The sequence below is a fragment of the Bactrocera oleae genome, chromosome 6 (genome assembly GCF_042242935.1).
Source record: "Bactrocera oleae isolate idBacOlea1 chromosome 6, idBacOlea1, whole genome shotgun sequence".
In the NCBI taxonomy this organism is placed as follows: Eukaryota; Metazoa; Arthropoda; class Insecta; order Diptera; family Tephritidae; genus Bactrocera; species Bactrocera oleae.
Window position 1 is genome coordinate 41,534,750 of NC_091540.1, and position 238,821 is coordinate 41,773,570.

Consider the following 238,821-nt stretch of genomic DNA (forward strand, 5'->3'; position numbering starts at 1 on the left):
AGTCCCATTTTCCTGCTTAGAAAATGATTTTGAAAAATTTCCTTTATTTAACGCCTCTAGATTATTTTTTCTGGCGGTATGGTTTACGCCAATGAATCAGCCATGCTTTAGGAGCTCGAAGGTAATATTCACTGCACTATAGCCAAACTCCTGCACCGGGTCATTGAAAATTGACGATTTTTATTCAAATCATTAATGGCATAAAATTATCTTAGTACTTTATTATTTTCTTGCAACATGTGGCTGCAGAGTATACAAGTAATAGTTTGTTCACCTATTGATTGTTTGTATCACCTAAAAATAATCGAGTTAGATAGAGGGTTATGTATATATAAATGGTCAGCAGGATAATCCAAATTTGCGCAGGATACATTTTTTCAATTCTTCTTACCATAGTGTGAAAATAGGTAAAATTTAATGATAACTTCGACTACTCCCCATATAACGGTTTTATTAATAATTACTAGAAGTCAGAGACATTATATTTTACATCCAGAATGACACAAGAGGGCTTTATAGGTGCAGGTGTCGAAATTAAACTGCGGGCGTGGCACCGCTCACTTTTAGGTGAAATCACATATCTCGAAACCTGTTCGATCGATTCTAACTAAATTCATTACATATCACGCTTATAATATTCCATGTTAAAGTGCGAAAATGAAGGTAATCGGACTAAAACCACGCTTACTTCTCATATAACACAATTTTAAATACAAATAAAGCACCAATAAATATAATATAACGGGATAGAACTTTGCTCGAATTATCCTTTTGAAGTGTGCCATGTTAAGACTAGCGCGAGCGTGTTTTTATAATAAATGGATAAAATTGAGCCCCTATATAACTAGTATCAGAATTTTCGAACGAATTTTCGGGATCGTATGTGAGGTACCTTAATGAAACCCAGGGAGCATTTTATTTGTACGTGGCATGTTAATAATATGTGGCATTGCTGAAAATAGATAAAATCGGATCAATACTACCCCCAACTCCTATTTATATATGTTATACATTGATTTTCGTTATTCTAACAAACTTTATGCCGAACATGTCGTTGAATGTGGGAGTTATATATTAAAAAAATTGCTTGAAAATATGTTCTAAGTGTACCTCAGCAATGTCCCGTCTCTTTCTCTGACCCTAATATACCCCATATATTGGTTTCCGCCTTTCCACTTGACTTTAAACCGTTCGTCTTTCTGTGCAAGCTGTAACTTGAGCAAAAATTGAGATATCGTAATGGAACTTTGTACATGTATTCCTTGGCAAAAAAGTGAGAACAAGTTCGCCTAATCGGACCACTGCCTTGCCCACAAAACCCCATTAATCGAAAATGCAATAGCTAAGCACTTAATTAAGATATCGAACTGTAATTTGGCACAAGAGATCGCAGTAGCATGAGGCACCTGTGGGCTAAAAAGTTTGAAAAAAATGGGCGTGGCCCCTAATCTATCTCCTAAGCTAATACAGCTATAAAACCAAAATTCGCTCATTAAAAATCACTTAAGCACGACTACTGACTCTGTAACACTGGATGAAGTCGGATGATAACCCGGCCCACTCCTCATATAATGGTACTGTTAAAAACTACTAAAAGCCCGATAAATCTATAAATATATTCGCCAGAAATAAGAAATTTTAATCCGAGATGGTACAATAAATGTTTCGACATAAAATTTTGCCCGAATACTGACTTTAAAGTGTGCCAGCTTACGACCAGAAATTATTCTAATTTTTTTTTATTGAAAATATCTGTTAATCTGTAGAAACTCTGAGAGAATCTTTATATGATGTCTATATGCCAAAAATGGGTTGAATCAGATCAATAATTCCCTTAGTCCCATATACTCGAATTATCTTAATGAAATTGAAAAAACGTGTTTTTCCTATCACAATGTATCTTTGTGCATAAAATGGATAAAATCGGTTTAAAATTTGCCTGCACGCTTTTAACGAATATCAGGATTAATTGGTTGACTTTATCCCGCATGTATTTGTGATGGTATGTGAAATACCTTAATGAAACTCAGATATCATATTTTTCTGTGGTAAGGTCAAACATTTATAAAAGCGGTTCAATTCTATCCCTATCTCTTATATACCAAATATAAGATTTTATAACTTATGATTGACTTTGTACCGTATACATGGGTCAATATATAAGATATCTTAACAAAAGTAACGGAACGGATAATATTGAACATACTATAGTTTAATGCCGAAAATATGTGATATTCGTCTACGAATTACCCAAACCCTCATATACCACATATAATGATTTTCGGTACTCTAACAAACCCAATGCTTAATATGTCGGTCAGTGTTAGTTATATATTTATAAAATTAATTAATTTAAGGAATTTCACCGGATTTGATCCTTGCAAGTTGCTCGAGTATGAAATGTGTGGTTATATCCCAACTTAGGCCTTCTTTACATGTTTTCTGTTAATAATATGTCGTAAAGCCAAAACTAGATAAAATCAGGTCAACACCTATTTCCCATATACGAAATACTTAACGCAAGTTACAAGAGTATGAACCCGAACATAGCCATTGCTAATTGTGCTCAAAGCTCCATAAACTCAAATCGCAGGCTCTTCGAAGACCTGTTAACTACAGTTATAGCACTTAAATAAACCCCATTGATCCATTGTCAGAGCCTTGTGTAATTAAATGTTGCATAATGTGGTAAGCAGCTTATAATATAAAAGCATAGAAAAGCATATAAATCAATAAAAATCAGAAAGTATTTTCAACTTGCAACAGATGCCGGGGCACACTGGCGGAATTTCAGCCGAGCGCTGATTGCAAACGATGCGATTTGCATGCGCTGATAACGGATTTTTACGCTTTCCTGTTTCCTGTTTCTGTGGCCGCAACTGCGATTGACTGTGAAAAATATTTACTGTTGCAAGCATGTGATTGGCGCGCGGTGTGTTCAACGCGCACGGTATTGCTGTGAAATCTGAGTAAGCTGCTGGCAAAAGGCAGCAGGCAGTGGGCAATGGGCAACAGGAATGCGTCAGCGTTGTTAGCGCGAAATTAATTGCATGACAATGTGGCACGAATGCAATGCTCCAACGAGTGACTGCCGACACCACACACACACTTATATGTGTATACATGTGTTTTTGGTAACCGTTAATGTTGCGCTGCGCAAATGTTTGCCTTACAACTTACAGCTCACCGCTTCAAAGGTGCTTGCAAAAGGCGCCATTAGCTCTGTTTTGTTGTTGTTGTTATTATTGTACCACATAATTTACAAAACAAATTAATGTAAATACAATTTTGGTGCGGAAAGTGCACAACAACAGCAATGTCAGCAAAAAATAGCGACAAAAACAATAAGTACTACAACAACCACCGTAATAATCATGGTGGATGTGCAGCAAAACCCAATAAAATTGCCAACCTACGCCATCTAATTGGTTGTTGGTGCCACCAACACAGCTCACACCGCAACAACAACAACAACGGCAATTGCAGCCACTTCAACTTACAGTGCTGCATGGTAGCGGCAATAAAGTTTAATATTCAATTGAGAAAATTATTTATGCAACTTTGTAATATGCATACATACAAACATTAATATGTATAAGAGTGTGTGTAGATGATTGGGCAACCATGCAAAGAGATAGCTAAACGAACGCACTGACATCATTGCTAGTCACTAGATAGATAATACACGATATGCGACGTAGTTTAGCATCGCACACAAACATACACATATAGTAGAAGTTTGTGTACCTCCTAAGTGTTTGCCACTAGTTGAGTATGAATGTCAAGGCATTGACATCGACAATGGCAGCGCGCCCAACAAAAACAATAACAACAGCAAAAGCGTTCAAGGCGTCCTCGATGAAAGCTCAATGCGAATGGCGAATGCATGCGCGGTACAAACGTGTACGCAGGGCCATGCCACTGCGGCACGCTCTTATGTTGTGGGCGTAAGTGTGATTGGGATTTCCACGCGTAAGCGTATGCCACCGTCGCTGCTTATAAGTAGTTATATGCATGTGCGCGTGTGTGTATGTTGAAGTGCTGCCAGGTGAGAAACTCTATTGATGATAGTTTTTTTCGTTGCGCCGCGTTCAAAGACAATTTCTTGTATCAACTGCAATTGCAGCTACAACAAAAACAACAACAATAACTAGCGTTGGCTCTGGCTGTTGACACGTGCGTTGGCTGTGTTTCATGGCTTCCACGCTCATTGGTGTGTGTGTGTGTGTTGTAGCTCTGTTCGCTTTGTTGCTGCTGTTGTTGTGATTGATTGCATTTCAAGATTGCATTTTTATTAACATTTTATTACAATTTCAAGGTGACTAAGTGCTAATATGGAAATTCTTTTACTTCCAACAAGTCTGTTGGGCGGATGTACTCGTGCGCGGCACTTATTCTATGCAATAGTGCGCATGTGTGACATGACGTAATATCAAGTAGAATTTGTGGCCTTCATTAGCTGTTCAACAATATGTTGTAGCTTATGTTATTTGTTACTAAATTTTGTCAAGTAAGTTTCCATGAAGTGGTAATTAATCGAGATTGTTTCAAGAAATAAATTCTAAATATGTCTGTGCTTAGCTTTGTTCAAAAGTTTCAAGGCACTCAGACAATTGGTTATTGAGATCTAACGTTTTGAGTAACGCAAGTTTTGACACTTTTTATAGTCTAAACGGTAGTTTGCCACGTGTTTGTAATACCCAGAAGGAAACGTCGGAGACCCTATAAAATATATATCTCAATGAATCGATTTAGCCATGTCCGTCTGTCTGTATATACGCGAATTAGTTAGTCAGTTTTTGAGATATCCATATGAAATTTTCATATGTTCTTTTCTTCCCAAACAGTTGCTTATTTGTTGGAACCGCCGATATCGGACCACTATAGCATAGAGCTACCCTACAAACTGAATGTTCGGAATAAAGTGCTAGCATGGAAAACTTTTTCAATTGACAAGATATCTGCACGAAATTCGGTAAGGGGTATTATCTAAGGCAACAACGCAATGTTTGCATACATTTTTCAGATCGGATAACTATAGCATATATAGCCGTCATACAAACTAAACAATCAGAATCAAATTCTTGTCTCAGTGCATCCGAAGTTAACGTTTTTTATTGTTTTATATAAGAAAGATGGCTTGATGAACATTATCCGTGCTTTGCGCAAGGTCATTTCTTAAGTGGTTTGCTGAATTACGTAAAGGTCATTAAAGTACGAAAGACGACGAACCAAGGGGAGAATTCTGATCATAAATATTTGCACACCACGAGTTCAAAATCTACCTAAAAAAAAGAAATCGAGGATTTTTTAATGGTGTCATAACTCCATCGTTTTTATCCAAGAACAATCGACTTTGATCGGAGTAGACTGACCGTGATAAGCCGATTTCAACCGTAGATGGAAGCAAGATTCGGCTGGCAAAGTTTTGACGTATACATTTCAGGATGCACATGGAACAACAATTTTGAAAAGGGAAAAACCCTTATGAAAATCTTCCATGCGGCTCAAAAATCATTCCGTTGTTTTTGTATTTGAAATTGAGAGAAACAAAAGTAGGCATTGTCAGCATTAAAAAAATTCATTATTCAAGTGGAAATTTTTTTTTAACACAGATTCTAACATCAATGCTTTTAGCGATTAATAACTGCGACTATCATTGTATACAAAATAGAGATGCCACATTGTTCAGAACATCCGAATAGCTTGATGTTTCTCTAATAGAGGTCTCCGTAAGAAATGGAGAGCTTCCGAAACATTCGGAATCGACTTTTCAACCCTCCATTTGTGGGTTCAAGTCGACTCAAACGCCGCAAAGAAAGAAGTTAAAATTCGAGAGTAAGTGCGCTTACTAAAGGTTTTAAAATTATTTTCATTTGAGTAAGGTAATTTGCGCACTACAACTCTGTTAAAGCCGCTAGAGAAAGGGAAAGAGGACAGGCTGTTATAGGTACATTAAAAATATATTATGGGAATACACAGCTCGATTAAAACGATCAATTAAGGACACAGTTCAACTAGGTGTATATGACGCTGATCAGGGTCTCTTGCAACATAACACCTATGTACATACGAGCACTATCATCATCAACATCATTAGCTCCACAACCCGGTGCGGGTCTTCGCTTGCTGCAATTTAGTTCTCCAATTATTTTTGTCCCCTGCTTGAATTCGCCAGCATCGTAATTCCAGCGCTTCAAGGTTTTGGTCCATACCATCAATTCATCTAAGTTTTCGTCTGCCTCTGCTCCTGTTATTTCTGTATAGTTTTCGTCGTGGTTGTTGCAATATTTGGGTGCTTATACAAATTCTGTAGCTTGTGATTATATCGCTTTCTCCATAAGCCATCATCGCAAATAGCTTCACAAATGCTGCGCAAAATCTTTCGTCCTAAAACTTCTAGCTTGTTTTCATCAGCTTTTCGTAACGCCCAGGTTTGCTAGCGTATGTAAGCACAGGAGTAATCAGTGTGCGGTATCACTATCACCTATATATAATAGTATGTAGGTAAAGTTAGAAATAACTTAACTCACAGGCAATCTCGTTCGCTAATTATTTGTTGGCTTTTGTCGGCGAACATTTCTTTAAAACAGTTAAATAGGAGCTAAGCGAAAAAAAAGAATTTCCATTGTTTTTAAATTACAACTTGTAATTTAGCCTCTTCCTCATTGTTTTACCTCATTTACTGCCTTACCGAAAACGTAATTTCTTCCTTACCTTCACACGCCCACATGCCGCTTTTGCGGTTAGACCAAGTCACCTAATCGCATTCAAAGGAGAAAAACATTTAAAATGCAACAACACTTTCACCTCTCCGACGCAGCAGCCCAGGCGCAGCAGTGAAAACAGTTTGAATGCCGAAAAATCAAAATCTACCCGAGGAAAAACGAGCAACAAAAGTAAAAACATGCGACATGTAAATGTTTTCAGTTTTCGGTTTTCGCGTCTCGTTGCGGTCAATTGTGTACTTGTGGGTGTTTAATCTATAATTTGGCCGTCGCCTCCAACATGCAATGCAAGCACGCGTCGTTCAAGGCAACACGGCGCTCGCGAGGTGGCGCGCAGCCTGGGCGGCGGTGGGAAGCTGGCGCTAACAAACGATAGCCAAAAAACGCTAACATCAGTTAGCCCTGACAGCATTGCAATTGTGGATGTTGTTGCATTTACTGTCTGCTTGCTCCTTGCAACATTATATGGCATTGCGTCTTGGGCAATGAGATTTTAATCGTTTGACCACACAATTGGCCAAGTGAACACAACAAATGGAAATACATAGAGTTATTCATGATCGGCGCAATCACTTTTTTTTTGTTGTATACAAATTAGTATAAAATGAGCGACATGTCATGCTGTCCGGCGTCGACATGCTAATCTATATGTGGCTGTTGCTGAGTAAGTGTGTGCAACTGCTTATGACAATTTCTAATTGTTTAAGTGAATGGGTAGAGTGTGCTTGTGGAAATATTTTAAATGGAAATTACCGTTAAATCTCACTCAGATATGTATAATTAAGCTGGAAATTTCACCATTTTGCTTCAAAATTAGTATAATTATCTAAAGCATAGATCATTCTTCTATATCGAAATCCAAAACTTTTTTTGGGAACCGTTGACTATTTGATTGCTGGCTGCGAAAAAATTACAATCTAAATATCTTCTGATGAACCTAAAAAGCTTACGAAAATGTTTAGTAATTCCCGCGGAGCTCGTTGTTTTGTAAATATCAACTAGACCACGAAAAGCTTTTAAAAATGTTTGATTTTGTGATTAAAAATTTAACTTATCAATAGGTCACCGTGAATGTAGATATTACTTATGGTGAAAGCTTCGAACTTTCTCAGAATACAAATAAATAGTTTTTAGAAAAATGGATTATGTTGATACTTTGTTGATTGTTCATAAGAAATGTATTTTATACGCTGTTATCTTATCTTGGGATTTACACTTTCACTACGAGGTCAAAGGAACGATTTTTCAATAATAGCCATTGCTTCCCAGCAACCAAAGGTAAAATTGTGAAATCCAAAAGCTATTGATTAAAGTTTTAAAGATCGTTTATCAAAAAGCAGGTTAAAGACTCCTTCCACAAACGAAGATAACTTCTTCAAAACGTCTTTTAGATATATCAACGGTATTCTTAAAAATGTCCTCTCTATATACTTACTCCGAGTTTTGTACGGTTATTCCATTCACAATTTCGGTAAAATTAAGGCATAATTCTAAGATTCAGCCAATAATAGTGAAAATGTAAGGATTTTTTAGGTCTCCATTTGGTCTACAGGTTCAAGCCTGAGCAACTTAGTTGCCATATAAGTTAAAAATTATTTCTTAGGTGGTCCATAGACTTTTTTATGGAGAACTATTTTCTTCTTGATATTTATACCCTGAACAGGATATATTGAGTTTGAGAATTTACAAAGTTTGTAACAACTAGAAGGTAAGGTCGGTATATAACGATCTTAAATTTTGCACACGTCGATTTCTCTCCAAGCCTGATCAAGATAAAGACTTTCATAAAAGAATAACGTAATAATAAAGTTTATATCAAACAACTTGGCTAGAAAAAACTAAAAAAAACTTTTTTGGTGGATTTGGGATGCAAACCATTGGCCGGTTTCCTTTCCAGATTTAGTTATATTTCTGGTTGCTATAAAATATTCATCACTACTCACAGAGTACAGTAAGTTTGCCATGATGTTTGCAACACCCACAAGAAGATGATCAGAGTGACGAACTGAGTCGAGTTTTGAGATATCAAAATGAAATTTTGCACATGTCCTTTTCTCACCAGGCAGCATATTTGTCGGAACCGTTGATATCGAACCACTTTAGCATATAGCTGTCAATTGACTTATCAAACTCAAGTCTTTATATGGAAAACTCTATTATTTGTCAAGGTATCTGCACAAAATTTGGCATTGATTATTTTTAAAGACAGCGCTACAATATAGCAAATCCGTTGGATGCAAACCGTTGGCCGTATAACCAAATCACCTGTGAAGGGTATTTTAGCTTCGAAGCAGTCGAAGGAATTGTTTTTTCTTGATTTTGTTTTCCAAAAGTAATACTGCAAGCGATCTTTTGAAAATAATTATAAATGTTGTGGGAAATCCTCTTTGTAGAGTATTAAGTGGCCTGAAATCTTCGTTTCTGCAAACTAATTCATACCTACTAACTCTAAGCTTTAAAGCTTTTTATAATGTGAAAAATAAATAACTGCAGCTTATATGCACCACACTAATTCAACGCGAAATCAAAGTACCGAATATCTTCCAGCAAAGCTTTTCAAATGCTTCCCATCACGCCAAAGTGTTTGGATCGTCTGTTCTTCCTGGTTTTCACTAGAAACTATTTATATTTCCTTAACAGTGTCTACTTCCTTTGTCTAGTCTAGTTCTAAGAAAATATTCTTAATCATATGTGTGTATGTATATGTTGGTTGGTTCTCAAGTACTTCGTGCCACGTTTTGTCATATTTACCTTATTTATTTGAATAAAAAGTTTTTTTCACTGCGTTTTGCTTTTGTCCACTTGAAATCCGCTCAAGCCTTGTTATATTTAGTTACAATACATATACATATATCTACATACTTATGGATCATCCTTACATCAGTGGGTTTGTGGCGTCGCGCCAGTGCTAATAGCTATCGTGTGGCCGCCTAGTGGAGCGTGTCGACTTTGTGGCGGCAGCGGCAAACAACACAGAAGAAGTTAACATTTTAGGCGATTAATTTTGCTTTTTTCTCCAGTTTTCGTTGTTGTTGTTGAAATTTGTTTGTCATTATTGATTTTGTATACTAATCCTTTCCTGTTTCATTGCTCGAACGTTTGTTTACAAATCGTGGAAGAAAGATCTTCAACCCCACGCCAAAACACTAAGCGGCAAGCTGCATACCTAGCTGGCTGCAAAACTGAAGTTGCAGGCAAAGTCCGATGGCAACGCAGGTCAAAAATCCGTGACTATTTTGTTGTTAATTTCGTTTTCGTTTTGTGTTACCGTTGGTTTTTTTTGTATTTTTTTAATTTGCTATTTTTTTGCTTTGCCACAAAAATCGAAATGAGCTGTATATTGTAAAGTAGTTCTTGTTGTTGCTTTTGTCTAGTTATAATAACAAAAAGATGTTGCTTTTGTATTTCCACCCGTGAATAAAATCACATACTTCTTTTTGCTAAGCTTTTAATTTTGTTTTCCGTTTTAGTTCTTTTTCTTGTTGTTGTTGTTGTTGTTGCGGCTCTTATTGTTAATACAACAAACGACAACATGCAAAAATTGTCAAAGTGCATTATTTATGTTGCCAAAGCGAAAAGACAGTGCTTCAGTTGAAATGAAAAGACACCAGGCAACGAATCGCATACGAAGAAGGCAAAAACAAAAACAAATATACGAAAACAATGCTGTCAAAAATAGGTAAATAAAATAGCTGAAACAAAATAAATTTAAAAAATGCAAAAGGTTAGCAAAAATTTAACAAACTTGCGTCCCAATCGCCACAAAGAAAACTGAGTCACACAACACAGCGGCGCCCCCCGCACTACACCCAGTGCAACGTGCGACCTAAGCATAGCGACTGCATGTGTTTTCCTACCATGATCAATTTTCATTTCAAAGCGGCTACACCAAGTGGATCTGCGATTCACAATCCAAAACAATTCGAGAACCCGCCCACCACCACCGCCTCGCCTCGCGCGCTTTCAAAGTGTCTCCGATGTTTTAAGTGTTCGCGCACTCATTCGCTTGTACTTTGACTGCTTGTCGGTGCAGCGGTTGTTCGCGTAAAACCCTATTTATGTCGCAACGCGATCGCCTCGGCCACGACCATTGCCAGACACCGCTGGCGGCTTCAATTCCAGCTGCTCGCTTGGATGCCGCTAATCGAACTAGCGTGCAGCAGCTTCCTCTGCGCAACTGCCCGCTCGCTTCATGAGCCTTGTGGCGCGGCCCTCCAACTGTGAGTCAGTTGTCGACTGCTGCCGCTCCCGCTGCTTTGCCTACCCCCACAACAACGAAACAACAACACCGCCAGTTATGTGATCGGTTGTGCCATGTACTTGTATGTGTATATGTGTGTGTGTTCGATATCCTAATTTTTTGCTCGTTGCTGGTTGTTTGTGTTGTATCATAGTCGCGATAAAAATCTCAAGACACGATCTCATATCCTAAAACAAGCGCCAGTAACCCACATTTCTTGAATTGAGGAGCAGTGTTGAGCGTTTTCTTCTTTATGGACTTGTATGAAACGCATGGAAAGGGGAAAAACGACGCAAGTAAGTCGATCGAAGTGTAACCGTGGAAAACTGAGACTCTGAAAGGCCAGCAGTTAGAAAAAAATGGTCCATACATTTTATTTGTTGCAACAATCGATCTATGACTTTGCTATGCACTGCAAAAAGTAGTTATTTCGTCTTTCCAAAAGGTAGAGGTTTAGGTGATGGTAACAGTACGAGTTCCATATACATTCCTAAATAATTTTAAGGAATGCTGGCGAGCTGGCACCCTTGAACGGACCTAACGCCTTGGCTACAGGTCCAGGCTGTGTGTGATTGCGATTTTATTGAGATCCACTCCCTGGAAAATAGCTCTGTACAATATGTTGCTCGAAAGATAGTAGCAATCACCAGTAGAATGGGAACAAGTCGGAACACCGCTGTCTTGTGGTTTCTTACATAACTCTGTATCTACAATTACAAATCCATCTTTATTGCTTAACGTTGCTTTCATGGCTTATGCTCTCGAGTTCCCTTAACCAGTCATTGTTATTCTTTATTACCCCGGTTGTGCAGTTTTGAGACACCCAATACCTTGTCCTAGCCATCTTTTGCGTAAACTCTATAAAATTTCTCAAAGTGCAGCGATCCAAACGCTCAGTTTTCTCGTATTCAAGTAATTATTTATTTTAACTTAGTTAATTCTTCTTTTTTGCACAAAGTTAGCGCGATTGTGTTTTTGGGAGTTTTTCTGAGCACTTTGCTTGTTTTGAATTTCATTTAACGTGCGATGAACTCTGTCTCGTGTGCTCATATGCAAAATAAAGTTTACTTGCACACATTCACACGCAGACACATAAAACGGCATATGGGGATTAGCATTTGAGGCAGCAAATATAAAGCAATCACACACACCCACACACATATAGTGATGTGACATTTGCTATTTGTAAGATCCAAACTGCACGTGGTGCATGCCCATGTGTTTGTGTTTGTGTGTGAGTGTATGTGGCATATTATTGACAACATTCGCAGGCATTTGATGACAATTCCACGCTGCCGCTGCCGCTGCCGCCACTACATTTGGACATTGCGCAGTTTTCACTTATTGAAATGAGTTTTACCATTTCGGTAAGAATTGAAAGAAGTGCAACAAATAATAAAAAACTCAAACATATTGAAATAAAACAAAAGAAGCTTAATAAGGTACAATAACAAAAGAGGTTAAATCCTCACAACCAAAAGTTGCGAATTGCGGAGACAAAGATTTCTTGTGTGTAAGGCTGACAGGCGACAGACGATGTGTGTACGATTTGCCCCATGTTTGTATATGTGTGTGTGATGGGAGCAGCAAGAAAAGTGAAAACATCAAAGTTTAAATGGCGGGCAGAAAATATGAATTGAACGGCGGTGAAAAGTGAAAGAAATCACCTGACATGCGCGGCATAGCGGCATATTTCTGGCTCTAGAAGTGGCGGAACAAGAAGAAGCAGCGGCAACAGCAACAGCAGCGGTGGCGGTTGCATGCAACGAAAGTGAAAATGAAATCGAAAGTCATCTGCTTTCGCAGCGGTAAGCCGTAATGATTACAGCAATGCACCGAGCGCTGTTAAAAATGAGCAAAGAAAGGTCAAAATGGTAACTTTTAAACGGTAACTTTTATAAATATTTCATGTTGACAATCGCCGATGGTCAGAATTCCAGCGCACTGTGCGGCGCACGTACAAAAGCAACAGCAGCGGCGCCAGCAGAAAAAGCCTAAAACGATGCGTTTTTATCGCACAATCAATGCGTGCCGGCTGACCAGCGTGGCCGATGACTGTCTTCTCGGCTTGTGCGGCTCTTTCGCGGGTTTTTGCATTTATTATTGTTGTTTCCTTTTTATTATTTCTTGTCATTGTTTCGGTGGCTGGGAAACGCGCGTTGCCGGCATATTCATTGAGGTGTTGTTGCTACCACAACCTGTTGCTCTTACTGCATACCTCTTCTTTGGTTTTTAGGATCTTTTTGTTTTTGATTTTTCTGATTTCGGATTTTTTTCGAATTTTTTTGAAGTAATTTTTGCAGAGTTAACGATGCCCATTGATCAAGCAATCACCACTGGGCATGACTGTATTTATCTTTTGACTGATCGGTGGTTATGCAGTGCGCATGTGTGAAATATGCCCACAGCCAATCATCCGGCCAGTCGTTGGGCAAGTGCGTTGAGAAACAAGAAAAATCTTAATTCGTACTTTTTGGCACATTAACATATTTGATTTGCTGCTTACATTGAAGCACATCTTTTTCTTATGCAACACCGTTAAATTTCACTTCTTTAAGGCGCCGATTGACGATGTAATGCACGAAATGAGCGAGCGAATATTTATCTCATGGAAATGAAAATGTTGAAAAAAGTATGTGAATAAACGAGAGAGTTTATTCTTTTTGATACTTATAGCGCAAAATTACTACAGTTGTGTGAAAAATTTCAACAGTGGTTTGAGAAATGTAAAACAAACTGAATTTGCTCCAGTGGAAATAAAGACTAACGATGGTGCTTAGTCGAGACACTTTCCTCTGCGGTTTTTCCTTCATGCCTGGGTGTTTGCACCTCTCCATACAACTTTAACAGTTAGCGTCAATCAAAATTTTCAACCTTGCCGTATTGGAGAATGACCACTAAGAACTCCTACGATTGCAGTAAAGTGATCCTCTTAACTAGGATAGAGAGGGATCTCGGTTTTAAATATTGAGCACAGTTTAGATTGCTACTGGAAGCTTTTTTAAGAATCAACCCGGAGTAGAAAAAGTATTTTCTTCATGGTGTAGAATTGAAACTAGTATCTGATTTGTAGTAGTGAACAGTACTTATATAGTAGGTTTTTCTCTCTGTCCCTAGGTGCTTGCCCAAGTTTCTTCTTGCATTTTATGTAATAAAGTAATTTTACGTAAGAAATACAAGGATCTCTAATCTTTAATCCAATTGCTTTACCCCGAACGGATGTTATGAGAAGCTCTTCAAGGTAAAAATACGCTCTTAGGGTATTATAGTATAGGCTGACTGAAGATCAAATCAAAAATCTGCTTTTTAAACTAAGGAAATTGGACGAGATAACTCAAATCATAACACCAGGGTTTCATATTGAATTGAATTGAAAAATAATTTTTGGCATAAAAAATCTATTTCGAAAAATATCTGTGAAAATCTTTCAAAGTGGCTTAAAACGATTTAAGTTAAGCAAATAATTTAAGCTTTCGCAATCGCAATATGCGAAGCTTTTTACAATTAAAAATTTACCTTAGTTTTTCTTATCTGAAGCTACTTTAACATATTTCAATTACAATAACCACCATACTTACTTACTTATAATTTTATTCATTTATCACAAAAGTGCTGTAATTATTAAACATCTTATGACATTTATCTAACAGTAATATTTGAATTATTTGAAAATGTTTGTCATAAGGTACAAAATATACGCCTTTTTAAATTTTATATGAAAGTAATATAAAATTTGTTAGAGTGTAATAAGAGGAAATATAGAAAAATCATCTGTTTGTCATAAACGATTTCCGTGTGTCATCTTCGAAATGGAATCGCCAGCGATCTGCTGAGATTACGGAACGCAATCACAAATCATAAAAGACAACGTTTTCGTTTTTACCGTGTCAAAAATTAAGTGAAAACATTCAACTGCCGCCTGTTGACCCGCCCCACTGCCACTTGCCACCTGTCGCTGCAACTTAATTATACATAATGTCGGTGTAGATACGCAACACAACAGGCGTGCAACAAGTGCACATGCGTCTGCGCACGTTCATGCACTTCATTTGGCAATTACCGGGCTGGTTGCTGGTGGCGACCCGTTTTTCGAAAGGTACCACTTACCGGGCCCACCCAGAACGTCCGTGCGCGCAACGCACACAGTCACAGCCACAACCGTTGTAAAATAACAACCATGTGTTCAGCATTTTGCGCAGCAACTTGGTTTGTGACGTCTCCAATTAAAATTTGCGGCATATTAATCGAAATGCAGTTGGTGTTGTTGTTGTTGTTTCTTGAATTTGTGAAAGTTTAACATACTAACTTTAATTGAGAGTATGCGTGTGTGTCCCTGGCCCAGCGTTCGTTGTGGGCGAGACGAGGTGAACTCAGGGTCCGCATTTAAACTGTTTCGGCACTTAATTGATATAATGAACCATAATTTGTGATTTAATAGCATGATTTATGTCATTGCTCGCTTTTGTTGAGCAGCTCGGTTCCTTTATGTGTTTTTGAGTTCGAATTTTTTGTCGAAAATTGCTATATTATCAGCGAAAAAATGCATATGTTAGTAAGAAGATAGACTTATAAGTGGCATTCCACGACAGCGGTGCAGACAATAAATAGTTGGCGAGAACAGTGCACAAGTCGATACAACACACCAAATCAATGTTGAGACCTCGGCTGGCTGATAGAGAGTTTTCAGGGATTGGAATATATATATGATCTGATCAAATTTGACTCGGAATGGTACACAAAAACTGCGTCCTCAAACCTAATCGATACAAATTTTTTCCTGGATTTTCCTGGTGATTTCTGAATCACGGCTACGGAATCATTTTAAATGTTGAAGAAGAATTTTGAGTTTATCACAAATTCCAGGATTTGAGTGACATGCGAGACCTTCATTAAAGACGATAATAATGAATGGCATGCTTGCATTGGCTCAGGGCTTATTTTGAAAGCGGTTTTAAAAATTTGTTTTAAAGTACGTGAAAATGTTTTTTTGTCAGTTCGGGTCAAATTTGATCAGACCCTGGAGCCTAAAGGAGAGTGAGCCTATCCTTAGAGCAGGTAGTACAATATTTATAATTAAAGTTCAGTTAGGACTTAGAGCGAGAGAGAGAAATTCATTCTGAGCTTCTTTCAAGCATTTGGGGTGTGAGTGTCTGAAGAAATGTATGAAAACTTCCTCGAGGTAAAACTGGAATTGAGACTTTGTCATTGCCTGAAATGGATCGAAATTTTCGATATCGATGTTGGATGAAACAGGAATCGAATCGGGCTCCTTGGGTTTAGTTCTACTTTTAAGTACAAGGTGGACTTTATGGATCATATGAATAAGCTATGAAACTATTAATGCTACTCGTTATACCCTAAACTGGGCATTTTAAGGCTTTGCGCATAAAACTCGAGATTCATGAACGGAAGTATTCAGAATTGAGGGACTGTGCCCAAAACTGATAACTAATAGTACCTACGCACATAGCACATACATATGTATATGTATTTATGGCAATAATCATACAAGCTCCAAGAAATAATTACAACTAAATATGTTTGTGAACATAACTTATCCAAAATAAAACAATTTGTGGCAAATAAAAATTAAGGAAATTAATTTTACTACTCATTTCCTCAAAACACTCAGCTACAAATACATGTACTCACATATAGTTAATTGGTCAGCACACGCGGTCGTAATTTTGCGTGGTTTGCGGTGTGCCGATTGCGACCGTTGCGGTCGGGCGTGCGGTCGGGCGTGCAGGAAATTTTCACTCGCGACCTCTGGTCCCTCATGCCAGCAATAAATGAATTTAAATGTGCACTAAACACGAATATTTGCACTGCGTTGCATATTGCATGCAAACGCAATAAAGACGAGTGGAAAATGAAATAAAAAATTTACAAAAATACGAAATAAAATTATTAAAAACAAAGAGAAGCACAAACAAGCATTAAAATGCAAATATTTAAGGCAATAATGCAATATCCGAAGAAATTGTTCAGATCAGAACACTATATCATATAGTTGCCATAAGGAACCTGTTGTATTTGTGAAGGGTATTATAGCTTCGGTGCAACCGAAGTCAACATTTTTTATTGTTTTTATTTTATTTTTTATTTCTATATTTTGTCTTATATTATTTTTGTGTTTGCAACTTGCTTGTTGCCATTCTTTGCTACGTCAAGTATTTGTCTGTTGTTGCACATCATTTTTGACTTTTGACTGTTGGCTGTGGCACGTGGTTTGACCTTGAAGTGCGGAAGCGTTTTTTCTGTTTACAATTGCGGTTTTTTGTATACATGTAATTACGTGTGTATTTAGTTTTTGTTGTTGAGACATTTTCGGCATTTAACTACTGCAGTACAAAAGACTAAAGCAACGAACTTGGTCATAAACTATACTGCAATGTAATGCAACATGCAGAGGATGTAAGCTATTATTTTGTAAAACTATTAGTTATTTGATATTTTGGTTAAATTCAGGTTGATTTAAGGTTGTCAAAAGTCTATGAAGTTTTGGAGAATAGTTATTTAATTTATGATTTGAATTTATTATATTTTTCAGATAAAAATTTAGGTGAAAATATCCAGTGTGGTAAATAAATAATAATCGAGAGTTGCAGATAATATTTTTCGTTATAATATTTTATATTTAAACTGATTTTGATAATGACTTAAAATAAATTATATTTCTTTTGCACCCTCATTAATAAAAATAATATATCTTCGCACATATAATGTCATGCCTCGAACAATGTAGCGCTTTAAGTGAAAAATACGCTGTCCCTGGTAGTCACAATTAAGTTGCCGTTTTTATACTCTCGCAACCTGTTGCTACAGAGTATAATAGTTTTGTTCACATAACGGTTGTTTGTATCACCTAAAATTAATCGAGTTAGATATAGGGTTATATATATATAAATGATCAGGATGAAGAGACGAGTTGAAATCCGGGTGACTGTCTGTCCGTCCGTCCGTCTGTCCGTCCGTCTGTCCGTCTGTCCGTCCGTCCGTGCAAGCTCTAACTTGAGTAAAAATTGAGATATCTTTATGAAACTTGGTAGACATGTTTCATGGTACCGTGAGACGGTTGGTATTGCAGATAGGCGTAATCGGACCACTGCCACGCCCACAAAACGCCATTAATCAAAAACAAATAACTTGCCATAACTAAGCTCCGCAATAAGATACAAGACTGTTATTTGGTACACAGGATCACATTAGGGAGGGGCATCTGCAGTTAAAATTTTTTTTTAAAAAGTGGGCGTGGTCCCGCCTCTAATAGGTTTAATGTGCATATATCCTAAACCGCTAATGCCATAATAACAAAATTCACTGGAAGCTAATGTTTTTAGCACTTCTATTGACGGTGTGAAAATAGTTGAAATCGGGTGGCAACTCCGCCCATTCCCCATATAACGGTACTGTTAAAAACTACTAAAAGCGCGATAAATCCAGCACTAAACACGCCAGAGACATTAAATTTTATCTCTGAGATGGTATAAGATGACTTTATAGGAACCGCGTTCAAAATTAGACAGTGGGCGTGGCACAGCCCACTTTTAGGTGAAAACCCATATCTTGAGATCTGCTTAACCGATTTCAACCAAATTCGGTGCATAACGTTCTTTTCATGTTTCTATGTCATAGTGCGAAAATGGGCGAAATTGGACTACAACCACGCCTACTTCCCATATAACACCATTTTAAATTCCATCTGATTCTTTCACTTTCCACTATGCATATCAAGCAACAATGATTATATCGGGGTAAAACTTTGCGTGAATAATGCGATTAAAGTATGCCACCTTGTGGCCAAAAATTGTCTAAATCTAACCAAAACTGTTCAAACCCATAAGTACTAAATATGTGGACCCCAGTGCCTATAGTTGACCTTCTACCGAAAATATCAGTCAATCCACAAAGAAATCTCAAACGAGTATACCATTTGACTTTGCGAGAGTATAAAATGTTCGGTTACATCCGAACTTAGCCCTTCCTTACTTGTTATTAGATAATAATATCCTTAAAAATAGCGATTAAAAATAAAATTATTGTCTTTCCGGAGCAATCAATCCAAGAGCTAGCCGCCAATCGTTTGTGTGGCATATGCGTCACGCGCATAAACTTAATACTTAATACCACTTAGTGTAACAAATGCGCTGATTGAGCTATTGCGAGCCAGCTCAGGTCGGTCTTCGAAACCGAAAATCCAAAAAATTGATAAATATTTGCGCATGAACCACAATTAAATGGCTGAATGGGTCTATTTAGAGCTTTTAAGTGAAGCAAGCAATTTCTCATTTTCATCACCGCATACAATAATGTAAGTGTGTGTGTTTGTAGATATGTGTCAGTGTGACCGTCGCGCCTTGATATCACCTCAGTGCACCACTCAATTCCATAATCAATTATGAAGTGTGAAACTTTCGATTTTACGCCAATCTCATTGACGACAACGGCGCACATGCGCGTACAATGAAAGGTGGATAGCACAACAACACCACAGCGCAACTGGTTGACTGCGCGGTAGTGTGAAGCGGTGGCAAGTGGTGTCAGAAACAACAAAGTTGTAAACTGAGTTTGAGCTTAAATTGGTGAAGATATCATCGATTGATTTGAAAGCAAATGGAGACAGATACTTCTTATTCGCAACTGTTGAAATTATGAGTATATATGAATTAGGGTGGGGCGATTAGTGAGCTGTAATTTTCAGGAAAATATATACTAGTGAGAATAATTTTTCATATACTGTGGTATCTATGTCTTATATACAAAATTTTTCAGAGAAGATTTTGGGTATATGTTAATATTATTTAAAAACGTTGTAGGATGTTTCTAGTAGAATATTTATTTTTGGATTTTTATTTGAATATTTTAGCTCGATTGTAGTGTTTTTGAGTGCGAGAATAATGTAGTATTACTTTAATTTATATTTTTATTAAGTCGATTAGTATTTACCAGTTTTTTACCTCATCCTTGTATTTCTGAAAACCCCATAATAATTGTCGGACCAATGTACATAAAAAATTCTCTACTCGTCTCAAATGCCTTATATAAAGTCACATAATATCTGAAACGGAATTGATGCGAGCTTGAATTTTACCTGAAAATTTAAATCAGATGTGTTCATTTCTTAAATTTCCAAAAGATCTATGTTTAAAGGGGGTAAAAGTAGAACAGAAACCAAAGAAAATTAATCGAATCTTTAAAATAATATATTATATCTTTTAAAGTGTTCAAAGGGGTTTACCTTGAACAACGCATTTATTTCTACACTAAACAACTTCTGTGACTTTGTCTAAGTACGATCGCACGGCAAGGCAACTATGGCAATTTTTCCCTTATTTGATTCACTGTTTGTGTTAGTTGAACTCTGCTACCCGATTGAATTAGAGACCCTGACCACGGTGGTAATCGAGTCTAATATATACCATATATAATTATGTAATATATTATATTATATATTATGTACTGTCGTTGGTGGGAAAGAGCAAAGTAGCGAAGTTTTATGAAGAATGATGGACAAATAAAATTTCTGAATTTTTTCAAATATATTTTCCACAATTCCACGCCGACCTAACTACCTCAGGGCTCATTTGTCAATGTTGACTACAATCAACCCCTTTCTTGCTTGGATTAAGGTTGTTCAGCAATTCCGTGAGAAAATAGTAAAAAGAAGCCAGTGACCATAGATGCAGAAACTTTTACAAAATACCGGAGTTTCTTGTGATGACTGCTTTAATTGAACGCATGAAGCTTTAGTCTAATTAAAGGACCGGCAACAATTGAACTACGTTGCTAGGAAACACCAAGAAATCCATCAGATGACGAAGATTTCTTCAGTTTTTATTTTGACTGTCATTTGGTCTGGAGTGCCAAAACTTCGCCCCACCCTAAATTGCATGTTTGTATAGTATGTGTATTTGTAAGTATGTATGTATTTACTGTCATTACAAACTCAATTGCCTAGTTAGTTTAATTGGGTAGACCTGCAAGCGGAAAAGTCAACAGCAGTTTTGCAATTTCTAAAAGCTTAAACGGTAGCTCCGCCGTTTTAGTAACTGGAATCGTCATTGAAAACTCGGCAGCTCACTAATAGAGCAAGTACTCTTACTTGTTGTCCGTTTGCGGTTTTCAAGTTTACGATTTCTTATTTCTAAATGTCACAATTTTGAAAATTTTTTGTACCCCTCGATTTACCCGCTCTGCAGGGTCTGCACATGCGTGCCAGCCACACTGACTAACTGACTTTGCCTGATTTGGCGGCGGCGAAATGACGCGGTAATATACTCACTTCAATACGAGTATCAATAAATATATATATGGATGTGTGTGAGTTCATATGTGTATGGGGGTGTGTGTTTGTCATGTCCACACATGAAAAATGTTAAAATATGACACACGAATCGATCGGTCTTCTGGGTGACGTTATGACTCCAACAGAGTGGTCAGGCAGACAGAGTGGCGGACGGACAGCGGCAGTGAGTCGAGTAGGCCAGTTCCGCGGCTCGCAATCTGGCGGCCAGTTTACCCAGTGTCACCAAACAACAACACCACCAACGATATTACAACGGATGGGTGTGACGTTGCGCTAGACTTGAGTGAAATCTTATCAAAATGTGGGCACGCAGCCATCCAGCAGTCGGGCACACATACATACATATGCAGACTGGGTGTCGTGCCAACACTCATGCGCTCGAGCAGCGTGCTCAAGTACATGTTGATGTCGCTTGGAAATTGATGTTTCTATTAATGCGTTGACATTGCGAATTCGTTAACGGTTTTATTTTGATTATCTTGATTTTTATTTATTTCTGTTTCACATTTTTTTACCATTTTTCTCTGCTTTCGATTACTTTGTGCGATTCTTGATTGTTATTATTATAATCTCGCAACATGTTGCTACAATAGTATAATAGTTTTGTTCATGTAACGGTTCTTTATATCACCTAAAACAAGTTAGATATATGGTTATACTTGTATATATGCCATATAAATGAACAGGATGATGAAACGAGTTGAAATCCGAGTGACTGTCTGTCTGTCAAATTTGGATACCAAACCGTAATTTGGTACAACGAATCGCCATAATGAAGTGCATCTGTAGTAAACTTTTAAAAAGTGGGACTTGTCCCGCCTCCTAATATGTTTAATGTACATATATATCTCCCAAACTATTTAAATTATATCATCCAAATTTACACAGGAAATATTACCTCTTGCGGCAGCATGAATTAAGGTATAACACAACTTTAAATTCCGTCTGATTTTTTGGTTTTTGAGTATAGTGATCAAGTACTAATTAATATATCGGGATACAAATTTCCAAATATAAATATTTCCTTTAAGGTATGCCATCTCAGGTCTAAAAATTGTCAAAATAGGCACCATAACTGTGCAAGCACCCAGATATTAGACAGGTGGAGCCTAGACCCTCTGGCTGACTTTTTGCCGAAAATATCGGTCAATCTGTAAGATATTTAGTTCAAATTTGGGGCACATTTTTTTGTCAAGTGTCAAAAAAGGGTTGAATTGGATTAATACTTCCATTAGTCCCCATATCTCTAAAATAAAGATTTTCGAACTACTAGTGGCTTTTTACCACATATATTGGCCAATAAGGGAGGTATTTTAATGAAATTGAGAAAGCGTGTTTTTCTAATAACAGTGTATCTCTGTGCCTGAAATGGATAACATCGTAAGAAAACTTGCGTTGGCCCCCTTATAACTGATATTCACGTTTTTGAAACGTCCGGCTGACTTTACTCCATATATATGTTTATATTTATATATTTATAAAATTTCTTGAAAATAAGTTCTCAATTATACGTGAGCAATGGTAAAAGATAATGCAATCAGCCATTCCATTTCTATGCTCCCAAGGTTTTATGTATAATTTTCGCAGAGGGAAAGTAAAATATAATTATAAAACTAAGTGAGCCTATGACCTTCAAAATAAGTTAATATGATACCAAATTTGATTGCAATTCATTCACCATTTCGTCGAAAAATGAAGCTGAATCTTTTTGCTTCATTTCTTAATATAAAGTTTTGCAAACACCTGAAGGTATTTCTTCGGCTTTGATTCTAGCAAGTTGTAAGAGTATGAAATGTACGGTTACACCCGAATTTAGCACTTACTCACTTTCTGTAATTTCTGTTTGCGTTGTTGTTGTATAATTTCTCAACTTTATTTGTTTTAGTGAAAATGAAAGTTGGCGCAACTTTAATAAATGACCAGACGTATAAATACTTGAAGTGGCACTTGCGCATGCGCATACCAGTGTTTGTGTTTGTATTTGCTTGGTGACACTGAAGGTGTTGTCTATTAGCTGCTCATTGCATTAATCACACGAAAATTAATATTTTTGTGCGCTTTGAATTTATTTCTATTTTTATCATTAGACAAAATTATTTATAGTCGCGTCAGGCATGTCGATATATATGTACAAGTGCATGTATCCCTATATAAACAGTTGCCAAATTATTGTCAAAACTGCGATTGAAATGATTTGCTTGCGCTTGGTAAGATCTATAATTGCACCGCACCCAACTAAATGGGGCCGGGCACGCCATATATGGACACATTAGCAGTACTTATGTGTAATGAAGTGCACACATATACATACATACGCATTATTTAAAAATTTTTGGTACAGCAATAAATTTCCAACAAAACTATAATATAAAATTATGTTTTTTCATTGAGTTATTAAAAAGTCAAAATCTAATTTGCTTTAAAACAGTCTAATTGCAACCGTTAATATCTTTTGAACGCTTAGGTTTACGGAAAAACAGTAAGAGACCATTTTGTAGGGCATTTATTTTCCTACAAAATCCAAAAAACGAAATATATTTTCAAGTAGTAGGAAGTGAGATATGAATCTTTCTCTCCGATCATAAAAAGCAAATAGATAACGGTAAAGCGAAGGAGCTTCCCGTTACAATTAAGAGCTGATACTTGGACAGCGTTTTTGAGAGGTGGCTACCAAGTAATTTTTTTAGAGTACCAAAAAAAACATTCATTTGTTTTGAACCACCCTAATATATATATACACAGTGTTCAATACTATTATATTTTGTAAGTAGGCTTTCTGTGTCGGTAGTTCTAGTTCCGTCAGTATTCTCAATATATAAGTACCTGTGTTAATCTGTTGTTATGATAAATGTTTTTGGATTTTAGGTAATTTTAAAAAGAAAAATGTTCCCCATCGCCAAACACCTTTTTTTCAAGGTCCTTCTGGTGATCGGTATAAGTGCATTTCAAAACATTTACTTGAATTTTTCAAGTACTGATATACTGTCTCATCATCCCAGCTGCACTACGATAGACTGCAGCAACAAAAATAGACTACTGTAGCAGTGCCTACCAATTGTGTGAGTCTCCCACCACAACGTTGACTTCCAACTAACATTTATTTACATACATAGGTACACACATATACCTATATGTATACATATGTGCGAACTATTTGCTACGGAAATTGCGGTCTGTACCAAAAGCGAACTTCATAAATTGTCATAACTCATTTTGAAAATGTTTTTTTCTAGGCCCCAACTTAACCTTAAGGGTAGCGAGCACAAGTTATTAACCCCGAATAAATGAAGGAGGCCGAGCGCCAAGAAACGAAAACTAAGTAAAATGTGACAAAATAAATCTAAAACGCCAGTAAACGCTCAACAGTGCCAAGACTTACAATCAGATTTTTCAAAATAAATGAAACCGAAATTGCAAATCGGCCGAATGCGCGCCTTTGATCGCCGCAGAGCCCGTTTCGCGAGCAATGGTCGTACATACTTACATACACATGTGCAGTGTGGAGTGTTGTTGCTGTTGAACTTAAGCTGTGGCAATGTCGCCATCGACCATCGCCATCTCGCTTTGGTTGTCGTCATTGTGGCATTAAGTACTTGTAGCAGCTTATTGTTGGTGTTGTTCTTGTTGTTGTGTGCTACCTAAAATGGGAGCTTTGGTTACTGCTCACCGGACCGACCACCCGCTACCGACGGCGCGCGGTTAGGTGCCCCAGTAACAGCCAAACAATATTTTGCGCCTTTCCGCCGATTGCGCTATGAGTGTGTGTGTGTGTTTGCGCTGTTGTGAGAACTTTGTCGCGCGCAACATTTACCTAGAACAATTGTGACTGGTGAGAAAACGAAATATTTATTGTTTCTATTTTCGGTCATAAATCTTAACCGTTATTACTATTGTTATTGTTGATTATACTGTTGTTGTAGTAGCTTGTTTGCTGCCGCTTTTAATTTGCAATCGTGACAGTTTATTTCCATTTGCCACACTTTGTTACAATTTCAGCGATTTTTTTCTTTCACAGCAATTCTTTATTTGTCATAATTCTTTTTATTAAACTGTAAACCAATTAAATTGGCGTCGTTTCTTTGTTGTTGTTGTGTTGCGCATTATGGCACTCCTAGCTTGGCGTTGGTACCGACGTTCTATAGATTAAAATATTTTTCATGAATTATCTCTCATTTTCCTGTTGAAACATGTTTGCAAAATGCAACACTTAGTAAATGTTTGTAGGTTTTTTTTTTTTTTTTTTTTTTATGGATACGCCAAAGGTGGGTGTAAATCTTCGAAAGATATTGATGGCCCGTACCATCAATTATGCCCGATTCACTGTACAATATAAAGTGTACAGCGCATACGTGCTAAATCACCCCCTTGCTCTCAGACCTGTACTTCCCTGCGGAACTACCGTTAGGCTTTCCTTCGCAGGGCAGGTATTATACACAGTAATGCTTCTTTATTTCTATTTCCTTATGGGGTCGTCTTAGTTTTGTAATGCATCTCGGGACTGCACCCTCGGTCTTTCAGCTACTTCGTCTTCGCGGGCCTTTTGCATGATATACGATATTATACCGCTTACTGTATCCCAGCCATTTTGGGAGGATAGCATATGACGCACCACATCAGTGGAACATATTGGTAGAGATTTCCCTAATTTATCGGATAGTATTCGTCTTTCATTTTGGAAACGGACACATTTTACCACGAGGTGATCTGCCGTTTCAGTGTAGTTTTCGCAGTATGTACAGTATGGTGTTTCAACGTGCTTGAATTTATATAGATATGCTCTGAAGCAGCCGTGGCCGGATAAAAACTGTGTGAGGTAATAGTTCACCTCGCCGTGTTCGCGCATAGTCCACTCTTGGATATTGGGTATCAAGGAGTGGGTCCACCTTCCCTTACTTGACGTATTCCACCTTTTCTGCCATTGAGTGAGGCACTTCTTTTCGATTTTTCCAAGTTCTTGAGCATACTGGTTGGATGTTTTAACGTGTCGAATATCACGCACTAATGAGCAACGCAAAGCTGCAATGTCTATGGGTAGTCTACCTGATATAACACTTATTGCATCATCTGATACCGTTCTAAACGCACAGCACGTTCTTAGTGATGCTAGTCTGTGTGTTGAGACCAATCCTCTCATATAGGAACTATATTTGGTTGCTGGTAGCCAAATTGGTGCCGCATACAGAATTATTGAGTTACTGACACATGTCAGTAGCTTTCTCACCTGCTGCCTGGGGCCCCGCGTATTGGGCATTATCCTAGCGATTGCCGATACAGACCGCGCCGCTTTGTTATGGGTGGCGATTAGGTGCTGTTTGAATGAGAGTCTGTGGTCCAGGATCACTCCCAAATATTTGAGGTAAGGGCTCGATTTTATGGTATGCCCATCAATGCTGATCTCAATGGTTTCAACTTTCTTTCGACTACTCATTAGCACCACCTCAGTTTTGTGTGTTGCTAGTTCTAAACCGGCGTTCTCCAGCCAGTTTTTAATATGGCTTATGGCTTCACTACAGTTATTCTTCGCCTCATTTAGAGTTTTCGCTACGACTACGACCGCAATATCGTCCGCGTATCCTACTATTTTTACTGTGTTCGGCACCGCTACTCTTAGAACTCCGTCATACATTATGTTCCACAAGACAGGACCAAGAACTGACCCCTGTGGGACACCGCCAGTAACTTTGTATGCTTCGGGACCGTGTTCGGTATCGTAAACCAGAACTCTATTTTCGAAATAGCTCGTAACAATTCGACAAAGGTAATCCGGTACCTTTAGCTCTTTCAGGGCCCTTATAATTAGCGTCCATTTGGCCGAGTTGAAGGCGTTCTTTATGTCGAGGGTAATGACAACGCAGTATTGCTTATCACCCCACCGCCATCTACTCCCTTCCAGTGCTTTTTTTGCTAGTTTTGTCACAGTGTCTATGGCATCCACGGTGCTTCGTCCTTTCCGGAAGCCAAACTGCATTGGGTTCAATCCACAGTCTCCTTCGGTGTATTTTTCAAGCCGTTTACGTATTATGGTTTCCAGAACCTTTCCTGCCGTATTGAGCATGCAGAGAGGGCGATATGATGAGGGTTCTCCCGGAGGTTTGTCACCCTTTGGAAGAAGAACTAGCCGTTGCCGCTTCCAGTCTTGGGGAAAAATCCCTTCCCTCAAACAACTTGTATACGCTTGACGAAACAGTTCGGGTTTTCTTTTTGAGACGTACTTGATAACGAAATTGGGTATTCCGTCCAGGCCAGGTGCTTTTCCTACCTTTATTCTTGTCACAGCATGTTTCAATTCCTCATGGGACACTTCCGGGATTTCATCCGTGTTTATACGAAAAACTGGCACTCGCATGGGTTCACATCTTGGAAACAGGGCACTAACTATCTCGCGCAGGATGATGGGCGATATAGGGGGTCTTCTTGATCTTCCCAGTTTCCTCATCACTATCTGGTAAGCTTTTCCCCAGGGGTCATTTTCTACTTGTGACAGGAGCAGATTGAAAGCGTTTTTCTTATTCTTCACTATTGCTTTATGTAGTTCTTTCCGCTTTTTTCGGAAGTTGATAAGGAGTTCTCCAAAGTCATGTCTTCCTCTCGCCCGTTGTTGCCTACGTCTAAACCTGAAGCATTCAGTTCTCAGATTAGCGATTTCTTCGGACCACCAGTACGAGGGTGCTTTGTTTACCCTGTTTTTCTTTCGTGGCATTGCGGCATTGCAGACCATTGTAAGGGATTTCGTTATGTTCTGCGTTTGGCTCTGCGCATCACCTCGTGTGTCTTCATTGATTTGGCCAGTGGCATATTCAAGCATTTCCAGATCGCAAGCTTTTATCTTCCAACGTTTTGTCATATTTTTGGGCATCGTACTACTGGGGCTTTGCCTATGTCGCGGATTTATATCGAACGTTATGGCTTGGTGGTCACTATGAGTATATACTTCGGAGACTTGCCATGATATCTGTGAAACTATGGATGAACTTACAAAGGTAAGGTCAATGTAAGACGACGCCCTGCCTTTAATAAAAGTTGGTTTGCGTCCATTGTTAAGAAGTACTAAGTCGAGATTTGCGAATGATGATAGTAGGGCTGTACCCCTCGCATTTGTAAAGCTACTTCCCCATTCGACCGCCCACGCATTAAAATCGCCGGCTACCACTAGCGGTACCTTACCCCTCGCGTGCGTTGTGAGCTTGAAGAGCATGTCCTGAAATTGCGTAAGTGATAGGCTGGGAGCAGCGTAGCAGCTATAAAAATGTATGCCTTTTATCCTTGCATATACAAAGCCATTATCTTGACTTTTGGGTGCTTCTTCAAACGGTATATTGCTAAAAACCCATATCGCGGATTTTGAGCTTTTATCTTCGGTCCAATTACTGTCACTACCTGGGGTTTTGTACTGTTCGCTGAGTAGTAGTACGTCTGTGTTGAGATCTGATGCAGTTTTTGTCAGTAGTGCTTGAGCTGCTGAGCAGTGATTCAGGTTTAGTTGGAGGCACCTAATCATTTGCCTGAGGTTTTCCAACAGCCTTTTTGTATGCTGGGCAGGTGTAACAACCAGTCGGGTGCTTATTTCCACCTTGTGGGCATAGCACACACAAAGGGTCTTTAATACAACCTTTTGCGGTGTGACCTTTCTCTCCGCATCGGAAACACGAGCCTGTAAGATCTCTAGTGCTTTTACAATTGCGTAGTGTATGTCCAAACTCGAGACATTTGAAGCAGCGGACTGGTCTGGCGACTTCTCGGATTCTACAATTGACCCAGCCTATCCTTATTTTGTTTGCGCTAAGGAGTTTATTCGAGACTGTTACAGGAAGACTAATAAGTGCTACTTGTGTTTCGTCTTTGAGGCGACGCATGGATTTAATGGCACTGCTTTCTATTTTGTCAACATCGGGCAATTTCTCATTTATTGCTTTGCAGACTTCCTCGACTGATGTTGCCTCGTCCAAGTCTCTGATCTCTAGTGTAACCGCGTGCCCTAGGACTCTGACTACTGCTATATCTTTTAGGACCTCTAAAGTGCGCTCTCTAAGTTTACTGGATGACTCCTTCGGATTAGCTTTAAGTTTAAGCAACAGTTCACCCTTCGCTGTTCTTCTTGTTTTGCTCAAGCTGTCGCCGAGGTCTTGTAATCTGGGGTCCGACTTCATTTTTTTTAACATATCTGCATAAGATGAGTCGCTTGTCTTTGCAATCACTAAAGCTTCAGAGCGCTTGGCCTTCCGTTTTGGGGCCTTTGGTTCGGTATTCTTAGGTTCAGCCTTACTTTTTTTGGTCTTACTTTTGTTACTGACCAGTACCCACTCAGGCTCTTGAACTTGTGGCGGGGCGATATCTTTACTTTCGCAGGTTGTTCGATTGTTAGGCGTTTGTGCTACTGGCTTTTTGACAACATTGGGTCGTCTCTTGCTGTTCGAGGTTTCCTTATCATTCTCGAGTTTTCTCTTGGCCTGCATCGCAATCATGAACCATGGCGAGGTTTGTGACATGTTTTCCCTCAGTTCACATTCTTTAGGTTTGGCTCGTTCGGAGGCAGCTACTTCATATAATGCGGTTATCCGTCCGATGGTGTCTCTCATGGCTTGGTGGATGGATCGTCGTTTCCCATCCTCAAGCATGGCTACGAGGTTTCCAATTTGTTCGCCAAGTTGGTAGAAAGCTGATATATTTCCTCCAATATCCTCTCTTCTTACTAAAGGTGTCGTATTTACCAATGTATCCTGCTCGACGCTTACAGGTATACTGTTTTCGCCGCTAGTATGTGGTGGAGGCGTCCTCATTATAGTTGAGCTTCTCCTAAAAGCCGTGTGTTCGTTTCCGTTTTCAGGTCCGTTTTGTAGTTCCGTTGTGGTATTGATGCGTTTTGGTTCTATTAAGTTGTTCATATTTGTGGGTCCCCTCTCAGGGCCGCTATCTCCGCTCGCTATGTGCAATCGCTGTGTTGATCCCGTGATTATCTTTGCATTGCAGGGAGGTCACGCAAGGGTTGACGTAGGTCCTTATGGGTGCCTATGTTCAGTGCCAGATCAGCGTTAATTGGGAGCATGCTCAACCGAAAATTGCAGCACCAACTCAATGGCGGCAAGCATTGAACGTACCCTGAGGCCTTGCCAGGGTTTTAGTGGGGACGGAAGGCATCCGTAGCATTAACCGACAAGCCATTTCAGCAAGATGTCACTCCGCTTACTGAGGTTGCCGAATACCACGTCTGTCAGCGCCAAATCATCCATTTCCAAATAAATATTTCCAGTAGGGTCTCACCAGGGTCTTACTGGGCTCAGACTCTGGGGTCCGTTTAAACAGGCATTTGCCATTTGTGTCGCGGTTTAGGACTTGATCCTAGCGCGTCGCGTTGCGTGATGTTAACAGCCGCACCTAGCATGGTGAACAGACGCTGACCAGGAAGCCGCTCATTGTGAGTCCGTCGCGCCTGGATTTTTGTATTTCTCACCATGCCTATGCATGGTGAGGGGGACACCTATTTTATAGAGGCGGTATCGGCTCGCCTCTGTCGCAGGAGTTTCATCGGCTTAGCTGGCTTTTATACCGCATCCTCCACTCCTGCCGCTCTTCGTCGGGGATTGCTTATTCGTTGTTACTTATTTCGCAATTAACCTGCTACTACAGGCCGTCCGGCTATCCGCGACCTGCCGACCCCCCGGTAGCTTAGAGCTCAGCTGGAAAAGCCTGATCCCTCATAGAATCTAGACCAACGGGATGTGTATAAGACCAAATGTTTGTAGGTGTAGATATGTGTGTGTGTGTGTGTGTTGGCAAGCTGCTTGTCAGCCGCTTTATGCGTGACAAATGCGCTTAAAAAATCATCGCTCCATTACCGTCACCAGCGGTTGACTTGAGTTCCCTTCCCGAGCCATTTGCCTAAAAAATATTATTAAAATTGCATTTCAGTCAAATATTGCTGATGGTTTAAACAAAGGCTGAAAACTTGTAGTTTTGAAGAGACATTTATTTTAATAAATAAATAAAAAATATGTGACTTAACACAATTTAATTTATTTTAATATTCGATGATTATTTTTCAAAACCGAATAAAAGGTGTCTGGCGATGAGGACAATTTTTCAGCTTAAGATTACTTGTATATCAAATCTAAAAGCCAAGTTAATTAGTTATTATTACCATAGAATGATAAATTATAATATTAATAAAGATAATGATTGAAGGACTGGTTAAAGTTTTAATTTTTGACAAAATCGATATTATTATCAAAAATCTTATTTTTTCATTCATTATCTGACAAGTAAATCTTAGAAGGTTGTGTCAAATTTCGACTGCATCGATGTAACCGTTTCGGAAAATTTCTGAAATCAGCCGATTACACTAAATTTAAAAAATTTTGCAAATACGCTCATATCTTCGAAACTATTTGCCAATCAACTTGAAAATTTCGGAAAGTATTTTCAAATATAAATACATTCGTTACGTCTATATGTAAAAACAAAAATCTAAATTTTGAAATTCACAAGTGGATATAACCCTTTAAGTGACTATGTATGATAATTGTGTACATATGAGAAAGCTCCCACGGATTTTTCATGAGTTTGAGTTTATTTTGTACTGTTTTCAAAATTGATTTTTTTTTTTAAAGGAATATCAGAGATAAATTTTCAGAAAAATTATTTTATCAAATTTCCGAGGATTTGCCATATGGTTACCCTAATGGGTGAATATACAAATAATTAATATTAAACTATTTTTGCAATTTTCCTTTCAAGTGTGAATAGGGTAACCATCTGACATTTAAAAAAAATTTACAAAATTAAAAAAAAAGTAAAAACTTGTTGAATTGTATAATATATACATCCGTTAAAAACATATAAGGTGTTTGGCGATAGGCCATAAATTGTGAAAAGATGGCAACCGTTGCTTGGTTATCACCTAATCACCAAATATTTAAAGTTTTTCTTTGAAATAAACAATACATTATATATCGTTACAAACTGTAAGGTGGCAACCTATTGCTCAAATAATTAACCAACAAACTTATACTGGACAAAAAAAGGAAGGGCTAAGTTCGGATGTAACCGAATATTTTATACTCTCGCAAAGTCAAATGGTATACTCGTTTGATATTTCTTTGTGGATTGGCTAATATTTTCGGTAGAAGGTCAACTATAGGCACTGGGGTCCAAATATTTAGTACTTAGGGGCTTGAACAGTTGTGGTTCGATTTAGACAATTTTTGGTCACAAGGTGGCATACTTTAAACATATTATTCGCGCAAAATTTTACCCTTATATAATCATGGGTGCTTGATTTCCATAGTGGAAAGTGAAAGAATCAGATGGAATTGAAAATGGTGTTATATGGGAAATAGGCGTGGTTGTAGTCCAATTTCACCCATTTTCGCACTATAACATAGAAATATGAAAAGAACCGAATTATGCTCCGAATTTGGTTGAAATCGGTTAAGTAGATCTCGAGATATGGGTTTTCACCTAAAAGTGGACGGTGCCACGCCCACTGACTAATTTTGAACGCGGTTCCTATAAAGTCATCTCATACCATCCTTGAGATAAAATTTAATGTCTCTGGCGTCTTTAGTGCTTGGTTAATCGAATTTGCTTCCAGTGAATTTTGTTGTTATAGCATTAGCGGTTTAGGAGATATGCACATCAAACCCTAATAGGGCCCACTTTAAAAAAAAAATTAACTGCAGATGCCCCTCCCTAATGTGATCCTGTGTAACAAATAACAGTCTTGTATCTTATTGCGGAGCTTAGTTATGGCAATTTATTTGTTTTTGACTAATGGCGTTTTGTGGGCGTGGCAGTTGTCCGATTACGCGCATCTGCAATACCAACCGTCTAACGGTACCAAGAAACATGTCTACCAAGTATCATAAAGATATCCCAATTTTTACTCAAGTTAGAGCTTGCACGGACGGACAGACGGACGGACGGACAGACAGTCACCCGGATTTCAACTCGACTTTTCATCCTGATCATTTATATATATATAACCCTATATCTAACTCGATTAGTTTTAGGTGATACAAACAACCGTTAGGTGAACAAAACTATTATATTCTGTAGCAACAGGTTGCGAGAGTATAAAAAGTAAATATAATACGTACTAATAAAATGTTACAAATTTAAGGAGTTATAATACAAAATTATATTTTCAATAGGTTTAGCTCCTTACATAAAATCTATTATTCAATATAATAATAAAGATATTCATATAACTAGTGTATTTAAACATGTGGCAGCCCTAGAAATGGGGGATAAGGGTAACAACATAAAAGTTAGCTTTTGCTGCCGATCGTCACCCTTATAAACATATAAAATTATTTGGCTAGTTTGGGCTGATGAATTTTTCAAACGTTATATTTTAAAAACATCAATTATTTCCGATATTTAAAATAAGAAATTTGTTTGAGCAGAGTTCCTAACTGCTAAAGATTAACATTAGTTTATGCAGTACATACATTATTAAGCAAATGAATTTGTTTAGTACTTTAGTGTTAAAATATAAAGATTTAAGTTAAAGAAATCTGCTGTATATGTAGCTTGTCGATCAACTATTTTTTTGATACCAAAATAAAATTATTCATTAAGTGAATATTTCAATAAATTTTTACATTGCGCACACACTTTGTAGTTTATACTAAATCAAAAGCAAAAACTTTTATAATTTGTTCGCTTCAATAAACGGTTAACCGCTTTGTTTTTGCTGCTTTTGTGTTTAACCGCCTTGCGTTGGCTTTGATAATTATAGGGTTATGGCTAATTTGCGTAGCATATTTCAATTCAGCGGCACACATTGGGGCAAGGGAGCGAGTTCGTGTTCGCTCATGTCGCTTCGCCGACGGGCACATTTAATTTACTGCTTTAATTTAACTTACAATAAATTTCCGCTGCACAACGTATTATTAAAAATCAATTTTTCCTTAATTCAGGACAAAATTATAAAAATTTATTTTCATAAAACATGGATTTCAAGAAAATTGTATTAAATTTTTTTGAATAGGAATCACAAATTTGCGTGGAGTTAGAATATAAAAGCATGTAGTGAATTCCTGGAAGGTCTTGCATGATGTTTTTGTAGTGAGAATTTATCTTCAAATAATATTTTATACTAGCCTTGGATTTTGCTAAGAAACCCATTTGCTTTTAGAAGCATTTGTAAAACTTTGTTCTTGTGGCATGAGTCATTAATTGTAGTAATTGCCTAAGATTGGCGCTAGGGAAGCAGGTCATTACTTAAGTCTTCTGATTCTGCTTTACTTGCAAAGCGTTATATGGCGCATGCGCTACTTCACAAATTCATCACAGCTGTTTTCTTGTTTGGAGTTCGCAATTACATCTTTCAGCGTGGATTCACTTCATGGTTTTTTTTGTTTATAACGGATGTGTACTAATCGTTTTATCTGATAGCTTGAGAAGAAAATCGCAAAATTTGTGTTCTACATTTAAACGCGTAAAAATCAGGTAAACTTCTAAAAGTAGAGTATTCATATATTTTTTTTAGGTTTTGAAAAGAAAATCACAAAATGTCCCAAAATACTAGTTGTACACATAATTATGTTTTCAATTGTTGTTTCCATTTCTCAGCGAAAACAAAACATACACTTATAAGAGTAATTTCAATTCAAACTACAATTATGAACTTTTTGTGGTTATAATTTTTAAAGTAATTTAATTTAAGTTTTAGTAGTCATGATAACGGTAAGCACAATTTAAAACTGTAAATGGATTGCGGTCAGGTTAAATATATATGCATACACGCGAAAATAAAAATGTAATCATAAACCTTAATTCCGAAAGATTTCATTCATTTCTCCACACAACTCTGATACAACAACTTGGGTGACATACTACACATGGCTGAGGCTTCCTTCGGTGTGTGCGTTCACATTTATCAAATATAAGAGATGCATGCTGCAGCAACAACAGATAAAACAACAAAAGCATTGCTAACGCTGATGCTATTAGCAGAAAAGCAATCAAAATATTCGTGAGCATTAATTGATTGCAAAGTGCAATGCACTGCTCTAACAGATTCAACACACACACGCCACATAAACATATATATATATATACAATATATATATATATAATATATACATATATGTAAGCATATGCGTTGTTGTTTGTGTATAAGTGTGTGTGAGCATAAACATTAAAGCGCGTTAATTATTTTTATTTGAGAGATTTTTCACTGCATTTCATACCGCTATCTGGACAATTCCAACGGCAATTTCCTTCATTTTATCATTCATCGCTGTCGTCTTAAGCGCACAGTGTGCATATTCTCAAGTGTGGCCGTGCGCCAACTGCCCAGCTGTCAAGGTGGCGGCATGCAACAAAGCGCGTCACAAAGCCAAAACGCAAAAAATAAAAGCAAATAAATAAGCAAACAACATATTTGACCAAATCACCAACAATTAATAACGATGAGAGCACAAATGCACACACACATACACAAGGGGTACAAGCCGAGCTACGTGGCAATATTGTAGTGCCGTGATGTTGCCCAAATTAAGCGCGAACTTAGTCACAACAATAGCAAAAATAACCACGTAGATGTTGTAGTTGTTGTGACAGCATTAAATAGACAATAGGTCTGGATGCGCTGTCGTCGTTGTTGTTGGTAGAAAGTAAGACGACAATTTGTACTTCAACTCGCTTGCAATTAAAGTGCCTATTGTTAGCGTTGTTGTTATTTTTGTGCTGTTGACAGTTGGCTGCGTGAAAAGTGTACAAATAAATATTAAATGTTGTTGTCTTTTCGCTTTCTTGCAACCAAGTCAATTATTTAAGCGGTCAACTGCGCCGCGTTCGCTTGCTTTGCCGCAACTATTTTTTTTTCTAAGCGCAATTTTTATTGCGTCAATGCTTCTGCTTGCTGAGTGTTTCCTCATTTCGCTGATTTTAACAACAGCACAAACCTCAGACACAGGGAAATACATATGCATGTGTGTATGCACACTCGACTGCATAAACCAATCAAAAGTAATAATATTTTCATTCAGACTGACAACTGCATTTTGAAACTCACATACAAATACATATTCACACACGCAAATACTCCAATTAATCCATGTTTGCACTCTCTACTCTCTACTTGCATACATTTGACATTTGGCTGCTTGGCAACTTGCACGCGGCATTTGGCAGCCTGCTTGACTATGACGATAACCGAAAAAGACCTTGCCTGGTGGCAGATATGCTTGCCATGAAGCTTATTTCTAAAGCAACATATATTGTCGATGCATTTTAGAGTTTGATGAAAATATATTATGATGTAGCACAGAAGGATGTATATAATTTCGCCAACGATCTAAACAATATGGAAAAAGTATCATGGATGCATATTTTATAGCATAAAGAGTGGGAAGGTATTCTACGAGAATCTCTCCAAGTATGAGCTCTTAATTGTAACGGGAAGGTCCTTCGCCTTAAAGTTTTCAGATTTTTCTTACTATAAGATAGAAAAATTCATATCACGTTTCTAACTACTTGAAAAAATATCTCGTTACATAAATTTTGTAGGAAATTAAATGCTCTGCAAAATGGTGTAGTAATTTTTCGAATAAGTTAAGCGTTAGCGAGATATCTATCGTCAAAAACAAACGAAACAAAATAATAAAAAACAATAAAAAATGTTAACTTTGGCTGCACCGAAGTATGTTATAGTGACCCGATCTGAAAAATTTCTTCTTTCCATACAAGCACTTTATTCCGATCAGTTTGTATGGCAGATATATGCTATAGTGAGACGATATCAGCCGTTCCGATAATGAGCAGCTTCTAGTTCGCATAGGAGGGACAGACGGATCTGGTTAAATCGACTTAGCTTATCACGTTGATCATTTATATGTATACTTTATAGGGTCTCTGAGCTAAATTAGAAATCTCTTGGACAAATATAGTATATCCTGTTCAGTGTAGTACTATAACTTCCAATTTAAATTTAATATGCTCTCACAAGTTTTTAACATTCAAAGTACGCAACAACACGCTCCCTTGTGCCATATTTCAAATTTTGTAACAGTACTGTTGTTGCTTTTCTGCCTTTATATAACACACACTCCCTCTCGTTGCACTTGATGAAGTTACAATTTGTTAATTATATACAACAACTAAATAAAACAGCAACAACTACACTAGCCTCGAAATATTTCTTTTCGGTTGTAACAATTATCTCTTTAAACGTGTTAAGTGCATACAACCAGGTGGCACTGCCGTTGAAACGCACATCGTATGCAACATGGTAATTATAAAGTGAGGAAGATTTCAAAACGCGAAAATGCAACAAAAATAAAATTGAAAATGGTAAAACGAACGGTTAAAAATAAAGTGGCAACCAAGCAAATAAAAGCGGTAAACTGGTAAATATATACACACTAGCGTACATGCAGTCGGATCTACGTACCGAAATTACAGACGTTATAAAAACAACAAAAACCTTAATGATGTATTGCAATTGAACTGTGTGTTGTTGGTGCAATAACAGCTTCATGCGGCATACTCCATCCTCCATGCCTATTAAGTTTTGCACAACAAGTGAACAATTGAAAGGTGTTGACAATGCAATTACCCGAAAATTTCAATTGTTGTTTGCAACCGGTAATTTGAAAAGTAAATACACGTACGTGCAACAAGTGGCCATTGTCTATAAGTGTGTGGGGATGATTGCGAAATGGCTCAATTGTTATAGTTTTGTGGATTCGATTTTTGGTTTTATTTTTCCGATGCATTTATTGCTGGTTGTTGTGGAGGCGTTTGATATTTTGAAGTTTTAAAGGTCGTTGGAAAGTTCTTCGCGGCTATTAGCTACAACCAATTGACCTGTTTAAGTGAAAATTAAATTGGCGTAATCACTGCTCGGGCGTTAATTTTGGATTTTTCCCAAAACGGGCACCATTAATTTATAACACTTATTCAGTGTTTAGTTATTTGGAAGAAAATTGTAATGATCTTTGACCTTCACTTTACATTTATCTTCATCCATACCTTTATCTTTATCCCTATCTCGATATACATATCTACCTTTATACTATTTAGTTTTCCTTCACAAATCTACTCAACATTTGACGCATCGCAATCGCTTACTACCTTCGCCGCCAACGCAGTAATTTTCCTGAATATTGTCAACAACAACAATTAACCCGCTTGCTATAGTTCACCCATACCCCAAAAATAACATGGTGGCTCGTTACTGCTCCATGTGTAAAAAAATATTATATTAGGATTTCTATGCCGGAGTCAGAGTCTTCAAACGGGCGAATTGCCACTGAGACAGACAAGCCAATGCATCGACAGGCAGCTGGGCAGAAAGCCAATAGCCATCGTGATATGTGGAAAGTCGTAAATTTCTTCCGAAACTTTGACTTTGGAGCAATCGCAGATGCTGATGTTGGTCAGATGAAAATAAGAGTTGCCAAGGTCTAAGATAGCGGTGCATAGAGACACACATCAACAAATTAGACAGACAAATACATATGGTATATGGTACATATACATGTTTTAGTTCGTGTGTATGCTCGTCTGCAGTTTAGTTGCGAAACGTTTCTTCTGACACCAGTCAGTAGCTCGGTTCAATGTGCTTGAATAGCTGCTATTGTTATTGTGGTATCTTGCAACTGAAACACAAAAGGTTGCAAACGGTAGCGATTAGCACATCACTCGCACTTACATATCAACGATTTTTTAAGACCAACAGTAACTGATAGGTTAAATTGATCTTGAAACTTTGGTTGGAACCAGCAACAGCAAGAATATTTGTCTGTTAGCCAACGAACGTGAAAAATATCTAAGAAAATATTTTAGTAGATCAGAGTATATTTTTATGCTTGTAATTTTTACTTTGTATGGAACACTTTTTGTTTTATTTTACGAGACATCTTAATGAAATTTGATATACACTATTGTCCATCTACAATCTCCGAATGTATTGATCAAAAACTGACCAATAAAAAATAAGCTAATAATCTTTTTATACACATTTATGCTATAAGAAATGAATGCACCTGTTGAGGGTATTATAGCTTTCGTGCAGCCGAGTTTAACGTTGTTTTTTCTTTTCAAAAAATATTGCAGTATTTATGCATTATACATTTTTTTCTAGGTGGCAACCTTCTTGAACTGTTTCTAAATTATCCCTGTTTAATAACTAGTTATGATTTTTCAAATTTTGAATTTAAAGTATGTGGCAACCTTTCACTATTTCTATCGAAAAACCAAGAAGAAATATTAAATCAGTCTTTACTAAGATGACGTTATGTACGCTGCCAACATGATGAAATTCTGTTGCGCTACGCAATCATCGACGTATCGAGCGACCCGCATATTTTATCATTTTCTATTCCTCAAAATTTAGTTAATCAAAATTAAAGTATTCGTTTGTAAATTAGTATTTCTTTCACATTACCACTGACATCATTATTCTGTTTATTGTTGCCATTCGCTGCATTCATTTCGAATACACATAAGTGTGGTGTGGTTATATGAGAGAATGTACATGGCCAAGTAAAATGTCATCAGCTAAGCATTACATAATGACCTAAACAGGCAACCTACACGTAAGTACCAATTTACACATGTACATATATAAATGTATTAGTATATAAGAGTGTATATGTGTGTATGCTCATTTGTTCAGCAAAGTCTCTTTCACTTTCCACGGCAGCGAGGCAGCAACTTAACAATGTCCTGCGTGTCCTCTACATTGCTGCAAGTACTCATATGTATCCAAAACAACAACAACAATAGCCAAAAATAAAAAGAATTAAACACTTTTCCTTATTGTGGAAGCAACTTAATTACACGTTGGCCAACTTCAAGCTCCCTGGCCAGCAACAACAATGTCGCTACAGCCGTGTTTGCCGGTATGAACTGCAATACGGTCAACAAGTAACCCCGGAGGCTGTCTCAGCATTGGCCGTGTGCCTTGATAGTGTTTGCTTATCGGCAGCCGATATCTTTAGGAATTCCGTTGTTTGCAATTAGCGGCGACATACACACACACACACTACATTTACATAAACATGGAGGAGCAGAGGAACAGCAGGCAGTGATTTTTAGGTGTTTTTGCGCTTATCGCTTACATTATATAGCAAATGTGGTCTCAAGTATGTTTGTGTGTATGTACTTGTGCTTTGTTGCAGCTTCTTTGGCAGCAGTGTTTAGCTGTCGGTAATTAACTGTTAACATTTAACGTGTTTCTTTGCTGCTTATTAGCCTACTGCGCATTGTGGCAAGTGCCTCAAGTGTGTAAGGGCGGCAAGCAATGCGGAAGAGCTTGGACCACAAATCTGTTTGCAAATACCTAAAGTACTTGTATTCATGTAAGTATATATTCGCTGTAAGAAAAAAACCATAGCAAGTTGCTCTTATATAAAATGCAAAAAACAAATATATATCACTTCATATTTTTTACTAAAATTGCAGAGATGCTACAGTTTTTACTATGGTCTGAGGCAGTTTCGAGTTCAATAAAAGCGAGCTGCTTCGTATAGTGCGAAGAAAGTTCAAATTTCAGTTTTTATGCGAGAAATATAGATCTTAGTTCTTTTTGTCATGTTGTTTGTGAAAAACAGGCTTCAAGTTCAATTAAGGTTACTTAATAAAATATATTTTCTGAAGATTTTTATTAGACCATGGTAGATAATTTTAAAAATCAAAAAAAGGTCATAGTAGGATGAGACCCATTGGAAACAAAAGATAAAGTAACAAAAATGAAAGAAAAAATACTTTATGGGCTATCTGAGGTCGGGAAAAGGCAAAGGGAGGGCGCTGTTGAAGTTTTAAAGTTCAAAAATGGTTTATTTAAATAAATACCCCTATCCTATGTACTTTAAGATTCAATATAAAAATAAAAAAATTTTAATCCAAATACTTAAAACTGTGTTTTCTATTTAATGCCAATCTTGCGGTAATTTTGGATCACGTTAATTGTGAAACGCCTGATAACTCTCTGTATAAGTCCATTAGTTTGAAATTTAATTATTGTTATTATTATTTAATTATTTTTGAAATCAATAGAATGCTTTTATTAAAGAAACACAAATAATTTTAATAATAAATATCATAAAAATCCGCGTCCATTCCGTTTAAGTAGACCAGATTGTTTTGGGACTGAGTTTTATTCAAATAGAGAGCATTCACTTTTGGTTAACATTATCTGCTTGACCATTAAAAGTTTTTAACATTATTATAACAAAGTGTTTATCAAATACTTAAATCAATTAATCCTATGCAAATTGAGTACTAAAACTACTTTATATAGGTAATTAAATTTGAGTATAATAAGCTTTAAAATATCACAGTTAATTCGAAATTTTTAATTATCAAATTTTTTATCTAAAGCTCTATAAAACATCCGTTATTGTTAAACTGCTTATGCAACGCCATTTTTATGAGCAACTTTATCGAAAATTCTCGATTTTTTGTTTCCAAATTTAAGATAGCATTTCTGAGTTGTTTATTGATAAGGAATGTTATCAAAAGTCGGGACAAAAGCTGTGTAAGTGTAAGCGTTGTTTGCAATTCCTTCATCGCTACACATACTTGCATCGAGAATACACTAAATAATCGCTTTGGTCAAGTGGATTCCGTGCGCAACAAGCGCTTTGTGGACTGTGGGTTCAAATCAAGATTCAAAAAAACTGGATGGTTCTTGGTTCTAGAGATGGAAACCAGCTGCATATGATTATTCAAGAGCTGTTTATGGGGGATCTTCAGCGCTTACGAGAGGCCACTTACGGGTGGATGTCAAATTATCGTAGAAGTCTGGCCTAAAAAACAACAAAATTATATGTATTATTAATCACATATGTACATATGCTTACACACACACCTATATGCTTGCCAGTGAGTGCTACGTTATCAGCAAATATTTGAACGTTCCACAGGAATTCCAAGGCTACTGCAAAGCACAGTTTATTTCTGATCTTTCACGCGTGCAAACGGTGGTATTAAACATTTCCTTTCTAAAATTTCTTGCGCTACTATCGAGTCTAATATTAGGTGTAAAACTATGGACACCTACAGCCGAAACGAGATCATACAAGAGGAAGTAGCGTAATAAAGTGTTGTTGTATAAATAGTTTTCAATAAAATTTCTAATCCTTTTTGTTGTTGTTGTATAGCAAACTGGAAAGCCCATTCGAGGTGTGGTGTGATCAGGATACCGACTTCGGCGGTTGGACCGTCATACAGCGGCGTGTAAGTGCTGATGTGGACTTTTATAGGAATTGGACGAACTATAAGGTCGGTTTCGGCAACTTGGCGGATAACTATTGGATCGGGCTCGATAAGCTGCATGCACTCACTATAAGCTGTGAACATGAGTTGTACATAAAAATAGAAACCTCCGATGGTGCGAAATACTATGCGAAATACAGTATATTCGTTGTGGGTAGCGAGGCGGAGGACTTTGTTCTAAAAACTGTGGGCGATTATAAAGGAGATGCCGAAGATATTTTAAAATATCACGAAGGCAGTAAATTCAGCACATACGATCGTGATAATGACCAAAAGGACAATAGAAATTGCGCAAAGATTGATCGCGGGGCCTGGTGGTATTATCGTTGCTATTTGAGGTGAGTTGCAATGGCAAAATACATATTTGGCATAAATACTTGTAATATTTACATACGCGTGCATTAACAGCAACTTGAATGGCGATTATACAGAAAGTAATAGCGGTCAGGGTATAGTGTGGATAGGTATGAACAGAAGTAAGTCATTGAAATTCGTACAAATGATGATACGCCCGACGCCGGCCTGCATGAAGTCGCTGAAACAATAAAATACTTTTACGACATGACGCTCAAGTGCTGACCTATAGACCTATACTATGTATTATTAAAACTATTATGTTTATATATACTTTATAAAAGTTCTTATCTGTAAATAAAAGAAAGCGTGAATAAGATCAAAGGTGACGTATTTTGCGATGTAATTAACGAATGCGCTCTTTTTTATCAAAAGAGGTGTTTATGCTGAGGGGCCTATTGCAGCCTATTTCATACTAACGCTTCATCTCTAGCATTAATGTGAAAATAAATATTTCTTTGTAGTGAAAATGTCTGTGGTTTAAATGTTTATATTTGATGAAGGCACCGAAATTAGGTTTTATAAGAGAAAAAGCAAACATTTAGCAGCAGGTCTTGCCTGCTCTTGTGTGCGACTCACGGAGAACATTCTTTGATAAACTTATATGTTTTTTTGCAGCAAACAAAAAACATCCCTGAAGTAATTTAGAGGAATGCTGCTGCGATGGCAATGCTTGGTCGGATAAAATCCAGGTCCGTTTCGGTTGCGTAGAACCGATTTTCGTACGAACGGGTTATCTTATAAATAAAGTTATCACATAAGTATTGGCATCATCGTTTCACGGGTGATATTTTGAAGATGTTTTCCTTTATATCGCTATATATATATACATTTTTATTCCTTAGAAATTTCTTGTCAATGTTCCTCAGTTTTCTATGAGCGTGTTGGCATTCAGATAGAAAAAGTGAGAGTGAAGTATCCGTTAGTGAGTTTGCTCGGCTTACATGCTCCTTTCCCAAATAAATTTAAAAATATAGCACCTCAACGATCTACATCTATAATTGTATATCTTGTACCCTTTTAAAAAGTTCCTTAACTGTGTACATTTATATTGGGCCACTGCTACAGCAGCATCCACATTAATATTTAATTATTTGCCACTAACTAAAGCGCCTCACTCAAGCCCATCTATGCACCGCCGCTTTGTCCACATTTTGACAGACTATTTGCCAAACAAACAGCAGTTGGAGTTAACGAAAGCGATGGGGCGAGGGAGAGTTCGCAGTGAAAAGTTAAATTTACTGTTTAGGCTCCAGACGTCAAAAGCCACACACACATCACTCAATCAACTTAGCAAGCGGCGGACAAATGATTTGGCAGGGCGACTGCATTCGCAGCAAAGTGTATTTGTATGTGTGTATGTATTATATATATGTATGTATATTTAGCATTTGTGCGCATATGGCCAGCGATGATAACAATGAAAAGTGGGCAAATACCGAAAAAGTTTAGAGGTTAATTAATTTTAAATAATCGACTGCGAATGTCAGTTGTAATTGTTGTGTTTAGGCCGTTGATTAATTGTCAACAGTGTGTGGTGAAATAAAATCAATAATTTTGCAAACATTTTCGTGAAGTTTTTCGCATGTCTTCTTAAGCACAAATCTTTTTTCTTTAATAAGTGAAATTATATTTTTGTTTATATGTATAAAAGTATATTACTAAAACCCGTAATAATTTATATAAAATCTGCGTTTATAAAGAAACGAGTGCAGGCTGCAGTCTGCATATAATTATGTAATGCATGTATGTATGCCCTTAGACTTTACAAAAAATATCAATAAAACAAGTAAGGAACTACTAAATTCGGTTCATACCGACACATACCATCGACTTGAGACTTGATTTTACTTGAGGACTAGATAAGAATTTATCGCTAACAAAGACACGCCTACATAAAAGTTTTGCTTACTAAGTTAGGTTATACTGGCCGGCTGTCACTCCATACATAGATCTACTGCTCTTTTGTATTGACAGATGGAGGTTCTGATTAATTTGAGGTGAAGAATCTAGTTCTTTGAACACCGAAGCTCCTCGATATTTGAAACGAGCTCTAGATAGTGCTGGACAGAGGCAAAGAAGGTGTTCCAGCGCCTCGCTCATGCCAGCTTCTCTACACTTTTTGCATGTATCGTGGTTACTTATAACCATCCAGCTTGCATGTGATGCCAGTAGGTTGTGACCTGTCAAAAAGCCAACAACCGTCCAGCAGTCCTCTTGAAACTGTGTGAGTAAAAATCATGCGAGTTTTCCTTCGAGGCTCTTGCACATAATCTTGGCGGTCCTGCTTGCACTTAAAGCATTCCATTTCGTCCTGATTCGCCTGCCAGCTCTTTCGGAAATGTCATTGTTCATCGTTTTTAGTGACTTCCTTATTTCCTGCCCTCTTTCGGTAGACAGACGGATGGCAGTTTTGGCGATCTCATCAGCTATTTCGTTTCCCGGAATCCCTTTGTGGTCTGGAACTCAGTATACTCGTATATGCAGCCGGTACATCTACTGTCTCCCTGCTTCTAAGGACATACTCTGACGTAATGCCATGTGAGATTATTGCTGCCTGTCTATCGACGTATATATTTATCCTTTTTAAAATCGAATTTCATATCTTAATATTTTTTTGTTTTCAGGATCAGGTTCCGTAAAGTATATGCACTGGAAATGACAGACATACACATAGTTATTTACTATTATCTGTTACCGTACTTAAAAGGTATATTTTTTCGATATTCTCAATCAAAATCTGTTGGGTTTATCGGATTTTATTAGAACCTATCGGGGATTTTACTAGTCTAGACAGAAAGCTTCGATAGTCGTGTCTCTCGGTTTCTTTGATAAGATTTTTTCATTCTTAACTCCAAACAATATCAAATTCCTTCAGAGTGATAATTTAAAGTTATTGAAAAAGATTATTTCTAGTGATGATCATTACTCTGCAGGCATTGTCAAACTCGGACTCGTCCAAGTCCATATCGTGTTTGTAAAGGTCAATTACAATGCATATATCCAGTACACATCTCGGAGTTTAAGAAATATACATGCTCGATTCATGCTTGTGTTCTCAACTGCTCTTAGCCGCGAAATGCAAAGTACAATACCCTCTGCAAGATGTTTGCGCGCGGGTATAATCATGAGAGAGTTCCTATCCAGACGCAAACGTGAGCAACTTTCTTGGCGCCAGGAACAAGCGATCGCGCTTGGTCAGACAGCGGGCGGCCCTCCTGCAAGCACAGCAGGTAGACTGTGTAGGCACAACATGATCGGGAGTAACGAGCCAAAAGGCAATGCAAAGGAAGTTAAAGTACTTTTTAATTATGTTGTGTATTGTATTATTATTTTCACTTAAAGCCGCTTGCGATATGATTATTAAAGAGTATTGAGGAGCAAAGCGAGTTGAGCAAGTATTTGTTGCGATTGGTGATTTGTGATAAACTTCTGACATGATGTTGCAACGTCGATATGGCATGTTGCATATAACTTGATTACGTGTGCACAGATTTCACGGGCACTCGCTGTGCATAATAGCGGCTAGGCGAATTTCTTTTTACTTCGTTTGGAAAGAGCGTGCGAGAGCAAGCGGTTGATGATTCGTGATATTATTATAGTGATTAGTTCCATATTTACATATTTTGCTGTTGCATTTTAATTAACATAGATTAATTTTTAAAGTTAGTGTAGAAAATTGGTGAAAATGTCCTGAATAACAGAAGATTCGTACTATACCCTCGGGGTTTGAAACATACCGATTTGACAAAGTATGGAAATACTCTCTAGTACCCAAGATAGTCCAGTAAGTATTGGGAGACTGCTTATAACAATACACCTACCACTATCAATGCATGTCCTTTGGTTGGACGACTATTTTCAGAAAAGGCTCATATGGGTACTGAATCATAGCAGATTTGATAATAATTGCAACGAAAGTGCGAATTTACATGAAAGGTCGCCCTCTTTTCGCTAACACTAAACTGTGAACGGTAAGGAATTACCTTGCCGATTGCAGCTTAATCTGGGTTAGGTGGATCTAAAGTAACTCAAACGGTCAACAGCTCTCTAGAGTGCGTTGCAAGCAGTTGCTTTAGAAAATTTGTGAAAGGCTCAGGAATGATATTTCAATAGCTGCTGGAGGCTGAAACCATCTTAAATAAACAGGATTAAGTATATTTTCGATCAATATAACGAGTGAGAAAACGACAAATGCAACTCTGTGACTCTCTCAGCAGAAATTACTGACTTAGCGAACCATTTTTATACCCTGAAGTGTGTAGCAACCAAATTGTAACGTCGGAGACTCTATAAATATATAAAATATAGCTATAACTGTCTATCTATCCGATATCTTTCTGAGATAAAGATGTGAAACACGTCATTTTCTCTTCAAGAAGTTACTAATTATCAAAACACTATAGCACATAACTGTCATACAAACTGACCGATCAAAATCAAGTCCTTGTATGAAAAATTCGTTTTATTTAACCAGATATCTTCTCAAAATTTTGCATATATTATTATCCAAGCAACACTGCAATCTCCAAAAGAATAGTTCAAACTGCGCTTATGCTATAGCTGCCATTCAAGCTGACGATAGAAATCTGGGACTGCTTTTTATAGGTTTACTGGTGTACTGAAACAATAGGCTTATAGGAGAAACCTGAAGATACCATTCAGTATTCCAAATACAAAAAACATCACAAATGTAATAAATGACCAAGAACTATACAAAATATATTTTTCATTTTGTTCGTACACCCCGAAGCAGCTCCTTCCATTCAATTACAACTCTAACGCGCCTTCGTTGTCATTTTACTCCCCTACTCCCCTAAGAAAATTGCGAAATAGCAAAATTCTGCCCACTTTCGATTTCTATACGCCGCAGAAAGTACATTGGCCCATAGATTGAGCTGGAGAAGCGTTGTCGCCACGTTTTCAACACCAAATTTGGTCAATATATGCAACGTGGCAACAAAATAGAAAGAAACACGAAAACACCTACACACATGCAAATCCACATACTCATATGCTGAAAACGAATGAATGGCAAATATTTATGTGTGTGTGTCTGCGTCTCATTTTCCATGCGCGCTTGTGTTGCCAAAGTTTCTTAACATTTGTGGCATTTTCGCCAGCCGACGCTTAACGGTGCTGACTGACAGCTAGCGGCTGGCAGCGCATAAACATTTTCCTTAACTCACTAAATCGTTTGTTATGCTAGTTATCTTGATGCGCGTTCAACGGTCGCGCTTAGCGGGGTGTATGCTCTGTGCGCGCTGGTCACCTTGATTTGTTGAAAAAATTGCAAATTTTGGCATTTCAACGAAAACATTTTCACCGCTCATCGCGCGTAGAGCAGCGCAAAGAAGTGGCCCACCACAAGGAGTTACACTGAAAATTACGGACAATGAGGAGCTGCTTTCCTCGCCTCATTGCCGGGCAAGCTGATGTGGGCAAAGCGATAAGCGGCGGTGGGAGCATGTCAGTGCGGCTGAAGAGCAGCGGCGGCGACGCGTGTTGGTCGCGAACGAAAGTGAAATTTCGCCTCTTAAGAATTTGCGGATAATTTGAACAGCTGTTCAGCCAGCCAAGCGCATTGCTCCTGTTGAGCGCTGTTTAGCTACTGTTTGCTGTTTGTTGTTGATGTTGTTGCTGCTGACCGCCACAGCTACCGTTGCGTCGAAAAGGAATGAACTTGCTACTGCAATTATTTTCACAACATTTGCGGGCGCTTGAAGTTGTTGTTGTTGTTGCAGCTCAACGCTGCGTGCGTAAATAAATCGATTACCACGTTGTGATAAGAGCTTCGCACTGCAATACTTATTGCAGACCAGTGTTGGTTGGTGTTTTTTGTTTTTTGTTGTTGCTGTGCGCGCATTTCCATAAACACATATTTGCTTTTTAGTTTTATTGAATAACAGTTTCTGCTAACCTTAACTTTATATTTGTCTTCTTTGTTGTTATTGTTGATGTCGTATTTTGTCCATTTGCTCTTGTCTTGCAAACTAGTTTACGATCGCCGTTGCCATTGTTTTTTAGTGTTAAGTGGGGCCAATATACTCGACAATCCTGCCGCCAACACACATTCGACAGACCGTTAGCTCGATGCTCGGCGTTCGGCACACGGTTCGTGGGTGACTGATTGATTTGCGTATGCAAATGAATTATGCTCTGCATTCGCATTGAAATCGAAATTCGTAAAATAAATAATATTTAACAACAACACGAACAAAGTGCGCAACAACAGCAAATGGTGATAGCTGCTATATTTAGCGATCGGTCACAAAGGCTATGAAGGCAACGCAAAAAGACAATGTTGATCGGTTATGGCTGCGCGCGCGTTCAAAGCGCCTGACTCGCCCTTAAATACATATTTACTTTCATACATACATAATACATATGTGTAGGTGTGTACTTGCATTGAAATCCATTCCGTTGCATGTTTATGCTAATCCATCGGCTCGTTTATGCAAATGCTTTATATGGGCAGTGGGAAAATGGACAACCCGACGAGCGGTCTATCGCGGCGGATAATCACGAGCAATTATAAGATTTCATTCAAAAAAATAATTCAAAGTTATTGCAATATTGTTGCATAAATAAAGTGTAGAAGTTTTGTAATCTAAAAAATAATATATTTTCTTCATAGTTGTACACCTAGGGAGGGTTTAAATGCGGTTGGTACAGTGTCTAAATTATTTGCAGTCGTTTTGAGAAGAAAAAAATATTGTTTGGTTTGTCTTCAAGTTTTGAAATATCTACATTTACTCATCAAGACTGAGATGCTCGGCTTAGCTAACGAGTTTGCCGAGCCCGGAGGAGTCCGATTCGTTCATTAATAAGTTTTTCTGTCCATTTTTAGAAGTGTTTGGTACCACAAAATATGTTTGGGCAACTGGGAAGGTATGATATCTCGTTTCGGTGATTTGCTTTAATACCTATGTTAATTTAACGCACCTTATCTAATCTAATGGGGGTAATATTTATAACAAAGGGCTGGAAAAAATACCTTGTATTCGGGAATGTCCAAGTTATTCTGGTACAAGAAAAATAGTACAGTTCTCTTAAAATATTTTTTGTTGGAGACAATGAAAGATCGTTAAAGGCATTAGGTAAAATTAATTATCTCTATTATAAGGTAGTGCATACATGTAGAAACTTTTACGAATATGAAAAGGTTATCCCCAACCAGAAATTAGAATCTTTGTTTTGAAGGGTTTAAAAGTAAAGGAAATTTATGAAAAATTTTAAGAAGCGTATAAGGAGTCCTCACATTCAAAACGCACCGTTGAATTTTGGGCTGGTAAATTTACATTGGTCGTACTAGACTTGAAGACGATCCACGCGAAGGACGACCAAAAACCGCAACCACACCAGAAATCATTGAGCAAGTTCATAATATTGTTAGTGAAGATCCAAGTTTGACTAAGCGGGAAATTGCTAATGCCATAAGCATCTCAGGCGAACAAGTACTTCATATTTTACATGGAGAATTACATATGAAAAAGCTGTTTGGAAAGTTAGTGCCACGCACGTTAACAATTCCAAAAAAACTGGATCGAAAACAAATTGCTTAGCATAATTTGGAGCGTTTTAAGCATAATAATACCAATTTCTGGCGTTGTTTTATAACTACGGATAAGACTTGGATCTACCACCATGATCCTTAATTAAAACAAGAGCGTTTACAGTGGACTGAAGCTGGCTGTTCAGCTTCGAAGCTCCGAAGTCACAACGATCAGCAAAGAAGGTTATATCATCAGTTTTTTGGAATTTTTTTGATTGATTGATGAAAAACTTCGTGAGAAAAAACTTGGTTTGCAGCACAAAAAAAAACATTTTTCATGAAGACAGTACACCTGCTCACAAAGGTGTTTTAATAATGACAAAATTCAACGAATTGAAGTACGAATTGCTTGAGATTTGGCTCGCAGCGACTACTACTTTTCAGAAACCTGAAATACTATTGCAGCCATATACGGGTATTTTGCAGAGCTTTCGGAAGTCTTTATAGGGATGGCATAAGTGTATTGAAGTTAGGGGAGATTATATTAAATAAAAAGATATATTTCGCCTGTACGCCTTTCAACTATTGGTCTAGATCATTTTGATGATTTGCTCGTACAAATTAAATACAATTTCGGTAGTGTGTTTCGTATTGATGTCCTGCTAGAAAACAAACGTATTCTTTGGGTAAGCTTTCTTTTCCATAAAATCTGATAAATTCTCTCTGTACCATTTCAAATAATCTTCTTTTTCATAATTCCAGAGATTTTGACGAACTGAATGTGACAATGTTCCACCAAATGAAGCACCTCCATGCCATGCCACAGCGTCCACCTTGTTTTACAGTCTTCTGCACATGGTGTCGTTGAAGGTTATCATGTGGGTGACACCAGCAGTATTGTTTGCCAACTGATTGGATTTTTCTTTTTTTAATCTGCCACGGATCAGTTTTTTATTACTTACAAAACCTTAAACGCGGATTAATAATTAGAAAGTAAAGGTTTCTTCTGTTTAACGGTGGCCACAAAACCATTTCTTCGAAGAGCCACATTGCGACCATATTCATTTTGTACTGCTAAAGAATTTGAGCGGTGAAAAAATATTTTGTGCATTAAAAAAGAATTAATTACTAAAAGAAACTTTTACTTTAAAAAGCTATTGAAGATTTTATATTAACTTTTAGTAACGGATTTTTTAAAACTCCCTAAAAGCTTTTTATTACAAAAATGTTAGCGTGAAAATTCATACTGTGGAAAACTGCAATATTTTCTTTATTTGTACCCCCTAAGGTGTCATTCTATGGCAATTACAGTGCTTTGCTCCAGTTCTCTACACCTAGGCAAATAAATATATTGTATATATATTTCTAAGAGTGAGATAGTCTTCCAGCATTGCCATTTGCCATGTGTTGCGCGTAAATAACAAATATTGACAGTTTACACCAGCTCAAAGCCAAAAATGTTTTAATTGATAAAATAAAAAAAAGTATAAAAAAACTCAAGCAATTTGTTGAAGCGCATTTTCCATTTAGATTTTTTATTTTATTATTAAATTCATATGATGTGTGAATGAGTGTGTGCGTACACCGGCAGCAGCAGCCAGCAATTGACAAGTCAAACAAATCGACGTGACTGCCACAGTCACGATTTGGCAGCAAATGCCGGTGCAACATTTTAGTTAAGCGTCGCAGCGCTTTAGATTGTTGTTGTGGTTGTTGCTGTTACACTTTTTTGTTAAATGCTACATTTATATTTATAAAGCGATATTATGAATTCTTTTCTGTTTTTTGTTTTTGCTTAGTTGAGCAGCAAAGTCGCTTGCGCTTTTGTTATTAAGCTCCGCATTTATTTAAAATTATTTACTTTTATGCAAAGTATTATTTAGAAATATATTTTCTACGACTAATTTTAGCTGTATTTCCTTTTTACCGTTCATTCGCCATATTTTTAAGCGTTTCGAGTCGTTTAATTCCCTCGGAGATTTGTTGCTTGAGTCTTCTGTTTCGTTATGTTTGCAGGCAGCGTAGTCAATTACTTGAAAATTGTAAGTGAAGTTCATTTGGTAGTTTGTTTCTATCTTTTTCATACGAACCACATACTAACATTACCTTTTTGTTATTATTTGGTTGTTGCTATTGCCATAGTTAGATTACGCAAGCCGTTTACTCGCTTCGCGGCTCACCTGGACTGACTCACTCGGGCACTGCAGCTCAAATCTGTCATCCGAAATTAATCTTGCGTCTTTTAAGTGTCTGAAATATAAATTTGACACATTTATTTTATCTGCTGTCCAGTGATGCGGCTACTGCTGCACGCGTTCACTGTTCGCTATCAGCGCCACTCTCTCATTGTACATCACAACACTTTCGGTTTTCAGCTGGCAGCCAGCTGCGATTGCACCCTCTTCGACTGGCTGGTGGAATGTTTGACGAAAACTTATGTGAGCAGAGGCGGAGATGAAAAAATTGACAGGAGGGGACAGGAAGAGGATATTTATTTGTGGACATGTTTTTCCCCTACACCCTGTGAAAAAATATCCCTTTCCGGAGGTTTTGCTCAGATTAAAGTATTATACAATTACTCTATAACTTCCTAAGTTATCAATGAAACATTTTCTTCTATAAAAATCTGACAGTCGGCATTGAGGTTGATGTATGTAAATATATTATCTCTCCGTTCAAAGTTTTTCCGATTTATTCAAATTTCATTGAAATTTTGATATTTGGATTTGGCAAAAATGTCTATGGTGTTAAAAAAGCGGAAAAGGAAGAGAAAAATAAAATCACGCTGACAGAAGTCTTTCATATTACATTCCAGACATTCCAGAAATTATCATATATTATCAGAGTATATTCCGAAATTGAGCATTTATGGCACCCAGTGAATTTATTGAGATAAAGTTTTTGACACTTTCAGAAGACTGTGACGACTAAAACTTATAATGCTTAATAAATGGTAAACTGATCTTGAAACTTTACTAAATTATTATATGTAATAATAATAATATGTAATAAAGTTTCCTTAAAGGCTCTTGAGTAACTTGCCTATATCTATTATAATATGGCAATGTGGCCAAGTCTATATTGTATAAAGCATTTCTGGATGACTGCTAACAGCTATGAGCTGCTGCCTTTGAGTTTCTGTTCTTTTTTTGTATAAAAACTTTCATTTGCCTAGGAGAGAGCGAGAGAGAGTGGTAAATCTGTTAATTTACTTCTTAAGGCAAAAAGTTTGCGAATGTTTGGGAACGAACTCATTGGTATTCATCAAGGGTCTTTAAAGGTAAAATTCTACAAACGATTTATGTTAATGTTTGCAAAACGTATCTAATATTAAGTATCTAAAGGAAAATGAAATCAATTTGAAGACGATGACGACAGCTCAAAATGGGGTTAATTTGTTTGGTTACTTTTAGTTTTCAAAAATCCATCATATTCAGGAAGGGCCTCTTCGAGTCACCGAAAACTAAGACAACTTGTTTTGTTAGCCCATAATATTAAACGTATTAATATGGTAAGTATTTTCTTATTTATTCTTTGGTCTGGACTCGTAATTCATCCGAATTTCGAAAATCTTACGCTATTATAAACCAAATGAGTACCAGCAATATACACCTTAATGCTTGGTCGTAATAGGAATAAATGGCAGCTAGGGACTTTACTCTCCCAGTGATTCTACGAAAGATCTTATTGAGGCCTTTCATACATATCATAAATGAAAGATTGTGCTGTTTATTTATTTTACGCAATTTTTATTTAAAAATTTGTTGAAGTTTTTTTTTGGAATAATTTGACAGTGGCGCCACCTAGTGGCACAATATTTTTCCTAAGTTCTGTTCTTTGCATTCAAATGATGTGTTGATAAAATTTTACTACATTCTTCTGACAGCTACTATTACTAGCTCTACACCAATAGCCTCCGCTTTGGAACCCTCTCTAATTTCGCCTTTGTGTGACCATATGGAAGCCATAGAAAACAATATCACATGAAAAAATAATAAAGAAGCACAATTCGGCTGAGCACTCACATGGTCCAGCTCCAGTGTGTGTGTATTTCTAAGAGGTGTGCTGCGCATGCGCGTTGCCACTTTTAATTTGAATGCATTTAAACAATTTTTTCGTGCAGCTAAAATGCAGCGTTTGCATCAGCGATTTATCTGCGACTCCTTAACCTCGTCATGCAGTGCCACACCACTGCTCTTAGGACACATGTATATACATATATACAATATGTGTGTATGAGGTGGTGCTGCTGGTTGTGTTTCGGTCTTATGAATTTGTGTATTTGTCATCTCGTTAAAAACGTGACATATGCATGTGTCCACGTCGACATTTGCTCATCAACGCAGCGATTTTTTCAATTATCAATTTTGACAATTTAATTTGGATTATCTTTGTGGCGTCGGGCATGAATATCGTGAGTGTGTCAGCGACGATGTTTTGTTCGCTGTTCAAAATATTTTCGTAATTTCGGATTTTCTCGTCGCACAGTTTCGCGCACAGTTGGTGCTTATGATTGCCTAAATAAATATTTAACTTAATTTGGCATTTACATATATTTCTTCCCAACTGCTGGAACTCATTTATCTCGCTCATTTATTGCCTGCCGAAATTACATAATGCGCAACATTTTCTCGCATTGCACGTTCACATTCACTCGCATTCGTTCGTGTCTGGCTCGCATCGCTTTGCATGTCGCCTTCTTTATTGTTGCAATGCGTTGCTTGCAATCGTTTATTGACTAAAAAGCAATACAAATTGCCCACTGATTACCGCATAAATCTTGCACAATTTGTTGGCGTCATTTTCTTTATTCTTTTTAAGCCAAAAATTTACTTTGCCGTCACACAGCGGCTCTTTCACTTCCCGCTCGTAGACTCGCGTGCGTTGCGATTACGCATGCGCACAGTTAACAATTAACAATTGTGCAAAATCAATAATCTGTGCGCTCCCTCCTTCCAGCCACTACCAACCGAACCTCACAACAGTTTTTATATTTCTCCTATTTATACCGAAAGCACCTCTGCCCTTGAGTGGCTGCTCATGCGCTGCACTCTTGCGTTGTACTTGCACTTGCGCGCTTGTATTTACATAATAATTTGCGACTTTGTTTATTGTTTGTTGTTTTTACATTAACTTCGTTTAACCGCAATCGTATTTTGGCAATTATTTTTAAAGGTTTTTTTTGCGTGCTTAATCGGTACTCCATTGTGGCAGTATTGTATTTTGGTGCCTATAATTTTTTATGCAACGAAATAAAATAAATATATACAATTTAAACTACCGTTATGTGTGGGTCATGTTAAGTGCAATTGCGAGAGTTCAATACATCATTTACGTTTTGATTTGATGGGAAAAATGAACACAAATTATGGGTTAGAAAACCCACAGTTTTAAGTGAGGTTAGAAAAAGATTTGCATCAATTGGAATTATTTGTGTAATTTCCTTTTTTATTCTAGTAAATTAGCAAGCATCAGCGTTGTCTGTAGATTGATTTAGGACTTTTCGTAAGGTTCTCATTATTAAGGCTAGGAAGACTACAATATATATGTTGGTTCGTTTAGGGTTTGTACTTTACACCAGCATTTGTGCTTATAATCAGCTAATCACACGTATTATATTATTACTTTGGCCTATTAGTTCTCATACAGATTATTTCACAACCGATATCTTATTTATTTGAGACTGCTAGGCTTGATATGCCCGAAAAATATCTCAGAGTTTAGTGACCATATAGCTTTAGGGTGCACCTTTATACCAAAACAGATCGAGCGGCTCCACAAAAACAATTCTACATCGATTATACGAGGTTTGTTCAAAAAGTTTCTCGAGTTTTGAATTTTCTCAGGCTACGTGTATTCGACTGTTTTATTGCGTTATGTTGGTACTCATATCTCTTACTTATGATGATAAGGTCGGCCATTTTGATTTCCTCGAGGGGATCATAACATACCAATGAAGGCTGTCATGTAGCATTTTTAGTTGTCATAACCCTCGGCTGGGATGGCCTTCAGTGTCTTCAGTAAATTTCGGATATTTTTTGGAGCGCCATTCGGTTTTTTGAACAGTATCGAAAGCATATTTTTAAACCCACATCTCGTTGTCAATAATGATGTGTTTGCTGAATATAGGGTCTTCAAGCGACTACTCGAAATATTTTTACAGCGAAAATCGTCATTCAAACCGAGAGGAAAGAGAAGAAGGTTACTTGGTTCTCCACTCTCTGTGCTCTGAGAACACATTTGAAAAATATCGACTTATGAAATCATCAAGTGACATTTCTAAAAAGGAATGAAAGGCTGAGGAAACTATTAAGGTGAAGAATGACTTTGTAATCTAATATCTTAAAGTTGTCAATTTTTGAACTACTGAAGTCATGTTTTTGAAAGGTGTAATGGGAAATTAGAGATTCCCTAGCTATATCTCAAAAACATATCCATAATAAAGAGACTAAAATAGTGACAGAAAAACACAGATTGCCCGCTAAAACACGACATCAAGGTCTTCTTTATCTGGTAATATATAAGTAAACTCTATGTTTCGATAATCCAAACAATGCATCGTACTATTCCAGTAAAGATACAAACGCCCTAAAAAAAAATAATAAACAACAACAATAAGTAAGCGAGAAGCTGTGTACTCGAAAATTCGCAAGTATGAAAATATTGTTCTACAAAATTGACTTGAGATCAACAACAACCAACAACAAAAGCTCGATACAATTCTCATGTCACATAAACAATTGTTTTTATTGTTGTCATAATTAGCTGACTTCATATTTACTTTTATTGTCATATTTGCGCATTTCAATTGAATTTGTTGGAATTTTTCGTCTGTTTACTTTGGGCTGTGTGCACAAAAATATTTTTCAAATGTGAAGGTAATTTTTCTTCAGGAAACTAGCAAACACTGAAATTTGCAGCGTCAAATTTCCATAGTCTCTTCGCTAACCGACACACTGAATGAAAGCGCAAAAATTTTGAGGGCATTACGAGACCGCTCATACATAACAATCGTTCGTTGTTTTTCGTGTGGAGTGAAGTGAATATGCACTGAGAAAAATTTAAAGCACATTTTATTTTGGTTAAATAGTTGAAAAAATACAATTAATTGATAAATATTAAATTATGTTTATTTTTATGAAACTACAACAAATTTACGAAAGTCAGTTTTTATCTATAGTTAAATAACTATAATCGTGCGTGTTTGCCAAGAGATGACGCAACTTAATTTTTATTCCATTGTTCCAATTTTCGAACATGCGTTATAAAGGTACTGTCCTTGTGCGTCTTTTTCAGTTTATGTTATTCAATTGAAGCGTAAACAATATTAACTTTTTTCACTCAATTTTGTCGAATTTTGTGACTGAAGAAGATGTGCGTGGAGTTCTTCTTCATTATTTTACTATGAATAAAATCTTAGCCAAAGGCATCCTATTTTAGTGGATGTTTACGTTGAACATGCTTTAGCTGAGTCAATGTAGTAAATGTTGTTTGCACGATTTAAATTGGTAAGCTTTGTGTGGAACACGAAGAACAGCGTGAAAGCACGTAAAAGTTTGGAGGAGGAGCTGAAGCACCAATCGGAGAAGATTGCTGAACACTTTAGAAAGTGACTGGTGATGAAAAATGGATTCATTACAACAACCTGATATGCTAAAACCAAATGTGAAACCTAGCCAACCAGCCAAATAACTGCAAACCCGTATATCCAAAAGACAAGGTAATGCTCTGTATTTGGTGGTATGAGAAGGTCATGCTTTATTAAGAGCTTCTAAGATCGAGTGAAACTATTACTAGGAAACGCTACCGACAACAACTCATCAAATTGAAGCGAGCGATAGCCGAAAATGTCTGTAAGTAGGGACTAGTCACGAGACATCATTTTCCCATCATGACAACGCTCGGAATCATGTTACAGGACCGGTTCTATTTGAAAAACGGTGGCTGGGAAGTTTTGCCTCACCCACCTTATGGCCCAGACCTTGCTCCTTCTGCAATATATGGTTCACATCAGAACAGAGTATTAAAAATTTGCTTAATTCATTTTTTGCCACCAAGGTGGCGCCGTTATATTGAGATGGAATTAACAAATTGCCAGAGAGACATGAAAATGTTATAGCTTCAGTTGGGCAATACCTTGGATAATATTAAATTGAACATACTTTTCTAAAATAACTTTAAAACTTAAAAAAAAGTTCGACTATAGTTATAACCTGACTTACAGAAATCACTGTATTCCCATATAATATTGGTGCTTGAAACATGGATGGACCGATATCACTCATTATTTGCCATAAATCTTATTATGCTTAAGAACCCCTAGTCAACTACTTTCATTAAAATATCTGAAACACTGGTCGAGATAAGCGATATAAACACAAACAAAGGAAGGAAAGTAGTTTTGTTTTTCGTGTCTTAATTATTGCTTTATTTAGTTTTTGTAAAGGGTAAATTTTAGGCGACGTTTTCGAAGGAATTATGGTGTATTAAAAGTAAGCGTGATTGTGGTCCGATTGCCGCTGCCAGATTTACATAAATAATATATAGATTCTCCGATAATTTACCCGATCAAACAAATAAAATTTAATGTTGTATTTACATTCTGCCAAGTTTAAGAAACTCCCCAATTTCTGCATACTTTTTATGTACAATAATTACTAAAAATATTTCACTTCTTATCTAGTGTTCTAAAATCACGTTTTATAATGTTTGCTTTTTCCCAATGTGTACTCGCACTTATGAATCAAGCTCCAGCGCGCTCGCGCCATCGTCACCACAAATTTCCAGAGTTTATGTTCAGAAGTTCGGCTTTGCTGTGTCAGCCCCGAAATACTCATTCTAAACAATGCCATCGAGTGACAACCGCCACCTAAAAAATACAATAAAAAAATTCAAATACACAATAATGCTAAACAATTGTAGCGGCAGTAACAATCACCAAAGCAATAACAACAACAACAACGCAATAACAATAGTAACAGTAATCACATACGAGCGCATGGAAATAAGATTCGAAACAAGTAACCATGAGCAAATGCATACATGAAATGTAGGGCTTCACAAACATATGACACACACACACACACTTATATATACAGTAACTGCTATTACATGCCATCACTTGCCAATCGCTTGCATTCCAAAAGCTACCCAACTCCCATTTTGCATGCATCGCACGCCGCTACAAACACACAGGTGCACATACACACTTCAGGCGGCCTCCATCGGCGGTGTGCTCTGTGTCCGTCTCCGTCGACTCATATTTCGGCCTCCTTTTGCCAGCGTCCCCACGAATTGTGCTACAGAATTGTTGGTTGTTGTTCATGTTTACCTGATTGTAACTCGTGTTGTTGTGGTTGGTAGTTAAACAATATGTTGGTGTGTGGTTGTTATTATTACTTTGCCTATTGAACGCTGAAAAATTCTACAAGCAAGCCATGAGCACATGTGTGTATGTGTCTCAGCACCTGTGTTAGATAGTGATTCTTGCTTTGGGTTAATCTCATCAGACATTTGAGCGCCGCTACCGCCAAGCAGGTCTCTGCGGCCCCAATTTCACTTGCGGTGCTTACAGTTTTACTGCTTACACATGTACTCGTAGCACCTTCCACGCTCTATTCTACACGCTTTACAACTCACGCTATACAATTGAGAGCATTCGGGGCGTAGAGGCCTCTAATGTGAAGCGAAACTTTATTATATATATACTTACATAGTATTACTACACCCGCTAAGTGAAGGAAAGGTGCACTGGCGTACAGTGGGTTAAGTAGAATGACTACTGCGGTAGAAAATGAGTATGATTTGTATAGAATTTGTTTTGGTTAGTTGCTGGCACTGCATTTTATCACCTCTCAGCATTCGTTTTTTATAATAGGATGAAATATTATGAAAGTGCTAATAGGGATATACAATTGAGACGCTTTGCGATATGACTTACTTAACAACATTTTGCATGGAGTTGATTTTTGTGATAGGTGAGTTAAGTTAGTATCCGAATACATTTCATAGGGTTATAAGGGGTTATATCCACATTTCCACGTATCCCATTTACTAAGTAAATAAAAAGAAGATTTACATTTACAACATTAAATGTGCTTTTCTATTCAAAAATTAACTTAAAAAATGTTGGATTACCTTAATCGCATAACCGATCTCATAGACGACCTCCGGAAAAAAGTGCCAGGTAGTGAGGCAGATGTAAAAACATTTGTTATTGCAATGGATGCATGCAGGTAATGTTTCAAGCAATAGTCAAAATTTAGATGTTTGACATAAGTCTTCCTCAGATAATAAATCAGAATAATTAAATTTCTAGTAAAGATATAGATGATCCAATTGTAGGCACTACATTGTAGATGAAAGTTTAATTCCAAAATACTATTAAATTAATTTTCCTTAATTCAAAGTGGCAACGTTCTTTACAGTTAGTTTTACAAATATCATTAACTAAAAGTATTATCGAAAGCTCTCAATGGAGCTTTATGATTACTTAAGGCATATTTTGAAACATGTTGCCCAGTTTTCTCTTACATATAGCTGGCAATCCTATTTCAATATCGTGCAACATATTCCTTTAGAGCATAATAGGTTTTTTCAATTAATATTTTTTAGAACATTTTCCTAAGCACTTTACTTTGATTAATTTGGGTTAAAGAATTTGGGATTATAGCGAAACATTAAGCTTTTTCCAATTCATATATTTAACGTAATTTTTAAGCATGCGATTCATCGCCAGTCAGCTTTTGGGGTCGGTCCGGTGGCGACCAACATAATATTTGAGCAATAGTGACATTTTTGGCTATATTTAATAGCTTCTCTCTCATTTCACTCTTAATTTCATTTATTCGCCCCACTGTGCCTTCGGTAGTGTAAATCCGTCGTCAAGTTTCATTTCACTTTGTCCGTGTTTCGCGTATTTTGTTGTTTCATGCGCGCACGAACCGAATTATTTATTGTTTATTATTATTATTATCACTGCTACCTATTAGTGCATATTTTGTTATTGTTGTTGTTGCTGTGAGTGTTCTCCTTTCGGGTATTATTTATTTATTTTTCATGACAACAAATGCTCTCCAATGCCTGGCAATCACCAACACGCAACAATAAAGGTATCATCAGCTAAAACAACAAATCAAATAACAACAACAATAACACTAACAAAAACAAGTGATTGCATTAAATACGCTATCAGCTTACTTTTAGTTACGGTTGACAATCGGCAGCCAAACAAAGCGAGCTCGGTTGTTTGACATGGTTGAGAAGGGAGAGGGGGTGGTGGCGGTCAACAAAATTGTTGAGAGAGCAGTGCAAGTGTTTTATTGCATTTTCGTTTGTTACTCGCAGTTCGTGGGGACTTGTCAAATGCGTCGTCAGTTTGTCAGTGACTTTGTCATGCCGTCAGCGCCTCAGTCGACGCGTCAAAAAGCGTTTCTGCAGCGGCGCGTTTTTCAGTGAGCCGCCCAAGAAGACGGCCGCACGGACTGACAGCTAGTCAGCTGGCAAGAAGTAGGTAAGCAAGTGCTGCTAGCCACAAGTTGGCGCGGCCCAGCAGTCGCTCAGTAACTTCAGTCGGTTCAGTTGGGCGACCCAAGCCGCAATCGTAAAGCGCAATCGAAGTAATCGAGTTCAGGCGAATCGAAACGAAATTAGTGCCGCTAAGAATTCTGCGAAAAAATAGTGAAGCATAGCTAAAGAAAGCGCAAATCGGAAAGTTCTAAGTGAAAGTGAAGTGCGTTTAATTTAACGGTAATAATAAAGTTTATCACTGAAACATAAAAATCAAGTGCAAAGCGCCTCTGGAAGATCTATAGCGCGATCAGTAAGTGTTATAGTGTGCAGTTCAGTGTTTGCCGTCAGCTCGAAAGCTCCCTGGCAGTGTTGTCCTTGTGCGTCTTGCCCCTAAATGCTGTTTTGTTTGTGTCGGCGAGTGCATTTCTTATCCTCTCCGCCGTGTGTTTCCATTCACATTCACCGCTCGTCCCATTTTCACATTTAATGGGACTTTCGTGTCCAATGCACATTCGATCCATCATCTCTTCCGTCCACCTGTTAGTCGTGTGTGTCTCTTGTGTGCGCCTCAATGTTTACCTGCTGTCAGGGCCGCTTTAATGGCGGTGTTTTATTTCATCGACTTTTTGTGTTGATTTCAACAGTTTGCAGTGGCTTCGTCATGGCTCTAAGGCGTATGGATTCATTCAAACGATTTATGGATCGGATTCGGAATTGGGTAAGAGAAGAAAAGATTGTAGGAAAAAATGTTTGAGTTAATAATTATATGCAACTGAGTATCAAATTATAATATTTCTACAGTGGATGCTAAAAATGTATACTCCTTTGCAGCACCATCGCTAAGCAGAAGTTTTATGCAAAACTAAAAGGAAAATTAAAAAAAAATTATTATTTTCAGAAATATTTAAGAGTTGTTCATAAAGTCAAAACTACAAATTAAGATTTGTAATAAATAACAAATAATATAGGAAACCATAAAATTGAAAATATTAATATAGCTTGGATATACGAAATTTTACGATATTAAGACTTAAAAATAATGTTCTTTTAATACTGATTTATTATAAAAAATATCTTGAAAATACACAATTTTTTTGTATGATTTCAATACTGTAAGTTTCCTTTCAGTAAAAAAGTTGCCTAGAAATGGAAAGAGAGTGAAGGAATTAGATTATTGGTTGAAATTATGACACTAGAGCTTTTCCTACATTAATTGTTGAACATACTATTTAAAAATGTTTCTGCTGCTACCTGATATTTCAAACGGGTTCCACAAACTGAAAAAGTGTTGCCTGCATTTAGGCTGAATATAGAAATTTTATATATGGTATAGAGCATATTTGAAACTTCTTGACCGGGAATTTTGTATGTGAAGAACATCCAGTAAGTCACGGCTACCGAAACTCCAATTCTTTGAAAGAATTAGAGCCGAAACTAACACATACACACTGTGGAAGTCATAAGGGCTTTGCGTGAGAAAGGGATGAACGATCACACGTACACAAGAGTTTCGGTTAGAATTGTTAATTGACCCTGAGGAAACTATTAGGAATTTTAACAGAAATCTTTGGTAGCGCTGTTGGCTAATTAATCGGTGATTTAAACGATAGGTAGCTTGCAGGGAAGGTTTGTGACATGAAGATATTACTAAAGATATTTTTGTATGTTTAGAAAGATGTACGACCTATTTTAAATTATCTGCAAAAAACGGTGGTGATTATCAATCAATATCAACATTATTTTAAACTCAATTTTCTATAAAATTTGAATTTAGAAGTTTTAACGGAGATGAAGTCAAATTAGGCGAACAGAAAAATTTTTAATTATTTTATACATATAAATTTATATCCAAGCATATTAAAGCACACAATGACTTTATTTCACTTCCGTGAGAAACTTGCATAGAGTAACCTTTCCTGCTCTACATTATATTCAATTATAACTAATCAATCGATATGTGGTTTAACAACAAAACGCTATAAAATTTATAGGTTTTTAGCACAGCGTTGGTTTTTGATTTGCCGCAAATTGGAGGCACTTGTTTTTTATTTTCAATTTGTGTTAATTGCCTAATGGCAGTTTTAACACATTTCTCCTAACACCGAATCGAATTAACGGTTGTACATGTACATAAAGGGTTGTATGTAGGTACATTATTTTTTTTGTTGTTGTAATGCGGCGCCTACTGTATTAATGGTGTGATTGCAATATTAAGCTTTGCTGTTAACTAATCATACAATTTGTTTGTTGTTTTTATAAATTGGAGCATGTTGGTATGTAAACACATACATAAGTAGGTATGTACAAGTTTATATTGTATATAAACTACAAGAAACTCTGGTATTCATTGGAGATATTGTGAATATTGAAATAAAAGTGTATATGCTTGTGCGCTTGCACAACCACAAAGTTGTTGGAATCGTTAATGAGGTAAAAATTGTAGGCCTCTGGTGTGTAAGTTTCAAACTCGTTGCTTTCATTGGTGTAAAAATTTCTACAAATTGCATGCTACTATTATTGAAATATATATCTACAGATTTCGCATTGCAGACGACTTTTCTCTCCGAAGTTCCTCATTACTGCTTTCGAATTAAATTTAAAACTTTTTCATTTCCCTGCGTCTTTCCAGTGATCCTTTATGTACTCACTCAGAATGGCATATCCCTCTTTATACTACGTACAAACAAATATATTATATAGGTATATGTACATACATATAATATATTTTCTTGTTGTTTCGCAAAAATACAACAAAAAGTCCTCGGTAACGAACATAAAAAATTAACATTCAACAATTAACTAAATTGATTTTCTCGTTGCGCATCACGTAGATACTCTCAAGGATACACCAACACACATACTCACAAACATGCCGAAGCCATTCGCGAAATGCACAAAAATTTTGAATGTAAAGGGGTTAAAGCATGGTGACCACTTTTTGCTTAAAATGCAAGCTTGCTGGTTAACTATATTTCTAGCATTTGAATGTAGACTAGACATGAACTAGTCTAATAGGAATATTAACTGCTTCGAAACAAATTTTGTATATAAAATAGTCATGACACTTTCTAAGGTTTCAAGAAAGTTCAGAACGAAGGGCACTCGTGCCCACCTCCCTAGAACCATGTGTTGAATCTCAGAAATTTTATCTTCATTGTATTAGGTCTATAACTATATTAGTACGATTTATTAAGAGATGGTGATGGATTTGCGGACAGCGAAAAAAGTTTGAAGATGAGGATTTGGAAGATTGTAGACAAAAAAGAAGAGATCGCAGGATCTTTAGAAATTAATTGAACAGCAATTTCAAAATATAAAAAAGTAGCCGAATACATACAAAGCAAGGAAATGGGTAAAAAAACACTTTCAAGGGAGATACATCGATCATCCACATTCTGTTCAACCTCTGTGAAAATAGGTAAAATCGGATGATAACCACGCCCCCTTCTCATATAACGGTTGTTTTGAAAACTACTTAAAGTACTATAACTCACTGAAAAAATGAGCCACAAGCATTAAATTTCACAACCAGGTTGGTAAAGCAAGGTTTTTTAGGATCTGGTGTGAAAATCGGACCAACTTTAATGGAAACCTACATCTCAGGATCTACTCGAGCGATTCAACACCCAAATTTGGTGTGTAAGGTTACCCAAACTTTCTTATTAGACACTACAAAAATGGGCTAAATCGGATGACAACCACGCCTAATTCCCGTATAACACATTTTCAAATCCCGCCTGATTATTTTACTTTACAGTATACAAAGCAAACATAAAAAAAACTATCAGACTAAAACTTTGAACAAATAGTGCCCTCAAAGTAATTCATCTTACGTCCAAAAATTGCACTATAATTCGTACCAAAATAGGTAAAAGCAGGTCAACACGTCCTCCATAAGGAATCCGAATGAAATTCTAATATAAATAACAGTGTATCCTCTTTTCTTAAATTAATAAAATCACGGTGTCTGAAGGTGTTCCTCCGCCTTTGTTTTTTGCAAGTTGCAGGAGTATTAAATGTTCGGTTACACCCGAACTTTGTTCTTCTTTACTTGTTTAAAATTAAAACTATAATAACTCAACGAATGCATAACTACTACAAGCGTGCTGCGAAACGAACTAGTCCATATCAGCAAAAACTACTTGCTTTGCCTTCTGGGTAATTATATATTGCAGTGTTTATTCCATACCAAATGGACTAGCGTGACTAAAGGCAATTCTGTTGTGGATCCAGTGCACTCGAGTTCTTTATAACGGTCTATGCTGGTCTGGATCTTTGAAATAGTTACATATGTATATATGTAGGAATATAAACGAGGCAGCCATTAAAACCTATGTCTATGCGAGCAAACAGCTTTTTCCTTACCCCCGTGTGTGTCTAGCAAGGTGTGGCAGATAGGTCCTCTGAGTGGCAAACTCCTTGGGGGAAAACTCCATAATACTGAAAATGTTTAAAAATAGGGATAGTTTTATGTGAATTTTATATGGATTAATGAAATGACAGTTAAAGTTTGGAAAATTGAACATGAACACCGTTATACTGCGCACATAGGAGGCTTTAGGTCTTTGAGAATATCAAAGTTAGTCAAAATTGGAATTTTTCGTTATTATTAATTGCTTTTCACATTTATTTTGTATGTATATTTGATGTGGTTTGCTGTTGTTGCTGTGGTTGTTGTACGTGGTCGGTATGCCAATTGGTGTTAATTCGCTGCGCGCTGACTGATGTGCAACCATCGCGAATTCCTGCCGATTTGATGTGCCACAGAAGACAAAAATGCGAAAAAGTGAAACAAATGAAAACAAAAGCAATTACAACAATAATAGCAGCAGCAATAATGCATGCAAACAACTCACCGGTGAGTGAAAATAATGTGGGTGCCACCGTCGCTTCGGTTTACGTTTAATGCATGCAAATTTTTGAATTTTTAAAATGCCGTTAATAACGCCTAAATACACACATAAACACATAAAAAATGTTGCCACATACATATGCATGTGCCTGCCTCCACAGTGTATGCATAAAAATTCAGATTGGCTTTGATTTAATGGCCTGAGCGTTTGCCGGGTATCCGAAGAAATCAATGGCCATAATTGAAAGTTAAAAAGAATGCCAGACTGACTTACCGTTTGGGCATAGTAAATAGGCAATAAATGTGGCGGCGTGTAATAAGATTTGTACGCCGTTGAGACACACATATTTGCAGCGACAAATATTGAATGTAAAAGTGAGTACTTTCTTCGGTTTGGAAGAATGTTAGAAAGTGTTTTTGGTTTCTCCGACTGGAGTTATCCTTCACAGCAAAGCTGGCATTTTATAGTAGTTTTATATTTTTCATAATACTTAATTTAACGGCTATTAAATCTAGTAGCTCATTAAATAGAAGAAAACTTCCAGTATTATAGTTTACATTAAAAACTTCACAAATTGCTCCCAGAATCAATTCCCACATCACTGATTCATTTCATTAAACAAATTTTTTCTACTTTATACTTGTATTGCGCCTAAATTACGTATTTCAGTACACTTTCCCAGCATGTCGATACGAATCACGTCCAATGGATTCAAAATATAATTTTTTTTGATTGCAAAAATTAATCGATGATTTGCAAAAATTAATCGATACAAATTATTCCAGTTTATGGATATTTGAAGAAAAGCACACTTTTTTAAATGTTTATCAAATGCTGTTTCTCTTCTACATAAACTTCCTTTCAATGACTTATCGCAAATTACTACTTCACTTCATTTATTATACTTTTTGAAGAACGTTTAAATGTTTTACTAGTTTCCGCTCCATTATTTCAAATATCTTCTTCTCTTTAACGATATCTGTTCTAGAATTTTATTTTAAAACAATTTATCGTTAATTTTGCACAGGTCAGTTAACAGTGTAATACATTTCGTCGCTGACTGGATAGTTAATGTCATATTTATTAATATTAAACATTATTCATTTGTTTTTTCTGACATTTCGAAATAAATGTTTAGGCTATTTTATGGATGTATTGAATTTTTTTTTTATCGAACGACCATATATTTTGTTTTGATTTCTTTTCCACATACATTTCAGTATGTTCCCGAAAATACTGGTTTATTAATGATTTCTGATAAAAATATTTTCGAGAGAGATTAAAAATTGGTTGTTAAAAAAATCAAGTAAAAGGTATTTGAAGTATTTCTCGTTTGACAATGCATTAAAATTTAATATATTTTTTCCTATAATCCGATTATTTCTGAAACATGTTCATTATGCACTGCCCTCACATATTTTACCACGCATGTTGTCGCTATCGATTCATCCATCAGCTAAACTGTCAGTTAAAACCGCTACTGGTTGTGGACAAACGAAATTCACACAAATGTCAAAAGGTGGCAAAACACGAATGAAGATAACACGACATAACGACTTCTTGTCATATAGCAAAAGTCAATTGACTCACCCTTGCGACAACTTTTCAGAACATAAAATTATTATTAAGAAAATTAAAAGAGGGTTGCGTGGCAGACAGCAAAGAGAAGAAGAAGAAGTTTGGTAGCATTTACAAACAATTTACTAAAAGCTAAAAATAGGGCTGCCACTAAAAATAGCAATAAATGCTTGTCTCCCACCCACGTAAGAGCACTTTTGCGATAGTGACTATGGGTGTGTGCGCCTGTTGAGTGACAATATTCCGCCAATACACACAAGCAAACATAAAAATTTATTTGAGTTTGAGGAGTGCTCGTTTAATGAGTAGTGGGGTGAGTGGCACTCGGGTCTTGTCAAATCCATTTTTATAGACTGACTTATGCATTTTGATGGACATGTAAATGAGTTTTTGTATAAGGCACTCATGCGCAAAGTAGCCTGTAGTAAAATTGATATTCATGATTTACTTATTCCTACAGGGCACGTATGGTTTTGTGCTCGATATAATACCATACTACCACTAGCAAATTGTAGCTTTTGCCGAAATCTCTTCAATTGGGCATCTGAATGTAAAACCTCTCCCCAGTTATTAAATTTATGGTCGCTGGGAAGAAGTTACTGATATTAAGCTCTATTTTGAAGCAGTTATATAGGGATAAGTTCCGGTGTAACAGAACATTTCAAACCATTGCACCTTGCGTAACGTATTACGTGTATGGGGGATAGGGATAATATTGACCTGATTTTATTTATTTTTGGCTTAACGACATATTATATTATTAACATAAAAAGATGCTCTCTGAGTTTCATTAAGTTACCTCACATACCATCACCAACCGGCTTGCCAAATAAGAGTGATATGATTAAAAAAAGCACACTTATTGTTAAGGAAATTCAAATGTTTTTTATTTAATGTGAAGTACAATTGATACAATTAAGTTCTGAATATAACTTCATTCAAGTAGCCTCACGACTTCTTTTGCAGGAACGAATTTGATGAACCCAATTTGCGAGTACTTTTTCCACTAAATTAAGTCACATGTCATGAATACCTCGTTAACTATTGACTTCTAAAGCTTGAAGAGAGTCTAGTTTATTGCTAAAGAGCAATGACTTCAAATAACCCCACAATAAGTAGTCTAACGGTTTTTGGCCATTCAATGTCACAATTTCTTGAAATTATCGAATCTCCAAACTTTTCTCGCCATTATTTGGTTGTTGCACGTGCTGTGTGGCACGTAGTGCTGTCTTGTTGGAACCAGATGTGGTCAAGATCAACTCGACAGAGAGTATTTGCCAACACATTGTCAGCCTAAAGCAATCCAACTTTGCAAATCTCGAGAAGATCAGAGAAGTAGAACTGCCCTATTTACATAGGGGTAGCAAAGAAGAGTGAAGAAAACGAATGGAATCCACCACTTTCTCACCAGCTGATGTGTGTTATATTACGTTAAGCCTCCTTTGTTTATATTAAATTGTTTGTGTTGTTATCTGCATTCACTTAAATTTGGTGCTACCCAGTGCAGAGCTTACAGCAACAAAAAAAAACCGTGCAAGCAACAACAGCGGCAACGCCTTTTTCAACAATTCATTAAACTTTGGCTTACATGATTGTTTAGTATAGTATTGTTGTTGTTATTATCATTGTAGTGTTTTGCATGTTTGGTGCAATTTTTAAGTGAGTAAGTGTGAATGTGTGTTATAAACAATTTTGCATCTTGTGCGCTTTTCGACTCATTCTCGCCTGCTCGCTAAGGCTCTTCTTTGCGCCTCCTTGCCTGCCTCTTGTGAGGCGGTTACCCTTGCCTGCTCTGAGTAGTTACTATTTGTCCATTAATTCAGGCATAAAACAACTTTTATAGAGTTTTACTCATGCGCCAAATTCATTCATGCATTTATAGATATTCCTGCGGTACATTGTTGCTTTATTGCACACGAACGTATTAGGGTGGTGCACAAATATAGGAACAAATTTGTGCATCAGATTTTTTAAATATCCTCGCATTTGATACTAATATTATTAACATTTCATTTATTTGTTTAATTTTGTAGATTTAAATGTTGCATACAGTTGGCAAACCTTCTTAAAAGTATGTCTGACAAAAATATTTCTTACACTAATTTAGCTTGAAACATATATGATAATACTTATTTATCAATTTTTGTGTATTTTATCATATTTATTGTTCAACTAATTTTTAACTGGTGGCAACGCCCAAAAATGTGTTATACGACTTTTGAATAGCTTAGTATTAAGTTTACACTGTAATTCCTTTTTTATCCTATCAGTTTTATTTTATACTAAATGTATACAGTTTTATTTTAACTAATGGAAAGGGATTCACAGCTCTCGCATACGAGTAAACAGATATTTTTAACTCTTATCTTTCTTTAAGATAATATCTCAGTTTCTTACCCAAATTTCTAACTGTAAGGCTTTTTAATCTGTTATTTCAATTAATTAAAATTTTTTAAGGTGGCAACACTTTTACTATCTTTCACATGTGATATCAAATTGATCTACTTTTCTTATCAATATTTCGATTTAGAATTTTGAAACAAGTGGTAACCTTCTCACATTTATTGTTCTGATTGTTATTACTTAGGTGTTATGATTTAGGTCGTGGTAATAACGGTGAGGTGCAGAAAATAGTTCTTATAATATTCTTTATGGGTCACCCTAATAAAAGTACATAAAAGCTACATGAATATATGTATACAGTCAACCCTCCTATAACGCGGTGAGTGCGTACCGCCTTGTATGGAAACCAATAAGGAAAAGATAAATTATAAAAGATAAATATTAAATTGAAGTGTTTATATAAAGAAATAATACCAAAACTAAGCTAAAAAACTGTTTTCCAACAAAACAAGGAAGACTTTTGCAGAATTTAATCTATCAAATTTAGACCTTTTATCACATCTTGTAAATCGACATTTGGCACCCATTCGTTTTTCCTTATTTTCGGGGTTTCCAACACTCATTAAGCGTTGATGGTTTAATTTCCGCGCAAGCCGATGACTCGGTTCTAACACAATCTAAAATAGAAAATTCCATCCAAACTTGGGTAAGGTTTTCACTACTTTCTAATCTGTCGAAAAAGGTTTGGAAAACTTGGCGTGTGTAATACATTTTTAAAGTTTGAATGACTCCTTGGTCCAAAAGATGTATTAATGACGTGCAGTTAGGAGGAAGAAAGAAAATGTTTACATTTGGATGATCCAGTTGTATGTTGTGGCAACCAGCGTTATTAAGAACCAATAAAACTTTAAAATATAAATTTTTTTCCATCGTATGGGTTTCCACTGCCGGGCTAAAACAATTATAAGTGATAAGGTAAGCCGGAGATAATCTTTATGTAAACATATGCAGTTACTATTAGTAACTATAGTTACTAAAAGTATGTCCCACTGCCTGTACCTACATGAAACTGGCGCCATCTGTTCCCTTATAATTCAAATAGGCCCTAATGACCTAAACAGCTTATGGGATGCTATTGACGGACACCGCGTTATGTGGAAACCGCCTTCTGAGAGTACCGCGTTATAGGAGAGTTGACTGTATATAATATGTCTCACAAGTCAGTTAGTCGTTCGCTTGCCGCACACCTCCAACAACCACCTGCCACCAATTTGCCGCCGCTTACCGGCAATAGTGACACGTGCATATAAATATACTAGTACATGCATATGTATGCATGTGTGCGTGTGTGTGTATGTGTATCTAACTATTTTTCTGAGCCGCCGCCTTACCTCCATTCGCTACCTCATCATTTAATTATTTTCTATTGCTGCTCCCCGCCACTTTCGTATTTGTATATTTCCTTCGCATTTTATCAACCATTTTCATTAGACGCTCGTAGCTAGCCGCTCAGGACAGCGCTGCGCTGAGCTTAGCGAAAAGCCACATTTTTTATTTACTTCGTTTTTATTCAGTTGCTGGAAAACTCGCGAAACACTCAGTCTAGTCTAGCGTCTAGCGCGAGCAGCTACATACAAACAGTATAGGATCATTGCGAGTAGAAGTCTAATAATGGACAGACAGAATCACTCAGCGACAATAGAGACACTGGTTCACACACATATACACACATATGTATATGCCCGGTTCGTGCGGTCAGTCGGTGCGGGTCTTTAAATAGCAATAATCATATATTGCCTCATAGCGTGGAAGATCAAGTTAGTGCCACATGCCGCAAAGCGTTGCAAGTGATATAGCAACACGTACTTGTGCGCATAGAAAATACAATAAAAACCAAAGTTAAAACAAAAAAAAAGAATATTGGCACTCTTCCATTCATTCGAAAAAATTTCAGCAAAATAAATTCCATTTGAATTCACCTACAAACTGTTATGTGTTTATATAAAATAACATAATATTTATTACAAAAGTGCGTTCGTTTTGCCAAAAAGCGCTTGAGGGCACGCCAGTGGGTAAACGTTGAGTGAAATGTTTGGTAGGTGTATTGCATCGCTTCCATGGTGCCGCGCTGTGCCGCCGAGGGGCGCGGTGGGTTTGTGCAAAAATACAAAATCATAAGTGAACGCCGTCACCTGTGTGAACGCCTGAGGCAACAGCGCCGTGTCCGCCGCAGACGTTGTAGGCCAACGAGGCCGGCTGTGCGAAGAATGCGAGGTTGGATTGCGGTCCGACCGACTGACCGGGCGACAGGCTGTGGCCACATAAATGTGCATATGTTTTGCCTGGACACTGCGCTGTATTTTTATTTATTTTGATAGTTCTTTATTTTCTCTATATAAATTTGTGCTTTTTTATCATTATTGATATATGGCATATTGGCGATTTCCGACGTGACCTGCGTTATGCAAAATGCTCCACGCAAATCAAACAAAAATGTTGCGAAAATCATAGCAAAACAAAAAAAAGAAAAACATGATGTGGAAATAGAAATTAAAAGAAATATTGAAAGTAAAGCGCACAGAAAATTTGTGAATAAATAAAAAATAAATAAAAATAAAAAATAATTATTTCGTAATGTGTAGTAATGAAAGTGCCCGGTTAAATACATCATAAAACAAAGAAAAAGTAAAATTATGACTTAAGAAAGAAATGTGCAATTTAGTGTGCAAAAAAGTAATTATGTAATACTATAAGTTTTGGAAGCTGTACTTACTGTAGTTACTCACTTATTTGTATTCTGTTTATAACTTGCGGCTAATTACATTCTTTACAATTTTAACAGCGAAAAATATAATTAGTTTATGAAGTTAAGCAGTTGAATAAGCAAATTATTAATTTAATAGTAATTAAAAAAATCTTAATTAATAGATATAAAATTAATTTAAGCTAAACAGTTTCTAAATTTAGCCCTTCTGATTATATTTTTAAACCTATTTTGTTGTATATTAGGTTAATAAGGGCATTTTGAGCATTAAACGAAGAGTTAAAACAGCAATATCATCAAAATATAATAATCATGAAAGCGGCTTTTAACTATAGTGAAATTTCAGGCCGGTTGTCTATATCACCTATATATTTCGCTGAATAGGATTCTCGGAATAACATATAAAAAATATAAAAAATCTGAAAGAGCAATTTAGCAGCATTTGTGGCAACTTATTATTATAACCCCTCTTCTTGTAAGCGAACGGGAAACGAACATTTACCAAAATAGTTAAACTTTATATAGACTTTAAAACTGGCCCATATTTTTGTAATTCGCTGACAATTTACATCGATTTTTTGTTTTATTTCGATTTTCTAACTTATCCGAGTTTGAGTTGAGCTTTATTTTGAGCTACTTGCTTACAAGAAGTTATAGAGTTCACACTTCAATGTGATTTTGATATCGGATTTTTGTAGCATTAATAAAGGTTTGTTAGATGCTCGTTATTGTCTCAAATATATTTTCTTATATATTAATATATAATAATAAGATAATTTTTCATGATGGTTTTACCTTCATTAAGAGTTTTGAACTTGTTCGATACCCCGATAAAATGAATTAAAATCGACATATATTGAATTTATATTAATTCGAGTTTCTGTACATAGGTATATGGAAGAGAGCTGGTTAGTACATACATATAATTTCGATCATTCATGTCTCAGTAGAAGTAGACTTTTCACCTTACAATTTAAAAAACTTTACTGCTTTTGTTTAAAATTCGACTTGGAGTTCCTTTTGATGGTCACTTTTTTCAACCTACTCTTTTCGAACTGTCATGTCTTGCTCTTTCCATTGCGACATTTAAAGTCACTGAGCTGATACCTGTTCGGCAGTGGGTCACTAATATGTCGATTCAAGGCCATGAATACTAGACAAAGCGAAATGAATTCCTCCAAAAAATAGATTATGATTATTTTTTGTTAATTCTTCGATGTTTTTTTTTTTTTGCGTTGGGTATATATAGATTTTGGGACAAGATTGATACCCTTTCCTATATTATATTAAAATTTGAGTGTTGCATGTAAAAAAGGAAAATATTTTCTCAAACACAAATTTTTTTAAATATTTTTTTCAATTAATAACAAGATATATAGAAATACCAGAATAACAGTTCATATACTTAATATAATTTCCTTGCATCACAAGTCAAATTCTTTGTGATTAAAATTTTCTATTAACAAGTGTGACAACTATAATTTTGCGATCACCGATTAGCTTCAATTACTTAACATAGCAAATGCCAAAAAGTCAACGAAAAACTTCAAGTGGAAAAGTAATTTTAAGCCTCGCGCATAGTGAAAATCGTTTTGATTAGGCATCTGCTAAGCCGAAAATCATCGCCAATCAAGTGCCTGGCAGACGCCACTTAACGCGGAAAACACAAACACACAACCATACGCGCATACAATCTAGTGGCCAACTGTTGCCTGCTTTAAATAACTGTTTTGCATAGGTGCGTGCGTGTGTCTGTGCATATGGGAGCGTGCGTGCGGCTCATTCGCTTATAATGCGATTTGAATCAATTTCTCAAGTCACTTAGATCACTGTGGCATCAACCGAACAGCAATTGCTACACATTTCTGTGCTCAGCCTTTTGGTGCGCACATGTTGCACACACGTCATTTGCATCTACAACTGCAACAGCCGCCGCTACAGCAACAACAATAAAATCTATATACTTTTATAAACTGCTAGTTCAACGGCATTTGATCAGGAATTAAGTCTGCAACTTTTGCACCATCACAAACACTAGCGCCGTTGCGTCCTCCCCCATTCGCACACACATACACATACAAACACGAGGATGGCTTATGTAATCTGGAAAATATTTATGAAGCAATATTCGCGTTTTCGTTTCGATTTGGCAACCACAACAGCACCCAGCTCAGCCGCTTTACTCATAAGTCGCCCGCTCGCCGCCCCCTACAATCAGCCGTCCATAATGGTGAGTAGCGCACAGTTATGTTTGAAATGCATGTGAACTATTGTGATTGCATGCAATGGTACAATTGTTAATGTTTTCATGTTGCAAACAAGAGGAAAATGCAATTTTGTTAGTTGAATTTTATGCGAAATTAATGAAATCAATCGCTTGTCTGCTTGCATTACAACGGCGGACAGTTATATAGTAAACCCGCTGACTCAAATGTTACGCACTCTCGTCTTAGGAGAGTTTCGCTTATACAGCGTTTTATGAATAAGATAACTACTGATTTTGATAAGCATTATAAAGCAAGAACTATATTCGGTCGAAATTGAATAGTAATTACTCTCGCAAAATAGATGTGGAGTATGAAATACCGAGATGTCTAAAAAGAAGTATAAGGAAGTATATGTATACTGTTAAATATTTCCCGAATTTGTTATAATAAAATAAAAGATAAGTTTGCCAAGTTGACGGCAAGATTATACTTTTACAAAAACTTTTTCTTTATTTAAAAAATCAATATTGTCGAGACAACCAGTATTCGAAATTCCAACATGCGTATATACATGTTGCATTACTCAACACCGAACAAACACTTCTTATGCAAAAATGTACGAATTTATTGCATTTTGATGTTCGGTCGTATTGTGTTTGTTTACATTTTATCGTGAATTTTAACTCTGATTTGTTTCTATTAATAAACACTAACGCTAAATACATTCATAAATGGATTTGTAGACTGTACGTTTGCTTATATATAAGGTGTAGTTAGTTATTTCGCTTGTTTCATCATCAGTTGCCTCGCGTTAGTGAATGTTCGCTTTGCTACTCATTTTGTTATTGATTATTGTATGCTGAAATACAGTGACGGATAAATGTGATCATGTTAACATTCAAAAATTGGGAGAAGTTATAAAAATGGATATTTAATACGTTTTGAAATAAATTATCATCAAGAATATATTTAATAATAGGAAGACAAATATTGTGTATTTTTAATATTAAATTTCAATAACGTTCTTCTAACTGAATCTGAATTGACTGACATTTCACACTTTTTGATAAAATATATTTGAGTTTATATACACATGTATATATAAAAAATCTATAGTATAAGTGTAATAAACATAATTAACAAACAAATGTATTTTGTAGAGAATGTAATTAACCCTTGTTTGCCTTGGTTGAGAATAAAATAAAGTAGCAAGTGATTGCTTTAGATTTTCGATGTTCAATTTACTTTCATGGAAATAGCACATATTTTTTAACAATTCAAATTATCTTGTTAGAAATGAGTTTTCCACAATGACCAATTACAAAACCGAGAACCATGATTTCGTTTTCAAGACTAATTTGTATTTCCATCCTCTTTTGGTTTTTATGAAGTGATTTGATTTAAAGATTAATTAAAAAGTTCTATCAATAGAATATGTGATAATATTTTACTACTATTTTTTAGCATATTTCTGTTTTTTGTGCTTATCTAATATTATCTCATATCATTGGAATCAGCTAAACATTGAAGAATTGTTTTTAGAAAACATTATTTTAGTCAGCCGAATTGAAAGAACCAATCCAATCAAATCAACTACATAAATATGTTAGACCTTCAAGGGTTGAAAAGAACGTGCCAAACAAACTAACTAACTTAATGTACTTGCATCATTCTGTCATGTGTAAAAGCACGTATTTATACCTAAACAAGTAAGGAAGAGCTAAGTTCGGATGTAACCGAACATTTTATACTCTCGCAAAGTCAAATAGTATACTCGTTTGAGATTTATTTGTCGATTGACTGATATTTTCGGTAGAAGGTCAACTATAGGCACTGGGGTCCACATATTTAGTACTTAGGGGCTTGAACATTTTTGGTTCGATTTAGACAATTTTTGGTAACAAGGTGGCATACTTTAAACGTATTATTCGCGCAAAGTTTTATCCCGATATAATCATTGTTGCTTGATATGCATAGTGGAAAGTGAAAGAATCAGCTAGAATTGAAAATGGTGTTATATGGGAAATAGGCGTGGTTGTAGTCCGATTTCGCCCATTTTCGCAATATAACATAGAAATATGAAAAGAACGTTATGCACCGAATTTGGTTGAAATCGGTTAAGCAGATCCCACGATATGGGTTTTCACCTAAAAGTGGGCTGTGCCACGCCCACTGTCTAATTTTGAACGCGGTTCCTATAAAGTCATCTCATGCCATTTAAGAGATAAAATTTAATGTCTCTGGCGTGTTTAGTGCTTGATTTATCGCGCTTTTAGTAGTTTTTAACAGTACCGTTATATGGGGAGTGGGCGAAGTTGCCACCCGATTTCAACTATTTTCACATCGTCAATAGAAGTGCTAAAAACATTTGCTTCCAGTGAAGTTTGTTATTATATCATTAGCGGCTTAGGAGATATGCACATTAAACCTATTAGAGGCGGGACCACGCCCACTTTTTAAAAAAAAGTTTTAACTGCAGATGCCCCTTCCTAATGTGATCATGTGTACCAAATGACAGTCTTGTATCTTATTGCGGAGCTTAGTTATGGCAAGTTATTTGTTTTTGATTAATGGCGTTTTGTGGGCGTGGCAGTGGTCCGATTACGCCCATCTGCAATACCAACCGTCTCACGGTACCAAGAAACATGTCTACCAAGTTTCATAAAGATATCTAAATTTTTACTCAAGTTAGAGCTTGCACGGACGGACAGACGGACGGACGGACAGACAGTCACCCGGATTTCAACTCGACTCTTCATCCTGATCCTTTATATATACATAACCCTATATTTAACTTGATTAGTTTTAGGTGATACAAATAACCGTTAGGTGAACAAAACTATTATACTCTGTAGTAACAGGTTGCGAGAGTATAATAAATGCCCAAGTGCAAGTGCAATTACAGGCCAGCTAATTAGTGTGTATATTTACACTCGCTAGCTAATTAGCACTGATCATATAATCTGTGTAGTGAGCACTCATAGGAAAGAAACGTGATTCAGTAAAAGAGAGAGAGAGAGAGAAGCTATTAAGCTTCTAAAAAGAGGCTTTCACAATTAACGGACTTGATCATGCATGTGGCACTTGTATGAGTCATGTGATATATTCGCTATTTAAGGCAAATAACGACTGACATTCTGTATTTTAGAATTTAGCACAATTTAAGGAAACGCCACACTACGACGCTGAGAGCCGAGTAAGTAGAAATTTCAATTTTGCTAGCGAATTCCACTTTGAAAATGAATACTGAAAATAGAAAGTGGTTGAAATATACTGATAATGTTTAGTATATGTATTGCAATTATTCAGTGGACAAGTCCTATCCCTTGAATACATCAAGAGCTGCATTTTCGTCTACAATAATTTTATACGTCTTCGAAGTTGTTCGAGTTCTATTTAGTATTGTTCTCGTTTTATCGGATTTAATTATATCTAATTTAAGATGAGATGCAATATATTACACTTTAACGAGTCTCGAAGTCTAAAAATTCTTTTCGCATCATTTCGGAGTAAATCTATCCTATTTTCACCAATCAAGCTTAATAGCTTTTATATTTTGTGTGGTTCATATCTCTGTGGTAAAGAATAGGCTATTACTGAATTTTTGGTCTTTGTAAATTTATCATATCTAAAACCATTATTATAATATTTAATAAATTTGTTAGGCGTGGACTTCATTCGTTCATATAAAATGCTCTAAAGAACCTAGTATATGGTTATTAGTTGTTTGAGGTTACTACAGTTGTAGTTTATTGAATCGACATCCGTGGGGACTGAGAAAATTACATACTTCTAACTTTCTTTCGACGACAATCTTATCGTATCTGAGTAAACCACCTGATAATCTATTGAAACTTGCAGTTTTTAGCCATGATTCTCCAATTTCCACTTGTTGCATAATCTAGAATTGTAAATATTTGCGGGCTAATTGTCATTACATATTATATATTATACTGACTTTCCGGTTCAGATTGCTGCAAATTCTTTTTCTCTATTCTATTCCTCCCACAAATCAGGTATATCATCCGAAAATGTATTGACTTCTTTATTGGGTTTGCATTCTTAGTCTCGCCTTGACTCAGTTCTATATAGTTCAAAGTCCAGTAGTAGCCAAACTCTTCGCGAATAGACGTTGCTGACTTCAATGAGTCTGAAATTCTCTCTCTTTTTCAGCGTTAAGCCATGAATCCACAGACAGTAGTCATGCAGGTGTCGCACGAGACTTCAACAAGCGTGAACATGGATTATGGAGTTGGTATTGACTCAAGACGAAAACCATAAATCGTCAAAGCTAATTACTGGTGCAAAATTTTTTTATCTAGATGATTTGTTGTTAGGCAAAAATTTTGAAAATGTATATTCTAAATGCTATATATCGCTTCAACTCTACAACTTTTTACAAAAACTTCTCCCATGAAAACACTTTTATAGACCGAATATATATCACAAAAAAATTAAAAAATAAAAATATTTAAAAAATTCAACAAAAAGTGGAAAAGTCAGCAACTAACATTTGTTTGTTGTAGACTCGAAAGCGATTTTTTACCTCTTGGAAAGTTTTTCATCTAGTTAATGCGCTTCCCATGAAAATTGTCCGTGTCATGCGTGCAAGTGCAACAGTTTTCCAGCAATTTTATACAAAATTTCCAATTTAAATTGCAACATAATTTTACTACGTCAAAGCAAAAAGTTTCTCACATCAAATCTCAATGAAATTAATGAAGACAAGTGAGTCAAGCATGGCGAATAACATACTGTAATAAAATAATGCGAATTTTATGCGCCACTGCGAGAAAACTCTTGCCACACAGCAACAAAGCTCGCTGCCTGCGTGAGTTGAGTGCTTCCGCGCCAGTTTGGATACTCCGATACCTTTGCCACACTTTACAAATGGAGACGCACCTCCAATTATGATCATTATGTTATACATATGTACATAATTAAGAGTAAATGGCATTTGGAAGGTAAAGCACCTTGCGTAGAATGAGCTGCATGCAAATTACACACCAGGATATCATAATGCCACAACAAATGCACCTATGTTAAACAATCTTCATAAATTAAGTATGTGTTGTGGCCGTGCACTTGCACCTACCATATATGTAACACACACATACAAACATCTAAGTGTTGCACATTTAAAATGCTTTGCATTTCATTTTCGTTCCCATCGCCACATTCCACATACTACATGCAACATGGCAATTAAGTATATGCCTCACATCTAATGCTGCAACATTTAACTTATGAGTACCGCTATAAGCTCTGTCGCTGCCGCTCAATATGGTTACTGTGATCGCCGCCACCACTGCCACACTCAAAACCGCCCCGTTCGAGCGCTGCCAACCGCCAGTTGCCAACCGCCAGTTGCCGGCCGCCAGGTACCGCAGCATGCAATTAATTTCGACAATTTAACACTTGCCCATGAAATATAGCATCTTTTACTTTTCGTGATTGTTATTATCGTCATGGCAATATTATAATATGACTCCATACGTGCCACATAAAACCAGCAGTATATTCAAGTGGCATGCGATGTTGCAACAGCTGAATATTAATATGTGCTCGCTCAAGCACTAAATCCCGTGGTATTTGTCCCGAAATGTTTTGAATTACATGGGGGATTTCCGTTTTTTTTTTATTTAATTTAATATGAACGTGCTTGTGTATAAATGTATCCTTTCCGAAGAAATTCAAAACATTCGGGATCCCGATCTTTATTTTGAGTACTATAAAAATTATGTAAATACAATTGTACGATTTTATATAAAAACAAGAAAAATAAAAAAGGTTCCTTATAAGAACTTGATTCCGATAGTGGTCCGATATCGGTTATTCCGACCAATGAACAGCTTCTTGGTGATGAAAGGTCAGGGACTGAATTTCAGATCGATATCTCATAAACTGAGGGACTTGATCGTATATATGCACACAGACAGACGGATGGACGGACATACAGACGAGCATGTTCATCTTATACACATATATATATTTTATAGGTTCTCCTACATTTCCTTCTGGGTGTTACAAACTTCGTGGCAAATTTAATATAGCCAGTTCAGGGTATACAAATTATTTTTGGAACAAATTAAATTTTCCACATATACGTATCCCGTAATATATCAGAACTATGCTTGTATATACTAGATATTTTACTAATTTCTTGATTATGCTAATATTCCCGTATATATTTACTTATAAGTCCTAAATACATACTCTCATCACCACCACCTAAATAGCTGATTCGGGATCCCGATGGTAGACATGAGTTCCCTTGATGCGCACATCATCCAAATTTTTGTACAGTTGCACACTTACTATGCTGGCGTGTCGATTATTGGTCACTTTACTATTTATTGCCACATGTATATGTAAATATGTAAGCATGGCTATTTGCCATTTCAGCCACAAGTGATAGTGATAGTGTTTAGTGGTGAAATGTTTTATGAGCCGCAATCGCAATTACGATCGATTGCTTTGACAATTAATACTTGTGGCTTTTGTTACTCGCCGCATTTAAAGTTAGAGAGAGTGAGACTGAGAGAAAAGCAAACAAAACTCGATTTGCAACGAGTGGTAAATTTGTTCAATTTACTTTGTACAATTTTAACGCTCCAATAAAATTGTTTCTGCAATTATTAATCATACATATGTTTAATCATAAAGAGGGAAATTCATAACGATGCATTTAAATTATCATCTCTGCATGGTGGATTTCTGCATGGTGGATCTACATATATTATATATACGTGTGTATCAGAAATTGTATTTCATAAGCACTGATATTGTCAAATCTTTCTATTAACACGATATACCAGAAGATAATGATATCTATTTTTAACCTCATATGGTATTTGGCAGCGTACTGTTATCTTTAAAGTACCTTCTTATAAAAAATTATTTTTCACGTGAAATTCAACATTTTGAAATTTTAGTACTCTTTCACAGATACTTGTGTACTTGTATTCTGTTGTTCTCTAATAATATCCCCCTATTTATTTCAATGTTGTATGCTATTTTAAAAATTTAGGTTTCAGCCGCCGCCAGGATCTCCCAATTGACTCTATCTTTTTATATTTGAGAACAGAAAAGGGTGGAGAGATTTTTAATTTTTTCCAGATTCAGATACATTGGGATGAGTCTTCGTTGCGATGATCGTCCTCCCATGATAATCATGACTGAAAATAATACATCATCGGCATGAGTTTTTTCCCATTGCCACAATGTAATCTCCGAAGAATTCAGATCAGATATCTATATATCTTGTTTTGTAACAAACTGACAATAAATAGCAATCGCTTTAAAAAGGTCAAAATGTGATTTTAATGAGTATTGATTGCAAGCGAATAAACGTCACAGTTTATGGGTTTTTAAAACAAATTATTGTACATAGACAAAAACAATGAAGAGATTACTGGCTTTTAGAGCCAGGGCGGTCTGCGGTAGCAATAATATAAAATCGAGATGGGCGTTGAAGCTTCTCCTCTATTTTTTGATCTCGAAATTGTCGACAAAATGGAAGTAAAAGAATTTTCACGTATTCTACAAGCTATTTCTAATTTGAATTGCATAATTTCTCTCGGTTTCTACTGGTGAGAAATAACTCTCATTCTTACATAGTTTTAGTTCCAAGTTTTTAAAGTTCAATCTAACTAATTCGCTGTTACTTGTAAAGATCACTAGTTACAGACATTTTAACAGTCATATCGGTTGTAATATTTTACTAGTTCCACTTTACTCTTTTACTTGCCAAATAGTTATAACTGTTTTTCAAGTTTTATTGCAATAACAAACGTTTTTATGAGAGGTTTTTACCGGAAGTTATTATATTAAGTGTAAATTACTACTTAAACTACCTCACATTTTGTGACAAGGTAAAGCAAGTTAAAAATATTTTGGAAAATATTTCAAATAATATTTTATGATTTTGGAACAATTTCCCAGAAACTTTTACTTAGGGAAAACAACTTTAAATGGGTATGCTAAAGTTGCTCAAATGGTAAATCCCAAATAAGTAATTTTGACATGTTTTGCTTTCTCCTATTTATTTATTTACATATATATTTGTCACATAAATTATGTATGTATGTAAATAAACAAATAGTAGATGCACTGTAGGTCATTGAGTTAATAAGACCGCATAGATAATATGCACAGTAAATAATAATAATTACATATTTTTATTAGACTTCTTCGAAATTATTATACCTGGAACAGGGTATATTATGTTCGCTAGGAAGTTTGTAACACGCAGAAGGAAATGTCGGAGATCCTATAGAATGTAAGTATACATAGGAGCTTGGTCGATTTAGCCATGATTGGCATAAAGTGCATATATGGAGAACTTTTTGAACTTTTCTCTAAATTTTGCATAAATTACTGTATAAGCCATTGGTGCAATGTCCGAAGAAATTGTTCAAATCGGATCACTATGGTTGCCATACAAACTGAACGATCAAAATCAAGTTGTTTGTCTTTCTGAAAGATATTAAAGCTTCAGTGCAATTGAAGTTAACGTTATTTCTTGTTTTTAGTTGCTTACACTTACCTCAATTTAAAATAAACTTCAGTTTCTAAGGTTTGAGACCTTAAGTGAGGTCATTGACCCTTTTGTTTATCTTTAGCGAAGCCAACTTACTCAGGTCAATGAACCTTTCCAAGAACAAAATCCTATTCTGAAGTCATTGACACTTTTGTGTACATTTAGCGAAGCCAACAACCTTTATGAGGTCAATGACCCTTTTGCTTACATTTTAAATATGTATATATAGCGAGACCAACGACCATTCTGAGGACTCATTAGAATTGGTAAAAAACAGCTATTGCGACTCATAATGGGAAACTGATGAACTATACTACTCGGTCTTATTAACCACAATTACCACAACAGCCGGTTCTACGTTACCGGGATTGACCCGGATTTTATCCGGCCAAGGGCTGTTATTTTCGGCGATCTAACCCTGTTTAGATCGGTAAGTGTTATTTTAAGTTTATCGTCATTAGAGCAACACCTAGCAGCAGGGTTGCTCCGTTTCCTTTTGACCCGTCATCGAGTCCAACCTGGGCCCCGAGGAATTTTTTTGCTGCATATGCGCTAAAAGGCTCCACCCAAACTCCACCTCGGTTAGATGCAATACATGCATTCGATGGAGCCATCTTAAGACTTGCTCAGGCCTTAAGACCAATAGGGAGTGGACCACAAGTTACGTGGCCTCATGCTGCCAACGCAATACTGCGCCACCTGCCTCAACGGCTGCCATCTCCGCGCACTGCGCCGTCACTCAACGGCTCTATCGAGCTCACACAGGCAGCATGACTCCCAGTATGAAGAATCCCCTCCACTCAGCAACTCCTGGTTCCTCCGTTCCGTGTGTCAGTCCGTAATACGCCGGAACGTCACATCGGTCAAGTGCAATTCCTGCACTGGCTGGTATCACTTTCTGTCGGTGGAGTGCGTCATATGTTGCCCTATGCTGTAGGAGTCTGCCCCGACATTCCCATCGGATATTACAGCTTCAACAACCACCACCTACACATACCTCCCTCACCCCCAGGATCACAACCGTATTACACATATATTAGGTCAAGTAAAAAGTTCGTTCTGTTTTTATCTAAGAGATGGCGTTATTGTCCCTAGTACTAGTGTTACGTGTCGCATCAGGTCATACTATACGGCGCTGGAAATGTGTTTATTCGCGCTAAAAGTTTGTCTTTGACAGTTTTTCGATTGATTTACTCAGTTCGTTGTGAGCGCTCGTCAAAGATGGACACCAACAAAGAGAAAATTCGCTATATTTTACAATTTTTTTCGATCAAAGCGAAAAAGCAGCCAAAGCGGCTGAAAACATTAATTTAGTTTATGGGCCCGATACTGTAAACGAACGTGTAGCACAAAAGTGATTTACTAGGTTCCGTTCTGGTAATTTCGATGTCAAAGATGCACCACGCGTCGGGAGGCCTGTCGTCGAAAATAGCGATAAAATCATGGAAATACTGGAAACAGACAGTCACGTGAGCACTTATTTAATTGCTGAGGAACTAAAGATAAGCCAGAAAACCGTTTGGAACCATTTGAAGAACCTTGGATTCAAAAAGAAGCTCGATGTTTGGGTGCCACACGAACTAACGCAAAAAACATGATGGACCGAATTTCCATCTGCAAATCGCTGCAGAATCGCAACAAAATCGACCCGTTTCTGAAGCGGATTGTGACTGGCGATGAAAAATGGGTTACTTATGACAACATCGAGCGCAAACGGTCGTGGTCAAAGCTCGGGGAAACGGCCCTGAAGGTGGCCAAGACCGGATTGACGGCCAGGAAGGTTTTGCTGTGTGTTTGGTGCTATCCTATGGTCAAACGCTCAATTCGGCCCTCTACTGCCAACAACTGGACCGCTTGAAGGCAGCACTCATCCAGAAGAGGCCATCTTTGATCAACAGAGGCCGAATTGTGTTCCATCAGGACAACGCCAGGTCACACGCGTCTTTGGTGACGCGCCAGAAGCTCCTGGAGCTCGGATGGGAGGTTCTAATGCACCCACCTTATAGTCCGGACCTGGCACCAAGTGATTACCATCCTTTCCTGTCCATGGTGAACGTGCTTAATGGTGAGAAGTTGGCCTCAAGAGAGGCCTGTGAAAATTGGCTCTCCGAGTTTTTTGGCAATAGGGACGCAGTCTTCTACGAGAGGGGTATAATGAAGTTGGCATCTTGTTGGCAACAAGTTTACGAACAAAACGGCGGACAAATGTACACAAAGTTATCATCTTTTGAAAAATCAATAAAAAACCGAACGAACTTTTTACTTTACCTAATATTAGCCGGAAGCGCTTATCGCTAGCTGAGGTCCAAGAAACCAACATCTTCTGAGTTGTGCAGGTTTCAACGTTTTGCGTAAGGATCGCGAGCGAGATAAAGGTGGAGGCCTAGCCTTCATACTGCAAAACACCGCGCAATATCGTTTAATCGATGGCGACATCGACCGCATGGACACTACCCTTGAATGTCAGGGTATAGTTGTCCGGTCAGGTGTTGTCGAGCTTGATATATACATTCCCTCAGTTACATGTTGCCCGGACATAGGTGCGCTACTTCGTGGTGAAAACCGTTTGGTGCTAGGCGACTTTAACGCGCACCACGATATTTGGCACTTCTGCCTGTCAAACGATCGTAGGGGGATGGAGCTGCTGGAATAGATTGACAATTCGACATTATGCACAATGAATGACGAAGCTCTCACCAGAATTTCGGGCACCTGTGCGACCTATGCTTACTCTCGCATCAGACCATCTGCCCAAAATAATCTCGATCGAGAAACCTCCCGACTTTTTTTCTGTGGACAACCGCACCTTCATTAACTTTAACAAAGCTAACTAAGTCGGCTTCACAGAATTTACTGAGAGCACCTTCAACGCACTACCCATTCCTATGGACGTCATCGTTGGCAAGCGTCAATTCCGCAAGATGATCGCTGATGCTACTGCTCGCTTCATACCGGATGGAAGAATCGCGGAACTTCGCCCTAATTTTCCAGCCGAAGCACCTATATTAGTAAACGAGCGCGACACCTTATGCTTAGCATAAGCGGACAAAATGGATAGAGCATCTGAAGTCCTGCAACCTTTTCACCGGTGTGAGTAAGCTTTGGACTACTGTCAAGGCCTTGTCTAATCCAAAGAGACATGACGACCGGGTTGAAATTCAATTCGATGGCAATGCCTCCTCGGACATGATACTAAAACATCTAGTCTCGACGGGAGTAAGCTACCTCACCAAGGTCCTCAACTTGTCGATGTCCACTCCTCAAATACCCGATGTGTGGAAAGTCGGAAGAGTGGTCCCACAACTGAAACCTGGGAAACCCGCCAACAAAGGGGAGTCCTATCGCCCGATAACTTTCATTACTCTAGTGGTGAAGACACTTGAGGCCTTGCTACTCCCGACATTCACTCACCACCTGAATCTAAGAGACCATCAGCATGGCTTCCGAAAAGTGCACAGCATCACCACAGTACTTAGCGCCATAAACGCCCAGATAATTCATGGCCTAAACCAGAAGCCACCCTGCGAGAGCACGATCCTCGTAGCGTTGGACCTATCAAGAGCTTTTAGTATAGTCAATCACACAACGCTTGAGGACCTAGAACAATCAACGCTCCCTCCAGGGCTGAAGCGGTGGACCATGAACTGCCTAAGTGGTCGGCATTCATCCGTACTATTTCGCGACCAAAACTCCATACTTAGAAGAATTAAACATGGGTTCCGCAGGGCGGTGTCCTCTCCCCACTACTGTTTAATTTCTACATCTCTAAACTCCCCCAACCACCAGCGGGAATTTCCGTGACCTCGTACGCTGATGACTGCACGATATTGACGTCGGGCAATGGAATCGATGGCATGTGCTCAAAAGTAAACATCTACCTCTCCGACCTTTATCGCTTCTTCTTTGCAAGGAGTCTGACACTCTCCCCCACTAAATCCACAGCGACCATCTTCACAAATTGGACCAAGGAATACAGACTGGACCTAAACATTTTAGTCAATGGCACAAAAATTCCGACAGTTAATAACCCAAAAATTTTAGGCGTAACATTGGACAGTCTGTGCTCTTTCACTCCTCACACGACCGCGATAACTGCCAAAAAACAGAGCAGCAAGAAAATCCTCAAATCGCTTGCCGGCAGTTCTTGGGAATAAGACAAAGAAATGTGGTTGGCAACATACAAGGCAATCAGCCGGTCCTAAACTATGCATCACCAATAAGATTGCCTGGATGTGGTTCAACGCAGACGAAGAAGCTTCAGACTTGTCAGAACACTGTACTTCGGACTATCACGGGATATCACTTGATGTCCCCAATAGAACACCTGCACAGTGAGGCCCTTATGCTTCCGGTTAAGGAGCATAACGACCTCCTCTCCAAGCAGTTTCTGCTAGGGTGATTTCTACGAAAATATGATCGTCTGCTTGAAGCGGAACCGCCTCCTAGGAACATCAAGAGGTCATTCCTTGATTACGTCGACGACATCAGACAGTACGCCGACCGGACTTTGGACGCAACGAACTACAGACACGCACTGACCGCCATTCACAGTGGAGCCATTAACACGTGCATCGACTCCCTCTCAGTGCATGGCGTACTAGGAGTCAAACCACCACCCATAGTAGACGTAGAGCTCGAGTTGCCTCGCGAAACCAGAGCCCCCTCGCACAACTTCGTGTTGGATATTCTAGCAGGTTTAACTCCTATTTATCCAGAATAGACCCCGACATTCCAAACATATTTCCTGCGTGCAATGAGGCTCCGTATGATACTAATCACCTTTTTGCATTCCCAACAAACCCAGCTCATCTAACATCCTTTTCCCTATGGTCCGACCCCTTCGAAACAGCCTGTTTCTTGGGCCTCCCGTTAAATGACCTCGACGACAACCAAACCATCACCTATCATCCAAGCGAGGACTAGACAACCGTTACAACAACAACTACTCGGTTTACAATTTAAGTTTAATATTCTTCTTATATTCAACGCAGCCGTATTAGCTGTAAAATGTTTCTAGCACCAGGTGTTGCCACTTTTTTATATCTTTTAATTTAATTAAGCAGTTACAAAACACCTTGGTTCACCTTAGGATATTTTCCATTTCCGCTGCAGGAATCATATAGTTGTACATTTTTTATCTCATATTGGCATTTCCTTCAATTTAATATCAACCTAATTTAAAGATTTAAATATGTAAAATAAAATATGAATTGCCTATAAAGGAAGTACAAATTACAAGCAATGCACAAAAAATAAAAGGAAGAGAATAATTACTATATCTTACACATATTTATATATTTGTTCTCTTCAACACAATTTTTCTTATTACTGAACAAAAAAAGTTGCCCTCTACGGGTGGTCAAAGGCGGCAGACCATGTAATATATTTGTAAGGGTGGTTCTTAATGGGTTTCGCGGCTTCAAAAAACAAAAAAAAAATTTATTGTGTTATTTTATTCTATAACATCTCTAGAATATTGTCCCAAATTCTCATGTTGATATCAGTAATAGTTTTGAAGCTACAGCTTTGAAAAATTGCGTGCCCGAGGTCAGCTATATTGTCACTTAAAACTTTAATAGCGTTTTTCTCGAAACTGTGTTTTCAAAGTCGGTTGTCAAGATTTCTCGCGGACTACTCAACCGATCTTGATGAAATTTTATACAGGTGTTTGAGATACAATTTGCTCGTTCTTGGACGAAGGATTTTTTTTTCAATTATAACTATTTTAAAAAAAAAGAAATGTCGAGCAAATTTTAACAAAATTTTAATTTTTTTGGAAAAAGGTCTGCCAAAATTCTAATTTAAACTTGTTCTTTTTTCCTTAGATCAAATACGAGTCTTAACTAAAACACATATATTGGTTTTTCATTTAAAATGATTCTGTCAGGAGTTATGCTGACAACGCGGTCGCACCTTTTTTTCGAGGGGTCACCGGAAATGACGTTACAATGGCGGAGTTTTAATTTTTTTTTTTTTTGAAAATCTCAGATTATTATCATTCTTTAAATGAGTATCTTTAAGACAGAAAAAATTTGAATTAAATAAATAATATTTTATATAAAAAAAATTTCTGAATATAGGTAATTTTTTACCCGACGAAACCCCTTAAGTATTCAGTTCATGTTTAAAGCAGATGCGTTAAACTTCTATGTCTGCGTCTACTACTATCGATATTTTTTTCGATTTTAATATAGTGAAGGAAATTTGAGTCTTTATAAAAAGTTCAACTTTGACCTTAACCATCTCCAATCGGCAGCAAAATGTATATGCAATTTCTTCATCTTTAGTATGGGATTGAAAATATAGACTCATTTGACGTTCAAAGCCACCGTTGTCCTTTTCTGTTGGTAATTGACTCTTAATTGAATAGCTCTCGATTTTGGGTTCACGTTTTAACAAAATAATTTTCCCCAATAAAAAATTACTTAAGCGAGCTCATATTAACTTAAATATACACTGTGACCAGAAAGTTTCCGGAAATTGTCATTTAAAGTGCCCGCGCTCAATATTTTTCAGCACTTTTTTTGTTTATTTGGTAGCACTGTCCTTAATTACTATGCCAATATAAACTATATGAAATCAGCCGACCTCAGTAGTGTTTTGCGATTTTAACAATGAAACAAAACATTGAACAAGGATTTTGCATAAAATTTCGTGTGCGGAATCGTTGCGAAAGATATAAAAGGCTTATGATAATTTATTCTATCGACAACCGAAGTCTACGGCTGGTATAAAGCCTTTAAGGATGGTCGTGAAACCGTCGAGGACATACCTCGTTCCTGTCGTCCCTCGACGTCTACCACTGACCATAACATCAAAAAAGTGAAGGAAACCGTGCTCGAAAAATGTCATGTGAATGTTAGAGAGATAATAAGTAAGCTAAACATCGGCCATGGAGCAGCTCGTTTGATTTTGAGCAATAATTAGGAATTGTGAACGATTTTAAGACCAAAAACTCATTCAATACCATCGATCAGCCACCGTATTCACCGGATTTGGCCCCATGCGACTATTTTTGTCTCCACAACCTAATGTACCGCTCCGTGGAGCCCGTTTCGACTCGATTGAGGCCGTAAAAGAAAATTCGCAGAGGGAACTGAAGGTGATACCGGACCGCGCCTACAAGGCATGATGTTTCGATGATTGGAAAAAGAGGTGGCACATATCATATTTTGAAGGCGACCAAATAAATATTGATGAAGATTAAAAATATTTCGTTTTATTTACAATTTCTGGAAACTTTCTAGTCACAAGATATACCGATTTCAATATAGTCTTACTAGTCCGTAACTAGTCCAATTCCACGCAAGGTATTTCTCCGCCGGTGTTTTCATTTAGTTAATTTGTATGAATTTGTGTGCATTTATAGCGCCAAATTTCCAGTTACATGTACATGCAACCTGATATGAATGTATGTACACATATATTAATATAAATATATTTAAATAAATATGCGTGTCTTTGAGTAGGATTAAAATTGGATTAAGTAAGTTTCCTTTAAAACATTTCATGCTGTCTCAGCTCTTCATAAAAAACTTTTTTTTTATTTGTGTTCAGGTGGCGTGTGATGTGTTTATAAAGCTTGCGTGTCCTGTGTTAAATAAATAACCTAAAAACAAAAAGGAAAAATGTAAACACGAACAGAAATTTGGTCAACCAAAATGAAATGGATACTTAAATAGGCGGAAGACATCAAAAGTTGCGCAAGCATTTATTATTGTTGTTGTTGTTTTTAGTGATTGTTGATTGTCCCAAGATAAGAGGTGCGTTGCAAAATGCTTTGGCGTTCAGTTAATTGCATGCGCATGTGTCATAATTTGTGAAATGATGGCACTGCCTCGCTGGTCAACCTCGCCACCGGTGTTGTCGATGCACATAATTAACCGCATGTAGCACATATGTAAACGTATATTTATATATAGGTAAACGATTATATTTATAATACAATAAATAATTCCTCAAAACTCGAAGGGGTCTGTGCGTTGTGATTCTATGTGCTTAGCTAGGTTCAAACTTGTCCTTTTGAGTGCATTATTAAGCTGAATTTGAGTTGCCGCAAATTATATGCTGACATTACTTTAACATAAATTTCATATTTATATTATTATCTGTGATCATTATTTGTCAACTTCTGACTGTGCCACAAAAAACAAAAGCAATCGAAATCAGTGTGCTCACAAATTTTCATGCAAAAACCAAAACTAACTTAATTTATAATGCAACTGTTATTAATTGTTCCCCTTATTTGTTTTGTACTTCAATTGACATAAAAGCTTTCCGGCCGTTGCTTGTAAGCTTTTGAAAATGCGCATGCTCTCTGTTGAGCGCCCTCTGTGATGATTTTTACAATTAAGTATTTGGTAGCTAACTTATAGAAATATTTGCGCTTATCTTATTATACCTTGAACAAGGTTTATTAAGTTTGTAAAATCGTCGAAGACGATATAAAATATATATAAATGATCAGTGTGACGAGGTGAGCCCATTTAAACATGTCCATCTGTCTGTATGTATTTACGAAAACTACTTGTAGCTCCTAAGTTCCTAAGTTTATGAGACATCGATATAGCATTTCGTATACAAATATTAAATGTAAATGTATTATCGGACGCTCTTTGCCAACGCTGTAAAGAGTAGGTCGAGGTTGAGTCACATTGTTGCTTTCTTCTCTATTGCCCGGCTTTTGCCAGAATGAGATTAAAGTATAATGGACACAACATTGAAGATCTTAGAGAAGTGGCTGAGATTGATATTAATCGACTTAATAAATTTGTGGTAAGCTCAAATGCGGACAAACATTTGTCCAAGTGAGATCCATAGATTTTGGATGAACCCTACGGCCTAACCTAAGATATAAGAAATGCAGCCGAAGCTAAAGTTTTTTCTTATTTTTAGAATGAATACCCTCCGTAAAAAGAAGATGTAATTTAGCATATTTATAAAAATCCATAATTAGAAATCTCAAATCTATGAGTTTATGCAGTTTTTAAAAATGACTGAACATTCTAATGAGAACTAAAAAGTAAAAAGACATTTAAAAGAACATTATAAGGACTATGTAAACAAGAAATTTATTTACTGACGATGTTATTTAAGATATCGTATTGTTGATTCGTCTAAAATTATAATAATATCTATTCTATTATTTTCTAATTTACATCAATATAAGAGTTTTTCAAATTAGTTGTAGTAGACCAATTATATATGTTTACCATATATTATACTAACATTATTTTGTGTGCAAACCCACCCATGAAATGCAAATAAAATAATGCTGCCTAAAGTTATGATTACGCCTAGCAAGTGTCTTTCAATAACCGTGTGAGGAGTACAAGCCAATATTTATTTCCAAACAAAAAGTGTTAAAAACTCCTAAAAGTAGACATGATCCAATTTAACTTTAGAGACGAGAAGTTCATTAAATAACTATGAGAGAGATAAAACGGGAGAAAGTGTGAGTTGCTTTTACCATAACTGAAACCATAGGAGTTGTAACAGCATTTTTTGTACTCAAAATGGCCTTTTTTTACATAGATCATAAATTAAGCTTTTTTAAGTTCGAAATTGAAAGAAAACCTACACTACTTTAATAAAATAAATATGAGAGTCACTTCAAATAACTGCTGTCATGTAGGGAATATGCCTGGCAAAAAAAATAAAATTCGAAAAACACTAATTTGAAGCTTTTTGCGCTTAATTAAAAGCCTATGCTCGCAAACAAATTGTACTCGCACTAGCGTTACCAAGGAAATTCGAACAAACAGCCAAACTCATATTTTACATACGACACAATGGCTCGATGGTCGGCCGGTTCACTGGCCCACCCGATTAGCTTGCCGCCTGACCACCCATTTGCTAGCGCCAGCGCCACTTACAACAATTTAGCGCCACTTTAGTTTCCGCGAGACGTCAACCGACAACAGGGGCTGGGCGCTACCAGCCAAAAGGGTGAGTAATTTCTACTGCCGACAGCGTCACTCCCAAAATGCGCTACCACCAGTGTTTGCCACTAAGACGAAACTAACCTTATACGAACCAGAGGCGCGACAGTAAACAAAACGCAACCGACGCGAAGATACGCGAATTTTGCGTGAAGCGGAAAACCGTGGAAGTGACATAAGAAAACGAAAGTAAAAATTTTAGTGTAAATGTGCATGAAATTTAAAAAATGAAATTTTATGCAAATAGAAATGGAGAACCAGTGAAAACTATGCAAAGTAAATTTGGCAAGTAAACATGTTTTGAAAAGTGCTGTGATTTTCGAAAATATTGAAAATAACAAATTAAGTTCCATTGCCCATTAAAGTGAGCTGTCTGCTATTGTGTAGTTCGGCATGCATTTTCTGCGAAAAAAGGTGAGGCGCCTAGACAGCTGCTGTGTGTGTATGGCAGCGTCTGGCTGAAAGGGCTATGCATATGCACAGTTATAAGCGAACACATAAAAAGTGTTGTGGTTGTATATGTACTTTAACTGTTAAAAGTGTGAAGGAAAAAATGTTAGACATTATGAATTTTTTTTGTTGAAATAAGTGTATTTTGGTAAAATCCAATAATCTGAACATTAAGCTCTTTAATTTGAAATCATATGTAAATTTATATATGTATTTTATAGTTTCTCGCAAATATTATTTGGCAACGTTTCTGCTTTGAAAGCTAAAATCAACGTACTCACTTTGTCTCTTCAACTACAATCACCCTTGCAAGTAACTTTAAGTCAAGTCAACCAACCACAGTTCTGAGTAAAATATTTTTTTTGTTCTTTTTGAAATTGAATGCTACACTTGACCTATGTCAACTTGAGTTTCGGCTGCATGCCAAAATATTCTGCACTTTCCAATACAAAACGAGTACTACAGTACAATATTTCTTGTAAGAACTCTCGCCAAGAAACAAAAAGCCAAAAAAAACACTAGAAGGAATAAAAAAAACGCTATGAAAATTCAAAATGATTTGCATTTTTCAAAGATATTCCGCAGTTTGCATTCAGCACTAACACGCAATCTATTTGAAATTTTGTTGCAATAAAAAATTATATTTCCTAGACTTCACTCTGTTAACTAAGCACTCCCCACTTGCTCGCTTTTTGAAATTCCCTCCACCTGCTCGCATGCCTTACACTGTCTGTTGTGGCATATAATAAACTTACTTATGTGCATATTTCTAAGTTCTTGCCACACCATGCCTGTTCTTTTTTCTGCCCCCAATTCACCAAGCCCTTTTTATGCGATCGATGTTTGTCCTCATTTGCTCGGACCCACACAGCTACAAACACGCATAATTGCTGTAGTTCTGATTTCCACACACACATCCATACATACCTTGCTTAATCAGATATTGATAATAAGTCATGACATTGTTGACTTAACTGTAAATAGCAAAATGTTTAAATTTACATTTATTCGCCGCACGCTAGCCTGTGAAAAGCAACACACAAACTGGAGAAAAGCATGTCAGGGAAATAGAAAAATTAAAAGGTGACTTATGGGCAAATTGCCATCCTTTGCTGTGCCATCTATTGCTGGTTAGATCTAGCAAGTAGCTAGATGAATGAGGGCGAGAGTGACGTTGGGATTTCTCCTTTTATTCACAAAAAAAGCACGGTTTGAGTCGTAGAATGGTAGAGTAAATAAAGTACTATATATGAATCTGCTAAAGTACTATATAAGAGTATTTTAAAGAACATATATAAATTTTCAATATTATCTCAAACTGGTCATTAGTTATCAAAATTGATAGTTTTTTGATCATTATTTGTTTTCGCCCTCGTCATGAACCAATAGCTCTAAATAGTTTCTCTGTCAGCACGGAAAAATAGTATTGCACACTATATCTAACACTAATTGATATAACTCCAGCCTCATCAACAAATTTTGCCTCTCCGATCAGATAAATTCTTATATTTTATTATTTTATTTCCTTTCTAACGTTTTTTCGTTCCATATTTGTACGGCTTTTATTCTTAAACTTCTCTTATGTTTAGAACTAACATTATTAGAGGCAAGAGAAAAGGAAAGTTTGTAATCCTGAAGATCTGCGGGCGTATGAGTAACATACACTTGGCAATGTACACAGTGAGTTATTGTACAAAATATCAAAAAATAAAATAAAAATGTCTTACACCTTATCAAATTGTTTGGATGGGACTTAAACTAAGTAAGTAAGTCCTTAAGTAAGTCGTATTTGAAACGAAAAACGGACAATTTTTAGAGAACCGAGTATTTGTGGATTAGATATTTAACTAGATGTTATTTCCAGTCTGACGCTATTTTCGGGGGGTCCCTGTAAAAAATTCGATACTAATTCATTTAAACAAAGGCAATATAAATTTTTGAAGCAAAGACGAAAGTTTATATTTGAGGGTTTGTAGTGGTTATTTTTCTCATGATATACAAGTATATGACACGAGGTATATATTTCTTTAATAGAGCATTCCAGTTTGACAGGAAGGTGACTTTAGAATTCATAAAGAGGCGCACAGTAGCATTATGAAGACCGGTATATTTGGTCATAGTATTGCCCTTATGGTATCAATATTAACGTTCTATGGATTAGAAAGAGACAGTTTTTAATAGAGACCGGGCGATTTCGTGATTCAAAGTATATATTTTTTCATACAAATACTACTACTTATACTTTAGGTGTTTTCAAGGTCTGAATTCTCATTGATCTTTGATCCTGTGAAATATTGTGAATACTATTTTGCTTTTCCCTTGGGCTCTCTGCGTCGACACTTTTTAGAGTAGAATAAAGTCGAACCGTGTGTGAATCAAGTTCTGAGTACTTTTGGGATCCAAACTGCCGAACTTATTTTAAAAACGGATTTGTCGATATTTTTATCATCAGAATGCAAATTTTTATTGAATTTCTTCATCACTTAAATAATTGTGAATGAATTTGTGTTTGCCTAGCAACAGTATGAACAAGAAAACTTTGATATAATTGCTGATATACAACAACAACAATATCAACAACCAATTATAAACAGATGTACACAATATATAATCACACTCACCTTTTACTAAGTCTTCCTTTGTATCTTTTCTCTTTTTGACGCCTCAGGCGAGTCCACAGCCCAGCAACAACAACGCCAACAGCACAAGCAACAATGAAAATAACGGTCAAAGTGGCAATATAAGTGGCAATAGTACAAGTAGGCCACCTGAGGGTGAACAGCATAGTGTTGCAATATTAACAACAACAACAACAAACAGCACAAATAATTGCAAACACAATTGCAACAACGTCAACGCCGAAGAACACTTGGCGGAGGTGCTGGTTATGCCGGTGAATGACACAAAAGCGATTACAGCAACAACAACAGCAGCAGTTATAGAAAGACCAACTGTGGCGGAGGCCACTAAGAGCCGCGCCAACACAACTGATGAGAGCCATGAAGCCGGCATAAACAGCTGGAACTGTGGCAATGCGGCAAATGCGGCAACAACTGCAAGCGAGGCCAACACAATGGTCGGGGTACGAGGTACGGCTGCCACTGCACCAATTGCGCAAGAGGAAGACGACGCCGAGGAGGTTTGGTATTCCGGGGAGGAGGATGGTGACCCCGATGTGGAGTTGGCAGAAAAACGGGAAAGTTGCTGCTGTTTGGTCAATGACAACGAACAGTGTTGCCAAGTCGATATCGATTTGAATATTAATTCAGTTACAACAACAACAGTGGCGACAACAGAGAAACCAATGCAGCGCAGCAAATCGCGCGTGCGTACATACTTGAAGCGGTGCAAGGATCGGCTGACGGGTCAGCATCAACAGGCGGTCGCAAATACAACGAATTCTACAGCAGCAACAACAACAACCGTCAGCAAAACGTATGTGCAAGATGAAAAGTGCCAAGAATCGATTGGCGTTGTGGTGTCGAGTACAGCGCGCAGCCCAAGCACCCAGCAATTCTCCGCTCTCGAAGAAAAAAAGGATGAAGAAAAGGAGGCAGAGGGGGCGTATGAGGAAGTTGAGAATAAGGCGTGTACCACTACATTAATTGCCACAACCGACCAACAGGGCGGCGCAGTAGCGCACACGCTATTTTCACCAATTGCGATGGTCGTGGAGGAAGAGCGCACGGCGGGAGAGGAGGCGTCGTTGGGGCTAGACGAAGAAGCGCACTTAACAAGCGAACAATCGGTGTTGGCTTACGATGATATTGACTTTAGTTCGCCGTCACCGTCAGTGTTGACGGACAGCGGTCGTTCAAATGTCAGTGCTGACCAACAACAACAACAACATCCGACACATGCCAACAACAGATACAAAGTGACAGCCTGCAAACTGGCAAGCTAAAGTACTCAACCGTTGCCGCTGATGGCGGTAGAAGAAAATTGCTACAACAACAAACACAGCAACAACAGTCGCTCATGAGTATCAGCAGCAGCTGTCCGCCACTTGTCAAGGAGGAACAATTGGCTTGCGCTATACATATGGTAAGTAATACCATCATTTACCTGGCCCAACTGACCGTCCATTGCACTTACGAACCTTTTGTTGCACTTCCAACACTTTTCTAAAAAATAAATTATATAAATCTTCCACACAATTGTCTGTTCATTACCACAAGTCTGCTTTTCTTAATAATTTTTGTTTGCTTTCTCTCCGTTATCCGCTGTTGTTGTAGGACTCGGGCACCGCTGCGCTGATTGACAAACACCTCGCCGCCATTTATCCTGTCTATAAGGCGTGTACACGCTCGATTCAGAGAACTTAAAACCAGAGAACTTAAAACAATGAGAAGGTGCAAATTGAATTTTGTATGATGCTCGATTGGTTGGCTGAAAATTTGAGATCAAGGAGTTCACCACTTTATGTACAGTTTTGCTGTTATTTAACAGAAATGAGAATTTTTAACAACGTTCTCTGACAAAATACGTATCTACCAATATAAAGAGAAAAATGAAATGAAATGAATGAGAAAACAAGAAATACAAATGCCACTTCACATATGCATGATTATTTTTTGCGACATAAACGATTTTTATGATGAAAAATTGATAAATTATTATTATTTTGCACAAATGCTACATTGATAAAATGCGAAAGATTATGCAAAAAATGATATTTTACTATTTTCATAATTTTCTAATTTCAATTTTTACAGAATTAATAATTTATGTATGTACATCAATATGTTATATTATATAATATAATAATATATTATCAATTATCAATAAATACATGTGAGCGCACTGCTCTATATGTAAGTATGTATGTACAAATATGCATATGACCGCGCAAAATAAGTAATGCATACACAAATCTACATACATTTAAGCGTACAAATGTAAGTACGTCAGCCAATAAGAAAAATACAAACATTGTTGTACAAAAACAACAATTGTCTCAAATAGCATCAGCACCAGAAATCAATAGGGCAGTCAAATTGACAAATCCTAAATTTGTAGTAAATCACACACCAACAACATTTTCATTCATGAACGCTGGCGCACAAGCAATAAGCTAAGTCGTTTCATTCATAAAAGCAAACGCCTTACACATCTCCCCGAGCATGCGTTTGCCTACAAGCGTCTTTTCGCGACGATGGCAAAAGCTAAAAATCATAAATTGAACAAATTTCTGATATTCCCTCTAGAAGAGAAAAGTGACAACCCTGCAAACACAGAAATCAATGACAAAAGTGGCAACAAAGCTTTTGTCGATTTAAAATATTTCACAATTCTAAAATATTTTTCCGTGGCTCGCAAAAATCTTCGTCAATATGTATGCATGCTCATATAAATACATACATACCTACAATGATTTGTTGGCAAAGCTGTTAGAGCGGCAAGGGAAGCGATGACAATCGGCGAGCGTTCGGTTAGTTTTCGGCACTTCTCGGATTTTCTACCAACAACACAATGTTGTGACGCTTTGTCGTCGCGTCAGTCCTTCGACAGATAGACTCTTTGACATAAAAGCAAAAAATGTGTCAACGGAGATTGAATTGAGTGTACATATATACATACAAATACATACAAATGTGCAAACGACATAAGATATGTATGTCATAATATATGAAAGTACATATTTACGTACATAATTACTTTTACACATGCATTTGAAAAGAAAAATTGAAGCATGAATGTGAAATGCCGACGGCAAAACACAATTCTGTACTTTTGTGACTCCATAATTGTGTCAAGTAAATGAATGATTTTAAGAAATATATTATATCAAAATATTTTTAAATTATTATTAATAACTCACAATAAAGTAAAAATGAATTAACATAAAATAATTTAAAAAATAATAAATAATAGTTCAATAAAAGGGAATATATTTCAAATGGCATATCAATATGCCCAGTTTTGCTCACATATTATATTCTCTTCAATATTCGTCGGTTGGTTATGTTAAGAGAGCGTATGTGTACAGATTCACCGCTGTTATAAAAGCGAAAAATGTTATTTGTTTCTCGTGCATCTGTGGTGAACTCCTTGATAAATTCCTACAAATTGTTCGCTGTCGAACCTGCACCTTCTCATTGTTTTAAGTTCTCTGCTCGATTCTAATTCGGCAAGCACGCGATTTACTCGTCTGTTCCTATCTCGGCTGCTTGCAGTCGTTCGAAATGGAATTCCTATGCAAATTTGCCGAAATTGCTGCTGAGCTGCGGCAACGGCATGCCGTCGGTGTGGTGAGTAATCTACTCGATATGTGTTTGGGGATTTTTGACTTAAGTGCAACACTAAAGTTAAATAATTGACATAACAGCTGTTGTGATTGGGTAATCTTGCCAAAATAGACAGTAATTGGTATGTGTAGGAATCTTATAGACAGTAATGTACTCGAAAAGTTGTATATTAAATTGATATTGTATAATTTGGTTTTCAGCACGAAGGTTTTAGAAATTAGTGAACATTAAGTTAGAGTAAAAGCTCGAGTCATTATAAAAATTGTGATAACGCTAGTTAAACCAAAGAGAAGTAAGAAAATTTTGTAGAACATATATAAATGAGAAAAACTATATTAATAAAGTAAGGAAGTACTTAATTCGAGCGAGACCAAAAGTGAAAGCTTTTAAGAATTTTTTTATGAAAATATTCTCTAAAATGCATTAATGCGATAATAATGTTATCAATTAAGGGTTTAGGTGCTGTCAGAGTCACGAAAAAACTAGAATTTTTAATAATTTTTCCAATAAATAATTTTATTTTATAAAAGTGAAAACGAAGCTTCATAAATTAGGTTTCGACCTGACTTAACAGAAATTTGGTAAAAAAAAAATTAAAAATTAATAACTCTTTGTGTTGATCCGGTTCCAGCCGCAGCTGCTGGTGGTTACCATCAGTAATCGTTGGCGACTCATCTAAAACCAATCGGATGGCAAAACTTAGTTTTATAAATAGATAATTTAGTGTCCTGGTCAAAACTGGCGGCCTCAGGAAAATCGTTCTCAGAATTTCGGATAAAAACCTCCAGTTCGTAACAACTAAACTAAAACCAATTGAGATAGATACAGCGTTTTATAAATCGTATACATACATATCAATCATACTTAAATTTTTTTATTATAAAATGCATTTCATCGAAGAATTTGACCCAAATCGTAAATAAAATTACAAAATTTTTGAATTAATTTCTAAATTTTTTATGTAAATACATTTGTATATACATAGTATAAATATGGTATATATAGGTTTTTCTTTTCATTCATAAATTCTCTCAATCTTCGCCAATCAATTTGCACGCTTTAATGCTAAATGATATTATTAACAATCATTAACAAGTAGACAACTACGGTAACTCGAAACGAATGCTACACATATAACTATATACTATAAATACACTCATATACACACAACTTCTACCGAAGTTAACGCGCCATGCCCATAATTATTTGACCGCACCATTCATTAATTCCGACTACTCAGTCTGTTAACTACAACAACAACAATGCTGCATGGCAAGCAACTGGTCGAAAAAATGAAAACAAATGTTATGCCTAACAGCAACCGTTAACAGTGAGCAAATATTGAGCGCAAGTCGCTCAACGGAAACGCTCTGAATTCATGTGAGAGCTGTACTCGGCTGTGTAAGTACATATGTATATGTGGCTGCAGCTTGGAATGTAAATAAACAAAAGTGAAGCAGGGTTGCCGTAGCGATGAAATTAGGATTATACTATTGTTATTATTTTATTATTTGTTCAAAAGACACATACACCTTTTACATATAAATATACCTTCTCTCTGAAAGAAGATAAATACCATGTCTGAGCAGAGAACTTAAAACAATGAGAAGGTGCAAATTGAATTTTGTATGATGCTCGATTGGTTGGCTGAAAATTTGAGATCAAGGAGTTCACCACTTTCTGTATAGTTTTGCTGTTATTTAACAGAAATTAGAATTTTTAACAACGTTCTCTGACAAAATACGTATCTACCAATATAAAGAGAAAAATGAAATGAAATGAATGAGAAAACAAGAAATACAAATGCCATTTCACATATGCATGATTATTTTTTGCCATATAAACGATTTTTATGATGAAAATTTGATAAATTATTATTTTTTTGCACAAATGCTACATTGATAAAATGTGAAAGATTATGCAAAAAATGATATTTTACTATTTTCATAATTTTCTAATTTCAATTTTTACAGAATTAATAATTTATGTATGTACATCAATATGTTATATTATATAATATAATAATATATTATCAATTATCAATAAATACATGTGAGCGCACTGCTCTATACGTAAGTTATATGTACAAATATGCATATGACCGCCCAAAATAAGTAATGCATACACAAATCTACATACATTTAAGCCTACAAATGTAAGTACGTCAGCCAATAGGCAAAATACAAACATTGTTGTACAAAAACAACAATTGTCTCAAATAGCATCAGCACCAGAAATCAATATGGCACACCAACAACATTTTCATTCATGAACGCTGGCGCACAAGCAATAAGCTAAGTCGTTTCATTCATAAAAGCAAACGCCTTACACATCTCCCCGAGCATGCGTTTGCCTACAAGCGTCTTTTCGCGACGATGGCAAAAGCTAAAAATCATAAATTGAACAAATTTCTGATATTCCCTCTAGAAGAGAAAAGTGACAACCCTGCAAACACAGAAATCAATGACAAAAGTGGCAACAAAGCTTTTGTCGATTTAAAATATTTCACAATTCTAAAATATTTTTCCGTGGCTCGCAAAAATCTTCGTCAATATGTATGCATGCTCATATAAATACATACATACCTACAATGATTTGTGGGCAAAGCTGTTAGAGCGGCAAGGGAAGCGATGACAATCGGCGAGCGTTCGGTTAGTTTTCGGCACTTCTCGGATTTTCTACCAACAACACAATGTTGTGACGCTTTGTCGTCGCGTCAGTCCTTCGACAGATAGACTCTTTGACATAAAAGCAAAAAATGTGTCAACGGAGATTTCACATGAAGAATTGAGTGTACATATATACATACAAATACATACAAATGTGCAAACGACATAAGATATGTATGTCATAATATATGAAAGTACATATTTACGTACATAATTACTTTTACACATGCATTTGAAAAGAAAAATTGAAGCATGAATGTGAAATGCCGACGGCAAAACACAATTCTGTACTTTTGTGACTCCATAATTGTGTCAAGTAAATGAATGATTTTAAGAAATATATTATATCAAAATATTTTTAAATTATTATTAATAACTCACAATAAAGTAAAAATGAATTAACATAAAATAATTTAAAAAATAATAAATAATAGTTCAATAAAAGGGAATATATTTCAAATGGCATATCAATATGCCCAGTTTTGCTCACATATTATATTCTCTTCAATATTCGTCGGTTGGTTATGTTAAGAGAGCGTATGTGTACAGATTCACCGCTGTTATAAAAGCGAAAAATGTTATTTGTTTTTCGTGCATCTGTGGTGAACTCCTTGATAAATTCCTACAAATTGTTCGCTGTCGAACCTGCACCTTCTCATTGTTTTAAGTCAGAGAACTTAAAACAATGAGAAGGTGCAAATTGAATTTTGTATGATGCTCGATTGGTTGGCTGAAAATTTGAGATCAAGGAGTTCACCACTTTATGTACAGTTTTGCTGTTATTTAACAGAAATGAGAATTTTTAACAACGTTCTCTGACAAAATACGTATCTACCAATATAAAGAGAAAAATGAAATGAAATGAATGAGAAAACAAGAAATACAAATGCCATTTCACATATGCATGATTATTTTTTGCCATATAAACGATTTTTATGATGAAAATTTGATAAATTATTATTTTTTTGCACAAATGCTACATTGATAAAATGTGAAAGATTATGCAAAAAATAATATTTTACTATTTTCATAATTTTCTAATTTCAATTTTTACAGAATTAATAATTTATGTATGTACATCAATATGTTATATTATATAATATAATAATATATTATCAATTATCAATAAATACATGTGAGCGCACTGCTCTATATGTAAGTATGTATGTACAAATATGCATATGACCGCGCAAAATAAGTAATGCATACACAAATCTACATACATTTAAGCGTACAAATGTAAGTACGTCAGCCAATAAGAAAAATACAAACATTGTTGTACAAAAACAACAATTGTCTCAAATAGCATCAGCACCAGAAATCAATAGGGCAGTCAAATTGACAAATCCTAAATTTGTAGTAAATCACACACCAACAACATTTTCATTCATGAACGCTGGCGCACAAGCAATAAGCTAAGTCGTTTCATTCATAAAAGCAAACGCCTTACACATCTCCCCGAGCATGCGTTTGCCTACAAGCGTCTTTTCGCGACGATGGCAAAAGCTAAAAATCATAAATTGAACAAATTTCTGATATTCCCTCTAGAAGAGAAAAGTGACAACCCTGCAAACACAGAAATCAATGACAAAAGTGGCAACAAAGCTTTTGTCGATTTAAAATATTTCACAATTCTAAAATATTTTTCCGTGGCTCGCAAAAATCTTCGTCAATATGTATGCATGCTCATATAAATACATACATACCTACAATGATTTGTTGGCAAAGCTGTTAGAGCGGCAAGGGAAGCGATGACAATCGGCGAGCGTTCGGTTAGTTTTCGGCACTTCTCGGATTTTCTACCAACAACACAATGTTGTGACGCTTTGTCGTCGCGTCAGTCCTTCGACAGATAGACTCTTTGACATAAAAGCAAAAAATGTGTCAACGGAGATTTCACATGAAGAATTGAGTGTACATATATACATACAAATACATACAAATGTGCAAACGACATAAGATATGTATGTCATAATATATGAAAGTACATATTTACGTACATAATTACTTTTACACATGCATTTGAAAAGAAAAATTGAAGCATGAATGTGAAATGCCGACGGCAAAACACAATTCTGTACTTTTGTGACTCCATAATTGTGTCAAGTAAATGTATGATTTTAAGAAATATATTATATCAAAATATTTTTAAATTATTATTAATAACTCACAATAAAGTAAAAATGAATTAACATAAAATAATTTAAAAAATAATAAAATAGTTCAATAAAAGGGAATATATTTCAAATGGCATATCAATATGCCCAGTTTTGCTCACATATTATATTCTCTTCAATATTCGTCGGTTGGTTATGTTAAGAGAGCGTATGTGTACAGATTCACCGCTGTTATAAAAGCGAAAAATGTTATTTGTTTTTCGTGCATCTGTGGTGAACTCCTTGATAAATTCCTACAAATTTTTCGCTGTCGAACCTGCACCTTCTCATTGTTTTAAGTTCTCTGGCTGTAGCTGCCGCTGCTGCTGCTGCTATTAGTGTTGCTGCTGCTGTCGCTTTTGGGCTGTAGTTGGTTGCTGCAGTTTATGTCACTCGGTGTTGTGGCAATCGAATTCCAACTAGCGACGGTCGTGGACGCGTTTATCGGACGATTTGGAAACATTTTAAGTTTTCTCGTCTCGTCGAGTAGTGCGAGTGACTTGTAATGAATGCTGCTGCAGCAAAGCAAAGCATCAGACGTGCATACATACAAACATATCTGTAACTTAGAGTGCCTCAAATATTATTTTGCTAGATATGTGAATTAAAGTGCCTTTACGCAAACATACAGACACTTGTATGAATAAAACTTAATGTTTTGTTAGTGCAACAGTGCAGGAAAAATTTTTTATACTGAAAAATGTAAATTTCTATTGCACATTGAAACAGTTGGTTCGGAAGAAGTGTTTTAAATAGTTTACATATAAACATATTTTTTATGAAAATTCTACTAAGAGTGTTTTTTGGCTTTGCGCATGTGAAATCTGCATTACGCTGTACGACATTTTAATACAAGTTTCTATAAACATTATAAAATTTTTTTGGCGAAACATAGTATATTTTTCAAAAACTTTTTTTTAGATTAAAAAGTGTTGAAAAAAGTGTTGGTGCTTTAAAAAATTAAGTGTATATAAACTGATGCGTCTTTCGTGCATTTAAGTAGCTCGGAAAATAAAGACGAAAGTTATTGGAAACTATGCACGTTTAAATCTATTAAGTGGAAAATTATATATTTTGATAAAATTTTTACAAATAAAGATATTTTATGGACTGTGCGTATATATTTGGAAACAAAAACTTTTTCAGCGAATATTACGTAAATTGTTGATGTTTCAAATTTAAAGCAAATATTTAAAAAAAATTAAATAAATAACGAGAAAGACAATTAAAGCGGACGCAAATACGAAAATTTTTATAAAAAAAATATTTCACGACTCTTTTGAATAAGTGTTATACTTGTTGTGAAAATAGTATTACTTTGTTTGAAGATAAAGTAAAATATAGAGAGCGTTACTGGGTACTATATTGCTGTGCAGTTTTATGTGAATATGTTGAACTTGGTGAAATTTCAATTACTTTGCTGATATTTGCTGACAGCAAGCAGTGATATTCCAAAAAGGTAAACCAATTATTTAAGGCGTTCAGTTTATATACAGAGTTTTTATTGTAATAAAGTTAACAGTTTTTTCAAAAATAAAAAAAGCAAAAAAATCCAAAATTAACTAAAAAATGGATAATATATTCTTAACTAAACAAAATAATAGATAATTTAGTTACTTTGAGTGATAGTGAGTAAAAGTAAGAGAAAGTAACAGTAAATTAAAAATTAAAGGCAATTAAATGAAATCAAAACTAAAATTGTATTATATTAAACTAAATAAAATAAACTAAATGAATTTAAACAAAAAAAAAAAATCATGATAGCAATAAAACTTGATAAAATCCAAAACAAATTAAAATAATTCAAGATTAATTGAAAAAAAAACAATTTTAAATATAATTGAATAAATTACATGGAATTAAAATACTGTGAAATTAATAAAAGAAAATAAGATGGAGTAAATTGAAATAAATTAAAAAATTTTAATTAATTTAATAATATTTATAATTTATATTGATATTAATTATTTTAAAATAAAGTTATAGAAAAATAATTATAATGAAGATATTCAAAGATAAAATTTAAAATATTTATTATAATAAAACAAACTAATATAAAATAAAAATATCAAACTAAATAGAAAAAATTTAAAAATATAACGAATTAAATTATTATAGAAAATAAATAAATAAATAACAATAAAAATGTTAAAAAAAAAACATAAATATGTATAATAAAAGTAAAATGTCAAAAACTAAGTTTGTACAAAAGAATATAAAATCAAATAAAAATCTTTTATCTTAAAATAAAATAAAACAAAATGAGATTCACTTTATTAAAAGATAAGTTAAAAAGAAAAAACAAAATAATTTAGAAATGCTCTTAAGTAAAAAAATATGTATAAACAAAAGAAATGCAGTGAAAATAAAAAATAAATAAAACAAAGCGAAAATCAACTAATTAATTTGAAAAAGGATTTTAAGAGTTATTGTACAACAAATAATATGGTCTGAAGAGACAAACCAAAAAAAATTATAATTTTCCCAAAAGCATCAGTACAAGTAAAGTTATGTTGCGAAATAAAAAGTTTAAACAAAACATATTAATAAAACATAACTTATTTAAAATAATTTAAATAAAATATCAACTAAATAAAAATATAAGTTAAAGCTAACGAGAATAGCAAATACAGTATTGATGTATGAGTAAATTCTTCAAGTATATTCTAAAAAACAAGAACTATAATCTTTAAAATCTAAAATTTTCTAAAATTTTGTTGAAAACTTAAGTAAAAAAATATAATGGAAAAAAATAATTTGGCCTTTATTATGAAACTCAAACAAATGGTCAAGCCTAGACCTATGATGAACAGATTATTTGTGTAATGAATAATAAAATTTTGCTGTAGCTTTGTCTATTTTGAACTTTGGCAGCTTTCTCGTTTCATAAATGCGTGCTTCCACTCCTAAAGGGTGTGAAGTTTCGAAAGAACAATTTTTTTTGGCTTTTGCATACAATATTTTAATAGTTTATATCTTTAAAAATAGCATATTAAAATTTCATATGAATATATTGAATATTTTTTGAGTTACAGTCTTCTAAAGTGTAGCCGCTCAGTTCAAATATTTTTCTAGTTCAGTTTACCTTTAACTGCGTTTTTCTCAAAACTATATTTTTTTTAATTGGCTGCAGTTGTAACTGGAAGAGGAATCATCCGGTCGCTTTGATTTTATGCTGTTTGTTTATGTTTTTCTGTACAATGACTTACCTGTTTTTTGATTGTATGAACAATGTAATTTTGCCGGGCCAAAAATTATATAATTGTTAAGCAACGTGCAAGGGTTCTTTTTATAGCTATTTCGACTTGTTTTTTTAACGTAGGACATTGCAATACCTCATCAACCGTATTTGTTTGTTTCGAAACGTGGTGAAGACCCCAATCAGTGCTGCGGTTTAAGTAATGTCATTAGTAACTTGGGAAATGAGAAATTTTTTTAAAAATAATTCTTCTTACGTACATAAACAACTTTCATTTATTATCCATAAATATATCTTCAAAATTTAAAAACATTTCAGTACTTTTCTTTCAAAATGGCTCCAGAAATATACTTTTTTTAGCATAATCACACAAGTTTTGTACTCTGATATATTAATATTGAATAAATGTTTTTAAAAATTTATACTGCAAAAATGCATGCAATTATATTTTGAACCGTGCTTAAATAAGAATTGTAAATGTATTTCTTAAGTATTTTTAAATTTTAAAAATATAAACGAAGAACTAAAGCAGCAATCGACCTACCCTAATACTTTACTGTACGTATTTTATTTATATTGCAATTGTTATTACTTCACACTTGCCAATTCTTAAATCGGTATTTTTCGAAAAATATATAATAAAGAGGCATACTTACCTAAATAAGTTTAAATTGCAAGTATGAGCGTTTGTATGTATGTGTGCTTGTTGCAAAATTGGTTCTTTTCACCAGAAAACTTTTCTTTTTTCTCACTTTGTAACTACTTCTTTGCACGCCTTTCGCTTTGCTTTTATTCAACCACACACACACACACACAAGCGCACATCTGGAGAAGTTTAATGACCTATTAAATGTCTATAACAATCGAATCGAATTTCCAGTGAATGTGATCAATCAAACGATAGTTAGACTGCGAGTCTGCATGCACAAACACAATTACAGTTTAATATATTATATGTATACAAGTACATACGAAGTAACTACTCACACAATACACCTGAAGAAAATGTCTTGGAAATGGATAAAGAAATGTAGTCAATTGCATTTTGTCATGTAAGTTCGGTCACAAGTGTGTCACAAAGGTTAAACATATTTTATTTAAAGCTCTTTATTATAAATGTAATCAATCAAATATAGTAGCCGAAGATATTCCGCGAATTAACAAAGAAAAATTATAGTAATAAGCTTAAATACATGTGATTAGGGAAGTGAGTTAAAATGTGCTCATTTTAACCGTAAAAGTTGTAAAATTTTTGGAAAATTTCGAAAAATATTTTCTACATTATAAATATAAAGTAATAACTTGTTGCAAGTTTTTTGTAGTGTCTTTTTTCAATAATATTCAACGTTGTCATATTGTTAATAGAAAACATTTTAAGGACTTAAATGTGGGAAATTAACTTTTATGTGAGAAAAAAGTAGTAACTTTACAAATTATTGCGGAAATATATTTCATTTCATAAAGATTTGGAATTGGTTGTATTAAACCGACTTCGTTAGTGTTTCGTGTTATAGTAGAAGCTGAAAATATTAAACATTGCTGTTATTTCTTTAAAATTGCATAAATTGCTACTTTTTTTGTATTTTGTATTTTTGCGCTTAAGCAAGATAATTGCTTGGGCAGGAATTAAAATTAAAAACACTATAAATCATCTTCGAAGTTTCCTTAACACCTATATTATACCTTAGCTTCACCGGATATTTCTAAATAGCTGTATTTTGTTTGAATATTTTCCAAAAAGTTCTTTGATTGAGAACCTTTTCCAAAAAGTTGTTGGATATTGTCGAAATGATCACACTGAGAAATACTTGCTAGATTAATAAATATAGAAAAAATTGCACATAGATTAAAAATTAAGATTTTAAAATATTTTCATTATATTTTGAATATTTTGACTATTTGTTTCTGATAATGTATATCATCTCTTAATATCACTTTTCATAAGTTAAAAGAAGAAGGAAAAAACGATACAGACTAGCAATTTTTGTTATAACTTGGCTATATCTGATAGAAGAAGCTTAAAACTGTATATATGTAAATTAGAGTGTGTCAAAAAAATAATAATTTTTATTTTAATTGATACTCTGAAAAATAGGTACCTCTAGATACCTCTACGAAAATCTATCCAAATATGAGCTCTTACTTGTAACGGGGTCCTTTGTTAGGTAGAAAAATTCAAAGCTCGCTTTCAGCTGCTTGAAAAATTAGAAGAGACCATTTTGTTGATAATTTTGTTGTAAATTTCCTACAAAACTATGAGTTTTGTAATTTAAAATGTTTTTTTTTCATTGAGTTATAAAATTGATAAGAAACAAATTTGCCTTAAAAGCATCAAACTTTAACCATTTATATCTTTTAAACAGTTAGGTTTACGAAAAAATCGGTAAAAATCATTTTGTAGAGCGTTCAACTTACTACAATATCTATGAAACGAGATATTATTCTAAGTTGTTGGAAGCGAGATATTAATATTTCTATCTTCCCGTTACAATATACCTTATACTTGAAAAGATTTTTGTAGAAGTGTCTAAAAATATTTTATAATTTTTAAATAATTTTTCAGAGTACCAGGCGAAAAAAATAAATCAGTGTTTTGACACACCCTAATTAATATATGTATATCCTATACTTTAATTTTTTGAGAAGTGTAAACAGCACCTGGAATATTCTAAAAGCCTTTCTTTATTTGCAAATGCTCTTAAGTCACTGGCCATGTTTTGACCTCAAAGGCAGCATCCAAAATTCACAGATCTTTATGTGCGTGAGTGTGTGTATAATCTACTGCGAATGACAGCAGCTTCCCCATTAACCGCTAAGCAGCAGCAGCATAGTGAAAAGCAGCATCCATTATAGAGCCTCCAAAAATAACAAAAACAATAATAAATCGAATACCGAATAACAGAAAAAAAGGAAAAAAACTGTTAACGGCTTGCTGCACACTTGTCACGCTGTTGCATTGACTTCAATGGTTTTCTCCATTGTGCTTTTTCGATTGCTTTTATTGTTTCTTTTATTTTGATGGTCACCGCCGCCGCCACGCCAAGCAGCCACTGCTAAGCGCCAATCAAGCAATATTTAGATTGTATCTAATGAATTCATTTGCCGCAGCTCGCGAGTGACACAAGTGTTGGCAGCACTTGAGCGGCTTGTAGTGAGCGTTTGACTTGAGCGAAGTATTTTTTTTCGATTTTTTCCAACAAATAATTTTCGCTTTGGGGTTTTATTTTTCTTAGTTGACGCGAATTTTCGTTGTGGGCGCTTGCGTGCGCGGTTCATCCACCCGCAGGTATGTGTACTACACATGTTTGTGTGTGTGTGACAACGCAACCTAATGCTGCTTGTTGTTTTCGAAATTTTGTCGCCTGACTTGGCTTGTGGCCAACCAGCATGCAAACACTATTCATTTGTTTGTTTGCTTATTTGCTGCTTCTACTGTCCGTCTGTCCGTCCAGCCGCTCGCTGGCCGCTGTGCTGGCTGCTTGACTGTCAAATCGGCCGTGACTTAATGAACTATTAACAATGTTGGCAATTTGTTTAAACAATAAAATTGTTTTTTTTTGTTTTTGTTGTTAGTTTGTTTTTGAATTTGTACTCACTGTATTGCTATGTTTAAATTAGATTTGCTTACTTTGTGTGCACGTAGTTGCTATTGTAGTCGCCAGCCAGCCAGCCTGCAAGCTGCATGCCGCTAGGCAATATCATCTCAAATTCATCGTATTTTGCCAATTACAATTTAATTTCTGCCATAGCAATGATTACCGCATTCGGCAGTCAGCGCTGCTGGCGTAGCACAGGCCAATGGTGGTGGCAGTGGCGGCGATGGCGTTGGTGCTGGAGTCGAAGCTGCCAGCAGTTTGCTAGTGATTTTGGCAAATGATGGTGGTGTTGTTTTTATTGTTTATTGTTGCAATTTTACTGCTAGCTTTTTGTTGTAGTTGTTTTATTTTTGTTGCTTTTGTAGTTATTATTGTATGATTTTTGTTGCATTGGCTGGTGCCAGTGATGGCGTTTAACATTTGCCATTGCCACTTAAGGTGACTGCGCCGGTTGCCGCCATTCCGCATGGACTACACACATACACACACACATTTCGCAACTATATTTATCAATTACTTCATTTCATATATGTATGTGTATATATACCTCGCCCGCTGCCGCGTAGCAGCACGGCATTTTTTCTCCTACCTACTTTACTTGGCGGGGGTGGTCACGATTGTCAAATTATGCCACACAAACGTACGTTGGCTTTAATTTCAATTTATTTAACAATTAGTTTTTTTATTGTTTTCACATTTTTGTTGTTGTTTCGATTTCGACGTCAAGTGGCTTCTTTACTGGCTTTGCAGTTCGTCGCTTAAGTCTTTTGTTTTTCACAGTCAAAGTCAAAGTTAAACTGTTCATGCGCCAACTTGCCGTTATTATTATTCGTGTTGTTGTTGTTTTTGCTGTTGCAAATTGAAGTTGAAGGTCTTCCTCGGTCTGTTGGCTGACATTGAAAGTGAAAGAATGTTTTGTGACAACGCGTTTGCTGCGCGTCTGCAAATGCCGCAATAATAATATTATCACAGCAACAACAACTGCAGTAACTACTACAATAAATACTCGACGCTTGTTGATGCGTTCATTGAACAGCAAAATTATGTGATGTGCTGCCATTGTGCTCACTTTTACGCAACGATTTGCGGATGCGGCATTTAATTGCTCAATTTCCTGGCACTTTTACTTTCATTGAAATGTTTGTGCTCCATGTTTTTTTGTTTTTTGTTTGTACACCGTGTCAGAATTGAAATGCATTGCGTGGGTTGCATTAGTAGTACAATCAATGATAGGGTTTTAAGTAAGGAAACTAACGATGGAGTTATGCTTTCATTGAACTTTCTAGTGTCTCAAACTCTGCTTAAAAGTGTTTTGAAATATTATTACTATTCCAACTTGGCTTACAGTGGTTGATGTTGTTTCAAAGAAAAATTGTCAGACTCAGCAAGAACTAAAAATAATTTATTTATATGTGTGTAATCGAGTTTTACGGCAAAGCTTTATGCACAGCTTAATTCTTATTATTTATTATTTGACTTCAAATTGAAACACTAATTTTCATGCAAAAATGTTTGGAGGATGTTACACTACTAAACCATTTTTAAATCACATTTCGTCAAAAAATAATAATAATTTTTTTATATATACCTATATCTATGAATGTGTGTCTGTCTTTATACACTAAATTATTTTTTTTTTTTAATTTTTTTCATACCAAAAATTATCGAAAGTGTGGCTATACAGGACATATTTTTATTTAACTCTAAAAAAAATTGCAGGAAATGACCTACGCTGAAAATAAGGACCTCCGAACATTATAATTTTTTTGTTCGTTCCTTTTTTCAAGAAAAAATTTTGACTTTTTAGACGCTGTGTTTTTATGCCTCTGAATCAGAAATAAAAACTTTTTATTTTTCTTTTTTTGGCTTTGTTTTTATAAAATTAAATTTCTTGCGAAATATATTCAATACCCCAAAATAACGTCATCCTTTCAAGATCACCCTGTAGGTGTGAGACTTTGATAGAAATGCGAATACACCCGATTGTAGTTTACATCACATGATGATTTTTCAAATGCATATATTATTGTAGCATACTTTTAGGATAATGCTGAATTCATGTATCAATCGATATGACTTTTTGAGAACACGGTTTTGGATAGTATATATAAAGTTGGAGACTTTAAAAAATATTAAGTAAGGCATAAAAATTACAAAATTTTCAAAACATATTTATACGCAGATAAAATTCATTGCTCTGCTCTGTTATGTATATGATATCCGAAATAAAAATGCATACAAGAACTAAAGTTAATTAAATTTTCTGGATAAATATATGAAGATATACAATTCAATATTCCTAAGATAAGTCTGCTTGTTATTTTTAAAAGTTAAAAATGTGAAATTTTTAATTTTATTTCGATTTTTAAAAAATGCAAATGCTTGAAGTTTATGAGATGTCTGCTAAGTGTTTACATATATCAGTACAAAACGTTTAAGAACTTTTTTCGTCATCTAAGTCACAAGAATCGGTGCTTTATACTTAACCTCATGCAGCACCATCCTGCTTAAAGCAAGCTGTTGCTTTTTATGTTTTTATGTGAATATGTTACATTGAGGTTTGAGAAAAATATAATTTCACTAATAAACAAAATAGTAAAGTCTTTGGCAAATAATTCTACAAACTAATAAGCAAGCCCTTAGCAACAACTTTGAATGAGTTCAAGGCATATATTTCAGTAACAAGTATGCCTAGTTATGTACCCAACACTGTAACACATGTACTATTAACGTTTAATTATATGTTATAACGCTACATTTGCTTTTGGCACAATCTGCATTAAAAACCTGCCGATTTTGCGCTAACTTAAGCGCACCTAAATTCATTTCAAGGCACACGAAACCCCACAATGGCTAATTCAATGCTGCTGCACCTCAAACTAACCATGAAGGTTCAACAAGTAATCGATAATACGAAGCAAGTGCATATATACCACATACATAGGAGAAAGAAATGCAAATTGTTAGAAACAAATAAGAAAGAAAAATAAATACTTTTGCATATTGAATTTTAGGAAAATTGAGTTACGCCTTTCTTTTTAAGATGAAATTTAGCTTGCCAAAAAGCTTGAAGGACAACTTTCTTAATTGTTATACCCTGAACAGGGTATATTAAGTCTGCTACGAAGTTTGTAACCCCCGAAGGAAACGAGACCCTATAAAATATATACATAAATGATCAGCATGATGAACTAAGTAGATTTAGTCATGTCCATTTGTCTGTCTGTCCGTACGCTCGAACTAGTCCCTCAGTTTTTAAGCTATCCATCTAAAATCTTGCATCAGTACTTTTCTCACTAAGAAGCTGCTCAACTGTAGGAACTGCCGATGTCGAACTGCTATAGCATATAGCTGCCATACAAACTGAACAATCGGAATCAAGTGCGTGTATGAGAAACTTTTTTATTTGAAGAGATCACAAAATTAGGCACGAGTTATTGTTTAAGGCAACAATGTATTCAACGATTATGTTGTTCTGATCAGATCACTTTATTACTTGTATATATGTTGGCTGCAATACAAATTGAATAATCGGAATCAACAACTTGTATTGAACCTTTGTATTTGTAAGGGTATTACAGCTTCGGTAGAACCGAAGTTAACGTTTTTCATTTTTAAATTACACTTTATAGAATTTTATTGATTTTTCTTTTTGAAATTCCTGTGTGTCCCAGAATTTACATTCCAGTAGTCTGTGTGCTGTATTCAAACATCATTAAAGCATTTCAAACACACACATGCATATTAGTTATGAGTACTGCACATTCCCTCCATGTTAATATCTGTCTATATATATACCATATGTTCTATGTTTTTGCATGTGTCTTTCTCTATGTAAGTATGTATTATGTTTATGCGGTAACCTTATTTAGTAGCATTTTATATTGGTATCCACCTACATACGTATACACATATCCATGTATATACAGACATGAATATATACATTTATACTTTGGACTTATTTTACAGTGATTACTTGCTATATTGCCACCTCTACACCCTGTATCGATTTTTTGTTGTTGTTGTATTGACTAACTATAAATTAGAGACCTAACTATTAAAAAAATAACTATTATTTTGTAACTTTGTGGCGATTATCAAAGCAAAAAAATTTTCGATCCGAATTATAAGGCGGAAATCAACTAATGTTTTGTTCTAAAGGTACTTTGTTTGGAAAATTTAAATTTGAAACAATATATTATTCTTCCCAATAAGGATACATACATGGATTTTCATTGTTATTTTGTTTTATTTTTATTTAATTTAATTTAATTTAATTTAATTTAATTTAATTTAATTTAATTTTATTTTATTTTTTTGATTCTCTTTTTTTTTTGCTTTTCTTACTTCCATTTCCACCTCTCTACCGTCTTCTTGTAATGTACTTCTAGGGAATGTGCAAAGTTCCCGTTTATTTGCCGTGCTATCTGACCCATATTTTCAACATGTAATGTCGCAGCGAATGTTATTTGACAGTTTGCTTGAGGCAGAGACAAAACAGAGTTTTTTAATTTGATTAGTTCTACACATACAAAAGTATATGATAGTATATTTTTATATGTGCATACGTATGTGTGTGGAAGCGAACGCGGCTGATGAGAACTTGCAAGAGGCGACACCGGTTCACACATTTGGGGCGGGTGAGAAACACATCTTTAATGTATTTTTAGAAACTAGCAAATATACGAATTTATAAATAACAAGAGCGAAGAGAAATTCTTGAATGAAGGAAAAATTGTCCTAAAGTAAATAAGGCTAATTTTTTAGCAAGCGACTTTGCACAGCTATATTGGCGTCGAGTCTAATTGACGCTACGAGTTGGAAGTTGATATAGAAATTACTACATACTGTCTATATATACGTGAACTAGTCTCTCAGATTTTGAGATATCAACTTGAAATCTCTCACACGTCCTTTTCTCTCCAAGAGGCTGCTTATTTGTGGGAACTGTCGATATCGGATCACTATATCATATAGCTCCATACAAGCTGAACGATCGGAATAAAGTTCTTGTATGGAAAACCTTTTGTGTAAAAATATATCTTCACGAAATTTTGCATAGATTATTATCTAAAGCAGCGCTACAATATTCGAACAAATTCTTGAGATCGAACCACTCTTAACATATAGTTGCGGTACAAACTGATTGATTAAAATCAAGATGAAGACCTTTCTATACCATTTAATTCTATAAAACATGCACCTGTAATGAGTGTTATAGCTACGGTGCAACCGAAGCTAACTTTTTCCAATGAACCACATCAAATCAAATCGAATTGAAATTTCAAAGTCGAAGCCAATATTATTATTGCAATTGCACACAATAAATTTAAGTATAAATTTACATATTTAATTTTACATATTTAAATTTATTTGTAATTTCTTTACATGCCCCGCAAGCAGCAACAAACACAGTCTTCGGTACTTAAGTAGTCGCCGCTCGCGGACTCATGCGCAGAATTAGTAACTCCAGAGCGGCACAAAGCACCACTTCCGGTCCTAGAGTAAAAGGGAAATAGTACAATAATGAAAATATAAAATCACAACAAAAACAAAGTAAATACAATTAAGAACTCGCATGCATATGTGTGTGTGTGTATATTAAGCACTACTTATGCCGTTTAAGTGCCGCTTTCGTGCCACAGAAGAATACAAACAAAGCGCTGGGCCGCTTATATAATCAAGGCTGTGTGTGTTGGTGCTTAACCAGTTTTCAGTCCTAATAAAATGCGAAAACAAAATACATACTTCATTACACACATTTTTGTGTTGTTGTAGTTGTATTTTACGTTTTTGTAGGCACCATTCATTTCTTCTCGCCTATTTAATATTTGAGTAAGTACTCCAAACACAAGAGCAACAACAATTACATTCATGCGCACAACAATAACGCTCCGCCTCCCTTGACACCTTGAACTGCCGCCGTGCCACAAAGCGCGTTGCAAGCTCAAAGCCAGTCAGTCGCTTGACGCACTTGATTAAGTTTTCAAATAAGTACTCAAGGAAGGGACAACATAATGACGGGTTTGTTATGTGGAAGGAGGGCTGGGCACCCTACGCCTCGGCGTGTTCATAAAATGATTAACAAGCACAAGGCAGAAGAGAAAAATCATCAAAATAGTGTTGCATGTACAAATTTTTGCAAATCACTCTGCAAACAATTCAATTTAAGTTTCTATTTGCATTGATTTAATTTCGAAAAAAAAAAACACTTTTGTTTGTATGCCCATATGCAACTCTGCATGTGTGTGTGGCAAGAGCAATTAAGTCAAGTGCGAGTTGCCTAATTTTGTGTAACGGTAACACGTTCGGTCGAAGAATGCATAGTTGACCCAAGAAAGGGGTCTGGACCACTTGGTCTGCCCACTCAGAATATATTATATTATAGCGCTTTATTTCGAAAGTTTTATGAATTCATTAAGTAGAAATTGTCGTTCTCCAGCTCATCTCAGTCAGAAAAATATCATGCTGGGTGTTCTTCTGAGCACTTTAAGTGGAAAACTCTTATCTTCGCATTAATTGTTTGCATTAATTTACATTATCATTCAACAACAAACATATGTGCATACATAATTTAAAGAGTCTTGCGCTGCAAGCTAAATTGGAGCACTTCTAAGCGGAAAACAAAAGGACCAAGAGTCTTCCGCACATAGAGATAATATTCTGATTCCCAACATTAACTTCACTATTAAACATACATACACGCGTAGTGTAAGAGATAACTAACTTCTGTTATCAACAACGCTCACACAACAATGCTTGCAACATCTGAGAGCGATCAGCGAATTCTGAGCAGACAAGATCTTAGTTATTTCTATTTTGTTTTTGCTTTAAATCTAAGTTAATCGTCAAATGTGCTCATAAAATAATAAAAAAAATGTTTATGTTTAATGTAACATTTTAACTATATAGCGCTTATTACGCTCAAGGTTATCCGATTTAGAATAAATTAACGATATTATAGGCTTTAGTGAGATTTAACAAGAAAAAACATTAGGTTCGGTCGCACCGAAGCTAGATTCACCTTCACAAATAAAAAGTTTCCAAACAAGAATTTTATTTGGATCGATCAGTTTCTTGAGATCAAAGAGCGTGTACAAAATTATAGAGCGATATCTCAAAAACCGAGAGACTAGTTAGACGGACAGACAGAGATAGCTAAATTGACTCATTTCGTTATGCTGATCATTCATATACTTGTATATATTATATAGGGTATCCGACGTTTCCTTCTGGGTGTTACAAACTTAATATAGTCTGTTCAGGATATGCAAATCACATCTGGAGCTATATTTTACCGTAGCTGAAAGTGTGTAAGTGACATATTCAGAGCAGAAATCGTCTGTACCTAACACACAGTACAATGTAGAGAAGCACTGCAACGAATTATATGAATATATTCAGTCTGATTTTTATGATTGGCGAAAACTTTCATATCTAAGCTTAGAACAATTTATGATTCAAACTTTTTTTGAAACCAAAAACTATGAACAACCAAATTTGCGATTTCTACGAGGTTGATCCAATAGAAATTTACAATAAGTCCCACCAAAATCATATTCATGATTTTATCGAGATATATGAGCAGTTATGTTATGAAGAATCTAGATCATCGTTTTTATAAATATTACCCAAACTCTAGCATCTTAAGTTTATTTAGCTTTCAGCGATGAGGATTTAGTACTGAGTTTCTGTCAGCTAAGTTCCAACGGCAGCATTGATTTTAGCCGGCCAATGACTGACCTTTCCGCGTTGTAATTATCTATAGGTCGATAAGTAAGTAAGTACTTAATTGTAATTTGTTGTTTAAGTTCGTTCAGGCATAGTTGGTTTCTGCCAGCATCGGCAACAAATCGAACTCCATCGTATTCCTCGATTCGTGGTAAAATCTAATGATATTCATAACACTGAAATATATTTGATTTATTTCGTGAGTTTTATGGATTTTTTTCAAATTCGTTTGAGCGCCAACATTAAAATAAAATTTGTCAATATCTTCTCAGTTGTCAAGTTTACTATCTCGATATGAAACTCAGTTCTTCAGAAGTGCAAGCTTAGTGCAAATTATTGTCGTCGAGACAACCCTACTAACCCTCATTACATAAAATAAAAATTGCAATGCGTAAGAGCCATATGAGGTCATAACGGTTACTTAGCATAATCCCGCAATGTTTGACAGACTGTCTAAGTCTATAAACCGCAAACGCTCACACAATACATAACCTCTAACAGCCAGGCGAAACTTAAAATCACATCAACAACATTGCAGCATTTCATGCCACTCTTGCCCCATTGAAACGACACGGTCAGGATTCACGCCAATCAATTGATCAATTTTATGCGCTTTCAATAATTCATTGCCACCGAATGGCATTGACACTTCCACGTTACGTTCGCAGCGTGCGGTTGCCAAGAATCAGCATTGGCCAGACCGCAAGCGCTGGTGTTGCAAAACTTTGCGGAGACTTTCCAGCGGCTGCTGGCAAGTGATTGTGGCACTGTGGTAATAACACTTTGCTGCAAACGAACGCATAGATATTTTTGTGTGTTGTTGCGTTGTTAGAACAACAGCAATGGATATGCGTCGCCACACTCCACTCAACTGTACTTATTTGGCCGTTTTTGCCTTCCGACTTCCTGGGGGTATTTGTGCCGTTTTAGCTCCTGCGCCGGTTGGTCACACAAATAAGGCGCAATGTGTTGCCACACGCTCAGTCGATCTTTCGCTGCGGCAAGTACGTACAAATGTTGCAAATACACAGCGCACGTTGCTGCATTCATGTATAATTTGCGCTTTCAAGTGCTTTGAACTGTACAACATGGTCGGCATTTGTTGGCGATAATGAATTGAACATTAATTCTGCAAACATGTTTACCGAACGCGCCACATGGCATTTGGCGTGGCCGCAAGCGCTTGTGGCAACTATGACTACATATTGTGGCAGCGTTGCATTTTGTGTTTGTGCAACATTTTGTTTTTGTTGTTGTTTGGAGCGCACAAGTAGTAGAATCGCTTATCTGTCGGCTACAATGTGCAACCGCTGCTGTTGCATATTTGTATTTCACATTACGTAAAACGCTTTGGTTGTTGCTGTTGCTCGCTTGCCGCGGCCTGTGTTGTTTAGGCAATTGTCGAGTGAAATGATTGTACACATGTTGCATTCATTTGTTAAAACATTTTGCATTGCACGGCATAAATAATGGAAAAGCCGCGTTTTGCATTGTTATTGTTGTTTTTGCTGTTGCACTTACTGTTTGCTATGATTATTTAGTAAATAAAGTTTTCCGGTTGCACACAAACATACACACACGAAGATATACATAAAAACGCCTGTCTGCCACATGTTGCACAAATGCTCATGCCCGCAAACCCATCAAACTACATTAGCGCGCTTGCATTGATTTGATTTTCGCTTTCGCTCTGCTGCCGCCGCCCACTTATGCCATCCCCAGCTGCCACTTATGACTTCACCAACATTTGCTCGCTCAGCTCACTTTGTTGAAAAATATTTCTGGCGTTGCAAGTTGCTCACTATTCGTTCATATTTATAATGTGCAGTTTTAATTGCGCTGCATGCCTCTAATTGTTGCATAATAAACGTTTTGTGATTGGCCACATGTATTTTGGGGCAGAGTGTGTGTTTACTTTCGCACAGCTTTCAATCAGTTTTTGGAGGACTTTTGACCGATTTTTCGAATATACGATCTGAGGGAGCCGGATCTATCAAATTTTCTGTAAACACACAAGTGAAAAGCATGCTTTTAAAACTTTGCAGACCCAAATTTCGAGACTATGTAAATTAAATATATTTATTTTTGATTAAGTGGCAACTCTCTTCTAATTTTTTAACACTTCTTTAAGATACGTTTAGTAAAAAATAATTATCTAAAAAATATATATAATATAAAAGTATAAAAAATGCTTATAGATCTGGCAACCCTTTTGCGAAACAATTATTTCCAAAAAGGACAGTTTTTATGTCAAAATTTAAATTGTATTATACTTTAGTGCTAAAAATGTTTGGGTTACTAAATTTTTTTTAAAATGTTTTTTTAGAGAATGAAAATATTGAGACAACGACTAAATAGTTCAATTTAAAGTGTATTTATTTGAATTCACCAAATGTTTATAATTTCATCATCTGAAAGCTTTTAGAGCTGAACTAGAGAATAGGTGGACGCATTGTCTTAATGGTGACTTCGAAACGCAGTATTTACAAGCAGTTTCAATGTATGCTGTCGATCTCAGTCCGTTTTCAACATTGTACATCTCTCTATAAGTCTTGCAGCATCCAATAGTTTCAAAATAATTAAAAAAATAGGTCTCATCGAAGTAAAGCTGTTTAACTAAGTTATTCTATAAAAAATAAGTTATTTTGACAAAGTTTTGTGCATTTCTCATAGCATTGAAAGCGTATAAAAAGGAGTTAATCTCGTTTTTGATCGATCAGTTTGAATAGCAGCTACTCGTTTACATTATAAGCGGTTCCAACAAATGAGAAGCTTTTTGGGGAGAAACGGGCGTATGCAAAATATCAGATCGATGTCTCAAAAATAGAGGGATTAATTTGTATATATACAAACTTACAGAAATTATCATTTTTATACTCGTATGTATATACTTTACTAAGTCTCCGATGTTTCCTTCTGGATGTTAAAAACTTCGTGACAAACCCTATCCAGGGTATAAAAATGTACGCAGAAAAATTTCACACAATAGCAAAAAACAAAATACCGACCTCAACTGAAGGTACTTTTACATATTGCCACATGGTATCTCAAAAACTTGCCATTATTTATTTCTTTCTCAATGATAAAATTTTATAAATGAGGAAGTGTCTTCGAAAATTACACCTTTCGGAAAACAGACCACCCGGTTCAATACATGTGTATACAGATATACTAATATCAATATATAATAAATGAAGAGACGCAACAGCAAACCAGCTGCGTGAGTGAAGCTTAAATTTACGATAAAGAATAAGGAAGTGAATGTGATACAAGTATGTGTATATATACGCACTTATAATGTTATTGAATAAGTACAAATGGAATGCATAAGTATATAACTGCCGCTAGCATGTGGCATATTGCTACAAAAACTTGCGTATTTATACTTGTAAATGATTGCAACGGAACACTTGCCATTGTCTGCCGCTCAACGGAGTTGAACCCGCTGAATTGCGGCACTGCGATTGGCGATGACCACCAAATAGACGCTGGGTGACAGTGATGTGTCGCTAATGCAATGCTTAGTTATAGACAATATTGCAGGCACAATTGAAAAATGTTGCACAAACAGTCAGCAAGTGGCAAGTTGAAAACAGGGAATGCAAGATGGAAACAGAAATCAGTACATAACTACAAACATACATGCATGGTGCGTATGTACCAACATAAAGAAGAAGTTAATGCCAAGTGAAGAAGCTTCACACCTCACCACACGCAAACTGTGTAACTTAGTAGCACCTAATACATACATTCTACATATGTTTGGAGTCACCACAACCTTTGAGCCAGCATTGAAATTTTTGCCAACTTCACAAACAACAACAAGGCTGGCAACAACCAAGTCAATGAGTTTCTACTTAGCCGCACACCGTATTTCTTGTTGTTGCTTTGCGAAGTGGTATACAGGATATTGATCGCTGTGACCAAAACTCTATATGTTATGTAAATTTATGTGCATATACGTTCACTAACACATGCGTACGCACACATTGCTTATCGCAATGCGTCTGTAAGCGGCGCGCGCATTCGGAGCGCATATTAAAAGCGTAGCGTCTTCCGGCGCATAATGCAACACGACATAATGGTGAACATGAGTACATATTCTTGAATTAAAAATACGTGTTTGTTGCATAAATACATTTGTATCTTCTTGTGCACCGCCTTGTGGTGGCCTGACGCCATCTTCCCCGCATGCAACGCGTATTTGCCACAAATTCGATATTCATTCAAATTGAGTTATAACTGGGTTTCTTATTCTTTCTTTAAAATTTATATTTTTACCTTTCCATTCGTGGGTTTGGTTTAGTCATTTACTTGTATATGTGTGGCATATAAATATTTATGTGCTTCAGCATTATTTTTCTGTATGTAAGTATGTGTGTAATATGTGCGGATAATTACCATGCATGGCACAGTTGCGTATTTGAATAATTCAAGGCTAAATCAGGCGTTGTGTTGCCGCTAAAAGTGTTGACGATCAACATGCAACACCCGAGCGGAAAATACCATGAGTTGGTATGTGAATGTGTTGCAGGCAGGTTGCTGACCTTTTACGAACTATTCGTATGTATAAACTGAGATTTCCAATTCTGCTTTTCTATAATCCTTAATTTAGGCTTAAGTGGAACTTATAATATCTGATCAAATATGACCCGCATTGCTTTTGAGACAATACAAGGATGGCAACGCTTATTCCAGTTTTTAATACACTTGCCCGTTATAAGCCTCGGTAGGGATAGCCTTCAGTGCTTTGGAGCACCATTCGTCAGCTTGTTGGACAGTATCGAAGTCATATTAATAACCCCACATCTCGTCACCAATAATGATCTAAATGTAGAATCTTAGCTAAGTTGTCAAGCATCTTTTTGCGACCTTTTTTCGACGTCGCCTTGTCAAAAGATTCAAGTCTTTTGATATATGTGTAGCATTGGCACACTTCATACACAAAACATTACCCAATATGTCTTGATTCGATCAAAAAGAGATGTTGAGATCCTCTGCTACCACTCTGATGCCAAAACGACGATTTTCAAGGACTCTTTCTTTAACTTTTTCGATGTTATTCTCATTAATAGTGGTAGACGGACGACTCACTTAAAGCAAGCTTTCGGTGGCTTCACGACCTTCACTGAATGCTTAGTGCATTGTTTGTGATAAAGTAGACTACTCGAAACACTTCTGCAACATATTCAACGTCAAACAAATTTTTTTGTCAATGAAGTATACCTTAGAATATTCACACAATAAATATTTTACTCCCTACTTATTATAATTTTAATAATAGGTTTACGAACAGCAATGACTGCTACCACCAATAGCCACCACGTTTGAAATATAACGCCTGGTTGACGCTATGCCATCTTAATGACAAAAACGATACGGTTTAACAGAAATTTGTTAGACTTTTGTTAAAGTTGCCAATGTAAATAACATCGAAACGAAAATTAATTCACCATAAAGCCTTAAAATCATGGCCATAAGTCAATGAATGTCAGGGTTGTTATTTCTAATATTTTGACCACGATTACAAGTGACAGGAGTTTATTGAGCATCCATCTAAAAAATGTGAAAAATTAAAGTGCATGCAGTTTGCTTACTTAATGTTTGCTTTCTCAACTGAATACACAGAATAACACTTAAAGGCCCATAAAGTTTGCGATTACGATGGAGGACTACGGTGCCCAAAGCAAACACACTTTTTGCCAACTCTTTCGCCTCCCGATCACACCCGCAACATAAAATTAATTACACTTACTGCTTTTAACGATACAAAAATCCATCAAACCAACATCGATATATATGCACATAGCATAACATGGTACAACAACATAAAATTCTCAACTAACCAAAACGAGTGAAAAGCCTTTCAGCCATGCCATTGAACTTGACAACGAACATCAAATAGCTGTAATGTTTGTTTTTGTAATTGTATTGCTCTTTGGTTGCATGATAAATAGCTTGTTAGTTACTGTTATAGGAAGAGTATTTGTATTAGTAAAAAACGTTTGTGAGAGAGACCACCTTCGGCGTCATAAAAATGAAGTATTTCCGGATCTGTTTGGTTTTGTTTTTTTTATTAAAACTATGACTTTCATATGACGTCACATGCAACGCAAACGGTCATAATTCATTCAAAAATACTTTCATTCATTAATTTAACCTTTATCCGTTATGTTATACTTGTAGACGTTAGACTCCAAACCGTTATTCGTACTGGCTTCTCTCCAATCTTTCAGCTGCATTGAATATTAGTTAGATATATTTTATATTCAAAAACTATCGCCGTTTTATGTTATCTAGAAGCGTGACTTTCATCTTCAATAGTATATAGATACTATTCTAAAAATCTTATATATTTATATTGTACTATCCCTTAATTAATATGATTTTCCCCAGTGCTTCACAGATGCAAGCAATGCTCTTTTTCTCTGTCTCTCTGTATCAGTTCGATGAGAATCTTTAGATCAAAAGCAACTTCGAGAGTGATGAGTTCGATATATAAAGTTCTACTTCTAATAAAGAGTAGATTATATTTTGTATATTTCAGAATATCGAATCAAGCCAACAATCTACAAGACTACGAGCTCCTTCCAACACTGGTTGGCAGATTAGGGTCGAGTGGTCTTAAATTCGATCAAATTAAACGAAACCTCTGTTGTGTATCTATGAAAGAATCATAAAAGCATATACACTCAAGATCAAATTTGACCCGGACTGATTGGGTCGATTCTGTTTGTGGGCGCAGTTATAACGGACCGGTGCGGGTCAATTTTGATCCTATGAGTCTTTAAAAATGTATATTTTTGCTTTAACAACCTTATAGGGGTAACTTGGAAGATCTCGTTTAGTAAGTTGACACTAGAAGAAATATGACGCAAGATCGAGAAACTCTTTTACATATTTTAAGATTAATTAAAAATCCCTTTAAATGCTATATTTTAAAATTTTGAATAATTGATCGACACAATGACCCCTTTTCCGACACAACAACAAGAGTCCAGACTTCTACCTGGAGCAGTTACTAAATATTTTATTATTTGTTGGAACACCTCGATGGTACCCTGACTGCATCAAAACCTTTAATGGCATTAGGACTCTGCACTACTTACTAATGTATATGTATGGGCAAAGACCGTTATGTGTCCGTCGTGTTTCTTCACTATTAATACTAAAAGCGAATACAGATAAATATACACATACAACAGACATGTGTAGAAGACATCTGCGAAGTTAGAAGAGTTCTTAGAAAAAGTGATTGAACTTCAACAATCATTGCGGCAACAAAAACAACTGATCAACTTGTAGCGACCTCAACGTCATGCAACGCAAGCAAATAAATACAAAGGTACATACAAATATATTTATATATCTACATAAACATCTGTAAATTGCTTGAGCAAATGTATTCTCACAGACAGCTGTAGGTTAGGGTTCCTGATCGCACGTTTATGCCAAATAAAGACAGAACTTGTTCTCAAGCTGAGCAGACAACGTGTGAAATGAAAACCACAATGAAAGCAAGCATAGCGAAGAAATACAATAACAAAGCAATAAAAGCAAAAATAAGGAAAAATCAATTTTCAGCGAAGTTCACAGCTGATCGTGGACTGAAGTGCAGCATATGTAAAAAAAGAAAACTGAAAGAAAGGAAAAAGGAAAATGCTAATAAAGAGGTTCTCACTTTGCAACTCAAATGTGTGTGAACAGTGTGGTTTTGTTACTTCCTGGTACAAGCTCATTGTATAAGCCTAGATTTATACAATGCTTCCTGGTACAAGCTAAAGGCATCGAGTACTTAGATATATGAATTAATATTCTTTACATTAGGGTGGTTCTCATGAAATATAAATGAGCAATTTGTTTTCAGGAGCCAATACCGGTGTAACTGGCAATGATATGCCCAGAGTTAACGTATACGTAAAAATTCATCACTAATGGAAAAAATTTCTAAACCTCGCAAATGGTCAAAATTTAAATTACTTTAACCACTTCCAAGTGTGACCAAAATTGAATAGTTTTGTTTAAGGCTCTAGTAAAATTAAATTTGTGAATATCGATCTTTGTAAGCTAAACTGATTTTTTTGAGTGTTCGTAGGGTGTTCCGATTGTGGACCCATATCCAACATCCTTTGAAAGTCTGAAATCTGATTCAAAATTTGTATGAGCAATCTGTGTCTCCAGCTACTGTAAGTATGTTGGGTTCGTAGAAATGTATGAAATCTGATGTAGCACTTGTATTCCTACATTTAAGAACCACCCTAAGTGCATTTATAAGTATATAACTTAGAAGAAGATTGCGCAAAAGTTTATGTATCCAATTTACATTGGTTAATAACAAAAAAACAATATTATATATATTTGGAGTTTATTACGTGTGTATCTGTATCTAATGCTTTTGCCGACAAAATCGGTTTCATTGTGCACCAAAATACTGACACATACAAACATATATTTTCCCACACAAACTCTTCTTTAAAGTTCTTGCGAATTTCACTTTTATTGCTATCATTTTTGCAACAGCCTCATAAATAATAATGACACGATGACATTGAATATTACGAGGGCTTCACGATTATTGACAATGATGCAACTTTTTAGCGGCGTCCAACTGCATATAAAGGCTTCGTAGAATACTACTACCAATAGGAACATAAGAATATGGCAAATGCAAAATTTAATTCAAAGTTTATTTGCCTAGCGAAATTTAATCCAAAAAATTTTTAAATTTTTCGACAAAAACGTGTATCCTTGCCGGCTGAGGGACCGATAAAATGCTGAACAAAAATATATACATAAGGTAGTTAGAAAAATTGTATAGCGTTTTGTTGCAAAATCGCAGAAAACTAACAAGCATTCTAATTGCAGGGCGAGCTTGTAATTGCATAACAGTCAAGTACAAGTTCAAACATGTTATAAAATGACAATATGTATAAATACACACACACACTCCCATACGTGTATAATATGTGACTAACCACAGGAACTTACAATTTACACTTTATTTACTTTCAAAACTAGGACTCTGACTCTCGCACAAAAAATATATAATTTTCTTTGATTCTTTTTGCATTTGTTTGCTTCTGCTGGCCATGAATCTCTGGAATGACCTGTGTGTGTGGCCATGGTCGGCCACTGCATGCTCAAGATTAATGGCCACAGCACGAAGTCGAATTTCGATACACGAAAGTTGAAAAACACAATTGAGTGCATTGACCACCCACACATAGCAAACATTTAATACTGAAAACTAATACAACTGCATGCCTGAATATCTGCATATGTTACACATGGGATAAAGTATTGTATTTAAGTGTGCTGAAGCAAATTAAACAAAATCATACATATAATAATATTTCAAAAGTGCAAAAATATTTCAATTAGTTGGAAACTATCAGTTTTATTTCATAATATAAAGCTAATCACAACTCAATGATTTCAGTATAAAGCTAGAAAAGTTAGTACAAGATCCTTGTCAACTTACCACAAAATATTGATTTCTGTATGTATATGTATATGTCCGTACGTTTGCTCTTTCGTGTATACTTCTGGTGATACTCGCTATACGAGATGGGTGGAACACAACTCTCTCAAACTGACATTAATTGATCACAATCATTACAAGAACCAATGGGGACACAAACCTATCATAAGGGGGAACAAATAAAATGTGCCATCCCTTTATGGATTTCAATGAAACAAAAATATCAACCGAACTTCGTGTCAACATTATTTTTCATTACGTCATACTACTGTGTGCTGTTTTCTAGGCTAGCAGGTCTAGTTCGTTTTGAAAGTGATCTAAGGTTGTTGTTCTGTTTTTTTTCCATCTCTTTGGCAAAGCTCGAATACCATTGGCAAAATTGTTTATCTTGTGATGCTATCCAAAGATCAAGAGTAATTTTTGATGTAGTCTTGTGAGTGGAACTGCTTCTGAGCCAGACTATGTGACACGAATGGAACTAATAATAATCGGATGGTACAATATCTGTGGAATATTGCGGGTGGGTAGGACTTCCCATCATCGTCATCGAGCAAAGTCTCCAATTCACCGTCTTCGAAGGTTTTTAGCCTTCCTTCTCGCGGACGATCATTAATAATCACGGCAGCCCGATGTGCTTCAGCCGCGGACTCCTTTGACCGAAAGAAAACAATCAACACTTTCCCGCCATATAAACAAAGTCACTTATTTGGAAACGCAGTTTCTTTCTCAATTGTCTACCATAAGTTAAGTTTATATCGTTTTGAATATATCAAAATCAATCACCACCTATTGCATGAGTCATCTATTGGTAAACAGCGGGAACTTAGCTCCGCACCTACTAATTCAATTATCAAAACATATCATTTGATTCCTGTTGTGTGACAACTCTCTTCGAAAGTAACAATAAGATTTGTCTCTTCATGGACACCTATATATCATATAACATAAGATATTTTCCTCGGGTTGAATTTATACAGTATTGAGTATATCTGATATAGTTGAAAAATAAATAAAATCGGACCATAAATTTCTCGAACGATATATGTAAGTCGATTTATAAAATCTCCGTCCTTCCGGTTAACTCTACACTGTATACATATATCGGTCAGCCAATGTAATATTACAGTAAGATTTAAGAATTTTCAGCTTAACATAGAGTGCTTCCGTATCAAAAATAAATAGAAAACACACATATATTCCTGTGTTTCACATATATATAAAATAAGAATTATATAATATAATAAATGTCATCACATCATATCTTACTACAGTTAGGCGAGCATAATAATGAGATGCCCAACTATTTCCCATGTGAGAGCGCCTTAAAATTAACATTTTCTATTATAGCCAGATCGGACAAAATAATAATTTTTGGGAATTTAAATTAAAACAAACAACATTTATTAAGATTAAATATTATTAAACCCTTTTTTTTGATTTTGTAATATATTGAAACATTTGATGTTTGAACTTTCAATACTTAATCAAAGGAATAAATGTATTAGCTCTCAATTAATAAATGTTTTTATAATATTCAATTGAAAATTAATACTACTAAAGATGGTATCACAATAGATTTCATCACATATATTTCAGTTTCGCGTTTTCTTTCATTTTCATTGTTTTCCAATTTTTTTAGTGATCTTCAACAGCTGCAACAAATCTCTCGGTCCGAATGTTTCCTTCGTCGGCGAATAAGTCATTTTTTATGACTCGAAAGTGGTCAACGAAAATAATAAATGATATAAATTAAGAAACATAAACTCTCTCTTGGCTCTGGCTCTTGCCATAATGTTAACTATCTGCGATTCACCAGATATTGGGAAGCGGTGAATCGAGCAGGCAGCTGGTATACATTTTTGAATTCTGTCTACGATTTATAATTTTATTTTTGAAATTAAGAACTTACTAAACTTGAAAACGTGTTAAAAAATATTTTTATAAACATTAGAAACTAAAGAAATTAGTAACATTATATTAACCTAAAATCAAGCTGATTAGCTACATACATGCTTACATATATGTATTTATAAGCACGCAAATATACATATACGCATTTTCATTCGCAAGTTCATTTATTGCCCTGAAATCACAACTCATCCAGACCCATTTGCACTTTGCATTGCGTGATGATTACCAAATCAGCAGCCCGCCATCTAGCTGTCTTACGTAATCCAGTCGCCCCATTACTGGGTATTATAAAATATAATTTTTGCTATTACATTCTATACACACACTCAGAAAAAGAAACACAGAATTGCGCATTGTAAAGTTCAAAACCTGTTCGTCTGCATTGCTTGCCGTGGCCGTGCCTTTCTCTGCACACCACATTACACAGGCAGCCAGCGAGCGCGCCACATGTTGTATTTCAGCTGGTGATCAGCGCCGATGATCTTAGCCGTGATCGCAGTCGGCGTTTGTTGTGCCACTGAGGAGAACGGCGAGACTTCGTAGAATGTAATTGCAGACGGCGGTCGAGTGAAGGCGAAGGGTCGCCCCGATCGCTCCATTCATTATCAAGACTCTGCCACTACTTTACAATCTCGCCACGTAATCTCATTCTGTACGTTTTGATGAACTTTTTTATTTTCTTTTTTATTGAGCTCAGCTTTGCTATAAATTTTACACAAGCCAAAACGATGAAGTGGTAGAGTACTTGAGCACTTGATCACATTCAATTTCTGGGTTATGTCAAAACGCACACATACACACATCTGCACGCTCAGCGATTTGCAGACATGTGTGAAATTTCCTTTTCAATTTTTATTGTGTTATGTGATAGAGTGGCTGCTGGGGTTCTGTAAATTGCTGTTGCTTTGCAAGTAGGGCCATCATTTGTCGCCTGTAATTAATCTGCGTTTATTGAGCTTTTAAGTGTTATTGTTGTATGGTGGGAAATGATTGCGAAAACTGATGAAAGTGTCATGAAAGACGCAATAAATGAAGAGGGCATACATTTCTTTATTGATCACCCCATTGTGGTCTGCAGTAAAGTATTTATGTTTTCTTAGAATGCGTAAATCGGGAGAAGAAGACTTGTGGTGGTGCCTTGAATTAATGGAGTAGTTAGTTTCGCACTTGCGCAATACAATGAGTGTAAAGCAGTCCATTACGCCAGACACGATAATCCATTAGATGTTCGTGGTTATGAAACTAGTGGAGGGAAAAGAAGTATTTCACCGAATTTTGGCTTAATCTTCGAAGATTCTGAATAGATCGGGAGGTTTCTTTTAATTTTTATATATGCTCTGATGGATATATGAGAATTTCGCTTTGGTCCAGCATGATGGACCGCGTGTTCAAAAAGTTTACAGAATTTTCTGTTTCCAATCATAAAATGTGGAAGATATAAACCACAACCGCAGGAGGTCGCCATATTTCCAATACTTGTAGTGATCGTTAGACTTTGTTTGCAAAATGAACGAAACAATGGCTCTCCCAGTTCAATCACCATAAATAAAATCCTAATATTTATACTGGCATAGTTATTAGCTCTAGAGCTTACGCTGGGTCAGTTACTTGAACTCACAACCGACTAGGAATTAATTGTTTTTCTATTTTCCATTATTTCCCCACAATTTTTGATAACTCAGATAAATGAGCTAAAAACGTCAACTATTTAGATTTATTGATCAGGATTATTAAGTTTTTATCACAAAAACTCCGTGTTCAGAGGGATTACAAGTATTATAGCACCAAGCTGTGTCCACCTGGTTTATGGTGATTTACTTAAAGTCTGCAAAGACTTCTAGTGGAAGATTTAAAAATTTATTGGGCACAAAAATCAATTTTTGAAGATCATAGAAAATCTGTTACTACTCTCAAAATTTATACAATAGTTAAAGTGCTTTATACCGAGCTTAAAAAAGGTCGACCAGCTGTGTTAATTATTTACACTCGGTCTTTCTTTGGAATATGAACCGTTCCCAACATAGATTTAATGATGCCAATTCGTTAAATATTTTAACACAACAACCATATCTTTTGAAGCACATCTGTTCTCACATCCGAACCTATGGTCATAACTCGTACCGTAAGTCAGCAAATAAAACCTGCTTAAGGTTCGAATTATTGTTAACTGGTAGTAAATTTTTCATTCTCCAGTCACACGAAGTTCATTCAGCTTTAGTAAGTTCATGACTTACATATATAAGAAAACCTTAAAATCTGTGCCCATCTTCATTTAGAGCTTGAACGCGCCAATTCAACATATATTATTAACAATTTTGAAATAAAAACCAGCATTTTGCTAAATATGAAAGTTGCTAAACTTTTCCCACCATTAAAAAATCCACCAATCATTTTTAAAAACATTTTTAATTGCTTGTAAAACAAAGATTTTTCAGCAAATTTTCCCTTTTTATCAAAAATAAATTTATATAAAACTGCGACAAATATCGGTCACCTGGCAACCTGGCTACACACAGAAACACACTTAACGTACATATGTATGTATCTCTCAGCTCATGTGCATAATCGTATTTGTATATTTATCATTATTAGTAGGTTATTTGCAATTCACTTTGTTGCCCTCCTATTGTTTGTTGCACAAATGTGTTATGAGCAGGAAGGAAGGAGAAAACAAGTAATAACCAATAACTCACATTTGCCTCTGTGCCATTTTGCCATTTTTTTCGAAATTTAAATTAATATTTTTCGTTATTGGTAAGTTCATTACAGTTGAGGTGCGGTCGTTTGTCAATTTTATTTTGTATTACTTACTCACTTTGCTTCATGGCTGGGAACAGCCACACACCACAACGTAATAAAAGGGTTAATGTGTGGCATACTTACATAATCGCAAAAGGCTTTGCACCCGAGCATATACATATGTATATTTATATACTTTTAATACAGTATATACACCTTTACATTGATGTGTGTTACATTTTAATTAACATTGCCGCTTTTGTCGCCGCCGTCCGGTGGCTTAAATGCCTCGTGACTCATGTGGCTCGCCGTATTTCTTTCAAGTGCAACAAAAAGATTTTTTCTTCCACTATGAAATAATGCAAATCGTTTGGTTTACCTAGATATATTGATTGTTCATTAAGTTCGAAACGACATTTTCTTCTTTTATGGGGCAAATAATATTTTAAAATGCTTAAAAACCAACATTGTTTTCATGCTTTTGATACTGTGCATAGCTTTGTTGCAAGTTCTTTTTATTATCCGATTACATTATTTGCAAATTATAGAGCTAAGTAGTTAAGACCACATCTATATTGAATAAATTGACATTTACAATGAGTATTTACTTTGTCACTTTGTTATGCAAAAGTCTTTAACAATAAAAAAAATGCGCTTAATAATGTGTCGCTTGAGGTGTGATTCTGATTTATGGGCTGTGAATTTCTTTAGTTTACATACAGTACAGTAAGCTAAAGAAATTTACGTGATATTATACTTATACGTATATATGGTTTATATAATGTATACATCTACATATAATATAAAGAGGAAATGTATTTTCTTTAGGCAAATAGAGATAATAGAAATTACTGCAAACTTCTAAAGAAATGCTAAAGCGGATCATATTACCACACTGGGTAACGCTACTATGCCCACTAATTCGCAATTTTGGCTGTGCGATTTTTATTGGACTAAATTTCAGAAAATATTAAATAGTTTTTATTAATTTAATTAATTTTTAAAGTTTTAACTAAAGTAGTAGTATATTCTTATTGTTCCCCAAACTCGACTTTATCGGTCACTTTGGTGTTAAGGATTAAACACTACTCTTATTGGGTTCAGCATACAATCTCCGATTGTACTGGGTAATTAGAGTACTATTCTATGGCGCTATTGAATTTGGTTTTCCGCTAATAATTCTATAATGTTTTATTTCTGTACTTGAAAAGTAACCGGTTTCGATATTCCGCAGAAGTCAATTTGGCGCTTTCTGTTAACTCCCTTAGACAGAATTCCTTTTCTAGCTGACATACACAGTACAGTTAAAATATTTCAACATATTGTTCCTAAAAGAATAAGCACTTCATTTTATTATTATTAAATTTAGCTTCTTCAATTAAGTTTACAAGTATATCCCATATATATCTTTTGAAGATGGTTTTAATGCAATTTTAGCTGACGGGAAGTAAAATATAGTAATAGAACAAAGTGAGCCTATGACATATAATATAATTTAATAAATTACCAAATTTGACGATTTCATCGAATAATAAATGTTGAATTGTTCCACAACATTTTTAATTTAAAGTTCTTCTAATACCTGAAGGCATTGTCCCTGCTTTGATCCCTGCAGGTTGCAAGAGTATAAAAACTTCGGTTTTGTTTTATTTTTTTTTTTTTAACTACTTGAAAGCAACCAGTAGTGAAATGAACAACCACAGGTTTTTAACCGACCTGTAAGCCGAGATATGTAAAAAATGGAGAAAATTGTTTTTAAGTACAATTTTTACTAAAAGGTAGGAAAAGTTCTTCTGTAGTTTCGAAAAACATTCCTTTTATGTTGAAAAGATGTGACTTTTGGCAAAAAAGACTCTCTAGATTTGAACAATTTTTTTGATCTAAAAATAATGACAGATCTTTTAAAACATCACTCCAGATCTCAGATATTCAAGAAGATATTGCAAAATTTAAACAAGCTAATATAAACTAATACAAAAACAAGAAAAAACTGTGACTTCAGTTGCACCGTAGCTATAATACCCTTCACATAGACAAAAGGTTCCTTAGATGAACTGGATTCCGAGCGTTCAATTTGTATGGTAGCTGTATGATATAGTCATCCGATCAGAACAATTTCTTGGGAGGTAACAATATTGTCTTAGATATTGATCCGTTCCAAATTTCGTGAAGATATCTCCTCAAATGAAAAAGTTTTCCATACAAGCTCGTCATTCCCATCGTTCAATATTTATGGCAGCTGTATGATATAATAGTCCCAAATCGGCCGTTGCGAAAAATTAGCAGCTTCTTGGTGAGAAACGCTCGTGTGCTAAATTTAAGATCGATATGTCAAAAACTGAGAGACTAGTTCGCGTATATACAGACAGAGGAAGCACGGACAGACAGACGGACATGTTCATCATGCTGATCATTTATGTATACATTTTATAGGGTCTCCGACGTTTCCTTCTGGGTGTTACAAGCTTCGTGGCAAACTTAATATACCCTGTTCAGCGTATAACAAGGAAAATCACATATAGACCATCTAGTCGTTAAAATAATTCGATGACGATTGAAATGTAAAGAACGTGCAACATTGCACAAGAAACACAAACAAACAAAGTGCTGATCGATTAAAGGAATGAAATTTGAGCTTAAAAATAATTTCGAGTAAAGAAAAAAGGGAAAATGAGCCGCCGCATGGATGCATAAGTGTGTGTGTGCAGAACTTTGCATAAACACATAATTTCCGCTCGATCTACCAGAACGGCCATAAACCGCCTTAGCCACACCTACGAAAATATTTGCTTAAGTAAGACATAAGCGATGCACCGATACAGGGCAAAGCCAGCAGCCGAGGAATGTGTTGCAAATACATGCCTAAACACACACACACGCATGCAAATTTCAACTGTAAATGCGAGTGCGGCAAACATGAAAATCACAGGAGCAAGAGTAGCGAATGCTCTAAAGCATATGCATTAGTGCTTCAGAATCGAAGTGCTAAGACACCGATATATTTTGAGTTTTGCGACTTTTTTCGCATTTCCATAAAATCAAAATTGATTGGTTTTATTTGATTTTGCATCTGCAACGCCTATAATGACAACGCTGACGAGAATAATGATGATGATGATCACGTCAATGAGTACTCAAAATAGATCAGGTCTAGGCTGTTATGGTGTAATGGATATGAGGAATGCGCTCGCTTATGTTGACAGTTTGTCACAACACAGAGCATGTAGCTGACATACACACACGCATATAAAGATATTGGCAAGTACTTGAATGCTCATTGAAACGGAGAGCAGAAATATTGCGGCATGCGCCTTTGACACCCAGCGCGGGGAGTGCTGCCGAACGTGCAACCCGAAATATGTAAACAAAAAGGCGCATCAACAGCAATTTCAAAATTGAAACTCAAAATTTTGCTAAATAAACAATTTGGAGCAAAAAGTTGAGTGAAGTCGTGGATTGCTCGGCTGTCGGCATATGGGGAATATTAAGGGCATAAATACATGGATAGTTGCTCCGACAATTCCCATTGAACAGCAAGAATTGAAGTGATTGCGAATGCCAATGGTGGCAAGAAAAAAATATTTATAAAGAAATTTCTTAAAGGTTTCATTTGAAGTTAGTATAGATAAATATCGTTCAATAGTTTGTTTGATCTGGTGGATATTACGGCTTCCAGGCGGAAGACGACTAAAATTGAGAGGAATATGAAACAAATTTTAATACGGAAAAGCATTTGATAGATTTATAGTTTTTGAAGTAAATACAGAGGGACATAAAAGAAAACACAAAAAATTGATGGCGTTAATAATCGAAAATTCGAATTAACGCTTAAATTATTTGGAAATTTAAAAACATTTAAGGGCTGGTAAAACTCGTGCTTAAAACTCTAAGGTTAGAATCCTTAAATTATGGCCCTTATTATGGTTTTTAACGCTGCATTTTGCTTGAAGCTTTGTAATTCAGTACTTTGGTTTTCAACCTGTCAAAACAAATTTCGGTTGAAGTGTCGTCAAACTTCAACTTTTTTTGGTATTACGGTTTTCAACTTGACTAGAGTCAAAGTCAAAATCAAAAAATGTCAACTGCTAACAAGCAAATTAATTTAGGAAAAATATTTATAGAAAATGGGAAATGGGTAAAAAGAACTATTTTATTTATAATTCTAAACTATTTCAATCAGTTATTTTGTAAAAACCCATAGAAAGGTGAAAAATTTGTTGAGAAAAGCTACAAACGTAAAAAACAAAATGATTCCTCATTTAAACGAAAATAACTTATGAATCTGCTACAAACATTATTTAAAAGTTATTTAATTGTCAATAAAATTTTTGCTTACTTGGCGATAGCAATTTACAACGGATTTGAGTGATCATGAAGGCTTTTTCTTATGCGCAGCACTCAGTACATCAGAGCTAATGTCCATTTTAATAATTATTCACCTTTTGTAAGCAATAACTAATTTAAATGGATTTGATTTTTGGTTTAAAAATTTTCAGCTGTTTAATTATCCGTCAAATCTTCATTTTTTAGGTTGGCAACACCGATCAAACTTAGACCGAAAATACTTGAAATCGTAATACCAAAAAAGAGTTGGTTGGTTGGTGGAGTTGAAAACCCTAATAGGGGCATATAGCAATTATTCTTAAAACTTGAATATAAAATAGTGCCCTCACAAAATAGGCAGCTGCTAACTTTTTCTAAACACTTAATCTTATGTGACACACTTTAACTTAAACACAAAGAAGTCTTATTAAAAGGGAGACATCTAACTCTCAAACAGATAGGTTTAATAATATCTTTATGTTTATATGTATGTATATAAGTATTTTAAGAATTTGCAATGCGGAATATCACAATACAAATGAACTCGCAGACTGACGCTCAAGACACATAATGAAAATGACAGCAAAAATTTGGAACAACTCCAAAAGTGCGCACATATTCTCCCATATACATATGTATATCTATCAATAATGTGTCAGTATGATTAGTTTAAGACCCAGGCAAGAAAATAACAAAAGAGAATACTTATAAAAATAAATAAAAACAGCCTTCAGTAAATGTCGTCAACATTCTTGCGACATTTTCACGTAGGTACACGTATGTACACAGTTATCTCGGCAACGAGCTTGCAACTTGTCACATGCTTCAATATACTTATATTTGTCCATGGTGCAGTTGCACAACACATACAAGCTTTAACTGTAAACAAGATACTGAGTAGCTTTTATATTTTATGAAAAAACTTAAGCACACATACATACAAAAAGCTCAATGAACAGTTTAACTGTACTTATAGGAACACAGATTATCGCTTATCTAGAAGCGTTGCCTTAAGCTCTTAAGAGATACTATTCAGAGATATTTTGTAGATTTCACTATACTAGCGTGACAAGCAGACAATAAAAAATAAAACTAAGTTTGTATACATTAAATTGCAATGTGTTACATAGTATTACTTTGATTTTGTGCTTATTAAGCCATAATTAGCGTTTTAGACGTACTTGGTGCGCTATAATGCCAAATGACTTTTTTTTTGCGAGCTTTTTACCTTTTTACCTGCTATAATTTTGTGTTTACCCTTTTTTTCATATTTTTTGCTTGAGATTTACTGCATCTAAGAATTTGGCGCAACCTTTGCACTTCAAGTATTTTTAAGTATAAAATTTTATTAGAACGCTAATGATGTTTAACAGCGGTAATTAAAAATTTGGAGGAACTATATATATTGATCGATGTCGATTTTCGATACCGTAACACCAAAAAGCAAATACACAGTAACCCGATAAATTATAATTTTTTGCTGATGCAATTTTTGTGGCGGCTTAAATGCTTTGATATTTTTTTTTTCGTCAATTTCCGGAAATTTTAATGACAACTTTTGTAGCAGCTAAATTAATAGAACAAAGCCTTAGATGACTTTAGAAAAGCGCAAAGAGTATGTATTGTATATACTTACACGTATGTTTATCATGGAAGTCAAAACAGTTCAGCTTTGTTGCACAAATAGAAGCGTGGCAACTATTTTTTCGTACAACAAGGACTTTATTTGAGCTTCTGACTAACATTAATATAGCAAGTTTGCCTCAGCAACCAAAAATAAATCTACCAGTGAAAAAAAATTTTCGTAGAAACCCTTTCTGTCTCCGTTCGTTGTTTACTGAAAAATTCTAAATAATCAAGACCAAATCGCTATAACTGCCACCAATACTTTTTTATAGGTACTATAATATCTACGTTCTTTTAAATATTTTATTCACGGACTGAAAAAAATAGAAAAAAGTCACAAGGAGCCAAATCTGGGAATACGATCCATCCTTGGTCTTGGTTCTTAGCTAAGACACCTTCCACAGTGTTTAGTCAAAACACCTACCACTGCGTTGATATTAAGTTGTAAAGTTTTCTTACTTCAAACTCATTTGCAACCACATCTATTTATCGAAACTCATCATTTTTAATATTTACCCGAACATTTATGTTATTTTTAATTTTACAACCAAATTTGGTTTTGTTATTGTTAAACTGTTGCCACCTATCGAGCGTCCGAAATGACAATCTGTACCACGGAAACCAAGCCAGTTGAGTTGTCATAATAGTTATTCATGCCTAAATTACTTACAAACACATATTTATACATATAAGTATTTTACGCTTTCTGTGCAATTTGTTTATTCAACAAGTCAACGGCAGACAGTCTGTGACTGAGCCACACAGACACCCGCTTCCACTCTTTTTGGTCTTTTGGACGTTTATATTTGGAATCCCATCTATTTTTACAAGTTAGTACCCTGCTCGGCAGGCTGGCTGTCGCTGCTGCTGTGAGTGCGAATGATGAATTGTCGTAAAATGGGTAATTACAACTACAGCAACAAGATTAGCAAAAATTTTCAAATAATTTGACGCATGTAAAGTTTAATTTTGGCACTGCCACTCCAGTGGTTGCTACCAATTATGAGTTCCACGAGAAATATATGCACTTTATATAAGTATATGTAAATACATATTTTTGTGGCACATACACACACCCCTGCGTTTGTGGCTTAACACAATCTCGCCAGACTTCCTTAAAGCGTTGATTGGCCACCTTCGGATCAAATTTAAATTGTATATATATATGAATATATATAGATATGTTTATAAGTATATATGGTGTATTGGGATAGGTTGGGGCAAAGTCCGACAGCGCTCACTCATTTCCAGACAGCAGCCAAAGGCAATCAAGCAAAAATCAGCAAAACAAATAATCGCAACTTCGCATTTTGAGGCATACAGATTGTTAACAATTTTTTTGATTTCAATTTCTTTTTGTTTTCGGCTGTGCTTTCATTGGCGCCATTTAGCCATGCTCACGATTCGCCATTTTCGCTTTGTATTTACGTAATATTTCCTTTTTTTGGCTTTGGAGGGGTTAATGAATATGCGCGCCCGCACATTTTAATATGCAATTTGTACTTTTATACTTTGCTTTCCTCTTTTTCATTCAGTGACGGCCGTCAGTTATGATTTATGCTCGTCAATATACTCGTAATAAGTGATTACCATAAGCCAATAATGTTGTCACACGGAGCTTAAACGTCACAGCGACTTATTGGCTGACAGTTATGGTTAACGATGCATTAGGTGTGTGGCAAACATATCAATCCATTTAACAAGCGGTGAAATATGGTATTGTATACACTGAAAAAAATGTATGTTGAAATAAAGAAAAGCAGTTCCGGTACGGTAAATTATGAAATGTGTGTATAAAAAAAACTATAGTTATCTGAAAAACCAAATCAAGAAAAATCTTTTCAATCCAATGTATCGTATTTGCCCACTCACCTCTTCTCCCGAAAAATATAATAAAATATTTTTAAGTTTAAGCTTCCTTAGCCCTTGCTAATCTTGCGATATTATCTTTGAAATATTTGTCTTAAAATTTAATGTATGAACTTTCTTAATTATATGGCAACCTTTTTCAAACAGATTTTCGCTTATAAGCGTTCCTAAGACTTATGAATACATTACTAATATTGCACGGTTTCTTAACTTAGAAATTTTGCCACTTAACTTTTCAAATAAGTGGAAGCGTTTGCTAAAATTATTTTCATGTAAAAAACGTTTGAACTTTAACTTTAAATATTTACATAATTAGTTTTTTTTTCCCTGAATTTAAAGCATAAAAATGAAAGGTTATTATGTAATTCACTTTATATAATATTCTTCCAGTGAATTTCATTTTCAGTGTATCACATTTGGTTGGCAAAACGGAACAACGCAAACATAACAATAGTAGGTGAACACCATGTTTGAACTACCGTAACCAAACGGCCGAACTGTCAGTCAACAACTTTAGCTGTAACGACAAGAGAAAAAAAAATATTGCAACAACAGACTCTAAAATGTGAATACAAAAAATGCTAAACGAATTATAACAAAAATGTCTATAAACAAAAGTGTCAACGACTTTAAGTCAAACACAAGACAGGCAACATACACATATACACTATATGGCATATATTTATAGAGAAACATATTCATGTAAAGTTCATATGAAAGAAGGTAAAAATGTTATTTAAAACTACAGTCTCATAGTTGGTATTTTAGCAAACCAGTTCATGTTTAATGTACCCAAGGGATCACAGTGGCCCCCGAAACGTCCTCACTTTGTGTTAAGTGAAGAAATTTCTAACTTAATACGGCTAATTACATTATTAATTATGATAAATTTGGAATTGTTAGTGAAATTTTCTCGTACGCGTACTAGGGTGGTTCAATTTATATGCACATGTTTTTGGAAGATAGAGTTTTTCTACAAAATATATACAAATTTAATAATATGCAAAATTTAATTAATCGGCACATCCACTCTGGTCTTTAGAGTCATTCAACAAGTTTTTTAAAACATGATTTTAATATTTTTACCCTCCAAACTACTTTTGAGAGTCATTTTGTCCTTTGTTTCAAAAAATACCTAGTCCACATTAAATATGGCATGAAATATTTCAGAAAATTTGACTGAGAGTCGTCATAGCTCAGAATTTAAAAGAAGACAATTTAAGAAATTTGAAATTTTTTGAAAAGTGAGGAAGGTGTTTTGAGAAACCCATTTCTGCTCAGATTGTCATATTACATTTACTTTAACCTCTTTTATATTTTTTGAACATATCACTATATTTGAGCCCCCACATCGACTTCTTTCAAACTAATCCCAAGCACGTAACAGTAAGTAATGCTATATTAAATTTTTTTTTAAAAAGTTTGTATACTTGGGAACTCTAAAACATTGACCGAAGTGAAGGGTAAATCGATGAGAAAAGTTGGTTCTTTCAGTAGATTTCTGATCAATTTTCATAGATTACACTTGATAAAAACCGACACTGCCTTTTTTTCAAAGTATACTGTTATAAATAATTACATAATAATTTTCCTCCATTCATTTACACACATTTATCACAATTACGTTTTTTAGGACAAAAGCAAAGAAAGACACACACTCATCAATATTTACATGTAATCTTCAGGGGAAAAGAGGCTCAAACAATACAGATTATAATATGGGCTTAAATGAAGACTGTGATAACATCGTGGTTTCAAATGACAAGTACATATTATTTGCTTGTTTTTGTGACATATGAAAGTGGGTCTGAGAAGGGTCTGACAGTGAGTAGTGTGCATAAATACTTATAAGATAAATGCAACGAGAAAGAGTGTAAAAAGTGTTGAACCGACACACATAAGCCAGCAGGAAAGGGATCCGTGGGCAGCGTTGCGAAACGGTCGCTTAACCCTTTGGTCAACACTTGGATTTGAATATGATTTTGCTTTAAATGTTTTTTATTTTCTATGCAAAAATCAAAATAAATTGCAATAAAAGCAACGTTCCACTTTATTCAGTGATTTTCTAACAAGCCAACTTGAAGGGTGGCACAGCTCTCCCACCACACATCGTGGATGACTTGAGAAACGAGCTATAATATATACGAGTATACATGTGTATATGTACTTCTTTGAGTTTGTTGATTCGCTTGTGCGCCGCTGCATTTCTGTGCAGTGACCATATCATAGGTGGTGTTGCCATAAATCAAAGCGGGCGCATTTAACACTTGACAGAAGTGGAGCGCAGAGTTAAGTTAGGTCCAAAAGCCGCGGCCATAGACTTTTATTACACACTGTTTGTTATATGCAACCAAGAGAGTGCTACGCGAATATTTAATCAACCTCGTGTCGCAAAGTAAATATCATTTAAGATTTGACTAACGAGTTCCAAACAAAATTGAAAAGAGTTTAAATAAAATTAGTTGACCCTGCGAACTTCGTACCGTCCATATTGGAATAAAGTTATTAGTTAATAAATTAAATAAATTTTATAATGAATTCTACACGCTTATATACTTAATTATATGGTATATATATACTTTTCTTATAAATTTTCGTATTTCTATGGTAATGACTTGTAAAGTTGTTGTTGTTTTCCGTTTGGAGAAAAAACATATAGGGCCGATGATTTGCCGACTCCTGAGGATCAACGTACAACTGATCATACGAAAAAATATGGCAACTCAAGATTTATTACACACACTTCTAATGATTGGCCTTGAGATTTATTAATTGTTATTGCGAATGTCGAACAGCAAAATGTACAAGTTTTAATTCAAAAGGAAAGTGAGTTGGCAGTAGTGGTATTCTTGGAAAAAGCACATCTTTGCCCTTGAACTTTCCTATGATTATAGTCGTTTCAATTAAATTTTTCATAATTTTTTATTAGCTAGACTTGTTCCATTACACAGTTTTGGTTGATTCAGTTGCGTAACATAATTATCACAGAGCCAACCTTTAACTGCAACTGGTAATCCTGGCGAATCCAATGAATTAAGTAATTCAATCGGATAATAGACTACTTCATTTGTATCTATTGACTTAAATGAATGTATTTGTCCATCAATTTTACTTTGAATGTTTATATTCAAATCATCTACATCCTAATTTTTTGCTGCTAAAGTGTCTCGTTTGCTCAACACAGCATGATTTTTACATTTCACACCATTATTTGGGAGCATTTTTAATATTAATACTTCCTTTAAATTTGTGAATTGACAAAAATTTGGTGGAAATGAAATAAGGCCAGTAGAAGCTTCAACAAGAATTCTACCATAACCAATGTCTACTAATGCTTTTGAAAACACTCCTGTCGATATCTTATTTTGCAACTCCACTCGCATATCGGTTGTTAATTTGAGTTATTTTACTTATATCTATAAATTTGATGCCTTCAGGCAAGCATTTATTTCATCAGCAGCAGTTGATCTGGGAATGACTGGCAGCGTTTGGCGAAAATCCTCAGACAATAGATTCATCGCGCCTCCGAAGCGTAAATCTTTTTATATTCGATCAAGTGCTCGGTTGTGAGACATCGTACACTCCATCTCAGATAATTAATTTACAATTTTGTAGCACTTTTGCCATTGCCGACGTTTTGCTTATATTATGGTATATGTTGGTTTATATATTGTTTGCAACTTTAATGGTAGATTAAGCGCAGAATGAGCAGTACGTCCACCTTCTAACAATGTAGCAGCAATCCCGGATGAAGCGAGTGCCAGTGGTATTTGACCTTGAGACGGATTGTCTCTAAAATTAATGAAATCAAAAAAGTTTTACCGGTTCCACCGTGTGCATCAAGAAAATAAATCCTCCATCGCTATCACTTACTGCTTTCGTAATAGTTACATAAGCTGTTTTTGCTACCGATTTAAAAGTGAGACATTGCTTTGTATGGATTGACTCAAAACATTTATGACATTTTGTCGTTCTTGTTCAAATTCATGATTGATTGTATCGTAGATGGATCGATTGGCTCTAGGCAATCGTAATTCCCGCATCATCTTGCCGGACATTGTCACACACAAAACGTGTAACGATATCATACATCATACTGTCTTTGTATGTGTTCTACAAATTATGTGGATTTGATGGAAACCTGGTTGAAATAACGATGACAAAAAGTGATGAATTTGATACGAAGTACATGAAATAAGAGCATCAGCGCGTATATAATCTCAATTATTATCATCCTCCAGTAATTTTAAACCTTGAAAGTACAATATTGATTCAATTAATTTTCAGAATTTTCTAAGAAATAGATTTGATTTGAAATTGTATTCACCATCAACTCCTAGCAACAATGCTCCTGCACGGTGGTAAATTGTCTTTGAATCTGATTGGATTTGTATATTAATATGTTATTCAATAACACAATAACAAATGTTCGGGATGTTGGTCTCGGTAATTTCACCTTTCCGTTCATGCATTACTAATCTTGTCGGGTTTAGCCGAAACCTCAAAGCATTGCAATATGGATAAATAGTATTCATTTTTCCAAAAACAACCGATTTTTTTCCAGCGTAAGCGATTGTTGCATCATATATAAACGCCAAAAGTTCATAGGTATGGGTTCTTCCTAGAAGCTGATTTATCTTACTTGAGAAAATATCATCCTATTTCGAAAACTCTAGCTCTGACTTTGTTTACGCATATGTCGCCCGATATTTTGACGCCTTACTGGTGGAATTTTTAACAATATACACCACCTAACTTCTAAACTCACATCCAATCACACAAATCACGATTTAACCTCTACATTATTATCAAAACAACGTCAACCGCGCCCAATACTTTTTTTCAATTTTAAAATGAGACGAACAAACGAAAACAATCAATCAATCAAATAACTTTTTCTGTTACTTAGTTTTTTTTTATTGGGTTTCGGTGCTGATGCTTCCTTGTCACCAAAATCTGAATCAAATTTAAACACAATGAAAAAGAATTATTCAATTTTTTGCCGGCGTTCCGAAGTTATGCGGGAACATTACGCAAATTAATTTCTATATATAAGATAATGAATAATGATGTAAATATTAATATATATTTTGAAAGTTACTTCCTTCTTTCTTCCATCTTTCAGAAAATATTTGGGGGACTTTAAATTAAGCATATTTGGCAATAGAGTTGCCAACTATCAAAAAATTAGAATCTGAAAGTATTGCTAAATGTCTTCAAACTTATAGAGCATGCGTATACTATCCTTACAGAAACTATTCGGGCAGCCTTCACTTAGACATATTTTGGAATAGAGTTGTCATTAATGATAACGGTGGTACCACTTGCATTAGAAAATTATTAGAAAAAGTATTTACGTAAAAGTAGGTTCTGAAAAAGCTCTAGAAAGTATTCGATGAAAAAATATTTGGTCCCCAATTGAACTATATTTTACCAGTGTTGTCATCTGTTTAAGAAATTTTATTATAAAATGTGTTTAGATAGATAGATAGATAGTGATTGAGGTATGCACCGCGACCTATGGTCTATTGTGCCCTCCCCTAAGTCACAGCGACTCATCTAGCCCTAGCGTATTGATGAACTCCAATATACTGCTAGGCGCCAATGAGGCGATGCGATCCCTGTTTGGAAACATGGATCCCAGGGCCTTGACTCTACATCTGCAGACAGCTGTGCAGTCCATTAGTAGGTGTTCTGGGGTTTCCGACTCCATGTCACAGAACCGGCAGTTTGCAGAGGAGACCAAGCCCATGTTAAATAAATGCTTGTTAAGCCTGCAATGTCCGGTGTAGAACCCGGCCAGAAGTCGAAATTTGTTCCTCGGGAGATTGATTACGGTTTTGAACCGTCTGAAGTTATAGCTCCCCAGTAGCTACTTGGCATGGCGCATGCCTTGGAGGTGTTGCCAGTGTCTCTCCCTGCCTGCTCTTTCCTCTCTACGGAGCAGCTCCTTAATGGTATGTGGACCCACCGCTACGCACGGTTCTGGTCCTACCATGTTTGTAGAGGCTGCAGAGCGGGCCAACTCGTCAGCAAGTCCATTTCCTGCTATACCCCTGTGACCAGGCACCCAGATGAGGTGCACACTGTTGAAACTTAATAGGCTGTTCAGCCGTTCTATACACTCCTGCACTAGTAGCGATTTGGCCTCAAAATCCGAGATTGCTTTAAGTGCTGCCTGACTATCGCTGAGTATGGCGATGCTCTTATTGCGATAGTCGCGCTGGAGGTTTATTTCTACACACCGACTTATAGCATATACCTCCGCCTGGAATATGCTAGGAAAACTTCCCATGGGAATGGAGAGCTTGGTGCGTGGTCCTGCGACCCCTGCGCCAATCCCCTCCGCCGTTTTCGAGCCGTCAGTGTACCACTTGATAGTACTGTTCCTTAGTAGTAGGTCCAGCGTGGAATCGTTCCATTCTGCCTTACTGCCAAGGGTAACCCTGAACTTCCTAGTGAAGCTTACTGTTTTGGTAATACTGTCCCTTGGAAGAAGGACCAGTGGCATTGCGTCACTTATGGCCTTCATCTGCTGGGACGAGATTACCTTCCCTTTGCCAGACCCTTCTGCTGAAATTTGAAGCAAGGTCTGTTTGGCCGTCTGCTCGATCACTATATGTAGCGGTGTTAGCTCCAGCATTACTTCCAGTGCTGCAGTCGGACACGTACGCATCGCGCCCGACGCGCAGATACAGGCAAGTCGTTGCAGCTTCGATAGTCGAAGTCCTACCGAGGTCTGCGCTGCTTTGGAGCCCCAGGCCACCGCTCAATGTGTTTAAGTATAATACAAAGAGTTCAGAATGAGTCCAAGAAAGTATTAGGTAAAAGCTTTGCTTATGTATGTATATTTATTTCAGAACATAGTTGCCACCTGACCAAAAAGAAAAACTCTATAAAATATTAAACAATGTGTTTAAATTCAAATGGTTAAAGAATTCCCTCCGTAAAGTCTTCAGAATTCCATTCATTTAAACATATTTAAAAAAAGAGTTGCCATGAATAAGAATTTTTTTTTTAATTCTTTATCTACTATTTAAAAATTAGCTTTTTTAATATATTCATAATCAACAGATTATTATTTTTTTTTTCGCCGAGACTATTCTTTAGGCTCTATAAATTTGTATAATAATTAAATAAATAATTAAATAATTATACTAAAATTCATTAAATTAAAAACAACATTCTCAACCGAAGTTCGAACTGTGAAATTCTTTGTCAATAATAAAATATATTTCAAAATGTAGTCACTATATGTTTTACATATTTATATTTTTCCTTTTTATTTCGATTTTTATCGCAATATTCACCACCGCTTGCAAACGAATTACTGTCTTTTAACAATGTTTTTTATTTTTTTATTCTTTAGTTTTATTGTTTTACATTGCAGCGCAATTTTACCACATTCAATCACTGCGGCTCAGACTGCCGGTCTTTTATTTCGTCTTTCGCTTGCATCCATATTTTTGTTGTTCTTTTATTACCTCCATTACCGTTATTATGGCTCACTGCCAGCAAAGCTTTACATAGAAGTTGTTATTGTTTAGTAAAATTGATTTTTATGTTCTTGCACGACATCCATTTGACTAATAGTATTTGCAGTTCTTGTTGTTGTTTTTGCTTTTCGTTTTTCCTTTTCATTTTCGCAAATAACTCGAATACATGGAAACTTACTTAAGACAATTTATGGGATTTTATTTCTATACAAATGTACTGATCGTGATATGTCTACCAGCAGTAGTTTTATTAGTTTTATTGATAAACTTTGATTTAATATTCCATTTGAATTTTTCTTATTCGCGACTCACTGATCGCTGAACTCAATATTTACTGTTGTATAGTATGTAATTTAAATTATTGTTAGTTAAAGGAGCTTAACTCTTTTTGGTCATAACACTTCTTTAGTAATTCATACGAAGACTAAACGGCTTAGAATAAGTAAGAATCCAAGTATTATCTTAGACGTATCTTCAGTAGTGTATATAAATTCTCCATCTCCCTTGATTCTTATTGCAAATTGTATGCATTTTCAGATAATTGGTCGTCGCTTCCATACACCCAATAATTTTTAACGCATAATGAGAACCTACAATTTGTTATTATCTATAAAGATATACCTATAGACAGAGAAAAGACAGTTTCTTTATACACGTTCATCTTAAACCAGAACCAAAAATCCGTTTCACACAGAAAACAGGAAGTTTACTGATTTTGTCTTTCGATAGTTAGGGAAGTCGTTATTTGAATAAATCTTATTCAAATCATTATTCAACACTCTAAAACCATGATTTACGAGTATTAGTTATAGGTATAAGTATAATCGGTTATCTTAGTATTTGGTAAGGGTTCCATTCCAAGTCTCCAAGTATTCAATTAATTATTATTGGCATTTTATTTTTGGTACAAAAACAATTGATATAAACAACATTAAGGAGTTATATCCACTTGCAACTCAGAAAAATTTTTTATTTTTGGATTTTTTTTTTCAAGAGGCTTTTTATTTTAGATATGATTTTTGCAATGTAATGTGTTTTAAAAAGCGGCAATTTGTTTCCATAAATTTTGGACTCCTTTGCTTTCAAAGACGATTTAATCATTGGCTTGTTGATTACCAAAACTTGTACCTCTTTGAAATAATATTTAACCACTGATACATTTAACATAAACTTAACATAATATACGTATTGTATTAAATTAAGAAATTAAATACTGAATAACAAAAGAAAATATTGAATTTTTTTAGTTCGGATATTAAATTATTTTCCTGTGGTACATTGATTACCAGTTCGATTATCATTAATCTCACCTTTTGTTGGAACAAGTTTACTATATGAAAATTTATTATATCTTCAGTTAATGAGATGCTTCTATACTAACAACAATAATGATAGTTGAAAGAGTTTTTGTTTTAAATTTCTCCATTCAACACACAAAAGAAAACCAAAAATAATGTATACGAAATGTGGATGCTCAATAATTTTGGGGCAAGTGCCAATGTCAACCAAAGCGCCACCCATTTCGTTTAGTTGATTTTTTTGTTTTTCTTTTTGTTTTTTTATTTCGTGGCTTTATCGTGAAAACATTCTTAACTTGTTAACGATGAATAATTTATTTATACATTTTTACAACGCCCTACGCGTCTGCGCATGCGTTCACTGATCAAGTCGAAAGCTCATTTTCACTCCTTCGCATCGCTTCATTAGCAACCGCATGTACACAAATGATTGTCTGACTTAATGTGCGGCGTGAGTGCATTCTCGTGACTATGTGTGTTGTGTTCTCGATTGTGAGCTCAATAAATTTCGAGATAAGCAGTTGTTAATTTTTAGAAAATTGATTGTTGAAAAGAGAAAGTTCTTGAGAATATAATTATAATAAAAACAACAAAGCGCATACAAAAGAATGTAAATTGATAAATATGTTAAGGGAATAATTTGGGACAACGACAAATATAAAAACCCAGACGAATTTCGGTTTTCGAGAAAGGTAATTAATGCCTTAGCTTACTCTGAACTTTTAAGTATTTTTTTTTATGAATATATTTAATAAAATTATAACTGCCAATGACATTAAAAAAAAAACAATAATGAGGCATGACATAAAAATGTTGCTTGGAAAAAACAATAAATTTTCTATTGAAATTATGTATACAGAAAGTTTCAGAGAACTCTAGTTAGCTTAATTGATGGCTGAGCGCTTGTTTACTTGTTAGCCGAAAAGTGGCCGCAAAATGTCAACAACATAATTTATCACTCCCACATAACAACGGGAGCGGCATGTTCACAGCGACTTGCAACAAATGGAACCAGGTTCGCACGTATCTATATATATGCCAATGGGTGTACATATGCCTATTATATATTGCTTTTTTATGTATACATAAATGTCTGTATATTAGAAAAAAGGCGGCCAATCCAAATCTTTTTTGGGTAGAAAAAATTGTCACACCGAAATTCTTTAACAATTAAGAATAGCTACAACGCCGAGTAGAAATATCGCAAAAAATAAAACTAGCAACCATTTTAAAAGCAACAGCATGTTTTGCCGTTGGTTGCTGTCAAAATTGTGAAACATAAAATGTGGCAACATTTTTACCTGCTGCGTGTTGTACACTACGGTTTTTCTTCACAATGTGCGCGCCTTTATATAAACACACATATTTCTATATATATGTGTGGTTGGATATATTTATATTGTATATATATATTTTATATATATCGACTTACATGACATTTATTTCATTTGCGTGCTTGTAACTTTGAAATTTCGACGCGGCGCTTTTACAAATGTCCATAAAGCCGCTGCTTTATAGCGGCAAGCGATAGGCCATAATATTGTCAATATTATTGAAAGCATATGATTTTTGATCATGCGTGCGTGCCTTGTGCGTAAGCTGACATTAAGAAATGGGCATGATATGTGAGAAGTTGAGCGTTGTTCGAAATATGCAACAAATGTTAGACGTATTCCACACTAATGCATTAAGTTGCATGGTTGCATCGTGAAAAACTTGTATTTGAATGTATACTTCAAAAACATTTTATCTTTATTATAAAAGTTTATTGGATCCTTCAGAGATGACATAATAGTTATCGTATAATTAAATGAAAATATCAAAACATTGCGCCAAATCCATCTTTTTTGGTATATTTTGTTCAAAAAGATGACTTATTGGAGAAACTTTGAGGTTAAGTGCAATTTATTAACATATGTCCTAATAAATAGGTGTGGCAAATTTTTACAACAATACCGCCCTATTGTTCTAATACAGGATTGTATATTTAAAAGCAGAAATAAAATGTGGTGATAAGAGCGGACCAAACTGCCTTTGTATAGACAAACTCGTGTTTGAGTACTTGTGATACTAAATCATATAGCTTTAGAAATTTAACAAAATCATAAACCTTGAAAAAATTGAGTTAAATGTTGCCTACATTACGGCGGATTCATAGTTGTTAGCGAAGACAGCCACTAAACACGATAAAATTATTTGTGTGCAGCAAAATCTGAATTATGGATTTAAGGAACAATATTGCGGCATGACATAAATTCTACAGGGTTTTTCTTTTTACTAAACAATTTCATGTAAAACGAATTAAGCCCTCGAGTATATCAGAAATACAATCTAGTCATTTGGAGTCGACTGAAAAATTATGAATTATTTTCCTTTTATACTTTTGTTTGGTGGTCCTTAAAAGACAAATGAAATATTTTGTAAGTCTATCTCCTGATTTGAAGTAATAGTTTAAGTCATGACGCAGAATATTTCAAATATAAATTACCTCAGTCGCCTGCAATTTATTTAAAATATTCATGATCAATTTGTAGTACTAGACGGATTTCTTATTTATATGGGTCTGAATTGATAAGCTGAAGTTCGAACTCTACGCAATAAGTCTTAAATTTTTGTAACCGATAAAAGAATTTATATCTCGTATTTTGGATAATAAAATGGTTTGCTTTTATTGAAACCCCTTTTCAATACAAAATCGAAAAAAGTATTTACAAAATCAGCAGGCACACACATCTACATCTGCTGGTATGCAGATTACATTGCATTGCAATATGCCACAAACACAAACAGGTCGTCACAAAAGCATTCCACACCCACTAGTCGTATTTGCCGTGATTGTAACTGTCATCTGAAGTGTTGGCATCCCTTTGGCAACAAACGAATTTGTTTGACCAATTCATAAGCTCAATTTTTCTTTTTTGCTGTCAATATAGAGCACACTGTGCATATGTGCCCCAAATACACACAATTGACAATTTAGGTGGGCGTCGATGGAAATTGTGTCAGAAACCTTTTCATTTCACTTTGCACTGCAACTGATCCTACAATGGTTCACTGACCGTATCAAAGACCCGTCTAGGCCAAGATGTTGCCTGACCAAGTCAAACTGCAGCAAATAGGACGTTGCAACATTTCCACACTGCACACATTTACACACTTCCACACAAGTAAGAGAGAAAACGCAGTGCGGTGAGCTTAATTTACATAATCAAGCGTTAATTGCGGAGTGGGCGGTTATCTAATATATATAAACACATCTGTTTGGTTGTAAATATGTATGTAAATAAGTGTGCACCAATTTTGCATTTCGATTACGCCGCACCACTTGCTGACATATGGCCTGTTTTACTGAAAATATGTACACATTTGTGTATGCAGGTGTGTGAGTGTGCATTTTATGGCTGTCAATAAATGTTGAAATTTGAAACTGTAACATCGCGAGCCGCATACATGCCCACACCGCAGTAACCGTAATAATTATAGCCCAAAAGTCAAAATGCCGCACTATGGCGAAGATGTAATGAGGAGAAGGCGTTGAGAGAGGGAGAGACGAAGATGACCACAAAACTGCGGCAAAGCGAAGCGCGCTGTGTCATTTGCTTACGCTTAATGAAGGCATTTCGTTGAACGTCCCGCGGTTAATTTTGCGTGGGTCGACCCTATCATCAGCCACCGTAACGTCTTGTGTTGCAGCTTTTGTTGTTTGTTGGTTGTAGCAATCATCGTTTTCACTCTCACTTGACTTCTGTGCTTCTGTGACTTTGGCGCATGCGCGTTGATGAAACGAATCAATTTGCTTGGACCACCAACACCTCAGTGAAGATGGGTTTGTGGCAGTTGCTGAACTTTTTTCATGTTGGAAAAGAGTTAGGCAAGGCCATATGATTTAGATTTTATATTTTTTCTTTATATACATTTCCTCTACTTAGTGTTTCAACTGAAATACTCACTTCTGATTTGCAGACATGCTTTTTCTACAATACTCTTTCGTTTCTATTTGTTCTTTATTAAATAATTCTCGCAAATTACGAATCTCGAAATTTCTGTATTTTAAAATGCCCAATTCGGGATCCCGAAATATGTGTGAATAGTTATTATTTAACGAAAATAAAATTATTATATTCTTTATTCAACTCAGAACCGCAAAATTGACAAAAACTTTAAAAAGATGTGTCAAAAGTTGCATACATTTCGCCTGTTAGCGAAGACAACCACCAAAGGTGGGTAAGTTTAATTTGTGTATTGCTAAATCGGAATTATAAATTTAAGATTCGATGTTGTGATATGAAATGACTTCTAGAGACTTTTATAATAGCACATTATGTTGCACGTAAAATAAAAGTTACCACAGTATGTAAATACATAATGAGTGGTTCCTAAATAGATACTAGTTGAGAAGTAAATACAAAACCCATTAGAAGTGCACCATTGCCACCTTACTTTAACACAAATTTAAAAAAAAGTAATGACTCTTATAAAAGGGTTTTAACTCTGTTAAATAAAATGAAGAGTATCCAACATTTAAAGTATGGCAAAATTGGTAGCTCTAATCCTACTTTAATTTAATATTATATAATATGGTTTCGTAAAATGTTATCTAATGGTTACTGGGATAACATATAATCAGCGATCAATGATATAAACACTATCAAATTTTTTCTGAACAGTAATTTTCGTTCTTACGCGATAGGTGGGTCCGAGTGGTTGCCGTATAAATCGAATTCGCGTAAGTCGGGTTCAACTGACTATAAGTCCATATAAAGTATGTTTAATCGGCTCCTCCGATCCATCTTTATATTTAATTGTTTAGTGATATCGACCACTTTTTCTATTATGCTATGGATTTGTTCAGGATCTGAAACAGATTCTCCTTGGGTTGCAGTGGTGAAAAAAAGGACACAGTTTTTTCCAGACACCATTCAAAGTTTTTTGTGAAAGTTCACTCCAAGATGGTCCACTGATTCTTACAGCATCTAAAACATTGATTAGCTTCCAAAAATCTTTAACAGAAAGCTCATAGCTTCATGTAGATGTGGAAATGATCGCCTTGTGCAATAAACTTTAAAAGTTTTAATGACTCCGTGGTTCATTGGTTGAAGCAAACTAGTAGTGTTTGGTAAAGTACAACTTCCAATCGTGAACCGAAATTAGTTAGAGGTGCGGGAGGATAGCCTGGTGCATTGTAAAATAGTAGCATCAGTTTAAATGGGATTTATTTTTATTGTCGGCAACGTTCGATTTCAGGAATAAAATGATGGCTAAACCAGTCTTCAAAAAGAGAAGCTGTCATCCCAGATTTCGCATTAGACTTCAAATGACAGGCAAAGCAGCTTTGGATTTATTTGTTAAAGCTCTTGGATTTTCTGAGCGATAAACTAAGAGAGGTTTGAATTTACCACCTTCTTCCATCATGAGTTTTCTGGATAGAGAGATGTAGCTTCCTTATCAGCGCTTGCTGCTTCTCTACTCTCTGCGATGCTTTGCCAATTACAATGATTCTTAAATCAGCTGAACCAGCCTTATACACTTCATTTTTAGCCGCCACCGCAGCTTCTTCTTTTAGTTTTTTAAAATACTACTTTTCTTGAAAGTAAACAAGATGAACAGGACAATTTTGACTTGATTATCACATCATGACTGTAGCAATTATTCCATATTGTGCGATAATACCATGACGCTTACGGGTGATACTTGAATTCAAAGATTAGGCATTTTTCACAGCGTTCATAATTCTTCTTGATTTTTTGTAACCATTCCGACTGTTGTTTGGGGTAGGTCAAATTTCTTTGTCTCTCTCGTGTTTTTCCTAGGTTTACACCACGGAAAAGGCCGGAACCATTGCACCAGTGAAGGACCGGTTTTTTAACACCGTTGGTAATCGCGTGCGAGTCGAAATTTTTTTACTTTTTTCTTTAATTGGATAATTGATCAAATATTTTGATTATATCCCAAAATTCGCATTTTATATATTGTATGTGATATACTTGTATGATATATTTCATGTTCATCATTTGGCTGAAATACACTCAGAGGTTTGCTATCTCTTGAAAGAGACTTCTTGTTTTAAAGAGATGCATCTTTATTTCTTCGGATCTTCGAGTCTGGGGTTTTATATTTTTCCGCAGGCCAATAAAAAATAGCGCATGTGAAACTATGAATCATACAAAATTGCACAATCATTTTTACACACTCCTCTTTGCACTTCCGGTGTAGCACAACACAAAGCAGCACACTATTGATTACCAACAATTAAATGTTGACGCCATGGGCCAAAAATTCAATACAATTTTTAGCCACGCATTGAAGGCAGTCAAACGTAGAGCGGAAATTTGTCGCCAATTGTCAACTTTTTCTCAAAAAGGTTGAAAACAATAGTAGCAGAATGTCAATGGGAGCCGACTTTGAACGATTTGTGACGATTATCGATCGCAGGCAACGATCAATGAAAGAATGTTTCCACAAATGTGTATTTCCCAGACAATAAACGGGCACGTCGCATGCTGTCATTGGAATCGCATTTTGGGTCAATGACAAAAAACAACAACAACAACAATAAAATACGCGCACAGAAACACACATAAATCAGGCATTTAACAATCGCATTGCGAAATTAGCGCTAAACAAATTTGAGAATGCAAATCAAATCAAAACGATCGCAAATTTCTGTATTGACTATGAGAACACACACACGCGCGCATAAATGGACTTTAGCGATATGCGAAAATTGTTTAGCGCAGCGGGTGATGCGCTGCTGTTTCGAGGTGCGTTCATGCGAACCGTCGTTGGCGATCGAACGCATGCGGGCTCTACATAAACAGCTTGTTAGTAATTGTGCGCTTGTGTGTGTGTTATTTTTGCTTTCAATAAAAGTTTGGCTGATATGCACACACATGTCTTTCTTTGCCGATCGGCGCCGATCAAATGATCAGATGACAAAATTGATCATTTTCAATTTGAATAAATTCAGAGTGTTTGCATACATGTATATACTTGTATGTGGGTGTATGTGTGTTTTTGTGTCTGCATTTAGGCGTACACACCGTTCACAGCGCGCCGCTTTGTGCTGAAGCAGAGATTTTTCATCGTTTTTCGATCATGTTCGTTCACTTCATTTTATTATAATTGTTTTTTGTCATTGTTGTTGTTGCAGTTATACTTTACTGCATGTGTAGCTACGGTTGACTAGCTGGAATTGATTTATGCGCCAGTTGGGTGGTCGCGCACCAGCGCAATCGAACGCGCCACCGCTGCGCCTGGCGAACGGACACACACACGGTTCGACACAACCCACAAGTGTGAGTGAACGCGTTGCAGGCGTTCGCCGATGCGATGGCGTTTGCTGTTGAGTTTTTATTTTAGCGGACTCTTGATTTTTATTAATTTGGATTTTACTTGCCGCGCTGCATGTGAATTTGCCAGTTTGGCCTTTTCATTTTGTTCTCATACATATATAATATCCCTTTGTATGTATGTATATTTCTGCAAGTGTATTTGCGTGTACACTGAATATTAAATTCTTTATTTTTTGCTATTTTTGTGGATGATAAGACCTGTAAAGTTCACCTATAGAGAAGACAGCATAATATATTTGTCACAGTCATTGGTACCGTATTCTGAGTCATTTTAGAAATATCCTTCTTCCCTTGTTTTGGTCCAGCTGATTATTTGGCTCATAAATAGCGGGTGAACATTCCTTATATGAAATGCACTCAAGACTAAATTTAACTCGAACGGGTCCATTTAAGCTGCACACACAAACCGAATCGATAAAATTAATGTGTGTTCATCAGCTGTTCGTTTACGACTCTAAAGCTTTATTTGGCGATTTTTATATATTGGGCCAATGGACTCATGACGTGTTCCCGAAGCTAACCTTTTAATTAAAAAAAAAGCGCCACAGAGATAAATGCATAAATTTTTGACCGATTCGGATTTTTGTGTGATTCGGTGAACGCAACCAATCTAGGTCAAATTTGATCTGCAGTGTACATGTATATTTTTTTTTTGGTGATCACTAACAGATATAGAATTATTATGCTGAAATTTGTTAGAGTCGCTTGTTTTTACCTTTCTTGTTGAAAGTTAACCGGCTATTCATAAAACTTCCGAGATATCATGCTGAACTTTGGTACAAAGGACCTATCGGAATCTAGATAAGTTCTAAATTGAATATAATCGGTAAAAAATTCAAGACAATGTCAATACAACGGTTTTCTATTTATTGAGTTAACGTTACCAATCATATAGCTATCAAGCTGAAATTTTTTATCGTCGGCTATATTCCCGTTTAAATCCATTTTCCGTGTAACGGTTTAATTTTTCGTCCAACTTGTTCTTCTTTGACTTCTTTCAGTAATTTTTATCAAACCGATTTTTTCTTCTAGACTTTCGCAAGTCTTAAAATATACATATTATACATTTCGTGGATTTCGTCTCATCTCATGTAACGGTTTTCTTCGTAATGAGCTAATTCCCATACATTTTTGTTTTGTTATGTCTTTTTACCAACAATTTTTATGTGGGAGTACAAAATCCAACCCGTCGTATAACGGAAATTTAAGCTCCCGATTACGAGTATATAGAAAACCAATCGGAAGTTTCAAAAACGGGCATGGCTAGACGAAAAACACGCCTAGTTGCTACATCTAAATTTACTAAGTCAGTTCTTTTCTTTTCAAAGTACAGAAGTGAAAAAAAACCACCACAACTCTCATGTCCAGGAAAAATTTGTTATTCGATTTTTGTTTTGGTTCAACACAGGTGCCCGACTCGGTCATTTGTTATTATATTAAAGCCAAACAAAATTAGTTGCTCCTAGCAATGTTTTCGCGGCGTTGAATGTTGCACGTCAGCGGTAATTCGTAATCGGCGTCTAGGCTTGCAACCAAGCGAACATTTCGCTCCAGCGCATATATGATGTGCAAATTAAAAGCGCCGCAACCGCCGAGGCAATGAAATATTTGCAACAAAGTAAGCACAACTCACCAAAAATTTATATAAAAAATGTAAAACTAAAAAAAAAACTTAAACTCCATTTCTATGTGGCAGCAGGCTACGCAGATTGTGGCGTCGCGGCTGAAAACTTTTTAAAGTTTTTTATTGATAAGTTTTTTGTTGTATATACCTTATTGCCTCGTTCACTGCGTATTAGCTAGATGGATGGCCTCACATTTGCCGCAACTGCCAAAACACAAAATTGGTAAATTTTTGATTTTACATTCCCTTGGGGGTGAAATTTTGCGCTGGTAATTTTTTTAGATTTTTTTTTTTTAACTTTTCATAAATTTTTAGTTACTATTTGACTCATATTTGCCAGCACTTTTTTGCTTTTGCAATAATAACTGAAATTAGCAAAATTGCCAAAGTTTGACTTTCATGATTCATCTGTAATTTTGCATCACAAACCAATGACTGAACACACGCACACACAAAAACATACCTGTATATTTGTATGTGTGTGAGCGTTTGGAAAAGTTCAAACCGACGAGCAAGCGCGCCAAGACTCGCCCGTGTGTGTCAAGCAAAGTGTTGATAGTGTTGAACGCCGCGCTTTCGGCTGACTCGTCGCCCGCACCGCCCCGTTTCTGTGTTACAAGCACACATATTTACACATGCATTCGCGTACGTTCACAGCTAATAGTCGTAGACATCTCCATGCACTAATAAATGTTTCATATTCCTCCAAATTGTTGTTGTTACGATTATTTTCCAACGCTGTTGTTGTTGCACTGGTTTTAATGCATCGCTTTGAATGCTAAACGTTTCGGGAAAACCCAAAAAACCAATAAATTTTTTTACACTTGCGGGTGTTGTTACCGTAATTTCAACTGTCGACGAAAGTTAGTTGCTGCATGGCATTTTATCTTTTCGCCAACACCACTACACAACAACAACGGCAGCAGTCGCGTTATGGCATGTGCATTTATTTTGGTAGCACATTACCCGCATGCCTCTGCTTTCGCTTCCACACTCTCATCCTTCCTCCTGTCTTTCCCTCTCTCACACACACATATATCTCGTGCCTATGCAACTCTGCTTGGCCACTAATCTCAATGCCGCTTTTTTCGCCAAACTTGCAATTGCTGTTAGCTGCCAGTGTTTTTACTGTAATTTCTAAAGCTTTTCATTACTCTCACTCGAAGGCACCGTTATTGTGCTTCATTTCTCTTTCAACGACTGGCGTTTGTCGAATTTTTTTTCGCGGTTTCTTTGTGCAACACAGCGCCCTCGTCGCACTCGTAATATGTAATCTATTCAAATTTCTTGGCACATGATGTAAAAATCCACACAACTACATAATATTTGAAGTGTACAACAAAAACACTCTGGCAAGTTTTTTTTGTTACAATTGTTGTTTTTCAATCCGTTTTGGCGCATTGAAAACTTTATAATTTTTGCTTATTCGATTATGTCGGCGATATTTCCGTAATTTTTTCTTTGTTGTGTTTTTCGTTTTTTGTTTTTGTTACTATTTGGGAGCAAGCGGAAAGCAGTTGCATGCATTCTTGCCTTTGGCGGTCAGGTTAAATATCAGAAAAATCAGACAATAATTGACAGGCATAACATATGAGCATGTGCTCCGTCTTGTCTACATACATACTAACATCCTTACATACATATATTAATGCATCAGTATTTGTGTTCACTGCAGATTTGTATGGGCGAGTGGTGTGACTTTTATATTGATTTAGAGCGGTCTACGTTTCCAATTATTATATAAAGTTTTATAGCATAAGAAAGGGGATTTAGCAGTGAGAATGAATTAAACTTTTTCATAAATAATACACTACATAATTTCAAATATGAGGTATCAATAAAATTTCATACGTTTGTATTGGATTTTGAATAGAAGTGTTTGACTTTTCAAAAAAAGGAAAATTTTTTTATTTCCAAGCAATTTCATTTTTTAATCATTTTCAAAGAGATGGCAACTCTTTTGAAATTATCCCCGACACATTTTTTTCTTAAACTTGTATTGTTTGAAACTATTATTATAATAAGGTAATTGTTTAAGAAAATAAATAGGTGGCAACTACCTGCAAACATTACTTTTCGTTTGATATCCAAATTCCTTCTTAAAATTATTAGCAACTTTCCTCTGACAGGTTTTCAGTTAGATATCCATGACACCTAATACCCAACCATCGGCGAACATTATGCAAATCGGTTGATATAAAAATATAAATATTTTGCTATTCTCTTCAAAAATTACTTTTAGCTTGATACCCAAATTTTAATATTATAATTATTCTAAACTTAATTTAATAAAATATTATGAACTTACAAGAACATGCTACACTTCTCAAAAATATTGAAAAATGCCCTCGGAAAACTCTTCAGTTAGATATCAATGACACGCATCATCTAACAATCCAAAAAAGGCATACAAATCGATTTGGTCCTCGCTTTATTATAAACACTTACATTGATAGATTTGTATTGCCACCTATCTGGTTATTTTCTAGTTAAAATATAAATAAATAAATTGTTCTAATTCATTTTATGTAATTGTTAAATTTATTTGCAGAATGTCCTATGGCGTAAAGGATGGCCACTTACAACACCAACAGGCGAAGTTATTCTACATTTGGGAGCTCTTGATGATGCCTTAGTACGACCAAGCGACTTATACTTGTGCGTTAAAAGTGGTAAGTAAATATTTTATATACAGCAATCTTAAAAACTGAACTTTGACAAATGCTGTGCGGAGATCATTGATCATTTATCTCGGTCTTAAAATATGTATTCACTATTACTACTTAGAACATAAATGCCCAAAAACAGCCAATAAAATAGCTCTGTCATCTAACTTAAATCGAAATCCCACTAAATTAAATAGATATATTTTGAAAGCGAGTTTTTGAATTTAAATCAGATAAATATTCTAAAAATCTGGCTATAATACCAATTTTGTGAATTTAACTCTCAACAACACTCATATACGAGATGTGTTCAAAGGAAAAGGTGAATTTAGATTTTTCGCGGACGCTGTACATATGTTCATTCAATTAACGATATTTTGTTTTTGTTATAATCGGACACATTTGTTTATCATGTGCTTCGATTAGTAGTTGGTTTTCGATAACAGAAAATGTAATCGACGCTTTTGTGCTCTTCGATTTTTGACTTTTGAATGAAATGGATCAAAGAATATGTATTAACTTTTGCGTTAAAAATGGAAAAAAGTGCTCCAAGGTACTTAAAATGTAGACTGTGGCATTCGGTTAGTCCACTTTGTCTCAAAAAAGTGTATATAAGTGGTACAAACGCTTTACAGAAGGCCGAGAAGATGTTGATGACAATGAGCATCCTGGAGGTGTGACCACGTCAACAAGCGATGAAAACACCGAAAAAGTAAAAAAAAATTGTTCTTGAAAATTTTCGAATCACTATTAGGGAACTTGGCATATCTATCGGCTCATGACATTAAATTTTCTCACACCTCAATCCTCATTCGTGATTTTTTGGCTTAAAACTAAACCGTAATCATGCCTCAGCCACCTTATTTACCATTCATGGCACCCTGCGACTTTTCCCTATTCCCAAAACTGAAAAGACTAATGAAAAAAAAAGAGTTTTACCGCAATTGATAAGATGAAGTCAGAATCGAAGAGCTGATGGCCATACCGAAAAGCGAATTTCAAAAGTGCTTGGAGAATTGGAAATAGCGTTGGCCCAAATGTTTTATATCCGAGGGGGATTAATTTGAAGTGGAAAAATTAGATATTGTTGAATAAATAAGAAATTTTCAAAAAGATTCAAAATTCACCTTTTCCTTCGAACACACCTCGTATGTAAGTACTGTGGAGCTATAACTATTTAAAATTTGAATGCACATTTTTCTACGAATTCTATACAAAAAAAATTATTAGCAATTTTGCTATTGCACAATCGCCATTATAGAAAATGTAGTTTCGAGAAAAACACGTTTGAAAATTCAGATGTAAACCCACGCGCTCTAAAGTCCTTACTTTCTCACTCTTGTACCTTTCCAACTTCATTCCATTTCGGAAAATTTCTTTACAAGCACATTCTTTGATATCTCTAGATTGGAATTATGCAAAACACCAGAATCGAGTACTTGCAACCGTCACACGGGTGAACCCCTTAATGCACAAGTGGTAGTATATACAATACATAGACGCTTTGAACACAGTATAATGCTGTATACTTCACGAATGCTAAAAATCAATATATATGTATGGTATGCCCACGCCATATTTGAGAACAACTGAGCTCTGAGGTATCTTCGCGAATTATAGGCAGTGGCACTTGGGCGCTATCTTTGAGCAGAAACTCTCAAGAAGAAATATTTGCCAATAACTTTGACTATAGTTTAACCACTACACCTGTTTGCAACTAGCAACTAGGCGAGCTTCACAATATCATATCGATCTATCGTTAAATCCTTTAGCTTTATTTTGCACAGATCCCAACAAACATTAAAATATTCAATAACATAAATCCAAATAAATAAAATCTATCTACAATCACTTTTCGTTTCATTTGCTTAGTGGATAAAACGAAAACGCCACAATTGCATGTGGTTTGGCGGAACGCCTCAAACGGCTTACAAATACAACAACAAGCACAACAGTCACACGCAAGTGTAGCGGCCACATTTGCTACCTGCGACACAGCAGCAGCAGCAACAACAATTCAAAGTCATTGCATCGATTTCAACGCAACAACAACTACAACAGCAATTGCAACCACCCCACCAACCCATTTAAGCGCATTAACACTCGAAATGTTGACGAGTGACGAATTGCCGCAATTGTTGCAACACTTGCTGGTGGGCGTTGAGCACAGCATCGAGCGGGTCTCGTTGAATGAGCTGCAAATGCCCGCCTCGACGACAGCAGCAACAGCAGCACCAGGGCCGTTGGCATCGGACGAGGCTAACAATAATGGCAAAAGCAATAACAACAACAAAAGTAGCAGCGGCGGCAGTGCAACCAACAGCAGCTTAATGCGCTGCAGCAACAACAATACAACAACAAATTCACCAAAATGTGCATTACGACGCAGCGAATTGATCACCAAAAACAAAGTCCTCAACAACAAATTCATGTTGCGACGCCTGACCAATCGGCAGGACAGCATGAATTCCACATCGTCGGGACAGAGTTGCGGCAGTAGCGGAAGCACCTCCAGCGATGAGCTATTGCATTGCAACGGCAGCCATCACACAAGCTACAACAACATCAACAATAATAATAATAATAATAATATCACCTCGCCGAGCGGTACTGCCAACACAGTGGATCCATTGAAAATGTCCGCGGGCTCAACAAATTCGGCAAGCACCTCGCCGGCATTGCCACTTTTCTGTTTGGGCAATTCATTTCCGCACATCGATAGTGACGAGGAGAATACCGATGAGAAGCGCAGCGCGCATGGAGAAGGTGAGTGGAAATGTGATTTAAAAGTGAATTGCAAATATTTGATTGATTTGTGGTGTAGTATATATCTATGAATGTGTAGCATGAATGCGCGAGCTTAAAACAAAAAACTTAAGACACGAACCTTTTCACCCATCATTCTACAAATTAAGATTCAAAATAATTAACTAAGATTGTTAAACTAAAAGGATTTATAAAGTTTGTATTACTTATTTATACAAAAATCACTTTATTAGTTGTAAATTTTTATAGGACAATTATGGTTGAAGGCAATACCATATTTATAATAATTGTTGCCTACATCCCGGCGCGCGGATAATTAAGACAAAATGGCAAACAATTTTGAAAATGTATATGAAATTATATATTTGAGTAATACACTCTTGATACGAATATAAAAATTCTTTTTAAAGGTCACATATATAAGTAAAAGGATTTTCCTTACAAGAACTTGATTTTAATCGCTCAGTATATATGTATGCTCACGTCGGTACATAGCTAAATACTTTATATGATCTCCAACATTTTTTACTGGGTGTTACAAACTTTGTGGCAAACTATATATACCTTTTTAGGGTACAAGTATTTTTTTGTCGAGCTTGCTTATAATGACAAATTATTGCCAACGAATCTAGTATTACAAGCAAAAGTATGTAAAAGAATATCTGGATACGGAAATTGAAATGGATTCAATCACCAACCTGGAACCTGTATTATGTATGTGAATGAAGCTATAACTCAAATATACAATACATCCCACATAAATACGAGTATATATGGATAGAAAAGCCAATGTCTTCATTTCCGCTTTTGTACTACAATTTTGCGCTTGTTAGCGCCAGCAATTTTTGTACGTTTTTATCATTGTTGCAACATTGCTTAGCTCACATGCTGCAAAGAGCTATGTTGTTGCTGTATTTGTTAGACGTTGCAAGCCAGCATATTTTTGGCCTGACATTGTTGCTTGTCATTGCTGGAACAATTTATTCATTTGTCGTCTTTTAATTTCACTAATATTTGTGGCGAACGTCCGTGGCAGCAACTAGCCGCGGAAATATGGTGGTTTTGTAGATTTTATTTAAAACTGCATTAATACAGTTTTAAATGCACCAGCGCTGCACATTATGCAATTTGCATATCTTACGTAGTTGCAAGCAGCCCGCCTGCCCGGGACACCCTGGCGTATGAGTGACTTTTTTAAAATTATGACTCGCAAAGTCATAAATTCGATGTTTGGTTGCAAGAAAATTCTTAAAACTTAACAAAAGATGAAGAGCATGAAATAGGGAGAGTTAGAAAATTAGGGGAGGTAACGAAACAGTTCGAAAATTATAGATTTTTATAAACAAATCGTTTTTAAAAGCAAGGAAAACTAAAACTTTACCAAAACAAATAATTATTTTTAAAATTTCTGCCTTCCCGCTTTTCCCCGCTCTCTTCTCTATTAGCAATACCTTTCATTTGCATATCTGCACATCTCTTAGTCACACCTTACCCATCTAAACTGCCTGTTTATTTTTTTGCATAGAAGGCGTTGCACTCATTGCCTTTGTTTGGTCGCGCAACAGGTGAGCAGGTGAGCATGCGCACAAACCAGACGCTTTCCTTTGCCATTGCGACAAGCGCAAGGTGAAGTATTTATTTGTTGGTCGTAAAACAAATTTGATTGATTGATTTGGTCGATTGATTGATTGCTTTGGTAATTTTTAAATCAATTGTTTTGCATACGTACTACTTGCCGCTTGCCAGAGTGAATATGAAAGGAAAAGTTTGCGATATTGTTGGAGTGTCATTGTTTTTTGCAGTTGCAAAACAAAGCAATAATAACGGTAAATGAAGCGCAAACGTAAGTGAGTGTAGTGTTTACGTTTGTTACCTATGCACTAAATATTATTTATTATATATTTTTGTGTTGGGGTTGCCACTTGGTATAAATGTTCACTATTTTGCATACTTTTCGAGAAAGTGCACTTTTAAAAAAATATTTTAGGGATATTTAATTTAATTGAAGTTAATAGCTTTTCTTTTGTTGTATTTATACACTCGTATAAAGCTAAGTTTCTCTAGAGATATAGGCTCTTAGTGAGATTGTTTTTATTTTGAGTTTAAAAACAAATTGAATTATCTTTTTATAAATAGAATCGTGTGCGATTTTATGTTTATTTGTCTTTCTCACATTTTATATCAAATTCGCCTAAATGTAGGCAACATTTCTGAAGCAATTTTTTGGTATACACTATGTATTATACCCAACCGTCCCTGTGCTGAATAATTGCACTCGTCGTTTTCTCTCCAAGAAGCTGCTGATTAGTGAAAACAGCGGATATCGGACCACTATAGCATATAGTTGTCATACAAACTGACCGATTGAAATAAAGTCCTTGTATAGAAACTTTTTGTATTTAACAAGATATCTTCAAGAAATTTGGCATGAACTATTGGCAAAGACAATGCTACAAACTCCAAATATATTGTACAGATTGACCAATCAAAACCAAGATTTAGTTCTCTTTATACCTTTCTATGCTATAAGAAATTCAACTGTGAAAGGTATTATAGCTTCGGTGCAACCGAACTAGTTACGAAATACCACCACAATAATCTCGAACCAAGACTAAGTGTAGATGAGGTCAAAGCTCACCCTTATTTTGAGATCGAATCTGAGCGACATGTGTTGTTTCACTTTGTTGTTGGAATAATTTGTGAGAATATAGATATAGGTAAGTAGTACAGCTGAACACATTTGTGGACTAAGTTCGGAACCAATTTTTTGGACTGGTTGTTACAGCTCTTGTCGAAATGTGAAAGAGTGTTAAGCAAAGTATGTAAATAATGAACGAATTCTCTAAATTCTATTTTCTTTGGTTTTTAGGAACTCATAGTGTTAAGTAGCTTGTATCTTTAACCAAACATAAAATAACTATCTACCTCATAGCTTTTAACACAAAATTTAAACGTTGACTTATTGTTATTTAAAAATAATAAAAACATAAAAATAAAATAACAAAAATAATAAAAAAATAAATGAATAAGTAAAAAAAATAAGGTGGATTGTACGCACCGGCCATATAAGGTGATTAATAAGTGAAAGGGAAAACATTTTACATTGAACTTCCGATAATCAAATTTGGAAGAAAGCACTTAAGGAAGTAACGAACAAATAAAAAGAACAACAAACAATATTATGGCTATGAAATTTAAAATAAATAAATAAACGCTTAAGGCTCAGCCACAGACTCTCACATAATTTCCGCGCCGGATTTTCATCTTCTACTCAAACCAAGTAAACGTCCTCATGCAGCACTCTTAGCTTGGGTTTTTGTTTTGGTTTGCTTATGCGCAAATGACCCGGCGCTTACAATTATTGTTATCATAATTTGTATTGTTGTTGTTTTCGCTCATAATAATATTCACTTTTTCGCAGCAAGTTGGTTCTTTATTTTGCTCGCTTTTTCGCTTTTTCAACGCCCATGTTTTGCTTTCGCATTTGTTTTTGTGTTTGTTTTTTTTTTTCTCTTGCAAGGCAAACAAATCGCCCCAACACATTGCCCAGTCATTTCGTGCCTATCACTCGACGCGTATCGAGCTAACAACAACAACACCACCAACTAAGGCCGGCACCGACGTCAGCGCCGCCACCATCATCGGCTTAATAACCACGGCATGCCTCCCTTTACCACTTAGCGGTCCTATCTCTATCTGGAATTCGTTGTGCGCCTGGCTCGCACTCGTCGTTCATCCAAATATCGCCCGAAACGCTGCGTCGGCATTTGTGTGGCACGAAAAGCGCATAAAAGCGCTGCAGAGCACCAAATCAGCGCATTAATTTTATTAACAGTCAATAAATCTGTGCAGCGCCACAATGTAGCGATAAACTAAAACTACAACAACAACAACAAATAATAAATAAAAATAAATGCAACAACAACGATGGTAACTGCTGGCAATTGCAGCGATTGCTTAAAATAACGGCGCAATACTACAACCGTTTTAGGAGAAACAATTGCAATTGGCAATATTTTCTCGAAAAAATATCGATGACTGGTGTTGCGGCGCAATGCGGTGGCACTATTTTGTTGCAGAGTTGGCGTATCGAAATAAATTAATTTGTTGGATGGCAACAAAAGTAGATTTCGATTTTGAATTAACTAAAATTAAGACGCAAGCCATTAAATTCATATTATCCGTATGTTGGACCAAGGATATCGCAAGAATATTTTCATAACATTACAGTAAGGTTAAGCTTCTCCGTATGCAATTTAACTTTACTTAACTTTGCGAATATTTTACAGAATAATGGAAATTTCAACGAAATATTGGCAGCGCTCGAAAACAGTTAAAAACTACGATAAATCTATATATTCAGTATATAATGTGTATAATATTTTAAAGTGAAAGCACATTTTAATCATGAAGGCATACTTTTAGATGCTGCATATTCTTCTTTCGTTCATTAGATGTTCAGCACTTGTCAATTGGTTAATTAATTGAATTGAAGTCTTTCCTCTTATGACAGTTAAAGATGTCAATATTCTCTGAGCTCACTAAACTCACGCATGAGAATATAGAAAGAAAATTTATATATTATAGTGTTAGTATATTAGATATTGGTCAATATCAATTGGCCTAAATGTAGACTACACTCCACGTACTTCTTTCGGTAAACAAATCCTAAGTACCACCATACATTTTTATATTTCTCCAAAAAATATTTTCTGTACACACAATATTGTATAAGCAAAATTTTCGCAACATGGCAACTCTGTAATCACACCACTATGCCCGAAATGATTAAGTGCAGACGATTGGGTTGCCTTGGTAAGTTTGCGTTGTTTAACAAATTTTCCGCTGATATCGAATGTTAGTGGTTCTCTTTTCTTTGCATTACAACAACAATGCAGGCATTTATATTTTGCTTACACATACAACAACAGCGTTTATTCAGACACTGAACACCGCCGGCAACTTGTGGAAGGTGGCGCTTTCATTTAGCATATTTATTTTGTCGCAATGCGGCAACAACACACGATTATCAATATTACTATTATCATTTGCCAAACACTATGATTATTATTGTTATTATCCTCGCTGCTGTTATGAGCGCAACTTCTCGCTGTGGCGCTGGGAATATGCAATTGTTTGCTTGTATATATATACATGTGTGTGTAGTCTAAGTACTTCGCGAAATACAAACGATCGGTATCAAACGTAAGTTTACGTATGTATGTTTTTGTGTGTGTAAGCTGACTGCTTTAAATTTTATATTTACTTACCATGCAGCAGTTTCAGCACAAACGCCAAAAGCTTTTAACAACTTTAATTTTCCAATATTCAATTAAATGCCCAAAGCGAACAAATTAATTCGCTGCGCTTGCTTGTAAGCGCAAATACACATTTAAAAAGGTACATACATACATATATTTGGTTTTTTTGATTTGAATGCAATTGCTGCACTTGTTGCAGCTACCGTTGTGTGTGTCCATGATTCTAACAGTACGCCTTAACCACGGGTCGCTTAGACCAAATTTTTACATTTTACAAGAGTTAAGTGGCAAGGCGTTGCTGCTGCGTTCGTTGCGATCAACTGTAAATCTAAGATACACACACATACGGGTACATATAAGCATACATATCTTAATAGCATATTTATGTACCCAGACCACTTATTTGTTTGCTTAAATTTTGCCATGTTTACTTTATTAAATGGCTTTGTTGCATGCTGTGTCGCGCACGATCTGTTTAGACAGGTGCAACATTTTATTTTTAATTTGCGCCGCTTGTCTAATGATTTGTTTAATCGACTTTCGGCGAAATTGAAAGGATTACGCTGTTTAAGACGGCGTTAGTATTAGACGGTTTTGTCTAGACAAAGATGTCAAGTAAATGTTGCCTTTGTTTTTATAATTCGTGTTAATCTCAATCCAAAACAGTATTATTTTTAATTTAAGTTGGCAATTTTTATATTCATTTATTATAACTTTAAGATTTAATTCTCAAATCTTTCAGACCTTTGTCATATCCAATAGTTGGTTTTGTTAGAGGAGCGAAATTAGATATTAAAAGAGGAGGGTTGGACCCAAGTGCCATATCTACTGAAAAGCATTACTGATTTAATTATGTTAGATGAAATGGTTGTAAGAGGCAACCTAAGTGAAAATTTCTGTCATCTAATATCAGTTAGTCGTTTCGTGTCTGAAAAGTTGTCGATGCCTTCATTTGTCGCCCAACAAAAGTGGCAGGAGTAGTGGGAGCAAGATATTATAGCATAAGTTTTAATATTGGTAAAAATATACCCTTATCTTCTATAACTGTAGGATTTTCTCTCTCCTGTTATCAAAACACTTAGTTTAAGCCAATTGAATCAAAGAGGCTCAGTAAACTCCCTGGTCAAGGTTGTAATGTGTTCTTCCACCAAATTTATTTGCCCGATAACCTGAATCTTTCTTCTGGCGGGGCACTTCACAAGTATGTGCTCTGGTGTCTCTGCGCTTTGATCACAGAGGCGGCACAGATCCGTGAAGCAGTACCCTAATCTGTGCAGATGACACCACAGCGCGCAGTGGCCTGTATAAAACCCCAGCCTTAATTTGTTTCTGAAAAGACCGATTAGTTTCTTGAACATTTTTGTATCGAACTCACCCAGAAACAGCATCGACTATCGAAGCCCAACCATGTGTTAATTTTCTAGTAGCCCTTTCTTCTTACCGTAGCTCCTCCCTTAAAATATTCCGTTCCTACCGGACTGGTTGCCGCAGCTTCTTGATTGATACCTCTAAGCCCAGGGATCCATGCTGTAAGATATTATTTTCAGTGGCAGCCCTGTTATGCATTCTTATGCACTCCAGGACCATTATTATTTTGATTTCAACGGACGATATTGCCTGAAGTACGTTTCTAGATATTTACAGATTATGTATAAGTACTACAGTTTGTCCTTGATTAGACTAGAAAATATAGAATCTTTTATGATTTACTCTAGCTTTAAATCTAGCTCTTATCTTTCAACTTTTGCATATATTTTAGACTAAATAAAGTATCCTCCAAGGCGACGTTATTTCAAAATTTTTAAAGATACGTAGCTAAAATCTTCTCAGAGAAGCTTTAAATATGTGTTTGAAAGACCACATTTTAAGGGGTTGTATGCACTTCCGAATTTCAAAAAATCTATTTTCGTTTATATCGAATGAAAATAGTTTCGGAGATATGAGCCAAAGTTAGAAGCGTTTTTCTCGAAGCGCTGTTTTCAGAGTCGGTGGGGAAAAAATTAACCGAAACGACTGGATCGATAGACTTGAAACTGTAAAACGAACTTCTTGGATGTATTTGTCAGATTTCAAACAAAAGTTCACAAAATACGTTTTTTTCTTTGTTGTTAGTGAATATAACCCTTTAGTACAAGCACACAAAATATATATATTTTTCATAACCTAACTTCCTTATTTAATTTACCAACTTACTTACGACAAATTTTGATTAAAACTTTTGTGGCAAGTGTAAACTGAATTATACTGTCCAGGAGCAAAGAGACAATTTCAGCAGCATTATGATCATCATACTCTAGAATTTAGTTTTCAATCCAAAAATTCACAAAAGCGAAACCACAACAACAAGTTTCTCAACAAAAGCGAAACTTAAACGATGTGGCGACTTACAACGGAAACCGATACGCCTGCGCATACCGAAGTCACCACTAATTTCGCCCACACGCGGAATTCATTTCGCTTTTCAAACGCACACATACACTCACAGACTTCAATAAAGTGGTTTACAATTATAAAGCTATGCCACAACTACTGGCAAAAAAGTTGTTTTGGCTATCATTAAAAAATGTAAGACACGCAGCAAACCGCAAAACCGCCAAACGGCAGTGGCCATTATGCGACAGCTGCCTGGTTGGCTGACTGACTGGCCGCAAACGATGGCCGTTACACTTGCGCGCGCCAAGGCAAGACAAGTTGATCAAAAGCCGAGGCAAACAACAATGTAAGTGCGCGCAACCTATGAACGACCAGAATGACGAGGGACACATTGGAAAAAATATTGGAAATATCGATGCTTGAAGTGGAGTGACAGTCGCTGATGTTAATTGTGCCCATGGTGGTGACGTAGGAGTAAAGTTTTATGCTAAATACACGGCAAATACTTCAAAATTGTAAAAATAGTAATCAAAAGGAAATAGGAAAGAAGGTTTTGTTTCATTTTTCATTCTGACCTACTGAGCCGGGCGCATGTGTGGCTGCGCATACCCTTATGAGTGAACTAGATGTACAAAAGTGGTGTGCATACACTTTGCAACAAAAGTTTGCATACTGCAGGTTGTAAAGGATAAAAGGTTAGGGTGAACAGAATTATTCCTTAGAGTTTCTCTAATATATCGACTTTCGCATTCGAGTAACGTTGAGCTAAAATTTCTGGCGTCACATCTAAAAATTTAAAAAATAAATAGTTTTCCAAAACCGACCGTAAAAAATTTCAAGTTTTTCCGCAAATTTGTGATAAGAAGAGATTATTACACAAATCTAACTTTTAAATTTTAGTAATTTTCTTAAGCGTAGTTAAGTTGAGAAACTAAAGTACCATAGGTCATATCTAGGGAAACATTTATTAACGACAAATTTATTCAATTCGTTCCGATAATAACAATTTTACCTTTTACTATGTAAATTGCAACTAAGGGTTAAAAACGCATAAATAGAACTAAAACACTAGGAAAGGTTAAAAAAGGCTTCCTAATACGCACACTTTACTCGTACAAACATATACCTACCTGATCCAATTTTACAATCGGTTTAATAAAAATGTTTATTATCGCTTTCAAAATAGGCTTCTTTTAGCCAATCTAGCACGTCAACGCTTAATCCAATTTTCCATAGACTTGTTGTAAGCTTTGGCTGGGATGGCCTTCAGTGCCTTCAGCGACTTTTGGTTTTTTCGGTTTAGCGCCAACCCTAGATTGTTGGACAGTTTTGACGTCGTAATCATAAGCCCAATTTTCGTCACCAGTAAATAAGCGGTTGATGAATGTAAGAACCCCAGTTATGTTGTCAAACATCTCTTTCACGATCTACCCGTCGTCGTTTTTGCAAAAGATTCAGGTATTTTATTACGAGTTTAGTATTGAAACGCTTCATACCGAGATTTCCAAGCACTGTTTCCTTAAATTTTTCGATGTCATCGTCGTTAACAAAGATAAATGGACGACTCTTTTTGTTAATTCTACCTCACCTAATCCCAAAAAGTCCTGTCTACCTCTCTTATCACTAGTGACCCTAAATTATTGAAGACGTTCCATTCCGAAAAGGATTTACTTCTCAAGTTTTTACGAAATAATATTGATCCCTAGAAGTTTAGTACGAAAAATTGTATAAATTTCCCAGCAACAAATGTCTTCTCTTCCTAAAAAAAGCTCTAACTGTTAAGTAGCTATTTGAACATGCCTACAGCACAAACATATGTGCCAAGCTACTCGATCAGCCGACGACATTTGGCAAATGAGGTTTCGCGCCTGCATTGAAATTCGATTTGGCTTTGATGGTGAAGTGCAAACCTAATACGACAACACCAGCACTGCAACAAACACAAGAGCCACTGGCATATCGGCAAATGAATTGCTGACGTGCGCACATTCAAGTGTGGGAGCTGGCAAAAGCTGTACATACCGGATGGAAGGCCGCTGCCAACCTCAGGCTTGCCGCAGCGGGCTTCACACCGCGGGGGCACTTTATGGCAAGGATTAAATTGCATACCAGCGAAAATAAAACGGTAAGAAGTTGCATGCATTACAGTTATGTGTATTGTTGCAGGTGCGCGGTGTGATTGCGTTGGTTGCACGCTCACAGTTTTTAATTACTCCATCTCGTTTGGTGGCAGCAATCGGAAACGATCGATTGCTGTGCCACACAAAGTAAAAAGCGTGCAATTAAATGCATATATGTGTGTGTGTACATATTCTCATATAAAATGTTTATTGCTTTCATGCCACATACATATTTGCTCCAAATACCAGAAAGATAAACACTAGCGCACATAAGCAAACGTGCAAACGCCCGCTAAAACATGCACACATTCACACACAACTTTCAATATGCACACGTATGTAATGTTGCATTAATTCAAAAATGTAACGCAAGTATTTTGAAAATAATTCCAACCAGTTCGAATATTGTGCAGTCTGCCCACTGAAATTATCTCTGAAAATTCACCTATTAGTGTGTATGTAGGTGCCACACTCGATTTCAGCGAAGTGTCATGCATTGTGGCAGGGCACATTTGTTGCATGTCGCCATAATGTTGTTGCAGGTGGTGCTCCATTTGCATATGTACATGTGTGCGTGTGTGTCGCGAGTGTGTTAAATGAATTAATGCACCTTGACACCTACACATGCCACAGTTGAGTATGTGGTCACAGCGCTGGCAAAAATTCAGTAATTATTCAAACTAAAAAATATGTGGCAATGCAGAAATTATTGTGCAAAGCACACAATTAAATTGCAATCATTTATCTGACAAAAGTCAATAGGTAAAATAAAACGTGAAGTTATTTCGAGCTTTAGCTGAAGCTCGATAACGGCAATAACAAAAATTAATGCTGAGGATATTATTTTGAAAAAACCAAACCTGTGCTTACATAGAACCTTTAAGCATGGGAAGTAAAAAAAATGTACTCAAAGCATTGACCATTGCTATTACACATTTTGGTCACCTCTCGGGCAATTTGCCAAGAGAAATGTTCGTCTTTTGAAGCAAACCAGTCAGACATCCATTTTCGACTTCTCCGTTAGAATTGAAGTGCTGCTCAGCCAATGCGTGTCCCATCGATGAAAACAAATAGTAATCGGAAGGGGCCAAGTCTGGGGAATATGGCGGGTGGAGTAGCAGCTCCCAACCAAGTACTTTCATTGTATCCTGAATCTATTTTGCTTTGTATGCAGGTGCATTGTCGTGTAACAAAATTACTTTGCCGTGTCATCTGGCTCATTCTAGTCGTTTTTCGATCAATGCATGGTTTATATTGATCGTTTGTTGTCTGTAGCGATAAGTATTAATAGCTTTGCCAGGTTTTAGAAGTTCATAATATGACACACCCTTATGATCCCACTAACACAGAGCATTGCCTTATTACCGAATCGATCTGTTTTTGCAGTCAATGTTGACGGATTAAGCCATGATGTTCTCCGTTTAGCATTTTTAAAATAAATCCATTTTTCATCGCCAGTGACAATTCGATGCAAAACTGACTTACTTTCGTGTCTTTGAAGCAAAATTTCACAATTATTTTTTCGGTTTTGTTGAAATCATTTGCCACCCATTTTTCACACTTTGGATCTATCCCATAGCTTTCAAATGGTCTGAAATTATTTGTTGAGCAACATTTAACATGCTTGCCATTCGCTTTTGACTCAAAATGTCATCTTCATCCAATATTGCTTGCAATTCGGCGTCTTTAAACTTTTTCAATTGTCTTCCACGTTCTTCATTTCTAACTTCAAATTCATTATCTCTGAACTGTTGAAACTATCTTTTGCATGTTGCTTTTGATATATTTGACAGATGTCATGGCAAACCAAACTGAAAAAATTATGTCTCGTTCATAACAAATCTTCCCTACCAACACATTTGCATATAAACGCTCACTTAATACCGGTACGCCTTCGTATTACAAATTTACATTATTCTTGTCATCGAAAATTCCTTATTTTTTCGATTATTTATATTTTTTCACTTCTTCAAATATAGGTACTTTGTAGTTTCAAAGATAAATTGGTATATCTATATCAAGCTCTTATACCAGTTTTATGCAACTAATAAATTCAAAAACGAAGACTCAATTACCTTCAAAAATTAAACTAAAGTATTGTACCAACCGTTACAGGCCTACTTTTATTGTCAAAATGTGGCCAGAACAAACGAGAGTTAATTCGTTCAACGACTATCAACTCAGCAGACAAAAAAATTTTAAGGGATATTTGCTGAATCAAACCCCCACTCTTTTAATACGATTAGAACTCTTTTCACTGACTACTTTCAACTTGGGGTCCTAAAAAAAGGCGATTTTTTAATCAAAAAAAAATTACTGTATTACTGTGTGTTTTTTTCTACATATTATAGATTAATATTAGTTCACATAGTAAAAGTGTTAAAAAGAAAACATTAATTAATTATATATCTCCGACGGCACTTAAACAGCAGGTTATCCACTGTTGTAGCTATTTTCCGTAACAAAACCTAAAATAGGTTCTCTCTGAAAATATTGTTCGTACAATGATCTACAGCCAGAAAAAACTAAAAGTGGACAAAATTGTGGTGGGTCATTGAGTGGAGAACTATCTAGAGAACATGCGGGATTTGATATTATTCGAATCATTTGTCTTCGAGTGAAGTCAAACAAATAAAAACTATTTAGGATATCGATTTCAAATATTAGTATGTGACATTTTAAGGAATATCTTATCGTAATATGAAAAACAAAAATTTTTCTTTTTACACTAGTAGACTAGGATTTTTAGAATATCGAATTTTTCAGGTCAGTAGCTTTAGCATGCAAAACTTCACAAGCCTTCTTCTCGAAACTATATTTTTTAAATTAAAATAGTTCTGAAGATAACGTTTGTACTTTATTAGCGGATATTTTTTCCATTAAGATTCAATTTTTTGTTTTGTTTAAGACACCACGAATTCCTAGGCCCTTAAGTAAAGTAAATACTAAAACAATAAGCTTCGTTCTTACTGAAGAGTAGCGATATATAAAGTATAATATTATACGGTTATATATCAGTTATATTAAAGCACAGCTGTTGTTGGAGCAAATCTAGCCAAATTGTTGAATTTACTGAGATATATGTACGTGCATTTCAAAATATTAAATATTTTCAGAATTAAATTTTTAATCAAATAACTTAAATATGTGCTGATAGGGAGCGAATATGTACAAATGGACTTGTAATGCCATTTTGTTAGGATAAGAAGTTCGTGGCTTAAGTCTTTCGATTATTATTATTTTCACTACAAAACTGGCGAAGCAGAACGATCTATTTGCGGTTACTATATTAATAAAGTTATCAAACTAAAGTTCCAAGATAAATAACATATGTACCTACGAAATAATTAAAAAATTCTTGCTTTTTGTCTTCAATGAGGTCGAGGATTCGAAGTTCGAAAAGGATTATAAATTATAGTTTGCAAAACTTAACTTTATGTTTTAAAAATGATTTCGGGCGAGCCATTGGGGCCGTATGTTAGGTAAGAGCTTAGGCTCTTCCAAGCAGTCAATCATCTAAAGCTTATCTGCATAGACTAGCGACTTCCCATAGCACCACAAAACATAGTCCAGCGATGTTAAATCGCACGATCTTGGAGGCCACACCACGCCTCTCACGCGCGCCCATGATGCGAGCTAATGCTCTTACCAAAAGCTTCCTTCAATAAATTTCGTTGGCTGTATGGCATGTGGCGCCATCTTGTTGGAACCAAAGGTCGTCCACATCAATATACTCAAATTCAGGCACAAAAAAAATTACTAACCATGGCCCTTTAGCGTTCCCAATTGACTCTAACATTATGGCCGGCTTCACTTTTGAAGGAATATGGACCAATGATTTTAAAAAAACAGCAGCCTTTAATGTACCAAAAATACAGACATAAACGCATCTCAAAGATTGTGGCCCGTTTTTAACAATTTTACAAACCTTTCATAGTCCATTTTGCTTTGAAATTTATATTATAGCCTATCGCAATATTAAAATATATATATAACCATGAAGCATTCCAAATTTATTGACAAATTTCTAACCAAAAATTCAAATTTTATTGACGAGGTTAAAAGCCTAGCTTAATTATTGAGTTCTATTCATCTAAAATCAAACAAAAAAATTTTTAAAAACATTTATTTAAAATACACACGCACATTTTTAACCAACACCATTATACTGCCATATAAACAATAATAAGCCGTACAATTTGTCTATCTCCATTGCAGATCAATTTGAGTGTGAAATCGTGCCTCCTGCCTCAATTGGCGAAATCCCCGAGAAACTATTAACCACATCGGGTATTTATCTGCCAGGTAAGTTTCAATCAACACAATATCCGCTCCAATAAATTCGAGCATTTTATTTACCTGCTTTGCATTTAGCAACAAGCCTTTCCGTTCGCTCTGACTATTTTGCATATTTCTCATTAACACTCGACCCGCACTCGCTCATGAATATTGGATTTTTAAACATTCTAAATTGGACTTTCGCTATAAACTTCCCGCTACTATCGTTCCACTAAACTATTAAACCAAATTTGTTATCAATTTGTTTGCCTTTTACGTGCGCGCCGGCGCACACGCTTACACCCGCTGCGCCACACAAGCGCAAATTGATTTGCATTTCATTTGAACACACCCAACTACCAGCTACGCATACGCTAGATTGTTTATGCTTGCCACAACATGTTAATCGCCGCAGTAGTTGCCGCAGTGGCCGCTGTTGTTGATAGTGATCATGTGATGATCACCAGATCACATCACGTCATCTGCCAAGGCAGCGCAGTACTGTCATAACACAAATTCATGAATTTATATGCGGTGGAAGTGAAATTCTTAAACACCTCGGCGCGATGGACTGCCATTTCATTTTCAGTAGTGTCGTTCAATTTTACGTGCAACACTTTGCCAAATGACTTTGAATGCCGCCACCATTAGCGTCAACAATAAAGTCGTTGAAGACACTCACTGCTTTTAATCCAACTTTTTCTAAAGCAATTAAGCCCACAGATATATATGTGTGTGTGTTTACAGTAGGCGCTGCTGCCTCATCTACACATTTTAACACATTAACATTTAATTGACCACCCAATGCGCAAGAAATTGCCTGATCGCAAAGTGGCATGGCTTACAGGTGCCAGGTGCACCGCTTTATGAGTGTGTGTATATACATAACTTGGGCATTTAGAGTAGTAATCATAAGATTGTTGTTGCTGCTGCTGTTATTAGCACACCCATATGAGTTGTTGTGCGGTTGTTTGTCTAGTTGGCGGCTTGCGGTTATTTGGCTGGGTGGTTGATTGTCGAGCCGCCCGTCTGAGTGAACGGCGTGGTAGCATGCTGTCTGGCCGCAATAATTGTGTCAAGTTCATTTGCAGCGTAAATGAAATAAATTTAATTGACATGCAAATTACTTGATGGTCGCAGTTTTGTGTTTTCCCTCAGAGAATTTATTCACATCTCCATTGGTCGACTCGTATTTGAAACTTTTCACTTTTAATAACAAGTGTACTCATCTCTGAGTCTATGCAGTCTGGCGTGACCATTTTAAAGCACAATCAGTGTATAATATTGTTTCATAAAATATGAGCAAAGTGGGAGAAAATGTTTATAAAACTGGATAACGAATAGTAATTTGAAAAATTGTTTAAAAATCAGTTTGTATTTGTAATTAAATTTTGTTGTAACTGGCAATACTTTTGCGAAATCATAAACTGCTACTCTTGCTGTCCGCTCTTTTGCACCGAGCGCGATGTTCTTTTATTATGAAAATTGAAGTTAGCAGAGATAAGGATAACCACCATCAAACCAGGAAAATCTGAAGTATATACCTACATCAGTAGACATTAATTCCACAGTTAGAAGCACCATTTTAGAGTGACACAACCACACAAGTTCAGTACTCTAACGCTTTCGGATAACTGAATATTAAATTTAACTCAAAATCATAGATTGAAAGCAGTGCAACCAAAGTGTTTCGAACTTGCAAGACAACTTGTAACCGAACTTAGGCTAAACATGCGACCATGGAAGATAGGTATGTCGAAAAGCAGAAAGGGAAGGAATTCGGTTCAAAACAGAAAGCCGACTACTCGGTCAGTTGCATTCCAAGCTACCAGGGATGGTGTTCAAGCGTCAATCTCAAAGATATTGTCTTGTTATGATGGAAAATATGCGAAGCCATATTCACATTCAGTGGATAGTGTACGAGTGAAAGCTAAAGTACGACCTGAGGTTGCTTATCAATCCCTTTCTTCTTCCAATCCTGACTTACTTTTGACAATCAATATTGCAATATGTTTAGTACAATACAATAGACCAAAACCCTTATCGTCATCTTCTTCCGACTTCGACTCCTTATTTTTGGCTTCTTTCATCTTTATTACAGAATATTTCTTCTGAAAAACCTATTGAGAAACGGCAAGCCTCTTCTATAGCCCATAACCAAGATAGAGTGGAATTTCGGATCTATTAGAAATACAAACATAGAATTAAGCTACCGATCTTTTCTCGTGCTGCCGGGCAAGTTAACTGCAAAGAGGCACGTTAGAAAGACAGTAAACATACATATTCTATATCACAACCTGATTAACTTGGCTCTAGATAATGATTTTAGTACAACTTGGTACTCGACATAGTTTCTCATAGTAAAAACTTGCGCTACAAATATCTACATTTTGAGAAGCGATATTAAAACTTCTGATTATTCATGGAATATTTTATTCATATTGGCTTAGTGGAGAATTTATAGTTTAGTTGCGAATATAATTCCCGGTCCATAATATATTTGAAGTGATCAAAATCAAAGGAAAAATGGTCCAATTTAAGGCTTCGGGGCTTTTTATTGAACACAAATATATGACAAACCTCACCGAGGTTATAGTTGTTGTTATTGTTATTCTTAAGGACTAACATAGTCTCGAAATAAAAAAATATAATAAGAGTCCCATCTTGCCTGGATGAAATCTTCATCCATTTTTGTTACATAGATCCGACTATCGATGAAGTAAACCAACCCGTTTATAGTCAATCATCTGCGATTTACTTTACTGAAGCTCCATTTAATTTTATCTCGACAAATTTCATGCAATATTACTATTATTTAATGAATGTTTTTTACTTCTAAATTCATTTTATTATCTCTCTTTAGGCACCACCGATTTAAACGGCCATCCGATTGTCTCTGTCGATGCGGAATGCGTTTTGGCAGCCGGTCTAAACTGCTACGAAATTGCAACGGTGCTACTCTACTACAGTACGATACCTGAGAGGTGAGTAAATAACAACGCACACATACAATGCTAAATGTTTGTCATTACCAAGAGTTATTTGAAAGCAAAGAGACACCACTACGCAGGGGTAAGAAAATCGATGCCAGGAAAATCGATTGCAATTAATGTGAAGCAAAATGTCAGTAAATGGAAAGTAAATTTTGTGCAAATCCGTAGGCATTACAACACAAACATAAAAATATTAATATTCGGAAAATTGAGGAAAAACTTTTGCAAAGGTGCAATAAGACTGTTGGAGTGATGTGTTAGCTGACAAAACCTGAGCATGCGCACGCAAAATGCATGTTCGCAGCTGCGTGGCGCCAATAATTTTGTCGAACAACAATAAGAAAACTTAAAACGAGTAGCAACAATACTTGAATCGAAAATGGGAAAATAATTAAAGAAATTATTGGCAAAACTCTTAGCACTACATAAAGTGCAAAATTATTGGCTACCGCAGTTTGCAATTACAATTTCGACGAAATGCACGACAAGGAAGTCAAACGAACGCATTTTACTAACCATGTTGCATGCCACAAACTATGCTTTTTATAACGCTAGGTTAGGTCTAAATAGGCACAGATGCATGTATATATGTGTGTGTATGTGTGCGCACTTATTGCGAAATTTGTGCGCCTTTGGGAAAAATTCAAATCAAATGAAATCAACACGCGTTCAAGCGCAGATCGCTGATTGGATACGCACGCCGCATTGCAAGCTGCCGCCACAAAGTTCACAACAACAAAGTAGACACACACACATACGCGCGCACAAGTGAGGCTAGTTAGGTTGCTGCAGCTTTCTTTCCGCTTATCAGCAACGCCGCATCGTGCTGTAGCGTTCCCTTGGCCGTTGCCGCCAGCGCATTTGTGTCCAGCCACCCGGCCATGCGACCGCATTCAGCAATTCGGATCGTTTGCGCACTTTGACTGTTTGTAATTTCACACTCACGTCTGTGTATTTAGTATTGCCGCGAAATTTACAATACCGTGCAATATTTTCCGATTTCAATTGCTTTGTTTGTTCGCCTGCCGTACGTAAGCTCCAAAGCTTGTGGCATGCAGCATGTGGCAAGTATGCATGTTGTTTATTTTATGTGTGCGGCAAAGTTAATTTTATGACTGCATTTTTTGACGTCAACAACAACGTCTCTCTATTGACAACGTTCGCTGTGCTGCTAAGCTGCCGCGCTGCTTGCTACGCTGATGGTCACACGCAACGTTCACGCACAGTTGTTTAAATATTGACGCACATGCGCAGGCCCAAATTTGCATTTCCAATAGACGCCTATTGGCGTGCCAACAACATGTACTCCTATGCAACATATATGTTTGTATGTGTCTTCTATGTTAGTGGGAGGGGCTGCGGTACTTCGTGCGGTGGTTATTGTAGCTATTGGCCGACAGTTATTTGAGAGGACTTCTTAATGTCAAGCGTTTATTTACTCAGACTACTACTGCCGGACATAGACTTGGTGTAGCGAAATTCATGACATACCCGAAGAATTGATACAGTGAGCGGTTTTGAGAGAAAAAGAATTAAATTGTAGGTATGTATATATTTACTGTCAATGTGTCATTATATGAAACTCAAAATCATCGGTCTGATTCTCAAGTAGTTTTAGATCCAAATAATTGTCAGTAAGTGACTCATATTTTTTGAGTCTTATCATCAGAGAGAGCTGATGCAATCTTTCTAAACTTTAGCCTACTCTATAAATTTTCGCTATATTTCATAATATTTGATTCTACAACATAACGTAACACAGCGTAACATAGCATAATAATGAATAACATAGCATAACATAACATAGCATTACATAACACAACACGACATGACATAACATAGCATAGCATGACATTTCACAATATAACATAGCTTAACATAACATAACTTTACATAACATAACATAACATACCTTAACATAACAGTACATAACACAACACGAAATGACATAACATAACATATTATTGCACAACAAACCATAACATTACATAACATAGTATAGTATTACATTTCACAATATAACCTCGCTAAACATAACATATCACAGCACATCACAACATAATACAATACAAAATTAACCATAATGAGGCCCAAGAGAAAGCACTCCAATATCTAAGCGTGCATTACATAACATAAAAATATCAATTTATAATATTATGCAACAAAAGGCCATAAATCGCAGGACAATATAGGTTATGTTAATAGCTTAAACTAAATAAACCACTATATATTGGAGGAATATGTTGAAACCCTCACAAATCTGCTTAGATAACTAGATTAGGTTAAAAGGCCGATACTGTTGCAATTCCCAACAGAGATCTCACTTGAACAGCCTAGAACGCTGGGCCATTATGGCACCTCAAACTCCCAAACTATGATCATATGGCTGCGCTGGCTCAGAAATACAATGTTCTTAACAGTTAGAAATGTTGTCGAAACCCTCAAAAATTGTACCGCAATGCACCACTGTGCCACAAACTACTAACAAGATACTACTTGATGTGCCCATTTCCCACTTTGTATACAGCAATATTTGTAGACCCCCACCTTACCTCTCAAGCCTACTCACAAACGACTACTTGTTGTCACTTTAAGTTTTAAATGTTGACAAGAAGTTGCCAATTATTATTTGCATTTGGTTGCAACGACATGAGGCCGCAGTTGTTGAAGATGCTAATAGAAGCATTCGATGTCAAACAGAGATGATTGAGTGGAGGCAACTGTGCGAGTGTCAAGACAAATATAACGGTACACAAGTGTCTAACGCTAACTAATTGCAACTGACTTATGTTGCACATTAGTATTTCACGCAGCGCACAGAATACACACAAACACACACATGCACACATACATATACACATCTAACTGCAAATATTCTTGGAAACCATTGAATAAGTTTCTACAAAACGCTTTTCGCTGACCCGCACAAGCCGCGGTCAATAAATCACATGCTCACAAGCAATCCCCAAAAATATTTTCACTCCAAAGGAGCAACAAAATAAACCGACTTAAAAACGTTTCAAGTAATAAAAATTCAATTTGCCGTGAGAAAATCTTGAAAATGTAGAACTATCCCCGGGACACACATGAATCGTCAGACGGCAGTGTGCCAGCCGGACAAGCAATTGGCAGCCGATCAGCGGCACCTACAAATATCGCATGCCCCCGCCCGCCTGCCTATCCACTCACCATGCTGTTAGCATGCCACACTGGCACAGTTTCAAGCCAAATGTGTGGCGGATGCAGGTCAGCGCGCTTTTTCCTAGACAGACGCTACAAGCACAGCTTCCTTTTTCTACTTCCCTTTGGCAACACTTCTCGGCAATCAATGTGGTTTGCATATAAAAGGTGACTTAAGATCCGCGAAAAGAGAGCACAGCAAAAAAGGAGCAGCAACTACGATCGTCATCATTCATGGCCCGCACTGCCCTATGCCACAGATATGTGCGCTCGCAGCATACCTGCATAAAACCATAAAATTAACGTGTCACGAAACTGTCAAAAAAAAAAGCATTCTTATTCAGTCTGAAGTCGGACAGTCAGACCAGCGGCGACGGCAGCAGCAGCGCTACAACGGACAACGTGTCCGCCTTGGCCTATTCGTTCTGTCCGCTCTGTCCGTGCTGGTGCTGCCTGCCTGACTGACTGTCCAACTGCATTTAAATTAAGTTTGAAAGAACAAAGTTAAAAGCCGCCAACACCAACCTACAGCCCCAACCCTCAACACCCCGCACCGCATACACAATACAGAATGGTTTGTAAGAGCGCAAGCCCAACGGCTGGCGAATATTACTGAATGACGTGCCAGACCTGACTTAGAATGCGCCATGCCATTTCTGATCTGCTTCAACCGAGGCGATTACATATATATGTATATTCAATATATATATATGCTAACTTAAGCATACAGACAGCGGGTGAAGTGTGCATAAAGTCCCTATAATTTTGATAACTGATGGTTGATCCTGTCGTTCAAATTAAAATGGCCCGAAGTGAAATTTGTACGAATGTTGTAGCAACAATAGTGCAGCGTTGAAAATTCTTTGGAATGAAGGCAAAAAAAGTTCTGTGGCATAACAGCTCTCTTCGTCGTCTAGTTCTAACTCCTCCCCTTATACAATATTTTAAAAATTTACATAAATTAATATTAGAGGAATATTTAAAATAAATTTTTACTAAAGATCATGTATTTGTTTAACGAACTATTAATTTATTCTGATCTATTTTGACTCCTTGTTTTATCTTTATTTGATAAAATTAACAAATCATTCTCTTTAGAAAAATCCTAAGGTTCGTAAACTTAAACTCAGATTGTTTAAGTTAGTGCCAAATACACCAGGAGTCATCAAATAATCTCTTTAATACATATATAAATATTTCTAAAGTATTGAAGATCTTCTAGAGTCCCATTGACTAAATGAGAATTTAAGAAAAATTAAAATGTGGCTGACTATTCCTGAAATGTTTGGAAAAGATTCAATGATTAAGACAATTCGGATTTAGAAGCTGGCAAATACATTTTCGCTGCATATCTGCCTTTCTCGAAAAACCAAAGTCAGGCGAGACGAATATACAATATATTGTATATACATAGTTGACGATTCTTAAAATAACAAAAAGAAAATTTAACACCAAAGCTATAATACCCTTCACAGGTGCATTTCATTTCATTAAAAGATCTTTATTTTAATTTTTATCAGTCAGTTTGTCCGAGTTTGTGTAGCAGCTATATTCTATAGTGGTTCGATATCGGCGGTTCCGTTAAATGCGTAGGTTTTTGGGGAAAGAAGGGAGGGTTCTAAATTTCAGAGTGATATCTTAAACACCGAGAAACTAGTCGACGGACAAACAGACGGACATGGCTAAATCAACTCAGCTGATCGTCTCGCTGATCATTTATAATTATAGAGTCTTCAGAGTTTAATTCTGGGCGTTACAAACTTCGCGGTTTTAGAAGTGAATTTTTCTAACCTCAAATAAAGATGTTTTGTTGAAGTATGAAGTAATTATTCTTTGACTATAAACATATATCTTTAAATATTTAAGCTGATTTCACCGATAAATTGGCCCCAAGAAACTAGCTTTAATACAAACATCAAAAAACAACGAAAATTTTAGATTTTTATTTTTATAAAAAAATATATACGAATTCTTCATGCAGCGCACTAAATATTTTAATATAACAAAAGTGGCGCGTTGATTGGCATTTGCTGAATAACGATATCATTATCCCCGACGTCATCTTTCAACATTATTGCCAACATAATCCCCCTATCATTGTCAACATCAACTTAGCCATTAGCCACGGTTGTAATGTAATTCAAGCGGCACAAGAATTCTCATGCTGCTAACACCACAGTCAAGTCCTTTATCAAGCGCTGGCAGGCAAGTTGCCGAAACCCAACGGGTCGCGCCGACAACACGGCTGAATGGTTTCTTAGTAGGAATTATGGCATATAGAATTTTAAAGTAAATTTGCATGCCATTTCCACAGAATATGTACCTGTAGGTGCCTATAAATAGGTGTATACATGTGTGCAAGCACATGTATTGCTCTCGAAAGCTGTGGCGGCGGCGTGACTATCGCGATTGTGCTAAATGCTTCAATAATTTCGCAAGTTACTGCAGATGAATACTCTTTATGGATATGGATGTACGTACGTTCACGTCTGTTAAGATATTAGTTTCTAGAATAACAGCCTAAGGCTACGATTCCTCGGATTTTGCTGCTCTTTAACTATTTTTAAACCTTTCAGCGGTGCATGAAGGGAAATTAAATTATCGCAGCTCACATCTTGACCTCATTTGCAAAGACGTCAATGTTGGTTAGTGGTTATCATACCTAAGCACATTATGTGGTACTAGGGTATTTTGAAAGTGTGCTTTTAACGGTAGTTTGTGCAAACATATAGGATGTATATAGAAATATTGTAGATAAAATCGTGAAGCATAATGAACGAATTTTGGTGCTTAGTAACTGAAAATAGACTTAAGAAATCTTTGGTTTCAGTGCCATTATTCACGCCTGTACGTCCAAGCCACTCTTTTTTAGAACCCAATTCTTTAATAATTGTTGTCAGTTGTCTAGTAGTAGTCAAAAGATGACCTTAGAACCGATATGTGATGATAGTACATTTTTGTGGTGGTGTGATGTGGAATACCGTTTAATTATTTAGACCAATCCAGAAACCACTTAATCATAATTTCATGTCATAACGGAAGTTTTATAAGGCAAAAAATTCGATCTTTAAATGACTATAGACTCAAATTTAACAAAAATTATCCTGGTGAACAAACCAACTAATTTACACTTCACATCTTCCTTTTTTTTTTGTAAATCTAACTGTAAAAGAAAATAAATATCAGCACATAAACATCAGACATTTTATCATATATATATATACGTACATATATCTATATAGAAAAAAAAGAAAAAAAAGATAAGCTTGTTTCCTAATAGAAGAAAGCACAAAATACTCGAAAAAGTTTGATATAAAGTTCGCCGGGTCAGCTTGTTTAGAATTAAAATGTGCTTGGAGAAAACTTACCTAACTTTAAAGAATTTAGATGAATTACTTGACATAATTTGAAATAATATAAAATTTGGCTTTTGCTACTTTGGCTTATATTACAATATATATGGTCAGAGAACAGTGTTAGCAAATAACCGGTCTTCTACCATATAACGGTAATTTTCCAAAATTCAAACCAAAACCAGATATTTTATATAGCAAAAAATTTAGAATGAGAAATCGAAATAAAAATGCTCTTAAAGACACATAAAAATCCGCTTCATTAGAATTCAGCCGCACCTTACACACAAATTTAAATTTTACCCTTCTTTTACCCGGACAAAGATGGTTTTATTGCTCTGCAAAGATGTTGACATTGATTAAGTATTTAGATGTAGCGCTTTGACTTATTCTATGAGCCGAACGAATGTGCTAAAATGAAACCCTTTTAAGAGCCCTTCTATGCGCCGTTAAATAAAAATTAAGATAATAATAAAGCGCTTAAATTCTTGCAGCTTATAGTCTATCTAAACATCTAAACATGTATGCGCTTAAATCACAAGAAAATCACTAGTGTTATGCCAACAAAAACATATAAAAAAAATTTAAAAATCTATAAAATTATCTTCATTAAAAAGAACAAATTTGATAGCCTACGGCTTTTTATTCAGCAACATTTAGTTGGCCAGTCGACAGCACATAGCTCCACCCAAAGCTAATACCTTTTAATTGCCAATCAGTACACTTTCGTTGTCGGCGAGCAGCTGTTAACTGTTACAGAGGTGACGCCACAAGCGTAGTATCGCCAACATTGACGCCAACACCTTGGACGCAACAAGAATTTCACAAGCCAGCACTTGACTTGCGCACCAAACGTTAGACGTTAGAGTATGGCGTGAATGCGCAAGCGCTCAAGTCGCTTCATAGAAGATAGATAAAATATTTTAAAACTCTTTTGATCAGGCGTCTGGTTCCCTGCATTTTTATACTCCCTTAAAAACTAAGTAAGTGCAATTTTAAGACGCTTTGCTACATTAAATAGCAAAAGGCTTACGACTTCCTCATAACTGAGCGCTCTTTATGGTAGATGTATGGTAGGTAATATTTTAGAAACGGGAAGCTTTACGCAGCTGCTCCCACCATTAATTGCTGCAACAACTTTCAATTAAAAAAAAATTAAAACAAATAAAAAATTTTAGTATCGTCAAGTATCAATTATTAACAGTCACTCCGAGGTAGATATGTTCTATTTAATTCCATCTAAAGTTCTTTCTTTTTGCTTTTATTTTGTGCTCGTCTCCCACTGGTGAAAAGTGGTCTTAAAATGTCTGTGTCTTATTAAGCACAGCTCTGCCACTCTGTCTTTCATACTGATGATACTCCACACTGCGCTATAAAATGCTTAACGATCATTACGGTGTCTACATACAAATTTTAGGAATGATTACAATCTTTTTGGTGTGACTTTTCAGAATTATATTTTGTTCTTGCCTTTTCTTTTTTTTTGCCCCTTTGGTTTTCTTTCGGACTTTATGGTATGATTTCAGCGTTATCAAATTCGAGCAAATCTCTTAGCTGAATGGGCACTGATTGTAATTAAATGTTGAAAAAGTGTATTTTGATTTTGTTGAATTTTTTTCATGTTTTAATCAAAGTCAATATTAGCTTTCAGAAATTTTCTGTTAATTTGAAAATCACCCTTAAATGAGAGTGTGATTTAAAATAATATTATTAATAATAATTTATTATTTTAAATAAATTATTAAAGTTTTTTGACTTTTTACTCAGGTAATCTAATACAATACCTTTCAGAAATTTCATTTGTTGGCTAGAAAGCATACAACCTTGAACCTTCAGCTCCACAGTCTGCCCTTTGGTTTCAGCCCTTATTCAGCTAATGAAAATTATAGCTGAATAAATCGAAGAGTAACTCCAAACTTTTTTGTATTCAGCACTATATTCAGCTACTATTACCTTAAACTGAATATCGAATTTTAGCTGGCACTTGGATGAAGGAGCGACTTTTCATTCAATAACCTCACCGATTATGATGTTCAGAACGTCTCTCCTGTATAAATTAGAAAGGTATATCAGCGCCTCAACAGTTACAGCCCATATAACTTTAGTTTGCTCAGTCACACGACAGACCTCTTTCAGATCATAAGACTTCCGGTCCATCAAAAATGTAAAGAACAAGAAAATGATTGTCTGTCAACAAATATTCTCAATGTATTTATTACCACTCAAGACGCAAGTACATTCTTAAAGAATGGCTAAATACATAATTTTTCAACTACTTTTTATGTTACTATTGCTGTTTGTGCGCCAAATCCACTATCTCCTAAATTATGGAGTCTTAGCGATTCATGTTAATGGGTGCGCTTGTCTGAGATCTTTATTTCGAAATTCCAACAACTTTACAAAAACCGTTTAAACAAGTATTATGCGCATACGATTACACACACACACTCGTGTTTACAAATGCACATAGCACAGATTCCCCTGCAAATCTGTTTGGGCAAATATATGCAACGAGTAGCCGGCAGGCAAATTATGACAAATACACGCGACATTAACCCAAATTACTACAACAGCATGCACGTACACACACACACGGACATACCTTTGTAGCGCTTATTAAATGTGTGACCCCAAGCTGCGCGAACAGCGATCTTCGCAACAAGCGACAATAATTCACACAGCACTCATCCAAATAATAAAAATTAATAACGCGAAGTCAGTAAGGTGGGGCTGAATTCGAGCGCTGCCGAGCTTTATGTTCTGAGACCTTCATCTAGAATTATATACCTTGACATCACTAGACAATCACTTGTGGAGTATACACACGCTTTTAAGTTAGCCATATCGGACCAAAATAGTACATTAGATTAGATAATCTACTCAGAAATATGACAAGAGAGTCATGAGAGTTTACCACTTGTAGCACTTTAAGCAGAGACATCTCTGAGATATGTTAAAACAAAAACATGGACCACACTAAAAAGTTTAACATGAAATATGTATATACAGACTCACAGCGACACCACACGTCCTTGGAAAACAGCAAAATACTTTTGAATGCCAATAAATAAGGTAGACTAGAGCAGTTTCATGGATAAAACAACTTTGTTAGTTAGTTAGTTTAGACATAGTACTCAAATAGTGTGTTTCTTGTGCCTTGGGTCACTAAGGAATAAATAAATTTTTCTCTAAAATAGATCACTTTGTAGGATATACCAAAACCAGCTACAAGCAATTAAGAGATGAAATAAAAATTTTATAATACTCAAGACGCACACCACAATTATGGTAAAAAAACCTGGCTAAAAACTAAGATATACTAATATCTGATCTGATATACTAATATCTCAAGATTTCTAAGCTCATTTGAATAGACTCAGCAGCGTTCACAAAAAGCAAAATCACAAAACCACTGCATAACAACAACAACAACAACTCACAAAAACTAAAACTCCAACAAAACTCAAAGTGCTAAGTCACTCAGCCAATGACAGCAAATTACACGAAACTCTACTATTACAAAAACAACAAATGCGAAGCCCATCACATCGGTGAGAGACAACAAGAAATGCGTAGGTTGATCTGAAGAAGCGCTGCGCCTCTAGTCTCGCCGCATGCACCTTCAAATCGTATGCCCCCCGTTTGTGCGTGTTTGGCTGAAGAGTCGCGAATGTCGTTGACTATGTTGTTGCCAACATTGACAGACAAAGTAGTCGCTGATAATACTGACCACATGCGGCGTCATTTCAAATAAATGGCGAGCGTGTTGTAAGCTGCGACAAGCGGTTTACCTCGCACCTTCGGCGTTCGGCTTGGCATTGCCTCGGGTTATTCTACATCTAGAATTTATTTTCATGCATTTATTTATCGTTGCTGTTTGTGCCACAAATGAGCGATAATAAATAAATGATTGTGTTCGATTGCTATAACAGCAACAATATTCAGACGATCACCGGTGTGGAGCTGAGTTAATGGTGAATGCAATTTTCGTTGACAAGAAAAAAATTAAATAATAAAGATATTTTCTGTGTCAGGGTTCAGTTTGTAAATTATGCGAGCCGGCTACTAATGCGTAAATATTTTTAAGTTTTTCTAAAATAAATGTACCATGTAGGGTTGGTCCCATCATAAGGCAATAGTTTGACTTCCACTTACTAAGATCATCATAAAGGCCCGCCGTTTATCAAAATAGTCTACTTTATGGAGCGTATCCAGATGCTTACAAGCTTTATAACTATCAACTCGGCGGCTTCTTCGAGATTTATGTTGGGAAATAAACCCTAACCAGAAGCTTACACTTGTTCCTTGACATTAAATCTATCATAAAGGCTTTGACAGTGATAGGGAAAGCCAACCGTATGTTTCGGATAAGTGCAAATGTCATATGACAGGCTTAATTGCAATACGAAGACCGTAATTAATAAGATTCGGTCGGTTTTACGGTCTAATGCTAAAGTGATCAGAAGCAGCTTATTTGAGAGAACAAAACGTGTGCTAGATTTGACATTTATATCTCAAAAACTGGGGGACTAGTTCGAGTATATTATAGAAAGACAGACTGACATGGCTAAATCAACTCAACTCGTCATGCTGATCTTATATATGTATGAGTATATATTTTTTATAGATTATCTCAAGTTTCCCTCTGGGCGTTACAAACCTAGTGCAAACTTAATGACCTTACTCAGAATATAAAAATTAGCTCACGGCCAATGTGTTACAACTTGAACACGCAATTCAAATTAAAGTTTCCAGAAGAATCTCCAGTTCAGAATAACATATTACTTGATCATTCCTGAGTCTCTGCGCTCGAATTATTTAACCAGTACACCAGAATTATTATTCGCCACTGTTCTTCTCTAACCTGAAGTATTAGCGCACCCACTTCTATTCAACGTGAAAATTTTCCTACAGGGTTATCCCTTGCCATAGTATACATAAATGCATTTGTCTGACTATTTACAAGTTTATCCACAGATCGGCTAATGATCGATCATTTATCTACAATAGTTCTCAGAGCTTAGAGCAAGATATCTACGCACTCATACACACGCACAAGCAGATAATATCAGTTTGCTGCAGCTGGTAAAAATCTCGAGTACAAAACGTGTACATATGTCTCTCTAACGAGTTTCAATATTTATCTGCATCGCCTCCATGCAATTCATTCGCTTTTTTTCTGATCAGTCACGCATTTTTCTAAAATATTTGTTGTTTTCATTTTCAATTTCAATTTGCAGAACTTTAACTGTGAATGCTAATGACCGTACCACAACGCAGCAGCAGCAACAACCTTCAATGCAACAACAAATCCAACACAGCCACGAAGAGTCGCAAGCAGAACCAGCATTCATCAACCGTCCGTCGACACCGAAAATGGCCAGCGCAGCGACGTTGGCATCTGGCAACTCCACAAGTGTGTCAGTCACCTCAAATGTCCCAACAGCCACAGTCGCCGCTGCTAAATCACCCGCCCATGCGATTTCTGACAGCAGCAACGCCACCAACAGCAACGACAGCGGCAACAGTGGCAGCCACGGTGCTGCAACACCAACGTTCACCATTCTAATTGCCATCGAAAAGTCGGGCCAAATGTGCGTAATCGACTTAATTTGCCAAAGTCTGCGTCTACTGACAAGGCAAATTGCGTATTGCGAAATTCTTGCCGTTTGCCTCGAACACAGCTTACTACTGGAACAACAACAACAATCACAACAGCAGCAGCTCTCAGCATTTGGCAATAATACGGCTGTCAGCAGTTGCGCTAATGGCGAGAATAACGAGAGTTGCATTAAGGTGAGTTGCACCCACACACATTAACAAAACTGAAAACAGTTAAATAACAACTACAACAAAATAAAAACAAAAAATTGTATTTTGGCCACATTACATAGGCTTGTAAGACCAAAATTTATGGACAATTTTTTAATTTTCCATATTTTTATGGGAATTTATTTGGGAGCCCCAAAATTTTTATTCAACTAAACTAAGATTTATGACATTCAGAAAACTTGTACCGCTATTACCAAACTGTACTGCCTTTAATACGATCCTAAGATTTTTAAAAAGGGCACCTTTTTTTAGGAATTTAATTCAACAAAACCGATCTTATATACTTTTGTTGTTAGTCCGAGTTATACACGTTGTACCTAGAACGCCAAAGAGGAGATAAAGGGCGAGAACAAAACCTTTAGTGATACCGATTACCAATTTGCAGTCGGCACATTTCTCGGTTCTGCTTAGGATTCACTCAAAACCCACAGCCCAATTCTAGACATTCCTATCACTTCAACTCTTAGTTGGATACGTTTTTTAGGAGTCAAATGATAACCTACAGTCTCTCAACCTTGTCAAAACAATACTTTCACTACATATAACAACAAACACTAACTTTCCGCCTCACAGCTGGTCTTACCAAATTTGTCACTCACATTTCTATTCTATAAAATGCGATAAAGGGTTTTAAGTGCAAATGAACATTTTCGAAAATTGGCATTAAAACCGAAAATAATTCCCAAAATAAATCAGTTGTGAACTGCTGAACTTTGTGTGAACCTCCTTCGGAGGCCAGGGCAAAGCAGCGACGAACAAACAACTCACCACCCGGCGAAACTGTAGTTACATTTTAAATAAAATGAGGTAAATGTCTTGATGTCGATTCGCTAACAATTGAATGAGTAGCAATGAGTAGTAAATAACAAGGTATTGAAAGCAACACAACAACAAAGAAACAATTGTAGATAGAAACAATGTAGACTCCGGCTTGGACCCACAAAGTAGGAAGAAAAAAAACGCTCGCGAACAAATGATCAACATCTGAGCACGCGGTTAACGCCCCGACATAACACCCAATTAACCCGATTTTTAACAAGAACTACCACAATAATAGCAACAAAAAGATTGGCAAAGAGTAAACACAAATACAAAGCGACACGAGCAAAGCGACAAACCGACAAACGGACAAACAGATGTGCTAATACAGAAATGTGTAGGTAAACGAAGTGAGGACAGAGCAAAACGACGGACCGACCCAATGATTGAATGTAAAAACAACAACTATTAAAATCGTAACTAACAACACACGTTTCTTGGATTTCCTCTTTCTCCCCCTTATGAACAGGAGCAGCAACAGCAAGCAGCAGCGATACAACAAAAACAACATTCGTTGAAATTCATTAGCGTCAATGAAGTCACGACAAGTGTTGCACCATCGCAAATACCGTACGGCAAATTGCAAGGTTTGCATCATCACGACGCACGGAAGTGGCGCGAATTCTTCGTCGCACTGGAACCCTTTCAACGGCAATGCACCACGGCGGGCCAACGGCTAGTGGCCGCCATGAGTGACATACGCTCCGCCGACCTACAGGGTTTACCCACACGTCGCCAATTGTATGCGCAACATCGCGCGCTAAGTCGCGCGCTTATGGATTCTAAATTACATAATTTGCGCAAGCGTGGCGCTTTACAGCTAGCGCGTTTGCAGGAGCTGGCCAAATCGTTCGCGCTGGTTGGAGCAACGACAACTGACGCTGGCGAAAATAGCCATAATCATAACGGCAACATTTATGGCAGCAGCTCTGGAGCCGGTGGTGCAAGCAACAACAATCGCCACAGCAGCAGCAACAAGCTATTGTCCACCATTTCATCCATCAACCATCTCGGCTTTGGTGGCAGTTATAACTTTAGCATGACACATCAACAACAGTCGTCACAAAATCGCTCCGCTGCGTTAAAGTACAGCTCAATGACGTCATGCGATACCATCAGCCGACCAACAGTAGCGGCCAACGCGACGGTAGCTAATAATGCTGTTGCGGTAGATAACTGTAGTGCAGCAGGCAACGCGAATGTTGCAATTAGACTGCACAAAGTGACATTACTATTCAATGAGGTCGATCGCGCAGCCAAGCGGCTGGAGCAGCTCACGGAGCAGCGTCGTGAGCGCTTGCGTGAATTGACGCGTCAGCGAGCGCTGGAGGATGAAATTAACGAGGTAAGTGTGACTGATCGTCTATTTGTTTTTGAGAGAAAGTGTTAGAGAAAAGTTTGTTGATTTTTTTCTTTCTGTGATGTAAGCCAAAAGGTATTTTGAACGATGATAATATAGGAGGATTTGAAAAACTATTATTCTCAACTTAAGTGGCTTTGGCTAATATCGTAAATTTCGCGATACTTTCAAAGGACTCATTGAATATGAAAATTATTGGATCCCGTGAAAAACCGTAGATATTTCACTTTTTTATCCATCTTAGAGAAGATTGTATATAATTTTATGAGAAGTGACTGCGTTCTACTTAATATTCAACATGTTTTGCGTATACTTTGGATTTCAATTCTCGGTAGATTACTTATTGTAATATATAAATTGGTTATATGTCGGGATCTACCCTAAAGTATATCAGTGTGACGAACTGAATCAATTTAGATATGTCCCTGAAATTTTGCACACATCCTTCTTGCTCAAATAAGCTACTTATTTGCCGATAACCACCAAATCGGAGCACTATAGGATATAGCTGTTCTACAAACTGACCGATAAAATTCAAATTCTTGTATGGAAACCTTTTCTATTAGACAAAGTATCCTCTCCGAAAAAATTGTTTACATCGGACTACTACAAGTACATCATATATGGTAGCTACCCTACAAACTACCGATCAAAATCAAAATAAACACCTTTTCATACCCTTTTATGGTATAAGATGTGCACCTGTGAAGGGTATATAGCTTCGATGCAGCCGAAATTAACGTTTTTACTTGTTTTTATTTACAGACTATCGGTTATGTACCTGAATTTATCTTATTTCAATAATTTAATAAGAAAATGGTTACTTTTTAGAGTTAAACCACTGCGCCATCAGTCTCTTGAAGATTAAGTCTAAGAAGAATATGCATTCAATTTTAGTTGCTATCTTTCAAAGAAACGATTTAAATAAATATAATATGTCAGTCTCCCTGGTCGGACACCGTGAGTAATATAAATTTTTAAGCTTTCTGCATTAAGATTATAAAAAGTAGTAGATAAGTGGGTGAATACTTTCTTAGTTTTTTCTAAGAAGTAAGTGTTTTTAACTTAATCTTTGGCAGAGAGCCAACTTCTCTCTTGATAACAACCTATGTTCGATATCAAATCGAAAGCTTACGAGATTCAAGAAATGCATGATTTTTGAACAGCATATTCTTTTCAGCTTGATCTTTGGATTTTAACTCGCTGAATTAAATGGTAATCATTCTAAACCGCATACAGCTTATCCTTTCCTAACTTAAGGCCAAAATTTGCTTTGGAGTTTATTGATAAAATTCTAAAAGCTGTCTTTTGATCTTTGTTTTCAATGGGAAATATGAGAGCAGCATGAAGATATTTTTTTTTACAATCGACTGCTTTGACAACTATTTTCATTTTTCGACGTTGAATGTTTAAATAGTCTTCGAAGCGCCCTCTGCGGTCAGTGATTCAAGCATCGCAATGTATTTGTATCAAATTGTTTTCTCGTCGATTTGTAATACCATTCTCTAGAAAAAATTATTGTTTTAAGCAAATGCGCTCTCTAACACAATCTTCTTCAATTTACCGTAATTGAATACCGACGCATTCGTACAAAATATTATTCAACAATCGAAAGATTGTCTAGTGCCAACAATGAGATTAGGTTAACAAGGGTTAAAACCAACAAATGAAATACCAACCGAAATATTATTTGCAGTTTAACATATTTAATAAATGATGTACACCAAAGCACCGAAGCATCGCAATAAAAATTAATGAAAATCCGGCGGGAAATATGCAATTGTGTGACTGAAAGATATTGCACAAGCCTTTGTAATCTTCACAACAAATATGACATAGTCTGTTGTAATGAGTGCTGTTGTTGTTGTTGTATATTTACACGTAAGCTGAGACACGCTCTTCTTTCTCACCACAGAATCGGCTTTGTCGCCTCTTTTCTTTTTGTCACTTGACACTCTTTGACTTTTCAACTCTTGCCCATTAGTGATTACCTGTGGACATAGCTAGTACTCATACATATACACACTTGCATGCCTACAAACAAACCAACAGCAATAAGCGATTGTGTATTTCGGTTTTGGTTCATCGTTGCAAAACGAAGTGGTAACTGAGCGCCTTAAGCAAATACGCGATGCACGATTTATCAATTTGTTAGCCGTGAGTTTGCCTGTTCCGAAGTCAAAATACGAAAATTAACTGTAATGCTGCTACAACGGTACATTATGCTTGTTGTTTGCTTCGTGTTTGGTTTTGCTCAGGCCTTAAAGCTACGATATGATGATTATGAAATTGCATCTTCGATTAATCAAAAATTTCGAAGGAGTCGACACACACACACACACACATTCATATATGAGTGCACACAATACAACTAATGTATGTAATTTCGCATATTAATGCGCATGGGTGTTATGAAAATGTCGCTACAAGGCGAGTTGAACCACCCGGCGACCGTTATAAGAAACATTTCGATTTTTTAATATTTTACAGTTATGTGCTAAGTATCAGCACTTAGAATGAGCAAGCATTCTGATAAAATGTCTAACACTTCTGCTTAGCCTCATGCCGTCACGGAAGTCATTTGATTTACATATTCTCTGATTTTCGCGCTCAGTTTGTGTTTTCTTGTGAACGAAAACTTTATTTTCGCATCGAATAGTGAACATCTTTGCAATAAATCGGGTAGCAATTAGTAGCGCCAACATTTCAACGCTTGAAACTATTAATTCACTAATGAAATATCGGCGAATTTCTAATGATTTGCATATTTTGATTAATTCACACTTTCTCAGACAGACAACTTAATTTTGACTAGTTTTACGGTGGCACAAATAGACTGAAAAATAAAGTTCTGTAGAAATGGCAAATGTTGAGGATACGAATTTATTATACACTGAACAGGGAATATTAAGTGTGCCATAAAGTTTTTAGCTGAGTCGATTTAGCCATGTCCGTCTGTCTGTATATACTAGAACTAGTGCCTCGATTTTTGAGATATCGGTCTGGAATTTTGCACACGTCTTTTGTCGGAACCGCCGATATGGAACCACTATAGCATATGCCATACACCTGACCGATCAAAATTGAGTTACTTTATGGATTATTTTCGGTGCAACCGATTTGTACAAAGTTTTATTTCGTTATTTTATTGGCTCTTCTCTTTGTATATGTTCAAAAAAGAAAAAAAACATATGGAATTTAGTACTACGTTAACAGGGGAAATAAGCGTGGTCGAAGTGCGATATCTAAGATATATGAGGTTTCACCTTAAAGTGGGCGGTGCTACGCCCATTGCCCAATTTATATGCCGATTCGCATGCAAACTTGCGGTATTATCCCCAAGAATAAATTTAATGGTTCAGACGTTTTAGATTGTTGCTGAGATTGTTTTGACAGCTTGATCGGCATATACATTACAGTTATAAGGTTGTCAAATATCCGCTTTTTTGCTCTTCATTCAATGCTTTATAAAAAGTGTTACAGTGATCGGATTTAGTTAAAATATGCGCCGTTTTGTTCGATGATCTGTTTCCATCTAGACGGCAACTTCATTATACCTTCCTCGTAGAAGCCCCCTCCACGACCGTTTTCGCTTGATATTGTCGTATGTGATCCATTTTTCGTCGCCAGTCACCATCCGCTTCAAGAATGGGACGAGTTCGTTCCGTTTCAGCAGCATATCGCAGGCGTTGATTCGGTTCAGAAGGTTTTTTTGCGTCAAATTATGCGGCACCCAAACATCAAACTTTTTTTTGTATCCAGCCTTCTGCAGATGGTTCAAAATGGTTTGGTGACTAACTCCCATCTCCTGGGCGATGTCACGAGATGCCATATGCCGGTCTAGCTCGATGTATTCCATGATTTGATCGGTATTTGTCGTCACAGGTCTTCCGCCGGCTGTTGTTTTCGCCGGCACTGAATCGTCGAAACCATTCCTCCGCGGTTCGAAGTGATAGAGTACCATCCCCCAAAACACCATTAATCTCACGGAACGTTTCTCTAGCGGATTTGCCTTTAACGAAGGAAAACTTTAAAATAGCGCGAATTTCGGCGTTAGTGAACTCCATGTTTACACGTCTATAACTGTTGAACGCAATATCCAAACTAATCATGCATAGCGTTGTTTTGTAGGTTATGTCAAGACCTTTCAAATTATGTATAGTGTTGCCAGATACGAGCTCTGTAGCGCTTTGTACATAGCCGCGAAATTCAAAAGACAAAAAGCGTGGAATTGGTTCGATTCTCTAACCTAACTTTTTTAGGTTATCAAAAAATGGAAGGAACTGAACTTTTTATTTTACACAGGTAGACCCATGAGCCGCAAGGTTTTATATATACAACACTACATCTTCTTTGATTTCCTTAAAAATACGATTCGAATAATTCTAAAAGCCTTCAGTTTAAAGCTTATGCTTCTCTTCCATGAATACATACTAATTGAGAATTATAATATTTAAATATATAAAAAAATCTAAACAATAAACCCAACTTTTTTTCTCAAAGTACACAGCAGCGATGTATGCATAGCGCATGCGCGCTTGTATGTTATTCTTAACTGCCAAACAGCGCTTTCCTTGCGCATTTTGCAAAGCAGAGCAAAGATAAAGCCGAAAGCGGAAAACCAAACTTAGTCCAAATCAAAGTCGAAAAGGCAGACGCAAGATAAAGACCAAGGCAGACTTACAGCCGCAACACAAGCATATGCATGTACAACATGTTGCACAGTGTCTGTACGATACTAGGCAAGGCCACGACATGGCAACGCACAGCAAGTACGGTTGCAATGTGAATAAGTAAATAAAAGAATAGCCATCCAAAGGCATTCCGCGCAGCACGCTCCTTGAATGTGTGCAATTGCTACTGCTGCTGTTGTTGTTGCCGTTACAACTTTGCAGAATTACCGTTACCACATACACATAACTTAGTATACTCGCCGGCATACTTTAAGCCGCAAAGGTGGCCGCTTGCATTGCAAAGTGGAATTAAATAAAAGCCTTACGAAGCTATCAGCCGCTGCTGCGCAATAACTGCAATTATAAATGTACACAAGTATTTGTGTGTGCAGCTAATCATGCGCTATCTGCAGCTGTCAGACAACGCCATCAGCAGCGGCGTCACCGAAAATGTTGCTCTCTGATTGCCAACATTTGTACAGCAAGGAAAATAAAATAAAAATAAAAATGTGTGTCCTGCCACCGCCACATGCCGCAAAGGAAATACTGCAACGCCGTCTACTTTGGCTGGCATTAAGCGCCGTCTCCTTCTTAGCCGCGCTTGCAGTCACAGTCGCGTTTCACTTACTACTCATTGCTAAGCACTGTTATGCTTGTTCCAGCGGTTGTCATTTCTTAATTGAATATGGTTTTCATTTAATGACATGTGGCGGTTGTGATTTATCACGCGCATCCGCTAAATGTCGCATGCATTTGGAGTACTCGCCCGCTTGGCAGTCGTCACACACTCACACACACTTCCTCCTTAGTCATAAGTGAAATACGCAGCCTACTACAGTTGCTACTGCATGTGCCACCTGATGTGGCATGATGACTGTGTGTGCTTTTTGCCACAACGTTTACCGCATTTAAAACGCTTTAAACACAGATGTATATATGTATATACATTTGTATATACGTATGATTTCCATAAAATGTGCTCTCGCTTGATGTGACAGTTGATTTTATGCTCTGTCGCCTACTTGAAGCCATTTCTCCTCAGTGATTAATTGCATTCGCGCGCGTTTTTGATCGCACTTTAGCTTCTAATAAGAAAGCGATTAAATCATTTACTCAGAAAGCTTATAAGCGTACACCTTTTGGGTGGCAAATTCGCATCGGCTCGTTAGAAGAACATGAACCAGTTGTGCTTAGCACAGGCGGACTGGCTCGTTGGGCGGTCGACTCTTGCGGTCACTTCGTGTATAAAGAAATATTATTTGCAGGCGGTAATATGTCACACTTACACTTGTAATGTAAAATTTTGAGAGATACATATGTATCTCATGTACAGCGCCAATTACACAATAATTGATATAGGGGATATACATACCTTTATATAAAAGTAGATAGAAAAGATTGTACCTATCTATCAAAAAAAAGTGCAACGATTCGGTTTGCGCGCGCAATTTGAATGGACCACTCCGAGTTCAAATTTGATCAGATGTAAAAATTGGGACCTATAAACGAAATACAATTGTGATCAGGCCCAAAAATCGCAAATATCCTGTACATGTAAGCTTTATGTAAGCTTTTAGTAAATATATTTGAAAAAGTTTCCGGGATCAATTTATTTGCTTATTCTACTTTGGAAATCATACTGGTTACACAGGAAACAGATTAGTTTTCAACGAGTTATATTCTTTCGAACTTTGATTGCCGATATTTAGAAGTAATTTCAAAAGTAAGCGTTCGGAGCGCCCTCTGTGTGATTATATGAAAGCCTAAATAAAGCTCTAAAACTTTCATTATCTGACATGTTAAATCAATTAAAATTTTTTTGTTGATATCTATCACTTTTGAGGGTCAACAACAACTTCATGAAATTTTAAATTACTTTTGATACACACTCTCACCGAAACACTCTTAAATGTTAACATTACTCTTCAAGCAAATATTATTTTTCTGCGAGACAACGAATGCACCGCGATATCGATTTGTTCTCTTAAAAAACCGAAAATTATAATTAGAAAAATAATTATGAGAAATGGCATTTCGACAACACACAAAAGAGTAGCTCATCGGAAAAATTACGGTACTACTAACAGAGAGCAAATCAGAAATTTTCGAGGAGTTGACGCAACTGTCACCGACGCTGATTGCTTTAACGATCTACGCCGATAAGCCTAAAATATGAAAATCCATATACACACACGCATGAGGAACAAACACTTGAATTAGCTGTGGCAAAAACAACAACATCGACGTGCTGTTGCTGCTCCCATCATATCGGCCAACCAATCACTTAACTCAGCGCCCAACCCACGTAAATTGCTGTGTCCACAAACACTTCCAATGGAGCGCGCAATGAGATAAATTTGAAAATAAATTAGCGGCAGCTAAGAAGAAGCAGCCACTGCTTGGCAGATATGCCAGCGATGCGCACATGCGTATAAAGATGTGGCGAGAATGCGAGTGTTTGCGTGCACAGGCAATTAGTTGCAAGGGTATGACCTCGGCAGCAGCAACGACGGCGGTGCACACATGCGGGTGTTTCGGGAACGACAATTGCTGCCGCTCGAGTGCAACTTTCGTTCACCTGAGAATGCCAAATCCAGCCACATGCATAAATAATGTGTGAGCTGACATTTACGTGTGCGCGCATGTGCAACCACTCCGCGGCACGATATAAATTGCTGGCGATAATGAACTAATGTTGCATGCAACGCATTTTCAACAAAGTATTATATTGTGTTGGAATGTGTGTGCGCGGTGCGAGTGGCGCTGCAGCAAGAATGGCATGACAGCTATGCACTACCGCTACAGGTCGCCCGCACTCGGCTCATAATGCATTAATGCAACGCAGAAATAGCCAACCTGGTTGACCTCAACTTTTCAATGTCACCTGTCGGTCAAAAGTGCCTACCGAAATTCCTTTCAGTTCGCGCTGCCAGGTCACATTAAATTTTTCCGTGCGTCGCATGTCTAAGCTACAGGAATTAGATAAAATATTAGCTGGCATTTTGCATGCATATTTTCTTGGAAATGTCTTCATTATGAGCTGAAGAGATTGCGCGACCGTTATAATCATGCACGTACTATATATACACACATATGCCATATACGGAATAAATAAAATGTATGTCTTTGTGTGTGTGTGTGCATTTTATATTCAAGTTGCATTATCTCCGTTGCTTCAGCTTTGCTTTACATTGCTTTGACAGCAATCATTTTGTCACAAATTTAACTTGGCCCATCAGTCAATCGTTCATTCGCTCATTCATTTAGCTAATTTAGCGCCTCTGCATCTGCTTTTGCGAGAACTTGTCCAACCCGTATTCGTATTACTTTAATTACTTTGTTAGACGCGTTCGAGTTGCTTTTGACGTGACTTCTCAGTTTAGTTACCGCTATTACTGTTGTTGCTGTTTCTTTTCAATACTTCTTCTCCTTTTGTTGCTTATCTGTCAATTACCGCATTTGTGCCGTTAAGTAAGAGATGACCCGCACCATTATGAAATCGCTAAGAAGTTAACGAAGTTAAATAACCGGATAGAGAGGAAGCAAGAATAGAAGAGAGGAAAAATAATTATAAGAATAATGCGTTGCTCCCACCCTGTCAAATGTTCGATCATTAGACTAACAGAATTTTCCAATTTATACTATGAAGTTGCAAATCTCAACCCCAATACATCCCTAGCTATACATGGACGTTTTTAGATATGCTTCTGTAATAATAATATATTTAGATTGAAAGGGTCTCTATTCAAAAGGTGAGGTTAATGTTCTTCCTAAGAGCCAATTATCTTTTAATATCTTTCATTAGTCCTTTTATCACAGAAGACAACTTCAATTCGTCTGCACTCTTTTCTAATTGTGGGCAATGTTGCCTCGCACACAAATTTTTCTACTTTAATGCAGAGGCAGAATGTGAAATAAAGAAGAAACAGAAAACTAAAATCGAAAAGAAATTGAAACGGAGCAAATTAAAAATATTTGACAAAGCCAATTATATATTAAACAACGAAAAATCTGAAATGAATCCTTTGAAAGGCTTAGTATGGAAGTCTAAATTAGGACCTCCAATAGCTTAAAGCAATCTGAAGACATTGCCAAACTAACAGTATATTCTTTAAGCAAAAATATACACCTGTGATAGTCATTTGGATTTCGATAGCATCCTTACTTGTCCTAAAGTGGGGTTATATTAAATGTAAACCTTTTTTAAAGAGCCATTTTTATAATTTACTAAATAAACAAAAACATTTATAGAATTTATTTTACTTTATTAATCGGCGATTTATATACACAAATTTTTGAAACCCGTGATCCGTAGCCGATCTCCAGGGAGTGGGCGGGGTTGTCACCCAATTTCACCCATTTTCACACTTCAGATAGAGGTGATACAACCATTTGCTTTCAGTGAATTTTGTTGTTATAGCTTAAGCGGTTTAGAAGACATGCACATTAAACCTATTAGGGGACGGGACCACGCCCACTTTTTAAAAAAAATTTCAGGTGCCCCTCCCTAATTTGATCCTGTGTACCAAATTGCAGTCTTGTATCTTGTTGTGGAGCTTAATTATGTCAATTTATTTGTTTTTGATTAATGACGTTTTGTGGGCGTGGCAGTGGTCCGATTTTGCCCATCTGCAATACCAACCGTCTCACGGTACCAAGAAACATGTCTACCAAGTTTCATAAAGATATCTCAATTTTTACTCAAGTTACAGCTTTCACATACGGACGGACGGACAGACAGTCACCCGGATTTCAACTCGTCTCTTCATCCTGATCATTTATATATATATAACCCTATATCTAACTCGATTAGTTTTAGGTGATACAAACAACCGTTAGGTGAACAAAACTATTATACTCTGTAGCAACAAGTTGCGAGAGTATAAAAATCGTGTGAAAATTTAAGTCGAATGGTCAGCCGCTTCGGAGACATTTAGCTTCCGAGTCTGAAAACAGGCTTTTGAGAAAAACACGTTTAAACTTTTGGAAGCCGATTACACTATGTTCAAAAATTCTAACAAATGTGCTGTTATCTCCGAAACTATTTGCCAGGTCAATTTAAAATTTTTGGAAAATATTCTCAAATATATCTACATTGGGTATATATACCAAATTAGACGTTTTGATATTCACTCGGGGGTGTAGCCCTTTAAGTTTTATTAGTCGTTTTAATAGCTTCCGCGTAAAATCCTTGTCTTCAGCCAAAATACGCTTCTATTGCACATCCCCTTCCCAGAAGATGATTAAGATAGCCTCAAGATACAATTAAAGTTTCAAATATATCAGGAGAAAAAATTCAGCTTAAGATTGTAGAGAGCTACATTCTATATGTGGCGTTAATGAAGCCACTTGGGCTGTAAAAAATCTCTTGATTGAGCCTTTGCATATATTAAATACTAAAATATATATTAGAATCAATGGAAAAAGTTCTGCTCACTACCAAGCCTGAACAAAATTTGATATTTTCGGGACTCCGAAACTTAACTCTTAAAAACACATACAAACCCTATATTAACAAATAGAAATCCACGATCGATATTCTAGCATAACAAATCCAAAGAGCACTTTCATTTAGGTACAAAAAAGCTAAGTCTAGATGGTATGCGCCCATAATTCTAAACAGGGACAACAGGTCTGCGATACTGAACTCCAGACTACCTGATTTATTTTGGAGTGTTTTGAACCCTTTCGTAAACTGTAAGGCTTAGCTGGTAAGCTTAATTTTAGTTACGGTGTATTGTGCTTGGTACCGTTATATACGTAGTTAGGCTTATTCTCATTAATTTTATTCTCCAAATCTCTATAAATTATATTAATTACAATTCGTATTCAATACATGGCAGAATATCAAAAGCGCAGATTTAATTTCCATTTTCATTTTTTTTTTGGGAATTTGTTACCCACAACAGCATTTAAAAAGTTTAAATTTCAATTAAAAAGGTATCAACTTTCTTATTAACTTTGATTGTACCGCAAATGACACACGAACACACACACTTACACCCAACCGGGCAGCAAATCGCCTGTACAAGACGCTCACCGTTATTATGCGTAATGTCATTGCCAACACATTTCGCCGAAATTCGCGTGTCAAACACAAATGAAATAAAGATTCAGGCAAAAAGTGAATGAAATTTATTTACTTAACTGGCAGGCGAGGACAAGCAACAAAAAACCATAATATTGCCAGACATATTAAATATACATAATTACATATATGTATGATTGTATGGTGTATGTATATGTGTGTGCAGGCGTTTGCACCCAAAAATTAACGCCAGCAATTCATCTTTGCCGCAATTTAATATGCCTGCAGCAACAATGCGACAGTTACTAAAGCGCATACACATATGTAGATATCTGCCACATGCCACATGCCAGTATGTATGTATCCCGCTACCCCTTCATGGACGCTGCTATTGAGGTTGATATTTATTTAAGAAAAAGTATTCATTCGGCGCGGAAATACGCCACTGACATGCAGCACTTGCCGGCCCAGTTGGTGTCAATCAATCGGTGATGGTGATGGTGTTGGTGATGGCGTTGGAAATGGTGGCAAGTTTGTCGCGGTTGTCGGGCATCACCTGCTTGCTGCCGGCAGTCTACTTTTTGTTTATGTTTTGTAGCTGTTGTTGTTGTAATTTGTTGTGGTAAGTTGATGGTGAACTTAGTTGTATGATAAAATTGATTTTTAATTATGCAAAAGTGAAAGCAAGGGTTCAAAAGAAATTCAGTTTACTTACAAAATAGCAAAAACAAAAAGCATAAATGAAATAGAAATTATTCTGTTAAAATTGCAATAAAATTAAAAAGCCACTCAACTTTAACTCAGCTTAAATTGTTGTAAACGTTGTTGACTCACACATCCATTCAAATTAATCACACACCCAGTGACCGCGCGCAAACGCCCAACACTCCGGAGATGCAACGTGTCGAAAGTGTCGACAAAACAACAGAGTTTAGAGTCATGCCAAAAACAAAGCCGAAACAAAATACACACGAACGAAAAAGAAACCGTTGAAAATTTGACACTGGGCATGAACTAGCAACACCCATTGAGGCGTTGATCAGTCAGCCAGGCAACAGGCGAAATGGGTGCGATAAACCTTAGCTGTTCGAAATAGTTTTATCTTTGTGTGAACTCACCGTTTTCGAATGTCAAAATATCAATCAAAAATTTTCCGAGGTAAAACAAACAATCGTTTTTTTCTCACCAACACACCTCAGCTTAGTAAGCGACACGTACTGGCACGTAGTGTGACTAGTGAATCCACCTCCCCGGAATTACGCTATTGCCGGCGATTAATTCAATTAAAAAAGTGCCAGTGACGGCGTTGCGGCTGAGTGGTTGGTGTTGATTTTGATCTTTGCTGCTGATTAACAAATGACTGGGTGTTGTTGCTCCACCAATATGAGCGCTGATGTAGCCGGCGTCCGCTTTAGCGTCATATTAGGTTTAACTGGTGCTTAAAGTAGGCAAACCCACTAGTTCGAGTACATACATACATACATATATCAAATAACGGCCAGTGTCGCGCTTACGAAGGGGCTTTCAATGCATATTTTATTTTTGAAATTCTATTGTGTGATCCGAAACCAAAGAGTTGCCATGGTCTTTAATACTTAGCATAAACACGTTATCTATTTTCAAACAAAATCGGATTATTATTTTAGAGAAACTTTAAACTGAAATTGAACTAATAATGAAATTAAGGCACCATATTCCGGATTTGACTTGACTTTTAAAAATTATATTGAATGCATAGGGCTGAATTTAAGAAATAAAAATATTTCAGCAGTTTTTCTTTGTAATCAAATTTCGCAAAAAATTGACATCTCTTATTAACTGCAGCTTTGATATAATATCGAGATATAAAATTATCGAAAATATATTGATTAAAAAAGATATATATTCAAAAAAATATCGATTAAAAATATATCGATATATCAAAATATCGTTTATTATATATATGATACGTCGATCCCTTGATTTATTTATTTATTTTTGAATACTTAATGTTTCGCGAATTCGATAATTTTTATGGTTAATATTAGCTAAAATTAACAAGCTGTCACATTAAATAATGTGTATTTGTAATAACTGTATCCGTCGAATACTAACTTCTTTCCGATTTAATAAACAAAGAATTTGTTAAAAACTTTTGATTTTAGTAATAATTTTTACTTTCCTCCGCTCAGTAACTTCAGGTCTTACTTTTGTACTAAAAACTTGGGAAAAATATTATTTGTTTACTATCGATTATTTATACAAAACTTTTGTCTTATTAATTGTTAATAAATTAGTATTAATTCTCTAAGTAACCCTTGGAGTGTATGACAAGACTAACTTAAATAATGAACATGATCTATGCACTATGGATGAATATATACATACATATATATATAGTCTAATAACTGAGTCAAACGGCCACAGTCACTGAACATGGTATTAAGAGAAAAACAAGTCAGCAAGGGCCAAGTTCGGGTGTAACCGAACATTTGATATTCTTGCAAATTGCAAGGAACAAAGGCGGCATCTTCAGGTTTTGGCAAAGCTTTATGTCAAACTAAAGAAAGTATCGCCGTGATTTTATTCATTTAAGGAAAGAGGACATACTGTTATAGAAAACAACTATTTCTGAATTTCTTTCATCCGATTTCGACGATTTTTGCAGTGTCTAATAGTAATGACGCACCAATTTGGTTGAAATCGGTTGTGTAGTTCCTGAAATATAGGATTTGACCTTAAGGTGGGCGGTGCTACGCCCCTTGTCCAATTTTCACAACAGATCCGTGGTTATTATCCGATTTTACCCATTTTCCCACAATTTGAAGAGGTGATAAAATCCCTTCTTGTTAGCAAGCTTGGTTGGTATATCTTAAACGGCTTTTAAGAAATATATATTGAACCATATAGGGGTCGGAGCCACGCTGACTTTTAAAAAATGTTTATCACCTGTATCAAATTACAGTTTTGCATCTAAATTAGCGGCTTAGTTATGGCACTTTAAAATTTTTCGTTTAATGGCATTTTGTGGAAGCGGCAATGGTACAATTCCGCCCATTTGCAACACCAACCTCCCTTGGGTGCCAAGGAATATGTGTACCAAATTTCATCAAAATATCTCAATTTCTCAATCAGACAGTCACCCGGATTTCAACTCGTCTCATCATCCTGACAATATATATGTATATAACCCTACATCTATATCGATTAGTTTTAAGTGCTACAAACAACCTTTAGGTGAACAAACCTATTATACTCTGTGGCAACATGTTGCAAGAGTATATGCCAAATTTTTGCTGAATTTTAAACTAGAAAAAAAAAACATGTTTGATGTTAATTATAAGTAAGATAAGTACGTAAGTAAGATCGAACCTAGGACTGTGCCGTGAAAAATGACCTCATGAAATTTTCAGTAATTAGCAACAATTTCATTAGACAAATATTTCATTAAAATATCTTCTGTTTTTAACTTCAAAGTGCCTAAGGCGCCTCAAAGCCTCCAAGCGCACGCACCTGCCACCAGTAGGTATTAGCGCGATTGCAGCAACTTGTTGCTCAACATTTATCGCCAGCGACAAATGATATACAAATGTATGCATAAACGAATGTACTGATGTGTGCGCGTGTATTTGTTAATCTTTGCTTAGGCTTTCAGTGCCTCGCAATCTTGCCACCGCCTGCAACTAGCTAAGAGCAAATAAATGTTGAAATATTTTTTATGTATCCCGCCAGCAGCGATGAGCAATAAGTAGTTGCATCTAAGACGTTGCTTCTGTTGTTGCTTTCGATTGCTATAAGCCCTAGATGCGCAATATTAGTACTGCACTTTTTGGCTGGCCGCTTGCCTTCCTTAACAGTTAGCGTGTATGTGTGTGTACGAGCACGAGTATTTGACGAGTCACTTGATATGATTTCATATCGCGATGTTTATCTTGCAACTAAACATTTGGCGGCCCACTCGTATATATAAATAAATTGCTGTACTAACACTTACTTATATGCGTATGTGTGTAAATATGTTTGCATGTGGCATTTGTTGCATGCTTTTTGAAAACTTGAACAAGAAATTAAAGCGTTCGAGTCGACACGCATTATTGTGCTGCTGCTGCTTGCAACAGAGTCTGTGGCACTTGTAAGCCAGCACTTACACACAGCTTGTGGTATCTTTATATTTCTCTGTGTTCTCATGCAACCTCATTCATGGTCAGTTTTTTGTTTTTTTCCCCGCTGCTTACTGGCCGCTTGAATTGAAGAGGTGACGGCGGTCATGCTTACACTCGTAAATGCAAGAATTAACCTCACTGCCAGTTGACAGTAATAAGATACTCAACTACAATTCAACAACAAAAATTCTGAAAGAAAAATGCAATAATTACAACACGTTAAAGCTTAAAATATTTCCATAATATGTGGCAAGTTGTATTTAGTACAAGAAGCGGTCCAACTAATGTTATGAAGTTTTTATAGTGGTCGAAAATATTGCATACTTTGATACTTTTCGATTAATAAAAATTGCAGACATTATAACACCATTCTTTTCGTGCCGAAATGTAAGCTATGGTAATATAAATAAATCGTGAAGCTTTTTTTGTCGTTTAATCTTTTTACCGAAATTGATTTAAGGAGCAACCTAGTGTTACAGAAAATTATATATACTTGTATTTCCTCCAAATTTCTAACTTCGTTAAAAAAGCTTCTAAACTGTTGCAGTGATTCCGGGCTTTTTTGTGGATGAAACATAAAAGAAATCTGTAATATTTCCAGCACAATAACCTTCGGTCGAAAAAATTCACAAATTACCAAAATGGTGCTTTTACCTAAAATATTGGCCTACCAAAGTTCGATTTTTGATCAAGTCATTTATTAAAATTAGTCATTTTGTATGAACTATACACATAACAAACAAAAAATACTGATCAGATTATTTTTCTCTGACAAATCGCTCAAGCAAATTCGAAAAATGCTGTTTCGAGTCAAAGATCATTTAATGATAAACTCAGGAGGACTGAATTCTTTAGAAGCATGTAACTCAAACAATATTTGAAACATTTCTTTAAAATTTTAGTATGTCATTTTTAAATGTAACTACAATACTATTGAAATGTGCAAAACATGTAAAGTTCACTTCTTCAAAATTTTACCCAGAATAATAATATTAAATAAGCATGAAAATTTGAAGCAAATATAAACTTACATTATTGTTTTGGTGTTGTTGTTTTTTCAAATTTCTCTTTTTTCTTTAGCTTTCAAGTAAAAAAACAATAAGGCAGACGATTTTCACACTCTCTAAAACTCTTGATCTTACGATGCATAACAGATACATAAGGTTTTCTGCCACAAAGAAATCAAGTAAAAATTAACGTAATTACAACAAAAACACGGATCCACTCTAATTGGTAAAGGATTAAGATTAAAAAAATAATTTTAAGTTCCGTAATGTTGTTAATATCACTTTTTTAAGATATGTGAATTGACACCGAATTCATAATATTAGGGCAAGTAAAAAGTTCGTTCGATTTTTATTTAAGAGATGGCGTTATTGTCCATAGTACTAGTGTTACGTATCGCATCATGTCATACTATCCGGCGCTGAAAACGTGTTTATTCGCACTAAAAGTTTTTCTTTGACAGTTTTTCGATTGATTGACTCAGTACGTTGTGAGCGCTCGTCAAAGATGGACACCAGCAAAGAGAAAATTCGCTATATTTTACAATTTTTCTTCTATCAAGGCGAAGAAGCAGCCAAAGCGGCTGAAAATATTAATTTAGTTTATGGGCCCGATACTGTAAACGAAGGTGTAGCACAAAAGTGATTTGCTAGGTTCCGTTCCGGTAATTTCGATGTCAAAGATGCACCACGCGTCGGGAGGCCTGTCGTCGAAAATTGCGATAAAATCATGGAAATAGTGGAAACAGACCGTCACGTGAGCACTTATTTAATTGCTGAGAAACTAAAGATAAGCCAGAAAACCGTTTGGAACCATTTGCATAGCCTTGGATTCAAAAAGAAGCTCGATGTTTGGGTGCCACACGAACTAACGCAAAAAACATGATCAACCGAATTTCCATCTGCAAATCGCTGCAGAATCGCAACAAAATGAACCCGTTTCTGAAGCGGATTGTGACTGGCGATGAAAAATGGGTCACTAATGACAACATCGAGCGCAAACGGTCGTGGTCAAAGCTCGGGGAAGCGGCCCAGATGGTGGCCAAGACCTGATTGACGGCCAGGAAGGTTTGGCTGTGTGTTTGGTGCTAACCTATGGCCAAACGCTCAATTCGGCCCTCTACTGCCAACAACTGGACCGCTTGAAGGCAGCACTCATCCAGAAGAGGCCATCTTTGACCAACAGAGGCCGAATTGTGTTCCATAAGGCCACACACGTCTTTGGTGACTTACCAGGATCTCCTGAAGCTCGGATGGGAGGTTCTAATGCACCCACCTTATAGTCCAGACCTGGCACCAAGTGATTACCCTCTTTTCCTGTCCATGGCGAACGCGTTTAATGGTAAGAAGTTGGCCTCAAGAGAGGCCTGTGAAAATTGGCTCTCCGAGCTTTTTGCCAATAGGGACGCAGTCTTCTACGAGAGGGGTATAATGAAGTTGGCATCTCGTTGGCAACAAGTTTACGCACAAAACGGCGCATATTTGCCTTAAATCGGACAAATGCACACAAAGTTATCATCTTTTGAAAAATCAATAAAAAACCGAACGAACTTTTTACTTTACCTAATATTATAACTACTTTATATTTATAATCCACCAGTTCAGAAGGTGTGGCAGGTTTGCAATTTATTATTCAATCGCCATACTACAAGTATTCCCTATCCAAAACGATAAAATTGATCTTCTCCGTTCTATTGTAAATGCCTTAATGACCGCAAACAAATCCAAGTGAGGCTGTTTTGTGAAAGAGCTTAATATTCCATATTGTTATTGTTGTTGTTGTGGCAGCTTCACACATTTCATAAAATGTTTCGACGTTGCAACGGCAGATTTCTAGTATGTACTAACAATCCTCCAATCAAATTAAGAATGGTTCTATTGCAGGTTATTTGAACTGACCAGCTGTAACAATAAAGCAACTTTTGTGCAATCGACACACCCTATTATGTAAGCACATAAATTGGAAATTCTATAGCTTAGTTTATCATTGATTTATTGCTTTTAATTTTATTGCTTTATTTTTATGTCTCAGTTAAATGCACTTTGTGTTGCAGGTGTTGGGTATGGTAAACAGTACTTGTGTTACGCACAAGTGACTATTACTATTTTCCGGTAGCTAAATCTTCGAAAAGCGCATTTTGTAAGCAAACAATAAATTGATTACATAAATACTTACACATAGTTCTTTTGAGCTGCTCCAACTCCCAAAACGTTAATTCACAGAACACCGGCTTAATAAAGTTTTTAAAATTTTGTTTATTGTTATTATTATTTTTGTTTTTTTTTTTTTTGAAATATTTACGACATATTTTTAATTAACATTTTATTTTACTTTTTTTTAATTACTTTTTTTTTAACTGTTAACGTTTCCTATGCAAACAGTTTAGATATGTTATAAAATGTTCATACTCAAACATGTACGTATGTATGTATGTACGTATGTGTGCAGTTCCGTAATGGCTGAAAGAAATCAATATCTTGCATTTCGTAATTTTGCATAATTAATTTTTCAAAAACTGTAATTTATGAGTCCGTCTGCAGGCCTGACTTTATTTGTGAGTGAATAAAAGCCATTTGCTTTTTCATATTATGTACGAATCATTGATTTCGATATCGAATTTCGTTTCTTTCAGTTTTTTAATTGCACTGCAAGTCTTTTAATGGAAAATATTAACATTTTTAGTTTAAAATTTTCAGAAAGTAAATTTTGTGTTTTCGTATTTAACGTTTTATTGTAATTTTGTGTGAAATGTGAGTTTAAAATACCTGAGTATATGTATTTTTTAATAAAACTATAAAAAGCGTAAAATATAATCAAAACATTAAAAAAAAAATTAAAGTAAAAATTTAAAAATACCAAACAAAATTTGAGACATCATTAAAAATTTGAATAACGGAAATAAATTCGTTAAATTAATTAAATAAAACAATATGATTGGAAAGTTCGTAAAATAAACTTAGTATAACAAAAAAAACTTAATGAAATATCACACCAAAACCATAACTGATATATGTGTTGAATGGTTTTTTAGTCAGCTGATAAATTTTTTATCCTGTAAAATAAAATTTATAGTTCGTTTGTTTATCAACATACATACCTAAAACTCGTATTTACTCAAAAGCGAGATGCAAGATACCGCAACTAAAAAGCCGAGAAAGTTCATGTAATTTTAAAGAAAATCATATTTTTGGCAGAGTTATTATTCAGCATAGTTGTCATCGAAAACTATGAACCGATTATAGCGATCTTTCAACTTTTCAATACAATTTACGTTTACCTTAAACCTTGCTTTCGCCGATTTCTTTACAATGATCGTTCTCTTGAGGTCTCAGCATAGAACACTAAAATTTTCATGAAAAATATTTCCAGCAAGCTTCTTTCATATTTTTGGAAAGTCAGCTATCTTAAACAATTTCTTTTACGACCAACACTTAGAGATTTCTAGGAGCGCTCAACGGCAAAAAGGTCACCGAATGATATTTTGTTATAAAAAAACGTCTCTTGAAGAATGATTTGTCTGATAACATTAAGTCACGTGCCACAAATGAGAGGAGAAATTCTAGGACACATATAACCACGACTAGCTTCGAATCAAATATCAAATCATTTTTGCATGTTGAAAATGTTGAGGTACTATCGAATATTGTGTTCGTCAAAAAAATTTCGCAAATTTTTCGGAAATGTATGAAATTCCATAAAATATATTTTAACGATATTCTGACCAATATTTTCTCAAGTATTAAAAATATAGCACCTTTTGTGGTAGTCATATAAGCAATCAAGTAATGGAAGCTCAATTATTTATTTGTCTCCAGATTTGTATTATACTTTAAAGTAACACATACTTATGGTATGTATTAACGCATTCCTTAATTTATTATATTATTACAGAGCTCCAAGCTAACTCAAACCCCTAACTGTCCTTCTAAAATAATATACTAAAACAGAAATAAAGAATAAGAATAAAGAACAAGAAGGCACTAGTTTTTGCATAAAAATTTAAATTTACGATTCTTGTGTTATGTGCTTCTTCTGTACTCCTCTTTGCTTTACAAAGCATGTTCTATAAAGCCGAGTCTTACTTAATCACTTCATGGCACTTTCAAACTTTTTACTGCCGCTTGATTGCCACTCTTCCGCCATTAAAGTTCGCCAACAGGAGCCGAACCATATCAGAGGACCTTCTTCCAGTCAATCCAGTTATACAAACCAAAAGAAATGAAATTGCCCACACATACACACAAACGAATTTTCGTACACGTAAAATAGTAAAAAACTAGGTTGTTCAACTAATAGCTAGATTAGCAGTTACTAAAAGCAAAAACTACGATAAACGAGCAAGTACAAACAGAAATACCGCGCATGCGATGTGCCTGTACGCATATTTTATAGTTGAAATTAACTGGCAAGAATGCCAGTGCGGCTGACTGACAATGGCCAACAGACAACCGATAAGTTTATTTACTCTCATTGCAATATTTCCTGTAATCTCTCCATTACGAGAGGCGAGCTGCAACATCCGCTCGGCATTTGGTCATCAATACTTATTATTGTACTTGTTGTTGTTGTTGCTTACATTGTAAGCGCTGTTGCTGCAACTGCTGCCTGATGGTGTCGCTGAAGCCATTGCCGACTATAAACAGGCGGCAAGCTTTATTGTCACTTGATTGCCGCTACACGGTTGCTTTCACACAAAAATACACAGGCAGGCACACTTGTCGGTGTTTAAAAGTATGCGTTGCGTTTGTGCGCCTGCGTGCTGCCGTTCGTCGACTAACAACTGTCGTCCACACCATTTCCAGCGACAACAATATTTATGACTCGTCATTTGATAGATTCGAAAGTGAAAATTAATTGAAAAGAAAATTGTAACGATTGCGAATTGCACTTTTATGCATCTTATGCACTCTTTTATTTTTCGTTTGCACTTTTTACAATGCTATTACTAAGCAAGTGATGATGGGTTAATGCGAGTAGCCAGTGTGGACCCACTCGAAAACCATAGCGGTTAAGCGGCATTTAAAAGTTAGTGACAGCTTAAAACGAGTGCGAGATTTATTGACTGGAAGGAGGAATACGAGAAAAATTTTTTTTTTTCAATTTTAATTTTTTCTACATAAATACTTACAATTTGTTAAAAAATTATAATTAATAAATTTCCTAGTTTTTTTTTGAGAAAAGTATCTTACTCGAAGATTTCACTTTCTTAAGATTTAATGTAATAAAACTACTTATAAATCTGGCAACACTGTAAATGTCTGTCTAATAATAGCAAATGTCAAATATAAGCTTAATAGTTAATTTCACACAGTGAAACGCTTCTGGTAAAAATCTAAAAAAAACAAGAACATGAAAAAAAGTTAATTTGATTGCACCGAAGCTATAATACTCTTCACAATTACGAAATATTCTATATAAAAAGTTGAGCCTTATCGTTCAGTTTGAATAGCAGATATATGCTATAGTGGCGCGATATCGGTTCCGACAAATGAGCTGCTTCTTGGGAAGAAAAGACCGTGTGCAAAGACAGAAAGACGGACAGACAGACGGACATTTCTAAATCGACGTCTTTAAAAAATTCTTTAATTTGAAGCTATGTTCTCCCATCTCAAAAAATTTTTAAAACTTTATTTATTAACTAAACTTTTCCACTTTTCTACCGCACTCGAGTCATTGTGCGCTGACGCTCGCCAAGTTCTTCCACGCTATCAATTTACACAATATTCCCATTCACAATAATGCTCTTCCACAGAAATATTCAAACACTACGTTCGCACTAATAAATCTTCTCGCTTATTACATAAAATCGTTTGTAATGTTTCCTTTTGGTGGACCGCAAAATTTCCGACTAATCTTCGCGGCTATGGCAATAAATTCGTACTCTCATATCACTAAAATAGAATGTCAGCAAATAAATTACATGAAAGAACCACTTATTTACTCACTAACTTACTTAGTTACTTATGTAAGGCTAACTTGGCAACAGCAACGTTTGTTGTTGCCCGACCTTACTGCTTCCTGCTTTGTTAGCTTAGTTCGCCGTACTTAACTTTGTCGCTACTTAGGCGTTATCCTCATTCATTTCGACTGTCAGCCACTCAATTGTCGGACGTTTTATTTAAGTTTTAGCAGTTTGTAATTTTGCAGTTCTTTTCCTTCTTCATTTATTTATGACTTTGTATGGAGTGTATTCTATTGCATCGTGTGTACATGTGCCCATGAGAAAAGTGGCGTCTGAGACACAATAAATTCTTGAAATGTCTCGTTTAACAACTTATTTGCTTGTTTTGTCGCTCAACTGGGCTGAGAGCAGTTAATTTACCAATTCTTGTTCTTGTGCAGAAATATGGCTCATAAAGTACAGATGTTGTCGCTTTAGTGAATTAGTAAATTAGTGAAGTATTATTAGTTTTTACATACTAATTACCAGCTACCAGATTTTGATTGAGATTTAGGGATTATTCAAAATTTGAGATTGAAATTGTGATTACAATTAAGACTAAAATAAAGATTGAAGTTGAGATCGAGATTATAGGAATTTTCATAGGCATTTATATTAAGATCGAAGCATAGGAGTATATTAAAGATGAAATTGACTCTACGGCGAGGTTAAGAATTAGAGTATATTAGAATTAAAATTTAGGCTACAATTAAAAATTAAAATTTAGGCTGAGTTTGATTTGAGTTTGGAGCTTAGATTTTTAAGGTTGTTAGCTAGTTTGAAAATAAGTTTGATCTTGATATTAGATTGATGTTGAACTCAAGATTTAAGTTTTTCTCATAATTTTAAGGTCAAAGTAAATTATTTCATCATGTTGTATTCATAGAATAATTGTAGCAGCAGTAGATCAGCTAATCTGCCTTCACTAAAGTGGAGTGTCTACGTACCAATAAAATATTTTTATTAGCGCATTCGGTAAAATTTATTTTGATGCAATTCTTTCTTTAAAATTTTTTCTGAACTATTTAATTAATGCAACCTACTTTTACTAATTTTTAAAATTTATTTAAAATGATTGCTGCTAAATAAAATTTTCACTTAGGTGTAACCCAAAAATAATTGCAAATGTATTTAAGCAAATTTTTACGAGCGCTGGACAATCGAAAACCATTAATATTAATTACTATGAGTACCGCTCGATTTATGGCTTCACATTTTTCAAAAGTAAATCAGCTTAGTAGCAATGGTAATAATAAAATCAAAGCAATTAAAAGGCGATTAAAAGAGTATTGAGCAGCAAATGATGCGATTTCCAACTGTTTAAGTTTCGCATAAATCATGTCAACACCAACAACATATTGACTACTGCCGTCCTACAAACAACATACAAGCCAATCGAGTTCGGTGAATGTCAAACTGCGCAAACGCGAGACACTAATAAATAAAGATAAATGCCACACATGCTCGAGAAATTAAAACCAAATAAAATAAAATAAAATAAAAAAATAAAGACTTTAACACGAGTCGAGAAAAGTGCATGCAAAAAAAATTGAAGTTCACCTGTCGCTGTTCGAGGTTAAATGCTCCGCTCAGTTATGCGCCGATGTGTACAAGCTTCGTTTGCATGCTGGCAACATGTTGCTGCGCTTGTTAGCACGTCAATGTTGCGTAAACACAAAGTGGCTGGCTTGTGGCGTTAATGTGCGAAAAATCATTAATTTGCATTTGAGTTTGGCGATCGGCATGTGCAACAACAAAGAAAAATTTTACACCTAAAATTTTCAATAACACTCACTCATACATATATACTATATATACATGCACATCCGCATATGTGTTTAAGTTTGTGCCGCTAAGAATTGTAGTTGAGGAATTCGCTATTAATTTTGGCTTTGTTGTTTGGTTTATCGTCATGCCTCGTAACATCCGTCCGTCCACCGGTTGGCCGATCTGCATGCCTGTTTGTCGCTTTGTCTGCCAGCTTGTCTACACGCTTATCGGGCGTGTTTGTCGGTTGTCAGTACAAAATGTAATTGAATTAAGTGCTGCCATTGCAATTCGATATGCCACAAAGCGCCGCCCAAAAACGACGAAAACCCACCGTAGCGCTAGTTGTCATGAGCAAATAGATAGGTATGTACGTATGTAAGTATGTGTGTATGTAGTTGCTCTTACAGTTTGAAATTGCTTTAGATTCGCTTTGCCTTGCGGCTTTTGAATGCGAAGTGTGAATAATCGGAATATTTCTAATGAATATTGGAGTATGTATGTAAATGTGCGCGTTCGTATAAAAGTTCTTATTCGTGATACGCAAATTTGAGGGGCAATAAATTATATCGAGTACAGATCGAATCTACAGTGGTACTTACAATATAGCTAAGTGTTGGTACAACATTATTCTCCTATCTCGATGTTACCGGACAATGCTAGTTCCTAGAAGTTTGCTACTTTCAAACAGCTGCAGACACGGTAGATGTTTATTAAGAAGTTACTTGACTCAAATACTCGCGAAGCCGCAGGTAAAAAAAAAACCTTGGTCTATACTCTTAGATTTTGCATCGGCTGTGATTCAAGTGAACTTATCGTGCTTTAGTCGGCAGTTTTTACCGCACAAAATTGTATTTAATGTAAATCTGTTCAGTGACAGAAATGTTTAATGGAAAATTTGAAGGCAACTTTTGGTTGTAAGGATGAAAAAGCTGTTGATTGTTTTATACTTTTGTAAGTAGCAACAAAAATATAGAAAAGTTGGGGTCTTTTACAAAAAATATACCCATATAAAGTTAAGCCTATATTGTATGAGGTCTAAGTACCACCTGATCAAATTTGACCCGGACTGTCAAAACATACATCGCCTTCAAAATAGGCTTCGTTTTTACATAATACAAGCATGGCAATGCTTTTTCGAATTTGTTTATAGATGCTGAATGTTGGGTCCTCAGCTACGTTGTCTTGTCGATGTCGTTTTCGCAAAAGATTCAGATGTTTTAGTACGAGTCTAGCATTGACACGCTTCATATCCAAAGCAATATCCACATTGTGCTGCTTCGATCCATAAGAAATTTCGAGATTCGTCGCTTCAGAGATAGAAGTTAAAAGAGCTTATTTCAAGCACTTTTTTTAAACTTTTTCGATGTTATCTTTATTAACAGAGATGCACGACACGCATGAGGCAAGCTTTCGTAAACTTTACGACGTTCACTGAATGCTTTGTGCCGGTCAAAGATTTATGTTTGGACTCTCCAAATACTTCCTCAACACTTTCAACGATTCCATAGCCGTTAATCCATTGAATTTCAAGCAAAGTCGTTTTTCAATTTTTTTCCCATGGTAACTCATCGTCATAAACAAACAGCCGCCATAAACACGCTAATTGACATATGGAGATCAAGCTCCACACAACAAGGGTTGTACTCATCTAGGAAATTTTTTTCTCAATTCGGTTTACGCTCACAGTTTATATGGACCAAGTGACCGGTATAAATGTGCAAATGAGCGACTCTTTTTAATGAGACCCCTTGATATACACTAACTATAACTTTAAATAATGGAGCTGCTGAAAGGGCATCCCCAGAGAGCTATTTTATATTTTCCTTTCAGCACTTCTTGATTCACTGTTCTGCTTTCTGGAGACCTCTCTTAGAAGACTAAGAATACCTGAAGCCCTTTAACTTTCTTTTATTTAACCATTGGGGTGTATTATCCATTATCGGGATTAGTGACCTGAGTAGATTTGCGATGAAAACTCAAATAATCAAACCAAAGCGTGTATATACACACATATATTTGTGCACCCAAAAATGCATACCATGCTGAATACCATTACTCTATAACCGAGCTCCACATACATACATATGTAAGTATTGTATATTTACAACATGAACGCAAATTCTAAATTATCGATCGGCACGGAAGCAATTACTAAAGGCGACTTTAGTGATAAAAATGTAAATGCCACAGCGGGCACATTGCCGTGTGTGGAATGGTTGGCGTGTGGATGCCGCGGCGCATTTTCGTTTTTGTTGTTATCATTGCCGTTAGAAAACAACAATTGCACCGCCACTACCAAATGTCATTGCAGCTGCAAATGCAACTCTGATAAGTAAAACTTGCGGCGGCAGCCAGTGCAATGCGCCGGTCAGCTGAGCCTTCAACGGTATCAGCGGCTGCTCGCCTTACAGCGGACAGCACCCAAATAATCGCACAGAGCGCTGCTGGCTGCGTGGTGACGGTTAACTGTATGTGGTGTGTGTGTGTGTGCGTCGCAGTGGCTGGCACACACGAAGCGCGCCTATCGCTTCACTGACATCCAGATGCGATTAAATGTTTCATAAAGAAAATAAATACCAGCAAACCCATATGTATGTAAACTGCATGTATATACCGTTATGTATGTATTTTTACAAATAAATAAGTGCTTGCTCTCGCACACATGGGTACGCATATACACTCGTGTGCGTACTTTACTTTATAATGGCCGCGTATCGCGCTCATTTGTAAGGCTTAAGCGCAGTTTTAATTCCAATAAACAGATATTTGTGCTTGTCTACTTTTCTATATATTATATATTCTTTTGCTTTCGCACTTGTTTTCGATTTTTATTCCATAGTGTTAAATGTGTTTTGCTTTTCATTTCTATTTGCCATTTCATTTTCATTGTGAGGCACTCACGCCACAACACACATCAATCTGTATGCTTGCATGTATGTATGTGTATATGTGTGCATGACTGGAGTCACAATTTGCCATATCGATAATTTTGATTTAACTTCATTTTCATTTCATTGGAATAAGTCCATATACTAAGTAGACGAGCACTTGCGCTTGGAAATTGGAATGCATTACGATCTGGCTGTGAATTATGTGAATATGTGTATGTGTGTGTGTCGCATATGTGAAGTCGCATTTTGGTTTGGAATAAACTCGACTTTAGTCAGTAGCAGATTTTACAACGATCGACGCGCATACAATTTGACGAATAAAAAATATGGTTTTCACAAAAAAAATTCTATAAGCGTGGACTCGGGTAACTCAACGGGATAATACAAAAAATGTTTCGTGCCAACAGCTATTGTAACTAGTGCTTTTGCACCATTTGAAAATGTATTTGAAATATTGAAGAAAATAAAAAAATAAAACAAGTGAACGCGCGTGACCTAGAGTGACTTTCTTGGTAACATTTAATATGTTCTCGCTTGTTTGTTGTGTTATCAAAACCAATTAATTCGAAAATAATCGCAAATATGCATTCAATAAGTCACCTGCACTCGCGCAATTGCGATTTTATGACTAAACTAGTGGCCGCTGAGATTACCGAATATGTAGGTGTGATTTTTTATCAGAAAACTGGCGTTTCCGATAAAGTTACTCATACGCAGTGTCCATCCATCATCTACATTTCTTTATGCAAATAGTTTAGTAAGATTTTTTGAAACCTCAATTACGAGTTTAATCTATCAATTATACCTCAATTATCTTTATGAGCAAAATGCGTTCGGACTCTTCCGGTCAGGCGCTCTTGTGACTTCCGGTAGCTTCATATTGGAGCTTTTGGGTCTTCTATTATCCTAAATTCTAGAAGTTAAAGGCTAAACCTTAATAAAAAAAAGCATTAATAAATAATAGGGGTACTAAAAAAAACTTTATTTAGCATTTAGTTAGAATGATCCGTTTAAGGTCAAATATGCATCGATTTGTTCCATTGTTGCCATTTTGAAGGTAATTCCAAAAAATACCTCTCACAGAAACACCCGTCTTTGTTGGCAAAAAGCTGGACAGTCGATTTTCACAAGCCTCTCTTGAGGGAAATTGTTCACCATCCAAATGCTTCGCCATAAACAGGCACAGGTAATAATCATTTAAAAACAGGTCTGCACTACAAGCTTCCGCAGCTTCTGACGACCCACTATTAACGTGTATGACATTTCATTGTTCTGATGGAACACAATTCCTCTTCTTCAGACAGTCTAATTGTTGACATAGAGATTCGAATTAAGTGTTTGGCCACAGGGAAGCAGCTAATATTAGATGATACTCTGCCAGCCTACCCAAACACATAGCGAAACCTTCCTGACTATCAATACTGGCGACCGAATCCACCATGGCCGTTATCGCTTAACGTTGTCGTAGTGACCCACTTTTCATCACCAGTAAGCAGCCTTCAGAGTGTTGTGTATCTTTGACATCAAAATAACCGGAACGACACATTTTCAGTCGCTTGGCTTACGTTTTCGTCTTTATCAAAGAAAAACTGTAAAATACTTTCCGCTTAATAAAACCAGATTTAAGCTTAGATATTTATATTTTTTTTTTTTCTTTGAAAAACCTCATTGATTTGAGGTTAGTATCCGCAAATGGCATGATCTGTAACTTAGGTGATTATAGAAGGCTTCAATTCTATACACAGTAGACGCAGGCATCAATTTATACAGACCTAATAATATGCAAGTATTTTCGTTACTTTTTACTTATTTAAAAAATAAATCAACAGATATAAATGTATATAACTATGCTAATTACTCAATTCCGCAAAGAGTGCAGTTATCTCTTACGAGTTTCCTTTGTATTCAAATGACACACCGACAACAATGCTCCACTTACCTCATTAACGGATCAAAAACCGGGTTAAATATTTATAAATGTATCTTCAAGTAAATGGAAGTGAACAATTGCAGTGTATTTGCGTACAACAAGAACAAGTAACGGTAATTTTATGCAAATTCCTTTGCTGATTAGCCCAGTGGCAAGTACGATGAATTTCACCACAAAAACGCCTCTACAACAACGCATAGAAATTGCCATTTCTTATTGAATAATTTTCTTTTATTTATTTTTTGGGTTGCAGACAGACATTGTGAGCACGCCCATTTGCTTGGCTACATGCACACAAATCTCTATTTGCCACTTCCTTTCAAGCAATTGCAACGCGTCCGCCTTAAGGCCATTTATTGCACTTGCAACCACTATGCCACATATGCCATATGTGCCACTATGTACAGTATGTATTTACATGCGTGTTGCCAATTGGCGCCACCGACTGACTTCCTCGAATACAAATTTATTGTAAAACATAGTTAGTGGAAAACTAAGCCATGAAGATGGAAATAAAAATATTTGCTGTGCAGAACTGCGTTGCATGTCTTGGCTGACGAATGCATCGCGTGTGAAAATGCCAACAATTTATGTGCGAAATAAATCACGGTAACGAGCAAATTTCAATAGTCAAAAAACATCAGAGACAGAAGCGATAAAAAAAAGTGCAGTCCGGTGGAACGCATGCGTGTAAGTGCGCGCACAGTGGTGGGCGTCAAAATTTAGATAGCGTGGATATAATATTTATGATGAAAATGAAGTGTTAATAAAAGTGTTCGAATTACTGCAGATTCATCTATCACCATTATATTTTCAATGTTCGAAAATTTTTTTTTTTTTAATATTTGAAAATAAATTATTTTATAAGTATCATCGTTTGCCGAAAAAAGTTAATTTTTAGCACTGCGAATATTGAATATTGCATATGAAAAAATGCTACACGTATTTTAATACTTGCTCGCTGTTTAAGAAAATTTTAGTCTTTTAGTGGTTGTAAAAGTTTTCCAAAAAAACATTTTTTAAGCTTATTTAATTTTAACAGAAGATGAACATACTGTTGCTTCCATAAATATTCCCTCCCTGCCACAACTTTTTACACCCATCACTGCACATCCGCTGTTGCTTTGAGGTAGTTTTTACTGGAGGCTAACAATGCAACTGTCACTAAAAAAATTTAACCTATATAAATATCGCAACTACCTTGTTGTCGCTTATCTCATACTTCTCTTATTTCTTTACGTAGTTCGTATGTACACAGTGGTAAAATTATGTTTGCAAGGGTGGTGCAGAAAATAGTTTAGTATTGAAATTAACCGCCATTTTTCTAAAATTTTCGTTTTTCTTTTGTAGACTAAATATTTACCCGACCGCTCTCGTATATTTTAGCAATAGTCCCCTTTAAGCTCGATACACTTGACTGACAATGCGCATTAATCTTCTTTAACCCAACTGAAACGTAAGTTTGCTGAAGGTCTGCAAAGTAGGCCTCCGACTAAGTTCTTATCGGACCGCACTCGTAAAAGCATATGGCCATGCGCTAATATTTTAGTTGAAATTTTTTGCATGTATTATTATTGTTATTGTTGTTGCTTTAGCTAACAGCCTTTTGGTTGCTCTATTTAAAAAGCGTTGACTACTTGTACTTTTTCAGAGTGAAACTTTCCTTGCATGCAACAGAACCCTCAAAGCGGTGAAATTGCTATGCTTTTTTCCAGAAAAATAAATAAAAGGGAAAATTATTTACTTACAGAAATCCACACTATCTTCAAATTAAAAACTTAAGATGCACACTTTCTTTTCGTCACCTAATACTATTTGCTGATTCGCATCAGTTACAAGCCAACCGTACGGTGGTGCAACTAAGCATATTTAAAAAATATAATTTTTTTCACCATCAACGAGGCGTATAAATCACTGCTCTATCACACATCACAAATCTAACATTTCCATCATTTGTCAATTTTTCAATTATGCTTTATGCTCTGCTACAAAATTTGTTACCACACACACACAGGCATACCGCGGCTTAAGAGCAACTAAAGCTCCAACTGCGCGTCGCCGCAAATGGTAGTGGCAGCAACTTTTACCATGCCAAATGCGCATGCGGTAAACCTTTTGGGGCAATTCAACAGCGACAATCAATTACCTCGCATAATACTTTAGCCGCTGCCAAGCGCGTGCAACATTACGCACATCATCAACGGTGCGCGCACACCCAAAGTGGCAATGCAATGCACCAACGCGTCCGTTGCGGACAGACAGATAAACTGGCATTGTCAGTTACTAATTAATAATTTTCGAATTAAAATCCCATTAGATATGAAAATTGGATAAAGAAATTCTCAATTGGTTGCAACGCGGCGCAGCGAGGTGGAGGAAGTGAAGAGGCAGGCATGCGCACAGTCTGTGAACTAGTGAGGCTGTGAGGCTTTGTAAGTACCCGTTGTTGGTCTATGGCAACGTACAACGGGCATGGATGTTGCTGGAGAGTTGCATTTGTATCGCCACGATCACCTGCCGTGTTCACCACAATGCAATTTCAGTTAACGCCACTGCCACATACTATGGCATTTAGTCTTGTTATAGTTGCTATTGCTATTGCAACGGTCAATTGAATTGATAGTATCGCTCGGGGGAACAGCAACAAAAACAACAATATTATATAGTAGTTCATGTATGGAGCTTTTATTACATCGCAATAAGCACGAAAGCAGACAGTTGCAGCTACTGCCGCCTCGTAGACAACTTCTGTGGTTATGCGCTCGCTTTCGTCGCTTTTGTATTTTTTTGTGTGTGTGTTCGTCTACTTCAATGGCGCTGCTATCCATCCATTAAAAAGTTCAGCTAAGGCCATGGCGGCAACGGTAGCAAGCGTGCTATTTACTGTAGTGTGGCACGCGCTCTACTTGCAACACTTTGCATGGGCATTCTGACATTGCCGCAAGTCAAATATTTTGATTGCGAGAAAATTGCAAAATTGTCATTGTGAAAACGTGGTCACATCAAAGGAAGTATACAGTGTTAAGCACATCAAAATTTCACACGCATGTCGTGAAAGTTTCCCCTTTTGTTGCGCCTATTATCAACGCATTCATTTCATTTTGTTTCGGTTGAAATTTGTTTATTTTTTTACTCATTCTTTTACTCTCTGTGGGTACTTATAAGTGCATTTTTATGGCGATATTCTTATTGTTATTTCAATTTATGCAATTTTACACCTTTTGATACTATTTTGTACAAAAATATTGTAAATTATATTTTCACGCAGTACTACTCATAAATACCCATAGCTTCGCTGAAAATCAATACTTTCTGCACTACATTGCCGTTTTTTGTTGGGTGTTTATCGCACTTTCAATTCTGCATATTTCTGTAGCCATTCATTTTATCTTTACATTTTAATTTATGAAATTTCGAAAAGAAATTTTGATGATCGGTTTAAATGTGGAGAGATCGTTAAAGGATGCCTTTTTTCGTTGACCCCTCAAGTCATTAACAAAAGCAATTTTAGTGGAATTTGTTTATATTAGATATTTTCTATTTTTCTCGATCATCTACAACATTCTATATGACTTTTTTTATCCTGTAGCAATCTCCATAATGGTACTTTTATGGTCGTTGGCAACACATTTTCAAAATACTGTGCTGTCTTCCGTTTTCCTCTTGTACTCCAGAAAAATTGTAAGACCTTGATATATGGTATTGGTATTTACTTACCATACTCACGAAATCCTGACTGGTTCGTTTAAAATTCTTTATCCGACCTTGAAAAGTAAGAACATAGTTTCAATATGAGCAGAACTCTTTTAAATAAGCTTAGGTTATAATTCCATAGTTCTATTATTTTTGGTTGAATAGTAAAAAATTTAATAATACAATTTTGAAGCTGAAAAAATTTTGTAATCTACCACTTTAATTTATCACACCTGTATAAATAAGGGTAATACGTACGCATTGCTACGACGATTGAACAAAAGAGTGATAAAAATGCAATAAAAACCTAGTTAAATTTTAAAATATTTTGCTATTATACTGTAAATAACACTCCTAATTTACTCCTAAGTGCTTCCGAATATATTCCGAAATTATATATCCCGTCTTCTCCTACTTAAATTAATCCAAAAATATTTCGAATGTATTCCGAAACTACTCCGAATGTATTCCGAAATTACAACAATTACACTTTCTGCTTAAATGCTTTTGCTTTCATACATATGTATATTGTTTATCCCACTCAAATGCTTTTAGATCGTTTAAATAAAACATTAAGTTCAGTAAACATGCTTGCTTCAAATTATATATGTCACTCAAGTGTGCGTAAATTCTGATGCCATTCTGTATTAAAAAAATATTCACATATATAATATATATGCATATTTACTAAATGTTCCACCTTAGTATCATCAAAAACCAGTACTTGTCCATGTCATTCACAATCGCACAATACTCTTGTCCATTATTTTTAATAACTGTGTTTCTTTCTTTCTTATTTAAATTGCTGTCACAATAAATTCTGTGGCTTTCTTTAGAATGTTTTCGTTATCATTTCAGTTTTTGTTTATACTAATTTATTTCGGATCAATTAAGTGTGCGGCACGTGTGAGACGGTTATGTTTTGGTTTCTGCAACCGCAAACAAAAATAATATTAAAGTAAATCAAAATAATTTTTAGTATCGAAATTTGAATAAAACAAATTTTGTTTTTATTACTAAAATTTATTGTTATTCACACACATCTACCGACATATATTTTTAACCAAAAACGCAAGCATTTGTTTTTAAACATTTTTATTATTATTTCATCCTCTAACCCCAAAGTGCTATTATTTTCAATCTCACTAATAGAATTGGCGTCATGTCTACAAGGCGCTCATACTGTTGGAGTATTTAATCAAAACTGGCACCGAGAAAGTGGTTCAACAGTGCAAAGTTAATATTTTCGCCATACAAATACTGCGTGAATTCGTGTACTTTGGAGCGAGTTAAGATCAGGGCACGCATATGCGCGAAAAGGCTAAGCAGCTGGTGAATTTATCGAAAGAATTGATGTGCGTCTACAACTTGCGCTGAGCCAGAGCGAACAAGATTTCAAGTGTGTACATTTATTGTCTGCCGCCATTCCAAAATTCTTTCATTTGTCTACTATTCCAGAGATCAAACGGTTCCAGCTGCCGGCGCCTAAAGAGGAAGTGTCACAATCACATCTGTTAGAATTGCTGAACATTTCTCTGCTCGCCACGAGTATTTTAAGTCCACCATTGGGCGCCACACAATTTATTGAAATCATTTTGAATCTTTAACACAGCATATCTACTCGATGAAATGGATCCTCTGTCGGATTACGAGCAAACAACTGTTAGAAGTTAAGTTGGATAATCTAATAAAGCCCGTGCAAACGCAGTCACAAGCTGGAAGTGCTGCCTACAATCCATTTAGCGATACTGTTATACCATTAAAAACAAATCTATTCCTACAACAACAGCCTGCGGTGAGTCATTTATGTAATGTTCGCTTGTGTTATATTTGCATGGTGGAAAAGTTCGGTTATAAATACTCAATACTGAAAGCTAAAAAAAATTAACCTATCCGTTTTCTTACTGTTATTTACAGGTACCGTCCATTAACCAGCTCAAACAGCAAAAGAGTTTTGCTATGACTATCAATCAGGATCTCCACTAATGCGTCTCAGGTACGTTTAGCCATATAGATATAGCAAAATGCCATAATTTCATAAAAAAAACGAAAATTAATTTAAAATTTCTTGTAAACAATATTTTCAAGTAGAGAAAAAATTTTTAAAAATTTTTTATGAGTAATTTAAGCCAATATCTTTGGTGCATGGTCTGCTAAGGTCTAAAATGCTTTATGCGGTTTCAAAATTATTAACTAATTACTGCCCCCCACAAATATTTATTGGGTATTATGATTATTTCGCTTAATTAAATTTTTTATAGTGAATGTGCTCTAAATATATTATTTTTTTTACTTACTACAATTTGCTTTAATTTAACTTATACTTTCATTTGACTATATTAGCTCAATTAAATCCTGGAACTATCAATTCTTTAATTTTTTGATTTCTATTCTCAATTCATCAAAAAAAAAAAAAAAAAGTAAAATGACTGTTTACGCATAACAAAAAAAACCAACCAAAGCAACAACGAAAAATTGTTATTTTCTCCTTTTGACAACTAGGTTAGGTTAGGTTAGGTTAGAGGGTCGATCCTAAGAAGAATCACACTTGGACAGCTTAAACGCCGGTCCGTTGTGGTACCCAAAACTCCTATGAGCCGGATCAATAGACCCTTACATGTCGACAAAGCGCTTTGTGCCTATGACAAACTTGTTGAGACGGCCAATATCTGTTTCGGTCAGATCTTCTGGTCCGCCAAAAGTGTGATTGCCGAGATGTTGCAATCTCAACCTAGCAAAAGCCGGACAATGGAGGAGAAAGTGCCGGGATGTTTCCACTTCACCCTCCTCCATACAGCTTTGACAACTGCCATCAGGTAGTATTCTAAGCCGCACCGCATGAGTTCCCATTGGACAGTGCCCAGTGAGAACTCCTACCATGGCGGCGAGGTGAACTTTGTTCAAGGTGAGATCCACTCTCGGCCAGAAGGATCGCGCAGTCGCGCAGGAGCTGGTCGTCGACCAGCGTCTGCTGAGCGCATGCGAGGTTCATTGGTCCAGAGCCAGAATGCAAGACGTTAGACGAGAACCAGCTCGATCCCATTCCGATGTGAGCGGGGCAAGGGTACCCCCCCTGCCCAACTCATCGGCCTTGCAATTCCCAGCGATTCCGCTGTGACCACACCATAGAACAGTATTGGCTTGACTACGGTTTCGTAGAGCCAGAACACCACCTTTGGTGAGAGTCCTCACCTTTTCCCTATAGCTCCCCTGTAGCAGTATAAGGCGACCGATGCCTTCTTGACTCTCTCCTCGATGTTCGGCCTCCAAGAAAGCTTTCTATCAAGGATGAGCCCTAGGTATTTCACCTTATCAACAGGTTGAAGACGTGAACCCCCGAAGGAGGGGAGGGCACATTTGGAATCTTATACCTCCTAGTGAATAAAACCATTTCGGTTTTACTTGGGTTGACGGCTAGGCCGCTTCTGTTTGCCCAGTTGGATACCACGGTTAGATACCCTTCGGTGAGCTCATAGACGGTATTCAGGAATTTACCTTTAACTATAAGAACCACATCATCAGCATAGGCTATTACCTGACAGCCTTGCTCCTCGAGTTCTATAAGTAGGTCGTTTACCACCAAGATCCAGAGCAGCGGTGAGAGTACTCCACCCTGCGGAGTTCCCCTATTAACCTTTCTGGTTGACTTGGCACACTGTTTGAGGTTCGATTCCACCTCAAACTTTTCGAGGGCTTTAACCACTGCCTCTGGCCGCACGTTATTGAAGGCCCCCTTGATGTCGCGAAAGGTGCCCGCTGCAAATTCCTTGTGCATCAGCGCTGTCTCCAGCCACTACACTACATCATGAAAAGCAGTGTCGACCGACCTGCCCTTGATATAGGCATGCTGCGCCCGTAACAGTTTACCCCTCGGTATTCTGCACCTAATGTACATATCCATAAGTCTCTCCAGCGTTTTTAACGGAAACGAGGATAGGCTGATGGGTCTGAAATCTTTTGCACCGACATGTGAGCTTTTACCTGCCTTCGGAATGAATGCAACCTTAACCTGTCTCCAGGCCTTCGGGACGTGGCCCAATCTAACACAGTTCGCGTAGATAGGGGCAAGGAGCTACATGACATCTTAACCGTTCGCTGTAGTTGCGCCGGTATGATGCCATCAGGACCCGGGGACTTGAAGGGCTTAAAAGATTTTAGCGCCCAGGTAAGGTGACGCTCATCCATAAGGTCCAAGAAGGCTGTACAGCCTTCCTGAAGCTCCCCCAGTGGCACTTCTTCTGCAAAGCGTTTCAGTGAAAAATGAGCATCTGTGAGTAGCCTCAGCGACTCCTCGCTACTCGTAGTCCACCCGCTGTCTGCATTTCTTAGATACCCCACCGGAATAGGATTTTTTGCAAGAATGCGTCTAAACCTTGAGGACTCGTGACAACCCTCTACACTGCCGCAGAAGGCTTTCCACGAAGCCCTCTTGGCTTTCTTCAAGTCGGACTTGTAAATGGCCAATCCGACCTTGTACAACGCCCAGTCGTCGCTAGAGCCACTTTTACGGGCTTTGTTGAAGAGTCTTCTACTCGAAGATCTGATCTCCGTTAGCTCCGAAGTCCACCAAGGGGATTTCCCTTCACTTTTCTGAGTTTTCAGAGGACAGGAGCTTTCAAGAGTAGATCTGCTAACAGAGCTGAAAACCTCGACGAGCTCCTCAATCGCGTCCGCAGATAGGATCGAATCCCTGTCAGGCGCGGTTGAAAGAGCTGATCGAAGCTTCCTGCAATACAGGACCCAATTGGTATTCCTGAAGTTTCTGTAAGTTCTATGCTTCGGGCGCGAGGCGTCCAAGCTGAACCCAATATAATTATGATCAGAAAACGAGTGGTCGTCTAGAACTCTCCATTTCGAGATCAAGGGAGCAATTTCCCTAGAGGCTAGCGTGACGTCAAGGGCTTCCGCCCTGCTAGCTGTCACAAAAGTAGGGCAGTTTCCCCTATTACAGATAAAAAGGTCTACATCGCAAATAAAATCAAAAAGTGAAGATATCCCATAGCTACTCAGCCACGGCTCCTGGATAAAGACAACGTCGGCTTTGTCCCTTCCTCGACGAAGCCCTAGATCGCCGGAGGCCGCCTTTGAGTGCTGGAGGTTAATTTGGAGGATCTTCATCCTCCAAACTCCTCTCCAGCAGTCCGAGTTCCGCACCATCGTCCATAACATCGACGCCAGCCTCCTCGAACAGATGCTCGAGACTGAAGACGGATCCATCATCACCTGACGATCCGCTCCCCGTGCTCACCGCGTCCGAGAGGACAGGGTCGACATCCATTTTCGAGAGGGGAACTTTCCCACTCTCTTCCGCCCCCGCAGGAGGCAGCGGGCCATCCGCCCTGGCTTCTGTTGGGAGCGTCTTGAGAACGACCCTCTCGAAGCCATAGCTTATGGCCCCCTTTGTGACACTGAGAGGAGCGAGGGACTCCTTGTTTAGGAGTATCAGCGCTTGCCGATATGGTGCCTCGATCCTCTCCAGCCTGATCACCCTCCAGTCTTGGGTGGGGAGAGATGGGTTGCAGTACCGCAACATCTCTTCAATTTCGGCCGGGGTGGAAGGTTCGGCCGGAAGCCAGTCCCAAGCCCGAGGCCGCATCGGGATATCCGATTTGGCCACCGCCTCGATCCTTGCTCCTTTCCACACCTCTCCTACCCTGGCTACCGCCTCCTTATAAAGGAGAGCCGACCGTTCGTCGGCACACCTAATCAGTTTGTGAATGCCGAAATTCCACCCGGCACTTTCACATCTAGGGGGTGGTCCAGGGCTTCCCCTGACCACCTTCATAAAAACAGCGGAGATAGCAGCCGCTACCCGTTTCCACTCCTCATGAGAGATGACTCCATCTCCCCTTCTTCGGTCGTACACCCCAAGCCCCACTGAGCTTGCGAGTTTAGCGATTTCGCTAAACATAGGTGCGGGTCCAACCCGAGGTTTTTTGTCGAGGGAGGATTCCCCCTCCTGCGATATCTGCCGCTTTATTGAGGTATGGGGCCGCTCGGCCCCACTTTCCCGTCGCCCTCGTCGCTCAGCACCTTTTTGGCCCACTCCAGTGCCCGCTTCCTCCCTCGTCCTTATTGGTTTTGTTTGTTTTCATTTTGTTCTTGTTGGGTCCCCACTCAGAGCCGCTATCCGTCTCCCGGAAAGGTAGTCGCCTTTTATGGTCCCAAGGTTGTCTCAGTTACGAGGCCAAGGCGAGGGTTGACGCACGACCTTATGAGGCAATGCGTTCAGAGCCGACCAGCGCAAAGAAGGAGTCATCTCAACAAACACCTACCACACCAACTTAATGGTGACGGGAGGGGAACGTACTCCGAGGCCTGCCCATTGCATGCATTGGCCCATCAGCCATTTCTGCAGGGTATCACCCCTGCATACTCAGGTGACAGAATACCAAGACCACCAGCCCAGGGTTCAACTGAATCCATCTAATTGTCCAAGCTATGTCCAGGTCGAGCAAAGGTCAGATCAGGAGTTCAAGAAAAAGGCCGTAAAGGCCACAGGTCATTTGGCGTTACCCAGGATGCACCACGCGGAGGCGAACCTGCGACGACTTTACAAGTTTAAATAGCAGCAGCGAGTATAATCACAATGACATACATAATAACAGTAATAATAGTAATAGCAAACAAGCCATGCGTGCGCGTTAAAGTCGCCTAACATCAAACGGTTTTCACCACGAAGTAGCGCACGTATAGTCGGGTGATATCCTGTTGGGCAACATGTAACTGGGGGAATGTATATATTAAATATCTCGAGCTCGGCATCCCCTGACCGGTCAGCTATACCCTGATATTCCAGGGCAGTGTCCCTGCGGTCGATGTCAACATCGATTAGACGATATTGCACAGTGTTTTGCAGTATGAAAGCTTGGCCTAAACCATTATCTTGCTCGCGATCCTTTAACTTGGATTCGGTCGATCCTATGGTGATCCTGGGGGTGAGGAAGGTACGTGTAGGTGGTAGTAAGCTGTAATATCCGCATGGGCGGTTGTCACACAGTGGAGTTGTTTGGCGACACCATTATATGGAATTTGGGGGCAAACCCCTACAGCACGGGGCAACATACGACGCACTGGTGTTCTGGGGTTTCCGGCTCCATGTCACAGAATCAGCAGTTTGGTTACGGTTTTAAACCGTCTGAGGTCGTAACCGCCTATCGGCAACTTGGCATGGCGCATGCCTTGAAGTTGTTGCCAATGTCTCTCCCTGGCTGCTCTTTAGCCTCTGGCGTTGAGGAGACGCTTTCACAGAACTTCCTAAAGCTCTTTTGCTTTGCTGTCCTAATCTCCTTGTTGTAAGCATTTAGGCTGCACTTATAGTCCTCCCAGTTCCCGGTACGCTTGGCCTTGTTCAATAGCTTGCGTACCAGTTTTTCCCCTCTTATAAATATATATTTCAAGCGTTTCCCTAAAGGTGGACCAGTCCGTGTTTCTGGGGATACGCTTGGGAGGGTTCCGATGACACTCTCCATTGCCCGATAAGCCCTGTCAAAAGTTCGTTATCAAAAGTGATGCCAAGCTCCTTCCTTCTTACACTGCTTACAAAGGTAGTTTCGCACCACACATTTAAAATGCTTAAATTCCTACTAACTATAACTTCAAGGAGAGACTCACCCCATGTATTGCAGTCTGTGCTGCCCTTTCCGTGTAATAGGCGTTGGCGTCGCAGACGAGGAGTAGGTCTTTCGTTGCTTCTAGCCTGCACAGCGACCAGGTCTTGTGTTAGGAACTCTGATATACAAAAGAAATCAATATCGTTCCTAACTAATATACAGATTACCCTTTTTGACTCCGTTTTCAGCCCTCTGAACTCTCCTTTGTAGATTCACAGCTGCTGATTTTTAATGAGCCCGAGAGCAAACTTAAACGGCTTGCCGGTTCACCTGAGATGAAACAACATCATGCTATGCATGGGCGGTATGTCGTCTCCCTTTTTTGAGCAGAGGTCCTTGAAAGGAAGCTACATATCCAGACCCTCTGAATACCTCCTCCATGAGTAGGTATTAAAGCCTTGCGGCCTGAGTTCCGTTAACCGGGCGTTGGCTCTGTTTTCCGCTACTCCGTTTACTGCTGGACGCGGTATTGCCACCCTTCCGGTTCTCCGAAACTGGGGAGGCACTCTTTCCTCTCACCTTGTTACGTGCTAACTTTTCGGCTTCCTCCGGACTTCTTTCCTCCTGGAGGTGCCTCAAGTACCATTTGAGGCTGGCACCGCTCATGCCTCTTCTCCTGGGATCATCCTGTCCGCCGGGACTCCCAGTTGGTAGTAGAGGTAATCTGTCTATCCTCTTTTTTTTCTTTTGCGAGCCCCCCCGGTAGATACCCATTTCGACTTACCCGAATGCGAGCAGCTGATCCTGCTCGAGAGAGTTTCAATGGGGTTCGCTTTGTCAGCGCTGGCCGCAGTAAATCTCGCCTGCTGAGCGCCGCTGCACGCAGGCATGCCCTTGCATGCTTTTAGAAAAGCGCTCGCTCTTCTGGCGTAAGGGCGTCCAGGAAGCTGATCTACTGTTTAGCATCTGAACCTCCCTTACCTGCATCCGTGCTTGATTTTATGGCCTTGTCCTGTTGCTGTTGTTGTGAGTTTGGTTGTTGTTGTTATTTATTTGTTGTTGTTGGTGCTCATCTTGTTCCTACGACCATAGGCTCGACATGGCGAGCCGTCCGGTCAACATTTAATATGGGGAATGCAAAACTTAGATCCGCTGTTTACAAATTTATATTATATATCATAGGATCAGAAGGCAAAATATGACGCCACTTGTCTAGCAGAAAAAATATGCACTTTCATTCATTTGTTCAGTAAATGTATGGCATATAATATTGACAAAAGTAAATTTTATGAGTAAAATTCTGCAGTCCGTCGATATGAATACGCAAGTTGCTTTAGATGATTTAACAGAATTAAAAAAGTTTTTGATAAAAATTAGAACAGACACAAACCACACCAGAGCCACATGACGCGGTAAGGTCACAGTTACTTCTCAATGCGCCCCGGTGTTGGTAAGGCTACCACAAAAATTTTTTTTAAGTTGATAACTTTTAATTGGTCAGAAAGAGGACTCCCCACAGCTTCTAGAACACTTATCAAAGATAATTCACGAAATAAAAACTTGAACTCGAAATTTACTTTAAAAGCCCCCTCTAGATGACAAAAAAAAATTTTTTTTCCATACATTTTCTTATATTATAATCTACAAATTTTACCCTGAGGCTAAGCAAAAAAAAAAATTATTATTTTTTTGCTCCAACCTAATGTATATTATACATTTTTAGCGTTACTAGCTAACCCGGCGAACATTGTACCGCCATAGCATAGCTTTGATGCACTACTTTATTTTGTATAGCTGACAGTTGTTCTCTCTTAGGTATGAGTACTTATTCAATTTAAACTGGAATCTATAATATCCTCCATATAAAAATTAATCCCTATTTCCCTGGTCTCCCCATACCTGAGAAGGCGACAGAATTTAATTAAGTAACCACATTTACGAACAAACGATGCACTTTCAATATAGTCTATGGCTGTGAATGACGAAATATGCAAAATGAAATGTATTTTTTCAATCTTTCTGAGACATTTTCGTAATATCTTTTTCCGTAAGAACCTTCTACAGAGTATTAAAAATCTTCAAAAAAAAAACCAGCCAAATCGGTCTAAGCGTTCTCAAGTTATGGCGTGACAACGGGAAACGGGTTTCATTTATATATAGGTATATAGATTATGTATATAGTAAACATTTCTTATTACAAAATTTTGAAAAAAAAAATTATTATTTTTCTTATACAGTAACATTTTATGGTATTAGAAAATTAAACGACTTCCCATCTCCATTTCAGAACAACAATAATATGCCTTGGATGAACCCGGAAGCAGCATCGTCGT

General features: G+C 36.3%; 2 protein-coding genes, 2 long non-coding RNA genes and 1 pseudogene across 4 annotated transcripts; 3 read left to right on the top strand and 2 right to left on the bottom strand.

Moving 5' to 3' along the window:
- Positions 1-42,278: 42,278 nt before the first annotated feature.
- Positions 42,279-43,165, top strand: LOC138857901 (fibrinogen-like protein A). The gene is made up of 3 exons (XM_070111966.1): positions 42,279-42,322; positions 42,391-42,843; positions 42,914-43,165. The coding sequence occupies exons 1-3, from the start codon at positions 42,279-42,281 to the stop codon at positions 43,050-43,052; spliced, it is 636 nt and encodes a 211-aa protein (XP_069968067.1). The 3' UTR covers positions 43,053-43,165.
- A 14,357-nt stretch (positions 43,166-57,522) lies between these two features.
- LOC118682033 (uncharacterized) lies at positions 57,523-60,856 on the bottom strand. The gene is made up of 3 exons (XR_004977707.2): positions 60,492-60,856; positions 59,466-60,407; positions 57,523-59,223 (listed from the first exon to the last, which is right to left on the bottom strand). It is a non-coding gene; the product is annotated as an uncharacterized lncRNA (long non-coding RNA).
- A 1,325-nt stretch (positions 60,857-62,181) lies between these two features.
- LOC106626003 (serine-rich adhesin for platelets-like) lies at positions 62,182-230,931 on the top strand. The gene is given in 14 exon segments (XM_070111967.1): positions 62,182-62,583; positions 97,212-98,394; positions 98,397-98,587; positions 98,779-98,857; positions 100,652-100,794; positions 162,413-162,533; positions 164,400-165,293; positions 179,266-179,352; positions 182,189-182,309; positions 194,092-194,647; positions 195,972-196,847; positions 230,088-230,334; positions 230,394-230,730; positions 230,853-230,931. Coding segments are annotated over 12 exon segments (4,539 nt in total). The 5' UTR covers positions 62,182-62,436; the 3' UTR covers positions 230,229-230,334; positions 230,394-230,730; positions 230,853-230,931.
- LOC138857703 (uncharacterized) lies at positions 66,642-89,075 on the top strand (annotated as a pseudogene).
- Positions 144,835-147,013, bottom strand: LOC118682086 (uncharacterized). The gene is made up of 2 exons (XR_004977747.2): positions 146,419-147,013; positions 144,835-146,343 (listed from the first exon to the last, which is right to left on the bottom strand). It is a non-coding gene; the product is annotated as an uncharacterized lncRNA (long non-coding RNA).
- Positions 230,932-238,821: the final 7,890 nt, after the last annotated feature.

Coding starts and splice junctions, on each gene's coding strand:
- LOC138857901 (XM_070111966.1), top strand. CDS start 42,279: ATGGACACCTACAGCCGAAACGAGATCATACAAGAGGAAGTAGC. Junction 42,323..42,390: donor ATCATACAAGAGGAAGTAGC/GTAATAAAGTGT, acceptor GTTGTTGTATAG/CAAACTGGAAAGCCCATTCG. Junction 42,844..42,913: donor TATTATCGTTGCTATTTGAG/GTGAGTTGCAAT, acceptor GTGCATTAACAG/CAACTTGAATGGCGATTATA.